The sequence below is a fragment of the Schistocerca cancellata genome, chromosome 1 (assembly GCF_023864275.1).
Source record: "Schistocerca cancellata isolate TAMUIC-IGC-003103 chromosome 1, iqSchCanc2.1, whole genome shotgun sequence".
Taxonomy (NCBI): Eukaryota; Metazoa; Arthropoda; class Insecta; order Orthoptera; family Acrididae; genus Schistocerca; species Schistocerca cancellata.
The window spans coordinates 276,864,171-277,107,396 of NC_064626.1; the positions used below are offsets into that span (position 1 = coordinate 276,864,171).

The 243,226-nt window shown below is 43.1% G+C and overlaps 1 protein-coding gene and 1 pseudogene across 1 annotated transcript; one reads left to right on the forward strand and one right to left on the reverse strand.

Moving 5' to 3' along the window:
• The first annotated feature begins 60,658 nt into the window (after positions 1–60,658).
• On the forward strand, positions 60,659–235,912 carry LOC126169846 (epidermal growth factor-like protein 8). Its single transcript, XM_049920680.1, has 11 exons — positions 60,659–60,675; positions 66,439–66,567; positions 123,136–123,254; positions 156,108–156,203; positions 162,132–162,227; positions 170,697–170,789; positions 188,157–188,279; positions 201,858–201,946; positions 209,418–209,540; positions 211,297–211,417; positions 234,733–235,912. Exons 1-11 carry the CDS (start codon positions 60,659–60,661, stop codon positions 234,774–234,776), a joined length of 1,050 nt encoding a protein of 349 aa, XP_049776637.1. The 3' UTR covers positions 234,777–235,912.
• On the reverse strand, positions 113,543–113,660 carry LOC126099305 (5S ribosomal RNA; annotated as a pseudogene).
• Positions 235,913–243,226: the final 7,314 nt, after the last annotated feature.

A 243,226-nucleotide genomic window follows, 5' to 3' on the forward strand; every position in this document is an offset into this window, starting at 1 on the left:
TGTAGAGGGAAACTGTGGTGATGCCACTCTCCAAGGACTTTCGTACGAAAGCTCACGCAGGCTGGGACTGGTGAAGAATGCTTGTCTACGACACACTTGTGACATATGGTTTTTTTTTCTGCCGTATCACACGAGCTACGAACAGTTATCACGGGGACGTGCCGTTAAGCGTAGAGATTACCTTACTATATGTTTGCTCTATTGTCTTCTCAACTATTGCACTCCCACTTATTTTTCAACTATTACTCTACTAATTGAACAGTACAGCAGAAATACTCGTTCCCAACAAAGTAAAGTTCTCACTGTACCACCACATACCATAGTGATGTTTTCGAAATCACTTTTGCATCAGGAATAGGATTTTGGAACAGTATTCCTCAGAATGTCATATAATTACATTAAATATCTTCAAAACTTCAAAAGAAAGCTAATAGTCCACCGTCTATCACAACAGCCATCTCTCCTACACTCTGTGCAGCTCAATCTCGTCGCTCCCACTCCCCCAGAACTCTTATATACCCTTTGTCGGCAGAGTTCTCTACTTACATTCTGTTCATTCTCTAACAGCCGCAGTCACCGTCATATCAATCTTGTCCGCTTCCTTTATCCATTCCGGTTCTGTTAATACTGAACATGGATTCAAATGCGTTAAGCAAATCTATATTAGTGTATATGCCATTTAGGAAAATTACTATTAGAGAACTTGAGTACCGTCATTCGGCGGTTCATGCTCTATTCACAGCCATTGAACATCAAAATGGGTAGGTCTGAAGATAGTCATGCAATGATCGAAACCGGTCACTTTGAATAAATGTGCCTTGAGACCTAAACTGTTGTAATTATTTTCAAAGATTATAAGTGGATCGCTGATACCTCCAATAATGTTTTCCAAACCAGTTACTTCTATAATAATAACAATAATAATAATAATGTTCCTCCTGGTCAGACGTAAGAGAGGGCCTCCACGCCCTAATGTGGTCAGGCTAAATAAGCAATAAATAGATGAGAGACGAATATAACAAACAGGTTCAAATGAATGTAGGTTAAAATAGTTATTCGGAGGTGAATGCCTTCCGCTGGACTAGTTTTCGGACTGGACACAGCAAAACAAAAGCAAAAGCGTCGCAGTAAATATGCACTAAGGGGAAAAAAAAAACTACGCACCACGAAGGAGTTATCCGAATGGGATTCAAATTGTAGAAGTGAAGTACATGTAGAGAGAAACAAATGATTACAAATAGATCTTTTCTTCAAGAGAAAGCGCGTCACAAATTGAGTAGGTCAATAAGTCGTTGGTCCATCTCTGGCCCTTATGCAAGCAGAAATTCGCCTCGACATTGCTTGATGAAGTTATTGGATCCTCTTGTAACGTCCCCTTAGAACAATTATACAAGACTGTGCTTAAACTGACACACAATATTTTTAGCGCAACGCAATCTGACTTTCAAAAATCCCTACAAAAGAATGGCCCTGACTAACATTAACCTATACCTTTCACAAATCACTTACCTCACAAAAATCTTGGTTACTCGAACTACTGCAATACAGCGAGCGCCACTACTGCCAGCTAAATAAAAGATTCAAACTACTGAAGGCACTAACTACTGATAGGGATAGTTAGCAAATGAAAGATTTTAATAGAGAACAAACAATGAATTTGCCTTAATAGTGTTGAAAAAGCATAATATACATAGCAGTTCATAATATCCATTCTGTACTCAAAAATCCGCCATCTCATTTCCCACATCCACCACTGCTGGCGGCTCACCTCCAACTGCGCAACGCTACGCGCTGTTCACATCCAGCTGCCGCTGCCCAACACTACAATGGCAGACAACAATGCAAACTAGCTACAGACTGCACACAGCACAGCCAGTGATTTTTGTACAGAGCGCTACGTAACGTTGCCAATAAGAAAACCTAAACAGCCTACTTACACTCTTAAGGAATATCGTGTCAAATTAAATCCGATTGGTGCGTTAGATCATGAAACTCCCGAGACGACTGGAGGGCACTGCCCATAATGCTCCAAACATTTTCAGCTGGGGAGATATCCGTCGACCTTGCTGGCCAAGGTAGGCTTTGGGAAGCACAAAGACAAACAATAGAAATTCTCACTGTGTGCAGTCTAGCATTATCTTGCTGAAATGAAAGACCACGATGGCTTGCCAAGAAGGACAACAAAACGAAGCGTAAAACATCGTTGACGTACCGCTGTACTGAGGATTACCACGAGTGGCAAACGGATGTCTCCTGCTCTGAAAAGAAATGGCAATCCACGCTATTTCTCCTGGTTGTCGTGCCGTATGGCGGGCGGCAATCAGTATTGTATTCCACCGCTGTATAAGCCATCTTCGCTGGTCGTAGGGGCTCAATTCGAAGCGGGACTCATCACTGAAGACATTTTACTCCAGTCAATGAAATTATATGCCGAAGACTTGTTTGGAGACTCCCTGGACAGTGATGGGATGCCAACCTAACTGTCGCCCCCCATACGCCGCTCCACCAGAAGTGATGCCATTCATTTCTTTGGTTGTTATCCAAGACACACTTACAGCATTGCGGTACGTCGACAATATTCTACGCCCCGGTTTGTTGCTGTGGCCCAACCGGTTTATAGTATTTCGTGACTTTAATTACTTATAAATGGTATTTCAGGTAGATAAAAAAATATATAAAACCAGTTACCTATTGGCAGCGTAACAATTCGTTTGATCTCAAAAATGATTATCCCGGCTAATATTTATCACTCCGCTAAATAAATCACCCCTGACGTTGTGCAGAAATGTTGTCTGTAAAGTCGTGTGAGTGGGACTAAATTGCATATCATTAATCAGATTTTACACGACTGTTACTTAAGATGGAAGCACCTTTCTCTAGCAAAAGGAACATTTAGTCACAAGATACTACTGACGTACAACACTGACGTATGTCACCTGTTAAAATATTTCATGTAAATCGTCCGAAATAATTAGGCTTCATACAGCAGCAAATAAGAAATTGATATTACGTAACGTGCTGTGAGCACTATTTTTAAAGATTCAATCTGAGTTAAATTCTGTCTTTTAAAGTAGATTCGGGATCACCGGTACACATTTATTTCCATTCGTTTATATCTAACAACATTTATATTTGTTAAATTTCTCGATTCAAAATTGCCGCGGAGATAATTTTGCTAAGATGGCGGCAGGCAGAAGACTGTCAATTTGACTATTGTTATTCTCGATTCCTTTTATATCAAGTTATTATATTTAGATAAAATTCTTTAAGCCTTTTGCTTTCTGTTCTTTACCATTTAAAATTATTAGTGAATAATTCACTAATAATTTTAAATGAAATTACTTCATATTTTTTATACCAGCTACTACCAAACTCCGCTGTAAGTTACTAGCGCTAATGACTGCGCTCCTAATTGCGGAGCTGAAAATTAACACTTGAAAACATTAATTAGATTGAATTTCAATTGAAATAAATACAAATCCATATCTAGGCAATAGCGACTCTTATTTTTCAAATAATAATTAACAATATCGTTACAGGTTTTCTCTTTACAGACCTCACACGTCTCACGTCCGAACAGTTCATCGGCTAGCACAGGAAGAACAACTGAACCATAGTTATCACAGATAACAAAAAAATTATAATTGTCGTTGTCTATGAATGTAGTTCTCTGATAGTAATTTTAATTCACACAGAAATTAAATTATTACAGAAATAATGAAATAATTATCGTCATTTTTACACGATACAATCTTTTTATACGTAGTATCGATAATATTTGTTGAAGTTACACCTAGTTCATTTTAACATCTTGTGGCTACAACATAGTGTCGTCGATATTACATTGCCCTTCATGGTAAACCATCCTGGAATACATTTCATCTAGGTAATGCCTGCCCACTCACGGTGAGAGTTTCTACTGTTTGTCTTCGTGCTTCCCAACACCTACCTTGCCCAACAACCTCCAGGTTGAGGACGTTCGGAGCATTATAGGTAGGGACTTCCACTGTATTGAAATTTTGACGATCGAACACATCAGTTAGACAGAATATGGCACCATATCCCCCAGCAGGGAATCCAACAACTCTATCATCAATCAATGTCAACCACAATAACTGCTTACATAAGGGTCAGAGGGATACCAACGCGTGATGGACTTGCTTAGTTTGTGAAGCTCTTTCTCTTGAATAAATCATCCAATTTTCCTGAAATTGTAATCATTTTTATCTATACATGTACAGCAATTTACTGATTTCCGTTCCATTATGATAATTCCTTCATAGTGCTACCTCCAGCGAGTCGTCTGGGAGATTGTGGCCAATATGTGTGGTTACGTGGCATCACCGCAGGAGACAATACTGCCCTACTTAGTAGAAATGCACTTCTCGTTTACGTTCCTGTACAATAGTCAGCAGATTTATTTCGGTGTGCTCGTGAACTACCGTCTTAAAAGACGAACCCATAGCCGAAATGTTGACTAATAGTCTGGAGGATCCTGCCCCGATACCCAGATTACTAACATCGATGAGAGTAGTCCCATATCCATACATGATACCGGACCAGAACATGGCTAAATCACTTACCTGCTGATACTACATGTCTGATACGTAGTATGGAGCCCTGCCGCCTCGACACTTTTCTCCGATTACCATCAACAGTCAGACAGACTCCGCATTCGTCGGTGAAGGCAACCTGACACCACTGACCTAGGTTCTGTTCCAGGTGTTCTGCTACCCACCTTCTTCACGCATCATGGCAGTGGGGCGATTTGCATTATTGTCCGTAATCAACGCTTAGGTGACAAACTGATCGTTTGAAGACGGTTGCGTACTGTTTACGTCGACCCAACTCTCCCTATCGCCTCGAAAGAAGCAACGCGCAATTCGATTGCACTCTCGCCAGGTTACACACGATTCATCATTTGTAGGTAAAGGTCATCAGCTGGTGAACAGGATACCACAATACGGCTCATATTCAACGTTTTGCCTTCCGTTAACAAATGATTGTTGGAATGATGTCGCTATGGTGCACGAAAATTCAGCGGGAATCTTCCAGTGCTTGCAACACTCACTGCCGTAAGGTGACAATGCGAACATGATACTTAAGGAATGTTGAAAGACATAAATCGTATTTTCCTGTTCACGACTGGAGTCAGAGTACGCTCTAGTTATATGCAAAAGAGAAATGAGAAAAAGGTTTCCAATTTGAAACGAAAACAATGCAAGTCATTAACACGGTTTATTAATGTCGCAGAATTTTCATTTCTCGTCCTTAAAAACTGTACAGGGCATCAAGAAATATGAGTATTTCAGGCCAGCACTAATGTTAAAGGTCTGAACGTAAAACTAACTGAAACTCTTCCGTTGGTGACTGAACTGTACATGAGACAATTTACAATGAATCCGATTATTTATCTCTGCAGGCGTAAAGGACTTATGTAACAGAAACAGGCTAAGAGAGTAGCGCCTCTCAGTTCTTGCGCCTTATGTAGATTTCTTGTTCAAGATAATAATTTTGAATCCATCCCTCTCGTTATTTGTCATGACATTATGTCAAAACAGGTACATGACGATTCTTTAGGAAGATATGCACTACGAATCTATTTCTCAGGCAGATGTATGAGAAGTAACAGCAGTCAACTATAAGCAAAAGCTATCCAGAGAGAAATTATATCCCATTACGACAATGTCCTTCAATTACCTCGAAGATTATTGGTGTCTGTATCGTTCAGAACTTTAACATGACTGTTATAAAGTAAAAATTTTGAAAAAAAAAGAAAGAGAAAATGTGTTACATCGTTAAACAGCCGTGTACAGATTCAGGGGTAAGGTACAAACAGCTTTACCATCGTCATAAACTGTGCCATTTCTGCATGGTTACTATCTTTCCGTGATTAAGTCTTCTGGATTACCTAAGGAATTTGAAATAATAGATGTCGCTGTCAATATTATGTTGCAATAAACTGATAATGTAACGTACCAAGGTGCGCAGCTGCGTATCCTAATGTATCATTAAAATAAAGAATGAACGACAGTTGTTTGCCCAGAACTACAAAAGCGCAGCTGGCGTTCGTGATAATTACGCCTGCTGAGGCGTGTGAAATGAACTGTGACGAGGGTCCTCTGTTAAGAACCATATGACATTTCGCGGGTGAGTGCTCCATTCATTTATGTAATCAAACCGCGGGCTCTCAGAGGCTGTGTGCTTGTAAACACACGTCACTGCTCTGCTGGTTAGGAGTGATTATGACAACGACAGCTTCCACCAGCACGTGTTGGTTTCTGAAAGCGATAGTAAGATACATATTCTCCCCATTTACCACTGCTCACGTCGGTGTTGTTGGTTAAGGCAGTGAAATACTAGTAATACCGAATCCCCCTTTGTCACACTCACAGCGCCACAGATTACTTTTTGTCAACAACTACTCGAAATTCAGATGATTATAAATAACAAAGGAAATTTTATGAATCCACTTTGTTGGTGATCGACAGTTTTCATTAATTTCTCATAAAGATAACAAGGAATGCTGACAGGTTTGATCTGGCATCTGTCGCGTAACTGTTATCTAGCAGGTCGCGAACCAACACCTGTTGCACGATGCAGTTACAAAACTTGATCAACAGCAACCGAAGAAAGCAATGCTATACGAAGGTTAAAGATGCAAAATTAATACCGTGGAGGGGACGTTATGAAATACGTTTACGGGGTGACCCAAAAGTTTCGGTTCGAAGGCCGTGTAGTCCCGAACGGCATTTGCAACTTGGGGACGTGCGTTGTCATGATGGATGCCCTTTGTCGCGCATCCACTCTACAACGGTGGTTTTCGAAAAACATGCTGCCCATTACAGATTCTTCACTCTCCGATGGATGTCTGTCGCTGTTTGTCCTTCGGCAGCCAAGAAAAGAATAACAGCGCGTTAGACACGTTTGGACGCATTTTGTAATGAAGTCACCTTAGTTCACTTTTCCGCATTTCCTGCACCTACGTCAGACTGGAGTTCCACATTAACCCTTTTCTTACATGTCGGTGCTTTCATACCCGCATACATGTCTCGCTACGTTGCCTATACGCTGCAGCAACGTCCTCAAACGGAAACTTTTTGATCGCTCCTTGTACAAAACTGGACGGTTGGGCGTGGATCTAAAACTAAGTGAATTAATATAGTGCGACTGAAACGAGATTCAAGCATTTAACATTAATTAGTTGCATATATTATTTTATTTAGCTTCCTATTTAATAAATATGAATGTAAAGAGATCTTCAAGGAGTTTCTGGCACACCTTGGCTGGAAATAATTTGACAAAGAAGGCACGTACGATTTTCTTAAAGAGATGTATTCTTCTATTGCTGTTAATGTAGACAGAGATTGCAGTAACTGTCGTATGTGTCAGATAAAGGGGTAAGCAAGTTGCATACAGGTGTATCATAATTAACAGCACAATCTGATATTGGTGAATGTACACTGTCCAGTCACATTAATGAGACGAATCGTCTAATGGCTGACTAACCATCGGCCTGCTGCGAGACGAGCAGGAAGAGAGTCAGTAAGGTTCTGGAAGGTACCGACAGGGATGAGAAGCCATGTCCACTACTGTGCTGTGGCCAGCAGCACTAGGTTTCTCTGCTGATGATCCATGGCGAGAGCACTCCAGATTCTCAATAATTGGGTTTAAATCCGACGAATTTGGTCACCAGAGAAGTACGGCAAACTCATCTTGGTGCCCTTCCAACTACGCGCGTAACTGCCAGCTGTGTAACACGTTGCATTGTCCTGCTGGTGGATACCATCGTGCCGAGGAAAAACAAACAGCATTTAGGGGTCAACATTATCCCCAACGAAATTTGTGTTTAACCACTGAGTCTTCCAAAATGGCAGGAAGACCGAGGGAATGCGCACGAAAACATTCCCCTGCCCATATAGCTCCCTACTGGTTTCAGGGTACTCCGTACACGCCAACGACCATCTGTCCGATGGAGCATGAAACGTAATCCATCTGAAAAGGCCACCTCAGTGGACGTACAGTTGTGGTATTGGCGTGAAAATTCCTGTCTTCATAAACGATGAAGAACAGTCACCTTGCCGGCCGCTGTGGCCGAGCGGTTCTAGGCCCTTCAGTCCGGAACCACGCTGCTGCTACGGCCGCAGGTTCGAATCCTGCGTCGGGCATGGATGTGTGTGATGTCCTTAGGTTAATTAGGTTTAAGTACACTACTGGCCATTAAAATTGCTACACCAAGAAGAAACGCAGATGATAAACGGGTATTCATTGGACAAATATTTTATACTAGAACTGATATGTGATGACATTTTCACGCAATTTGGGTGCATAGATCCTGAGAAATCAGTACCCAGGACAACCACCTCTGGCCGTAATAACGGCCTTGATACGCCTGGCCATTGAGTCAAACAGAGCTTGGATGGCGTGTACAGGTACAGCTGCCCAAGCAGCTTCAACACGATACCACAGTTCATCAAGAGTAGTGACTGGCGTATTGTGACGAGCCAGTTGCTCGGCCACCATTAACGAGATGTTTTCAGCTGGTGAGAGATCTGGAGAATGTGCTGGCCAGGGCAGCAGTCGAACATTTTCTGTATCCGGAAAGGCCCGTACAGGACCTACAACATGCGGTCATGCATTATCCTGCTGAAACGTAGGGTTTCGCAGGGATCGAATGAAGGGTAGAGCCACGGGTCGTAACACATCTGAAATGTAACGTCCACTGTTCAAAGTGCCGTCAATGCGAACAAGGAGTGGCCGAGACGTGTAACCAATGGCAGCCCATACCATCACGCAGGGTGATACGCCAGTATGGCGATGACGAATACACGCTTCCAATGTGCGTTCACCGCGATGTCGCCAAACACGGATGCGACCATCATGATGCTGTAAACAAAACCTGGATTCATCCGAAAAAATGACGTTTTGCCATTCCTGCATCCAGGTTCGTCGTTGAGTACACCATCGTAGGCGCTCCTGTCTGTGATGCAGCGTCAAGGGTAACCGCAGCCACGGTCTCCGAGCTGATAGTCCATGCTGCTGTAAATGTCGTCGAACTGTTCGTGCAGATGATTGTTGTCTTGCAAACGTCCCCATCTGTTGACTCAGGGATCGAGACGTGGCTGCACGATCCGTTACAGCCATGCGGATAAGATGACTGTCATCTCGACTGCTAGTGGTACGTGGCCGTTGGGATCCAGCACGACGTCCCGTATTACCCTCCTGAACCCACAGATTCCGTATTCTGCTAACAGTCGTTGGATCTCGACCAACCCGAGCAGCAATGTCGCGATACGGTGAACCGTAATCGCGATAGGCTACAATCCGACCTTCATCAAAGTCGGAAACGTGATGGTACGCATTTCTCCTCGTTACACGAGGCATCACAACAACGTTTCACCAGGCAACGCCGATCAACTGTTGTTTGTGTATGAGAAATCGGTTGGAAACTTTCCTCATGTCAGCACGTCGTAGGTGTTGCCTCCGGCGCCAGCCTTGTGTGAATGCTCTGAAAAGCTAATGATTTGCATATCACAGCATCTTCTTCCTGTCTGTTAAATTTCTCGTCTGTAGCACGTCATCTTCGTGGTGTAGCTATTTTGATGGCCAGTAATGTAGTTCTAAGTCTAGGGGACTGATGACCTCAGATTTTAAGTCCCATAGTGCTTAGAGCCATCTGAATTTGAGCAGTCACCTTGGGTGGATGGAAAAGGCGTCCGCTGCAAAGGCCCATTCGAAGAAACGTTCGCTGGACAGTTGTTGGGGAGACGCTGGTGGTAGCCCCTTCGTTCACCTGTGCCGTTAGATGCTCCACAGTTCCATGTCGATTCGCTCGTTTACATCGCCGCAGGCGTCATTCACCCCTGTCATCTATGGCCCGTGGTGCACCAAAGTTGCCTAAGCGCCTATATATGGTCATGCACGGCGGCACACGAATAGGTCAAAATTTGGCCGTTTCGGTATTGCTTCCGTCCTTGGTCCGAAAGCCAACGAACATGCTCTGTGGACATCAGATAAATGAACAAGCCCTTTGTACATCAGATAAATCGCTCCTTTTCCGCATTACGGCAACGACTACACTGATTCCCCCCCCCCTCTCCTCCCCCCCCCCCCCCCTTCTCCTGGCTCTCCTTCCAACACGCTTTGTATACCCTCCACTGCTAGTTCTATTACCTGCCGTCTGTGAGTGGTTACTGCACGTTAACGTCGAACATAGGCGGTGGACACATTAATGTGACTCGACCGTGTATACTACAATAAAAACAAAAAGTCTCAGTGAGTACTGATCAGCAAACGAGCCGTTTGCGGGATAATTACGAATGTCTGGTTATGAGCCGTCAATGACCTTACTTTGAAATACAGCCATATTTCGTAAATATGTATTTGAAACGTAAACTTTGTTAGTAAGTCCTCATCTAACAGGGCTTAAATTACACTCGTAATCTGTGGTTGGGGAACGTGACGAATATATGATGGTGCTCCGGCACTTTTTTCGCGGATTGTAAGACGACACCTGACGCGCCAATATTGTTCAGGGTGAGTAGGTGGAACATTGCGTGCAGCTTGACCTTCAACATCTTCTGGGCTCAGTCCTCTGGGTGTTTCAGTTTTATTTAGTCTGAAACGTTTACAGCATTCCCGTTGAAATGGGTGAAGACCTCGAGCAGAGAATTTTACAGTCTTGCTAAATTTTATGAGACAGTGCGGGACTGTTTGAAAGAATTCGCAACTCACTGAAGAGACAAATACAGCATTATGCATTCCTTTGTAAGGAAGTCGAACGTCTCTTTTGACAGATACGAGTGTAAATTGTAAGATTTAACTGGTTGAAATAGTATTATATTTCTCGCTCCGTTCGGCCCCAAAGACGCAGAAAGCAGTAGATACATTCGTCAAGGTAGGTTCCTTGACTTCCGGAAGGATTCGGTACTGTTCCGCCAAACCACCTAATGAACAAATTACTAATATAAGATAAACTGTGTAATTGGACTGAAGAGTTTCTAGCAAACAGTACACTATGTGACCTTCTGAATGGAGAGAAGTCTTCAGACGTAAAAGTAATTTCGGGCGTGACCTGAGGGAGTTTTGCAGAACCATTACTTTTCACATTATACACAAACGACCAATCAGACAATGTAGAAAGCTCCATGAGGCTTATCATGGGTGATGCTGTTGTATACAGAGAAGGCACAATCCTGGACAGTTGTAATGAAACGCAGGAAGACCTACAAAGAATCGATACTTCGTTCAGGGAGTGGCAACTGATCTTCAACTTGAGCAGATGTAACATATCGCGAATACGCAGTTAGAAGGACCCTTTAGAGTATGACTAACTTTTTCCCCACAGTTTCAACCGTGTATGCGTTCGACACTTAAATTAACACACCTCCTCCACCTCTCTGTGTCCACTTATTTCTCCCTCTGTCTGACCACTTCTCCTTCTGACTCTGTCGTATCTCATTCTCCGCCTCTCTTCGCACGCTTCCTCCACATCCTCCCTCTCACCACAATTTCTTCCCCCATCTCTCTGACCATATCGTAGTCCCCTCTTCCTTTCCATCTCTGTCTCCCCCTCTTCCTTTTCCACCTGTCTTCTGCACCTTCCACATGCCTCATGGGACTCTCCCTCCTCCCTTCTCTCTGTCCACTGATTTCTCCTCATCACTCTCTCCAACCCCTCCTCTATCCATTTCAGCCTGGCTCCAGCCACACACATCGGCACATATACACTCCTGGAAATGGAAAAAAGAACACATTGACACCGGTGTGTCAGACCCACCATACTTGCTCCGGACACTGCGAGAGGGCTGTACAAGCAATGATCACACGCACGGCACAGCGGACACACCAGGAACCGCGGTGTTGGCCGTCGAATGGCGCTAGCTGCGCAGCATTTGTGCACCGCCGCCGTCAGTGTCAGCCAGTTTGCCGTGGCATACGGAGCTCCATCGCAGTCTTTAACACTGGTAGCATGCCGCGACAGCGTGGACGTGAACCGTATGTGCAGTTGACGGACTTCGAGCGAGGGCGTATAGTGGGCATGCGGGAGGCCGGGTGGACGTACCGCCCAATTGCTCAACACGTGGGGCGTGAGGTCTCCACAGTACATCGATGTTGTCGCCAGTGGTCGGCGGAAGGTGCACGTGCCCGTCGACCTGGGACCGGACCGCAGCGACGCACGGATGCACGCCAAGACCGTAGGATCCTACGCAGCGCCGTAGGGGACCGCACCGCCACTTCCCAGCAAATTAGGGACACTGTTGCTCCTGGGGTATCGGCGAGGACCATTCGCAACCGTCTCCATGAAGCTGGGCTACGGTCCCGCACACCGTTAGGCCGTCTTCCGCTCACTCCCCAACATCGTGCAGCCCGCCTCCAGTGGTGTCGTGACAGGCGTGAATGGAGGGACGAATGGAGACGTGTCGTCTTCAGCGATGAGAGTCGCTTCTGCCTTGGTGCCAATGATGGTCGTATGCGTGTTTGGCGCCGTGCAGGTGAGCGCCACAATCAGGACTGCATGCGACCGAGGCACACAGGGCCAACACCCGGCATCATGGTGTGGGGAGCGATCTCCTACACTGGCCGTACACCAATGGTGATCGTCGAGGGGACACTGAATAGTGCACGGTACATCCAAACCGTCATCGAACCCATCGTTCTACCATTCCTAGACCGGCAAGGGAACTTGCTGTTCCAACAGGACAATGCACGTCCGCATGTATCCCGTGCCACCCAACGTGCTCTAGAAGGTGTAAGTCAACTACCCTGGCCAGCAAGATCTCCGGATCTGTCCCCCATTGAGCATGTTTGGGATTGGATGAAGCGTCGTCTCACGCGGTCTGCACGTCCAGCACGAACGCTGGTCCAACTGAGGCGCCAGGTGGAAATGGCATGGCAAGCCGTTCCACAGGACTACATCCAGCATCTCTACGATCGTCTCCATGGGAGAATAGCAGCCTGCATTGCTGCGAAAGGTGGATATACACTGTACTAGTGCCGACATTGTGCATGCTCTGTTGCCTGTGTCTATGTGCCTGTGGTTCTGTCAGTGTGATCATGTGATGTATCTGACCCCAGGAATGTGTCAATAAAGTTTCCCCTTCCTGGGACAATGAATTCACGGTGTTCTTATTTCAATTTCCAGGAGTGTAGTTTTGGCAAATCAATAAAGCAGGCTGATACTACTCCACAACACGCCTGTGAGCAAGCTGCACATGTTTCTGTCCCTTGACATGTAGGCTTCCCTACAAAGCAAGTTGATATGGCAGGACAATATTGTTTCCATATGACATGCCTATTTTGCAGGGCAATCTATATGCTTGGGGCCAGAAACAACAAGTTTTTAGCCTTATCTCTGTTCTTATTGGAGGTAGATGGTTACAAATTTCATTGTGCTGTTAGTCATGAGGCCTGCTGTTTCTGTGCCAGATTTGCTTAAAATCGATCCAGAGGTTTGGAAGGAAATCTTGGACACATACATTTTCACTCTGCTTTGCATATATAACAACACACAGTTGTAGAACACTCATTGGAAACGGTTACTTGCATAAAATATATATGAGCATCCACACAAGCAATCTCAAGTGGAATGACCACATAAAATTAATCGTGGGTAAGGCAGAAAGCAGGCTGAGATTCACTGGAAGAATCCTCAGGTAATTTAATACAGAATAAAGGAAGTAGTTTAGAAAACATTCAGCTGACCAGCACTTCAACAATGCTTGCCAGTCTGGGATCCACACCAGACAGGATTGATGTTGGAAACAGACAAGATCCAAAGAAGGGCAGCACGTTTCACTGACAGTTCATCAACAAATCTTATCACTGATATCCTTTTATCATGGATTTTAATGCTTCTCCTCTGCCTTTCCATTTTTCTTAAAATTGGCTCTCTGATGCTGTAATGTTACTTAAAGCCAAAGTGATGGTCATCTAACAGAGCTCGAATTTTGTTTTCCTTCCTTGGGTTTATTTTTATTGTTGGGAACTTGGATTTCAATCTGTCTGTGTGACAGTTTTCACACTTACCTGACCTTCCTAGCCTTGGAGCTGTGCGAATGCTGTTTTCCTATAGTCTGATGGCATGTCTTCAGTCTCAGAGATTCTACAAAGCAACTTGAACAGTTTTACATTTATATGTATGGTGTCTTTTCTTTTGGACATCACATCACAGATATAATTGTATAGACACACCTCTACCGGCATACGGCTATTCAAGTGCGTATGCATACCCTCGTTCGTCCCTTTGCGGGAATACATTAAGACTGTGAGCAATGGAGAAAATAAACGGGGTCTCAACATCAGTGGTGACCAGCACTTGGGAATTTGAGTCAGACGGGAAGCGTATACAGATGGTCGTGGTGACCATTCGCAGGAAGTGAAGAATCCAGGTTCGAGTTCCAGTCTGCTCACAAATTTTCAAGTGCAGCTATTAATTTGTTTCAACGCCCAAAGCAGTCTTTGGTTATAATTTCCTCCAAGATAATTCCTAGAATTTCCGTAGGAATATTATGCGTCTTTCGCCTTACTTGATCTTTAATCTTTCAAATTTCTTGGTTATGTGCCACTATTGGGGAAACATGCTTTCTGCGAGATGCTCTCTAGCGCCGGTGACTCGCGACATTTAGCGTCGTTTAAACCCTCGCCTTGAGCGTAACAAGCGAGGAGCGAGCAATCGAGGAGCGGCCGAGTAGGCTTCGGTGACGAAGGGATACGCGCCGCGCGTGTGACGCAATCTTGTGAGCGACGCGCCGGTTCACGGCCCGCTCGCGTCTCACTGCCGGCGACAGACGAGAAAGTTCAGAGGTGACCGGGGACAGTCGAGCGCTGACTCACGTGCCGGCCACTGATTCACTGGAGCCTCCGCCGGCGCCAGATAACTCCTCTACCTGCTGCCTCTCCTTCCTCATTTTTTCCTACAGGCCAGCCAACACAGGAGGGAAACATGTCGTATCTTATCGTGGCTCCGAGCTGCGGAAGTCGATTTGTCAGACAAACACTTTGGAAAGGGGAAACGTGTCGCAGCGGCGGCTATCTGGCGACTGGGACAAGCAGCCAGCACCGGCGACGCACCCCCCGGCTGTCTCCGGAACACTGCCGAAGCTATCGCCGTGCGCGCGCTCACACGATTCTGCATGTCAGTCTCCTGTACACCGGAGATAAAACGTGAAATAGCTCGGTTCGCCAGCGGTGAACACACACAGCGAGATAAAATACAGGGTGACACAGCGGGCGAGAAATTTTGAGACTAGTAGAGGCAGCGCTGTGGAGTTGGTAGAAAGGTGGCAGCTCCTTGTCATTCAGTAATCATGGAGCTGAGCTCCAGTTCAGTCTGTATGTGTGTGTGTTTGTTATATGATTTTGTGTGTGGTTGCTCAACTACGAGATTATTGGACCACTTACTGAAATAACTAGAAGAACGAATATGCTTGATACTTTAAAAGCAAAAGTACAATCTTTCTTAAAACTGCAGTCACTTCTTCCAGTCTCACTCACGTTCACCTGCACTATCACACTGAATGCCTACTGCCTTACACCTCCTGCAGTGACTATAACTGATTTCCTCTTTTATGTGTTTGATGCTCTACTTTAGGATCGGACCGTGACTAGGTCTACCGGCCGGGGTGGCCGAGCGGTTCTCGGCGCTATAGTCTGGAACCGCACGACCGCTACGGTCGCAGGTTCGAATCCTGCCTCGGGCATGGATGTGTGTAATGTCCTTAGGTTAGTTAGGTTTAAGTAGTTCTAAGTTCTAGGGGACTGATGACCACAGCAGTTAAGTCCCATAGTGCTCAGAGCCATTTTTTATTAGTGACTAGGTCTTGCGAAATTCAGCTCGTTCTGTTCCCCAACAAGATCCATAGCGCTGTAGGCAACGGCGCTCAGGTTGACGCCGTATTGACTTCAGGAAGCTATTTGGAACCATCTCGTACTGTCGTTTAGTGAAAAACACGAGCTTATCATCGGACCAGATTTGCGACTGGATTCAAAAATTTCTTGCAGGTAGAACTCAACACGTCGCTCTAAACGGAGTAACACTGACGGATTTGAAGGTAGTTTCCGGAGTACCCCAAGGAAGTGTGATAGGACCGGTATTGTTTACACTTTACGTAAGTGATCTAGTAGAAAGCGTCAGCTGCTCTTTAAGACAGATCGCAGATGAGCCAGTTGTCTGTAACAAAGTAGCAATGCCGGAAGACAGTGTCGATTTTCAGAATGACTCTCAGGGGATTGATGAATGGTGCAGGCTCTAGCAGTTGACCCTGAACGTAAATAAGTGTTACATATTGACATACACTGAACAAGAAAGCCACTACTGTACAGCTACACCATTGATGAAAAACTACTGGAAACAGTACCTACCGCAAAATATCTAGATGTTGACGTTTGGTTTGTGAGGCGCTCAACTGCGTGGTTATCAGCGCCCGTACAAAAGGCCCAATTTTTACACAGTCCAATTTTTTACACAGTCCAATCTAGCCACAATCACGAAAGAAGATGATGATGATGAAATGATGACGACAACACAAACACCCAGTCCCCAGGTAGAGAAAATCCCCAACCCGGACGGGAATCAAACCCAAGATCCCGTGATCGAGAGTCAGCAATGCTAGCCACTAGACCACGGGCTGCAGACATGTAATATCTAGGAGTAGCTATCCAGAGCGACCTTAAGTGGAATAAATTACAACAAAAGCAGATGCCACACTAAGATTCGTAGAAAGAACCTTAAGGAAATGTAACTCATCCACGAAGAAAGTGGCTTATAAGTCGCTGTTTCGACCGGTTCTTCAGTACTGTTCATCAGTATGGGATACTTGCCAGGTCGGACTGTCAGAAGAGAGAGAGAAGTTTCAAATAAGAGTGGCACAACAATACAACATACTAATTCCTCCCACATACATCTCGGGTAATGACCACAACTAGAAAATTCGACAAATTAGAGCCAATACAGAGGATTACCGACAATAATTCTTCCCAAGCGCCTCTCGCGAGCGGAATAGGGTAGGTAGGGATGATCAGTTAATGGTACCAGTGATACCCTCGGCAACACACCATTACGTGGCTTTTGCAGTACGATGTAGGTGAAGATATACTTGAAGCACAGCACACTATTTGATCAAAAGTATCTGGGCACCTGGCTGAAAATGACTTACAATTTCGTGGCGCCCTCCATCGGTAATGGTGAAATTCTGTATGGTGTTGGCCCACCCTTAGCGTTGACGATAGCTTCCACTCTTGTAGGCAGACGTTCAAACAGTTTCTGGAAGGTTTCTTGGGGAATGGGAGCCCATTCCTCACGGAATGCTGCACTGAGGAGAGGTATCGATGTCGGTCGGTAACGCCTGGCACGAAGTCGGCGTTCCAAAACATCCCAAAGGTGTTCTATAGGATAAAGTTCAGGACTCTGTGAAGGCCAGTCCGTTACAGGGATGTTATTGTCGTGTAACCACTCCGCCGCAGGCCGTGCGTTATTAACAGGTGCTCGATCGTGTTGAAAGATGCAGTCGTCGCCATCCTCGAATTGCTCCTCAATAGCGGGAAGCAAGAAGGTGCTTGAAACATCAATGTAGCCCTGTGCTGTGATAGTGCCAGCAAGACAATAAGGGATACAAGCCCTCTCCATGAAAAACACGACCGCACCATTACACCACCTCCTCCGAGTTTTACTGTTGGCACTACACACGGCCGGCCGGGGTGGCCGAGCGGTTCTAGGCGCTACAGTCTGGAACCGAGTGACCGCTACGGTCGCAGGTTCTAATCCTGCCTCGGGCATGGATGTTAGTTAGGTTTAAGTAGTTCTAAGTTCTAGGGGACCTCAAAAGTTAAGTCACATAGTACTCAGAGCCATTTGAACCATTTGAACCACTACACACGCTGTAAGATGACGTTCACCGGGCGTTCGGCATACCCACACCCTGCCATCGGATCACCACATTGTGTACCGTGATTCGTCACTCAACATAATGTTTTTCCACTGTTCAATCGTCCAATGTTTACACTTCACTAGATTGTGTACCGTGATTCGTCACTCCACATAACGTTTTTTCCACTGTTCAATCGTCCAGTGTTTACACTTGTTGCACGAAGCGAGGCTTCGTTTGGCATTTACCAGTGTGACGTGTGGCCTGTGAGCAGCCGCTCGACCATGAAATCAAAGTTTCCTCACCTCCCCCCTAACAGTCATAGTACTTGCACTGGATCATGATCCAGTTTGGAATTCCTGTGTGATAGTCTGGCCAGATGTCTGCCTATTAGACATTACGACCCTCTTCAACTGTCGGCGGTCTCTGTCATTGAACAGACGAGTTCGGCCTGTACGCTTTTGTGCTCTATGCGTCCCTTCACGTTCCCACTTCACTATCACATCGGGAAAGTGGACCTAGGGATGTTTAGGAGTGTGGAAATCTCGCGTATAGACGAGTGACACAAGTGACACCCAATCACCTGACCACGTTCGAAGGCCGCGAGTTCCGCGGAGCTCCCCATTCTGCTCTCTCACGATGTCTAATGACTACTGAGGTCGCTGATATGGAGTACCTGGCAGCAGGTGGCAGTAGCGTGCACCTAATATGAAAAAGTTATGTTTTTGGGGTGTCCGGATACTTTTCATCACTTAGTGTAATTGAGACTGATGTTCAAAACTTAAATTTCTTGTGATGTGTCGCTAGCAAGTAACATAGCTCGATGAAACATGGACCATACATGCAAAGAATTATCACAGTATAGTACAGAAAGTAACTGAAAGATAGACGTACGAGACGAACAGAAATGACACTTCAATTCAAAGAGTATAATTATATTGCAGACACCGCAATTCATGATGGTCCCTGGATATCCTTCTTCATAGGGTGTGTGATGACCCAGGACGGCAATACATGTTCCGCAACGAGCTCTCAAGCTGGCCACAAGCTCGGTAAGGAGCTCTTGTGGCAGGACGTTCCTTTCCTCCAGCCGGGCGTTTGAGAACTGTTGTACGGACGTGGGTGCATGTGGACGTTCTGCAATACGTCTCCCCAACGTATGCTTTATGTGCTCCACGAGATTTAAGCTGTGGAAACAGGCAGGCACAAAAAATGGTTCAAATGGCTCTGACCTAGAGATGGGCAAACTCGTTCATCCTTGGGAACTAGTTCACTGCTGATCGTTCTTTTTTGGGAACCGTTCATTTGTGCTTAGTATATGAAAAACTGAAAACTAGTAGTGTAGGTGACTGAAGGATGTAGGGCACCAAGAGGGGCCACTTGCCTCCCCCCCGGAGTATAGAGCTTTTATTCATTACAGAATTCTTATACACTTTTAGATGTAATTTCCGTGATTCTGCAGAACCTCTCGTTTAGCCAGTCGTAGCCTTGTGTGGCTGATCGCAGGGAAATAATATAGGGTGGCGCACGGAAAACCGGCTCCGAGTACAGACTGTTCGCCAATTACGGACGATGTGTTGCCCGTACGAGCAGATACAACAAACAGACAAACATGTAATAATTAGGCAGTGAAGAAATAACAGGCTAATGCAAGCAGCAATTGCGAAACAATCGATGACGATGTGTAGGGAGCTGGAGAAGAGAACATGAAAATCTCACGCGACGCGCATGGGCTATAGCTCATGTAGTCTTGTAAACCTGTTGGTGGCTGTTTCCCAACGTAATAGACCACAAGTGTCTTGTATAAAATTCTTCGTTTCAACTTCCACTACATAGCTATGCTACGTTGTAAACAATAATCGTTTACACCCAATATATACTTCACGTTGTCTCTGAGTTCGTAGGAGAAATAGAGACTTTATGGAAGCATAAAATAAAATGTAGTTTTCTCATACTTGCGTCACATGCTTAGTAAAAATTGGGTTTTTATGTTGCATTATTAAAGTTAATGTAGCAATAATAATAATAATAAAGTTCGCAGTAATAAAGTTTTTGGTTTGAAAGCTCCTTCTGAACAACTGTTTTTGAGATAATAAGTAAATACGATTTTATGGCAATCTATGTCTTTTCAAATGGAGAGGCACCGCTTTTCCTACTGAGCCAAAATGACGCACAACCCACGTTTTTCTTTTTCTTTTTTTTCAAAGAAACCAAACTAGCAGGTAATGCAAATTGGAAACAACCAAACTTAAAAATAATTAGAGCCTTCCTAAATGTAATGTTTTGTATATGAAAGATACACGAAAATCGTTTTATATGAGTTTTCTTACACTAAAAATTAAGTAAATTATTGAAAGTTAGCTGCTAAATCAAGTCGATGAAACCAAAAAATTTATGAATAACAAAAAAAAAAAAAAAATCTTGCCTTGTTATAAGTATGTCTTCTGCTGTTTATCGATATAATGAAGTGAGCTGATATGCCCTTTTGTTACCTGAAAAGACGCACCTATTACATACAACGTAATTTTTAGGTAATTTACATAACTATAAAATACTTTTTGATTACCGGTCGTGGACGCTGAACAGCCAGAACCAAGTGCAACAACAGTTTGGAACACATGTAAAATAGGCGAGCGCAGTAAACGAAACGAACAACTGGATACTGAACTATCTAGGAGCAGTCGGCAGGGGAACTGAGACAGGTGGTCATGCGAAGAACGACGGGTGCGGCCGAGGGAGACCGAGACTGAGACGAGCACGCGACCGAGGCTGGAGCGAGAACTGCCGAAGTGACCGCCGCGACCGAAGTGAACTAGTGAACTATGAACCGATCGTTCACTCGTTCCCGGGAACTATAAGTAGACTGCCGCGACCGAAGTGAACTATGAACCGATCGTTCCTTGGAATTCGTTCCTCGGTCCTTTCGTTCATCTTGGTGAACCGTTCCTTTGCACCCGTTCGTTCGCGAACTACCCATCTCTACCCTGAGCACTATGGGTCTTAACATCTGTGGTTATTTGTCACCTAGAACTTAGAACTACTTAAACCTAACTAACCTAAGGACATCACACACATCCATGCCAGAGGCAGGATTCGAACCTGCGACCGTAGCGGTCGCGCGGTTCCAGACTGAAGCGCCTAGAACCGCTCGGCCACCCCGGTCGGCTTTGTCATTTCAGGTGGCACACGCTTTGGCTAGTGGGGGGCGGGGGATAGGAACGAGAAGTAAATAGGCTACCTGTTTTAACTCTGGTGCGTCGGAAATGCTTATGGCATTCAGCATGTAAATTCAGTTGCATATCGAAGGACACACAGCATCTGAACATGAGCTTCTTTGCTTCACTATCACACTTAGAAATACACATTCCAGCACGCCTAAATTGTCGCATTTTCTCCGTAGATGTGGGAACGTTACGTACAGTGGTTGGTGCAGAGTGTTTCCCTTGAGCATTTTACGACAAGCATTAACCACAGCAGCGACGTTCGTTCGGAGCGAAACGCAGGCGTCAGCTTCGCAGCACGAACGCCGCTGCCGCCACGCAGGTGCCGCCTACGGAAGGAGGGGGCAGGTGAATCAATGGTGAATGCTGGCCGTTGTATGCAGATGCGACCACGTGCGCCTCGCACGTGGGTGGCGAGCGCAGCCTCGCGCCGGGAGGTGAGGTGGCCCGGATGTTGTCGCACGCCGCGGCCGCGCCTGGCTTTGCCTTGCCGCGTTTATGCGCCTGCGGCTATCATCAGCTACACTCTTGTACCACCATCCTGAAGCGGACCACTTATCGCTACTTGCTTGAGCTACTCTACACCGGAGCACAAGACAGGCGTGCGGCTGTGACCCTCCGTACTGATGATGCTTCGTTTCTTGAAGGTCCTACTGGCAATTTGTAAAGTTCGCTCTGAGTAGCACATGTGGCGATGGATAGATTACGTTATTCAGCTCGTAAAAGCAAGTTTATGCTAATTTCATTTTCTAAACTACAAAACAAAACGATCAGATACTGTAGGTGCGTCTTTGTGGGTAAATTAGACAACACCTCCGAAACAGATCACTGCTAACCAGTGGTTTTCCCGCTTATTGCACCTGTGTTTTCTCCGTTGCGCTGTAGTAGTTGTGTAGAGCAGTGGATGCCATCACATCTCGCTGATCAGGACGTCTTACGTCTCTTTGCATCTCTTTGCATCTAAGTATTTTCCAGGGGGAAAAAATTGGGGATCGCTCTATAATGTTTTCGAGCTCTTACGAATATTCTTGAATGTTTTCAAATATTCTAGAATATTCTCGAATTTTCGAAAATACTATTGTAAATGGCAGATATCGTGTTCATCAGAGCTCTGGAAAAATCGTCTTAAACAATGAATTGTGTAATGTAGTAAAGGCGGAGCAATAACTCATCAAAATAGTGTATATCTTTCTTACAGAGAGAAACTACACGAACAAAGAATGATTGTCTGCACGAACAATTTTTACAACAAGTAATGAAGTAGTTTGTCAGTGTTCCCAGTATGCCCTCGCAAAGAGGCTTCTACATCAGATCATAGAAGTAGAAATATTAATCAGAATAAAAAGTCAAGTCAGTATTCATACCCCGAATATCACTCGTTTCAGCTGACATACCATTCAGCATTAAAAGTCTCCAATTTTCGGTAAGATTAGCGCACAGAATTACTATTTTAGCACGAGGCAAACATTACAAAGTCGCGGATGGTATTGAAAAAAAAATCAAATGGCTCTGAGCACTATGGGACTTAACTTCTGAGGCCATCAGTCCCCTAGAACTTAGAACTACTTAAACCTAACTAACCTTAGGACATCACACACATCCATGCCCGAGGCAGGATTCGAACCTGCGACCGTATGGGTCACTCGGCTCCAGAATGTAGCGCCTAGAACCGCACGGCCACACCGGCCGGCGGTATTTAAAAGAAGTTTTTCTTGGCACGGGCAACTTCACTGATGAGCCGAAACTTCATGACCACCTGCTTAATAGCATGTTTGTGCATCTTTGGAACAAAATGCATAATTACTTACGTGTATCAGCGCTACGACAGTTCGTTGGTAGATATGTGAAGGTATGTGGCACTAGATGTCTCTGCACAGGTCATTCGCGTAAATAACGGGCCGCTGATTTGCGTACGCGGGGGTGGCGTCCCATAGCGATACAGATAGGTTCCACAGGATTTACATCAGGCGTATTTGGTCGCCGTGACATTAACGTGAGTTCACTAAATACTGCTCAAACCACTGTAGCACGGTTCTGGCTCTGGGACATGGACAATTATACTGCTGAAAAAAGTGGTGGTTCGCAGCTGTCAGCGTGTTTTCGATTACTGCCACAAGTCTTAAGCAAGCGCAATAGAATGTCTCCCATAGCATAATACTGGTCCCACCAGCCGGCGTCCGTGGCGTGCTGCACGTTTCGAGCCGCCGTTCACCTCGATGACGGCGTTTGTGGAGACGACCATCGACCTGGTGTAGCAAAAATATGATTCACACGAAGAGCCGACACTTTTCCATTGATCGACGGTCGAATCCCGATGGTCCCATGCCCACTGCAATCGTAATTGACGATATCGTTTGGGCAACAAGTGAAGATGTAGGGGTGATCTGCTGCGGACCGCCGGCCGATGTGGCCGAGCGGTTCTAGGCGCTTCAGTCTGGAACCGCGTGACCGCTTCGGTCGCAGGTTCGAATCCTGCCTCGGGCATGGATGTGTGTAATGTCCTTCGGTTAGTTAAGTTTAAGTAGTTCTAAGTTCTAGGCGACTGATGACCTCAATGTTAAGTCCCATAGTGCTCAGAGCCATATCAACTTTTTTTTTTCTGCGGACCTCCATGTTCGATATTGTAGGACGAACAGTGTGCTCCGAAACATTTGTGCGTGCACCAGGATTGCCCTCTTTCGGCAGAGATGCCACAGATCACCCTCTGTCCTACTGTACAGAGCAGACAAGCCTCCTAACTCTACTTTCTGTGAAGAGTCGTAGACGTCCAACAATTTAGCGTCTAGTGGTAGTTTCATTGTCCTCATACCTCTTTTCGTCATGCTCTTGCCAGCTGCACGTGAACATTCGACCAGCTTCGCCGTTTTCGAGATATTTGTTCATAGGCTCTGCGTAACAATAATCTGCCCTTCGTCAGTGTCACTTATCTCCACGTCTACAGCCCACATCTTCGCTAGGATGATCCGTCGCCCGTGTCTGCTACGCTTACACACTTTTCACAAGTTGCGACATGGTCACGAATGAAACAGTGACCCGAAAATGTAGAACAAATTTATTTTATTTCACGTCTATGGCAACATAGACGTGCTTTTATAAAACAGATCTGAAGGTGGTCATTCCTGACCGAAACTGGTAGTCTGAGGACCTACAAGTTGGTGCCACCCGGCGCCATCCTACGCCGCGGTGTGCAGTCGTCACAATGTTTTGGCCTATCAGTGTATACATAGCGTGTTCGCATGTTGGACAACCACCAGAATTATTCGTCTGTGCACCTAAAGGCAAAACACCAAAGCGTAGCTTGTAAAAATTATATCTTTAATAAGTTAGATGTTACACAAATGGGATGTTGATTAGTACATTTTTCTTCAATTCAGAAAACAAATAGAAGACCATGTGAAGCGGGTTTATTCAGTTAGTTGTATTATAATTGCTTTCTTTCTCGAAAATGTATCTTATTCTAGATCATGGCTAACCTGACTGCTGTTGCACGTTACATAACTTACTTTGAAGCAGTTAACATCTTTCCATCACAAGCAACATTACAAAGAAGATAACAGTATGTAAAGTCTGTTAAAAACTATGTCAGGTTTGTTGCCCGGGGTGTAATTATTACTTTGATATAAACGGAACATTGACACGTAAATTCTGACAAGAGTACTTTAATTAATCTCGTAAGTGAGAGAAAAATGGAACGCTGGCTGTCAAAATTTGATTGGCAGGCAAACTGTTACAGTAGTGCTTTAGAGATAAATGGAATTTCGGTAGGCAAATTTTTACACAAATGCATTAGTGAATACCACCACTGATATATAACACAGAACATAGGAAGAGATACTTTGGCATGAGAGCTTTAGCGCGCATCATTACCGGGCTCTAAGCCAGAGTCTTGGGTAACTTCACAGCTGATGTATTAAGCGCCACGCGTCGGATCTAGTAGCACAGTGCTTTCCAATAGCAGAGTAGTCCCAACTCCTTTCTTTCTGCATATATTCTGCAGAATTCATTGTTAGCGTGTTCTTACATTTAACAGGTCATTTCAGATTTTTCATTTGACCAACCAAACTATTTGTTTTTAACTTTCATTTCCGCCGCCCAACACCCTCTTTTCCTATGTTGAAAGAAACACACGTTTGACAAAACACTACTTTCCAAAAGTACTCAGGAATAAAGTTTATTTTGGCAATATCTATCTCAGAATTTGTAAACTCTTTATCTTGTTGGGACATGAATATTATTGTCAGCTTAGTTCTTTTTGCATTGTAATCCTGACCTACAGACCAAACAAACGAAGGATGCTTGTGTACTCTCACCAACAACATAGACTGGGGTTCGCGTGGAATGTCATTATCCCATGAGTCCCTGTGCATCGATCCTCTTGCAAAGACACATCACAAGGTATCAAATCGTCGAGATCTACTCATCGAGACCCAGCGCACGATGAAAAGACACCTATTCTTGGTACGAATTCCAGTTAACACATCCATCTGACTACTACGAAATTTCACGGTACGTGGCCGCTTTCGGTGCTCTGGAAGTGCACATAGATTGGAGTTAGGCGCCACCGATCATTTTGGACTTAATCCGTACATCTGGTTGATTTTGATTCGTTAACATACCACCATTTAGCGTTTATTAGTTTAGTCTAACACCGAATGCTGGGTTCTTTGATCTGGGCTGCTTAGTTCTGAGGACTTAATTACATGTCTCCTGATGATGTGGTTTTCACTGCCACAAGACCGGTATTTATCGGATAATAAATAGATTAAATACAGCTGAAACGGCTTATTAATCCAAAGGATGATTAGTCACAACTGTGGTTGCCCAGTCTGCAACGTTTTCTGCAGAAACGTTGGCTTTTACTTGGACATGCTGCGCCAAATCTGTATGGAGAAGGGCACCAACGGTCCTGCATCTGTTGCACCGGCGCCCGTGGAAACTGAGGGTAGCCATTACACTCGAACGCAGCGATTCATCAGAAGCGACGGCGCGGCGGATTGTGAGGTGGGGGAGGGGATAGTGCAGCGGACAGTTTTTTTAGCGTCTTCCGGGGCACAGTATCCAGTAATCTGCGCGGCCGGAGGCTTTGATGTAATAATCTGCTATCGGTGTCTCCTACAGTGGCAACATTGAGCCTTCACGAAACTTCGCTGCTCAATTGACGCGCTGCTCCTTCTGTCGCATTTTGACAAGTTAACACGGCTCCTAATTCCGGAATTTCATGCGGGAGACGCTCACAGGGGACCATCCCACGGTAAGTGAGAAATTCCAGTAATCATGTGCGTACCGCGTCTTCAATACACGCAAGAGGATTCCTCACAGCTCCACTCGCCGGTTTTGTCTAGGGAAATCACCATAGCTAGATCGCATGAAGTGAACACAAGAGCACCGGTTATAAATCTTTCATTGGATTCTGTGTATAGATCCGTTCGTTTCAGCGCCATAAAAAGAAATGAAAAATGACTTGGTCTCCACGAATCGGAATGAATATCAAAGAAATGCCGAGCTTCAGTGGATGTGATTATTAGAATATTATTAATTTCAAAATCACGTGCAGCAGTGTGTGCCTTCCGGATTCCAGATGAGCGTATACACTGATCAAGCGTATTATGTCCACCTGCCTAATAGCGTGTTGGATCACCCTTGGAACACAGTACACGACTGATTGTTCGTGACACAGATTCCTTGGCAGATTTCAGGACGTAAATGGTATCAGATTTTTGCGTACAGGTCACCAATTCCCGTAAATTACGGCACGGCTTTTTACGGGTGCGAAGCTGGCGCTCGATGGCGACCCAGATTGGTACCAAAAAAAATGGCTCTGAGCACTATGGGGCTCAACTTCTGAGGTCATTAGTCCCCTAGAACTTAGAACTAGTTGACATCACACACATCCATGCCCGAGGAAGGATTCGAACCTGCGACCGTAGCGGTCTCGCGGTTCCAGACTGTTGCGCCTAGAACCGCACGGCCACTTCGGCCGGCAGATTGGTACATATGAGGCGGATTTGCTGATCAGGACATATTGGCTTCCACATAAGGCTACACTCCAGACGAATGATTTCAAAAAAGATTTTTTTTTGCCATTTAGTTTACAGTAAATATTAACATATATCTCATTTTCGTAAAAGCTTTTTTACTATTTTACGTTCTTTTTGTTTATGCGAAAGTTCATTATTTTACATATCCATTGGAAAATTTGTCTAGAAATTTCAGCGGCTAATTTCCTAATTTTATCCCACCAGCATCACATAACATAATTCGACTGCTCTCCATTATCCTCGCTCAGCTTTTATTGGCGTTCATCCTACAACCTGTTTTCAAGACATTTGCGTCCTGCTCAGCTGATCTTCCAGTTCTCAACGAATACTGTCATCGCCGAATCTTAAAGCTCTTATTGGGTAATATGCTGGAAAAAAGTAGTGTTTCAAAAAGAGAGTTTCATTCCACAAAAACAGGATGTAACAAAATGTGCAGGACTCTTAGAGTATTGTCTTCTTTAAGCACTTCTTTGAAAAGTTATACATTTTAACTACATCTATGGAGTAGACCCAAATACATTCTATCTGCATTATCATAAATAACAGAGAGTGGTTTTTAAAGACTCGTATTTCATATAATTTCAGTCCTTTACTTTTGTTCAAAATTAGGTGAACTTTAATGGACAAAAAATGTTTCTCACTTGCTCAGTTATTCAAAATGCGTAAAAAGTAACGGTCCTCACCTAGAGAGACGAACTTTGCTACCATTAGTCCGCAGAAGGATTTCTATTTAGAAGCTTGTAGTACGTGTAGAGTACAAGTATCACACACTTATTGTTACTGTAGAACTAAATTAAACGCGGAGCCAGTACCAGTGAATAAAAATTAATAATGCTACATAACTTGTAATCTCTTTCCACATCGTTGTGAGATGTAAGAATGCCTCGTAAAACATAATTCTAATTTACTAATAAGCGCCATCATTAGAATTTTCAAAACAAATTTTGAAAAATTTTGGAAGAATCTGTATTTTGGCTATGGAGATAAGTGACTGTCATGTATTATGCTCCAACTTTTCTGTCTACTAGACGCAGTCACAGCACAAGTCTTAAACAGTGTAAATATAAAGTTACACAAATGCTATCGTAGTGGATATAGACTCTACAGAAAATTTAAAAATGTATATTTAATTACAATTTTCTTATATTTTTTGTATATTTTACATTTAAAGACTTGCCAGGTTCTACAGTGATGTACAGAGGATGTGTGCATCTGGAGCACAGAGAAAGCTAGGAATCTCTTAGTTTTTGACTATAAATCCATTTGAGTTTTTTTCTCGGGTTTAGAATGACAATGCACGTCGTGGACACTTTGTTAGCCTTTAGCTGCTTAAGATGTATAAGTATGAACCACATATATTTACAGTCGCTTCTAAGTAGACCGGCAAAAATTAAAATTTTTTAGATTTTAAACTAGATTTTTCTCCTTCAGTCGCAGCTTCTGGAATACGACAAGTCTATGACTGAAACTAGTCACGACTGAAAAGTGCTCTGTAACTGCGTCTACAAAAATTTTTGAGAAGGAGGTTGTTTGAGTTTTGAGCGGCTCATTCAAAACCAAAATTTGGCCATCTGGAGTATTCAGCAACATAAAAATTCTGTTTAAGGAGTACACAGAAATGTTTCATACCTCCCTTTGTCCTTTGATTACAGGGAGATTGAGTTTAGTCTCTTAGCTGCTGTTGCAGCTTGTGTTAAAAGGCGGCGAATCTATTGGCTCGGGGAACACACATTTTCCCTCGAAATGTAAAGCCGACCATGTGAGGATGTAGACAGATGGGAACTAGGTAACAGGAGGCATAACGACGGGACCAAAGGGCTTGCATGTCTCCATTATTTCTGATGGTTTATTCAGTGCAGCAGTCGGCACGCCTTCCGCTGTGACAGATGCGTATAGCATTGTAGTCGTTAGAACGAAACGCCGAACGTTCGCTATTCTGTAGTCCCAGCATCCGTTCTGCTAAAGCGGCGGGCAGGGCAACCCATGTATTATGTATGAGCTGTATTCGGGAATCCCGCGTTCGGTTTCTTTCTTTGTTTTCTTTTCATTTATTTTATTTTTAAAGAAGCGGTTTTCCACAAAAGATCGGCATGCTATATTGCCTGCCTGTTCCTTGCTGCCAATATGTCGGAACGTTAAACTCTAACCTTCGTATTTTTTCCCAATGTATCGTTTTGTGTCTCAAATTCCACAAATAAATAATTGTTTGCATTGATGGCACAGTACGTATTGACTGTTCCTTCCGCTAAGGCTGTATAATTGAGAACTTAATGCGTATTGACAATGCGAGAAAAAAATACTATGTAACAAAATACAGGGGTTGGAACTTAAATAGTGGTAATTATCATATACGTGTTTGGAAGTTTTACGGTCCATCAGACTAGCCACTAGAAAAATGTATAACCCGTTGCAAGCGTTGTGGAATTCGTAGGATACCCACAGCGGCGCCAGTTGTGTTGATACTCGTAGTTCGAGTAGAGCGGTCTATTGCCCGACGAGTTTCACTACAGTTCTGAAGTGAATAACATCAAGTACTTCATCTTAAGAATGAAGCTGAACATTCTGAGAGTTTGGTGGCTAGTGTAGCACATCCCAGCGCCAGCGATCGAACAAACCAGTCACAGCAGCGCAATGTATGCAAGTGCATTTCCCTGCAAAGAAAAAGTTGGGCAGGTCCTGCAGAAAGTGTCGCCGTTTCTTTCTATAAGCTTTTTACTTTTGGAACGCAGTCTGTGACCAGCTTAGAGAAAGAAGCGTCAACACATTCTATGGACCCACCCATCGTTTTGTGGGGCAATGCTTGGGCGCATATGGCGCAAGTTGTGACTGATACGTAACATCGAGGGACTGAGAAGTGCTGTACCACCAACCACACTCTTCCTCGTGACTTCAGTTTCATTCTTGAGATAAAAGAAGCACCTCATTTGTCATTTGCTTCAGAGCTCTTAAAGAGATTCGTTCGGCATTAGACGGCTCCACTCGAATTATCACCACAACTGGCACAGCTAAGGGTATCCCACGACTTCCACATGGCTGGCAACGGATTATACACTTTGCTGGTGCCTGCTTTGATGGACAGTAAAACTTTGAATCACTTATCTATTTTCTAGACGTTGTTAATAATTAGTTGCTACTATTAATGTTCTACCCCATGTGCATACAAATTTTGATCATCGTTAAGTTTTATAGTAATTTTACCTCCAAAACTGTTCGGGTTTTGCTGTTTCTTCTCAGCAAGAATCCGTGGAATAAAACGAGTCAAATAAGTCTACACTAAACTCTTAGAGATGCGGCGCATTGCTGAAAACACAGAACTCGCGTTCGGGATGTGTGGGGTTCAAATCCCGACCATCCCCATTTTTGTTTTCCGAGATTTCAGAATATTGATTAAAGCGAATGCCGGAATCGATCTTTTGTGAAGGACACCATTTCCTTGCCTATCCTTGTGGTCTCCGATCTTTACGTCCGTCTCTAATGACATCGTTGTCCATATGATGTTCAATGCTAGTCTTCCTGCCTTACACATTACGGACGACTCCGATGTCTTCTTCACGTTATCGCCACGAAACATTTGCAGTTTCAGAACACGTTCCTGACACGCATAACCTATTGCAGCAGGCATACAGCCTTTTTAGTATCCACCGTCAGTTCGTTATCTTAAAATACCAAGTTTAGGATACACTGGCTTCGCTACGATGGGATTACAAAGGTTTAGCACGAACATCAAATATATTACCTTTGCGTATGCTTATTAGCGCTATAGTGACAGCTTCGCATGCGAGCGAAGAACTGTCCTTCGCCTATGTCATTTGTCAGTTCAGTCGTGGTGACAGTGATCAGCCTTGGATTGTTCAAAAATGGTTCAAATGGCTCTAAGCACTATGTGACTTCTGAGGTCATCAGTCGCCTAGAACTTAGAACTAATTAAACATAAGTAACCTAAGGACATCACACTCATCCATGCCCGAGGCAGGATTCGAACCTGTTTCATATCAGCGCACACTCCGCTGTAGAGTGAAAATTTCATTCTAGAAACATCCCCCAGGCTGTGGCTAAGCCATGTCTCCGCAATATCCTTTCTTTCAGGAGTGCTAGTTCTGCAAGGTTCGCAGGAGAGCTTCTGTAAAGTTTGGAAGGTAGGAGACGAGGTACTGACAGAAGTAAAGCTGTGAGAACGCGGCGTGAGTCGTGCTTGGGTAGCTCAGTTGGTAGAGCACTTGCCCGCGAAAGGCAAAGGTCCCGAGTTCGAGTCTCGGTCAGGCACACAGTTTCAATCTGCCAGGAAGATTTGTATTGACCGACCAAGTCAAGGCATGGAACTCCATCGCACAAACTGACATTCGGCAGCCGTACAACACAATGCATGCACGGTTGCATGCTTGCGTTCAACGTTCTGGCGGTTATACCGGTTATTTCACATTTACAATTGCTTATCTCGCACTTTCGTTACCCTGTGCTCTTGTATTACCTAGACAAATGTATTCCAAATGTGTATTTCATTACTCTACACTAATTATTTTTTGGTGTTGCGATTTTTTTCCGTCAGCGTATTTTTTAGTCAAGATGTATATGATGTATAAGATCGGGGTGCCTCACCCTAGTGGCATTTACTCTCTCTCTCACTCACTCTCTCTCTCTCTCTCTCTCTCTCTCTCTGTGTGTGTGTGTGTGTGTGTTTGTGTGTGTGTGTGTAATGAACGCTCTCTGAACAGCAACGCCCATCGAGGTGCAACGCCAGTGAACAGGAGTCATACTTCTACCTAACATGTCATTCTTTCTTAGTAGGTAGAAGAGAAATACGTTTACAAGTCGGAGACAGTTAGTGTAGCCGTAACTACGAGGTGCATTCAAGTTCTAAGGCCTCCGATTTTTTTTCTCTGGACTGGAAAGAGATAGAAACATGCGCATTGTTTTAAAATGAGGCTGCGTTCATTGTCAATACGTCCCGGAGATGGCAGCACCATACGGCAGATGGAATTTTACCGCCAGCGGCGAGAATGAGAATTGTTTTAAATACTTAAAATGGCGACGTTTTCTTTACTTGAACAGCGTGCAATCATTCGTTTTCTGAATTTGCGTGGTGTGAAACCAATCGCAATTCATCGACAGTTGAAGGAGACATGTGGTGATGGGGTTATGGATGTGCGTTCGTGGGTGCGACAGTTTATTGAAGGCAGAGCATCGTGTGACAACAAACCGAAACAACCTCGAGCTCGCACAAGCCGGTCTGACGACATGATCGAGAAAGTGGAGAGAATTGTTTTGGGGGATCGCCGAATGACTGTTGAACAGATCGCCTCCAGAGTTGGCATTTCTGTGGGTTCTGTGCACACAATCCTGCATGACGACCCGAAAATGCGAAAAGTGTCATCCATGTGGGTGCCACGAATGCTGACGGACGACCACATGGCTGCCCGTGTGGCATGTTGCCAACCAATGTTGACGTGCAACGACAGCATGAATGGGACTTTCTTTTCGTCGGTTGTGACAATGGATGAGACGTGGATGCCATTTTTCAATCCAGAAACAAAGGGCCAGTCAGCTCAATGGAAGCACACAGATTCACCGCCACCAAAAAAATTTCGGGTAACCGCCAGTGCTGAAAAAATGATGGTGTCCATCTTCTGGGACAGCGAGGGCGTAATCCTTACCCATTGCGTTCCAAAGGGCACTACGGTAACATGTGCATCCTATGAAAATGTTTTGAAGAACAAATTCCTTCCTGCACTGCAACAAAAACGTCCGGGAAGGGCTGGGCGTGTGCTGTTTCACCAAGACAACGCACCCGCACAACGAGCTAACGTTACGCAACAGTTTCTTCGTGATAACAACTCTGAAGTGATTCCTCATGCTCCCTACTCACCTGACCTGGCTCCTAGTGACTTTTGGCTTTTTCCAACAATGAAAGACACTCTCCGTGGCCGCACATTCACCAGCCGTGCTGCTATTGCCTCAGCGATTTTCCAGTGGTCAAAACAGACTCCTAAAGAAGTCTTCGCCACTGCCATGGAATCTTGGCGTCAGCGTTGTGAAAAATGTGTACGTCTGCAGGGCGATTACGTCGAGAGGTAACGCCAGTTTCATCGATTTCGGGTGAGTAGTTAATTAGAAAAAAAATCGGAGGCCTTAGAACTTGAATGCACCTCCTACAAGCGTACAGCTACATTCGCCGCGGTGTTCTGCCTAAGCGGAGTGCGCACGTAGCCCGGGGAACCCACAGCTATTCGTGTCGGTGAACTAGCCCAAGCCCCTGTCGCGCAGGTTGCAACTTCTATGATTCACAGAGGGCGTCGCCTCTGCGGAACAATCTCCGCGCGGCAACAAGTTTCTCTTTTGTTTCACTGCGAGAAGGTGCGCAATAAATCGATTCTCGTGAGTTCCGGCACGTAAATATAGATCCTCCGCGGTGGAATTAATTACCGCTTCATCTGGCGGAATGCCAGAATCCCAGCAGCACTTCGCCTATGCAATACCTGGTATATGAGAAAGACGTGATCGCTAATCCCTCTTTTGGTAATACTTTCACGCACGCGGAAACAATATTCTTCGATAACGTATGTTTCTCTCTCCTTGTCTTCACCTTTCTACGTACCTGCTAGACAATTCCACATCCATCATCATTTTCTGCGTGAAAATTTATGTCACGTATATTACCGTCTACTGTACGAAGGTATATTACTCAAAAATACACACAAACGTCATGCCAAACGTTTAACACGTAAGGCAGATATACACAAAGAAGTTATAGCATATATCCTCACGAGAAAAGCTACCATGACCATCTGCTTAACAGCCTGTTTGCACACCTTCAGAGCGCAATACAATAGTAATTCTGTGTGGCATGGATTTGGCAAGTCCCTAGTAGATTTTCAGTAGTATTTCTCCCTAGATGTCTACGCATAGGTCACATGATTCCCGTAAACTGCGGGCTGATGCTTTGTGGATGCGGAGCTGGCGCACCATATCATCCTAGATGGTTTCAGCAGGGTCCAGTTGTTGGATGTCCTTCGGGGGAACGTTGTTGTTGTTGTTGTTGTGGTCTTCAGTCCTGAGAATGGTTTGATGCAGCTCTCCATGCTACTTTATCCTGTTCATGCTTCTTCATCTCCCAGTACCTACTGCAACCTACATCCTTCTGAATCTGCTTAGTGTATTCATCTCTTGGTCTCCCTCTACGATTTTTACCCTCCATTCTGCCCTCCAATACTAAATTGGTGATCCCTTGATGCCTCAGAACATGTCCTACCAACCGATCCCTTCTTCTAGTCAAGTTGTGCCACAAACTCCTCCTCTCCCCAGTTCTATTCAATACCTCCTCATTAGTTATGTGATCTACGCATCTAATCTTCAGCATTCTTCTGTAGCACGACATTTCGAAAGCTTCTATTCTCTTCTTGTCCAAACTATTTATCGTCCATGTCTCACTTCCATACATTCCTACACTCCATACAAATACTTTCAGAAACGACTTCCTTACACTTAAATCTATATTCGATGTTAACAAATTTCTCTTCTTAAGAAACGTTTTCCTTGCCATTGCCAGTCAACATTTTATATCCTCTCTACTTCGACCATCATCTGTTATTTTGCTCCCCAAATAGCAAAACTCCTTTACTACTTCAAGTGTCTCATTTCCTAATCTAATTCCTTCCGCATCACCTGACTTAATTCGACTACATTCCATTACCCTCGTTTTGCTTTTGTTGATGTTCATCTTATATCCTCCTTTCAAGACACTGTCCATTCCGTTCAACTGCTCTTCCAGGTCCTTTGCTGTCTCTGACAGAATTGCAATGTCATCGGCGAACCTCAAAGTTTTTATTTCTTCTCCATGGATTTTAATACCTACTCCGAATTGTCGGCCGGAGTGGCCGAGCGGTTCTAGGCGTTGCAGTCTGGAACCGCGTGACCGCTACAGTCGCAGGTTCGAATCCTGCCTAGGGCATGGATGTGTGTGATGTCCTTAGGTTAGTTAGGTTTAAGTAGTTCTAAGTTCTAGGTGACTGATGACCTCAGAAGTTAAGTCCCATAGTGCTCAGAGCCATTTGAGCCTACTCCGAATTTTTCTTTTGTTTCCTTTACTGCTTGCTCAATATACAGATTGAATAACATCGGGGAGAGGCTACAACCGTCTTACTCCCTTCCCAAACACTGCTTCCCTTTCATGTCCCTCGACTCTTATAACGGCCATCTGGTTTCTGTACAAATTGTAAATAGCCTTTCGGTCCCTGTATTTTATCCCTGCCACCTTCAGAATTTGAAAGAGGTATTCCAGTCATCATTGTCAAAAGCTTTCTCTAAGTCTACAAATGCTAGAAACTTAGGTTTGCCTTTCCTTAATCTATCTTCTAAGATAGGTTGTAGGGTCAGTATTGCCTCACGTGTTCCAATATTTCTACGGAATCCAAACTGATCTTACCCGAGGTCGGCTTCTACCAGTTTTTCCATTCGTCTGTAAAGAACTCGCGTTAGTATTTTACAGCCGGACTTATTAAGCTCATAGTTCGGTAATTTTCTCATCTGTCAACACCTGCTTTCTTTAGGATTGAAACTATTATATTGTTCTTGAAGTCTGAGGGCATTTCACCTGTCTTACACATCTTTCTCACCAGATGGTAGAGTTTTGTCAGGACTGGCTCTCCCAAGGCCGTCAGTAGTTCCAATGGAATGTTGTCTACTCCCGGGGCCTTGTTTCGACTTAGGTCTTCCAGTGGTCTGCCAAACTCTTCACGCAGTATCATATCTCTCATTTCAACCTCATCTACATCCTCTTGCATTTCAATAATATTGTCCTCAAGTACATCGCCCTTGTAAAGACCCTCTATATACATCCTTCCACCACGGATTGATATCGTGCCATATTTTGTACAATTGGCGTGTTTAATCACCGAAATTCCGAGATGGTTCGAGGGCCCTGCCAATAATTCTCCAAACGTTCTCAACTGGGGAGAGCTCCGGCGACCTTGCAGGCCAAGGTAGGGTTTGGCAAACACGAAGACAAGCACTAGAAATTCTCGCCGTGTTCTGGCGAGCATGATCTTGCTAAAATATAAATCCAGGATGACCTACCATGAAGAGCAACAAAACGGGGCGTATAATATCGACGACTTTCCTCTGTGCTCTTGATCATCATTTCATCCCCATCCAGCGAACAGCTGCCCAGTGTGGCGTCGAATGTAATAAGACCTGCACCAAGGCGGCCCGACCTGCCCCGCAAGGTGCCTCCCAGCCAATGACGCCAAACGCTCATTTCCATTTCCATCAAAAAATGCTGGAACTGCATAAGGCGAGTGTAGACTGGCGAGTTGGAAGGGGCCAAGTACAGTGCACGCACCTCAACCAGAGTGAGGACGTATTGTTAATAACGAGTTAATAACAATGTACTTACCTATAAAGATTTAATTCAAAAGAGTTGGCTCTCAAAAGAAATTTCAATCGTTGTGCTGTTGATATTTAGCTCCGTCGGCTAATGAGTTGGCCGACCACTGCCCCAGGGAGTGTAGCTGAAGGCCTAAGATCGCAGTACAGTACGTAGATGAGAGCACGGAAGTATGGTTTATAAGAGGAAGCTATAAAATGTTTCTCGGTAGATGAAACAGTGACACACGAGCGCAGAGAAGCTGTCCCCTTTCGTTTGTAAAGGCGAGCTGTTACATCAGCGGGCAAGTGCAGCTCCCACACGCCTGGGGGCACAAGCGCGTCTCTGTCGCCGAAATATTATTAGCCGAGCGTAGCGCGGGCTGTTTATCAACAGGAGTGGCCCCGTTCCGGAAATCTGCTGAACATCGATCAAACGCGGCGGTGCAGCACTCGCGCCCGAGGTGCTTGTGTTGGCGGCGGCTGCGGTCTGGGTGGCCCGTGGTTTATTTGGCCACACCTCTGACTCACCCGCCAGCCAGGGGCATCCTTTGTCAGCGGGGCCACCACCACCACCGCCCGCAAGAGCACGCGAAAACAAGCCGCCATGATTTGGCAACACTGACACACATCTGATTCCCACGTTGCGAAACGGTCGCAGGTCAAACGGCGCAGTCCGTTCCTTTGGGACAAGTGGCGCTTACGAAACAGCCAGTCGCCTTCCTGTCGGTGAAAATACCAGGAGTTGGATTCCTCGGTTCAAGATTAGAGCTTCTGCCTCGTATAGCAGAGACTTTCCGTTTCGATATGGCCGTGCTGATAGCGGGATAGCCCCTCGCCAAGGGTATAAGCACAGAGGATACACAAAAACTGACCGACAAAAAAAGGAAAGGAAGACGATTTAAGAATTAAATTAGAATTATATTAATACCTTGAGCTGCTGATGGGCGTTGATATACAGGGTGATTCAAAAAGAACACCACAACTTTAAAAATGTGTATTTAATGAAAGAAACATAATATAACCTTCTGTTATACATCATTACAAAGAGTATTTAAAAAGGTTTTTTTTCACTCAAAAACAAGTTCAGAGATGTTCAATATGGCCCCCTCCAGACACTCGAGCAATATCAACCCGATACTCCAACTCGTTCCACACTCTCTGTAGCATATCAGGCGTAACAGTTTGGATAGCTGCTGTTATTTCTCGTTTCAAATCATCAATGATGGCTGGGAGAGGTGGCCGAAACACCATATCCTTAACATACCCCCATAAGAAAAAATCGCAGGGGGTAAGATCAGGGCTTCTTGGAGGCCAGTGATGAAGTGCTAGGTCACGGGCTGCCTGGCGGCCGATCCATCGCCTCGGGTAGTTGACGTTTCATAACTAACCTTTTTCGTAGGACTCTCCATACAGTTGATTGTGGAATTTGCAGCTCTCTGCTAGCTCTGCGAGTCGATTTTCCTGGGCTACGAACAAATGCTTGCTGGATGCGTGCTACATTTTCATCACTCGTTCTCGGCCGTCCAGAACTTTTCCCTTTGCACAAACACCCATTCTCTGTAAATTGTTTATACCAACGTTTACTACACCACCTATCAGGAGGGTTAACACCATACTTCGTTCGAAATGCACGCTGAACAACTGTCGTCGATTCACTTCTGCCGTACTCAATAACACAAAAAGCTTTCTGTTGAGCGGTCGCCATCTTAGCATCAACTGACGCTGACGCCTAGTCAACAGCGCCTCAAGCGAACAAATGTACAACTAAATGAAACTTTATAGCTCCCTTAATTCGCCGACAGATAGTGCTTAGCTCTGCCTTTTGTCGTTGCAGAGTTTTAAATTCCTAAATTTGTGGTATTCTTTTTGAATCACCCTGTATATCAACGGGGACAGGTGAAAATGTGCGCCCCGACCGGGACTCGAACCCGGGATCTCCTGCTTATATGGCAGACGCTCTATCCATCTTTTTTTTTTTTAAATCTCATTTTGTTCGCTTTTGCTCGTCCCATCTGCTCGGGGCGGAGTTCGTAAAACACCTTTTTAAGTTCGTTGTTGATCGATTAACTCAGTTTTTTTTTTATTACAGCGGGCAGCTATCCCTCTGACCGAACTCGCTGAGCTACCGTGCCGGCTGTTTATATATATATATATATATATATATATATATATATATATATATATATATATATATATATATCATTTTGTTCGTTTTCGTTCGTTGCATCTGCTCGTGGCGGACGTCGCAAGACGCCCGTTTCAGTTCGTCGCTGATCCATTAACTCAGTTCTTTTTTTTATTACAGAGGGCAGCTAACCCTCTGACCGAACACGATGAGTTACCATGCCGGCATCTGAGCCACCGAGGGCTCCAGGGACTCCTGGGACTATCTCGCGTACAGCTCCCGCGAGACCCGCATTCTCAACATTGTACGTCCACACACTACATTCGTAGTGTCTCACCCCAACACATGTCCGAAAGAAAAGACACCATATCCATATAAGTATGCAGTTCTGGAAATACCGGCCATGACCTTCTTCTTCTGTGCGGATGCACACAAAAATGGTTCAAATGGCTCTGAGCACTATGGGACTCAACTTCTGAGGTCATCACTCCCCTAGAACTTAGAACTAGTTAAACCTAACTAACCTAAGGACATCACACACATCCATGCCCGAGGCAGGACTCGAACCTGCGACCGTAGCGGTCTTGCGGTTCCAGACTGCAGCGCCTAGAACCGGACGGCCACTTCGGCTGGCCGGATGCACACATATTCCCCGAAATCTTACGGGACTTGATAAGAATGTCTTCCACAAGTAATGAGTGTGTTGGGGTCGCCACGAACTGTGATCTGAAGTCATACCCGATAGCTCTCCACACCGTGACACCGCGCATAACGCTGCTGTGCCTCTCCAAAACATTAGACGAGCGGGACTTAGGTCGCCACCACATTCACCGACGAGGTAACCCGAGGTAGGGTGGAAAGGCGATTCTACACTAAATGCGAGGTAGCGCCATTCATCAGCCGTCCGTGGAAGCCTGTCGCGGCACCACATCAAACACAGCCGTTTGTGTTGTGATGGCAACTGACGGCACAGTGGTACGTCACGGAAATACTGCGTCCTCGTGTCTAACCTCTCGTGCGACAGTACTGTGGCGCCATTTTTCGGCAGTACAATGCTCGTCCACACGTGGCACGCGTCTCTGTGAACTGACTGTGTGATGACGACGGCTGATGCATTCCTGTGGCCAGAAAGATCCCAAGAACAGTTGCTGACAGAATATGCGTGGCACCAGCTCGGACGTCACCAGTCGAGGACCAGCTCCAACAGGTTGGGACGAGCTTACCTCAGGAAGGGGTACACGGCTTTATGACACCCTTCCCAACTGAATCAGTGCAGACGCTCGGAGTGGCCGCGCGGTTAGAGGCGCCATGTCACTGACTACGCGGCCCCTCCCGCCGGAGGTTCGAGCCCTCCCTCTGGCATGGGTGCGTGTGTTGTTCTTAGCATGGCTTAGCTTGACCTCAGCAGTTTGGTGCCTTAAGAACTCACAAACATTTGAACATTTTGAATCAGTGCAGGCATCCATGCCATAGTGGATTCAACGTCGTACTGGTAAATGGCTCATACTGGTAAGCTCTTTGTAAACTGACTTGATTTTGTAATCACTGAAATAAAATCAGGAATCCTCTCAACCGGTGAAACTTCATTTCGTCTGTTGCTCCCCTTCTGGGTGCTTCATTTTTCTTTTGTCAGGCAGTTTTTTTGTTTTGTTCGGATATTGAGAAACTCGGATAGTATTTTGTTTTCAAATATTCGGTCTCTCCTGTAGGAAAACACTCGATGCAAACTATCAAGTCCTTGTTTGACCATTGCAATATGTCACGAAAACAAAGCGAGCACTGAAATAAAGACTAGGAAGAAACAAAATCCATTGGTATAATAGCAGGGAGCGAGGCGGCAATCGGTTAACTTCCGGTGTTCGCAGACGACATTAACGTCATAACTTTCTTCCCGAGAATCTTTGATCTCCTGTTCGCTTCGCTCTGTTCTGCTGATCATCTGTAGGAATACCGCCATTTTAAATACATCATGGAATAACGTTCTGACGCTCCCTTTAGTGAGGCCTCCTGTAAATCTACCTCAAGCGTACCAGATGCATTCAGCTCCTTCCCCTAGATCCGCGCGCATACGTCTATGCTGTTGATCGAGGGCTGGTGGTGTTTCGAATTGGAAAACATCAACTATAGCACTAATTTAGACTGCCCAATTACCTACTTCTAATATAGTATGTCCAATTACCTACTTCTGATGCTTCTTGGTTCTCAAAATTTGTTCAATTTCTTGATCGTGTGATTTTGTCGACCAGTTGGTAACAGTTTGCTCTTGATGATGACTGCCATTTGTTATATGGTTCGGAATCCTGTGTGTTGTACCTGAGGATACATCGCGCGAATGCCATTTACCTTTCACTATATTTTGGTAAATACGCACATGATTCGTAACCTAAGTATCTCTCGCGAGTCATGATTTATTGTTCCTTTCCATTAGCGATGAACGACGGACCAAGTGATCCAGTGTGTGTGTGTGTGTGTGTGTGTGTGTGTGTGTGTGTGTGTGAGAGAGAGAGAGAGAGAGAGAGAGAGAGAGAAAGTGAGTGAGTGAGAGAGAGAGAGAGAGGGAGAGATATTTACTATCCTTATCGTCACCGGACCTGTAATGTTGATTGTTCGGAGGAACAGAGAAAAAAATGTAAAGGTACCATTTTCTTCCACTGTAAAATCGTATAGGGATTTTTGTTCCTTGGTGCTGATAAAACATGTCTTTAGTGATACGAATTGAGCTCCACTCAATTCTTGTGCCGCATAACTACTGTCTTAATTCTGACTAGCTCTTTTGAAAGCTTTTAGTTTTCATCAATAGACTGCTGTTAATTTAGGTGTAATTTTCGATCCCGTTTGATTCATGTTGCGAACACGTCACTGCCTAGTATATTAAGTGTATCAGAAAGTACAGTAAATTGCTATGTGTATCGCCCAGTTAAAGCCGCTCTCTATGAGTCACTTCAGTTCAAATGGTTCAAATGGCTCTGAGCACTATGGGACTTAACATCGATGGTCATCAGTCCCCTAGAACTTAGAACTACTTAAACCTAACTAACCTAAGGACAGCACACGACACCCAGTCATCACGAGGCAGAGAAAATCCCTGACCTCGCCGGGAATCGAACCCGGGCGTGGGAAGCGAGAACGCTACCGCACGACCACGAGCTGCGGATGTCACTTCAGTCCCAACGTCATTACCCTCGCTCCACCGACTTAATATAAAGCGGAAGATAGGGCTCTCCGTTACAAAGCAAAGTACGTAGAACATCATAAGTATTACAGGGTTACGCTTTGTGTCCTTGAATATACGAATAACTAAAGACAAAATCGGTATACATATTTGTTGATACCGGAATGACAAAAAAATAGACGTTTAAAAGACCTTAACACATGCGTTGTAAACTATAAGAGGCAATCAAAAGTTTCCGTTTGAGGGCGTTGTTGCTGCGAAAATGCAACATACCGCGAATCCGACGCGGTTATGCAAGAACCGACGCATAGGCAATGGATTATTGTGGCATTCGTGTGTGCTGCAAATGTGAAAACACGAACCATAACGACGTTATTACCAAATGCGTCCAAACAGAACCAGCGAGGTATTGTTCTTTTCAAAGTTGCCGGTGGACAAACACCAGTAGACATCCATCGTAGAGCGAAGAATGTGTCTGGGGACGCACGTCTGTCGAAAACCACCGTTGTGGAAAGGTGCTCCCGGTTTCGTTCCTCGTACTGCAAATGTCAATGGTCCTGATCTCTCCTCATGAGTTACTGACTTCTTCACGCAGCAGAACATGGCGTTTTCATCACACGGGTATCTTCAATCTGATGCGCTGGTGGAATGATTGCCTCAATGATCACTGCATTATTGCCTGACTGGTTACCGATTCTGGACTGTACGGCCTTTGAACGGAAGCTGTTTGATCGCCCCTTATAATTACATCAGATCTCTGCCTTATAATTACATCAGACCTCTAACTTGCGTGTTGTAACCAGGATAGATAGGAACTGTCTGAAGGCCAACTAACAAAAGTCGTCTGCGGTTCTTGCCTACGAGATACGAAAGGGGTTTGTTTAGAAACTGTTCATGCACAATTACGCCTTATCTTCGCGAAGAGTGAGTGATATCTTACGTTCATCTGTTGAAAACAGTTGACTGCGTTTACACCGTTCTTGTGATGAGAGGAGAAGGTGAGGTAATATTCGGTGTTGATACACAGCGCACTTTTCTCAAATAACACCAGGAGCGGTCATCGCCCTTAATGTTATCCGTCGAGACACGGACCACTATCATCATCTACATCTACTGCTGAGATTTTTACCGACTTGTCTGACAGTCTGATGCTACCTAAATTGAAATAGCTCAAAGGCAAAAAAACTCCTCATAGGTGACCATTTGTCTTCTCATATTACAGATGTGGTGTTGACATTATGCAAAGACAATGACGTTTATTTTGTCTGTTTACTTCCGAATAGTATGCCTTTGGATGTGGCATTCTTTCGTCCACTGAAAGTTGCTTGGAGGAAAATTTTAGGACGCTACAGAGACAGTGGAGCTGGAATGAAAAGTGCAGTTTTGCAAACGCAACACTTTCCACGCCTTTTGAAAGAATTAATAGATGAAATATCTGTCAATGCAGCAGGAAATTTGAAACCAGGATTTCGTAATTGTGGCATTCTTCCATGTGATGTCAGTGAGCTGCTACATCATCTTCCTGGCAGAAATGGGAAGAATGATGTAGAAAATAGTTTCAGAGAGTTTTTGACGGAGAAAAGGAGCAGTATTACATGTGAAAATACACTAAACAAGAGAAGAAAGATTAGTAGTGTACGGGCTGGGAAAAGTGTTGCCCATAAAAGTGAGCACACAGAAACTGATGAAGCAGTAAGCTACAATTCTGATGGTCTTGGGAAAGGGAGTGAACTGAGGAATGGAACATTTAACAATGAAATGACAGACTATCCAACAATTTCAGAAGATAATAGTCAGCAATCGGTTGGAGAATCAACTGAGTTGGTCGTATATGAGGGAGGGATTTCTGGAAGTCTATTACCCCTGAAGAAGAACTGTGAGGAATTTGTGATTTTCACTTATGAAAATAAACTTTTCCCATGAAAAATAATGAAATGCAAAAGTGAAGTAGTGGTGATTTCTTCCATGCAAAGATCGAAGCATGGAAGTGAGTCATTCTCTCACAGCACTAGAAACTGCGGAGAGCTTTGGAAATTAATCCAGAATCATAAAATTGGGTAATTTTCCTTGGACAGCGTAGAATTCAAATAAGCCTAAGTTATGTAGTGCTTGCTGAAGCCACGGCACTTTCCCATTGCGTTCGGGAATGCCAAATCTGCGGTTTAGTAGATTGACAGCCGTTTCTAGAACCACATGGGAATTCTGTGATGAATACATGTTTACTGCAGGTTCCTGGCAAGTGCCCTCCCCACCCCAACCCCTCACCCCCTCCGATTCCCCGTTTTTGAGGACGCCTCTGACTTAAGCACGATTCACCGCTTTACACGTGTCTCGTAGTTTCATCACGGTCCACTTCGTACTGAATTGTCTCGCGTCAGCCAGGACACCTCGGCGAACTATGCCTCTCAGAAATGAGTCTGGTGCAAAGTGTGTCAGGAGCCGGACGCAAACAACCTGTCAAGCGACGGAATTGACGCCCGGAAGAGCGGGGAATGCGGCCACCCTGTGTGGCGTCGCATTCGCTACGTAGCCTCCATCCCTGGCCCCTGGTGTGCGCACCTCGCCGACCGCCGTCCTTTGTTTCGGCTGCAACAGCGGCCGCAACTGAAATAAACCACATTTAATTTGGAGAGCAACTAATGGCACTCGTAAAGGCGGCCACCGTCGCGAACGTAAAAACGCCTCGTTTGTTACGGTCGGCGCGACGTGGCATAAAAATACCCGTGCGCCCTGCGTAGCCGGCCCCCGCTGCACTCGCCCGTTATAAAAATGCAGCGGCCTACTCTCGCAGCGCTCGCGAAATTCTTCGTCTGCTCACGCAAAATACTAATGTCTATGACATCCAGTTCTTACCGTCGTCTCGTCAAGATACTTCCTGTCGCAGCATTCAGTACTCGACTACGACAGCGACGCCCACTGGGGGTCGTCATTCACAGATACAGTGTTAATTTTAGGTGACTGGAGTGTCGCAACAGTCTACAGAAAGCTGCATACCTAAGCAGGCAGTAGGGGAAATCGGCCTGACGGTGATAATATTGCGCTCTTAAAACGCTGCTGTAACATAAACTAACAAGGGGACTGTACGAACTTCCCTTTACAGATTTGATTCAGATTGACATGGCGTGTGCGGGCCGGGGTGGCCGAGCGGTTCTAGGCGCTACAGTCTGGAACCGCACGACCGCTACGGTCGCAGGTTCGAATCCTGCCTCGGGCATGAGTGTGTGTGATGTCCTTAGGTTAGTTAAGTTTAAGTAGTTCTAAGTCTAAGGGACTGATGACCTCAGAAATTAAGTCCCATAGTGCTCAGAGCCAATTTCTTTTTCTTTTTTTTTTTTTTTTTTTGACATGGCGTGTAATACACGGCTAGGGGTTCAATGTATGTAAACATGAAGACGTAACTCTGAACGGCTTTCGAGAAAATAGAGCTAGAAAATTTTAAGCAGGCTTAAATACTTCGTGTGGTCGCAAATAAGGGCTATCCAGAAAGGAAGAACAGGTTTCAAACATTGCTTCCCAACTGCAAAAGATATAAAAACAACACCAAGGTTCCTAAAAACAGAAAAGTTCAAATTTTTGTGCATTCGATGAGCACCATGTTTTACACGACAAATATGAAGACGGTGCCTGATTTCCTGTCACACACGAAGCAGCTGGTCTCTCGTTATCGAATTTCTCTAAGCACGTCCGACGCTTCCTGAATGACACCATTCCTGGACATGGGACTGGAAGAGCGTAGCAGAAGATGATATTCATCGCTGGTGGCCTCCCAGGTCTCCAGGCCTCACACCTTGTGACTTTCATCTGTAGGGTTACGAAAAATACCACGTTTTTATTCCCCTATGCTTGACACTCTTAAGTCTGCGACATCGCACTGGTGTGGCTGTGAATTCGATAACGAGAGACAAGCTACTTCGTATGCGCCAGGAAATGAGCCACCATATTGGTATTTGACGTATAACACATGGCGCTCACACTGAATGCATAAAAATTTGAATTTTTCTCTATCCGGGAACGTTGGAATTCTGTTCCTATTTCTTGTAGTTTGGAAGCAATAAATGGTTGAAATCTGTTCATTCTTTGTAAAAAAATGAAATGTCGTGTGGCTAGGGCCTCCCGTCGGGTAGACCGTTCGCCTGGTGCAGGTCTTTCGAGTTGACGCCACTTCGGCGATGGGGATTCTTTTTGAATATCCCTGTATTTAAGCATCTCGCAGCAGAGCGAGTAAGCGCGTAGTTTCATAAGTGCGAGATCTCAGGATCGAACCTCGCTGCTGGTACTTTTTCTTATTCCCACGTAATTCTAACAAAACATTTATTATGATTGTCCAAATTATGTATATTAAATGATTCTTTTATTATATAATTAATATTTATTGCGAAAAAAAAACAGAAAAATTTTTTTCGTAAGGAATTTTGAAATAAAAAAGGATACTCGAGAATTCCAATCAAATCACTATAGTCGTTTAATTTGTATTATTTTTTATCTACATTTGTGGAGGACTACACGAGTCAGGATGATATTGTCCGTAGAAATATGGTAAAGAATAATTATTGTGTCATACACAACGTGTGATGAGCCCCGCTGTTGGGAATAAAAAACACCTTACTTAACGTTCATAAACGATTCTCCGTCATCACGCAGTTTAGCGGCATACTACACAGATCGAGCCTATCACCGAATATTGATACAGACGACAGTTGGACTGAATTTTTATACAGTCTTCTCTAAAAGCTATCTGTCGATTCTGTTTGATGACGTGCGGTCAATTCTGTAGTCGATTTTTAGGGTTCTTCACCTACCTGTAAAAATAAACGTCGCAAGCCTGCACCAGCGGAATACATTTGGGAGGAATTATATTAACACTGCACATTGGCAGAATAATGCGAGAATGATAAAAAAAAAGGAACCGTAGGCAGATTATTCGATCCAGGGATCTCACGCCTATGGAACGAATCGCTTGCTTGCTCAACTGCGGACATCTTTTGGATGCTAGAGAACACAGGCAGTATGCAAGGGCACCTAACATTTTCAAACTCTGTTATCTCGGAAACGGTTTAGAGTTTCATCTTCGTGTTTACGTATGTTAAAGTTCTAGTCGTGCCCTACGCACCCTGTCAGTACAAATCAGATCGGCTGGCGGAAGTTCGTACGCTCCACTTGTAACCCCACGAGTCAAGATATTAATTACCCTCTTCAGCACAACTCCATTCGCTTTAGAGAATGGTACATGGGGTGGAACTGGTTACCAGGCCGTCATGTGCCCTTCCACAGCTAGGGCAAGTGATGGCAGAGGAGTGGTCGGCATGTACCAGTCGGTTGTACGGAATCAGCGCAGCAAGGTGGGTCAACGAGCACAAAGTAGCTGTCGTGTTTCGACGGGCCCGTGGCCACACCGCGAATGAAATTTCTTGGTGAATCAATGCGGAGTATCCCACGTGTTTATGAGGAATGTTGTAGTCATCGCACCCATGTAACATGGGGTAAGAACAGTGGTCGAAGAAAGATCCTAACCGATAGGGACTGCAGAGAAGCGTCACGCCTTGTCAACGCCAACTGGTTGTAAACTCGGCGGGAATTACTACATCCAGCGAATGCGGCTCCATCTCAACCAAGTCTCCGAGCGACACTGCGAAGCGAACTGCATGGATGCACCTTTGGGTATTTCGCAAAACATCATTGATCACAGCTCCACATAAATCTGTGCGTCTTCAACGGGCCAAACAACACCAAATGGTCACAGGACTGGGTACATTCATTCCTACGCTGCGATAGAAAATTAAAGGCTCACTTTTTAGAAATCACGTAGTTGTCTCCCACTGCGACGCAGAAGTTTGAAATTTGCCCCATAGGTGCCTACAACCTCCCTCTGTAACGGTGCAAAATGTGGCGCGCTGCGACGTCATCGTAGGGCACGGCGGCGCTTGGAGCAGCAAGGTGTCGACACATGCGAAACGAAGGGCCACAGCTCAGAAGTTGATGTGAGCTGTACGATGGGTTCATTATGTGAAATTTGCACCAGATTGCCCCACGATTTTACCAACGCCACCGTGGGAATGTAATACGATGGGAAGGTCGTCACACCCCGTCTTATCAACGTTGCAACCCTTCTTTTGAGGACTCTGCGTCGGAGGTCAGAGCAGCGACGCTCAGCGCTGAAATCACGTGGTAGCTGAGGGAAACATCACACCGTCGCTCAGAATCACCTGAAAAAGGCCCCACGATATGGCACAACAGGGTTCCTCTAAGGCAAGCCTCGCCCAAGGTGGGGTTTCCTAGGTTCAGGCGCCAGAGCAACTGAGAGGTTGAATGTTTTGAAACGTCCCCTTAGAAATATTTATGAATCACTGTGCTGATAAACCTCTTACATTGTTTGATTTTCAAACAGCTGAGCAGAACTGAACGTACTCAGACAAAAAAAAATGGTTCAAATGGCTCTGAGCACTATGGGACTCAACATCTTAGGTCATAAGTCCCCTAGAACTTAGAACTACTTAAACCTAACTAACCTAAGGACATCACACACAACCATGCCCGAGGCAGGATTCGAACCTGCGACCGTAGCAGTCCCGCGGTTCCGGACTGCAGCGCCAGAACCGCTAGACCACCGCGGCCGGCTGTACTCAGACATTTCGCTCTTTACCTATTCTGATCAACACTAAACTGACACACAATATTTTCAGCGCAACGCAATCTGACTTTTAAAAATCCGTACAAAAGAATGGCCCTGACTAACAATAACCTAAACCTTCCATGAATCACTTACCTCACAAAAATCTTCGTTACTCGAACTACTGCAATACAGCGAGCGCCGCTACTGCCAGCTAAATATAAGATTCTAACTACTGAAGGGACTAACTACTGATAGGCGTATTTAGCAAATGAAAGATTTTGATAAAGAACAAACAATGTATTTACCTTAATAGTGTTCAAAAGTCATAATATATATATATCAGTTCATGACATCCAGTCTTACAAATTTACTGTCTCTGATGGACACACGTCCAGATCATCCGCTCTCGAAACTCCGCCATCTCTCTCCCCACATCAACCACTGCTGGCGGCTCGCCTCCAACTGTGCAGCGCTACGCGCTGTTAACATCCAAATGCCCAACACTACAATAGCGAATATTACAACATGCCAACCACCCACAGACTGCACACAGCGCAGCCAGTGATTTTCATACAGTGCGCTACGTGGCGTTACCAATATAAAAACGTTTTATTCAGGCTGTTCAGGCAAATGACCACCGTCCCGCCCTTCCCTCACCCCCAGCCTCCTTCCCTTCTCCCGCTTCGGGTCACGCTCAAATGTCGCTCTATGATTATTATCGGTCCCTAGTGATTCTATCGTGCATGCTGGAGCAAAAATTGCGGTTGCGATACACTTCAAAGCGGTCAGAGAACCTTCAATGGGGTTGAGGCCTCGCAATGTCGTTAGAGTTGGGTTGAAACTCATGCGGGTTGCAGCAGTGTCGAACGTTATCAAGAACGTTGTTCTGTTGCTCATTGCCCTGTGGACTGTCGTTTTCGACCGCGAAATGTGTGGGAATCCTCAAGGGAAGGGTTAATTTCATTGGCGCCCCTTATGGCACCCTATACTTCCTTTTCGTGTCGATTACGAGCGGTGGTGCTTCTAAAATATTTTCCTCGGCCACACATAAGAAAACCGCGTGATTCGAACGCTGTGTGTCGCGAGACCGATCTCCATCGGAGAGGCGTCAAAAGAAGGGACGAAATGTAAGTAAGTGGGTCTTTGACGACCTTCCCTTGGTGTGACACATCCAAGCTGGCGTTGCGCAGAATTCTGGTGAAATTTGGTACCAATGCGACATCATTAGACCACATTACAGCTCATACAACTTTCTGAACTGTGGCCCCTTTTTTTAATGTGTCGGCACCTTCCAGTTTGAAGGGCCGCCGGGTCCGTGGGTTGCCACGGGTTTTCACATTTACAGAAGGAGCTTGTGGCCACCTTTGAGCCAAATCAAACTTATGTGGCGCATTGGGAGGCAATTACGATGTTTCGAAAAAGTGGTTCTTTAATTTGGTATTGCAGTATAGTCTCACGAACACTCGAGCACTCTATCGCACCTCGACTGATCTCTTAAATCATCCGGTCTTAATGCCACAGGCGTCGTCTGAGACTATTAGAAACAGCGGGTGAAACGTAGCAATCAACTTGCCCGCAGCTCTACGGCATCTAAGCGTCAATAAGTTGCTTCAGCTCCATATGGCATACCTGAAGAAACTTGTAGATCTCTATCTCGCTGAATGAGGTGATTATGATGTGCCTGTATTGGTAGCTACCTTCAGAGACAATTGGACAAAACCAACCAGTGACGCATTACTAAGCCGGCCGTTGTGGTCGAGCGGTTCTAGACGCTTCAGTCCGCAACCGTGATGCTGCTACTGTCGCAGGTTCGCATCCTGCCTCGGGCATGGATGTGTGTGATGTCCTTAGGTTAGTTAGGTTTAAGTAGTTCTAAATCTAAGAGACTGATGACCTTAGATGTTAAGTCCCATAGTGCTTACAGCCATTTTTTGACACATTACTTTTAATGTCAGCAAACTCTAGACGTAACGTATTCCGAGTTATCAGCAACGTTCTCTGCTATACTGCCAACACTCATATTAGGCAACACTTAAGGCAGTAATCAATCTCCCACATCATCCAACGAAAATCAATAAAATGTTAAAGCTAAAGTAAATCTTCTCCCCACATCTTCAAAGGCTCAGTAGACGAGAACCCCCATATCGTCTTCTCAAAAGACCCCATGTGCTCACACGACATTTTAGGAGCCGATCCTTATTTATGGACGACAGCTATACTAACACACAGGTCGTAATGAGTTACTTTTCTAATTTTAAGGAGGTGATTTCCCAAAACTCGTAATATTTGAAGAACGTCATGGTTTACCGCCATGGTACTTTTCTGGAGACTATAAATCTACTCTGTAGGAATCAGCATGGGTTTCGAAAAAGACGATCGTGTGAAACCCAGCTCGCGCTATTCGTCCACGAGACTCAGAGGGCCATAGACACGGGTTCCCAGGTAGATGCCGTGTTTCTTGACTTCCGCAAGGCGTTCGATACAGTTCCCCACAGTCGTTTAATGAACAAAGTAAGAGCATACGGACTATCAGACCAACTGTGTGATTGGATTGAAGAGTTCCTAGATAACAGAACGCAGCATCTCATTCTCAATGGAGAGAAGTCTTCCGAAGTAAGAGTGATTTCTGGTGTGCCGCAGGGGAGTGTCGTGGGACCGTTGCTATATACAATATACATAAATGACCTTGTGGATGACATCGGAAGTTCACTGAGGCTTTTTGGGGATGATGCTGTAGTATATCGATAGGTTGTAACAATGGAAAATTGTACTGAAATTCAGCAGGATCTGCAGCGAATTGACGCATGGTGCAGGGAATGGCAATTGAATCTCAATGTAGACAAGTGTAATGTGCTGCGAATACATAGAAAGAAAGATCCCTTATCATTTAGCTACAATATAGCAGGTGAGCAACTGGAAGCAGTTAATTCCATAAATTATCTGGGAGTAGGCATTAGGAGTGATTTAAAATGGAATGATCATTTAAAGTTGATCGTCGGTAAAGCAGATGCCAGACTGAGATTCATTGGAAGAATCCTAAGGAAATGCAATTCGAAAACAAAGGAAGTAGGTTACAGTACGCCTGTTCGCCCACTGCTTGAATACTGCTCAGCAGTGTGGGATCCGTACCAGATAGGGTTGATAGAAGAGATAGAGAAGATCCAACGGAGAGCAGCGCGCTTCGTTACAGGATCATTTAGTAATCGCGAAAGCGTTACGGTGATGATAGATAAACTCCAGTGGAAGACTCTGCAGGAGAGACGCTCGGTAGCTCGGTACGGGCTTTTGTTGAAGTTTCGGGAACATACCTTCACCGAGGAGTCAAGCAGTATATTGCTCCCTACTACGTATATCTCGCGAAGAGACCATGAGGATAAAATCAGAGAGATTAGAGCTCACACAGAGGCATACCGACAATCCTTCTTTCCACGAAAAATACGAGACTGGAATAGAAGGGAGAACCGATAGAGGTACTCAAGGTACCCTCCGTCACACACCGTCATGTGGCTTGCGGAGTATGGATGTAATGTAGATGTAGATGTAGATGTAGATGTAGAGCTGCTGATAAAATTTCTTTATGGAACAACCAGTTTCGATCCATGCCCATCATCAGGTTTCTAAAAATCTTTACAGCATCGTCATCGGCGACTGATTTTATTGACGATGTGATATCGGTTGTCAGCTGACTAACATTATTGGGAGCATTGTCTTCATAGTATTAGAGTCATAGTAGAAAAAGGTTCCTTATGATCTTCATTCAAACTGGGAGAGCTGACTCCAACAGACCGTCGCTCGCACCTACACTTCTGAGCAAGGCGACAAAACGTCCGTTCAACACACACTTTTGATTGTCCTACGCAGCGGTTTACGTGTGTGAAAACGTTGAAACTGAAGGTCCAGCCTCGACACTGACGACCTCAGTTCTGAATTCCTGTGTAATATCCGGTGCGCTATGAGTGGCCTGTCTGGCACTGACTACCGCACCCTGTTTAAGATCAGTTAACTTGTGACTTGCTGCAACACTCTTTACGGATTTATCCTGTAACACACCCCTCACAAATCTTGTCTCCGCTCACTCCATTCGCGATATCTAGACACAACATTCGGGCGTCAATTATAGCACGTTCACGGCAAATTTTCAAACGGGGTAAGTTTACTGTCCGTTGCACTCCTATCTTCCAAGTCTTCCAATACGTTTACTTCGTTCGTGAAATTTAGCATTAGCTCTGTAGTCCTTAATTTTTTAGTTCTATTTAGAAACTTCTGTTTTTCGTTTCACTTTATTGGTTTCTGTTCTATAGGATATGTGTTAATACGTTTGGCAGTTTGTGTGGTGTCACCGCCAGACACCACGTTTGCTAGGTGGTAGCCTTTAAATCGGCCGCGGTCCGTTAGTATACGTCGGACATGCGTGTCGCCACTAGCAGTGATTGCAGACCGAGCGCCGTCACACGGCAGGTCTAGAGAGACTTCCTAGCACTCGCCCCAGTTGTACAACCGACTTTGCTAGCGATGGTTCACTTACAAAATACGCTCTCATTTGTCGAGACGATAGTTAGCATAGCCTTCAGCTACGTCATTTGCTACTACCTAGCAAGGCGCCATGTTCAGTTACTATTGATATTGTGAAGAGCGACGTTCACCATTTATGGATTAAAGTTAAGTATTCCACCAGCTACGTCCGTTTTTTCTAAAGTCTAATTTCCTTTACATGTTCCAGACCTCACGCCAGCCTACGTGAGCTAAAACGCGTGCCTTTCGGCTTCCTCTAATAACACGGTGTTGGCTCTCCTGCCAATCCATAACAGTTTGCCTATTGAAGCTGCATTGAACACAGCACTTTCCTTTGGTGATAGTTAAATGGAAACATAATTTTTTTTAAATAGTGGGTACTATGATCTGAATCGACCTTGGGGTTAATAGCCGAATGGTATGAGCTAGCGACAGCAACCGGCAAGGGTCAAAGCTAAGCTACAAGGGATGATTGGAAACGCTGTTAAAGTTACGACGACTCACGTATGCTGAAATGTTTGGCGAACATTGATTCCTACTACGAGGGCGAGCTGAAAAGTAACGCCTCCGAATTTTTTATTCTGTTCTCCTTATCGGTTGAGGTATCACATGCCATTCAATTTACTCGATCGATTTTTCCGCTTCGGTGACGCCAGTCTTAAACCTCTGCCGCTAATGAGCTCTGAATCGTATTGTGAAACACGGTGATGTGTGCTTAATTTCGGTGTTGTAATCGAGTTTCTAATCGCACCTGCCGCACCTTCTCCTTCAGTTTGGCAATGACAGACCACACACGTACGCTGCAATGTCTGCAACAATCCGACAACTTGGATTCTCTGTGATCGATCACCCTCCATACTCCCTCGACTCGACCCCATCACATTTCTGTCTTTTCCCAAAACTTAAGGAACAGCTTCGAGGACTACACCTTGACAGTGACGAAGCGCTGCAAGAAAAGGTGAGGTTGTCGCTCCGTCAACTAACTTTAACATTCCAATCAAGGTATCAACAAACTGGCCTTTCGTTGGATGAAATGTGGTCGTTGCCGGGTTGACTCTGTTGCCAAATAAACATGCAGACATGAAGAATAAATGTGTAGAATGTTAACAAACTTTGTTTTATTTAAAGTGGTGTAAGATTTTTCATGTAAGAAATTCGGAGGCATTAATTTACATCGTGCCCTCGTAAATATGGAGATCTCGAAACAGTCTCTCTTCTTCACTGCTTGAAGTGTGATGTTTTTACACCAGAATTTGTAAATCAAAGGAAAGAAGACTAAGATTTAACGCTCCGTCGACGACGAAGTCGCTAAGCACAGAACACAGGCCCCGATTGTGAAAAGACAGAGAAGGAAATTGGCCACGCCCTTTCAAAGAAACAGTCTCGGAACTTGCTTTAGGCGATGTAGGGAAATCACAGACAACCTAAATTTTGTTGGCAAGACAGCAATTTGAATCATCGACCTCACGAACAGGTGTCCATTCTCTTACTACTACCCCACCTCGCTCGTTTTTGCAAATCAACAGGATGCTTTATGTTAACATAACACCTGTGCAAAGTGATTGAATTGCTGATTTATGAATTAGTTGACTGACTAGTAAGCGCTTCACCGAAGCTGCGTGGTTGTTCAGATGTGAAGTTTCCGTGTTAATAGGCCCTTTCACGCATCGCTAATTCTGCGGAACATTTCGAGCTGAGAGCGATTTTTCCGGCCGAGCGGCAGTGTCTTCCCGTTTCGTTCAGCATTGCCCAAGCGCTACCGTTCAAGCGCGCGTAAGCGACGCGCGGGCGGTCTTTGTTCAGGTTTCGCGAGGAACACTGATATACACCCGAATCGCATTAAAAAATATGTACTGTTTGCAGATGTTGGTGAAATACACTCCTGGAAATGGAAAAAAGAACACATTGACACCGGTGTGAGATGATGTTTGGTTTGTGGGGCGCTCAACTGCGTGGTTATCAGCGCCCGTACAATTACCCAATCTTTGCTCAGTCCAATTTCGCCACTTTCCTGGATGATGATGAAATGATGAGGACAACACAAACACCCAGTCATCTCGAGGCAGGTGAAAATCCCTGACCCCGCCGGGAATCGAACCCGGGACCCCGTGCTCGGGAAGCGAGAACGCTACCGCGAGACCACGAGCGGCGGACTATTGACACCGGTGTGTCAGACCCACCATACTTGCTCCGGACACTGCGAGAGGGCTGTACAAGCAATGATCACACGCACGGCACAGCGGACACACCAGGAACCGCGGTGTTGGCCGTCGAATGGCGCTAGCTGCGCAGCATTTGTGCACCGCCGCCGTCAGTGTCAGCCAGTTTGCCGTGGCATACGGAGCTCCATCGCAGTCTTTAACACTGGTAGCATGCCGCGACAGCGTGGACGTGAACCGTATGTGCAGTTGACGGACTTTGAGCGAGGGCGTATAGTGGGCATCCGGGAGGCCGGGTGGACGTACCGCCGAATTGCTCAACACGTGGGGCGTGAGGTCTCCACAGTACATCGATGTTGTCGCCAGTTACGCCAGGCATGCCCTGAGAGCGACAGTATGTAGGCACACTGCAGTGTTCATATGCAATGGGTGTTGCCTATCATACTGTCATTTTCCCATCGTGAAAGGCAGTAGACTCAGCAAAATAAAAGCTCTTGATTCACTTCTATAATATATCACTCCTCTTAGAGACACTCTTTTTATAGTTATCTTGTTGAATATCGCTGTATGAATCTACTGGGGTAGTGGTACGCTGCACACATGGTTTGTAGATCCTAGACCCAAATGGTTCGGTGAAATCTCGTTATCCAGTCACCGAGAGGCGTCAGAGAATTTTTTTTTCTAACAAACGTTGTTTCCCTTTATGTGATCTATCACCCTAGGGCCTAGACCTTTGTCACAAAGAATTCGAAATATTCTTAATATACGATATATCTCATAAAATGTATCAAATGTTCCAATGTGTGTGAGATCTTATGGGACTTAACTGCTAAGGTCATCAGTCCCTAAGCTTACCCACTACTTAACCTAAATTATCCTAAGGACAAATACACACAACCACGCCCGAGGGAGGACTGTAACCTCCGCCGGGACCTAAAGTGTATTCATACACCTCTAACCCCTAGACTGTTTTGAGAAGTGGACCTGCAATTATAAATGAAGACGGGCAGTATTGTGTTGCCAATAGACAAGCTATAACAACAGACTGGGTCGGGCAAGAGAGACCAGAGATTTCGAATGTGGACTAGTCAAAAATGGTTCAAATGGCCCTGAACACTATGGGACTTAACATCTGAGGTCATCAGTCCCCTAGAACTTAGAACTACTTAAACGTAACTAACCTAAGGACATCAAACACATCAATGCCCGAGGCAGGGTTCGAACGTGCGACCGTAGCGGCAGCGTGGTGCCAGACTGAAGCGCCTACAACCGCTCGGCCACAGCGGCTGGCGTGGACTAGTCACTGGAAGTCGAAGTCGACTGATGGTCATGTGATCGTGAAGTGGGAACGCGAAAGAATAACCACAGCTAAACTGACACCAAGCAGACCTCACGTACTGACAGACAGAGACCGTCAAACATACAATGTCGAGCAGCTTCTAACAAGCCACAAAATTTTGTCGTCAGTGCTGTACTATGCTTGAGGTGATGTAAAGAGCGACGCACCAGACAATGGATGACTGGAAACGAGTGATTTGGAGTGATGAACCACGCCTTACTCTGCGGTAGGGTTTGAGTTTGGTGAACGCCTGAAGAATGTTGCCTGCCATAACATGTAGTGGCAACAGCGAAGCACGGAAATGTTGATGTTTCAGCGTGACAGTGATTTTCGTGATTGGTGTGTGGTCCCCTTATAGCGCTTAAGAAAACACTGAATGCAGAAAGATATGAACATATATTATAGCATTATATACTGTTGGCCTTAAGAGAAACAGTTCGGAGACGATGATTCATTCTTCATGGCAGATTGAAACTGTGTGCCGGACCTAGACTCGCACTCGGGACCTTTGCCTTCCGCGGGCAAGTGCTCTACCATCTGAGCTACCCAAGTACGACTTAGGCCACGTCCTCACAGCTTTAATTCCGCCATTACCTCATCTCCTACCTTCCAAACTTCACAGAAGCTCTCCTGCGAAACTTTCAGAACTAGCACTCCTTGAAGAAAGGATATTGTGGAGATATGGCTTTGCTACGGCCTGGGGGATGTTTCCAGAATGAGATTTTCACTCTGCAGTCTCGGTCCAGCAGACAGTTGTAATCTGCCAGGAAATTTCATATCAGCGCACACTCCGGTGCAGAGTGAAAATCTCGTTCTGATGATTGATTGTTTGTATTTGCATGATTAGTGCACCCTGTCAGCTCTGTCAGAGCAGCATCTGAAATGGACTCGCGTGCCCAGAGTCCCGAACTGAGCCAAATGGAACACCTTTGAGATATCTTACAACGTCTACTTCGCTCCAGACCTGCGTTCAGTATTAATATCCTCCCTTGTTTCGGCTCTTGCGGACATACAGACACCAACTGAGTTCAAGCCATTATAAAGGCCAATGGTGGGCGCCGCTCGTATTTATATCCGCTAAGTAGTGTCCGCATACTTTTGGTCAGATATCGATCACCTAAATTTTTAAAAGAACTACATTTAATACCGAAATTCCCAGCGTCTAAATCATGTTGTTCGTATTCGCCCACTATCATATACCGAGTTTTTTTGTGTTTATTTTTAAACCTCGTTTGTCATATGTTCCAAATACACTCCTGGAAATGGAAAAAAGAACACATTGACACCGGTGTGTCAGACCCACCATACTTGCTCCGGACACTGCGAGAGGGCTGTACAAGCAATGATCACACGCACGGCACAGCGGACACACCAGGAACCGCGGTGTTGGCCGTCGAATGGCGCTAGCTGCGCAGCATTTGTGCACCGCCGCCGTCAGTGTCAGCCAGTTTGCCGTGGCATACGGAGCTCCATCGCAGTCTTTAACACTGGTAGCATGCCGCGACAGCGTGGACGTGAACCGTATGTGCAGTTGACGGACTTTGAGCGAGGGCGTATAGTGGGCATGCGGGAGGCCGGGTGGACGTACCGCCGAATTGCTCAACACGTGGGGCGTGAGGTCTCCACAGTACATCGATGTTGTCGCCAGTGGTCGGCGGAAGGTGCACGTGCCCGTCGACCTGGGACCGGACCGCAGCGACGCACGGATGCACGCCAAGACCGTAGGATCCTACGTAGTGCCGTAGGGGACCGCACCGCCACTTCCCAGCAAATTAGGGACACTGTTGCTCCTGGGGTATCGGCGAGGACCATTCGCAACCGTCTCCATGAAGCTGGGCTACGGTCCCGCACACCGTTAGGCCGTCTTCCGCTCACGCCCCAACATCGCGCAGCCCGCCTCCAGTGGTGTCGCAACAGGCGTCAATGGAGGGGCGAATGGAGACGTGTCGTCTTCAGCGATGAGAGTCGCTTCTGCCTTGGTGCCAATGATGGTCGTATGCGTGTTTGGCGCCGTGCAGGTGAGCGCCACAATCAGGACTGCATACGACCGAGGCACACAGGGCCAACACCCGGCATCATGGTGTGGGGAGCGATCTCCTACACTGGCCGTACACCACTGGTGATCGTCGAGGGGACACTGAATAGTGCACGGTACATCCAAACCGACATCGAACCCATCATTCTACCATTCCTAGACCGGCAAGGGAACTTGCTGTTCCAACAGGACAATGCACGTCCGCATGTATCCCGTGCCACCCAAAGTGCTCTAGAAGGTGTAAGTCAACTACCCTGGCCAGCAAGATCTCCGGATCTGTCCCCCATTGAGCATGTTTGGGACTGGATGAAGGGTCGTCTCACGCGGTCTGCACGTCCAGCACGAACGCTGGTCCAACTGAGGCGCCAGGTGGAAATGGCATGGCAAGCCGTTCCACAGGACTACATCCAGCATCTCTACGATCGTCTCCATGGGAGAATAGCAACCTGCATTGCTGCGAAAGGTGGATATACACTGTACTAGTGCCGACATTGTGCATGCTCTGTTGCCTGTGTCTATGTGCCTGTGGTTCTGTCAGTGTGATCATGTGATGTATCTGACCCCAGGAATGTGTCAATAAAGTTTCCCCTTCCTGGGACAATGAATTCACGGTGTTCTTATTTCAATTTCCAGGAGTGTATTTTCCTTAGTGATAGCTGGAATCATCACAGGCTGTGCCGTTTATCATCTGGTCCTCGGGAAGTGGGAAGAAGTGCAGTTTTATCGTCTCCCACCAGTGCTACATTTACTTCCACATGTCTTTAATTATTATTCCATATAAATTTTGAACGTCAGAGGAGCTAGTGAGTGACCATGTCGAAATCCTTTTCTACTTTGTTCTATCTTTGATAACACGTTGCTTACCATCACTTAGGAGGTGTAAGACTGGAACTGCATTAAAACATCAGTATTCCACATACTCAGATCCAGCTTGTTTACACGCCTTGTTTAGGTCAACGAATGTTAGATCAACTTTTCGTCTCCTTTCATCACTTTTTGTGTTAGTTAAATATAAAAATATTATCTGTACTTGACCGACCAGCTGTGAACCCGTTTTGGTCTTACATTTCTTTAAAATGTCTCTCAATTCTGTTTCTTAACACTGCCACTGGACACATTACAATTATGCCTCTAAATTTATAAATCCCTTTTGCTTCCTTTTCTAAACAAAGATGATATAGCTGCCTTCTTCCAATCAAGAAGCAGATTGTCTTGATTTAAGCATTCAGTACAAATATTTCCAAGGACTGCTGCTTTTAGCCGTTCATTGCTAATATTTCCCGGACAAGGAGATTCACTTATTTTCAGTATGTTAACACATTACCTCACTTTTATTTAGTGTCATCAGTTCTACTTTGCCCACTTGGGTTTCAATTTGCTCCCTCACACCCCTTATTCACTAGATCTTGGCCGTGTCGATTATTCCCTTTTCCCCTCTTTAGAAGAAACGTCCAAAGTATGACGATTGCTGGTATCAGGCACAAAGCAACACTGAACTTAATCATATCCCTTAGGCTGCCTTTGTCGGAAATTCGTAACCATAAGAGGCGATTTCTCTGAAGAATGATAAGCTGTATTTTTCCATTCACGTTCCTTATCTTCTGAAAATAAATCATTCACCATTTTGGTCGACCACAAGTTGTATCCAATGAGTTGCAACAATGGAACCTACTCTATAACTCCCCGCATAGCCCACACAATGCGATGACAGATGATTATAGGGACATGGCGAATATTTGTCCACTAAGCATCGATAGCTGCCATGCGTGCAGCAGGTTTTCATTGCAGTTTATATATCAACCGAAGATTGGACGAAAATTAGTATACTTACATTCGACGGTATATGGAGCAAGTCTTTCATTCTGTAAGTGGCAGATTTAAGATCTGCGTAAACCTATAACTGAAACCAGATTCATCGGAGTACAAACGTTGTCTGGCGCCCTCTTGTTTATATCCAGTCTGTGTTTTAGCGGAACTTGGTCTCGAAACAAGAGGCTGAGCTAATCCACGTGCAGTATCTCTGGTGATGTACTGCAAGACTGCTAAACACAGTAATTGTTCCGCGCCCTCCGACAAGGCAATCTGCGGGCAGAACAGTTATAACGGCATACACGCTAACGATTGTAGGGTACCAGCTACAGCACAGCTAAGGAAACGAAAAAAAACATATGAGACATCATCTCCAAGTGATTACATCAAGCAGGCGTACCAGACATCTGCGATATGAAGAGACCTAATCCGTATGTCCTCAGTTCATTCAACTCGGTACAGTACTCCAGCCTGAATATGGATGTGTTATTTAGCGATGATGAGCGTGTAGGAGGTGCTGGCAGTAACGTTCTTATTCCCTTTGTTTCGTTTCATCAGAGGTTAGTGCACCGTCAGAGGTGGAAGAGAACCGAAGGGGTTGTTACTTCTCGTCGACATTGAGATCATTCAAGACACAACCTAGTTCGGCTCACTACAAAAGAACGAAGCATCTGCCTGTCCTAGCTGAAGAACCCACCGCAGCGTTCGTCGGAATGATTAACGGGGCACCGCAAAAGATAAATCAGGTTGGTGACCTTGCTCCTCTACCATAAGAGACTAGGACCTAAACCAAGACGTTCCTCACCACATTGCATCGTCTGATCGGTCCTCCCTAGAAAACTGGGATTCTACTGTGTCATCTTTCCTCAGCTAATGGTGCCAGTTACCTTTGGCAATGTTCGTCTTTGCTGTCATGTACTTGTGATTATATGCTGTTGCTACAATTGCAGGTAACATTTTACAAATATGGATAACAGTTTGAACAGAGATGTTTGGATACAAAAGTAGCGTTTATTGCTGTAAATAAAATTAAATTCCACGAATCTGTAATGTATTACGAAACAGAAGTAAGAGTGAAATTATTCACAATTTTGTCAACTTGAACATTAATTTATCTCTCTAATTTTGGACAACGTCTGTTAGTCAATTATGCTACAAATTACCATAAAACGTGGTGAACAGAAACAGTTTTCAAATTTAGAAGAAAAACTTGATAATTTTAGAAATAAATGTGTGAATGACAACTATGGTATTGTGGGTCTTGCGGCCAACTTTAAACTTACAATTACTCGTAGTTTTGGGACGTAGCTAATGATTTAAAGACAAAAAACACTTTGAGTTGCAGACAGAGTTGGACGAATAAGGACAGGTCAGAACCTGTTTTGGCTCTAGGCGAATAAGAAACAAAATTTACCTGGTTCAAAAAATGTTTTATTCAGTACAAAACTAAGAATATTGAATGAAGTGTGATTTTATTAATTCTGTTGTCCAAATCAACAATGTTATATAATGTTCATTTGAAAGATTAATACTGGGAGTCGGACTAGGACTCGAACACGCAAGCTTGCCTTTGGCGATCAGTGCTTTTTACCGACTGAGCTGTATTTTTTTATATTTCTATTTCTCTTTTAAATGATGAAATTCCCTTGTTATGAGGATTTTCTTGACTTTTAATATTTGGAAAAACTAATCGCTTCCTGTGGTACAGAAACACCGCGAGAAAAATAGATTTCCTGGAAGTGAGCACCAAATCATGGTGTCAGTTACTGTGATACCGAAAGAAATGTAGATATGGAGTTCACGACTGATGATAAGAATAACATAGTAACTAACAAATACGGGTGTAATAGGCTTCAACACAACAACCTTTCTGGTATAACTTATCTTTTACTAAAATAAAAAATTAAACTAACTTCTTGCAAACCTTTGGGATACCACCATATTTCGATTAGTGTTGCGACTGCCTTTGACGATGGCGTCCTATGGGTGTCCATTCCCATGCCTCATTCCCATAGCCAGTTTGTCAGGCTGTAGTGCTGTATCTACGTATCGTTTGACCTTCCGATTATGAAAACTGCCGTAACGCCAGGAGAATTTGTAGCAATTTCATTTGAGAACGAGTTAGTGTATTTTTATTCTTTATCTTTCTCGCCTTGGTGGTCTACTAGAAATACTCTAGTCGCCAGTTACCATTACCTTTTAGTGTAATTTTTTGTTAGCTGTTCTGTGCTCTGTACAGTCTTACACACACATTCTTCCTCATTTGATAAGTCACCTGTTGGCTACATGATTTGTACACTGAACTCCAGTAAACAAAATTAATAATACCATCTAGCATGGCTCAGAACAAGTCTTCTACAGTAACAATGACATTCTACATGAACATTGCCTGACAAAAACTGTGAAGCACTCAGAAGATACGCTCGCATGGCAAAGTAACTTCGTATTCGTACACACCATCGGCGGGTATATAAATGATTTGAATTGCGATTCAATATGAGAGGTAGGGCGGCCATCGGATTCAGCGTCAGAGTGAGCACTTTGAAGGACGCGGAGATGCGACATATACGTGTGAGGCAACGTTACCAGCAACTGATTCACTGTAGGCCTCCGTTTGGCCACCTGCTCGAATCGTGCAGTATTCCCTTCTGTGAGACATTCGGATGTGAGAATAGCCCAACATTGGACTGCATAGGAAGATGGGGTCAGGCATACACGTCGTCGAGGTCCCAGTCGATCATGTTTGACCACCACAAAAGAAAATCACGGGCAGCCCCTAAGGCGCTAGAGCGGTTGCGCGGCATCATTCAGCTGAATGGGTGTCGAAGATTCTGATAGGTACATTTCTAACGTGGTCAACAAAGGTGCGTGGCTGGCACCGTGGGTGTTACCGGAACGATGTCTTAGAACGACTTCTTGCCGTCTTATTCACGCATACGTCAATGTTCCAACCCTCCGTGATAATGCTATAGGAAGACGCGGAACAGGAGGGATTAAAAAGCATAAAGAGCCTCTGCTGTTTCGGATCACGTTCAGATTTCGTCGAATAGTTTTGAACAGTCCCCAGTGGTTCCACTTTATATACAAGAGCACTACATTCCAAAGAGATCAGGTCAGGTTCAGGTAGTTGCTGGCCTACTATGCCCTTAGAAAGGGTAGAATCATCCGGGCTGAGGGAGGTAAGCAGTGTCAAAGGCTGCCAAGAACGTCGTCCTGTCGCTCAACGCAGTGCGAAATGAGTGGGAATCAACGCCCCAAGGAAAGGGATCGGTTCAGTGACGCCGTTTATGCCACCACCGAAAACCTTTTTGTGTCGATTCTTAGCGGCGGAGTGACTCTCAGCGGCGGTGTGCCTAAAACGTTTTTTCTCGACCACCCATAAGAAAACCGCGTGATTTCAACGCTAAAAAGAAGGCGTAAAATGTGGATAAGAGGGGGTGTGACGACCTTCTCATCGAATGACATGCCCACGGTGTTGTTGGACAGAAATGTGTTGAATTTTTTTGCCGAAGTGACATTATTAACCCAGATCACAGCTCACTTGAACTTCTGAGCTGTCGCCCTTTTTTTCGACAGTGTCGACACCTTGCAGTTTGAAGGCCGCGGAGCCCTTGGGTGACGTCGAAAGGCGCCACGGTTTTGCACCATTACAGAGAAGGCTGTAGCCACCTTTCAACCAAATTTTAAATTGATGCATCGCAATGGGAAGCAATTATTGAGTTTTTGGAAAAGTGATACGTAGATCACAATTTTTAAAAAATGTCATGAATGGCGATAAAATGTGGTATTTCCTTTACGATCCTCGCATCAAATGTTAAGTTGCTGAACGGGATACAAAGACATCCCCATCGAGTCAAAGATTTTACATAGACAAAGCAAGGAAAAAGTGAATTTACTGAATTGAGTCTGAGCTATGAGAACCGGCCGTGATTCGTGCTTGGATAGCTCAGTTCCCGAAAACCATCTTAACGACCAACTTTTGCCGGTTATCTCCGCAGCGTCTTCCTTGCCCCCCCCCCCCCCCCCTCAAAGTTGGGGTGTGCCATGCCTACACGTCACATAAGACAGAATATGTTATATTTTGTTGTATTTAATGTTTTTCAAATATTTTTGTTTAACTAACAATCATTTGTATATGTTTAAATGTTAACTTGAAAAAAACTTTTTCATGGTGTATATATATGTCCTGATAGTTTGTTCAGAAAGATTATTGAAAAAAAAGTCGGTAGAACACTTGCTCACGAAAACCAAAGGTCCCGAGTTCGAGTCTCGGTCCGGCACACAGTTTTAATCTGTCAGGAAGTTTCATATCGGCGCACACTCCGCTGCAAAGTGAAAATTTCATACTGGAAATTTACAAAATGGCTACCGATTGTAGGAACGAAGTTCACTGCTAACATTAAACAGAGTGTCAAGACTGTGACGAAGAAATCTGATGTACATTTCTTCCACTACTACGAAGAACTAGCGGGATGAAACGTCCGAAAAATGGGAAGGAAAAATGTCAGCTTTTCTGTATGACAAAGCTTCTACATCAGTCATTAAGAAGGACTGCACCGAGGATTGCGTTGCCACATTAGAGCATTCGCTCTTTTTCGGCACTTCGGCACTGTTGATGTCTGCTTGTTACCAAGGCTAAAAATCAAAACAAATGGAGAAAGTTGTACAAAATCGGATAAAGTGATGAAAAATTTTATTGACAGCTTAAGCCATTTGCTCAACTAGGGTTTCTTCAGTGTTCTGCCGGCCAGATTGGCCGAGCGGTTCTAGGCGCTACAGTCTGGAACCGCGAGACCGCTACGGTCGCAGGTTCGAATCCTACCTCGGGCATGGAAGTGTGTGATGTCCTTAGGTTAGTTAGGTTTAAGTAGTTCTAAGTTCTAGGGGACTGAGGATCTCAGAAGTTAAGTCCAATAGTGCTCAGAGCCATTTGAACCATTTTCAGTGTTCTGAACAATGATACGAACGCTATCACAAAGTTTGAATTCAGGAGCATCGTACTTCGAAGAAAAGTAACCGCAAATTATGCGTCTGCAATAGACCTTTTAACTTCTTATTCCTTGCTAGTCTAAGACGAAATGCCTTTTCCAGCTTCATGATATTCTTGTTATTCGTCACTCCATAGATTCTACGGGGATTCCTGATCTCTGTTTATGATAGGAACGTTGTTGCAATATCTCCGATCCAACGTTACGTCAATGTGGTGTTTACAATTCTCTCACTACTTCCAGGACTTCTCATTTATGGAAAAGCTGTTCATTATTCTGACGTCATCCGTTCGTACACTCCAAAAGCATATTACAGAAATCTCATTCGAATGACTGATCTTTTACTGAGACAGCGTAAATCTCGCTTCCATAGATCAGAACATTGCCATTATATTGTGAAATTTAGTACCGATCTCCCTGCGTGTTTCAGTTTTTAAGTGACGGTGGACTATGCCATGTATATACTGTAACTTACTACATTTTTTTTAATTTTCTAACTGTTGTAGATGATATCATATAAAAGATATCTGAAATATGATATGTGTTGAAGATTCTGAGCCTTTACAACAGTTTTAAATCTGTCTGATACCGTTTTTAAGTCAAGACATTTTTTGTCGATTTCCTAATACCGTATTTCCTTCTCATATGTAAAATGACTCTGACAGTTGGAACTTATCTTTATCTTCTTGGATGATCGTCCTGCCTTCAGACAAGAGCAATCAATTAGTGTGGCATCGTCGTTCAGGTTAATCCCTCGGAAAATATATTTTGTTGCCACTTACTTATTATTTTATCCGAATATATGTTAAACAATTCTGATGGCAAACTTCAACACTGTTCACTCCCTGTTTGTCTCTGAAGATTATGTAAATCCTCGATTACTATTTTCCAACGTTACTGTGTTGTTGTAGAGACTTTGTGCTGCTCTGGCGAGTTTCTGAGCGTATCCAGTCACTTTAAAAGTTGTTCATAGAAACTCACTATCAACCGTTTCAAAATATATTTTTAGAAATTGTGTATAATCCTTTTCTTTAACTTTTCTATTGCCTTACATGATGCCTCTGACTTGACTTTGCTTTTTTTTTTTTCTTTGGCCTTATTGGAGTGTTTGTTGTCGAAATAATACTTAACGTACCTATCAATATCCCTGTATTTAAATTCCTTATATGACTGTGTTTTCGATGAGAGGTGTTGCTTTTGTTTCAGCCGGCACGTGTGTTCGGTGCAGAAGGCGGTGCCGCAGCAAGTGAAGCACGTGGAGTCGTTCAGCAAGCCTACGCAGATCAGCTACCAGCACAAGTGCGACAACGGCAGCGGGCTCTGCAAGGCAGTGAGGTGAGTCCAGCTGCGTCCGGTCACACGGTACGTGTACCCAACCACGTACGTCTCGGAATACATAATATTCATTCATGAAAACAGAACAGAAAACCTCAAACGTTTCACAGCATTTATTTAGATTGCCAGTTTCAGGAAACTAAGCTGTCGTCTTTGGATCTGTTAAGCAAAGATCGAAATTTTAAGCAGAAAAGATTCATATATAAAGGGATGTGATTAATTTTTATGTAGCAAAGATGTATACGTCATACCTTACTCAACACATCTCAGTGCATCTCGACCCTGTGCACATTATATCGTTTCAAAAAGACATTTCAGGAACATGGAAACCATGTATATCGATATGCCAAGTATAAAAAAAAAACGTACATGAAATGCCATGCAATTTTGCCCCAACTATATATGCTCATTTTCATACGATAACAGAATGGAGACTGAGGTTCTACAGTCAACAGCACCTAATTCCGTAGTAATCTAGATCACCCCCTTCGCTGAAGAATGTTAAGCATACTCAGAATTTATTCACCTAAAAGCATCTGAACATACATGACAGCATTTCTTTCTTTTAGTGGTGGTTGTAGTGGTGGCGGCGGCGGGAGGTGTTTGGCCTTCAGTCTTGTAGCTGGTTTGGTATGGTCCATCACGACTCTCTCTGATGTGCCTGCCTCTTCGTCACAGAGCAGCACTTACTCTCAACGTCCTCAGTTTTTTATTGGATTTATTCCGATTTCTGTCTTCCACCACAGTTTTCATCTCCTACAGCTCCCTCTAGTATGATGGAAGTTATTCCTTGGTGTGTTAACATCAACCTATCATCCCTTCTTCTTGCCAGTGTTCTCCACAGTTTCCTTTACTTGCTCATTCTGGGGACGACGTCCCCTTTCCTAATATCTTTGGTCCACCTAACCTTAACCCCCCCTCTATAGCACCACATCTCAACAGGTTCGACTCTTTCGTTTTCCCGTTTTCCCGCAGTCGGTGCTTCGCTTCCATACAATTCTGTCCTCCAAAACTACATTCTCATAAATTTCTTACTCGAGAGAGAGACACATGTTTGATATCAACAGATTTCTTTTGGAGAGAAATGTCCCTTTCGCCTGCGCTAACCTACTTCTTTTATCTTCTTTGCTTTGTCCGTCACGCCTAATTTTGTTTCCTAGGTAACCTTCATTTCATCTGTATCGAGGTCACCAATTTAGACGCCGGCCGCGGTGGCTGTGCGGTTCTGGGCGCTTCAGTCCGGAACCGCGGGACTGCTACGGTCGCAGGTTCGAATCCTGCCTCGGGCATGGATGTGTGTGATGTCCTTAGGTTAGTTAGGTTTAAGTAGTTCTAAGTTCTAGGGGACTGATGACCTAAGATGTTAAGTCCCATAGTGCTCAGAGCCATTTGAACCATTTGAACCAACCAATTTAGACGTTAAGTTTATGACTAATCTCATTTCTGCTACTCCTCATTACTTTCGTCTTTCCGCAGCTGAGTCTCATTCCATATTATTTGCTCATTAGCCTGTTCATTCCACTCGACACATCTTGTAATTCTCCTTGACTTTCACTGACGATAGCAATGTCATCAGCGAACTTTATCATTCAGTCTTTCCAACCTGAATTTTATTACCACTTCTGAACCTTTGTTTTATTTCCGTCATTGCCTCTTCGATGTCTTCGTTGGGCAGTAGGGGAGAAATACTGCAACCTTGTCTTGCGCTGTTTTTGACCAGAGAATTTCTTTCTCGATCTTTCATTCTTATTGTTCCTTCATGGTTCTTATACATATTGTATATTACCCGTCATTCCTTACAGCTAGCAGCCATTTTTCTGAGAAATTCAAATATCTTACAACATTTTACGCTGTCGAATGCGTTTACCAGACTGATAAATCCAGTGAAAATGACTTTGTTTTTTATAGCTTGCTCCCAGTAGTAATCGCAAAGTTAGAATTGCTTCTGTGGTTTCTTTACCTTTCCTAAAGCCGAATTGATTGTCATCTAGCAAACGCAGTTTTCTTTTCTGTTCTTCTGTACCTAACTCTTATCAATAACTCTGACACACGAGCTGTCAAGCTGTTCGTGCGACAGTTCTCGCGTTTTTCTTCTCTTCCTATCTTCGGGAGAGTCTCGATGACATTTTCCCGAAAGTATGATGGTATCCCTCCAGCCTCAGATTCTAGAGAGCAGTATTTAGCAACACGATAGCTAGCAAAGAAAAGGCAGAAATGACATTAAGTTCTTTTAGGTCCATATTCACCATATATAGTGTCCAACTGCTGTTTGTGGATAATACACTCGACAAATAAATTAAGAGAAGAGGGGAGTGAATTCCAGCGGTGGCAAATGGCCCACTCCTCTCAAGAAGCTCCAAATTTTATATATTTATCGTCCTCAGTCTGAGAGGCGTGTCACCATAGACAGTGTCGCATGCCCCCATTTCGTGAATATTATACAGTTTGTAACTGGTAGCTATACGTCAACATAGCTTTTCGCCATGCCGCCCAAAAGTAACAGACGGAACCTTTTTTTTCCACCACTATGTTTCTAACTGCTTTCTCTAGACTGAGTATAGTCGCACTAAGGTGTCTCTGTGATCTCACCTAATGAGGCTGGAGTACACTAGTACACTAGTATCCACAATTAAACCTAACTTTTACACTACACATAGAATAACCTTCGATTGTAATTTCTACTTTTGCGACCATAGCTGAGGTTCAAATCCTGGTGTTGGAAGAAATTTTCACCGCCAATATTCGGCCGACAAAGGCAGGAAAGATGGTGGTGTAAAGTTGCTGATCGCCTCACCTTGCGCCAGCATCCTGTATAAAACTCCAAACCTCTCCGTAGTGTCTCATGAAGTGGGGGCATGTGACACTGTTAACGGTGATCCGTCCATTGGATGGGAACATTAGGCCCGAGGCAACCCGCTTGGTGCTGTTAGACAGGAGCAAGCTATTATGTGCCGGCAAAGGGTTTCGCCCTCTCCCTTCTCTCATCACACTATTCCCACACCCAGTACAGTCGCCTACGATCAACAGATAACACAATTCTCATATACCGCATGAAGATAGACCATTGCTACGAAGGAAAAGAATCCTTCCAATTAACTTTTTTTTTCAAATTTCTTCCTAGTCGTTTTATGCCTAAAAATTGACAAGTAATCATAACAACTGCTCCATTCAGCAACTTTCTTCTCTCACTGCATGAATCATATCGTGTTGCTACAATTCAACAAAACTTGTGATTATTTTATATTTGCTTTTCCTTACTATTATTTTTTAATACTACTGAAAAGACAATATGTTTGTTTCAATATCGTAGGTAAACGTTTTTAACGCTTCCCTTTATCACGTTCTTGACAGCAGTAGTTTCATAACATAGTCGATTGAACTACAAAACCCTGTTTATGAGGCGTTCCATTGCTCACACTTCTTATACTTATGCGGGAAAATGTGAAGTTACAGTTGCGTTATTAATTGCCCATGTGGTTAAAGCTAATAAGTTGTACCGTAGTTAAGCCACAACTTCTAATGAACTGAAAAGCTGTTACGTCAGAGTCTCTTAATATGTTCTTCTTGTTATGATACTTTCATACAAAGAGGTACGTGTTCCTGACAACATGAAGTTTGTGTAACTAACACAAGAGCAAACACTATCACCATAGACAAATATAATATATTTTTAAACAAAGGTTATTTTTGACGTAGAAAGGTTGTGTTTTCAATTGATACTTACCATAAGTTCATTTTAGCAGACCAGACACGCGTTCTTGCAAAACTGATCACTCGTTCCATGATCAGACATACGGAGGGCGTATTGCACGTCTAGACGAATTGAAATCTGTTAGCGAATACATCTTTCCAGCGGAGCTATATTGCCGAGTGGCTTAGTGGTTGATGACTCTAGTCCTCTGTACAACACTTCCACATCTGATCTATCGTTTGCTGCGAGGGATGATCTTTGGTGTGCTTGCTTTTCGGATTCCTTTCAGATCGGAGGTATTATTGACAACACGCTGCTTAGTTCGTTTCATGGCAACGGACAAACTACACATGCTCGATTGTTCACGTTGCCAGAGCAATATTTTGGTAAAACTTCCATTCCTTGACTTTTTTTCCTTTATTGGATTTCGATCCCCCCCCCCCCCCCCCCCGCAGAAGAGGAGCAGGCCGGCAGCAGCGTAATATGCCGCTCTGCAGCCTACAGAAAAGTTATAAACAAAATTAGGAGATATTATAAACATAAAAACAGGCGATGAAACGGTGACTGATTAAAACTGGGACAAGGCGAAAAATTGTGAAGAGAATATAAAAACAAAGGGTCAGTGATGCTGATTAAAACACATAGTAAATAGACAGGCACAATTAAAAAACACGGCGACATTCTGGTTTCTGTTCGCAACAGTTTAAAAATACACCTAACGACAGTATGTTGTCCGTTCGCAACACTGACAGGGGATGCACAACACCAAACATGTACTTAAAACAGCACTATATAGGAGACACGGCGGCGGATGCAGGGGGGGGGGTGGGAGGGCGGACCAATGACGGGGAAACAAAAAAAGGGGGGAGGAGAGGAAAGGAAAAAAGGGGGAGCCGTTGGAGGGAGAGGAGATAGGAAAAAGGGGGACAGGGCAGATGCGAGAAGGAGTGGGGAAGACAGAGGAGGGGGAAAGAAAACGGACCAAGGGTGAGAGAAAAGAGTCAAGGAGTGGGTAGGTGGAGAAAAAACGGAAGGGGGGAGAGGGAGCCCAAGAAAAGGACAGAGGGAGGGAGGGGGAGGTGAGGATCATCGTTGATAGGAGGTATAAATGGAGGGAGACGGGGCATCATTCGGGAGGGGAAGTTGATGGAAGCCATCTTGGGAAAGGAGATGATGAGTGTAGAGGTGGAAGGTAGGGGGGACACAACAGTGAAGGCGCAATGGAGCAACCAGGGGATGAGGGGGATCAAGTCAGTGGGAGGGTAGAGGATGCGGACATGTTAGAGGAAAAGGAACAGATGGGGGAACGGAATCAACTCATCAGCTCATAGAGGATCCATGTGGGGAACGGGAGATGTATACGGAAGGCGAGGCAGAGTGCATGGCGCTCAAGGGTCTGGAGGGACTTACGGAATTTGGGGGGGGGGGGGGCGGGGGGTAGCGGATATCCAGATGGGACTGGCATAACAGAGGATGAAATGGATTAAGGATTTGTAAGTGTGGAGGATGGTAGAGTGGTTCAACCCCCACGTTTGGCCAGGAGGCAAGGAGTCAGAGGTGGTTGTGGGCTTTGGATTGGACAGAGCAGAGATGAGGGATCCCGGTGACGTGATGGTCAACGGTGAGTCCAAGGTAGGTGAGGGCAGGGTAGTGGCGGACAGCACATGTGCAGTTGGTAAGGGAAAAATCAAGGGGCCGGAAGGAGCAAGTGGTATGGCCTGCAATGATTGCCTGGGTCTTTGCCATGTGGCAAAAAGGTCAAGGTGATTCTGGAGAAGGCGTTGGGACCGTTGAAGGGTAGGAGTGAGGGCAAGGAAAGTGGTGTCATTGGCATACTGCAGGAGGTGGACTGGAGGGGGGGGGGGCGAGGATTGGGGCATATCTGCCGTGTACAGGAGGTAGAGGAGAGGGGAGGGAACAGAGCCCTGGGGACACACCTGTGGAAGTGTAGAAGCTGCAGGAATCGGCCTTTTGAATGGTAACGTAGGAGGGGCGGTGGGAGAGGAAGGAGGCAATCAGACAGACATTGCTGATAGGAAGGACGTAGGTCTGAAGTTTAAACAGGAGACTGGGATACCATACATGGTCGTAGGCCTTTTCGAGGTCTAGGGAGACTAAAATGGCGGAACGACGGGTGTTAAGCTTGAGGGAGAGGAGATGAGGGAGATGGAGGAGTTAGTCATCGGCAGAGAAGGAAGGTCAAAAGCCACAGTGGGTGTTGGGGAAGAGGTGGTTTCGGTGGAGGTGTTGATGCATGCGCCAGGTAAGGATGGATTCCAAGATTTCCTTGGCGTCAGATCAGCGTAGTCTCAATAAACGGAATGCTGAATGCGAGTGAGAAGTGTCGCGAAGGCTGCATATTGTTCTACAACAATTTTTCCTGGTCTACAGTGTGAATATAATTAAAGTTAAGCTTTAAAACCACTGTAGAAATAACACCATCGGTCAGAATGACGTCAAATTGTAACGGAATACTATCGGAGATGGGGGAAAACGTATGGCAGAAGAAAAATAAATAGATACAAAATATAGCAATAGATGGCGCTGTAAGTATCATAATTTAATAGTGGTCGACTACAAATGACAAATGAATCATACAAAAATGCCTAAGGTGTACGTTTGATGTAAAACAAACTGTAATACTCAGCGTGCATGGGTGTATAGGCGTGGTACTGTTAGCTACACTATCTGTTGGCGGACGACGTGGTGGATTGGCTTACGTAACTACGTTGAAAATAACGACTATCCGTCAGCGTAGTGGCGTAGCTACCAGAGTGCTATCAGAGTCTTCCGTTGAATAGGGAATGCACTCAACCAGAAGGCTCAGTGTGGTGCAAACGTGTGAAGCGAGCAGGTAAACATGCCACAGAGACTCATTCGTGTTTCTTACAGACAACTGAACTAGTTTGATCTTCCGAGTGGCAGATAGGTCCTTTCGGAGAAATGCCACACAAGTTGGACGTGTAGCGATAGTTGTGCAACGACAGTGGTATCAGTGGTTCTCGCAGCACAGTCACTCTCCAGGATCGTCGTGTTATAGTGGCAGCATTGGCAGATCGTACCGCTAGCGCAGCACATATAAGGGGGCTTGTGAGCCCAGGCGTGTCAGACCGGTCATTATCAGTGAGACTACGGGCAAGCACAGCTCTAGCCGGTCTTCCACTCGTTCCACAGCAGCGACGTGCACGGCTGGATTGATGCCGTCAGACGAACACTTGGAAGATAGAATGGCGTTCGGTGTTCTTCAGCGATTAAAAAGCAGAGTCTGCCTGCATGTAGGTGATGTTCGTTTGCATGTAAGACCTGGTGAGCAGTGTGTCGTAAAGTGCATTCGTCCAAGATACACTGGACCCCTTCAGGCGTTATGCTCTGGGATGCCATAAGCTACAACTTTCCTTCACTTTTGATGTTTCTGAAGGAGAAGATAACCAGCGCTAGGTTCTAGCAACGGGAAGGTGATGTGTTGTTCCAACACGATAATGTTCACCTATGTACTGCCACTGAAACTCAACGTGCTCTGTAAGACGTGCAGCAACTTCCGTGGCCAGCACGATCTCCGAACTTGTCTCCAGCCGAGCACATGTGGGATATGTGGGATATGATGCGATAAGAAGTGACTCACGCGACTCGTCAATCAATAACTCTTACAGAGCTACGCGGACAGCCCGAGCAGGTGTGGTATAACTTATCCCCGAACAGCATTCACCATCTGTACGATAGACTGGATACCAGAGTCAGGGACTGTATTGTCGCCCTTGGAGGCTCCACCACGTACTAATATGGTGCTTTCAACTTGGGTCGATACTTGATACCTCAAAACAGCTTGAGCTGTTGATCTGTTAATGTAATCATTTCGTGTATTCCGTATGTACTGTTGCAACACTACATCTTGAGTGAACTGGAAACTTCTGGAAGGGGTTGCTAATTTCTTCTGGCACTGTATGTGCTTCAGTCGGAGACAAGCGATGTCGATATTTTTAAGCAAATCATTCTTTTGAGGAATAAATAACCGATAACTGTAGTTCAGCCTGGAAGGTAATGGACTCCCCTAAATTGCTGACTCAGAGGAAAAATATGATAACGTCAGCCTTTCCTCTCGGAAAGTATCTCGGCTAATTTGTCTCGGACACCTCGGTGGATAAAACGCTTCACCTTAAAAGAGGGAGATTAGCTGCACTCGGTAAATGGAGCTTACTTGGATCCGCAGACGCACGAACACTGTACCTGCCAGACTTTGGGGTTATAAGGACTTGGATATATAACAGTGCCAGTCGGAGAAGGAGGTTAATGGCTCTCCTACCGTGCAACTGTCGCGTATCAGGTTACATGGTAATTACACTCGTTAGGTTAGTTAAATTAGTCAGACACTTTTTGTACCATTCCTGGCCAGCAGAATAAAAGACAATGATTTGCATTAAATTTTTGCAGCATTCCACTGTCACCGTTTGTCGCTCTTCAGACGGCAATTAGGCTCCTCGACGCGAAGTTTTCGAGGGAGAAAAAAGCAAGTTATGGTAATTCGTTTGACTCGCGTTTTGGTCGAAGGTCAAGTTTTTCTTGTCCGGAACGGGGAGGCGTGCTACAAGGCAGCCTGCTCTGCGTGTGCGCAAGTTCCGGGCACGCAAGCTTTTCAGTTTTATGCTAATCATTTAAGTTGTTCGTAATGACCAAGATGATGCGCTATCTTCTTTTGATTATTGTTATAACGACCATTCATAAATAAATAATATACAAAAATACAAAACCTCGACTAAGTCTGTGCTTCTATGCTAGTTTCGCTACTACCCTAGTACTATTATCAGATGGAACCGGCACATCTACCTCGCGAGCAGGATGCTAAGAATCAGTGAAACAAGATGGCTGACCTTAGCAGGTCTGCACCAACACGGAGCAGCGGAGTGTCATTAGATATCTGTTAGCTGTAGCGTTGAAACTAATCGAAATTTGCCGTCGGGTGGTTTTGCAATATGGTGAAAGTTGTTTGAATCGAATACAAGTGTACAAGTTGGCAGCCAAGTTCAAGCGGGGTATAAACTGTGTCGAAGATTCGCCACGCCCAGGTCACACAGTCCGTGCACCCACGGATAACAACACTGCGATTGTTGATCAGTTGACACGGGAAAACAGGTGTATTACTGTGAACGATACTGAAGCAACGATGAACATTCGAGTCGGATCATCCCAACATATTGTTCATGACATACTGTTGTTCAAGAAAGTGTGTGCGAGGTGGGTTCCGAAACATTTGACACCAGAAATGAAACAAAGGCACATGGATGTGTTAACTCACTGAAAGAAGCTCTTAGTGTCTAAAGATTCGGTGATGAGGAAGTCCAAGCAGCAATGCATAACTGGTCAAGTACACGCCCCCAAGAATTCTTTGCACGTGGAACTGATAAGCTTGTCCAGATCTCGGGGGAGGGGGGGGGGGGAGAATGATTACATTGAAAAATAAATAAGTGTTGTATTTCGTTCTCATAACAGATTCTTTAAGAAATTTGCGGTTTTTTATTGAATGACCCTTGTGTCATCGTAATTTTTTATTTTTTTCAACGGAGATACCCACTTTATTTCGTCCATTTTTATCGTAGAACTCTAACTATAGTCCTGCATTCCCTCCCATATTTGCCTTCAGTGGTCTTTCTTAATTGTGCCATCCAGGATTTGCACTTGCTTTTATTGGTTTTATGTGGAATCTCTAGTGTCCAGTAAGCAACTCTTTTGTGATTTTCGACTGAAGAGGTTAGAGTGCCAAATCTTTAACTTTTTTTAATCTCTTTCCACTGCTGCAAACAGACTCCTATAATATGCTTGTTTGCATAGCCATCTTCCGCGACAGTGGTTACAATCAGCTATTACTGGTTTTACCGTCTTGAGCTTACTGCAGTTCAAGAGTACTTTTCACCAGACGCATTTCACTTTTATTTACAAAATCTGTTCTGCGGCCATGTCCATACATTTCGGTATTTACATTTTAAAAACAGTATTATACTGTTGGCGTACTCTTTACGTGCGGTGTAAACAAGGAACAAAAACACCATAAGTACACTACTCATCACTACTTAAGGACGAATAGGTAAAGTAACATAACATATTAACTACTCGATATAAATGAACAAAAGATCGGCAGAACGTTGCCAGATGTCTCTCAGTCGTGCACAGAAAGTTGAACTTCACATGGCGTAAGGTTAGCGTGACTGTAGCGCCAAAAGGGATTGGCCGTGCAACACGAGACAATTGAAGGAACTCAAAGAACGTGTGTGTGGTAATCAGCGAGCAGTTACGGGGTATTGAGGTGGCGTTCTTCAATACAATATACCGAGAAAGTTGGCGCAGGGGTTAGCACATTGGACCCGCATTCGGGAGGACGACGGTTCAAATCCGGGATGCCATCCTGATTTAGGTTTTCCGTGATTTCCCTAGATCGCGTCGGGCAAATCCCAGGGTGATTCCTTCCCCATCCTTCCCTAATCCGATGAGACCGATGACCTCGCTGTTTGTTCCCCTCGCCGAAATCAACCAACTAACTATTACAATATAGCCCGGAGATAACATCTGGATGACTCCACGCGAGAAAAAATAATCATCGAAAAAACTTCAAGAAGAACGAAAAGTAACGAGTAGAGCTCAGGAGTTTGGTATTGCTCTCAGCATTGTTTCACGTGCATGAGGACCGTTCCTAACGGTCAATTTTCAGTTTATTTTTTATTTATTAGTAGAACTAACTGGCAATAAGTTCACAAAATTTTTTGTGATGAAATTGCATCCGAAGTGCCTGAAATACAGATTAATGTCAAAGCCGAGAATCCAAATGAGTTTCTAAATTCACTCATATGGAAACGATGCCCTAAAACTACATTTTCTGCTACAGTTACCAGAATTGCAACTTTTGATGCAGTTCCTGTATTTAATGATGGGAAAGCAGGGAGGATGAAGGTATTAGAGAATGGCCTTTAAGATAAGAAATTTCTCTCAGGAGATCTTGAGAAAAAAAGATGTACAGCGCCTCTCTGAGAAAAATGTTCACGTATTATTTTTTGAAATTAAAATTTTTAAATTCCATAAAAAAATTAAATATATATAATCCAAGGAACTTAACAGTAAATGTATTAATTTCATGTAAAGTGTAGTACAAAATTTCATTGCCACATCTTTAAAAATGAGGATTTGGCTTCTCTCTTAAATAGTATGTGTTTTTCTTGAATGTTCTGCTTAAGCGATTTTATCGAAAAAGGTGTACCTGACAGAACTTGAACAACACTACTGGAAAACAGCCTCAGAATTTCTATTAAAATATTACAATTTCTCTTATGAGTCAGAATTTTGATTCCAAGGACTAAAAAACTAATTTTGGTACAAAATGAATTGCAAAACAGTAGGTGTGTCGCCAATATTAGATAATAGATTGCAGTAGCTATATGATCACATTAGGTTCTCCTTGGATTTAAAAGAACAGCAAATAATGCTAATGTTTCTGAGGGTATTTTTGTTAAGTCTTTACAATTAAAAGAAAATACGTGTTTTTCTCACCACTCAGGCATTTTCTTGCAGTTGTAACGACGGAACGAAAATAGCCTCTGGAACTGCAAAAGCAACTATGGACAATATGGCCACACATATGAAGCATATTACGCTAATTTTGAACATTTCTACAAAAAAAGATACAAATAACTCGAAAACCAAGCACCCTAATATCACCTCAGAAAATCTGGTGAAATTTTAGTTCCTAGTTCACGCGTAATACTGATATTGATGATAAGTTAAATGTAATTTTTATTCGTTACGAAGTTTACTCGCAACCAACGGGAGACACTGTTAGATTCACTGATAGAAACACGTCAAAACTCGCATTTTTATCATCTCAAAGGAATAAGTGTGCAAACACGAATCATGTAAAGTGATTATATGCGTAGTTTCCAGCGTAATATGCATAGTACGTATAATATTGTGGATTTTTGCAACGGCAGATCGAGTGTATGAAAGGGCAGCGGACCATTTGTCCTAGGTCAACTGGCTGTGCGAGATCAGTGAATCAACACACGCGCTGATGAGCGGCCTCCCAGCAGCCGGGCGACAAGTCCAGGGTCTTTTGTAGGTGCTTGGGAACTTGTTTTCAACGGTCGCGTTCGTGGACTCTAGCTCTGAACAGTAGAGCGGTGTTAAAGTATTGTAAAATATATGTGTAGGTTCATGGACCTTCAATAGTTACCCACAAACAATTTCTTGAACTTAAACTTTGTTCGAAAACGTCGTGTGCAAGATTTTATGCATTCGTGATCGACCTCGTGACCCTTGTGTCTCTGCCTTACAGTATTGTATGAATGTTCAACAAACATATTAATTACTAAACAATATCTCGATTATGTCATGGAGAATTATTCATTGCACCAACCAATTTAGTCACGTTATAGTAAGTTCACAGAACAGTAACATGATAATGTGACAGCTATATGGCCATCCCCTATACACTTACCAACCCCACAAACCTCAGTAATCGGTTACACACTTAACGTAACCTTTTCACACGAAAATGCTGTGTAAGAAAAGCTATGTCGCAATAGCTAAAGTTTGTTTGTTTTTCTGTATTAGTCTTCATCTTTGATTAACCCAATCCCGTTCCCATAAACTTTTTTTATTCTACTAGACCGTATGTGTACGTTATGAGATATATTGGTGTCTACATCTACATCTACAGGTCTACTCCGCAATTCACATTCAAGTGCTTGGCAGAGGGTTCATCGAACCACAATCGTACTATCTCTCTACCATTCCACTCCCGAACAGCGCGCGGGATAAACGAACATCTAAACCTTTCTGTTCGAGCTCTGATTTCTCTTATTTTATTTTGATGATCATTCCTACCTATGTAGGTTGGGCTCAACAAAATATTTTCGCATTCGGAAGAGAAAGTTGGTGACTGAAACTTCGTAAATAGATCTCGCCGCGACGAAAAACGTCTTTGCTTTAATGACTTCCATCCCAGCTCGCGTATCATATCTGCCACACTCTCTCCCCTATTACGTGATAATACAAAACGAGCTGCCCTTTTTTGCACCCTTTCGATGTCCTCCGTCAATCCCACCTGGTAAGAATCCCACACCGCGCAGCAATATTCTAAAAAAAAATATCTATGGATCTTTCAGTAGGCTGACTGAACAGTTGATTTCGAGCTTGACAATAATGGTCAACGATTCCTTGTTATGGGTATACTGCAATCGGGTGAGATGGCACACAATTTCCATCTTGTAGATCCTTGACTTAGAGGTCTCTTTCTCAGAGATGTTTCGTTCCATCCATTCCCCTATGCAATTAAACGTCTGTACCTGATTTATTTTCCCTCACATACGAATAGTTCTCTGCGAGTTTACTTACGTTCGTTGTGAAAATTGTTTGCTCAACTGATATCTAAAGTCCCACCTCGCTGCTTCCAACTGAAGTTGATTTGTGAGTTAAGCGATTGCTTCAAGAGTATATCCTGAAGTTAGACAGTCAGTTGTCAGCCTCTTACAGGCGAAACTGACTCAGTTCTTAACACACAACGTACGCAGTTTTTCGCGCCACTTTCGGGTAAACGTCTCTAGAACACAGCCGAACCACAACGACCATAAGTTCCCGCCAAATCACCGATGTTAAGCGCTGTCGGGTTGGGCTAGCACTTGGATGGGTGACCATTCAGTCAGCCGAGCGGTACTGGCAAGCCGGGTGCACTCAGCCCTTGTGAGTCAAACTGAGGAGCTACTTGACTGAGAAGTAGCGGCTCCTGTCTCGTAAACTGATATAAGGCCGGGAGAGCGGTGTGCTGACCACATGCCCCTCCATATCCGCCTCCAGTGACGCCTGTGGGCTGAGGATGACGCGGCGGCCGGTTGGTACTGTTGAGCCTTCATGGCCTGTTCGGGCGGAGTTCAGTTCAGTTTTCGCAAAGAGGGCTTTCCTCGCTAAAATCTGCTAATATCAAACAGAGGTCTCGATTTGAGGAAGTAATTTTATGAGAGTATATGTTTGAGAAACAGCGTCATTGTAAGCGCCTGCGGGAAAACGGGAAAAGAAGAAAATCGAAGCAGTCGACGAGGATTATGAAAATTATGTGGAGTGTGAAAAGTAGAGGCAAGAAATGTACGGAAAGATCGAACAAGAACAAAGGTCACATAAACATCTTAAAATGTCACAGAATAACTATCATTGTGCCAGAGAGAGCTGTAGAGAGTGAAAACTGTAGGGAATGACAGAGATTGGAATATATTCAAGTAATAAGAGAGAACGTTGACTCCGAGTGGTAATATGAGATGCAGAGATTGGTACAAGAGGGACATCTGTATTGGGTCGCACTGAACAGCCACATAAATGACAAAAGAGAAAAGGAAACGCAAATTAAACGCTTGAACTCAATAATCGCTAGAGCGGAATCATCATGAGTGTCGTTCGCTAGTGAGGAAAAAATTTGTGCATTTGCACGCCAAACTGGTCAAGGGCTCTGTGTAGCAGCCCTTTTTCTGTTTTCGCTTTTTCGTCTAATAGGTGAAAGTTTGATTTTATTTTTTACACATTGACTGCCATTGTAAGTTTTTACTTTTAGTTAATATTGTCCCGGCTAAGTATCAGTTTGATTACTTTTAAAACCCAATGTTAAACGTGGGTCACTACAAGTATACTCTTCCCAATTCCGAGAGAAAAAATCTTTAGTAGCTTTACTGCCAATGTTTACAGACGACGATACTTTAACCTTTCGTTCAATTGTTTTAGTTGCGAATCGTTAGTTTGTTCTTGGCATAGGTCACGTAACCTTAACGTTTATTAATCTACGTTAAATTAATGTTCAAGACTTGTATTATGTTTCAAATTAACAACGTCAGTTTATTGACAGGAATTATTAATAAATATGTTCACTCATACGATCTCATTCAAAGAAATTCTTCAATTAGATGTCTAAGTAGGATTCCCGCTAGCATCAGAGATGTTAGATAATATCCTGTCACTTGCGGTAAATACGTTATTTTTATTTAATATCCGCAAACTGTCATTAACTATGATCACTAGTCGCGTGAAGTTAAAGTTTCCCACTATCACAATTCAAAGTCCGAATCCGGTTAAAATTCTCAATTCAGTATAGCGTTTAAATATTCACACGAATTGACATTAAAGCCAAAGAGATTACTATTCACCTTACCGTTTATCTAATCTGATAAATGTCCAAATTAAGGTCTTGAATTGACAATCCTCAAAAACAATCTCGTCACGATCTATTCTTGATCCCCGTTTAATAAAGTCCCAATTGTTGTTCTCTAAAGCTGTACGTCCTAAATAACTTCCGAACTAGAAGGCCGTGCGGTTCTGGCGCTGCAGTCCGGAACCGCGGGACTGCTACGGTCGCAGGTTCGAATCCTGCCTCGGGCATGGGTGTGTGTGATGTCCTTAGGTTAGTTAGGTTTAAGTAGTTCTAAGTTCTAGAGGACTTATGACCTAAGATGTTGAGTCCCATAGTGCTCAGAGCCATTTGAACCGAACTAGAACAGACTAAAGACTGGAGTATCGTAATTACAACGTATGGCTATTTATACTTTAATAAATACTATCTTTGGTGTCCCAGACCTACGTTCTATGACTATAATATTGATTTTCTTACGTATTGGAATAATTAATATTTTAAAATTTTCTTCTGTTTTTCCCCCTTCCCATGTTTCTAAAATTTATAATTAAGTTTTCCTTTTCTTTTCTTTTGCTTTCTATACTAGGTACTTCCCTCTATGTTTATATATTTTTCGTAATTACTACTTGTGGAGGGACTTGGGTCATTTTGTGAATTGATATTTTAAGAACATGGGAGCTAATTTGGGAGCATTTTCTTTTTTCCAACACCGAAAGGCGCTGTAGGTGTTACATCTGCTAGCCTCGCCGTCGTGCACTCGTTCTGTATAAAAGGGTTGTCACAGTTGCCGAGACTGTCTTCGCCGGTTTGCGGACGTTTCCTAGTGCTCTTCACGTTTGCCAGATACAACACTCGGACGCCTTAATGCTCTGCGCGGGCCAGGACGAGATCCCGTCGAGTTACGGTACACAGCATGTCTCGCCGGTCCTGCGTTGCCCAACGGGCGCTTCTCGAAGGCAGCGCCGTTCGCAGACAAAAAACATTAAAAAAAGGAAGGTAACCGCGGAATCGGGCGAGCTGTTTTATGTCGCCGCGCCAGATATCTGCAACACGCCTCTCCCGCTACTTTAAAAGTCGCCGACCAAGTCTCGCGCCTTTCGTCTCTGCGGCGCCCCGGCAGATTTCTCCAATTAGCGACGGATTATAACACTGAAACACTCTCAGAAAAGTTGCCCCTTCTATCTCTCTTTCATCGCGTGTTCATTTGCTGGCGCGTCACCAGTAATCAAACTGGTTACATTTAGGTACTTCCAGATCTAAAGTCTGGAACTGTTGCATTTTCTTTTCGGTGAAGTTTGTACCTGTTCTGCTGGGGGCCTGTTCTCACCATTCCATATTCATCGTCAGTCGCTCTCATTTATCTTTATCCCAAAGCACTTAGTTCGAGCTCCGTCTCCACAGCTCAGTGAGCAGCCTTTCTGACTGCCACCTGCGGGAACTGGGTTTAGTCCCTGGTGTCACAAAGCATTCTTATCAACTGAGGACATAAAGTTGCTAAATGAGTCCGCCACCATATTGTGGCACTTTTATGTAAATGTCCGTCTTCATCACACTCATTTTACAGTTCACTATTACCAGTTTTGGCTACTGTCATCTTCAAATCTCTTACAAAAAAAAAAAAAAAAAAAAAGCAACGTTGTAACCAACTAACAGGCCTGGTGATACATAAGAAAAACAAAAAATATTTACATGATTAACAGTCGTGCATACCATAAAATATTCAGGTGTAGGTATCAGCGTCAAAATCTACACATTTACATACATAGTAAGTGCTGGAGGATGCATCCGGTATTTATACAAATGAGGCCAGCATAGGACACTGTAGCTAGAGTACATGAGTAACCAGTATCGTAAATTTAATTATTAAATGGAGTATGCGTAGACATTAATTAAAATTACTTCACATGGCAAAACGAGCGTCTGACAATAAAACTGACATACAATATGTAGAATTACATCCATATTTAAAATTCACATAAAAGGTGTAAATAGTAATAACGGGAAGGTCCTAGTCTGGCAAGGTAAATAATACACAATTGTGTAAAAGCTAGAATAAAACGTTTAAAAATAACATCACATCTGATTTCATCCATTATAAATGGTTCTGAAAGCCTACGACTGTGAAAACGATAGGTTTGTTTATAAATAACTTATCTGCAACCGATCACTATTTTCTTTATTTTATTTTTCGCACGACGCGTTTCGGGAAATGATTCCCACTTGAAAATGCGAAAGCCGGCCGGGCTGGCCGAGCGGTTCTAGGCACTACAATCTGGAACCGCGCGACCACTACGGTCGCAGGTTCAAATCCTGCCTCGGGCATGGATGTGTGTGATGTTCTTAGGTTAATTAGGTTTAAGTAGTTCTAAGTTCTAGGGGACTGATGACCTCTGAAATTAAGTCCCATAGTGCTCAGAGCCATTTGAACCATTTTCAAAAATAAAATAAAGAAAATCGTGGCTGCTAGCAGATGAATTATTTATAAACAAACCTATTAACATCACATCTGTAAATCGAAACCTTCTAGCATGACAAAACAGTTAAACCATAACCGCAAATGTAGGTAATTAACAAAACAGTGACTATTAACCAGAAAGTCGATAGTCGATAACACATCCGGAGTGGGATGTCAGTTGTGCCGCCTCGTGGCTTCTGTGTATGAAGCTCTTGTTTCCCTGTGGCGGAGCTTTCAGTGAAAGGCCCAATCTCCTCGCCGCTGCTGGCCGGCGCACACGACCACACGCCTACCTGCTGCAGCGCTCGATGCTGTTCGAACTACACTACTGGCCATTAAAATGTCTACACACGAAGATGACGCGCTACAGTCGCGAAATGTAACCGACAGGAAGAAGATGCTGTGATATGCAAATGATTAGCTTTTCAGAGCATTCACACAAGGTTGGCGCCGCTGGCGACACCTACAACGTGCTGACATGAGGAAGGTTTCCAACAGATTTCTCATACACAAACAGCAGTTGACCGGCGTTGACTGGTGAAACGTTGTTGTGATGCCTCGTGTAAGGAGGAGAAATGCATACCATCACGTTTCCGACTTTGGTAAAGGTCGGATTGTAGCCTATCGCGATTGCGGTTTATCGTATCGCGACATTGCTGCTCGCGTTGGTCGAGATCAACGACTGTTAGCAGAATATGGAATCGGTGGGTTCAGGAGGGTAATACGGAACGCCGTGCTGTATCCCAACGGCCTTGTATCACTAGAAGTCGAAATGACAGGTATATTATCCGCATGGCTGTAACGGATCGTGCAGCCACGTCTCGATCCCTGAGTCAACAGATCGGGACGATTGCAACACAACAACCATCTGCACGAACAGTTCGACGACGTTTGCAGCAACATGGACTGTCAGCTCGGAGGCCATGGCTGCGGTTACCCTTGTCACTGCATCACAGACAGGAGCGCCTGCGATGGTGTACTCAACGACGAACCTCGGTGCACGAATGGCAAAACGTCATTTTTTCGGATAAATCCAGCATCAGGATGGTCGTATCCGAGTTTGGCAACATCGCAGTGAACGCACATTGGAAGCGTGTATTCGTCATCGCCATACTGGCGTATCACCCGGCGTGATGGTATGGGGTGCCATTGGTTACACGTCTCGGTCACGCATTGGCGGCACTTTGATGAGTCTTTGATTTACAGAATCCAGTACATTATACCAGATAGCGAACATTTCAGCAGAAGCGAAAGCGAAACAGAACGTCCTCCAAGGAAATGTAATACGTCCTTCGAAATTCTTAATGTACATAATACATTTTATCAGACAACGTTAGCAGTATCATCAGATTATTCGCTGACTGTTCTGTTGTGTAGAGTAAATTATCGTCCTTGGATGATCGTACAGAAATGCAGAAAACGATGGACGTGATTCCCGCTTGGTGTAGTGAATCGGACCTCTCTTTCAATGCTCGTAACAAAGAGAAAAACACTGGATTACAATATTAGTGGTGCGCACCTGGAGTACGTCACAAGGTACACATAATCTCATCAAAAGTTTTCGTATATTTAAGGCCCTAGACATATATTCTAAGAGGGGTATTTGTCTGCGCTAGTAAAATTTCTAATAAATATTGTCGTAGTTTTAGGCAGGTTCAGCACTCAAGCGATATTGGTTATAAGGCTACTGACAATACTGAAATCACTGCCGGGACCAAGGGGAAGAATAAAGTGAAGTTAATTTCGATAAAACATTGAGTATGACCTCTAATACAAGAAACAAAGGAAAAATGAATTATTCAGTCTGTATGAAATAATGATTACTGGTTATTTTGTATAACAGAGCTACTCTCCTGTCCCCATCATAGCCTCACGAATTCCTGGCAGAAACAGTGATTCGAAGCTTGGTGACAGCTAACGAAAATCATGTTCTCATCAAATGTACTCTGCTCCTGAGACTGGCAATCGTATGGAACCCTTCAAGTGCGGGACAAACTGACCTATCTCACCAGTGCCGCCCGTAATGCGCCTACTGTCTACGACCGTGTCCCCTCAAAACGTATCTTTTTGTTCTGACCTTCGCTCTATTTTCCGACGAGCAGTTTCTTTTAAAAATTGAAAAACACTGCAACCTAATGGCGAGGTTTCCCTCCAGAACAGAGTCCCTCCAAAAACACCGCATCGTCTTTAGGCGACTGTCAGATTGACTTAGAAACTAGCGCCCTCGCTCTGTGCCCGTGACGCTACATTCAAACACTCCAGTCCTACGCCTTCGAGCTCATGGCACTAGCCTCGAGTCTTAGGACTTCCGAAATGACGGAAATGAGGCTAGCCCAATACTTTGAGAGCTTCGCGTTTTCGAAAGCAGCCGATGGCTGTCTCCAACGCCGTTTTGCAAAAACATGCGGAAAGAGCCCCGACATACGCCCTCAGCGTCCCACAAGCAGCTAGAGGTCGTGAACGCTGACAAAGGATAGCTGACTCCTGGGACACTCCTGTCTTCCCACACAGTGTCACTCTAGGCAACATTTCCTGTTTCCCCGTTCTCAACTCCACTGCCGTATGTTTTCTCACAATGGCAAAAACATTCAGAACGATTGAGTCCTTCGCCCTGTTAGAGGATAGAATATTTATATAGGGCAGTTTACTATGAGTCACTGTCGTACATGCCCGTTGATAAGGTATTCGTAACAATCCTTGTCGTTCTCCTTCTCTGAATTATGGAATCTATGGCAGAATAAAAATGAAGTTGACATGCAAATTTGTATGCCACCTTTCATGCTTCACCTTTGTGTATGAATGTCCTTGGAGGAATGGCAGCCCATTATCCGTCAAGAACCGAAACCGGGAAAGGTAGTACATTTGGAGGTTGGAGTCTGTAGAGAAGTCAACACTCTAGCTGATTCCTAAACTGTTTCATGGGGGAGTTAATGTAAGCATAGCCTTCTACGTCCATTGTACACTGAAGCGCCAAAGAAACCAGTATAGGCATCCGTATTCAAATACAGAAATATGTAAATAGGCAGAATACGGCGTTGCGGTCGGCAACGCGTGTATTAGACAACAAGTGTCTGGCGCAGTTGTTGATCGCTTACTGCTGCTACAATGGCAGGTTGTCAAGACTTAAGTAAATTTGAACGTGGTGTTATAGTTGGCGTATGAGCGTTGGGACACAGCATCTCCGAGGTAGAGATGTAGTGGGGATTTTCCCGTGCGACCAATTCATGAGTGTACCGTGAATATCAGGAATCCTGTAAAACATCAAATCTCCGACATCGCTGCTGCCTGAAAAATATTCTGCAAGAACAGGACCAACAACGACTGAGGAAAATCGTTCAAAGTAAGTGAAGTGCAAGCCTTCCGCAAATTGCTGCAGATTTCAATGCTGGGTAATCAGCAAGTGTCAGCGCGCCAACCATTGAACGAAACGTCATCGATATGGGCTTTCGGAGCCGAAGGCCCACTCGTGTACCCTTAATGACTGCATGACACAACGCTTGACGCCTCGCTTGGGGCCGTCAACATCGACATTGAACTGTTGATGACTGGAAACATGTTGCCTGGTCAGACAAGTCTCGTTTCAGATTCTGTCGAGCGGATGGACGTGTACGGATATGGAGACAACCCCATGAATTCATGACCCTGCACCTCAGCAGAGGCCTGTTCAAGCTGGTGGAGGGTCTGTAATGATGTGGGGTGCGTGCAGTTGGAGTGATATGGGACCCCTGATTCGTCTAGATACGACTCTGACCGGTGACATGTACGTAAGCGTGCTGTCTGATCACCTGCGTCGATTCATGTCCATTGGGCTTTCCAGACTGGAGGAGGAGGAGATTAGTGTTTAACGTCCCGTCGACAACGAGGTCATTAGAGACGGAGCGCAAGCTCGGGTGAGGGAAGGATGGGGAAGGAAATCGGCCGTGCCCTTTTAAAGGAACCATCCCGGCATTTACCTGAAGCGATTTAGGGAAATCACGGAAAACCTAAATCAGGATGGCCGGAGACGGGATTGAACCGTCGTCCTCCCGAATGCGAATCCAGTGTGTCAACCACTGCGCCACCTCGCTCGGTTTTCCGGACTGGGGCAATTCCAGCAGGACAATGCGACACCCCATATGTCTATAATTGCTACAGACTGGCTCCAGGAACACACTTCTGAGTTTAAACTCTTCCGCTGGACACCAAACTCCTCAGACATGAACATTATTGAGCATAACTGGGATGCCTTGCAACGTGCTGTTTAGAAGGGATCTCCACCCCTCATACTCTTAACGGATTTGTGGACAGCCCTGCAGGATTCATGCTCTCAACTCCCTCCAGCACTACTTCAGACATTAACCGAGTGTGCATTCCACATCGTGTTGCAGCACTTCTGCGTGCTCGCGGGAGCCCAACACCACATTGGGAAGGTGTACCAGTTTCTTTGGCTCTCCAATGTAACAGTCAATAAACTTCTTCTGGGTATTTGGCAGCATTATCAATATTTAAAATTCTTCCAGCATTGTGGTCAATATTGTAAATCATCTTCCGCAGATTTGTCGGTAAAAACGCTGAGGAAGGCCATTTGCAGCAGTGGCCGAAACTTTGGAGGAATTTTGAATGCTGACAATGCAGAGGAATTTTATTGACAATGCTCCATTGGTTTCAGGTCGGTAGAGTAGGCCAGGCCAAGTCAGGAACCTTATAGTGCAAAACCATTGCTTCAAAGAGTGCTGCTGTATGATAGGATGCATCCTCATGCAGATACATATAGACTTTGTCTTGAAACTGTTCATGTAGTGTACAGAGCACACAATGATGCAAAATGCTTTCATTACCCTTCCGTATTTAGAGTTTTTAAGCGTAATAAGAGATCACACCCTAACCATGAAAAACTCCCCCATATTGTAACACCACCTCCTCCGTACTCCATTGCTGGCACTACACACTATGGCAGGTAACGTTCTCCAGAAATTCGCCGAACCCAAACCTTTCCATTCGATTGCCATAGCGCGGTTCATCATTTCAAATCACTCGGTTCCAGTCATCTACTATGCAGTGGCGAAAATTTTTGCACCACCTCATTTCAAACATCACCTGCCGATCAAACCGATCGGCAAGATACCAGTTATAGAATGCTTGGCCTTCGGTCAAGGGGTCTGAAGATGGCGCAATATATCACCGAAACTGGTAAACCAATAAAATAACAATCTTGAAATTTAGACCTCTGAAAGATGTTTGATTTGACATTCTGTAGTGAACAGCCGAGGTCCGGCAAAAATCTGTGAAAAGATGGACATACAGAGAATGGGATATAGGTCGAAGAAACAAACAACAGGTGATCTGAACAGTAATAGGAACACAGAAGTAGGAGAACATCAGTGGGCATCTCAGAAGTAGGGGTCTTTAGATTACAGAGAGTGCGGGAGCCCTGGACTAAAATCATAAAGTGGAATCGAGATGCCCTAATTCAAATTACTGAGAGTTTAAAATTATCGAGCGCCAAGTTGTCGTGAGTCGACTCTACTTGTCTTGCTGAAGCAAGCCCTTTTCCTGACCAAAGGTACATGAAGTGACTGTATGAGCCTACATGGCCTATCGCACAGTATGAGTGACTTTAGGGCTTTAGCCGCGTGGGGACTTTGAGATCCTGCATGACACTGAGTACGGCCATCTGAACCCGTCGATTCCGTAATCGCAAGGCAGTCGCGCGATCCCTACCAAAGCGAGCAACAATGACGCTAAACGGTAACTCTCAGGGTTGACAGGCTATGATTCTGCTGCTGTCGATTTCTGACACGCGTCGGTTGACAGTTCATCTTCTTGCTACAGGCATAATATAATCTGCTCAAAAAAACGTAACATTCGAATGGGATTTCGAAATAAGAAGCACTCCGTCTTCAGGCCACAATTGGCCCATCCGGACCATCCGACCGCCGTGTCATCCTCAGCTAAGGATGCGATTAGGAGGGGCGTGTGGTCAGCACACCGCTCTCCCAGTCGTTAAGATGGTTTTCTATGACAGGAGCCGCTACTATTCGGTCGAGTAGTTCCTCAATTGGCATCACGAGGCAGAGTGCACCCCTAAAAACGGCAACAGCGCAGGCGGCCCGGATGGTCACCCATCCAAGTGCCAGCCACACCCGACAGCGCTTAAATTTGGTGATCTAATGGGAACCGTTGTACTCACTGCGGCAAGGCCGTTGCCTTTTCGAAATAAGAAACAGTTGCTAAATCTTTCCTTTTACACAACATTTATGAAATATTTCTTTGTACACAGTATGTACACTGAAGGGCCAAAGAAACTGGCACACCTGCCTAGTATCGTGTAGGTCCCCCGTGAGCACGCAGAAGTGCCACAACACGACGTGGCATGGTGTCAACTAATGAAGTAATGCTGGAGGGAACTGCAGGGCTGTCCATAAATACGTGTGTACGGCAGAAGGTTGCATTGCCATGAATGGGAGCCGCGTTGAGCACCTGTAAGGTTGCTGTAAGTATGCATTTCTGGACCCATGTTTATTGGACTTATTTTCCTTGTTTCGATGAGGACTACCACCTCTGAAAGTATTCGATACTTTTCGTTGAACACCCTGTATTTGACAACAAGCGGCACCTGTTCAATGTCCTCAGTACGATGCAAGTGTCAGTCGTGGTCACAACAGTGTTTTGTGTACTTGTGAATGTATTATGTCGGAACTAAATCAGTTCGAACGTTTGCAAATTGTTTGTGCTCGTATGGTCAGTAACTCCGTAATCAAGGTAGCCGAGTAATGAGCGTTTCACACACTGGAAAAGTGAAAAAATATAATCCGCTATGTCCGAAGACGGACGAAACTGTGTGTCAAGTGGTCCTGATAGACGGTCATTGAACAAGGCTGTGACGAAAAATAAAAGGACGACAGCTGCAAAAGTCACTGCAGAATTGAGTGTCGTACTAGCGGATCCTGTCAGCAACAAAACAACACGAAGCTGGCTCCACAAGCAGGGAAATGCAGAGCGAGCTGGAATTAAAAAACCACTGTCAGTGATACAAATGCCCATAACAGGAAAACGCGCTGTCGAAGAAAATCAACACTGTGGATCAGTGGATTAATGCCATTTGGTCGGATGAGTCTTGTTTCACTCTGGTTTCTATCTTGTGGTGCAGTTTACGTCCCGAAAGTGAGCAAGGCAGGGGTTCGGTGGTGTTCTGGGCACCCATATCATGGTATTCCGTGGGACCCATAGGTAGCCTGTAAGGTAGCATTACTACCAAGGATCATGTGACTATTTTGGTGATCAGGTCCACACCATGGTATAGAGCTTGCTCCCCAGTGGTGATACTGCTTCCAAGATGACAAGACCCCAGTTGACAAAGCTGGTATCGTCTGGAACCACACTACTGGCCATTAAAATTGCTACACCACGAAAATAACGTGCTACAGACGCGAAATTTAACCGACAGGAAGAAGATGCTGTGATATGAAAATGATTAGCTTTCACATAAAGTTGGCACCGGTGGCGACACCTACAACGTGCTGACATGAGGAAAGTTTCCAATCGATTTCTCATACACAAACAGCAGTTGACCGGCGGTGCCTGGTGAAACGTTGTCGTGGTGCCTCGTGTAAGGAGGAGAAATGCGTACCATCACGTTTCCGACTTTGATAAAGGTCGAATTGTAGCCTATCGCGATTGCGGTTTATCGTATCGCGACATTACTGCTCGCGTTGGTCGAGATCCAATGACTGTTAGCAGAATATGGAATCGGTGGGTTCAGTAGCACGGAACGCCGTGCTGGATCCCAACGGGCTCGTGTCACTAGCAGTCGAGATGACAGGCATCTTATCCGCGTGGCTGTAACGGATCGTGCAGCCGCGTCTCGATCCCTGGGGCAACAATGGGGACGTTTGCAAGACAACAACCATCTGCACGAACAGTTCGACGACGTTTGCAGCAGCATGGACTATTAGCTCGGAGACCATGGCTGCGGTTACCCTTGACGCTGCATCACAGACAGTAGCGCTTGCGATGGATTACTCAACGACGAACCTGGGTGCACGAATGGCAAAACGTCATTTTTTCGGATGATTCTAGATTCTGTTTACAGCATCATGATAGTCGCATCCGTGTTTGGCGACATCACGGTGAACGCACATTGGAAGCGTGTATTCGTGATCGCCATACTGGCGTATCACCCAGCGTGATGGTATGGGGTGCCGTTGGTTACACGTATCGGTCACCTCTTGTTCGCTTTGACGGCACTTTGAACAGTGGACGTTACATTTCAGATGTGTTACGACCTGTGGCTCTACCCTTCATTCGATCCCTGCGAAGCCCTACATTTCAGCAGGATAATGGACGACCGCATGTTGCAGGTCCTGTACGGGCCTTTGTAGATACAGAAAATGTTCGACTGCTGCCCTGGCCAGCACATTCTCCAGACCTCTCACCAATTGAAAACGCCTGGTCAGTGGTGGCCGAGCAACTGGCTCGTCACAATACGCCATTCACTACTCTTGATGAACTGAGGTATCGTGTGAACCTGCATGGGCAGCTGTATCTGTATAGGCCCAGGCGTATGAAGGCCGTTATTACGGGCATAAGTGGTTGTTCTAGGTACTAATTTCTCAGGATCTATGCACCCAATTTGCGTGAAAATGTAATCACATGTCAGTTCGAGTATAATATATTTTTCCAATGAATACCCGTTTATCATCCACATTTCTTCAGGGTGTAGCAATTTTAATGGCCAGTAGTGTAGTTTTGTGAGCACGATGATGAATTTCTGCATCTCCCCTGGCCGCCACAGATACAAGATCTCATACTACTGAGCCTTTTTGGTTTACTTTAAAGAGGAGGGTGCGTGATCGCTGTCTGCGACCTCGGCGATTATCGATACCTGAATTTGACACATTTTTGCCAAAAAATTGCGTAGAAGATTACCTTGAAAACAATGCAGGATTGTTATTTACCCACTCCGAGACGACTACAAGCTGTTTTGAATGCCAACATTTTTTTCTGCACCGTATTAGGTACGGTAATGGATTGTTTGTGGTGTTTTCATATTTTCGTCCACCCCCTGTGTGTTTGTTCGGATGTGCTGATGTACTGATCACTTGTACGTTCAGTCGCGTAACACACTTCATGTCGTTTTGACAATTGTTGCTTGCCATTTCAAGTTGTTGCAGTTTTAATGGACAGCTGTATATGTGTGTACGTGTTGCGTGCGCGCGCGCGCGTGTGTGTGTGTGTGTGTGTGTGTGTGTGTGTGTGTGTGTGTGTGTGTGAGTGACTGCGAGAGCTTCCCTGTAGAGCAGGGGTTCCCAACAAAATTTTCTCGCCGCGCTGGATTAGCCGAGCGGTCTAAGGCGCTGCAGTCATTTACTGTGCGGCTGGTCCCGGCGGAGGTTCGAGTCCTCCCTCGGGCATGGGTGTGTGTGTTTGTCCTTAGGATAATTTAGGTTAAGTAGTGTGTAAGCTTAGGGACTGATGACCTTAGCAGTTGAGTCCCATAAGATTTCACACACATTTTTTTGAAAATTTTCTCGAGGACCCCCTCTTCGAGCATGATTGGTACCTTGTCATATCACAGTGTCAAGTACCTAAAAAAGCCAAATTAAGAGTCTTTTTATACGTTTTCTATGTTTGGTACTTAGAAAAAAACATTGACATATTCATTATTGAAAAAATATTGAGCATAAAACTTTTTCAGTTTAGCCATCATTGTTATTGTGAAGTTTTTGATTATTGCTCAAAATCTTTGTCTTCAAATCTGTTTGTTTAGTATGACAAACTCGTTAAAAAAATAAAAATTGAGTAGCAACTGAAAATGACAGGAAAAAATTAAAACTGAGAGTACTGGCCTTTCAAGTGTTCTACACTTGAGATTGCATTGAGTAGACATTTGTGAAAAATAAGAAAACTCTAATTTCATACAAGGTATTACGTATTTGAAAAAATAAAGTTATAAAAGAGTACATCGGTATACAGTTAGTTTTAATTTTCAGTTCTTAATGAGATGAGTTCAATCTGACCTAAAGCTCTACTCATGCAGGAAGCGGCCAAAACAAAAAATCTGTTATCATACGAAATATACTTAATATATTTTTTTATTCTAATAGCATCTTGCGGATCCCTCTGGCATAGCTCGGGGTCCGCAGACCACCTGTTGGGAACCACTGCTGTAGAGACAATGGCAGCAGACCGGCTACATTTCACACGCTGTCTCCTCTCAGAGCAGGACGCAAAGAGCAGTCGCAGGGCTGTCACCTTCTATCAATACGGCACGAACAGGCCGTGGTGCCGGCTGCTACGCGTGGTTCCCACATCACACGGGAGTGAAGGTGACGAATCAGAGCAAGGCGAGCTGCAACCGTCGGCGACCTCCGTCGCTCGCAGCGTTTAACGAACAGTGCGTGCCGCTAATAAAACGTACCGCGTATGAGTATTCCGGACGTTCACTTGTCGTAAAGCCGCACAGCCGCGGCGCCTCACCGGATTTACGTGGTATTTAAACAGCATTCCGTTTGGGAATTTTACGACTGCTCGAGCGCAGAGACAGCCAACTGACAAGTTGCACGCGCGCTATTAACGGGACGAGGAATGCCGAACATACGGGACGCCAGGGGCAAAGAGACCACACGCGGCGCCCGCTGGTGGTCCTCGGCGCTCTTCGGAATGCAGGAGGCAGCTTTGTGAATTACGGCTCTGGCATGTAGCCCAAGTCCGTAATCGTAATGAGCGCGGAAGGGGCTGGTAACACGTTTTTTAATATATATATCTGGAGGGATGTGGAGGGTCGGACCAAATACAAGAGTTACTTCCACAGATTCTTCGTATTTTTTGAATTCATTCATTTCACTTTATACACTTTATCTGTGGTGGAAGTTTATGTCGCTTCACCTCTATAAAACATTGAGAATATAAATGAGTATGTAGCTTTAAATAACACTCGTACGTGTACAGGGTTTTTCAAGAACATTCATTCTATTTCACAAGACTATATCTTCTACATGAATGAAGATACTTAAGCATAAGACTGCAAAGTTCTTAATTCCAAACTAATCATCTCACTTTACAACACAATACGTGCATGTCTTTTAATATTTTTAGGCTTATTTTCTCCTCTCGTAGTTATACAAGTAATGTAGTCAAATGGTTCAAATGGCTCTGAGCACTATGGGACTTAACGTCTGTGGTCATCAGTCCCCTAGATCTTAGAACTACTTAAATCTAACTAACCTAAAGATATCACACACATCCATGCCCGAGGCAGGATTCGAACCTGCGACCGTAGCGGTCACGCGGTTCCAGACTGAAGCTCCTAGAACCGCACGGCCACACCGGCCGGCGTAATGTAGTCTATATATCGTCTTTTGCAAGGGTAGTAAAGTCTTATTTAGACCATACACTTCTCGCTTCATTTGAGAGCAACTTCCGTGATCACTGTAGACGTGTGGCTTCTCCTAAAAATCTGTTTCACAAGATCGTAAATAGTTATGTGTTAAATTTGTGGTGTCACCGTCAGACACCACACTTGCTAGGTGGTAGCTTTTAAATCGGCCGCGGTCCGCTAGTATACGACGGACCCGCGTGTCGCCACTGTCAGTGATGGCAGACCGAGCGCCGCCACACGGCAGGTCTAGAGAGACGTACTAGCACTCGCCCCAGTTGTACAGCCGACTTTGCAAGGAACGGTTCACTGACAACTACGCTCTCATTTGCCGAGACGATAGTTGGCATAGCCTTCAGCTACTTTTGCTACGACCTAGAAAGGCGCCGTATTCAATTGATATTGAGATTCTATTAATGTATCATCAAGAGCGATGTTCTACAAATGTGGATTAAAGTTAAGTATTCCAGAAGCTACGTACTTTTCTTTATAGCATTCATTACGTATCCTGTTTCAGACCTCACGCCAGCCTGCGTGAGTTTAAGCGCGTGCCTTTCGGCTTCCTCTCATTGTGTCTAGGCTGTCTTGTCTAGACACAACAAAATTATTACTATTATACACCAAATTTAGCATTGGAGGGCAGAGTAGAGGGTAAAAATCGTAGAGGGAGACCAAGAGATGAATACACTAAGCAGATTCAGAAGGATGTAGGTTGCAGTAGGTACTGGGAGATGAAGAAACTTGCACAGGATAGGGTAGCATGGAGAGCTGCATCAAATCAGTCTCAGGACTGAAGACCACAACACATACACCATTATATTACTATTATTATTCATGATTTTTTTAATTTTATTCCTAACATTCTACTACACATAGGTGTTCGATTTTAGTACACCACAGTTCACTGACACGGAATATACTTTCGTTTTCACATTGTGTAAATCGGCCTACACCTCGTGCACTTTTTTTATGCTTTGGGATCCGATCATCTGTAGTTTTGTTTTTGTGGCTGTGGAAAGGTCTGCTGTTTGACTTTATATTTTTTGACTGGCGTGTGTGTGTGTGTGTGTGTGTGTGTGCGCGCGCGCCCGCGCTTGTACATACATATACACACCACGTTTTTTTAGATAATAGGTAGGGCATGGGATGATTCTTCCTGACTTCTTGTAAGTGAGTGTGTGAGTCAGACTGTGTTTTTTTTTAGTTTTATTTATTTATTTGTGTGTGTGTGTGTGTGTGTGTGTGTGCGAATGTACATTCGTGCATGCCTGGGTGCTTGCACAAGAGTGTGATGCGTAAATGGAAGAGGGGGAGGGTGTGATATGTCCTAACTTCTGTGTGAGTGTGTGTAAAAGGAGATGGTGCGTCTTAAATTCAGTGCGAGTAGATTATTAGTTTGTTAAATTTGTTAATGCTACTTTACCGTACTACTGTGGTGTGTGATCATGAGTGGGTATGTAGCCTGGTTTATGCGACATTCTTTTTGTCGTGGCTAGTCGGGTTGTTATAGATTGGGGTGACAAAAATCATGGGATAGAAATATGCACATATACAGATGGCTGTAACAACCCGCACTCAAGGTACAGGGTGACGCTGTTAAAAGTAGGCCTCCTCCCATTTGAATGCAATAATCCATTGTTAGCGTTCTGCAGTCAGCATTTCGGTTTATTTCATCAGTGGAGTTAGACGTTCCTCTATGTGGCCTGAAAATGAATTGAAACTGTGAAAGCATATGTGAAAATAGGTTCGATTAAGTAAAGTTGCCTAATTTTCAGGGTCAAGCATCCGGATGGAGCACTGCCTCCAAAAAGAGCAATACAGAGGCTATATAAAAACTGGCGCACCTATGGATCTCTGCAAAACTAAAACGAGAAAGAATTCCTTCATTTCGCGCACCAGAAGTTATTGCAGACATTCGCCGAAGAATTATTCAGAGCCCAAAGAAGTCTATATATAAACAGGCGAAACAAGTGCACCTCAGTAGGAGTAGTCTCAATTTGAAGCCATGTCACGTGTCGGTTGTACAGCAATTACGGGAGAATGGCAGTAAGAAACGTCTACTTTACTGCACCTTACTTTTGAATAGCATCAATGATACTTTGTTGGGACCTTTCCATTACATCATGAGTGATGGTTTCATCTTCATGTGAATTCACAGAAAACGCGGTACTGGGAAACGGAGAACCCTAACATTGTGTGTCAGCAACCACTCCATGATGAAAAAATCTGCGCTTTGAGTGGTATATCAGGAACGCGCATCATTGGGCCGATATTTTTTGACATCGTCCACAACATTGTTATTTATGTGTCTTATTCCATGTTAACATACTTCTTTTTCTCACGAAAATATTTTCTTGATGCTCTCTGTCTGCATTTTGTAACTCCGTCTGCATTTTCTCATATACCAGGATAACGCAATCTGACTAAGAGAATGGCCCTGAATTAGAAGAAATTCTAACAACGACCTATACTTTTCATAAGTCACTTACCTCACAGAAAATCTCCATGACACGAACTACAGCAGATACAGCAAGTATACAGCCAGCTAAATAAAAAGATTCTAACTACTGTAGGCTCTAACTACTAATAGGCATGTGGTTAGCAAAGGAAAGATTTTGTTTCAGAGCAAACAATGTATTTAGCAGATTTTACCTTAACCATGTGACATCCAGTTCCAAAAATTATATACATTCCTGGAAATGGAAAAAAGAACACATTGACACCGGTGTGTCAGACCACCATACTTGCTCCGGACACTGCGAGAGGGCTGTACAAGCAATGATCACACGCACGGCACAGCGGACACACCAGGAACCGCGGTGTTGGCCGTCGAATGGCGCTAGCTGCGCAGCATTTGTGCACCGCCGCCGTCAGTGTCAGCCAGTTTGCCGTGGCATACGGAGCTCCATCGCAGTCTTTAACACTGGTAGCATGCCGCGACAGCATGGACGTGAACCGTATGTGCAGTTGACGGACTTTGAGCGAGGGCGTATAGTGGGCATGCGGGAGGCCGGGTGGACGTACCGCCGAATTGCTCAACACGTGGGGCGTGAGGTCTCCACAGTACATCTATGATGTCGCCAGTGGTCGGCGGAAGGTGCACGTGCCCGTCGACCTGGGACCGGACCGCAGCGACGCACGGATGCACGCCAAGACCGTAGGATCCTACGCAGTGCCGTAGGGGACCGCACCGCCACTTCCCAGCAAATTAGGGACACTGTTGCTCCTGGGGTATCGGCGAGGACCATTCGCAACCGTCTCCATGAAGCTGGGCTACGGTCCCGCACACCGTTAGGCCGTCTTCCGCTCACGCCCCAACATCGTGCAGCCCGCCTCCAGTGGTGTCGCGACAGGCGTGAATGGAGGGACGAATGGAGACGTGTCGTCTTCAGCGATGAGAGTCGCTTCTGCCTTGGTGCCAATGATGGTCGTATGCGTGTTTGGCGCCGTGCAGGTGAGCGCCACAATCAGAACTGCATACGACCGAGGCACACAGGGCCAACACCCGGCATCATGGTGTGGGGAGCGATCTCCTACACTGGCCGTACACCACTGGTGATGGTCGAGGGGACACTGAATAGTGCACGGTACATCCAAACCGTCATCGAACCCATCGTTCTACCATTCCTAGACCGGCAAGGGAACTTGCTGTTCCAACAGGACAATGCACGTCCGCATGTATCCCGTGCCACCCAACGTGCTCTAGAAGGTGTAAGTCAACTACCCTGGCCAGCAAGATCTCCGGATCTGTCCCCCATTGAGCATGTTTGGGACTGGATGAAGCGTCGTCTCACGCGGTCTGCACGTCCAGCACGAACGCTGGCCCAACTGAGGCGCCAGGTGGAAATGGCATGGCAAGCCGTTCCACAGTACTACATCCAGCATCTCTACGATCGTCTCCATGGGAGAATAGCAGCCTGCATTGCTGCGAAAGGTGGATATACACTGTACTAGTGCCGACATTGTGCATGCTCTGTTGCCTGTGTCTATATGCCTGTGGTTCTGTCAGTGTGATCATGTGATGTATCTGACCCCAGGAATGTGTCAATAAAGTTTCCCCTTCCTGGGACAATGAATTCACGGTGTTCTTATTTCAATTTCCAGGAGTGTAATTGTCAGTAATTCCATTACCCACATTCTACAATCTATGTCCAACCACTATTAAATCTCCATGGCGAACAAAGGTCCGGACCTCCTGCTGCGCTAACACTGCTACTAACCTCAATCACTGCTAGCTATTAATTTCTAACTGCTATCACTGCTAACAATTAACTTCTAACTTCGAGTCCGACCAACCAGAGAGTCTCTTACAGAGGACGCACAGCACTGTCAGAGATATTAATGCAGTTTATAGCGCTGCCAACATGCAAACACATGAACAGGTTACTTACACGTTCATTGCTTGTTGTTTGTGTCGCTGTTGTTGTCATTCCGCAGACTGGACTGATGCAGGTGCCCGCGCTATCTCGTGCAAGCATCTTCATCTCAGAATAACGACTGCAGCCTACATGCATTTAAACCTGCGTACTGTATTCGCCTCTTTCTCTCTAACTACAATTTTTACTCCCACACTTGTCTCCGAGACAAACTGACGTAAGATTCGTCCTGTCAACTAATCCCTTCTTTTATTCAAGTTGTGGCATAACTTACCATTTGCCCAATTCTACTCAGTATCTCTTCATTTATTGTTCCATCTACCCACCCAATCTTCAGAATTATTGTATAGTACCACATTCCATAAGTTCTGTTTTCTCCTTGTCTAAACGGCTTATCGTCCACGTTTCACTTCCATAGAAAGGTTCACTCCATACAAATTGCTTCAGAATACACGTCGTAAGGCTAAAATTTGTATTCTATGTTAGAAAATTCCTCTTTTTCAGCAATGTTGTTCTTAATGTTGCCAGTCTGAATTTTTGTATTCTCTCTAGGCTGGTCGTCATTAGTTATTTTGCTGTGCTAATAGTAAAACCATCTATACTTTTAGTTTCTCATCTTCTGATCCAATAGTCTGATCACCACCTGACTAATCACCTATAATCATGTTTTCTTCCTTTTTAAAAAATGGTTCAAATGGCTCTGAGCACTATGGGACTTAACTTCTGAGGTCATCAGTCCCCTAGAACTTAGAACTACTTAAACCTAACTAACGTAAGGACATCACACACATTCATGCCCGAGGCAGCGGTCGCGCGGTTCCAGACTGTAGCGCGTAGAACCGCTCGGCCACCCCGGCTTTCCTTTTTAAAAATGGAGATATTGCCAATTGGAAGTACGCGACCTTCATAAATGTTTGTATAATAGTTTATTACGCCCACAATCGCTCAAAAATTTGCAGTATTCACATTACTGGTTTCGGCACGACATTGCCGTCTTCAGACAAGTTATAGTTAGGGTAAAATAGGTCAGCGAATGTACATCTTCTCACATGGTAAAAAAGCCTCAAATTAAGGAAAGTAGAAAGAGGGGGAATGGCCATAGGCGAAACGGGCGGCTAGCAGCGCTCTCTATGTCTATTGACGTTTTTTGTAAGTAATCTTTAAAACTGACTTCTTAAAAGCGCAGGCAAGAGTGTATATAATTAGAAGAACGTTAAAAAAGCATGAAACTGTTTTTAAACAGTTATGCTCAGACCAGCGACCCTCCTATTCTAGAATCAAAAAGTTATTTCTTTACGTCTAATCTATCATTCAAGGTAAATTCTATAGAAAGGAGTAGTACTAAAATATAAGTGCTCACATTAGAAACAAATGTATATTAGTAATAAATGATTAACGGAATCATAATCAATTACATTTCTTAAAAAGCAAGCCTCACTACCGAAAAAATACAGCAAAAGTAAGTCATTACCAAAAAAAGCAGTTGTAAACGATAGCTCAATGATAAAAGAAGTGCCACCAATTTTTATTGACTGTTAAAAAGAAGTTGAAATAGGTCGACATCAGGGTAGCATTGTCCTCTACTGGGTGGTTTCTTAAAGTTGTTTTCGTGCGGGAGCCGTCGCTGTGTTTACTTCCATGTTCTCAGTAGCGTCCTGTAGGCTGGCCGCAGATGCACACAGTCCCACATAGTCGCTGCGCGCCGTCAGCTGACACTTCTCTCCTAGCCTGTCGTTTTGTATTTTATTGAAAGAGCACACTGAAAAAGAAACCATGTGACGATTTGATGTACGTAGATTAAAGTATCTTAGACTTCATTATGTTCAAAGTGCCTAACTCTAATAGTTATATTTCGTGATGATGCTTTTTTATTGAATTAATTACATGTGATGTTGTCTGCAGCTGGTGGTCTAGTGGCTAGTGTTGCTGCCTCTGGATCACGGGATCCCGGGTTCAATTCCCGGCCGGGTTGGGGATTTTCTCTGCCCGGGGACTGGGTGTTTGTGCTGTCCTCATCATCATCATCCTCATCATTCACACCACAGGGTGGCGCCAGGAAGGGCATCCGGCCACCCCTTAAATTAAACATGCCAAATCCGACCATAACCATGCCAGCCCTGCCAAACTGTTGGACAAAGGCACAAGTAAAAAAAGAAGAGTCACATGTGACGATGGCAACTTGGTGCTGAAACAGGAGTATTACATATTTTAAGCGATAGTGACATAATACACTATTATATAAGGGGCAATCAAATAGTTGCCGTTTGAAGGTCTTACAGTTCAGAAATCGGTATGGCATTCAGATAATATCGCCATGAGCAATGAACCAATCACCCCACTGACGCACCAGATTCAAGTCACCAGTTTGGTAAAACACCACATCCTGCTGCGTGAAGACGTCCGTAACTTCCTGCTGCACATCCTCGTCCGAAAGAAAAGTCAAACCTTCAAGGCCTTTTTTAAGGGACCGAAGGCGCCATAATCACGTGGCCAGGAGATCGGGACTCTAGTGTGGTGCTGAAATGTCTCGCACTTGAGATGGGGCAACTTCTGCATTACGACATTTTCGATATGTGGTCGTGGGTTAACATGAAGCAGCAGCACCCCTTGTCGAAGTTGGTTTGCAAACGAAGTACTATTCCATACACCTTCTTCATTCTCCAATGGATGTCTACCAGTATTCGTCCTTCAGCTGCAAAGAAAAGAATAACAACACGTTTGTAGTCCTGTTTGGAAGCATTCGGTAATAACGTCGCCAGAGTTCACTTTTCCACATTTACCGCACGCATATCAGATATACGCGAATCGCAGACTAATCCCTTGCCTACATGTCGGTGCTTGTGTAACCGCATCGGAGTCACGCTGCGTCGCATACAAAATGCAGCAACGCCATCAAATGAAAACTTTTTATTGCCCCTTGTTCAAATGTGAGAGATTGCAGGGGACTCTCACTTCTGATTCGGTGTTATGCCGCTTCATGTTCTTAGGGAATATGATCTTGCGGTTTTGACTTCATACATCATGATGAACTGGTGGTCAGTAGTTCATGCTCTTGTTTGTGTGCTCTAGGAAAGGAATAACAGTAAGCTTTACCTGTGGTCAAAGGAATAGGGTGCCTATTTAAACGACTGCAGTAAAAGAGCACGCCGACGGTGGGCCGAGGGAAGTGTGTGTTTTTTCTGCAGAACCTGTGTGGAAACATTTCCGGATTGCTGAGTTCCGTGGTCTCATTGTGCAGGCACGTTGGTTGGCGCCAGTTGGGAGGCAGCCGCGTCCAAGTAGACTGACTAGCGCCGAGTAGTCGCCGCTGCAATGGCCAGCGCATTGTAGACCGGCAATAAAGCAGAGGATGGGTGTTTGTTAGGCAGGAAGCCGACAAAACAAGTGTGAGCGTTCTGTGAAATTCTGTGGGACACTGGCGCCCAGACATCCAGACTCTGTTACAAAACATATTTGTGAAAGCACGAGGCTTTTAGCGAGTTTATCGCCGTTCTTTGGAAACTTTAAAATGGACACAACAGGGGAGATAACAGGCTTTTTATGGAGGGGTGTGGTTCCACCCTGCTTTTTAGCAAAAGACATGGCGTAAACGCTCGGGAAAGAGGCCGCAAAACTGAATCTTTTTTTCTTTTCTCCCAATTAACTTTAAAGTCTCTGACTGGTCAAATCGGTGTATGCAGAGTAAGGGGCACTCTATGAGCTTCGAATGCCACGCTCGAGCTCGTTATTGGCTTGTGCTAAAGTGGGGGAAGTCTAAGATGTAAATAGGTTTTTGCTACCAAGCTGAGGAGGAATGCGGACAGAAAGATCACTCAGGTACTAGCGCTTCGCTAGTAAAGAACTGCAGGTCTCAACCTAAACAGTGAGACTTGTGTCCTTTGATAGTGTGCCACTTAGAGTCCGTGCCAGTCACCTTCTGAACCATCAGATGATGATGATGATGATGTTTGGTTTGTGGGGCGCTCAACTGCGTGGTTATCAGCGCCCTGAACCATCAGAGGTACCGCTTCTAGCAACAAGCACACAACAAGAGATGCGTGGGTGTACTTATTTGTCTTGAGTCGGCCGTCTAAGATTAGACATATTCCGTCACGCATAGTCGTGGCACGGAGTCAAACTGGTTTGACAGACCAGCAAATGGGTCCACCTGCACACTGGAATCCACCGTAGTTTCAGAGGCTCATAGGAAAGTACCTGCATTCCGAATTAACCACACGCGAGACTGCGTACTTGCATTTTTCGGGCGTGCGCCATTAATAACAGATTGCGACCGTCCATGACTTCAGTCGCCGAACGCATCGTGGCGTACCGCTCTGACCAGCAGGAGGGTAAGGTATTAGCTGCTACGGTGCAGGGCTCCAATATATGTTTCTCAGCACCCTGTTCTTTCGAACCATATTTTTCTTTTATTGGAATGTTAGAGTATAGATGCTTGATGGTGGCGTAGTTTTTGTGCCATAACCCGGATTCACGTGTATGAATTCAGATAAAGCGATTAGTGTTCCGGTTAGTGTCGTGTGTCGATCCCCAGCTGATTACCACGTCCACCATAGACCCCATGTTAGTAAAGCATTTGTCAAATAAAAATGTTTGTGTGACGTTCTTTAGTCATTTTTCTTGTCTTGTGATGTTAAGGTTGAATGAACCTATTGTCATTTAGCTCACAACTTCTCTCTGAGTTCTGATTAACAGTACCTTCTCATTTTATTATTAAAGTCTAGCTTTGAAACGTAAGTAGAAGGCTTTCAAATGTATTGTGTTGTATCGTACAGTAAGTAAAATTACGTTATTTATTATCGTTCTTACAAGGGAACCTCCCCATCGCACCCCCCTCAGATTTAGTTATAACTTGGCACAGTGGATAGGCCTTGAAAAACTGAACACAGATCAATCGAGAAAACAGGAAGAAGTTGTGTGGAACTACGAAAAAAATTAGTAAAATATACAAACTGAGTAGTCCATGCGCAAGATGGGCAACGTCAAGGAGAATGGGAGCTCAGGAGCGCCGTGGTCCCGTGGTTAGTGTCAGTAGCTGCGGAACGAGAGGTCCGTGGTTCAAGTCTTCGCTCGACTGAAAATTTTACTTTCTTTATTTTCGCAAAGTTATGATCTGTCCGTTCATTCAAATGGTTCAAATGGCTCTGAGCACTATGGGACTCAACATCTTAGGTCATAAGTCCCCTAGAACGTAGAACTACTTAAACCTAACCAACCTAAGGACATCACACACACCCATGCCCGAGGCAGGATTCGAACCTGCGACCGTAGCAGTCCCGCGGTTCCGGACTGCAGCGCCAGAACCGCTAGACCACCGCGGCCGGCTGTCCGTTCATTCATTGACGTCTCTGTTCACTGTAATAAGTTTAGTGTCTGTGTTTTGCGACCGCACCGCAAAACCGTGCAATTAGTAGACGAAAGGACGTGCCTCTCCAATGGGAACCGAAAACATTTGATCGCAAGGTCATAGGTCAACCGATTCCTCCACAGGAAAACACATCTGATATATTCTATACGACACTGGTGACGGCATGTGCGCCACATGACAGGAATATGTTGTCGACCCACTTAACTTGTACACTTAGCGAATAGGTAAAAAGATTATTCTACCTTGCCCGATTTAGGTTTTCTTGTGGATGTGATAATCACTCCCAAAAAAGTGATGAAAACATAAGAGTTTGTCACATAAACTGAAAATAAAAAGTTAATCTTTTCACTCGAGGGAAGACTTGAACCTAGGACCTCTCGTTCCGTAGTTACTCTCGCTAACCACGGGACCACGGTGCTCCTTGACTGCCATTGTCCTTGATGTTGCATATCTTCGCATGGACTACTCAGTTTGTATATTTTACTAATTTTTTTCATAGTTCCACACAACTTCTTTCTGTTTTATCGATTAATCTGTGTTCAGTTTTTCAAGGCCTATCCACTGTGCCAACTTATAACTAAATCTGAGGGGGGTGCGATGGGGAGGTTCCCTTGTTAGTGTTGCAATTTTAGTGGCTAGGAGTGTATATTGGAAATGAACACAAGTTTCTGACAAGGTGTCGTTGCCCGCGAGGGTACATAAAGTGTCTAAACAAACGTTTCCAACGGCTGAAGAAAAGGCATTATTTTTGTTCTACTCCAAGCGCTGCCAAAACTGTGAAACGCGGCGGTTGTGTACGTGTGTGCGTGTGTGTGTGTGTGTGTGTGTGTGTGTGTGTGTGTGCGCGTGTGTTCGTACGGAGGGAAGTAATGTGCCCCGGAGAACTCGCCAGGCTGCCACCTGTTGGCGCGCTTTCAGACTGCGGCTATACATTTTAGGAAGGTTCCGCACGCATGTGGCAGCCCCCTCGCGCTGGCCATCTTCACCGCCGTAGCTAATTCCCGCGCCTCCAGCTCCCTTGATTAATAGCGCTGCCCGGGGCAGTTCCCGCGAGACCGGAGCATGGAAACGTTCCGCGTTATTTATGCCTTGTTGACCGCCACCCGTCATAATGCTCAGACGTGCGGCCAGAGTGCGCATGTCCGCGAGTGTAAACGTTTTAGCGAGCGACACTGTGCCATCCGTCACGGCCGCTTGTGAAGACGTCCGAGGCGGGTTCCAGCCGGGAAGCTGTTAGCCTGTTGGCGCGTCTCTGCTCGCAGCGCTTGCGTGTTTGCGAGCGAGGTCCTGTAGATTTCTCTCGGCCGCCGGATTGCAGGCGGTAAATCAGCGCTGACTCGAAACAGCGGGTATTCGACCTCTTCTCTCCGATTACACCCACCTTTTCGTCTTTACTTCTTTCCCTGAGTGTAAAAGGAAAGACGCGTGGGTCGGTAGCGCAGACGGTATCGCATCTCCCTTCGTTACGGAAGACGATCTGTTCCAGAGGCAGCAAGTATTCCGATTTTTCAACCACTACTGAAAGTCTTGGTTGAGCACGTATGCAGGCCATATTATATTCTCTGCCTGACAAAAATAGTGGAGCAACCAGAAGATGGTCAAATGTCAAGTACCTTCGTACAACTGCACGATAACAGTTGCAGTTATCTTTAACAGGAGAATGACGTTCAGAGTGCATTAGTGTTGTTCGTGTTTAGTGTTGTTACCAGCCCTGGTAGGTTACATATGGCGCGTGAAACCCGTCAGATGTTGAGTGATCGCAGTGAAGGACGCAGAGGTGCTGTGTACTCGTATGAGACAGCGTTATCAGCATATGACAGTGTTTGAAAGAGGCCTCATCGTCGGTTTCCATTTAGTTGTACGTATAAATAATGCATTCGGATGTGACAGTGGCTAAGATGTTGGTCTGATATTGCAGGGGTAGCTAAGATTTCGGCTCACGGCCGTGTCCATGCCCGAGTCCGAGCACCAAAGTGCTCAGCCTCTCTCCACATTTCCCCCACGGCCACGCAGCACCATCTGAGTGCGAAAGGGGGAAGAGGGGAAAACAGCTAACACGCCGCATTCAAATGTCAGCACAGTCGTGCTGCATATGACGTGGTTTTATGTTATACATTTCTGAGAAACATATATCTCAAACAAAACAAGTTTTACTATTAATTAACTATTTTGGGAGCGCTGAAGACACAATATAATTTTTTCCTGTTACAAACTGTCGGCATTTGGACAGACGCAGACAATCTCACAGAGTTTCACACTCAGGTTGCCACATATTTAATTTCATAATAAAAAAAAAAGGTCTCTCACATAAATATGTCAATCGACATATTGTAGTACTTTTGCAACTTCATTATGGAGACTTGAGAAATCTAACTGAGAATAGTAATTTAGATGTCATGGACAGTTTAATGTAATAAGATTTGTAATTAAAACTGAATTACCTAGCAGATCAATTAGTTACATCAGCACATGCACAGGGGCACTTACAACTGAAACGGCAAACGGTCTCGCTAACAGCTCGAAAACAGATGTAAGATTGACAGAGTTCTCAAAAACTTCATAAAACTATCGTTCTAACTCTTGCAAGGCCCTCATGAACCCTTCAAACTTCGCGCTTTCTTTAACGCCAGTGAGCTTAGGAAATTGAATTGTTTTTGTCAGTATATGTCCCTTCTACAACGCGATTTTCTTTTTAAATGCATCCCCATCAAATCAGAAAGAAGTCACCCGGCAGTGTCGTGCTGTGGGTAGTGTGCAGTCAAGTCCACATAAAATGCAAATTCTGTAGTCTAATGCCACGCGACTGCTACGGTCGCAGGTTCGAATCCTGCATCGGGCATGCATGTGTGTGATGTCCTTAGGTTAGTTAGGTTTAAGTAGTTCTAAGTTCTAGGGGACTGATGACCATAGATGTTAAGTCCAATAGTGCTCAGAGCTATTTGAACCATTTTTTTGTAGTCTAATCTGGATGTTCTACTTTTTTTTCCTGCACCCCTATTTCCTTCATAAATTCAACAATAGCAAGATTTAAATGTCTCTTGACTTAACCAACATACTTAGCAGTAATACACTCCTGGAAATTGAAATAAGAACACCGTGAATTCATTGTCCCAGGAAGGGGAAACTTTATTGACACATTCCTGGGGTCAGATACATCACATGATCACACTGACAGAACCACAGGCACATAGACACAGGCAACAGAGCATGCACAATGTCGGCACTAGTACAGTGTATATCCACCTTTCGCAGCAATGCAGGCTGCTATTCTCCCATGGAGACGATCGTAGAGATGCTGGATGTAGTCCTGTGGAACGGCTTGCCATGCCATTACCACCTGGCGCCTCAGTTGGACCAGCGTTCGTGCTGGACGTGCAGACCGCGTGAGACGACGCTTCATCCAGTCCCAAACATGCTCAATGGGGGACAGATCCGGAGATCTTGCTGGCCAGGGTAGTTGACTTACACCTTCTAGAGCACGTTGGGTGGCACGGGATACACGCGGACGTGCATTGTCCTGTTGGAACAGCAAGTTCCCTTGCCGGTCTAGGAATAGTAGAACGATGGGTTCGATGACGGTTTGGATGTACCGTGCACTATTCAGTGTCCCCTCGACGATCACCAGTGGTGTACGGCCAGTGTAGGAGATCGCTCCCCACACCATGATGCCGGGTGTTGGCCTTGTGTGCCTCGGTCGTATGCAGTCCTGATTGTGGCGCTCACCTGCACGGCGCCAAACACGCATACGACCATCATTGGCACCAAGGCAGAAGCGACTCTCATCGCTGAAGACGACACGTCTCCATTCGTCCCTCCATTCACGCCTGTCGCGACACCACTGGTGGCGGGCTGCACGATGTTGGGGCGTGAGCGGAAGACGGCCTAACGGTGTGCGGGACCGTAGCCCAGCTTCATGGAGACGGTTGCGAATGGTCCTCGCCGATACCCCAGGAGCAACAGTGTCCCTAATTTGCTGGGAAGTGGCGGTGCGGTCCCCTACGGCACTGCGTAGGATCCTACGGTCTTGGCGTGCATCCGTGCGTCGCTGCGGTCCGGTCCCAGGTCGACGGGCACGTGCACCTTCCGCCGACCACTGGCGACAACATCGATGTACTGTGGAGACCTCACGCCCCACGTGTTGAGCAATTCGGCGGTACGTCCACCCGGCCTCCCGCATGCCCACTATACGCCCTCGCTCAAAGTCCGTCAACTGCACATACGGTTCACGTCCACGCTGTCGCGGCATGCTACCAGTGTTAAAGACTGCGATGGAGCTCCGTATGCCACGGCAAACTGGCTGACACTGACGGCGGCGGTGCACAAATGCTGCGCAGCTAGCGCCATTCGACGGCCAACACCGCGGTTCCTGGTGTGTCCGCTGTGCCGTGCGTGAGATCATTGCTTGTACAGCATTCTCGCAGTGTCTGGAGCAAGTATGGTGGGTCTGACACACCGGTGTCAATGTGTTCTTTTTTCAGTTTCCAGGAGTGTATATACACATGAGCCAAAACATTATAACCACCTGCTTCATAGCTTGTTTGTCCATCTTCGGAACGAAATACAGTAACGATTCTGCGTATCGTGGATCTGAGAGTTTGTTGGTAGGTTTGTGGAGGTATGTGGCATTAGATGACTACGCGCAGATCATGTAATTTACGCAAATTACATGATCTGCGCGTAGCCGCTGATTTGCGTACGCGGTGATGGCGCCGGATACCGTCCCAGAAGGGTTCCATCGGATTTACATCAGGCGAATTTTGTAACCGAGACATCAACATGAGTTCACTATAATACTCCTCAGACCACTGTAGCACTGTTCTGGCTCCGAGACATGGAAAATTATACTGCTGAAAGGTGACATCGTCATCGGGGAAGACAATAAGCATGAAAAGGTGCAGGTATCTACCACCACCACATGCAAGTGCAGGAGAATGTGTCCCACGGCATAATACTGCTCCCACCAGTCTGCATCCGTGGCGCGCTGCACGTTTCGAGCCGCCGTTCACCTCGATAACGGCGTTTATGGAGACGACTGTCGACCTAGCTTTACAAAAATGTAATCGCCCGGCCGGCCGCGGTGGCCGTGCGGTTCTAGGCGCTCCAGTGCGGAGCCGCGCTGCTGCTACGGTCGCAGGTTCGAATCCTGCCTCGGGCATCGGTGTGTGTGATGTCCTTAGGTTAGTTAGGTTTAAGTAGTTCTAAGTTCTAGGGGACTGATGACCACAGCAGTTGAGTCCCATGGTGCTCAGAGCCATTTTTTTGTAATCGCCCGAAGAGCCGACATGTTTCTAATGATCGACGGTCGAATCCCGATGGTCACGTGCTCACCGCAATAATAATTGGCGAAGTCTTTGGGTCAACAATGAACATTTAAGGGGCGGTCTGCTGCAGAGTTCCATGTTCAACAATGTACGATGAACGGTGTACTCCGAAACAGTTGCATGTGCACCATCGTTATGCTCTTTCGGCAGAGATACCACAGGTCGCCATCTATCACACTTTACAGAGCAAACAAGTCTCCGAAACCCACGTACTGGGAAAAGCAGTGGACGTTCAACCATTTAGCGGCTAATGGTAGATTCACTGCCCTTCTACCTCTTTCCGTAGACGCTCACGACAGTAATACGGGAACATTCAACCAGCTTCGCAGTTTTCATCTACATCTACGTCATACTCCGCAAGCCAGCTAATGGTGTGTGGCGGAGGCTACTTTTGGTATCACTATCTGATCCCTCCAATCCCGTTCCACTCGCGAATAGTGCGTGGGAAGAATGATTCTCGATAAGCCTCTGTATTGGCTCTAATTTCTCGAATTTTCTACATACTCGTTCTCGGCCTCTGTGTAATAATAGTCTTCCCTTGTCAAAGTCGCTTATTTCAATCGCTTTCCCCATTAGCAGCCCGTGTCTTGACTAGGGTGATCGCACGTCCTTGCGTCCTTGTTTGCTCTGTTAACATACTTTCGCTATCGCGTCATGTGCCCGCAACGCCACCAAGCGGCACCCAACGTCGTGTTGGGTAGTGGTCGTACTGTTTTGGATTGTCAGTGCATGAAGTCTCCATACGTTTCGTTCATTTCCATTGAAAACAGCTGCAGCTGAAAATGGAATAACACGCGCGACTTTAGAATTTTTACTATTTCTACCACCAAATTCAAGTGCTCCGTACCTTAAGTACAGGACAATGAATCCTGTCTGTCAATCGTAATTATTTGCTCTGTCATTGTCATCTGAAAGTTTAAATTCATTCTGCATAGTACTATACCGTCGTTTCGTAGGTAATAAGCAGTACCAGTCACTTATGCGACCAGTCTCTTCTGACATTCCCTATCATTTTAAATAATTGTGAAGACAGATGGTTAGAATGCAGACAGCCACTGGTTCTGTGAACGTCCCTCATACTACGAACGAAAAGGGAGGATAAACTGCGTTGACACCACGATTCTGCCGAACTCAGAGAGTTGTACGGACCTCTAAGTGCCGCACCACAATGCTAAATGAAATGTTGCGCTATTCTGCGTTCTTCTGAGAAGGACCAAACAAAACCGAATGACAGGCCGGACCTTGCTCCGCACGTGCCTCGTACACGCTGCATGCGTGATGTTTGGCACGCCATGGCCGGCCGTGACATACTGTGTACCAAACGTATCGTAACCCCTTGAAATCTTCGCTTACCAACAGAGAACAGGTGATGCACTCCCCGCAATATGCTGTATATCTCGTGCCATTGGTCGGAGACTAGCAGCAGCCAGTCTAGGAAATTTCCGTCCCATGCACAGGCAGCCGTTAATACACTACTGGCCATTAAAATTGCTACACCACAACGACGACGTGCTATAGACGCGAAATTAATCTAACCGACAGGAAGAAGATGCTGTGATATGCAATGATTAGCTTCTCAGAGCATTCAAACAAGGTTGGCGCCGCTGGCGACACCTACAACGTGCTGACATGAGGAAAGTTTCCAACCGATTTCTCATACACAAACAGCAGTTGACCGGCGCTGCCTTGTGAAACGTTGTTGTGATGCCTCGTATACGGAGGAGAAATACGTACAATCAAGTTTCCGACTTTGATAAAGGTCGGATTGTAGCCTATCGCGATTCTGGTTTATCATGTCGCGACATTGCTGCTCGCGTTGGTCGAGATCCAATGACTGTTAGCAGAATATGGAATCGGTGTGTTCAGGAGGGTAATACGGAACGCCCTGCTGGATCCCAACGGCCTCGTATCACTAGCAGTCGAGATGACAGGCATCGTATCCGTATGGCTGTAACGAATCGTGCAGCCACGTCTCGATTCCTGAGTCAACGGATGGGGTCGTTTGCAAGACGACAACCATCTGCACGAACAGTTCGACGACGTTTGCAACAGCATGGACTATCAGCTCGGAGACCATAGCTACGGTTACCCTTGAAGCTGCATCACAGACAGGAGCGCCTGCGATGGTGTACTCAGCGACGAACCTGAGTGCACGAATGGCAAAACGTCATTTTTTCGGATGAATCCGGGTTCTGTTTACAGCATCATGATGGTAGCATCCGTGTTTGGCGACATCGCGGTGAACGCACATTGGAAGCGTGTATTCGTCATCGCCTTACTGGTGTATCACCCGGCGCGATGGTATGGGGTGCCATTGGTTACACGTCTTGGTCACCTCTAGTTCGCATTGACGGCACTTTGAACAGTGGACGTTACATTTCAGATGTGTTACGACCCGTGGCTCTATCCTTCAATCGGTCCCTGCGAAACCCTACATCTCAGCAGGATAATGCACGACCGCATGTTGCAGGTCCTGTGCGGGCCTTAGTGGATACAGAAAATGTTCGACTGCTGCCCTGACCAGCACATTCTCCAGATCTCTCACCAACTGAAAACGTCTGTTCAATAGTGGCCGAGCAACTGGCTCGTCACAATACGCCAGTCACTACTCTTGATGAACTGTGGTATCGTGTTGAAGCTGCATGGGCAGCTGTACCTGTAAACGCCATCCAAGCTCTGTTTGACTCAATGCCCAGGCGGATCAAGGCCGTTATTACGGCCAGAGGTGGTTGTTCTGGGCACTGATTTCTCAGGATCTATGCACCCAAATTGCGTGAAAATGTATTCACATGCCAGTTATAGTATAATATATGTGTCCAATGAATACCCGTTTATCATCTGAATTTCTTCTTGGTGTAGCAATTTTAATGGCCAGTGTTTGTTCTGGTATATATTTCAGCCCTAGACCACGCAAGTGGCATGATTACCGTTTTCAATTTATTACCACCTTGTCATCAGATGATCTGTTTAAAGACAAAGAAAAGGAAAAGTAAAATGTTAGTAATGTTACTAAAACATAAAACTAACTTCTATACAAACACTAAAACTAAACTAAAGACCGTCCGAACAGGCCTTGTAAGGCACTAAACTACCGACCGGCCGCCGTGTTGTCCTCAGCCCACAGGCGTCAAGGGTTGCGGGTATGGAGTGACATGTGGTCAGCACACTGCTCTCCCGGCCGTATGTCGGTTTACGAGACCGGAGCCGCTAATTCTCAGTCATGTAGCTCCTCAGTATACCTCACAAGGGCTGAGTGCACCTCGCTTGCCAACAACGCCCCGCAGACCGGATGGTCACCCATCCAAGTGCTAGCCCAGTCCGACAGCGCTTAACTTCGGTGATCTGACGGGAACCGGTGTTACCACTGTGGCAAGGCCGTTGCCTCTATACAAACACTGATGAGCCGAAACGCTATTACCATGCCCACTATGAGACTATATGTCGTCTGATGTCACTGCGAGAACGCGACAAAGTAAGGAAGGAAGCAGAGCAGAGACGAATGGGATATCATTGTAGCGACTCTGACAAACGGCAGATCGTTACGGCGCTACGTCTGAGTGTGAGCAGCTCGGAAAGGAAGTGGTTGCTTAGATTTTGGCTTGCTGCTGTCGTGAACATCTATGCAGAATTGTTGATGGACGGCGAAACCACGAGTAAGTGACAAGGTGTTGGACGATGAGCCCTCATCACAGACCGCGGAGGCAAGCCCCCTTCTAAAAGTGGGATAGGTGGCGATTTGTGGCAGATCTAACTACAGAGTACAATGCTGTCATAGGCACATGTGTTTCGAAGCATACCGTTCAGCGCACATTGTTGAGCATCAGGCTACACGTTTCCGTGTTAACGTCGGCGCTGGATCTTCGAAACTGGGCCGTGGTGCAATGATGGGATGATAACGTTTTGTATATTAGGCCGATGGTAGTCTCCACATACACCGTCATACAGTCTAATGGCTACTCGAAACCCGCACGCCGTTACTGACGCAGGTTGTTGGGATGGCTCTGAGCACTATGGGACTTAACTGCTGTGGTCACCAGTCCCCTAGAACTTAGAACTACTTAAACCTAACTAACCTAACGACACCACACACATCCATGCCCGAGGCAGGATTCGAACCTGCGACCGTAGCGGTCACGTGGTTCCAGACTGAAGCGCCTAGAACCGCACGGCTACAACGGCCGGCGGTTTTTGGGAGAAGGGGTTTGGGGAGGGCGGCAGTATTTTGTTATTGTGGACACTCACCCTGAGCTTCGATGGGACGTAGTAGTAATCGAAGGCACATTGACAGATGTGGTCTACGTGAACATTATTGCGTTTCAGCTTCACGCTTGATGCCTTCCCCTGTGGCGATGACCTCTTCCACCAGGACAGCTGTCCGTGTCATTACGCCAGAAGCGTGCTACAGTGTTTTTATTAGCATGATAGCTAACTCAAGACGATGCCTTAGACATCAAATCCGACTGATCTCAACCCAGTAGTATACATCTGGGACGGTACGAACCGCCATCTCCGCTCCCACAAATCACCGGCACTTGATCTACGGGCATTCCGTGATCTGGTGACCCGTCCGTATACATATGGCATCTCATGCCTCCAGAAACTTATCTAGGACGTGTCGTTTCTACGCCACATATAATCGCTGCTGAAAAACAGAGGAATTTTAAAATATTGTAACATCTAGGTTACCAGCTGACAAATGCTCCTGTCAGAGCACAAAATAAAGCGAATAGCCACCTCTTTAAAACACTCTGACAGAAAAGTGGGAAGCAGCCGCCCCAAATCTCATTCCGCCTTCCTCATCAAAAATTTTGGCATACAAACATAATCGCGCTCTTTTAACACAGAACATTCTAAATCGTTTCACTCAATCTCTCTTTGTAGCATTCACACTCAGTATCTCCTTGTAACTGCCACTATATATATATCTTCGCTACTGTCTCCTGTCTCATGTGTGTGACCGTTGTAGCATCATTTCTACTGTTGTTTACCACGCAATCCAATTTGATAGTAGATCAGTGCAACAGTCATCTTTCGAAAACATTTCTGGTTACAATCACGTACAAAACGTATTGTATGCAACATTCTGCAACGTATCCATCTCGAGAAGGTAGAACTGTGGCGCATGTTGACCATCTGAGAGCATCTTACCTTTGTAGTCCTAAGACGTCTATCCCATGAGCAGGTTTTAAACTTCAGTTGGCAAAGACGATAGTGTGGAAGGCTTTAGAAAAACATTTGCACATATAAACGTACTGGTTACAGTTGGTACATGCTTTAAAGCCAGATGACTATTTTACAACTTTGTAAGTGAAGTTTTGCAGCAAGAAGATAACTTTCTTGATCGCGTGGAGTTCATTGATGACGCAACTTTTCATTTAAGTGGAGAGGCAAGTACCCGTAATGTTCGTAGTTGGGATCAGAACACCCCCACGAACTTGTGCTATATGAAAGATGTTCCCCAAAATTAACCGTTTTGTGCGCTGTGTCCCAACGTAAAAGTGTACAGACCATTTCTTTTCATTGAAGCTTATCTGTATATGTTGAAACAATGCCACTTTCTCCAATTAGAAGGTGAACCTGAAAAATTTATTTGGCAACAACCCTCTCTCCCCCCCCCCCCCCCTCCCCACACCACACCGCACTGACATGGTTTTGCACTAGAGCAGCTGAACGTCGACAGAACTCTTTTCCACTGGCCCTCCACGTTCACCTCATCGCGATTTTTTCCTGAAGAGAGGTTATTGGTTCTATTACTCCAAGTATGTTAACCAAAGTGAGTAATGGTTTTTTCTGTTGGTTGTGCGCTTTGTAACTAAAGGTGTACATATTTAACATTTGTAATCTAGGTTACTTACCCTTAAGTTGAAGTACGATTTGTTGCAAATGGTCTAATGTAAACTGTGTCTATTGTATTGTATTCTATGGAACTGGGGACCTAGAAACGACGGAGAGGCTTTGTCCCCGCCGTGGCCCTCAGTGGTACACAACCCCACAACAGGCTACAACAGTCCACTCACCCCAACACCTGCCCACACCGAAACGACGCTTATTGTGCTCGACACTAATCCACCTGTCGGATTCGTGCCGGGGACCGGCACGCCTTCCCGCTCGGGAAGCAGCGCGTTACACCGCGCGGCTAGCCAGGCGGGCGAAATTAAACTGTTATAACATGTCATTGAAACTGGGACATTATTTTATGGGCACCTTGTACTTTTGGACTGCAAGTGTTGGATGTATACATATGTGTCATCAGAATGCGTCTGTTGAGATTAACGATCGTTAATTTGTGAGATGTAGGGATAACTGTCTCATACTTAAATTTAAAAAAACAATAAATTTGGTGTTTTTTAATTCAAAAGTCAGTTTGACCACAGTGAAATCACTATTGATTTCAGCATTAGAATATAGCATTGGGAGTTATCCTCCTTTCAGAGTCGACTTCCTTTGTCTATTAGCCACAGTCAAGAAATAACTTTAAGCTACTTTCTTTTTATCACGGTTTTAATTATCACGGTTTGAAAGCTAGTAGGTCGTGTTACATACTGATACGAAAATTTTGTTTAATCACCACAAGTCTGGACATTTGATATTGAGGTATGTTAGGTATTTATAAACAGGTTTTTAAAGCAGTCGGTGACGTGATCGAAAGACGTAACAGAGGAATAGCATGGCTCACATTTGGCGACACATGACTCTTGGTTGCGTGCTGTTGTGCAGTGGTCGCTTCTTGGAACAGATAGATGACAGAAAGGCTGTTAAGTTAAAACTCGGCAAAGAAGACGGAAATGTCAGTCTCAGACCTCGTACTAAATCGACCTTACCAGGAAGCTTGGCAATGGCAGATTCTTCTGTCGTTCCTGCAGGAGGAGCATGCCTACGACACTAATTGGTTTGGCAGCGTTGAAAGTCACTAAGATTACTTCAGGGTTCTTGTGTTTATAAACTCTTTTGCATACGTGGCCAAAAGAATAGGTTGTATGTAGCTGTCTGCATCCATCATGCTGCTCCAGAAAGGATAAAAGGTCACAATAACGCTGTCCAACACTGGAAGCAGGATCGAATCTATGTGCTTTGAACGAGAGCATTTCTCCTTCGATTAAGTGTGCGGTTGTCCTTCTAGAGAACTCTGGCGACCGTATTTAATTCAGCTGAAAAGCTATCAGTACAGGCATAGTAGGTCGAAGTAATAAAATGAGAAAAGAGCAATAAATTCATTTCAGGTGGAGTCCAACAGAGGGATATTACCAGACTGTGCCGGACTACCGTCCCAATTGTTTAGGAATCTTACATTATTATTATTATCTTCACATATGTTCAACAACTTTCGATCCTCGTGTGATTGTTGATTTTTATGATAAAAATATAAGAAAACTGATTTATCTTGCTTAACCGCTTTCATCAATGCCATTGCGAAGCGATGTGAAACAGAACGAGCACTTAAAGTCATCTATAGGGAATGGTGAACTTCCATGTATTGAAAGAATTCTAGTAAAATGTAGCGCATCTATAAAAGATACCTCGTACAGAACACTGGTGCGACCCATTCTTTAGTACTGCTCGAGTCTTTTGGATATCAGGTCGGATGATTCAGAGGTTTGCTGTAAGATTTACAATGAGTATTTTCGATCAACGCGCGAGTATTACGGAAATATTCCGTGACTCAATTGGAATCCCTGGAGAGGAGAAGACAGACTTCTCGCGGAAAAGTACTGAGAAAGTTTAGAGAATCGGCATTTGTGACAAATGCTGACCGATCCAACTCTGTCAGTTGTACATCTCGCGTAAGGAACGTGAAGACAAAATACGAGAAATCGGGTCCCGTACGGGAAGCACATACACAAGAGTTCTTTGATCGCTCCATTTACGAGTGGAGCGGAAAGAAAATGACTGGTAGTGGTACAAAGTACGCACCGCCACACAGCGTACTGTGCCTTGCAGATCATGTATGTACGAGGGCCGTTTAAAAAGTCCATGCAAAAATAAAAACTACTTACGTGTTTGGGATAACCTTTTTTATTTTTCGACTTATACGCTTCGTCCAACGCTGTTCTAATTTGTTGGTCCCTTCTGAATAATAGGAATTGTCCAAATCTGCAAAATAGCTGTTAGTTGCTGCAATCACCTCCTCATTTGAATAAAATCTTTGTCCCACCAGCAATTTCTTCAAATTGGGGAACAAATAGTAGTCCGAGGGAGCCAAGGCTGGAAAACAGGGGGGATGTGAAACGAGTTGGAATCCGATTTCCATTAATTTTGCGACCACAACTGCTGAGGTGTGTGGTGGTGCATTGTCGTGATGGAAAAGGACTTTTTGCAGTCCAATCGCCGCCGTTTTTCTTGCAGCTCGGTTTTCAAACGGCCCAGTAACGATGAATAATATGCACCTATAATAGTTTTATCCTTTTCCAGATAGTCGATGAGGTTTATCCCTTGTGAATCCCAAAAGACAGTCGCCATAAACTTTCCAGCCGAGGGAGTGGTCTTCGCCTATTTTGGTCCGATTCCGTTTTTGGTCAAGCGTGACCAATCGCGGAACCCATCTTGCGGATAGCTTTCTCATGTCCAAATATTTATGCAAAATACAATGTACCCGTTCTTTCGAGATGCCCACAGCACTAGCAGTCTCACGCACCTTAACTCTTCTGTCATCCATCACCATATCATGGATTTTATCAATGATTTCTGGAGTCGTAACCTCCAGAGGGCGTCCAGAACGTTCAGCATCACTTGTGCCCATATGGCCACTCCGAAAATTTTGAAACCACTTATAAACTGTTCTAATCGAAGGTGCAGAGTCACCGTAATGTTTATCAAGCTTCTATTTAGTCTTCTGTTGCGTTTTGCATTCATAAAGTAATGTTTAATTACCACAAGAAATTCTTCTTCTCATTTTTTTACAATCACTCGCCTTCCTTGATTCACACGAATGCCAAACACAGAGAAATAGACCAATGTGGCTAAAACTTGGGTGTGCATTCTTTCCAAACATGCTACTAACAAAACATGACTTTGATAGGCGCCGGTGGTGCCATCTCGCACTATGCACGGACTTTTCAAACGCCCCTCGTAGCTGTAGATGAAGAAAAGTGCTTGAAAAAAACCGGCGAAAGGGTATGGTACATTTTACTTGAGTAAGAAGAAAACTTTGTGCAAGATGGCTGCCGCATTTTTATGAATGTTTATTAAAAGAGAATTGGAAAATGAATCTTTGGACTGCTTTAAAAACAGTCGCACTGTATAAATAAATGGGTGACTTAACGACTGGTTTGAAGAAGAAAAATCACCTTTCAGAATGGCAATGCACCTGCCCCGAAAGGTGCTTTAAAAATGGCAAAACTAAATTATTAGGCTATTTACCAGGTTTAACACCTTCTGATTTTTCATAGTGTCCTCATGTTATTTATGAGAAATTTTTTGTTCTAAAAATTCCTTTTGCGGTAAGATTTTCACCTGCTGCTTGCAGAAATATTTCAACGAAAACGTTCTACTCACGAAAGGAACAACAGCATACCTCATGGGGAAATATGAGGTAAAAGATCGGCAGTAACACTATTGGGATTTGTAGTTGGTCAGGTGTTGCTGTTCTTAGTCTAAATTCAAATTTTGTGAAGAGAAGTGTTTCAACTGAGAGACCACCACACGTCAGTTCGCTCAAGAAGTTGTTGTTTGCAGTGTGTCTCACAACAGCACGCTCGTTAGCACCAGTTATCAAAGAAGGCGTAGTATCCATACCTCACAGTTTCTGCGTATTATTTGAGTACTGAAAGTATATATTTCTGGAAATAACTTCTTCTGTTTGAAAATTTAAGTGTAGTTGTGAGGTATTTCCTATTCATAATAAACAACCGGCAGCTGGATTTTACAACAACGAAAGTACAAACGAAATTGTTAGCACGTCAGAACGCTGCTGTAACGAAAGAAATGTTAAGCGTCCGCTACTGTGAATTACTTTATTTACCACGCTATATGTATCAGATGGCTAGCCTCCATCGTTGTTGTTGTTGTGGTCTTCAGTCCTGAGACTGGTTTGATGCAGCTCTCCATGCTACTCTATCCTGTGCAAGCTTCTTCATCTCCCAGTACCTACTGCAACCTACATCCTTCTGAATCTGCTTAGTGTATTCATCTCTTGGTCTCCCCCTACGATTTTTACCCTCCACGCTGCCCTCCAATATTAAATTGGTGATCCCTTGATGCCTCAGAACATGTCCTACCAACCGATCCCTTCTTTTGGTCAAGTTGTGCCACAAACTTCTCCCCAATCCTATTCAATACTTCCTCATTAGTTATGTGATCTACCCATCTAATCTTCAGCATTCTTCTGTAGCACCACATTTCGAAAGCTTCTACTCTCTTCTTGTCCAAACTATTTACCGTCCATGTTTCACTTCCATACATGGCTACACTCCATACAAATACTTTCAGAAATGACTTCCTGACACTTAAATCTATACTCGATGTTAACAAATTTCTCTTCTTCAGAAACGCTTTCCTTGCCATTGCCAGTCTACATTTTATATCCTCTCTACTTCGACCATCATCAGTTATTTTGCTCCCCAAATAGCAAAACTCCTTTACTACTTTAAGTGTCTCATTTCCTAATCTAATTCCCTCAGCATCACCCGACTTAATTCGACTACATTCCATTATCCTCGTTTTGCTTTTGTTGATGTTCATCTTATATCCTCCTTTCAAGACACTGTCCATACCGTTCAACTGCTCTTCCAGGTCCTTTGCTGTCTCTGACAGAATTACAATGTCATCGGCAAACCTCAAGGTTTTTATTTCTTCTCCATGGATTTTAATACCTACTCCGAATTTTTCTTTTGTTTCCTTTACTGCTTGCTCAATATACAGATTGAATAACATCGGGGACAGGCTACAACCCTGTCTCACTCCCTTCCCAACCACTGCTTCCCTTTCATGTCCCTCGACTCTTATAACTGCCATCTGATTTCTGTACAAATTGTAAATAGCCTTTCGCTCCCTGTATTTTACCCCTGCCACCTTTAGAATTTGAAAGAGAGTATTCCAGTCAACACTGTCAAAAGCTTTCTCTAAGTCTACAAATGCTAGAAACGTAGGTTTGCCTTTCCTTAATCTTTCTTCTAAGATAAGTCGTAAGGTCAGTATTGCCTCACGTGTTCCAGTATTTCTACGGAATCCAAACTGATCTTCCCCGAGGTCGGCTTCTACTAGTTTTTCCATTCGTCTGTAAAGAATTCGTGTTAGTATTTTGCAGCTGTGGCTTATTAAACTGATTGTTCGGTAATTTTCACATCTGTCAACACCTGCTTTCTTTGGGATTGGAATTATTATATTCTTCTTGAAGTCTGAGGGTATTTCGCCTGTTTCATACATCTTGCTCACCAGATGGTAGAGTTTTCATCATCAGGTGTAATAATGTGAGTACTTAAGTTACTCCTATAAATGGGTAACTAAAGTATGTCGTAAATGACGATGTTTCGAGCTTTTTCTTCGAGCATTTATATTCAGCTACTCAGAACTCATTTGCTAGTGGTTATCACAGAGATGCATATTGCGTGACTTAGCGTTGTGCGTAGATTGGGGCCAATCTTTTTTTTGTGATATGAATGCCATGCTGTATTTGCAAGTGGAAGTAAGTGGAAGTTTATTATACGTATTATACTGCTACGGTGTGAAATTGTTTTATTTTCTTATTTGCTTCAATTCCGTGCTGGGTATTGCCACTGCACTTATTTGCGCCTGACAGTTAGTGGCTTAAAGCCCCATCGTTTATGTCACAAAGGTAAACGTTGATACCATTTACGAACGAGTAACGTAATTCACGAGTTTGTGTAAACACATACCTCCTTCAGTCTTTCTCCAGGGACGACAGACATAACAGGAACCAGTAACAAGTGTTTTTCAAGTAATCGAGCATGACTTCATAAGCAAAATATTTCAAATACTCTCTAAATGTTCATCTCCCCATACATGATGAAGCTAGCCTTCCAAAAACATATAGTGCGGTGAATACATTAACCACAATGTTTCTGCTACAAGGGGGATCAAAATTAAACTTTAAAGGAAACACACGGTAAACTAAAATTACGTATTCACTCTCAGCAAACTGCAGAGCACGAAACGCTTTACGCTCAGGAGTCGCCATTATGCTTACTTGCCCTATGTGGTGTTGCAAGCGGGAAAATAATAAAGCAGTACCCGTGCGTTTGCTTGTCTGAACCTACCTGAGTTACTCTTTAATTTCGGCATTGAAGTAACATTCCACAACGTTTATAGTTGATAGTTTTAAGGTTCGTGACTTTGAAATTCCTTTAAGACACCCTGTATATTGCAATCCAGGTTGATCAGCGCGGTAGACTTAATGTTCATGTAAAATCCACACAACTCCCTTTTATCACCACTCATAACAAAAATATATATTCTCTCTAATCATTGCAATTACTGATATACCTGTGCGTCTACCTGTGGAGAAGGCAACATGCTCAACCCCTTCCCTCCGACCACAACAAATGGAGCCAAAAACCAATATCACTGAAAAAGCGGTCTCTGTGCTTCCTTCTGGACAAACGGTATCTGCACGGTTCTCGTGACCTGCGTAAATAAACAATCACTATTCTAAGTAAAATATCGTGGATTCCTTAAGACTGCAACCACATTTCTCCGGATCGTCAGGTGTTTGCATTCTTTAGGTAACCATCTGCTCAAGATGACGTCTCCATCAAAATTTCGAGCTTCAATCCACATAAATTTCCAAAAATAAACTTTTCAATGATAATTTATGTAAGAGCATGACTCAGTTAGAATGCTTAGAAATCATATGGCTTACCTGGTGCGGGATCAGCTAATACGTGCCCTCGTCTCTCTTTACAGGACGGTGTACCAGAAGGCCTTCCGCACGGTGTACTCGACTCGCTACAGCAAACACTCCTCGTTCGCCTGCTGTCCCGGCTGGACGCAGGTGAAGCCCACCAGCTATGGATGCATGCGAGGTGAGTTTCGCATTCTGCACTGAGCTGTGCCGATACTTGCTTAATTTGTGTAGATATTGTTCTAATTACCCGAGAGAAGCTATGTGAAAGTAAGCTGTTCTTAATCGTTCCTCCGGTACAGATCACAGTGGCTTGATAACGCTGGTTTCTAACGATTGTAGAAGTTAGAAAAGCCATGTTATTTCATCATAATAGTCATTAACACCAATGTTCATTATTTCCAGTCATGGCAGCGGAAATGTTATCATTTTGTAAGATTCTACCCCCGGTAAATGTAACACTTGCGCCGTTGAAGTAACATGCTCAAGTTAAATGGATGGATAGACCTTATGCTTTACGTATCCCAACGCTGCCAAACGTATCCTTCAGAAATCTGAGGCTTTAAAATTCCACTGCCTGCTCATATTCTTTGGGGTAAGCAGTCGACTGTGACGAACGCCTTACTGACAGAAGCTGCTGAACTTCCGTTGACGACAGTACCTGGCGAGAAAATTTACTTGTCATAAAATCAAGTAGACTATTAATAGATTAACTACCCTCCTACGAGAAATAGGACACAACTTGCCGTTCAGTGGTTCCTTCTGTTATTGCCAGCAATGAACGTGTCTGCCTTGATCCATTCGATTAAAAGGTATAGTCACATAGTACCATTTGGGACTCCATTCAGGTAGCAGTTGAAAAAATCTAGATATTCACTATTACAGTTTAATGGATAGGAGCTTTGGCACAGTTAATTCAAGTTTTAAATATTGCGATAGTTTTGATTGGCCACATTGTGCTCAAGCATTTAATGATGGTTCTTAGTATTTTCGAATGTCGTCATATTGTACTACGAGGGTGAGTCAATAAGTAAGTCGCAAACTGTAGTAGAGACAACAGTGCCGCGTGCACCAGTTGAGGTTTATTTTACTTTTTCAAAAGGCTCCCACTGTAAATTTAAACACTTGTCCTATCGTAACTGATGAAAAGGTAAAGAACAGAAACTAGGGAGAAAAGAAATTTGTGACACTATTCGATTAAAAGAAGAGACTAGTGGATAGAAGCCTTTCTGAGACATCAAAGAATCACCAATTTAGTATTTAAAGGACGCGTGGGGGCTGAAAATCATTCAGAGACCAAGAGATGAATACAATAAGGAAAATTCAGAAGGGTAGAGGTTGCAGCGCTTATTCCGAGATGAAGAGCCTTGTACAGGACAGATTAGCATGGAGAACTGCAGCAAACCGATCTTCGGACTAGAGACCATAACAACAGTAGCAACGTCCCGTTCGCCAAGATCTTAAAAGCCTGCAGCATGGAGTTCTTGTGACAGCGTTCACATCCAACGAGTGATCTCTCGAGCTGTAACAAGTTTATTTGGTTCCTTACATTGCTGCAACCCACAAGACCTATGTGTCGTGCGGGTAGCGAAAGACCCTTAGCCAGGCAAACAATGTGGCATTAGTGGATAACCAGGATGGCCAGGATTTTCCTTGTTTGTGATTTTTTTTTTTTTTGTTAAATTCCGCATCCAAGTCAATACAGCTTTCCATGAAACACAGATCTAGCCAAATACGAGACAGATTTCACTGTCAACGTTCTCTACGGACAGACACTTGGCTCATAAAAATCGTGTTGTACGGTACACACTTGCGGCAAAGCTGCCATTTTGGTCAGACTGCACATCATTTAGCATTGGCACGGAATACTGTGTATCGACTACCTTCCAAACAAAGTGTTTTACCATCTTCCAGATATGTACAGGCGCTAAATTTAACACGATATACGGTACTCCGGCGTTTGCGACTTATTTACTGATTCACCATATCATATTTAACTGAGAAAACGATAGTGATACGATAGGCTCTCGAATTTGGTGGCTGTTCTGGTTTAGATAACCGGAAGTTCTAGTTTCCATAAACTAATTATAGTATCAGACCTAAAAATATATTGCAAATACGGCAACCATCTTACATATGCGTTCCATGCAGTTAATTCTTTAAGTCAAATGTACCGCATTCTTTCTTATAACGTGCTTATGACATTAGATATTTCATACACGTTTAATAACCGTCCATCCACAAAAATAGATGTGCGCTTTCTCTATGTTTTCATGTGCTGTTTCAGCTGTGGGATGAGTTTCATGTGGATCATTCTAAAGAGAAGAAATCATCACTTATTTCTCATCTGTTGAAATTTAAGATACAGACTTCTTCAGTAACATTGCAACTTTCCTTCCAGATAAACTGTCCAAAGCATTTAATTTGATAATGACAAGGTTTTCAAGTTTTTTCATTTGAAAGAAATAGACGAAATACGACCACATCTACAGAAAATTTATACTTTACTTACGTTACTACGCAACTTGTACCAACAAATCACAAGAAAGGTTTCATTCACATTAACGCCATATCGCACCTGCCAGGAACTTTTTGGTTTTGAACTCGTAAACGCATCCTTTATTAGTGAGTGGTGTGAACGCAGATCGTTGGATAATATAGATATTCCAGATTGTCACTTACTTTTAGTCTAAGCTTTTTTTGCTCATCTAATCATTCACTTAATTTACAAAAGGCTTCGCAGTAACAGCTTTCCAGCCTTCTTGTATCCTTCTTTCTAATCAGTAATGATGGATTTTAGCTAAGCCTCACTTATGTGAAGTCTGATTTACTAAAGATGGTTACACTCATTAATTATTAGATAAAGCTGCCTGAGTATGGGATTCGTAAGTACAGTCTACAAATTATAAATATGGAGGTATGTATAAATGTTCTACATCGCCTTCTAAACCACGGGACCGGTTTCCGTCACCCAGCTATCAAAGGGATGGGGATGGCAGTAAAAAAGCAGTATAGATATTTTAGTCATCCAGTATTTAAGAATGAGAGCACTTAGAGACTTGAAGTAAACATTATACATAAATTCAAACCTTTATGAAACTTTTCCTCGCTGACTGTCCCCCCAAAACGATGAAAGGAAAAAAGTATATCGCTTACTACATTTTTACTGTTCATGCAGTAAAACTGTCGCTTCAAGCATGACGTTTTAGTTTATTGCTTCTTTACTACTAATTGTATTCGTGCCACATTTTTTCAGGCGGTATTTAGATATGCCGCTGAATGTAACATAAAAATTACATCAGTGTACAACGCTTAGTTCAAGAGATATGACATCATAAACACTGCGATACGTGAAAAACTTACGTATCATGCAAGACGTTTAAATTTATTATTTCGTGGCTACTGACTCAATTTGCAACACTTTTCGCAGACTGTATCCACATCTGCCACTGAATGTACCAAGAAAAATATATCACTGTCCGACACACAGTTTAGGAGATATGACGTCGCATACAGAGGTGCGTGAAAAACTGCCTCATCACGCATGACGTTTTAATTAATTACTTCTGACAAGTAATCCCTTGAGCGCGAGGTCGCAAAAGGCCAATGACGTTTATGGCATTCGACGCCCCACATGCTGTCTACTATGCAAACACGATGTTGGCTGCTATTGGCGACAGGGGGCGAGAATAGATATACCCAATGGTGAGCACAGCATGAGACTATACAGTATAGAGCAGCTGAACTGCTTAGTCGACGAGTAACAGTGCTATAGTGTTAGTGGTGCTGATACAAAGCAGAGCAATGGCAGCCTGTCGTTGTGGCCGAGCGGTTCTAGGCGCTTCAGTCCGCAACCGCGTGACTGCTAGGGTCGCAGGTTCGAATCCTGCCTCGGGCATGGATGTGTGTGATGTCCTTAGGTTAGTTAGGTTTAAGTAGTTCTAAGTTCTAGGGGACTGATGACCACAGATGTTAAGTCCCATGGTGCTCAGAGCCAAAGCAAGCATTGCATTATATCTACAACAACAGTTTCCGTTGTTGACATACCATCAGAAAGGAACCCAAGGAATTCCACAGAGTGAGAAAATGTGGCACATGAAACATTAGTGTTTCTGTAAGATGAGTCAGTGGAATGTATGGTATCGTATACGCTCGACTGTGCGGACAATATACATGAGAAGTATAAGCATGACGAAATATGATTAACAAGTGAAAGGATATTGAAACAAGTGTCGTGCCATGTAGTTCATCATCCTCGTCGGACAGGGAGACACACATCTTGTCTCCAGAGATACGTAATAAGAGATAGTCGTTTTCCAAAGAGTGGGTACTAAACGTAATTACGTGCATGGAAGGTACTCCGCAGCATATTAATAAAAATTATGAACAGATTTCGAACAATGCCGCAGCAATATGACCGTGTAGTGCAAAATAAAAACTATGAATATACAAGGGAGGACAAGACGCACTTAAAAGAACTTGTGTTTGCGTGTTTCAAGGATGTTCGGTACAATTTACAGGATTTGCACGATAGTGACATAGTAGGCTACGCACATCAAAGTGTGCGCGACATAGATTATAGTGATTTCAAGGGAAGCAGTGGATTGTTGCGTAACTTCAAATCGTACTACAGAATTGGAAGACGCAAGAAAACGAAATTTCAAACAAAGCGTCAACTTCACGATACCCACAAAACTGTGGAATCGACCCGAAAATTTGTAGATGAGATAAAAAAAGACTTATCCCATCGTTCAATAAAGAATTAGTTATCAACTCCGACCAATAGAGATATGAAGAGGAAATGCATATGAAAGGAACACTGGAAATTAGAGATACCAAGAAAGTTGTATCAAGATCAAGTAACATCAATGTCTTAACACATTCATATACAATTTGTCAACTGTTAATCTGGATGGTAAATTCGCTGGGAAGTTATTTATTGTGCTGCGAGAAGGTGGAGGTGTTCTGCCCCTTGCGATTCTTTAACATGTGCATGGTCTTACAAGGGCAGCAGAGTATATTTACCTCACAGCAAGCAAGAGTGGGAAAACAGAAGTAAGAGAACTAAAAGTATGCTATGAGCACTCCTTTTGGCCAATAGCTGGTCAAAATAGCTTGATATTGCTTGTTTCCTTGTCTGCGTACGAAAATCAAACTCCTTTAGAGCAAACTATCCATCCTGAAAAGCGATTCATACTACCTGGAACCAATGAACAAATTCAGCCTCTGGATTTTGTTTTTCCTGTGCCTATAAAACATATTATCGCACGATCTACAGCTACACTTTAAAGGACAGCAAATTTCACGATAAGATCCACGACAGACTGTTTTGCATTCGGTTGCATACCATGACATTCCATCAGTTCTCATCATTCTGTTACACCACTGTGATTCTGTATGCATTCTTTTAAAGTGGATGCCTAGCTGAACGTAATTCACGGTTTGTAACTTCCAAGGAGTCCGCTTTCGACGTTGATGGTGCGAACCTTTGCAATCACTGTGGCGTCCCATTTTTCATTCGCTGTTCATGGTACAAATTAATGGTTTGTTTTGAACACTTCCATTTTGTGAAATGTTATACATACATCCCATAGAAGGATGATATCCGCACCTCCAGGACACTCATTTTTTGTTGCTCTTCCGATGCACATGGTGACTCATTAGCAGCTAATATTTTTCTTGTCACAATTGTTAACACAAAACTTTCAAATGAGCCTTTTAAAGATTTAACTTGCGACCATGCACTCAAGAGGTTCCTTGTGAGTCTGTCCACAAAACATTTCGCAGACAGCATCCATATACGTTGCTGAATATACCTACAAAAATATATCATTGTACGGCATAGGTTAGGAGATATGACGTCAAATACTCAGAAACACGAACAACTGCTGCATCATGCGTGACGTTTCAATTTATTACTTCAGTTCATCTAACTCTTATATGAAGTCTTCGCCTGAAGATGATGAAGACGCATTCCATCGAAACGTTGCTACGAGACGACAACGCTACTCGGCTGACAACCCGTGAAGACTTCATATATGAAATTCGCCGAGAAAGCCTGCACTCTCATGAATCTAACTCTGTTCGCAAGATATTTCGCAGACAGCCTCCAGATATGCCGCTGAATGTACCTAGAAAACTAAATCATTGTACGACACATAGTTCACCAGATATGACGTCAATTATTGAGATGTGTGAAAAACTGATGCATCATGAATGACTTTTTATTACTTCTTTACTACCAAATCTGTTCACAATACATTTAGCAGACAGTAGTTTTACATACCACTGAATGTACCTGCAAAATATTATTGTACAGCACATAGTTCAGGAGATACGGCACAATAGATATTGAGCTGCTTGAAAATAAAACTGTAGGGTGAAATTCATGAGTACACATACGTGTGAAATATGTTAAATATATGTGAAATATATTTGACATGTGTATATGAGGAAAAATGCACGGATAAAACACTCATCCCAAACCCTTGGAACGATTTCAATCAAATCTGGTACTCACATTAGTTGCAATCCGTAAGCACAGATAGGAGGAAGAGGAGATTGTAAGAGATATGAGAGGAGGTAGTGGACGAAGAGAGGGGAGAGAATTAGATGGACAGAGAAGGGAAATAGCATAGATGAACAGAGACAGGGGGAACGAGGAGATGGGCTAACAGAAGCCTGGAATAAATTCATATCCGAAGAACGCCGGGTACTCGGCTAGTAATAAATAAACGAGTTAAGTGAGTCAGCTGTCAGAACGTAAACAGAACACGTTTCAAACATTTCTGTGCCGTGAGTAGTGCATTTCAGTCCCCCTTTACAAACCGGTGTTACAAAATAATTATTTTCTTTCCATCACTATGATTAAAAATAATATTATATTTCTATTAATGACAATCTCTTGGGGCCATTTTCCAGAATTGTTGTTGTGAAACGAAAAATTGCAGACAGACTACGACATGAGTGCTTAAATGCGTGTCTGCAGAGGCACCGCTATTGAACGATGTTAGTACAGCACCCAGAAGAATGGCGGCCCTTGCCAACAGTGGCGTGGGGGCGGCGGTAATGCGTCTCTTTCAACTGCTGCCCAGGCCGGGACGTCGGCAGGTGTCTACAGTTTACCACTCTAACTGGTAGTTATAGCGCTCGCGACCAAATTGCTTTGTGCCTCCGAGACGTAGTCAAGTGTATCTCGCGAAAGCTTGCGTTGTAGTCATCCAGCAGAACGTGCGTCACAGTATGAGGGTTTCTCCCCTAGCATCCGATTCACCAGTTTGAGTTCTCCGTCTCGCAGCTTTCGTAGCTGCTACGCAAACACCTGCTCTTCCCATGATACGAGACACACAGTCTCTCACGAAAATTTTGCTCTGAATACTTTCCTTCGTTAGTGTCTCAATTTCTACGATACCTGTGTGCTCCACGTCTGCCGGATGTGTCCGTCAGTCAGCTTTATCTTCAAGAAGCGCCGTTACTCTACAACTGTCCTTCATCCCCCCGCTAATCTTCCATTTTGTCTCTGGTCGTACAATAAAGGCTATGGGACGGTGGGTCAGGGTTGGGTTGCCTTTGGAGACAACAGTAGCCTACAGCTCCAAGCTCCAGGAGGACCCTGGCGGCTACAACACTGTGCCTGAGACTGGCTGTGCATCACGTCTGTCTCATTCATTACTAAAGTTTAGTTATAACTACCTAATTGAACTAAACACAGATAAAGTGTGGATTATTTCCGTGTATAAAAAGCATGTTACACCAATGTAGTGCCTACAATACCTGCAGACATTTAATCACCATTTTCCAACATGAAAATCACTGTATTTTATACGAGTAAAGGCTAATTTAAACATTCGACGAAGATATTTTATTTTTAGATTCGTTTGTCTGGTACCATCACCGTATAGTTTTTTGTATTTTTTATAAGAATCAATCAAAAAGTTTACGTCTGAGGATGTTGTTGCAGCGTATATGCAACGTAGAGCGACTCCGATGCGGGTATATAAGCACAGACGTGTAGGCAATGGATTAATGCGGCATTCGTGTCTTTCCGAAGTGCTTCTGGTAAAGGCGGAAACGTGAACTATGGCGACGTTATTACCAAAAGCGTCCAAACAGGACCAACGTGCTGTTATTATTTTCTTGGCTATCGAAAGACAAACACTGATAGAAATCTACGAAGAATAATGTATGTGTATTGGCCAGCACGTCTGTCAAAATCCACCGTTGTGGAAGGGTGCAAACTTTCCGTGCTGGCTCACCCATTAAGGCACTGGTTACACCAACTCAAATGGGAGACACTTGAGCACCTCACCCTGTAGACCTGATCTCCCCTTATCAAAAAAATTTCAGCACAGGCATCCTTCACCATTATCAGTGGTTTCTAGGTCCGTAAAGAAACTGAATTCGAAAGCATACAACTGTTTCACATATGTATAAACCTACGAAATTCAGTACGATTCAGATATTTATGTCGGCCTGTTACAGTTTAATATATAATAACTATACTGTTTTTCTCTTTCGTTGGCATAAAGAGAATCCGAATTTTCTTTAGCTTTTTCCGCAGTATACTTTTGTGCACAGCATGATCAGTGGTTCCGAATGTAGCATTGTTCAGATGTCCAACCTCTTCTGGATACTCACTGCATCGGATAGTATAGATAGCATGGCAACACGTGTGCTCCAACCTTACTCGGTTAATCGATGTTAATTGTCTCTTCGGAACAAGCTTTCGGCTGCACCACGGTTTTGTCGGTACGGTGAGCTGGACTGAAGTGTGCAGTAACCCTTTTCCGTACAGTGATGTTTACCACTGCAGGTATTAAATGCGGAGGGAATAGAAAAGTACATGCTCACTTTTACGAGATCAGACGTTGCTTCATTTCAGCAAATACCTTATCGTCCATTTAACCACATTAATAGCACATTTTTATTTTATTTCTCGGATTTATTTATTAATTTCACTACTTCATAAATATAACTATTGCCTCAGCGTTGTTTATTAATTGTGTAGGTGCCATACTTTTGCCGCGCGGCATTAGCCGAGCGGTCTGAAGGTGCTGCAATCATGGACTGTGCGGCTGATCCCGGCGGAGGTTCGAGTCCTCCCTCGGGCATGGGTGTGTGTGTGTTTGTCCTTAGGATAATTTACGTTAAGTAGTGTGTAAGCTTAGGGACTGATGACCTTAGCTTTTAAGTCCCATAATATTTCACACACATTTGAACATTTTTTTGCTATGCTTTTAGTAATCTGTGGTGCGGATAATATAGTCCTTCACTGAGTCAAAATTAGACGTCTATCGCGTTTGTGTTCACCGCCCTTCCCTGTTGATAAATATCACCTTTCCGAATCTGAGTACGTCTGTAGAAACCTTAGCTAATTTAATCGTGCTTTCACGGTCGAATCGGAAGCCTTCGTCGCTGGAAACATTTCATCTTTCTGTACAGCTCATGTTTGTATCTCCCTTTGGTCGTAATTATACTGACATTAGGTTAGTCGTACTCCATGGATGACACGGTGAGTGGCTTCTGGAATATGGAAAGAAGCCAGAGATGTACATTTATGTGCAATACAGTGAAATGGTTTAACATAATGAACGATAACTGTGCTGCTATGCTAACTGTTGTTATAAATTAATCTTCTGTGAAAATACTCTTCTATGGAGCTGTTGGTGTTGCCCTACAGGAAGCCCGTAATTCAGTCTTAAACTTCATCACATTATACAGGGTGGTCGGAAATTCCCGTTACAGACTTCTAGGACTTGAAGAGGGGAGTGAGAAAAAATGTCCAATAAATGCGGGCTCTAAAGTGCGTACCTTAACAGCTATGAACACTTTCTCAGTAGAGGAGATGTGTTTCACATTAGCGAAGATGAACGAATGGTCATAGTTCCTCAGGTATGCAATTTAGAGCCCACGTTTATTGGACATTTTTTCTCGTTTTTGTCCGCACTACCACCACTGAAAGTTACCAGACCTACACTCTTCGCAACACAAGAACCGCTACATGTATTCAACTGTCAAAGGTATCAGAACAGTTTTCGTTTATAACTTTCGACTCCTTCGTTTCCGGTGCTGGGATCCTTACTTCAAATTAATACATTTATCGTTCTCCATCATCCTAGAAAGTCTGTAACATCATCACGTAATCACCCCGTGTATACGTACATTTACACCCCCGCGCCTGTTACTTTGACGCTCTGTAGTCTCGTTGGATGACGTTTCCGGACAGGCTTTCCTATTCAAAATACGATGTACTCACTCCCCTCTACAAGTCCTAGAAGTCTGTAACGGGAACTTCCAACCACCCTGTATACATCCACTGATACGCAATACTTAAGGATGTAAGTAACTTTCGTATGATGTGTCGCTGTCGAGCAACAGAGCTCGATTGAACATGAACCATACATGGAAAGAAATGCTGCAGTATAGGGCAGAAGGTAACTGAACGAAATACGCGAGGAGACGAACTAAAATGATCAAATGGTTCAAATGGCTCTGAGCACTATGGGACTCAACTGCTGAGGTCATAAGTCCCCTAGAACTTAGAACTACTTAAACCTAACTAACCTAAGGACATCACACACATCCATGCCCGAGGCAGGATTCGAACCTGCGACCGTAGTGGTCGTGCGGTTCCAGACTGTAGCGCCTTTAACCGCTCTGCCACTGTAGCCGACCTAAAATGATCTATTCGAAGACAATACTTGCACTGAAGTCCCTGCGATTCGTGCTGAACGTACTCTCACATAGCGAGATGTGGGAACACGTCATGCACCAATCGTTTTAGTGTTCCACGTGTTACTGTGTGGGGATGGATGAACGTTGCATAGGAGAACTGGCCTCCAAATCTCTGAACATGCTACACCCACCGGTGAACGTTATTATGACACTGTAATGCATTGCCATGTGCGTCTTTTCAGGAGTGCTTTCTACATCGACATCTACATGGATACTGTGGAAATCACATTTAAGTGCCTGGCAGAGGGTTCATCGAACCTATATCTTTCCGTACGGGCTCTGATTTCCCTTATTTTATCGCGGTGATCGTTCCTTCCTATGTAGGTCGGTGTCAACAAAATATTTTCGCGTTCGGAGGACAAAGTTGGTGATTGGAATTTTGTGAGAAGATTCCGTCGCGCAACGAAAAACGCATTTCTTTTAATGATTTCCAGCCCAAACCCTGTATCATTTCTGTAACACTCTCTCCCATATTTCGCGATAATACAAAACGTGCTGTCTTTCTTTGAACTTTTTCGATGTACTCCGTCAGTCCTACCTAGTAAGGATCCCACACCGCGCAGCAGTATTGTAAAAGAGGACGGACAAGCGTAGTGTAGGCAGTCTCCTTAGTAGGTCTGTTACATTTTCTAAGTGTCCTTCCAATAAAACTCAGTCTTTGGTTAACCTTCCCCACAACATTTTCTAGGTGTTCCTTCCAATTTAAGTTGTTCGTAATTGTAATACCTAGGTATTTAGTTGAATTTACGGCTTTTAGATTAGACTGATTTATCGTGTAACCGAAGTTTAACGAGTTCCTTTTAGGACTCATGTGGATGACCTCACACTTTTCGTTATTTAAGGTCAACTGCCAATTTTCGCACCATTCCGATATTTCTTATAGATCGTTTTGCAGTTTGTTTTGATCTTCTGATGACTTTATTAGTCGATAAACGACAGCGTCATCTGCAAACAACAGGATCCCACACCGCGCAGCAGTATTCCAAAACTCGCAATCGATCTAAAATCCCTTGTCAATAGCACTTCATATGAATAAAGAGCTATTTGTGTTTCTCAGGAACGAAGTTTTCTAAACCCGTGTTGACTGGTGTCAATAGACCGTTTTCTTCTAGGTAATTCATAATGACGGCTGCTCAGATTGTCTCCCAAATCGTTTATATACACTCCTGGAAATTGAAATAAGAACACCGTGAATTCATTGTCCCAGGAAGGGGAAACTTTATTGACACATTCCTGGGGTCAGATACATCACATGATCACACTGACAGAACCACAGGCACATAGACACAGGCAACAGAGCATGCACAATGTCGGCACTAGTACAGTGTATATCCACCTTTCGCAGCAATACAGGCTGCTATTCTCCCATGGAGACGATCGTAGAGATGCTGGATGTAGTCCTGTGGAACGGCTTGCCATGCCATTTCCACCTGGCGCCTCAGTTGGACCAGCGTTCGTGCTGGACGTGCAGACCGCGTGAGACGACGCTTCATCCAGTCCCAAACATGCTCAATGGGGGAAAGATCCGGAGATCTTGCTGGCCAGGGTAGTTGACTTACACCTTCTAGAGCACGTTGTGTCACGGGATACATGCGGACGTGCATGGTCCTGTTGGAACAGCAAGTTCCCTTGCCGGTCTAGGAATGGTAGAACGATGGGTTCGATGACGGTTTGGATGTACCGTGCACTATTCAGTGTCCCCTCGACGATCACCAGTGGTGTACGGCCAGTGTAGGAGATCGCTCCCCACACCATGATGCCGGGTGTTGGCCCTGTGTGCCTCGGTCGTATGCAGTCCTGATTGTGGCGCTCACCTGCACGGCGCCAAACACGCATATGACCATCATTGGCACCAAGGCAGAAGCGACTCTCATCGCTGAAGACGACACGTCTCCATTCGTCCCTCCATTCACGCCTGTCGCGACAGCACTGGAGGCGGGCTGCACGATGTTGGGGCGTGAGCGGAAGACGGCCTAACGGTGTGCGGGACCGTAGCCCAGCTTCATGGAGACGGTTGCGAATGGTCCTCGCCGATACCCCAGGAGCAACAGTGTCCCTAATTTGCTGGGAAGTGGCGCTGCGGTCCCCTACGGCACTGCGTAGGATCCTACGGTCTTGGCGTGCATCCGTGCGTCGCTGCGGTCCGGTCCCAGGTCGACGGGCACGTGCACCTTCCGCCGACCACTGGCGACAACATCGATGTACTGTGGAGACCTCACGCCCCACGTGTTGAGCAATTCGGCGGTACGTCCACCCGGCCTCCCGCATGCCCACTATACGCCCTCGCTCAAAGTCCGTCAACTGCACATACGGTTCACGTCCACGCTGTCGCGGCATGCTACCAGTGTTAAAGACTGCGATGGAGCTCCGTATGCCACGGCAAACTGGCTGACACTGACGGCGGCGGTGCACAAATGCTGCGCAGCTAGCGCCATTCGACGGCCAACACCGCGGTTCCTGGTGTGTCCGCTGTGCCGTGCGTGTGATCATTGCTTGTACAGCCCTCTCGCAGTGTCCGGAGCAAGTATGGTGGGTCTGACACACCGGTGTCAATGTGTTCTTTTTTCCATTTCCAGGAGTGTAGATAAGGAACAGCAAAGGGCCTATAGCACTACCTTGGGGAACGCCAGAAATCACTTCTGGTTTACTCGATGACTTTCCGTCAATTACTAGGAACTGTGACCTCTCTGACAGGAAATCACAAATCCAGTCACATAACTGAGACGATATTCCATAAGCACGCAATTCCACTACGAGCCGCTAGTGTGGTACAGTGTCAAAAGCGTTCCGGAAATCCAGAAATACGGAATCGATATGAAATCCCTTGTCAATAGCACTCAACACTTAATATGAATAAAGAGCTAGTTGTGTTTCTCAGGAACGATGTTTACTAAACCCATGTTGACTGTGTGTCAATAGACCGTTTTCTTCTAGGTAATTCATAATGTTCGAACACAGTACATGTTCTAAAATCCTGCTGCACATCGACGTTAACGATATGGGCCTGTAATTTAGTGGATTACTCCTAATACCTTTCTTGAATATTGGTGTGACCTGTGCAACTTTCCAGTCTTTGGATACGGATCTTTCGTCGAGCGAACGGTTGTATATGATTGTTAAGTTAGGAGCTAATGCAGCAGGATACTCCGAAAGGAACCCAACTGGTATACAGTCTGAGCCGATTTTATTTTAATGGACGACAGTGCGCTACTGTATCGAACAGCGAAGGTGGAGGAGCTCTTTGACTGAGAAGATATTCGGCGAATGGACTGTCCTGCTCATTCCCCCTGCTTTAAATCCGATCGAGCAGGTGTGGATGCGTTGGGGAGACGTATTGCGGCACGTTCACGTGCACGAAGGTGCGTCCAGCGGTATCGACCGCGCTGGTGGAGGAATGGAACCCCGTACGACAAGAACTCCTCACAAAGCTTGTGGCCATCATGGGAGCACAGTGCAGAGCGTGCACAGCTGTCCATGGTGATCACACACCCTACTTACACTACTGGCCATTAAAATTGCTGCACCAACAAGAAATGCAGATGATAAACGGGTATTCATTGGACAAATATATTATACGAGAACTGACATGTGATTGCATTTTCACGCTATTTGGGTGCATAGATCCTGAGAAATCAGTACCCAGAACAACCACCTCCGGCCGTAATAACGGCCTTGATACTCCTGGGCATTGAGTCAAACAGAGCTTGGATGGCGCGTACAGGTACAGATGCCCATGCGGCTTCAACACGATACCACAGTTCATCAAGAGTAGTGACTGGCGTATTGTGACGAGCCAGTTGCTCGGCCACCATTGACCAGACGTTTTCAATTGGTGAGAGATCTGGAGAATGTGCTGGCCAGGGCAGCAGTCGAACATTTTCTGTATCCAGAAAGGCCCGTACTGGACCTGCAACATGCGGTCGTGCATTATCCTGCTGAAACGTAGGGTTTCGCAGGGATCGATTGAAGGGTAGAGCCACGGGTCGTAACACATCTGAAATGTAACATCCACTTTTCAAAGTGCCGTCAATGCGAACAAGAGGTGACCGAGACGTGTAACCAATGGCACCCCATACCATATGCCGGGTGATTCGCCATTATGGCGATGACGAATACACGCTTCCAATGTGCGTTCACCGCGATGTCGCCAAACACGGATGCGACCATCATGATGCTGTAAACAGAACCTGGATTTATCCGAAAAAATGACGTTTTACCATTCGTGCACCCAGGTTCGTCGTTGGGTACACCATCGCAGGCGCTCCTGTCTCTGATGCAGCGTCAGGGGTAACCGCAGCCATGGTCTCCGAGCTGATAATCCATGTTGCTGCAAACGTCATCGAACTGTTCGTGCAGATGGTTGTTGTCCTGGAAACGTCCCCATCTATTGACTCAGGGATCGATAAGTGGTTTCACGATCCGTTACAGCCATGCAGATAAGATGACTGTCATCTCGGTTGCTAGTGATACGTGGCCGTTGGGATCCAGCAGGCCGTTCCGTATTCCCCTCTTGAACCCACCGATTCCGTAATCTGCTAACAGTCATTGGATCTCGACCAACGCGAGCAGCAATGTCTCGATACGATAATTCGCAATCGCAATATCTTACAATCCTACCTTTATGAAAGTCGGAAACGTGATGGTACGCATTTCTCCTCCTTACACGAGGCATCACAACAACGTTCCACCAGGCAACGCCGGTCAACTGCTGTTTGTGTATGAGAAATCGGCTGGAAACATTCCTCATGTCAGCACGTTGTAGGTGTCGCCACCGGCGTCAACCTTGTGTAAATGCTCCGAAAAGCTAATGATTTGCATATCACAGCATCTTCTTCCTGTCGGTTAAATTTCGCGTCTGTAGCATGTCATCTTTGTGGTGTAGCAATTTTAATGGCCAATAGTGTAGAATCCTGTCGTCTTATGTAATGTCCAGGAGAACGTCACAAATAACGAAGACTTCCGTGTAATATTTTGTCTTCGAATAAAAGTGTCATTTCTATGCTTCTCATTGCCTGCTTATTTGAGTTAGTTTCCGCACCACACTGTAATAGTTCTTTCTATGTTTGCTCCAAGATTCATCGAGCTATGCCATTTGCCAGTCTTTCAGTTTTGCATTCCAGTATGCTTAATATGCTATCACATATTGTTAAATAATATGGGGCGTAAAATATTATATATATAAAATTTTAGGGCGTTTAGAGAAGACGAAAATATCAGAGGTGAACCTTTTCCCCGCTAGTGTCCAAGAAGGTTTTGACGCTAGTGATTCTCAGAGACGGTAGTCAAAGTAGAAACTACTCTGGGATGAATATTCTTTTAGGGATGTTGCAGACCTCCAATGGATTTCTTTTTGCGGGGAGAGATTAACAGACACGATAGACACTCGAGTTATGCTGGGGTGCCATTTGGCTGAAGCTGCAATCAATATTCTTGAAACTGCTGATTGTTATAATAGGGCAATCATTAACACGCAGATATCAACTGTACGGTAATCTAATCGCCCCAAATTTTCAGCAACATCCCTGAAATGATATTCATCATAAGACACTTTGAACTCTGAACATCTTCTCTAAAAATCACTAGCGTCAAAACCTTCATGGACCCTAGCGGGGGAACAGTGACGCGTGTGAAGGATGTTCCAGAATTAATATCAAACATAAATTTCCACCAGAAATGGTTACATAAAACATTAATGAATGATAATATCGGTAATAAACTAGTATCATCATTTTTAAATAACCCATAGCACTAAGGCTGCTTACTGCAAAATTTGGGTGAAATAAATAGCTTAATTAATTCTAAGAACTTTAGCAAGACGGGGACAAAAACAAGTACGAATAAAAAACCCCAAAAAATCGAATTCCTTACTATTTCTTTAATTTTATGTCTCAGTTGCGTTCACATTCTAATCAATGGTGACTAGTTTCGAGTGCACCTGTTCATTTTCAAACCATTACCTACATTAAAAGTACATCATTATTCAAAACGTAAAATGTATAATCTCTTTTCTACCATTCTTTTGTATAAGAGACAATGGTTAATTACAGTGGTTGGGATATAACTGAGTCGTTCTAATGTAATTAATAAAACAATATCATAATATAACATGCACACTTTTGGAGCTATGTTCGAAAGCTGAAATATCAGCTTTCTGGGTCCTTGTTGCTACTAACTACTGTACACTGTTTCGTCTCGTTACGGAAATGTAGTAAGGAGTGTTTGACAGGCATCATTTGTGTTCATTATGTACTCTTGCGCGCTGTCATCGTAGCATGGTATTAGTATGTGTACACGCATTTTTCAGTGGTACATTTATGTGTGTAACTCTCGATATTTGACAATAACATTTGTAGACAAATTTTACACAGTACTTACATCAGTTTCAATCAGTATATGGAATGACAGTGGGTAAAAATGTTTTGCATAGTATCTATTAAGTTCTTTTAAAAACACACTAAAATATGTCTAAAATTCAGGAAAGGTTATTTTAAAATGCATATTTGCTTTAAAATACATACAAATTACATTCCTAAATGCCAGTCACAGTAATGGGACCACCGCCTATGTTCGACGTCAACATTCAGTACCCACTCACAGACGGCGGGTGGCAGCACTAGCAGTGGAGGGTATATAAACTGTTCCGCGCGACGCCGAAAACACTACTGTTATCATCATAGTGCGGACGCCTAAAAGACATGATCATTAGTTCTCGACCCAAGGGCGGAAGCATTTCCAAAACGGCTAAGTTTTTAAATTGTTGGCATGCCGCCGTGGTTAAATTATAGGCTTCAATGGCAAAATGGCGCCATCCAAGACCGGCACGGTTTGGAAAAGAGCACAGGTAGTCCCAGTTTTCAAGAAGGGTCAAGAAGGGTCGCCTATATCTCTGACATCGATCTGTTGTAGAATTTTAGAACATGGTTTTTGCTCGCGTATCATGTCATTTCTGGAAACCCAGAATCTACTCTGTAGGAATCAACATGGAATCCGGAAACAGCGATCGTGTGAGACCCAACTCGCTTTATTTGTTCATGAGACCCAGAAAATATTAGATACAGGCTCCCAGGTAGATGCCATTTTCCATGACTTCCGGAAGGCGTTCGATACAGTTCCGCACTGTCGCCTGATAAACAAAGTAAGAGCCTACGGAATATCAGACCAGCTGTGTGGCTGGATTGAAGAGTTTTTAGCAAACAGAACACAGCATGTTGTCAATGGAGAGACGTCTACAGACGTTAAAGTAACCTCTGGCGTACCACAGGGCAGTGTTATGTGACCATTGCTTTTCACAATATATATAAATGACCTAGTAGATAGTCTCGGAAGTTCTATGCGGCTTTTTGCAGATGATGCTGTAGTATACAGAGAAGTTGCAGCATTAGAAAATTGCAGCGAAATGCAGGAAGATCTGCAGCGGATACGCACTTGGTGCAGGGAGTGGCAACTGACCCTTAACATAGACAAATGAAATGTATTGCGAATACATAGAAAGAAGGAGCATTTATCGTATGATTATATGATAGCGGAACAAACACTGGTAGCAGTTACTTCTGTAAAATATTTGGGAGTATGCGTATGGAACGATTTGAAGTGGAATGATCATACACAATTAATTGTTGGTAAGGCGGGTACCAGGTTGAGATTCCTTGGGAGAGTCCTTAGAAAATGCAGTCCATCAACAGAGGAGGTGGCTTACTAAACACTCGTTCGGCCTATACTTGAGTATTGATCATCAGTGTGGGATCCGTACCAGATCGGGTTGACAGAGGAGATAGAGAAGATCCAAAGAAGAGCGGCGCGTTTCTTCACAGGGTTATTTGGTAAGCGTGATAGCGTTACGGAGATGTTTAGCAAACTCAAGTGACAGACTCTACAAGAGAGGCGCTCTGCATCGCGGTGTAGCTTGCTGTCCAGGTTTCGAGAGGGTGCGTTTCTGGATGAGGTATCGAATATATTGCTTCCCCCTACTTATACCTCCCGAGGAGATCACGAATGTAAAATTAGAGAGATTCGAGCGCGCACGGAGGCTTTCCGGCAGTCGTTCTTTCCGCGAACCTTTCGCGAATGGAGCAGGAAAGGGAGGTAATGACAGTGGCACGTAAAGTGCCCTCCGCCACACACCGTTGGGTGGCTTGCGGACTATAATTGTAGATGTTGTAGATGTAGATGGAGGCAACCATGGGCCATAGATGACAGGGGTGAACGACGCCTGCGGAGATGTTTAAGAGCGAAGAGACATGCAACTGCTGAACAGTTGACAGCCTAAATGAACCAAGGGGCAACCAACAGTGTCTCCTCAACGACCGTCCAGCGAAAGTTGCTGCTTATGGGCCTCCGCAGCAGGCGCCTGGTTCGTACACCCACACTGACTACTCTACTAAAAATAGTTCAAATGGCTCTAAGCACTATGGGACTTAACATCTGAGGTCATCAGTCCCCTAGACTTAGAACTACTTAAACCTAACGATATCACACATATCCATGCCCGAGGCAGGATTCGAACCTGCGACCGTAGCAGCAGCAGCGCGGTTCCGGACTGAAGCGCCTAGAACCGCTCGGCCACGGCGGCCGGCCATGCTGACTACTGGTCATCGGCAAGAAAGTCCGGAATCTGCACGCCAATACCGCAGCTCGACGCCCACTGAGTGGTGACAGGTGGCCTTTTAAGATGAACCACGTTTTATGCTCCATCGCCATGAAACGTCTAGCAGCAAATACCCTGCAACAATAGTTGGAAGGTTCCAGGCTGGAGGAAGGAGCGTTACGGTCTGTGGAATGCATTCGTGGTATTCCCCCTGTTATCTCGTCATCCTGGAAGACACAATGGATCTGTCCTTGGGAATCATACCTACATGCAGTTTCTTTTTGCTCGGCACAGTTGCATCTACCAAGAGGACAATGCAACGTGTCAGACAGCTCGCAGTGTACGTGCATGGTTCGCAGAGCACCAGGATGAGTTTACCGTACACCCCTGGCCACTAGTGATGGGGAGCTCGTGAATGAGTCATTCAAATGAACGCTTCACTCCTGTGAAGTGTGAACTAACCACTCAATTTCAATGAACTGGTACTTCAAACTCTTCACAGATGGCACACTCCACACTTTTTTCTAGTTCACTCACTCTCTTCCCCTCTCCCTCACCCACGTCACTCATTCTCCCTTCACTTCAGTCCTCCCTGTGCTGCCTGTCGACGAATCGCGCGGTGTTTGTGGGGAACGATAGGTTTAGGAGTGGCGGGGGATGTGAGGGGCAAGGAGAAGACAGCGTCAGCTGCTACCTGCAGTGCTGACATCATTACCCGTGACTATTTGTGCAGTTAAACTTCGCGTCTACGGGTAGCCTACCGTTGGCAGCGCTTGAAGACAAATGAATATTAAAGATGGAAACGAAGAGGCTATCTGTGTGATCACGCACAGCCATCATGAAAATAAAAGGTTTGTTAATAACACTGAAAGAGGGATTTTACCTGAAATCGTACCAATGACTACACGTGACAGTTTACGTTTTGAATCTAGTGGGTTATTATTGTCAACAAAATAAAATCTACAGGAAAACTTCTGAATAATTACTTAACGTAGGTATATAGACTTTGTGACAGTGTTAAACATACTCATTCTATTTTGGATTAAATTTTAAAAGGAACATAAAATTGGACTGCATTTCGTTGGTAGCCCTATTTTTCAGTCCATGAATACAACAAATAATGTTTCATTTGGCAGATAAAGACTTTTTTGGGCGCTTCACGAGAAAATGTCGAGCAAGATTAAATGTAGTACGTTCTTTATACGTGACAGCCTTCTCTGTTTATCTTTCCTTTGTCCTCTTCGACCATGCTCTATTTAAGATAACTCAGACGCTGTAAGAGCGTAAAACGTTGCGTGCACGTTACTCCATAGTTCCGCCATCTGTTGGTAAATTTGTGAAGTATTACGAAGCTTTATTGTACGAGCGAGGCGAAGTGAGCGTAGCAGCGGCTGAGCGGCGGACTGGGCAACTTCGCTAGGCTTCCGTACTTCACGAATGAACTACTTCATTTGAACGCTTCACGGCAAAGAGTGAAATGAATGAAGTAGTTCACGGGAATGAACGAGTCCGACCCACCTCTACTGGCCACTAAACTCCCCGTATTTAAAATCAGGCTAGAATCTATGGGACCCCATCGATCGGGCTGATCCCGCCACGGATCCTCAAACGACAAACCTAGCCCAGCTGGCCACGACACTGGAGTCGGTATGGCTCCAAAAACCTATCTGTCCCTTCCAGAACCTCACTGATTCTCTTCCTGCACGTCTCGCAGCAGTCCGCACTACAAAAGTTGGTTATTCAGATTTTTGACAGGTGGTCATAATAATGTAACTGCAAATACCACATTGAGGTGACAAAAGGCGTGGGATAGTGATATGCACATATCCAGGTAGACGTAACATCGCTTACACAAGGTTTAAAAGGGCAGTATATTGACGGAGCTGTCATTTGCAGTCCGATCATCCATGTGAAATGGTTTCCGACATAATTATGGCCGCACAATGGGAATTGTCCGCTCCCGTAGCGTAGCGGTAGCGTTACCGCCTACCACGCAGGAGGCCCGGTTTCGATTCCCGGCAGGTGTTGTGTGTCCTTCATCACCATTTTCATCATCATTGACTCGCAAGTCGCCGATGTGGCATCACTTTTAAGGACTTGCAATACGGCGGCCGAACTCCTCCGAATGGGGCCTCCCGGCCAACAATGCCATATGATCATTTCATTTTTTCAGCGGGAAATAACAGACTTTGAACGCGGAAAGGTAGTTGGAGCTAGACGCATAGGACATTCCATTTCGGAAATCGTTCGGGAATTCAATATTCCTAGATTTACGGGGTCAAGAGTATGCCGGCAATACCCCATTTCAGACACTACCTCTCTTCACGGACAACGTAGTGGCCGCTGTCCTTCACTTAACGACCGATAGCAGAGGGATTTACGTAGAGATGTTAGTACTACCAGACAAGCAACACTGCGTAAAGTAACCGCAGAAATCAATGTGGGACGTACGATGAACGTATTCTTGAAGACAGCGCGGCGAAATTTGGTATACCTTTGCTAACAGCACGATACCGCCTGCAGCGCCTCTCCCGGGCTCGTGACCGTAACGCTTGGACCCTAGACGACTCGAAAACCATGGCATGGTCAGATGAGATCCGATTTCAGATGGTAAGAGCTGATGGTGGGGTTCGAGTGTGGTGCAGATCCCACTAAGTCACGGACCCAAGTTGTCAACAAGGCACTGTGCAAGTTAGTGGTGGTTCCATAATGGTGTACGCTTTGTTTACTGGGTCCTCTGGTCCAACTGAACCGATAATTGACCATTTGCAGACCATTTTCGGCCGTTCATGGACTTCATGTTCCCAAACAATGCTGTCATGTCACCGGGTCGCAATTGTTCGCAACTGGTTTGAAGAGCATTCCGGATGATTCGAGCGAATAATATGACTATCTAGATCGCCCGACACGAATCCCATCGAACAATTATGCGACATCGTCGAGAGGTCAGTTCATGCACAATATCCTGCACCGGCAACGCTTTCGAAATTAAGGACGGCTAAAGAGATAGCATGGCTCAGTATTTCTGTAGGAAACTTCCAACGACTTGTTGAATCCATGCTAAATAGAACTGCAGCACTACGCTGGACGAAAGGAGATCCAACACGATAGTAGGAGGTACCCTATGACCTTTTCACTCGTTGTTTATGCTGTAGTTCAACCATCGTCAGTTTCTTTGCTGCCTAAGCAGTAGAACTCATCTATTAGTTTTAGTTTTAGTATCTCATTTCCTAACATAGTTCCTGCAGTCTCACATGTTTTAATGCAACTAAATTTCATTACGTTTGCTTCATTTTTGTTGATGTTCATCTTAAATCTCTTCTCAACACACTATCAGTTCCTTTCAACCGCTCTTCCAAGTCATTCTGTGTGTCTGACAGAATTGCAGTGTCAGTATAGTATATCAGCATCAAATGTTGCACCATGAAATTATTGCATTGGTCACATCAGAATGACTCTTAACCATCGTAAAGAACTATAGTCATTTGTTTATAAGTATGGGCAACGGTTTGTATACTTTAATTTTTTGTATTTTACCTTTTGATTAATTATGTACTTTTAAATTAGGTAATTGTTTGAAAATGAACAAATATGTTTATAACTAGGCACCGGCAACTCAAATGAGAACGCACGTAGGACAGAGAGTTAAAGAAATCGTAAGGTTAAATAAAGTGACTGGTTCTTCTGCGAATACAATGTTGGAATTCCACAAATGTGAACTCTGCACCTCCAGAATATGAGTGTTGACTCTTAACCAATGAGCTATCTCTCCTTTTACACTTGGAATATTGTGCGCTCTACGCTGCGTCGTAGATGGTACGTTCGGCAGTAATTACTCCTTAATGAAAGCGGGACAGCGGTTAGAAAGAGGTCATGCACCTATACTGAGTAGTACGGCGCGGGTTTCTTAATGGTTTTCTCATTGCGAGGACCAGAAATTAACAGCGATGTATTCTAGAAGCTGAAACTCGCCGCAAACAATAAAACTTAGTTGAACGAAGCATTATTGCTGTGAGATGTGAGTTACTTACTGTATTAGGCCAAGGCGGCTTTTGCTGGTAGCATGAAATAGTCATATCTGTGATGGGGTAATTGAGGGTACGTCCCCTTCTCGGTAATAAAACTTTTGCAGACGCGCTTGCGTGCGTGCTGCGAAAATTACCAATTGCAGACAGCTTTCGACATAGGCGGAACTGCTGTTAGCGAAATAGTCTTGGAACGACTTCACGGCTGAGGGCAAAACATGTCGGCAAAGTGCTAGTGCTCCTTCATAAGCAAGAAATGAAAAAAGGGAAGATTGGTGTTTATCGTCCCATCGACGTGGAGGTCGTCAGAGAGGAGCACACTCTAGTAAGCTGTGGACGGGTAAGGAAACTGGTAGTGTCCTTTTCAGAGGGAGCATACCAGCGTTCAGCTTGAACGATTTACGGAACGAAAGATAAACCTGAATCTAGATGGTTGAATGGAGAATTGAACCCCCTCTTCCCATACAGCTATAAAGCTGTGGTGTAGCGCTGGGCACTTTCTGCACCATACTCCTGGCACAGACTGCATGCTATTAAGTGCTAGCTCGCAGCTACAAAAATGATATGAGGATGGCTCAAAAAATAAAGTAACAAGTCCTCTGCGAGGAAAGCTATATTCAAGAAACAAAAGAGGTACAGAAAGTTATTAATTCATTGGCACACATTACTTCTCTCAATCGCCACCATAGTTGCCTAAGCATTTGTTCCGTCTGTAAACAAAACCGTCGAAACTGACATGAAACAAATCATAGTTCCTGTCTTGGAGACGGTTATCGACAGCCTCTGATCGTCGGCGCCGTTTCTAAAGTGGTGACCGTTCAGGTACTTCTTGAATAGACCGCTTGATAGGATGTCCGGTCTGTGTAGATGGTCACCCAACACAGTCCAGCGGACACGCTGGACAAAATCCGGCGTAACCAAGGCGGTATGCGTTGAACATTTCCGTGCAACAACGCAACACCACTCTGAGAGTAATCTCAGTCGCTTCCTCACAGTCATCTTTTGTCACAGTTCCGGCGTGGTACAATAACTGGCAGCAGTCACGGTCCCTCCGTGTGTAAGGGGATCAACTACCAACACACTGCGTGTCTCTAAAAACGTCGCTTTGCCTTTCTTCATGGAGACCGTTGATTTGATCTTTTTATCTGCGTGTGTGTGTGGCGGGGAGAGGGGGGGGGGGCGGGGGGTTACTCCTATGATATTCCTACTTTCTTCGTCTCACGTATCAGATGATGCATCCACGTTTCGTCTCCAGTGACGAAACGCTGCATATATGGAACACCCTTCACCTGATACCGCACTAAGTGCTGGAGGGACAACCCAATTCGCTTTCGTAGCGAGAACACATCTTCCTGTAGACCATTCTGTTTCTCCGATATCAGTCATACTGTCATTGTTGATGTTATGTTCGTATGCAGACAGCCTCACATATAAGCGACAATCGGCTTGGACTAACCTTTCAATAACGGCACATGTTGCCGTTTGAGGTGAATATGCTTGGCCGCCCCAACCTTTGCTGCTTCTTTTAGATTCCCGGCACTGAAACTAGTCCCGTTTTCGTGAAAATACGCTCGTTCCGTGAACTTCCACAAGCTGGTGATGAACTGCAGCTGGTAAAGTTTACACGCAAAAACCTTATCACACTTCGCACTTCAGTCACTGACCGTGTATCTGCCAACGCCTGCATCTTGAAAATTGCATTTCGAAGCGCAACGTCACAGCTGTCTCAAACTACCAACATCGTTTCATAGCTTTCTTCGCCTGTTCTATCTGGACATAGAATTTAATTCGCACGTGGTATTTATGCATCCCTCAGAATTCCTGTCACGTTCTACCCAATCCTTTCCAGTCCTCGGCTGCTGTCGCGTCTATACCAACACGTCACCCACCCCCACCCCCCCAAATTCCACTCCCACCACTTTCACGCCCTTATTATCCTATCTGAAGCCAACTTCACCAGGCTACCTCTACCTGAAACGTCTGCCCAGACGTCTATCCACTAGCTATAGCCCTGGGCTCCAATATCAGCCTCCTTATCCAACCTCAGTCCTTCATGTTCAATCCCATCATCATCCCTCCGCTCCCAGACATCGCGACACATTTATCTATATTGACCCTTACCCCTCCTTCCTTCATGCCAACATAGCATTTGCTTAGCAGCTGAATTCGATGGACTTGCCGTGTTGTCATCGACATCGTTTTAGCATCAGTCAAACCACTGCCACTTGCGGTTTATAGTGAAGCATGAAAATGGGTCAATCGTATTGTGCTTTAATCCTATTATTCTAATCTTTTAACTTAAAAATTATATGTATATGTTTTGAAAGTCTCTTCGGGTTTGCTGCAGGATCTTAAAATCAACTTGATTATTTCGGCGATCCATCGGTTCGCCATCTTCAGGAGAACGCTACTGCTGATGCTGCTGCATCACCAGCAGCACCAGCCTCCTGAAAATGGCGAACCGCTGGAGCGCCGAAATTTTGAATCGAGTTGATTTTGGGATCCGGCAGCAAACACGAAGAGACTTTCAAGACTTATCACCCCAGTAAACCCTACGAAGTCACATATATGTTTACATTTTAACATTATTTGACCGAAGAGTAGCAACAGAGTTGCTGCCAGCTGACCGCAGACTCCGTGGAGGGAGGGGAATCAGTAAACATAAAATAAATCTTCTCACTTTACTGGTGTTAGTGGTTGAGAATATTTGAGAATAAGCTACGAATGTACGTAATAAAATGTAGTACATGAAATAATGACTGGAAAACAATACATCTATTTGAAATCGGCATAGGGAAGTATATGACATTATGTACTTATCGTCAGGGCTACCACTGCGTCAGCTCTCTACTGCGACTTCGAAGGCGGAATTTTTTGTGAATAACTTATCATTTTTCAGTGGAATGCAATGATTTGTCGAAGGTCAGTATGCAATAAATGAATATCAAAGGTCTTGTGTGAAAAGTATAAAGTAATTTAATATTAAATAGGAAACGCTTCCTGATTTATGCAAAATTGTATTTATTCGGTTTTCGGCTTCTTAGACCATCTTCAGGTGACAGCTAAATGCCGTAAACACAGGTACATTGAAGTATGACTTACACAGATACTATTTTCACAGATGTCATGTAGGCTGTTTACAAAGCGAAGTATTACTTTTTTGTCACGCAGAAGTACAAGGAGCATCAAAAACTTTCCGTTTGAGGGTGGTGTTGCGACGTATATGCAATGTAGCGAGATTGCGATGCGGGTATATAAGCACCGACTTATAGGCAAGGGATTAGTGTGGCATTCCTGCCTTCTGACGTGCGTGCGGTAGATGCGAAAAACTGAATTATGGTGACGTTATTACCAAACAGGTCCAAACAGGATCAACTTGCTGTTCTTCTTATGGGTCCGCTGCAACTGTAAAGTTCATTTTGAAAAATTAAGAAAACCGCAGGACAGTTGCTTAATCCACAATCTTATATTGGGTACACGACTGATTTCGGAAGAGTTACAGTCCCATCATGTGGTGTAAATTGTTGGAAACAAGGTCTGGTCATGGATTCCAACCTTGCTTGCATTTTAGCCAATATTTTTATATCTCATTTCGAGTATTTTAAGAAGTATCCGGAGGAGGCCGCTAAGATGGTATGCTGGAAACGTTACATTCATGACATTTTTGTTCTTCATGGAGGCAGCAAGGAAGCTTGTGACAATTTACATAACAAACTTAATAGATTCCATGGAAAGAATTCTTTCTCTGTTCGGCATCATATTAACAGGGCCTTCTCGTCTTAAGCTTAAAGATCACCTTAAAAGAAGGCAAGGTAGAGTTTGACATCTGTAGAAAAGAGTATACGTCTGATTTAGTTCTGAATATGGGATCGAAACACGCGTTTAAATACAAAACTTCTGCCTTCCGGTTCCTACTAAACAGGTTGCATGATGTTCCCCTCACGTTAGAGGCATATGAAAGGGAGTTCGGTGTAATCGAGTGTATTGTTGCCCTTAATGGATATCCGGGGTCTATGATTGAGAAATGAAGCATGAAAGGGAATCGAATCAATATCATGGGTAAGTATCGGAGAGGACTGGAAAGAATCTGATGTCAGGCAACATAGCTCCGGCAGTTTCCATACCAAAATCTTTGGGCAGTAGGTTAAGGAACCGCGAGATCTTCAACAAGGATCCTTTCTCCTATACCGGAGTGTAACGTATCGCATGCGATACAAGCCAGTTGTGTAAGAGTAGGCCCGTTAGCCACACGGGAGGAATTATTTTTACGAGATTTAAAGAACATAAAGACCTGGCCAATCCCAGGTCAGCTCGCGCAATGCATTTGATTGACAACAAGCGTCAGTTGCAGCAGGTTAGCGGTAACTTGTCTTACGCACTGCAGAGAAAGATTGCGTAGTGAATGTTCTGGAAGCAAATGAAATCTTAAGAAGTCTTCATTCCATTCTCTAGATACAATTAATGGATGAACAGACCTGTATCCCAAAAATATTTTAGTTAATTATGACATTATCCAGGTAGATTAAGGTGTCCATGTGACTTAACATTTTCCCTTGTTTGTTTAAATGTACAGACCCTCTCCCCTTTCACTGTTGTTATAGTTCTGTCTCCTTTCTGCTGTTACTTCCCGCTTTTCCACTTTAAACAATTCGCCAGTCTCATGTCTGTTTCGTACCGCGCCTGCGCTTGGGTCTTGTGCGGCTTCAGTACTCATGGCTAACATTTACTATTACGCAGTTTTCCTGTTTGCCTTCTCGATTGCGCAGCACGGGGAAGGGTTGTTATGGAATTTTGTAGTTATTCCACGCAATATGCGTTTCCCTACCCACCCCATCTCCAATTTTTTGCATTTTACATGTTTCATTATTTTGATAACTTTCGGTGCACGATCATGAAGTCTGTTTTTCTGATTATTTTCTGCCCCTTTTACTCTTTTTATGACAACATTCGTGTGAGGATGACCTCAGATGATTAAGTGATTTTATTTGTGAGTAACGTCCTGTTCTCTCTCTTTTACTTTCTTTTAACTTTGAAACTTTAGCCGCATAGTTCCTTATTTGACATTTAAGACTTGAGCATGCCTCCCTTTCGCGTGCAACATAATATTTTTACTATAGCAGTTTACATTAGATAATGGAATAGTAACTGTTGCGAAACCGGTGGTGTACCCAATAAAAGATTGTGGATTAAGCAACTGTCCTCCGGTTTTCTTCATTTTTCAAAATCAAGGTGCTCTTATTCTTTTCTTGGTTGCCGAGGGAGAAACAGCGGTAGACCTCCATCGGAGAATAAAGAATTTGTACGGGGCAGCATTTCTGTCAAAAACCATCGTTGTGGAACGGTGGGCCAAGTTCTGTGCTGGTCGCGATTCTGCACAAAACGTCCGTCGATCTGTGAGGCCAGCTTCAACTGGGAGATTCAGTTGGGAGACACTCGAGCACCCACTCTGCATTCCTGATCTCTCCCCTTGTCAATATCACGCCTTCGGTCCCTTAAAAAAGGCGTTGAAGATCGATGATTCCTGTCGGACGAGAATGTTCTGCGGGCGGGCAGTTATGGACTTCTTCACACTGTAGGACACGTTTATTTTACCAAACGGATATCTTCAGCCTGGTGCGTCGGTGAGATGTTGCATGAATCCTCACGGCGATTTTGGCTGAATGGCATACCGATTCTGAACCGTACGGCCTTCGAACGGAAACGTTTTGATTACCCCTTATAATTACATTGACTTAAAAAGGAAACAAAGTTCTTTTGTGGTGTTACATTTAACAACTGGTGAAAAGTAATTTTGAATTTACAGTTTCAATGGATTATTTGTAACGAATACTTAATTTAAAATACGGGACAAAGAAAATCGAGTTTTATCATTTATTAAGCTGTCATGTTTGTTGATTTCCAGTATGCACTGGTATTTCGTCTTTCTACTTTTCCTTATAAAGTGTAAAACTACACAGTCAGCCGCGCGGGATTAGCCGAGCGGTCTTAGGCGCTGCAGTCTTGGACTGTGCGGCTGGTCCCGGCGGAGGTTCGAGTCCTCCCTCGGGCATGGGTGTGTGTGTTTGTCTTTAGGATAATTTAGGTTAAGTGGTGTGTAAGCTTAGGGACTGATGACCTTAGCAGTTAAGTCCCATAAAATTTCACACACATTCGAGCACAACACTACACAGTCCACATCATATGAGTGGTTTTCTGGTAATAGATGATCGGCAACGGTTGAATCTTTCTTTCTTCAACTCCAGCTCTCCCATATTCAGATAATCTAAAAGCCAGCTCTGCCTTACTGAGTAATATATACTTTCCCACAGTGCTTACAAGCTACTTTATATAAGGTTAAGGTCAGCTGTGAACACTTCTCTTATTAGTTAGTCTGTTAGTGAACCCGTCATTTTACGCATTAATTTTCTGCATGTGAGGTTTATGGGGATACGTTTTATCAGATTAAGAATAACAGATTGGCTTCATATTATGAAGGATTTACTAAATATCGACTAATATACTTTTGTCTGTTCTCCATAATGAAAAGACAAGTTCGTTTTCTTGATCGTATTTGAAGGAAAAACAGAAACCAAATATATAAGGATGTAACGGGTACAAATGCAGATATTTCAGCTGTTGATTGAAGAGGATGTGCTGAACATTACATCAGTATTTTCTTCATTTACTGACTAATAATTATAGCTTCACTAGTAGTATGTTTTTAGGTTCGTTAGTACCGCCAAGCAAATATGGCAAGAGCAAGCCACTAATGCTTAAATTCCCCTTGGTAGCAGGGTAGGTGTTGAAGTGTGGGTGCTTGACACAAAACGGTTAGTCTATACTGAGAGCCGTAGTCCATTTAGTGGTGCTGCTGTGATCGTGCAGAAAACATCTGGCTGTAAATTATGTGAGATGTTTGCTGGACGACTGTCGGACACAGAGAAAAAAATAACCAACGCACCGATGTGTATACGTATTAAGGTATAATGCTTATTTTCCCCTTGACAGCAGACCAGGTGTTGAAGTGTGGGTGTTTGACGCAAAACGGGTAGTCTATACTGACAGGCGTAGTCCACTTAGTGGTGCTGCTGCGATCGTGCAGAAAACATCCGGCTGTAAATTATGTGAGATGTTTGCCGGACGACTGTCGGACACGGAGAAAAAAATAACCAACGCACCGATGTGTATACGTATTAAGGTATATCATATAAAAATCTGCACTAATGCCCATTACACTCTGTATATCACGGCTAAAGGAGACGTGATATCATGCTGGGGAATATTTACAAATGTCTGATGTACAATATTGTGAAGGATGAGCCAAAACATTACGAACACCAGCGTCTGCCTACACATCTGGAACGGAATACATTTGCAATTGTGCATGACGGCGTAACTGGACACTATTGGTGTAATAAGAAACGTCATGCAACCAGGATACGTGCTCCAGTCTCGACGATCTCGTGCCCATTGAAATTATAATGGATTATATCATTTCTGTACCGTGTCACTGGCCCGCAACATCATTGGGCACTCAGCCAAGTGGTGGGATGTGGTCATATATATTGTTTTGGTTCATCTGTGTGTGTGTGTGTGTGTGTGTGTGTGTGTGTGTGTGTGTGTGTGTGTGTGTGTGTGCATTTCAATAAGCGTTGGTTAACATACGAGGCTCACATTGAGAGGCACCCACATGCCTTGCTCATACTGTGGCATCAAGCAGTCAGGCCTGCAAGATGAGTGGTCTGCCAAGCGAGTGGATTCTTTCTCAATTTAACGAGTAACATGAACTCTAGTACTCACACTTCGTTACAAGTTATCCTCCTATATGATTACTACGCAACGGAAACGCATATCTGACTATCAGTGATTTACAGAACTCTGACTGTACACTACGCACTGGCAGTACCACATTTTCTTTTTGTCTTTTATTTGACGGCTTTTATTAACACGTGGCCATCCCACTGAATATGAATGGCGCACACATTATAAATTCGGGACATTATGACAACATACAATTTGAAGGAATAGTCTACCAATCTCTTTCTTTTCACTATCTGATTTATTCCGATAAATTCTCTAACCTAAACACACAAATTCTATAACCTACAACAATAACATATGAGAAATTCCGCCCAGTGGGCATGGCTTTACATTAGTGAATCTCTATATTATGGTCTCGTAATTTATTTAACGCTACAGTGCACTTTCTGGATAGGATGGTGGATCTTTTATTATCTCTCACACTTCGACTCTCACAATCATCATCACGAAACTATCCTCCAGACCGAGCGGTACCGAAGGAACAAGCATAACCCACTAATCTTTTGAAACTACCTTGCTACTCTCCCATGCAAACCACACATACCCAAATTACATGACATACACCACACAACAATATGAAATACTACACAGAGAATGGTTACAACATTATCACTTTCAGCTTTCCCACTTCGATTAATATTGATCCCAGTTTCACACGACACTGCCCCACTTTGTAATTCTACTTTCCTACTGTGAACTCTGGAGATAAATGCACGTCTTCCTGTGCAATGCAAGCCAAGTGGCGTTGCTGGATAGACGGCCGACTCACCTTGATTCTCTCTCAGAGTTTAAATCTAGCGGCACACGGATTCATATCACGCAATTTATCATTAAGAACATAATCATCACACACGCGAGTCCTCAATTGATACCATGGACGAGTACTTCTCTTTATCCTTTGTCTCATACACAGATTGAGACTCACACAGTACTCACCACGTGGAAGTACTCGTCTCTTATTTCAAGTCCTGCACACGCCATTTCTTAAATATTTCAACTTATGGTACACACGCTATTTCTTAAATATTTCAACTTATTGTACACACGCTAGTAATTCAGCTTAACTTAAGCACACGGAAGTATTTCAACTTATTGCTACACGTGGTTTCTTTGTGACCGTTGGTCACTTCCGAAGATTACTACAATCCCATTAATATTACCTGCCTGACCTTTAATTCTCCCTACAAAAGTTCCTGAAATAGAGAAATTATTATTTCAAACTACTCTTAAATATTCCACATGCATACCATGACTCCACTCTTTCGTCATTACGGAGCACAACTAAAACAGGTGTTAACGGCACAGGATCCAGCGGCAGAGAGTTGAAACATGGCCGTTCTCGAGGTCCTCTCCCATCTCTGTCGAGGTGGGGGAAGCACCTTGCTATCGTATTGGTCAGCCACATTTCAGGCGCTCAAAGCTCTGGTAAATTTTTCTCTTTGGTCCCACCAAAGGTGGCCAAAGGATCGACTCAAAGATGATCATATATTCACATTCACTATCTGTGGTTAGCAGACGACCATACATTCATTCATTTCAAAAGATCTCACCAAACTGGATGTAGGGATTTATTTTGTGGGAGTGCACATATGATAAATTAAATAAATAAATTGTCATTCTTTCCTACACTGGTATCCGGCTTCGCTGTATTAATAGAAATTGAGTTATTTTACAAAAAAAATGTGTTGTTCTGACAAAAATAATGAGGTATGTTGTACCTATTTTCAATGTCGGCGGTACTGTACCCTTTCAACATATGCTAGTGCACTGATCTTCACCTCCAAACAGTTCTGAGCCTGAGTTGTCTTGTCAGTGTTAATGACAGGAGTAGTGTGTATTGATAATGAGTAGAAAAATCAGTGTACTATGAGTCTGCTTCCCGTGTTTGCAGCGGTGTGCGTGACTCCGTGTCTCAACAGCGGAACCTGTGTCAAGCCGGAGCGCTGCTCTTGTCCTCCGGGCTTCACTGGGCACCACTGCGAGCACTGTAAGTACGATGCACAACGCCCCCACACACTTAATGCGCTCATACCACACGACACATATCTTCAGCGTTCAACACACTGATACAGTCAGAGACCTGCTTGTGGGCAAGTGCGGATACAGCGTTCGTTTCTGGAGGGAAAAGGTGTGGATGATGTTACAGTTCGTTCATCTCTTTGGGTGATTTTTAAATTATGTTTCACCATCTGCATCTCCGTTTTGGGAGCGAGTGATAGGAGTAGCGGACGAGGGTAAGTCTACAGCTCTCCAGATTTTCTCTTTTTCTTTTTGTTCAATACATAGGCTACTTCCACTGTAGATTCTCCATTTCCACGAGCATATCTCATACTACCTACAAATACAAGGTGTCGCAGGAGAAATGGTCAATATTCCGGGAGTTCTTCGTCTTCGATGCTGTAAAACAACTCTCTTCTACTGAAAGCAGTTTGCTTTCCATATTCTGGGAGGTGACAGTATGCCCCAAAACAAGAACAAAATGTCTAGCAAACATGGGCTCTAAAGTGCATACCTTAAGAACTATGTGCACCTGTTCATCTTCGGTACCTTTTCATCTCTTCTACTGAAGAAGTGCGCATACACCTTAAGGTATGCATTGGTTCAAATGGCTCTGAGCACTATGGGACTTAACATCCGTGGTCATTAGTCCCCTAGAACTTAGAACTCCTTAAACCTAAATAACCTAAGGACATCACACACATCCATACCCGAGGCAGGATTCGAACCTGCGACCGGAGCCGTCACGCGGTTCCAGACTGAAGCGCCTAGACCGCACGGCCACACCGACCGGCAAGGTATGCATTTTAGAGTCCATGTTTACTAGACAATTTTTTTCTTGTTTTGGTCCACACTACCTCCTCATAAAATATGGAAAAGAAAGAGCTTGCAATAGAAGAGGTTTCATAGTATTGAAGATCAGGTGGCCATAGCTCTTAAGGTACGCATTTTGGAGCCCAAGCTTACTTCACTTTTTTTGCTTCGAAGAATAGTTCCTGTTATATCCCTGAACGCTGACCAATCCTCCCGGGACACCGTTATAATTTGCTGCCAAGCGAGCCTGGGATTCTATTATTAACAACAAAATCAATGAAATAAATAAATGTTTTAAGATAATAATTAATCCTAATTTTTTGCGTCGTTTTTGCATAACTTCCAAGAAAAGTCTCTCCCCACCGCTCCATAGCCAAGGTCACTAACCCACGTCTGCACGGTGGTGATCAAATCGGTGGTAAGCCGGTTCGAATCCTTCTAGCGGACGCAGTTTCCACTGCCAATATTTCGCAAGCAAGTGGAGGAAGGTGATGGTGTAAAGTTTGTGATCATCAGTCTCTGCGCTAATATTCTGGATTAAATTCCAGACCTCTCTGCAGATTGAGGACATGTGTCACTGTTGATTGTGGGGATATTAAGCTTGGCAGCCATTGTGGTGCTATTCGAGAGGACTATACTAGTCTTACCGTACCTATTAGTGTTGTATTGTGAAACCGTCGAATGGTGTTCACATGTCAATTGCACGTTAGTTGGATACTCCGTATTCGGCGACTATTTACTATTTGCACGATATACGAGAGAGACTCGTCAGAGCACGTGCTTCGATAAGTGCCGATGTGATAAGGAATACCACTCAATCCATGATAAGAAGATTGCAGCACTGCACTGATACCAATGGTCATCACTTCGAACACCTTCTTTAAATGGACGTTCATGCCACCTTCGTTCGCCTTCAAAGATCTTACTGTGTTACACATCGTTGGATTCGTCTAGATAGCCGCTATCAGAAAATAAGTACCAAACTATGGCATTCCCTATAAAAAACAAAGTTGACCTTAATATCTCTGAAGCGAGTCCACCTAGCAACAAAAAACCAACGTCATATTATGACTCCCCTTACCCCTCGCAGCTTTTGTCCCAGAAACATTTCAGCGCCTGTCGAACTTTCGGAGTTATTCTTAGTGGCAACAGTTAGTGACTCACCCTGTATACACGCATCCATTACACTCACCTACACTCTCCAAATACACATACGACACACGTCTGACAATCCGCAAGGAAGGAGACCATTGTGCGCGGAGGAGGAGCACCCTTTTCGACAGGCAGCTGAACCCACTCCGTAGGATTTTCCAGCCAACAACACCATACGAAATTTACATTTTTACTTCCAATGAAAATGCAGTTCAGAAAAGTATTGGATGTTTCGAAAAAATGCATGCGATTTCGCAAGCCTGTATTTTCTACACGAATAAAGATAAAAATTTGGGGCGAGTTTTAACTTCCGCGTCGAAATTAAAAGTCTACCTTGGCGCTGGTTATAAGTTGCTGGTTCTCGTGGTTGCCGCTAGGGGTCTCCCTGAGCGCCTAGCTCGGTGCGGCTAGCTCGGTCGCTGCCTCTTTCGTTCATCACCAAATGTGTGCAAATCGAGTCAGCGATAATACAGCAACATAAAAGGTGGTACTGCGTCATTGACGTCAGTAAGACGGAGTACTACCGCACTGCAGCAATGCTTTTTAAGAGGACACTAGACCGAATGATCAGTATTCTTTAGCACCATCACTTTTCGCTAGGTAGGAGGGTGGAGAAGTGGTCCTTCTTTCTATGATTTCTTTCTACCGCAAACATATTTTTAGTATTTTAAGATATTGTCAAAATAAAAGTATAGTCAAAATACGTAATTCTTTCTATTGTGCTTTTAAATTTCTCCTTATGATTGTTTTAATCCATTTATTGGGATTCAAGTGAGAAGTAACCGTTCCTTATGCGTATAATTTTTCTCTAGTTTCCAGCTGCATCAAAGGCTGAAGCGCCATGAGCTTTTGACCAAGTGCTCCATGATCACTCTCAAGTGGAATGACTGCTGAAGGCATGCTGGTGCGACCTTATCCGCTGTAGTTGCTGGGTATGAATCACTTATAAAAATGGTTCAAATGGCTCTGAGCACTATGGGACTTAACATCTATGGTCATCAGTCCCCTAGAACTTAGAACTACTTAAACCTAACTAACCTAAGGACAGCACACAACACCCAGTCATCACGAGGCAGAGAAAATCCCTGACCCCGCCGGGAATCGAACCCGGGAACCCGGGCGTGGGAAGCGAGAACGCTACCGCACGACCACGAGCTGCGGACGAATCACTTATACTTCGACATATCAGTATACAGGTTGGTCAGAAACAGTCTGAAAAGCTTGTAAGGAGGTTGCAGGCTAGGTTGTGCTGATAAATAACTGTTAAGAAAAAAATCCGATACCTTGCGCTGTTACCGAGTTAATTAGCATTGAAGTTAGCCAATCAGGCCGTTGCGCGTGCAAATTCAAGCGGCTCGTCAGATACAATTATCGTCAGTTGTTCTCATAGCGCACATCGGGGGTTATCAATCTTCTAGCATTCGCGAACCAATTTTCAATCGTAATTTTCATCGCCCCCTACCCTCCTCTTGATCGCACATATATGTTGCTCTCTGTCTTATAGGTAACGCGCTAAAATTTAAGGATTACCTCACGGGAGTGCGGAGTGCAGAAGGGAAGCAGCGTTTTCGATGTCTTTGGAAGACTTTCCTCTGGAAGCCAATCCCTAGGGAGTCACTGACAATCACAAAACTTGTTTTTAATTTATTATTCAAATTTTAATTATTAAATTCATTGTGCAGTACTGATACAGTTCTGTTTACAAGTGACTGAATCACTGTAAATGAAATTTTATTTCTTATTGTATTAGAATGTATGTTGCTTTGCTTTCCTTTCGGGTAAGTAACTAGTTTTTTATCTCATTTTTTTTCTATTTAATAAGCTCTCGCCCTTATTAGTCTTATGAAGCCCCCTTACCGGGGGGGGGGGGGTGTAGCCCCTGCCCCTGCCCCTGCCCCTGTCCCTGCCCCTGCCCCTGCCCCTGCCCCTGCCCCTGCCCCTCAAAAGATTGAGAATCGGTGGCGTAGACGATAGCGCATGAGACTGCTCAGCCTTTGCCTCGGATTCGATTCTTACTAGCGTCCATCTCCAATTTTTGCATACATTCTCTTATTCAGTTTTAGGAAACCAAACGCAGAAACCGTTGGGCAACACCGTCTCTGGTGGTCCGCTTGAATTTGCGGCATGATTGGCTAACTTCAGTGTTAATTAACTCGGAAACGGCGCAGCGCATCGATTTTTTTGTTAGCCATTATTTCTCAGCAAAAACTACCCCGAAATATCCTTACAAGCTTTTCAGAGTGTTTCTCACCACCCTGTATGTGCATACGTTCACTCCACATTCGATGCGTCCGTTTCCTCCTCGCTATCGCTGGATCGCACAGCACGATGAGTTGCAAGCCGCAACCTGTATTAACCTAGTCGTCTCAAATGACGAATGTAGTCCTACGAAGTTGCTATCTCATTTAAATCGTACGACGAGCTTGGCTCGCAAATGTGCGCTTCACTATATGAATGCATGTAGTTTAACTTGTAGCTCATAGATGGCTTTTAAATGTATTCTAAAACGAAGCATATCCCATGTGTGTCACGTGGTAGTTGATCTTAGTAAACGACCAGCCTGCGAATAGAGTAGTTCGTAGGAGGGATTAGAGGAGGAAGTGGAGGATATAGTGTTTAACGTACCGTCGAAACGAGGTCATTAGAAACGGAGCGAAATTTCGGACTAGTGTAGGATGTGGAAGGAAATCGGCCGTTCCCTTTCAAAGGAATCATCCCGCATTTGACTGAAGTAATTTAGGGACATCACGGTAAACCAAAATCAGGATGGTGAACACGGGTTTGAACCATCGTCCTCCCGAACGCGAGTTCAGTGTACTGACTACTGCGCCACCTTGCTCGTTAGGAAGGATTAAGAGAAGCTTGTGAAGGTTTCTTCAGCAGTGATAATGAAGTAAGTGATTTGTCTCAGCGAGAGCCAACTCTATGAGAGGGAAGGCAAAAACGCTGGTTCATTTCCTATGCACATTCCCCCCATGAGAGGCAAAAAAAGTGACGAAATGCGTGCGTGCTACGTGCTACGCAAGAGGAAAAAGAGGCAAAAGCGATGGCCAAATAAAAAAAACTTTGGTATTGCTCAAAATTCAGAAGATTGTTTCGAAGTCTACCATACCCATCAGTCATACTAGCTGATATCTGTTAAACCTGATTTCATAGCAACCAGTAGAATACTTAAATACCATGCATTCAGGTTAAGGGGGCGTTGTCAATGATTTTTATATCGGTAGCTTTCTTAATTACACAGTGCCAGAGGCCGTTAGTGCAAGCTCCGAAATTTGATCTGATGGCCGTTTTCTAGAGCGTGCTCACCTAAAGCTGATTTTTCGGGGTAGCATAGCCTCTTGCTCCTTCCCATATTGTTTTACAGTGCGCACTGTTTGTCCGACGTACGACTGGTCACACTCCCGAGACATCTCGTAGATCAAAGGTGTTCTGACACCTGCCGCATCTTTGACTGCTCTCAGTAATATCCGGATTTTTGACGGAGGATTATAGATCGATTTGATTTTGCGTCTTTTCGGCAGATGCGGCATAGCTCACAGACGTCGAATTATAGCTCAGTGATCACGAGGTGCATCGAACGCCGTCCACTTATACCCACATATGGTGATACCGTGAGCACTAGTGACGTCATCGCTGGCAGCTACAGTATATAAGGTCGTACCAACAGCCCATCAGCAGACATTCCGATCGATAACGGCGAGGGAGTACTTGGTCGAAAGCTCGTGGCATTTTGACCATTTGACGCGCCTGGAAGCCAGAGAATATTTCATTCGATGTTACAGATGCGAGACACTGCATTATTACATTTCTGATTGTAAAGAGACATGGAAATCTGCCAATAATGACATTAGACAGGAAGTCAATTAGCAGACTGCAGAGTCAATAGGGAACAAATTGTGGTGGCATACTTGGTGACGGTACGTGAGTACGCTATGCTTCTTGTTTTCAGCCGTGTGCTCGCCTTCGTGTCTCAACGGTGGCTCCTGCGTCAAGCCGAACCTGTGTACCTGCCCTCCTGGCTTCACGGGCCACCGCTGTGAGACCAGTAAGTACAAGCCTACTCTGTCTGCACTGCCAACTACGTTACTGGCCGCTAAAAAGTCAGTACCATGAAGACGGCACCTGACAAATATAATACTGACATGAAGTTTACTACGTACTTCGACATGCAAATGATTAGGATTTCATTCCAATCACACAGATTAGCCAGGAGTAACGACGTCATTCTGTGTATAAAGGAAGATCATACAGCGGGTTTCTCATTAACGAGTCGCATTTTAATGCAGATTTTTTTGTGAGAAGATTTTTTTTTTTTTCCTTTATTGAGTTTCGATTCCCCCTAAAGGGGGCGGGCTGGCAGCAGCTTATTACGCCGCTCTTCAGCCTACAGAATTTGTTTTAAAAAGATGAAGATAATAAAAAATAATAACAGTTGGCGATAAAATCGGTGACTTAAAGGTAAAAATGGCAGAAAATTCTGGAGCGTTTTTGTTTTTTTTTTGTGAGAAGATGGCCTTATGCCTCATATAAGGAGGAGAAACGTCTATCAGCATGTGTCGTAATTCAACAGCGTCGGGATCGTAATCTATCTACTGCTACTTATTGTTCCTTGATATGGTTACTCTTGGTTGTCCGGATCCCACGACCTTAACGTAAATATACAGGGTCGTCCATTGATCGTGACCGGGCCAAATATCTCACGAAATAAGGGTCAAACGAAAAAACTACAAAGAACGAAACTTGTCTAGCTTGAAGGGGGAAACCAGATGGCGCTATGGTTGGCCCGCTAGATGGCGCTGCCATAGGTCAAACGGATATCAACTGCATATTCGTGTAGTACGTAAAGAACTGTGAATGCTTTAGTTGGACCACTTTTTTCGCTTTGTTATAGATGGCGCTGTAATAGTCACAAATACACTCCTGGAAATTGAAATAAGAACACCGTGAATTCATTGTCCCAGGAAGGGGAAACTTTATTGACACATTCCTGGGGTCAGATACATCACATGATCACACTGACAGAACCACAGGCACATAGACACAGGCAACAGAGCATGCACAATGTCGGCACTAGTACAGTGTATATCCACCTTTCGCAGCAATGCAGGCTGCTATTCTCCCATGGAGACGATCGTAGAGATGCTGGATGTAGTCCTGTGGAACGGCTTGCCATGCCATTTCCACCTGGCGCCTCAGTTGGACCAGCGTTCGTGCTGGACGTGCAGACCGCGTGAGACGACGCTTCATCCAGTCCCAAACATGCTCAATGGGGGACAGATCCAGAGATCTTGCTGGCCAGGGTAGCTGACTTGCACCTTCTAGAGCACGTTGGGTGACACGGGATACATGCGGACGTGCATTGTCCTGTTGGAACAGCAAGTTCCCTTGCCGGTCTAGGAATGGTAGAACGATGGGTTTGATGATGGTTTGGATGTACCGTGCACTATTCAGTGTCCCCTCGACGATCACCAGTGGTGTACGGCCAGTGTAGGAGATCGCTCCCCACACCATGATGCCGGGTGTTGGCCCTGTGTGCCTCGGTCGTATGCAGTCCTGATTGTGGCGCTCTCCTGCACGGCGCCAAACACGCATACGACCATCATTGGCACCAAGGCAGAAGCGACTCTCATCGCTGAAGACGACACGTCTCCATTCGTCCCTCCATTCACGCCTGTCGCGACACCACTGGAGGCGGGCTGCACGATGTTGGGGCGTGAGCGGAAGACGGCCTAACGGTGTGCGGGACCGTAGCCCAGCTTCATGGAGACGGTTGCGAATGGTCCTCGCCGATACCCCAGGAGCAACAGTGTCCCTAATTTGCTAAGTGGCGGTGCGGTCCCCTACGGCACTGCGTAGGATCCTACGGTCTTGGCGTGCATCCGTGCGTCGCTGCGGTCCGGTCCTAGGTCGACGGGCACGTGCACCTTCCGCCGACCACTGGCGACAACATCGATGTACTGTGAAGACCTCACGCCCCACGTGTTGAGCAATTCGGCGGTACGTCCACCCGGCCTCCCGCATGCCCACTATACGCCCTCGCTCAAAGTCCGTCAACTGCACATACGGTTCACGTCCACGCTGTCGCGGCATGCTACCAGTGTTAAAGACTGCGATGGAGCTCCGTATGCCACGGCAAACTGGCTGACACTGACGGCGGCGGTGCACAAATGCTGCGCAGCTAGCGCCATTCGACGGCCAACACCGCGGTTCCTGGTGTGTCCGCTGTGCCGTGCGTGTGATCATTGCTTGTACAGCCCTCTCGCAGTGTCCGGAGCAAGTATGGTGGGTCTGACACACCGGTGTCAATGTGTTCTTTTTTCCATTTCCAGGAGTGTATATGGGTCACAATTTTAGAAGAACAGTTTGTAACAGGTAGGTTTTTTAAATTAAAATACAGAACGTAGGTACGGTTGAACATTTCATTTCGGTTGTTCCAATGTGATACATGTACCTTTGTGAACTTATCATTTCTGAGAACGCATGCTGTTACAGCGTGATTACCTGTAAATACGACATTAATGCAATAAATGCTCAACCTCAGTGCATTTGGCAATACGTGTAACGACGTTCCTCTCAACAGCGAGAAGTTCGCCTTCCGTAATGTTTGCACATGCATTGACAATGCGCTGACGCATGTTGTCAGGCGTTGCCGGTGGATCACGATAGCGAATATCCTTCAACTTTCCCCACAAAAAGAAATCAGGGGACGTCAGATCCGGTGAACGTGCGGGCCATGGTATGCTTCGACGACCAATCCACCTGTCATGAAATATGCTATTCAGTACCGATTCAACCGCACGCGAGCTATGTGCCGGACATCCATCATGTTGGAAGTACATCGCCATTCTGTCATTCAGTGAAACATCTTGTAGTAACATCGGTAGAACATTACGTAGGAAATCAGCATACATTGCACCATTTAGATTGCCATCGATAAAATGGGGGCCAATTATCCTTCCTCCTATAATGCCGCAACATACATTAACACGCCAAGGTCGCTGATGTTCCACTTGTCGCATCCGTCATGGATTTTCAGTTGCCCAATATTGCATGTTATGCCGGTTTACGTTACCGCTGTTGTTGAATGACGCTTCGTCGCTAAATAGAACGCGTGCAAAAAATCTGTCATCCTCCCGTAATTTCTCTTGTGCCCAGTGGCAGAACTGTACAAGGCGTTCAAAGTCGTCGCCATGCAATTCCTGGTGCATTGAAATATGGTACTGGTGCAATCGATGTTGATGTAGCATTCTCAACACCGACGTTTTTGAGATTCCCGATTCTCGCGCAATTTGTCTGCTACTGATGTGCGGATTAGCCACGACAGCAGCTAAAACACCTACTTGGGCATCATCATTTGTTGCAGGTCGTGGTTGACGTTTCACATGTGGCTGAACACTTCCTGCCGGCCCGAGTGGCCGAGCAGTTCTAGGCGCTACAGTCTGGAACCGCGCGACCGCTACGGTCGCAGGTTCGAATCCTGCCTCGGGCATGGATGTGTGTGCTGTCCTTAGGTTAGTTAGGTTTAAGTAGTTCTAAGTTCTAGGGGACTGATGACCTTAGAAGTTAAGTCCCATAGTGCTCAGAGCCATTTGAACCATTTGAACACTTCCTGTTTCCTTAAACAACGTAACTACTCGGCGAACGGTCCGGACACTTGGATGATGTCGTCTAGGATACCCAGCAGCATACATAGCACACGCCTGTTGGGCTTGATCGCAATGGCCATACATCAACAAGATATCGACCTTTTCCGCAATTGGTAAACGGTCTATTGTAACACGGATAATGTATCACGAAGCAAATACTGTCCGCACTGCGGAATGTTACGTGATACCACGTACTTATACGTTTGTGACTATTACAGCGCCATCTATCACAAAGCGAAAAATGTGGTCCAACTAAAACATTCATATTTCTTTACGTACTACACGAATATGTACTAAAAATGGGTGTTCCTATTTTTTTAAAAACGCAGCTGATATCCGTTTGACCTATCGCAACGCCAACTAGCGGGACAACCATAGCGCCATCTGGTTTCCCCCTTCAAGCTAGACGAGTTTCGTTTTTTGTAGTTTTTTTCGTTTGATGCTTATTTCGTGAGATATTTGGACCGGTCACTATCAATGGACCACCCTGTATAATCGAAGGGTTCAGATTTCCTTCAAACCAACTATACTCCCCAATGATATTTCTTCCTATGAACACGCCAGCCCCACCTATGTGTATAGCAAAGTTTTAAAATCCATCCTCTCCTAACACATCCACAAACACTTGAACCCGCATCTACCCTCCCTGTCAGCCAGTATGGCTTCTGTCCCAACTTATCTAGGAGATGGGATTTGAAACCTACTCCTCCCGAAAACGAGTATCTTAACCGTGTGGCATCGCACTCGGTGACGGAAATGGGAATGAAACTCGGAACGTAATCTGCACCTTCCGAATAGTACCAATGAAATATTTATCGTAGACATCCTACGGATGGTGCATCATACTCTAGTCATCAGTTGTATCAAATCCAAATTACACGAATTATAATATAATAATTATTTACAGCAGTATTTCACTGAACATGCTAATGTGGTTTGAAGGGGGAGGGGGGGGGGGGAGGGGGGTGACTCAGGAAAGTCATGTTATCAAAACTGGTGTCAGAGACAGCGATTCCTGTGACATTATTCTGAATGTCTTGTCCTAAAATTTTGCTTTGAGCAAATCTTTGGAGAACCATCTCGTGAAGGTAACGTCTCCGACCTCCTAACAACAAGCAGACTTGAATCAGTTACGCAGAGGAAGGTATCAGTGATCGTAAGTATGTGACAGCAAGTATGACTTCGGGTTTTAAAAAGTATGTTAAGAAAGGTAGAAAGATATTTCTGCTTAACCAGAGTAACAGACCACAACCTGCAGAGTATCTGAGTTGTCAGCATCAAATAATCAGTGACTAGAACGAAGATGTGAACCACAAATGGAAAAAATGGAAAACCGTCGTTCAGTACGTCTTAGACAAGTATATTCCGAGCAAGAACTCAAGGGATGCGAAAGACCCACAGTAGTTTAACGGTCGTGTCAGAAAACTGCTACGTAAACAAAGAGAGCTTCATCACAAATTCAAGAAATTTCAAAACGTAACTGACAAACAGAAGCTGAACGAAGCGAAAAAAGCAATGAGAGAAGCTTTCAATGACTCTGAAAGTAAAATTTTGTCAACCGATTTGAGTAAAAGCCCTAGGAGGTTTGGCCTTACGTAAAATCAATAATCGGTTCACTCAGTGAACATACTGCCACCGAGCAGGAAGATAACGGAGAAAAGGCCGTAAAACTGAATTCGGTCTTCCGAAATTGTTTAAGCGCGCGGAAGATCGTAGCACGGTCTCTCCTCTCAATAATAGCACGAACGTCGAAGTGGCAGATATTAAGGTAACCGATAGCGGAATACAAAAAAAACTACAATCGCTTATTAGTGGAAAGGCATCAAGACCAACGCTTCCCTGCGGATAGAACTCAACACTTCGGCCTTAGCGGAAATAAAAGGACAGATGTGAAGGTAATTTCCGGAATACCGCTAGGTGTGTTAGGACCATTATTGTTGTAATAATGATAAATGATCTAGTAGAAGGCGTCGGAAGCTCTTTAAGGCTGTTCGCACATGATGCGGTTGTCTAGGGGAAAGTAGCAACGCCAGAAAGCATTATCCGTTTGGTGTATGACCTGCATAGAATTGATGAATGGTGCGGGCTCTGGCAATTGACCCTGAATGTGAAAATATATAATATATTGCGGATATGTAGGAAAAGAAGCCCACTGCTGTACAACTAGACTACTGAAGACAAACTGCAGGAAACATCATCTGCCGTAAAATACTAGGAGTAACTATCCAGAGCGACTTTAAGTGAAATGATCACATAAAACAAATAGTAAGGATAGCAGATACCAGACTGAGATTCATTGAAGGAGTTATAAATAAATTTAACTCATCCACGAAGGAAGTCGCATACAAGACGCTTGTTCGACCGATTCTTGAGTACTGTTCATCATTCTGGACCCTTCGCAGGTAGAACAGGTAGAAGAGATATTAAGAAACTCCAACAAACTCCATTGGCAAACTCCATTGGCAAACGTTACAAGAGAGGCGTTGTGTATCACGGAGATGTTTACTGATGACATTTCGAGACAACAATTTCAGGGAAGAGTCGGACAACATACATCTCGCGAAATGAACATGAAGAAAAAATAGCGAAATTAGTGCTAATACAGAGACTTGTCGACAATCATTCTTCCCACGTGCCATTCGCGAGTGGAAGAGGGAAGGGGGGATAAGTTATTGGTACCAAACGTACCCGCACACCGCTAGGTGGCTTGTGGAGTATGATGTAGATGTAGATGAATGGAAAACACTGGTAGAAGCCGACATAGGAGAAAGGCTCGAATTCCACGGAAATGTAGGAACATGTGAAACAACATTGATCGTACGTTTTAGCTTAGAAAATAGACAGAAGAAAGGCAACCCTACGTTTGAAAAAGTTTTGATCAGTGCTAACTGGAATATATTCTTTAAAATTATGAAGTTAGCATGTATAAAACACAAGGAGCGAAAGGTTGTCTGCAGCTCGTACAGATATCAGACTGCAACTGTAAGAGTCGAAGGACATGAAAGGAGCGCAGTAGTTGAGAATGCAGTGAGACAGAGTTGTAGATTAAGCCCGATGTTGCTCTGTCTGTGCTCCGGAAAGGATGTGGAGGAAACGTGGGGGAAATCTGGAAACGGAATTAAAATTCAGAGAGAAGAAATAAAAACTTTGAGGTTTGTTGATGATCTTGTCATTCTGTCCGAAAAGGTGAAGGATGTAGAAAAGCAGTTGAACGGAATGAACGGAGTTTGGTGAAGTAGTTGTAAGATGAACTTTAACTGAAATGAAATGAGGCTAATGAAATGAAGTCGAATTAAGGCTGGTACAGAGGAAATTTGATTAAGAAATGAGACATTAAAATGAGTGTTACTTTTGCTCTATGGGCAGTAAAATACCCACGGCATAGTAAACGTCATAATGATATTTTAAAAAGAAAAGGTCTAGACTAGCTGCAATAAATTCAGTATTATTTATGACAGCTGTTTCGACTTTATTGCCATCTCAGCTGCAGTCATGGACTGTGCGGCTGGTCCCGGCGGAGGTTCGAGTACTCATTGGGACATGGGTGTGTGTGTTTGTCCTTAGGATAATTTAGGTTAAGTAGTGTGTAAGCTTAGGGACTGATGATCTTAGCAGTTAAGTCCCATAAGATTTCACACACATTTGAACATTTTTTTGCCATCTCAAATAACATCTAGTTTCATTTGGCGTCCATATCACATCTATAGTAAACTGTCATTGTCTAATTCGTAATGATTAGGTGACATGTAGTAATTATAAACGTATGGAACACGTTTTGACACTTATTGATAGTCCGTTTAATTTAAAGCGCGATTTGACCTTTTTTTTTGACAGTTCGTTTGCTATGATGTTATCACAAGTGTAAAATCGTGTTTTAAAGTAAGCGAACTACCAAACAACAGTCAAACCGTAATCCATACGTTTATAGTTACTGCATATCATGTGATCACTAATAATTAGACAATGACAGTTTAATATAGATCCAATACGAAGATCAGATCAATCTAAACGTCTCTTGAGAATGGCAATAAAGCCGAAACAGCTGTCTTGAAGATATTTGAGCGTATTGCAACTAGACTGGACCTTTCCTTGAAAAAAAGAAAAAACACGAACTGAAGACGGCCAACGTAGAGAGGGATGTAAAATACAGACTGGCAATAGCAAGAAAAGCGTTTCTGAAAAAGAGAAATTTGCCAACATTGAATATATGGAAGTGTTTTCTGAAGGTATGTGTCTGGAGTGTTGCCTTGTACAGAAATGAAATGTGGACAATTAACAGCGGAGACAAACTTTTGAAGTGTGGTGCAGTAGGACTGCACCGAATATTAGACAGGTAGATCGAATAACTAATGTGGAGGTACTGAATCGAATTTGGAAGGCAGAAATTTATGGCACAACATAAGTAAAAGAATAAATCGGTTGATCTGATGCATCACGAAATTGTCAGTTCGGATACTGGGAGGAATAGGAGGTAAAAATTGTAGGGCAAGACCAAGCTTGAACGCAGTAATCAGTATCAAACCGATGCTGGTTGCAGTAGTTATTCGGAGGTGAAGAGGCTTACACAGGATAGACGAGCGTGAAGAAGTACATCAAACCAGTCTCCAGACTGGAGACCGTAACGACAACACTTATGATAAGAATCTCTGCGCCAGCAACCTCTCTTCTCCTTGTAGCCAAATTTAGGCGGGGCAACTATCTTCCAGTAACTAATGGTGTCCACCATAGAGGCTACTGAAGTAGAGTGAAAAGTGGAAACGGCCTTGCGCTGCCCAGCAAGTGGAGATGTTGTTTGTGGCGCTGGCTGCTGTGCTGTGCCGTAGGGTAGAGTCGTGTGTGTTGCAGCAGGCTGTCTGCTCGTGTTGCAGGGGACTGCGGCGGCTGCAGAAACGGCGGCACCTGTCTCAGGACTGGGCTCTGCGCCTGCCGGGACGGCTACGGCGGCGACCACTGCGAACACGGTGAGCCGTAAGCAAGCGCATTCGTGAAGTTACTTTTTTTTCTTATTACAGAAGTTTATTCACCCCGGTCACTTAAAAAGTCACAGTGACTACTCGTTTCAACGAAACTAAATCACCATCTTCAAATCATTTGTAGAGAGAAGATTTTTACAGGGCCAGTCCAGTTAGTTGACTGTTCACACTAATTGGAAAAATCTGCAATGTACATAAAGGTACAATTATGGAGAATTCTAACGTCAAATCAAAATAAAACGCATACAGTTCCAAAGTAAACATACCTTACACAGACGACATTCCATACTACCGTCTCTCGTCACACTATAACAGAACAGTTGTAAGAACAGTGCACGAAGTTACGAATAAAATACATAAGACGTGTACAAAATGTTTTCATGTTGCGTTCCTGTTAACATCTGATGAGAAACTGTAATGAGGAAATCAATAGAATAAATCGTGTTTTGAGGCGTCACCAGATGGCAGTAGTTTCTAAGAACATACCCTTATATCTTCGAAATACAATGTTAAGATCTTCAAATGGTTCAAATGGCACTATGGGATTCGAACCTGCGACCGTAGCGGTCGCGCGGTTCCGTATATTTCTGTAATAAACTTTTTTGGCGTGTATACTTGGAAAACCAGTCCTCCATCTTTATATAAAAGGACTGGTTTTCCAAATATACACGCCAAAAAAGTTTATTACAGAAATATTACAACTGTATCCGGTATCAATGTTATGCTCATCGTTAACAGATACATAAAATGGTAAACAATCATCGTTACGATAACAAATTCGTGGTTTATAGAGATTATAAAATATGAAAACGGTGTGAGAGTCTCGTACAATAATGTGTCTTTATTGATCAGCTGATGTGTTCTGCGTAGCTTGAGGTTTTGGCTATGGTCCAATGTACTGCGTTTGTTATCTGAGTCATCGTCTAGGTTACGATAAATGTTACTTATCGACTCATTATACAAAAGTTTCAGACCAAACTCCATCTTTAAACTTAAAAAGATACAGGAATAATATTTTTCTAATAAAATTTTTTATTTGTTATTTGGAAAACCAGATATATTATCCTTTCAATTTTATGGATTTTTATATATATAAAGAATAAAAAATTCTTTATTCTGTATTTCGAAAACATCGTATGTTGTAAGAGACTGCCACTGTCTGGTGGCACCTCAAAACACGATTTATTCCGTTGATTACCTCATAACAAGTATCTCATCAGATGTCAACAAGGACAACATAAAAACATTTCATATGCGTTTTTTGTATTTTAACGTAACTATTTTGCGCTGTTCGCACAGCTATTCTCTTCCTGTATGACGAGAGACGGTAGTATGGAATGTCGTGTCTATAAAGTATGTTCACTTTGAATTTGAATGCGCTTTATGTCGGTTTGGTGTTAGAATTTTCCACAACTATACCTTTATGTGCGTACAGTTGTGTCCAATGAATATGAACTATGGACGAAGTGAATTCGCCCTGTAAAAATCTTCTCTCTGCACATGATCTGAAGATCGCGGTTTAATTTCGCTGAAACTAGTGATCATTGTGTATTTTTATGTGATCTGGGCGAATAAACTTCTGTAATAAGAAGAACGATAGTGTTTGATTCTGAGTTCACCTCCAAACAGCTGACAATGTCAGGTAATCATCATAATTTACTATTTTAATGTGCTCTCGGAGTATGTACGACATACCTAATTAAAATATCTACACAACAATTACTGTTCTAATTATTTTTAAATATTTTTATTTTACGTTATAAATTGTACTTTTTAAATTCATGTTCTTTTGTTTATCATTTCCTATACGTGTGTTGTGTTAATTGAAATTAATAAGCAACTCCTTATTATGATAACTTGTAAAGAAATTCATAAAACACAACCTTTTATACACCATGGACATAAAATGAACGAAATTACTTCACATAATACACATAACTTACAAAAAAGTGTAAAACAAGATTCAGCAAGTTTCTCAAATTGTGGCGGGCGATCCTCTAAATGTCCTGTTTTGTACCAATCATATTTCAGTTAATTGGAAAACCTCGGCGCTGAAAACTGATTATGTACTAGTGACTGTAGCTTGATTATATTGTTTCTCAAGTGGAGATTGACATCACAGTCGTTCACCAGCAGTAGTGGAACTGGACACCATTGTAGCCATATAGTCTCTGCAGCATGCATCAACACGCCATCGCATTGAATCTCTGATGCGCTGTTGTATCCCTGGAGAGTCACGTCATCAACGATAGTTTTCTTTCAACGTTTGAGGCGGCATTGTTGGTCACTGTTCGTTAGGGCCTCATGTTTTCCACCCAGACTCAACAGAAGAACTTACCATGCTTTCTTACAGAGTACTCTACGTGTACTGCTGGGGAACGTGCCTCTACAAGTGCGACAAAACATGTAGTTCATAAATGATAGAAATCCTCCTCATTTCAGTTTCAATGTCCGTAGGCTTCTAAGTAACAGGATTCGTAACAGATGAATAGGTATAGGCGGACTAATTCCTTGGCCTACATGCTCTCCAGACCTACACCTGCTAGCCTTTTATTTGTAGGAGCATCTGAAAGGCCCTGTGTACGGAATCCTGGTACAAGATGTACAGAGTCTTCCTGCCCTTGTTATGGAAGGCTCCAGGGATACATCAGGAATTCAGTGCGATAGTGAGTAGATGCATGTGTTCTTTCTTACAGAGGGCATTTTGAATATTTCATTTATGAAAATGTTTCATACTGTAAAAAACAGTGTATGTCAAACATTTCATGTAAGAAAACGTTTAGTGTAATGTTAGTATAGTTAGTTTTTTGCATTTCCCACGTTTAATGTAATTATGAAGAGAAGTAGTAAATGAGCTCTAACATGGAAATAAAGCAGTTCCAAACCTGTGCCCATGTAGCATTTTTTCCCTCTAGGTGTGAGGTATGTTTCCTGAAAGTTAGGTTCAAATGGCTCTGAGCACTATGGGACTCAACATCTTAGGTCATAAGTCCCCTAGAACTTAGAACTACTTAAACCTAACTAACCTAAGGACATCACACACACCCATGCCCGAGGCAGGATTCGAACCTGCGACCGTAGCAGTCCCGCGGTTCCGGACTGCAGCGCCAGAACCGCTAGACCACCGCGGCCGGCCTTGAAAGTTAGGCCATACACTTTTGTTATATCCTATACACAAGGTGTAACAGGTATAAGCGCAGATATTTCTGTTGGTGGCTGAGGGCGGTGTGTTGAACAACGTTACATCATTATTTACTTCATTTGCAGACTAATAATTATAGCTCTTACAGGTCGTATGTTTTTAGTTTGGTTAGTACCTCCAAGCACATATGGCAAAAGCAAGACTTTAATGCTTATTTTCTCTGTGGCAGCACTTCAGATGTTTAAGTGTGAACGCATCGACACAGAACTGTTTGTCTATACTGACAGACGTAGTCCAGTTTGTCGTGCAGTTACAGCCATGCAGAAAACTTCAGGTCGTAACATTAGCGACATGTTTGTGGGAAGACTGTTCAACGCAGAGAAGGGATATACTACCAAATGATTGAATTGGCTGATGATATATGGCATGAACTCGACAACTGCTCGATTGTTTGGGATCCCCACCAGGTCCAATTAAAGGAAGACATCGAAGAAGTTCAGAAGCGGTCTGCTAGTAGAGTCTATAAACACGCAAGTATCACAGAGATGCATCGGGAACACAAATGGGAGTCCCAGGAGGGAAGAAGACTACCTTTTCGAGGACCATCGTTCAGAAAATTTAGAGAACTGTCATTTGAAGGTGATTGCAGAACGCTTCTCCGGCCGTCAATGTACGTTTCCCATAAGGACTCCAAAGATAAGATAAGATAGAGAAAACAGGGCTAGTACGAAGGCGTGTAGACAGTAGTTTTTCCCTCGTTCTGTTTGTGAGTGGAACAGTAAAAGAAATGACTAGTGAAACGTCCCCTTTGAACATTTATACAGGACTGTGCTTAAACTGACACACAATGTTTTTAGCGCAACGCAATCTGACTTTCAAAAATCTCTACTTAAGAATGGCCCTGACTAACATTAACCTATACCTGTCACAAATCACTACCTCACAAAAATCTTCATTACTCGAACTACTGCAATACAGCGAGCGCCACTACTTCCAGCTAAATAAAAGATTCAAACTACGGAAGGCACTAACTACTGATAGGCATAGTTAGCAAATGAAAGATTTTTGTAGAGAACAAACAATGCATTTACCTTAATAGTCATAATATACGAGTATATAGCAGTTCATGACAAATTTCAAAACTCCGCCATCTCTCTCCCCACATCCACCACTGCTGGTGGCTCACCTCCAACTGCGCAACGCTACGCGCTGTTCACATCCAGCTGCCGCTGCCCAACATTACAATGGCAGACAACAATGCAAACTAGTTACAGACTGCACACAGCACAGCCAGTGATTTTCATACCGAGCGCTACGTAACGTTGCCGATAAGAAAAAATAAACAGCCTACTTACATAAAGAAAACATAAACAGCCTACTTACATAGCCCCCATGCTCCCCACAAAAAATTTTACAAATTGTTTTGGGTAGTGGCCAATAATGATTTGATAAAATTTTTCATAATTACAATAACAAAGAAATCAAATGCACACACTTATTGATACAATGTTGGTCAGAAGCTAAAATTTTCTCACAGTCCATGAAGACAGTCCTGATCGTTCCAGTGTTGTTTTTTTTCTGACTAACATTAACCTATACATTTCACAAATCACTTACCTCACAAAAATCTTCGTTACTCGAACTACTGCAATACAGCGAGCGCCACTACTGCCAGCTAAATAAAAAATTCAAACTACGGAAGGCACTAACTACTGATATGCATAGTTAGCAAATGAAAGATTTAGATAGAGAACAAACAATGTATTTACCTTACTAGTGTTCAAATGTCATAATATATACAGCAGTTCATGACAACCAGTGTTATAAATTTCAGAACTCAGCCATCTCTCTCCCCACATCCACCACTGCTGGCGGCTCACCTCCAACTGCGCAACGCTACGCGCTGTTCACATCCAGCTGCCGCTGCCCAACACTACAATGGCAGACAACAATGCAAACTAGCTACAGACTGCACACAGCACAGCCAGTGATTTTCATACCGAGGGCTACGTAACGTTGCCGATAAGAAAACATAAACAGCCTACTTACATAAAGAAAACATAAACAGCCTACTTACACTAGTAGCGATAAGGTGCCTCCTGAAGTTTGTAAGTAATATGTAGATGTACTCCATGGGTGTCAGATCAGGCGCATTTTTAGGCCAAGACATCGACGTGAGCTTACTACCATCGTCTTAGAATGACTATGGCACGATTCTGGGCAAGCGATGGAGACAGTTATCTTGCTGGAAGGTGCTATCACCTTTGCGGTAGACCTTATCAATGAAGTGTTTCAGCTGGTTCACAGCGATGTTCACGTAGACCAGGGCTGAGGTCCCATGGAAGCCCACGTGAGTGTCCTCCATCGCATAATATACTGCCCCCTCCAGGCTGTGTTCGTGACATGTTTCGAGAAGCCGTTCGCCTGGATGACAGCGTATCCGGACATGAACATCGACCTGGTGTAAGAAAAAACATGAGTTGTCTTTCCAGGAGACAGGTTTCCATTCGCCCATGGTCCAATCTCGATGTTCTCGTGCCAGCTGCATTCTTAGTTGACCGTGTCACGGGATCAACATGGGAACACTCAGGAGACGTTTGCTACGGAGCCTCATGTTCAACAGTGTGCACTGAACGGTGAGTTCGAAACACTAGTACCTGCACCAGTACTGTACCCTGACGTCATATCAGCCATAGATCACCGCCCAGCCTGCTTTACAGAGCTGGAAAGCCTTCGAGGTCTATATTCTGTGATGAGTCATAGATGTCCAACATCTTGTCGCCTACTCGCTACTTCAACTAACTTCCCCATTTCCGAGATTCTCGTTCCCAGACAGCAGACCATAGCAATCTGCTCTTCGTCAGAGTCACGTATGGCAGTGGCTTTCCCCGTTTGTGGTTCTTAGTCGCCAGAATAATTCCCCTTCGCCTCTGAACCGTATATACACTTTCCCCAAGTCATCTCGTGCCCGCAAAACTACCACCCCCTATTCAATCCCGCAAAGGACGGTGATCATAATGTTTTGTATCATTTGTGTGTATCAGTTCTCACACAGTAAGTGTATGATAAAGTTAACGTTAGACAGAGTTGCTTCTTATTGGGGAAACAGTCACATTAGCATTATACCTACCTAAGCATGAATAGTTCTTCGGTTTACTTATCCCCTGATTCCGCTCTCGCCCTGCACTCAGTCCCTTTGCAAGCATGTAGACATTTTGACGTGGTCGTTTTTCACCTGTCATGTGGAGGATATAATGACACACAAAAATTTGATAAATGCTTCAGTATGTCTGGTGATCATGTAGAAAGTGCGTCAAAAAATGTATACACACTTTGAAGCGTCATAGAAAATTTATTTCCCATTCTACAATGTTAAATTTCTGGAAAAGGAAAGCTTAAAGTCCAATTGGAAAAATAAATGTACTTTGCAAATGTGATTAATGTTCAAACTGGTGGCCTTCAGCATCAATACATTTCTGAGTACGAGTCACCACTGATTCTGTACATTGTACCAAAGTATCCAATGAGATTTCTGCGCACAACGCCTAAATCTCATTCCAAAGTGTGCCCAGGTTATGTGGTTTACGTTTGTACACCTCATCTTTTACTGTTCCCCATAAGAAGAAATCCAGTGGCGTGGGGTCTGGAGAGTGTGCAGGAAACTCGATTGGTCCCCTGTGTCCTATCCACTGGCCTGGCACATTGTGATCCACGTATGCTCGTACCTCCCTATGATAGTGCAGCGTGGCGCCTTCTTGTTGAAAATAAAACTCATCATTATCGTATAATGCACGAATGGCAGGGAATATGGAGTCAGAAAGCATTGTTAGGTACGTTTCTCCAGTAACAGTACCTTCAAAGCGGAAAGGCCCAATGAGTTCCCTTGCAGACAAACCACACCACTCATTTACACCAGGCAAATTCACAGCCTTTTCAACAGTAATGTGAGGCTTATCTTCAGCCCAGTACACACAATTGTGCCTATTGACAGTTCCATTGAGTTTTAATTGGGCTTCATCCGACCAAATTATGCTACCCATAAATCCCGGTTCACTTCTCACCATCTCCTGAACCCATTCACAAAATTCTAACCTTCGATCTGGATCGTCGTCACTTAGCTGTTGCACCAGCCTTGGAATATACACACGAAACTTGCCTTAAGATTTTTGAGGCTAACGCTGAAACAGTTCCAAGACCACAGTTGTGGAATCATCACTTGTAGCTGTACGAGGTCGCCCTGATCGACCTTTATGCACATCACACACTGTTCCATGAATTTCGAACTTGTCTCGTAGACGTGTAATTGTTAACCTTGAAGGTGGTTCTGTACCATACTCACTTCTCCACTGTGTTCGAACCGCAGCTACATTCTCAAACTTCCAGTACCACTTAGTTATTTGCTTCCACGCTTCAAAGCTCAAACGCACGTCCGCCGTGTTGCAGTTACTTCCTTGCCACTGCTGCCACCTGTTGAAGAAACATAACATTACTTTCTGACAGATATTTAACCTTGTATAACGGGAAATAAATTGTCTATGACAGTTCGAAGTGTGTATACATTTTTTTGACGTGCCATATATATATATATATATATATATATATATTCTCAAGTATGTCATCATTTTATTTGTAACCTAATGAAGGTTACTTTTCCGATAGTCCTCGTACCTCGTATTATTCGTTTAATCCTGACGAGGTTTTCTGGCTAAGCTTATAACCTCCCCGTGTGAAATTAAAAAAAAAGGACAATGATAATGAAAACGTGTGCCATATGGTGTCTTCTTACAAAACTGAATAATAAGAATGAGCCAAATGTTGTCTTCCCACAAAATTACGGAATGAAGATTGCTCATTAAACCCACAATAATGTTAATTAGATAATGAACCATGAACTGACTGTAACATCTGAACAGCAATAATTAAACCTGATAAATTTTATAGGCACAGCAGCGCTGACCTACGGCCCTGTGAAATAATTAAACCTGATAAATTCTTACTTCAGTAAAACTCCATCTGCTCTTATTTTTGGCACAGCTTCGTGCAATGCTGGCGTATATTTAATTCTGATTCTTGGAGCAAATGCATAGGAAATATTCTTTAAATTGAAATGATTACTTTTCTTTAAAAGATTTACTTTATAAATATTATTATTGGGGCAATTCTTGAACAAATTAATTACAATTAACATATGTTATTAGCTGAGCGCAATGCTGCTTCATTACCTTTGATAACAATATACCTCGTCCTGAATCGTGACCAGAGATGGAGGGAGAGCACGCCGCCGACCCATGTCGACGCCCGCTCAGTACAACCGTCCACTCGCTACAACTACTGCCGACGGAGAGCGACTCGCAACACGCTACTACCGTCTCGCAACATGCTACTACTGTACTCGCGCGCGCTACTACTACCGTCTCCCGCGCGCTACTGTATCCGACTGAGTGCAACTAACAACTGAACTCTCGCGCGGTCAAGCGCAGACTAGCCACGATAAATAACTCTCTGGTCAGAGATTCTGTCATGCCTCGCCATCGCTGGTAATGAATACATATGAAACGTACGTGTTTCAAGCTCTTATAGCAAGAGGAACTACTTATTCAGCCATGACATACAGCTGTTGTAAGATTTTTCAGTAGAATCTGTGTGGCACGAAACCAACGTTATAGTTCATCCCAAAGTCATAAAATGATCGTGATCATTTTCCCGGTGACCAACTGTCGACAAAGTACGTTTGTTATTGTTTTACTCATGTTTACAAAAAAATGTCGAATTATTTATTTCTTTGCTCAAATTTGACACTAGGCTCTCCAGGTTTAAGAAGGAGTTACTTAAATACTGAGTTTTAATTTTTTTTCGTTTTGTCATTATTGTTTTTCCCGAAAAGGCATACCGTACTCAATCGTGTTCGTGTCTCTTGATATCATTCTGTTTACATAATTTGTGACGCCTCCAATACACTGACAGGAAAAATTCGCAAGACCAGAAAATAATCAATGTAGAGTAATGGAATTTTGGAGATACATTTGTCTAGGTAACATATTTAAGTGGTTAACCTTGCAGGATCACAGATATACGCGAGATAAGCCATTGCAAATGTGAAATGCCGGAACATTAATAACCGGTGTAACCGCCAGAGTGTTGAAGACAAGCATGCAAACGTGCATGCATTATGTTGTACGGGTGCCGGAAGTCAGTTGTTAATGCTGGTTGTGGATGGCGCTGGAGTTGTCGTCCGACGATGTCCCATGTCTACTCGATTGGAGACAGATTTGATAACCGAATAGGCCAAGGCAACATGTCGATACTCTGTAGAGCACGTTGGGTTACAACAGCGGTATGTGGGCTAGCGTCACCCTGTTGGGAAACACCGCTTAGGATGCTGTTCATGAATGGTAGCACAACAGGTCGAATCACCAGACTGACACACAAATTTGCAGTCAGGGTGCGTGGGATAATCAAGGGGGTGCTTCTGTCGTCATACGAAATCGCAGCTCAGACCACAACTTCAAGTGTAAGTCCTGTGTCTAGCACGCACACAGGTTGACTGCAGCCACTCAACTGGTTTCCTTCGAACACTACACCGCCATCACTGCCACCGAAGCAGAACCAGCTTTCATCAGAAAACGCAACGGACGTTCACCCTGCCATCCAGTGAGCTTTCGCTTGACACCACTGAAGTCGCAAATGGCGGTGGTTTGGGGTAACTGGAATACACACTACAGGGCGTCTGGCTCGGAGCTGCCCTTGAGGCTACTGATTTTTAACACTTCGTTATTGCACTCTGGTGCCAGCTACTGCCCAGGTTTCTGCTGCAGATGCCGTACGATGCAACAGAGCCATATGCCGAACTCTATACAGGGTGTTACAAAAAGGTACTGTAGATGAACGCTGGCAGCGGCAGTCACGAGAATGTACGGTCCCAAGAAAACCGGGCTCCAGACGGCCACGTGGCACTAACAAAAGGGAAGACTACAGGGTGTTACAAAAAGGTACGGCTAAACTTTCAGGAAACATTCCTCACACACAAAGAAAGAAAATATGTTATGTGGACATATGTCCGGAAACGCTTACTTTCCATGTTAGAGCTCATTTTATTACTCATCTTCAAATCACATTAATCATGGAATGGAAACACACAGCAACAGAACGTACCAGCGTGACTTCCTCGTTAGCGAGGATACATGCATCCACCCTCCGTCGCATGGAATCCCTGATGCGCTGATGCAGCCCTGGAGAATGGCGTGTTGTACCACAGCCGTCCACAATACGAGCACGAAGAGTCTCTACATTTGGTACCGGGGTTGCGTAGACAAGAGCTTTCAGATGCCCCCATAAATGAAAGTCAAGAGGGTTGAGGTCAGGAGAGCGTGGAGGCCATGGAATTGGTCCGCCTCTACCAATCCATCGGTCACCGAATCTGTTGTTGAGAAGCGTAACTGAAATGCGCACGAGCTCCATCGTGCATGAACCACATGTTGTGTCGTACTTGTAAAGGCACATATTCTAGCAGCACAGGTAGAGTATCCCGTATGGAATCATGGCGGTGAATCGAGGAAGTACAGTACATACTGACGAAACTAAAATGAGCTCTAACATGGAAATTAAGCGTTTCCAGACACTTGTCCACGTAACATCTTTTCTTTATTTGTGTGTGAGCAATGTTTCCTGAAAGTTTAGCCGCACCTTTTTGTAACACCCTGTAGTCTTCCCTTTTGTTAGTGCCACGTGGCCGTCTGGAGCCCGGTTTTCTTGGGACCGTACATTCTCGTGACTGCCGCTGCCAGCGTTCATCTACAGTAGCTGCATTCCTGCCAAGTCTTCTTGCAGTATCGCAGAAGGAACATCCACCTTCTCGTAGCCCTACTACGCGACCTCCTTCAATTTCAGTGAGGTGTTGATAATGGCGTCTTTGTCTCCTTAAAGTCATTCTTGATTACCATCAATTTACCACGTTCAATCTCAAAACATGTATTTAAATGAAACCTGATTTGCGTCCTCATAGAGGTGTTACTAACGCCACTCTTATGCGACAGGCACGAAATCTGAGTAGACATTATCTTTCAGCTGTAGAAATACGCATATCACCTTTCTTTTATGTCGTACAATTCTTACTTCGTGTTGCAATTTCTTTCCGACAGTGTATTTCTCTAAATGGAGTGTTAATAGTTCTGTTCAGTAGCCCTGTTGACTGCAGACAAAAATCTTCTCTGTTTAGGTCAGTATTGCATGCTGGATTCATCTAACGCAAATACAGACGCGAAAATGGAAAAGTGCATGTACCTGGCAATAACACATTAGTGACATGGATTAAATAAATCGTAAGGAAACTACGAACTTGGTATCAGGGGGAAAAGAGCAGTGCGAACCAATGAACTGAAAAACCATCAAGTACTCTTGACGTGTAACAAAACTGGCGAGAGAAATGAAAATAGAAAACGAATGTTTTCGGGATGAGCATGACGCAACCTCAACTTGCTGTCGAGTAGACATAATCTGACCGAGAGCAGCCAGTGCCCCTGCGGATTTAGGCAACCATCAATACCTGACGCAGAATGTCTTGCATAAACCTCAGGCGGTTAGTCGTTGATGCGGAGGGAATAACAGACACTAAACTGTCCCAAAAATTTTGTAAAGTTTTACAGTATAGACTGTACCAACGAATTAAAACAAATTGATACAACCCATCACGAACAGAACGTCGTAATTTCACCAAGTTCTAATTCTCTTTCTTATATTTTTACGTAACACCAGTTGTTAAACGTCAAGACAATTAATTTCGAAACTATACATGCTTGATACTTTCAAATGATTCGCTCACTTAGGTAACAAAGCAAACAACATTGAAACAAAATTATACATTACGTCAGGTTTCTTTACGGCACTAGAATGGCAGTTTACGAATGGTTTTTCAAAGACGAATATGACATTATAAGGCTGAATACATGCATTTATTTCATCCAGACAGAAAGGTTCACGTTTTATTGCGCTGTATTTTATCCTACAATTATCCACGAATATTCTTAAATGGACGTCGCTGGCTTTATTTTCCAGTCACACATGGGAACAAACCGCTGCTTTCAGCTGCATGAAGGCAGCAGCCCGGGAAGTGCTGAGACTCTTCGCAATATCAATTTTTGACCAATACTTTTTTTTGCTCTCTTTTAACGATAGTAAATAGGTTGTATCTTTTTTAATGGTAGTAAACAGTTTATAAAATATTAATTCCGTTGAACTGCTTTTACTTACAGTCATAGTTGTAAATCACAATTTCTGCGATTATTTTGCCACTCGTAGAAAACATCGCTATCGCTCTCTCACAGAAATCAAGGAAAATTGCGAACAATGTTTACTTACATCACTTTCGCCTAACAATAAATTTTATGGGTAACAGAGAGGTACAGTCTTTTCGTCTCGTGGAGAAAAGAATCTCGTATTTACTAAATACACACATCAAAAAACGTTTTGCGTCACCCCTGTTCCCAGAACTCCTCAAAAGACGTTGACTGTGTATATTGTACCACAGACCCAGTCCCTTTGACTGTTCAGAGTTGTCACTAAACCCGAGCAAAGATGTAAACAACCATGCATGAGCAACGCCTATTAGACGGAAGGGGTCATACAGCCAATCAGTTCCAGTCGTTCCACCAGGAAGGAGGTACACGGCTCGCGTTGTCTGCACTTCAACCATGTCTAGATCGTCAATACTGCAGTTCGATCGCGTCCGCATTGTTACTTTCTGCCAGGAAGGGCTCTCAACAAGGAAAGTATCCAGACGTCTCGGAGTGAACCAAAGCGATGTTGTTCGGACATGGTGGAGATACAGAGAGAAAGGAACTGTCGATGACATGCCTCGCTCAGACCGCCCAAGGGTTACTGCGGCACTGGATGACCGCTACCTACGGATTATGGCTCGGTGGAACCCTGACAGCAACGCACCATGTTGAATAATGCTTTTCCTGCAGCCACAGGACGTCGTGTTACGACTCAAACTGTGCGCAATAGGCTACATGATGCGAAACTTCACTCTCGACGTCCATGGCGAGGTCCGTCTTTGCAACCACGACACCATGCAGCGTGATACAGATGGCCCCAACAACAAGCCGAATGGACCGCTCAGGATTGACATCACGTTCTCTTCACCGATGAGTGTCTCATATGCCTTCAACCAGACAATCGTCGGAGACATGTTTGGAGGCAACCCGGTCAGCATTAACGCCTTACACACACTGTCCAGAGAGTGAGGCAAGGTAGAGGTTACCTGTTATTTGGGGTGGCATTACGTGGGGCCGACGTACGCAGCTGTTTGTCATGGAAAGCGCCGTAACGGCTGTACAATATGTGAATGCCTTCCTCCGACCGATAGTGCAACCATATCGGCAGCATATTGGCGAGGCATTCGTCTTCATGGCCGACAATGCGCGCCACCATCGTGCACATCTTGTGAATGACTTCCTTCAGGATAACGACATCGCTCGACTACAGTGGCCAGCGTGTTCTCTAGACATGAACCCTATCGAACATGCCTGGGACAGATTGAAAAGAGCTGTTTATGGACGACGTGACCCAACAACCACTCTGAGGGATCTACGCCTAATCGCCGTTGCGAAGTGGGACATTCTGGACCAACAGTGGCTTGATGAACTTGTAGATAGTATGACACGACGAATACAGGCATGCATCAATGCAAGAGGACGTGCTATTGGGTATTAGAGGTACCGGTGTGTACAGCAGTCTGGATAACTACCTCTGAAGGCCTCGCTGTATGGTGGTACAACATGCAATGTGTGGTTTTCATGAGCAATAAAAAGGGCGGAAATGATGTTTATGTTGATCTCTACTCCAATTTTCTGTACAGGTTCCGGAACTCTCGGAACTGAGGTGATGCAAAAATTTTTTTGATGGGTATACATTGCGTGCCTGTGATTTCTTTTCTCGTACACTGGCCGCACCTCCCTAATTTGAATAAATTGAAAGTAATTTACAGATTACGTGGTTTGTGACTTATACAAAAGCAAGCCAAGATGTGAATTTGTATGGTTCCACATTTGGTTTTTTTGAGTCACCTGTAATTGGTTTGTCGTGGCCCGCCACGAATTCCTCTTCTGAACCAACCTTTTCATCTCAGAGCAGCAATTACGACCTAAGCTCTCAATTATTTGCTGGGTGTATTCCAACCTCTTTCTTCCTCTACAGTTTTTACCTCCTACGGCTCTCTCTAGCACCATGGAATTTATTCACTGCTGTCTTAACAGATATCCTGACATTCTGTCACTTCTCCTTGACAGCGTTTTCTATATATTCCTTTCCTCACTGATTCTGCGGAGAATCTCCTCATTCCTAAACTTACCAATCCACCAAATTTCATTCGTTATACATTTTTATAATAAATAATTTTCCTTAGCAAGAGCAATAATTTAGTTAGAGCTTTCCGTTCGCGCCCCTCGTATGAGGTAGGCATCGTCGAAGAAACATAGAAATGTTGTGTAATAACACTGGAAAATAAAGTACATACAACTTAGAATAGGTAACCTAATCATATTAACTTAGGTTTAGCAAAAGAGTGTATTTCTAACTTACTTATCCTACACTAATAAAACTTAGCTCCTCCCTAACAGGCCATGACGGCCCAACGGTACCGACCGGCCGCCGTGTCATCCTCAGCCCACAGGCGTCACTATATGCGGATAGTGAGGGGCACGCGGTCAGCACACCGCTCCCCCGGCCGTATCTCAGTTTTAGAGACCGTAGCCGCTACTTCTCAATCAAGTAGCTCCTCAGTGCTGAGTGCACCCCGCTTGTCTACAGCGCACGGCAGCCCGGATGGTCACCCATCCAAGTGCTAGCCCAGCCCGACAGCGCTTAACTTCGGTGATCTGATGGGAACCGGTTACTACAGTAATACCCGAACATATTACCATAAGAGACGTAGCTGTAATTTGCTGAGACGTTAACATAACATAGCTGAATAGTATCCTCATTTTGTTGAGCAGAACACACGTGGAATCAATCGAAAAGTTGTTATAATAGGTGTATCACGACTTTCTATAGTACCTAGACAGCAGGTTGAAATACAATGCCAGAAAAGAAAATAATTTAAAAAATAGCTGATTTTCGATATCCTTAAAAAAACGGTTTTGTAGTGGATGATAGAAAAATGTGGTTGCTGATCGATCCATTTCGGTGCTAATGTAGAATGTCTAGGACACTACGTCGGATGATGTACATAGTTTATTGAAGACCCTAGCAGAATGCTGATTGTTGTTCTATACAGAGAGTGCGTATGCTTTAAGCGACGATATGCAGGGCAGAAAATCAATAACATCGCTCTCTGCTGAAGAGCTAGGAAAAATTAAGACATAAAGAGATTTCTTGGTGCTCTTGTTGAATCACAGTCTGTGTTCTTCTTGTCCCTTAGCAACCCTGCACGTCTGTTTGCCTGTTTAACAGTTTCCTTCCATTCTGTTCTCTCATTTACTTTCCTTCTGCTTTCTCTGATTCCACGGGCTCTGACGTTTTCATCCACGTCATCCAGACATCGTTTACGAGGTCTTCATTTTAATCTTCTTCCTATCGGTTTCCATTGGAAGACTTTCTTTGTACTGTTTCCACTGGAAGACTTTCTTTGTAGTTCTGGTGTCATCCATCCTTAAGAGATGCCCCAGCCAGGCTATTCTTTTACTTTTCATTAGCCTGACAATGTCTGCACTCTGTATGAGACGATCCGACTTATAATTTGTCCTTGCTCCCCAAGAATCGTCATTATTTCGGATCCCTCCATAAATTTTCCGCAGTATTCTTCGTTCATATATTCTGAGCTGCTGTTAAACAGTGGTGGTTAGCGTCCATGCTTCACATCCATACGTAACCACCGGCCTAATCATAACCTTATATATAGTCATTTTGAGCTGTCGGTTTACCATCATAGACGTTATTAGCTTCTTAAATATATGGCAAAACCTCTTACCACTTAAAATGCTGGCTTTTACTTCACTGAACATGACATTCAAAATCCTCCATATGCTCAAAATGAAAACCTGCTGCTGTCTATTTATTCAAGTTACTGTCCCTGTTCTACAGAGTTTAGTATACTTAATTTTTAATCCACTAATGTCTAATCCTATAAGCTGTACAGTTTTTTTCTTTTTTTTTTTTAAAAAAAAACAAGGTCTTATGGGACCAAACAGCTGAGATCATCGGTCACTAAGCCTACACACTACTTAATCTAACTTCAACTAACTTACGCTACGGACAACACTCACACCCGTGCCCGAGGGAGGACTCGAACCTCCGACGTGGGAAGCCGCACGGACCGTGACAAGGCGCCCTATACCGCGCGGCTATGCCCGCGTGACTCTGTGCAGTGTGTTTCACTTCCACAACTACTCTCTCCAATGACATCATAGTCTGTAGTCGATGTGAGTTTAGTACAGCTGCGATTGTACCCGGTACCTCAGCAAGGCAAAGAATTCGGTGGCAGCTGTGTTAAATTACCTCTCATAAATAATTTCACCATCTGAATAACGAGGAAAATTTCTCTTCCAGTTGCCAATAGCGCAAATAAGGAGGCAACGAAGGAAATCGGCTTAGCACAACAAAAGATGGGAGTTCTTTATCGCCTTCCTTTACTCTGCAGCTAATTCAGTTACGATAAAGCAGACGCGAATTGTGGTTTCCATGCTGGAGAAGGTTGCGAAGCTGTGGTCACATTCTCGAGAGTCAGAGTCTTGCCGATTATTTGCCCCCTTCAATTGTATCCCAAAATACGCTCCATGTATCGTCTCTCTCTCTCTCTCTCTCTCTATCTGTCTCTGTCTCTCTTTGTATGTCTGTCTCACTGACTCCCCTCGCCGACCCTCTTCAGAGATTCATGTGCCATACCACGACATTTTGTATAATGTTCGCAATGTAGTGTGCAATTCCAAAATATGTAATACTTGACTAAAGGCCTGCCCATATTTCGAAAAAAATTCGTGATCTTTCACTAGAGGAAATGATTCAGCAGTGTGAGAAATGCAAAGTTCAACAGTAATTGAAAGTCCACATTTAAATACAGGTCTCCAATAATTGGCTCTGTAAGAAATTTAGATCTGAAGAAGGCAAGGGCAAATGGCATCTAATGGAATCATGCCTAGTACGGCACTGCACTGTTCAACCAACCTTGCTAAGGCACTCAGTTTTATACAGGGCGCTACCGCGGCTCCCGTGTGTTGCAGATGTGGACGAGTGCTCTTCGAACCCTTGTGACCAGCTGTGCACCAACAGCGTCGGCAGCTTCCAGTGCGAGTGCCGCCCAGGCTTCACGCTGCTCTCCGATGGAAAATCCTGCCGCAGCCAAGGTAACCACCAACACATCTCGTTTTCGAGTTGATCTCGAATACGAGAGAAACGTCCGCTACTTTCTCTCTTGTTTCATGACCCAACAGTAGCGAAACTGTGGAAATAAGAATACTTCGACGAATCGCTGTGATCAAAACAGTCAGGGAATCAGACGGCATACAAGGAACAGTAAAATGAAAACGAGACAGGTGGGAAAAAGTAAGTAAACTGTTTATAATTTCACAAGTAATCACCGTAACTGTCAATACATTTACCCCACTGAGATACAGGATGGTCAATGTCTTCACAGAAAAACGCTTGGAGTTGCCTACGGAACCGTGAATGTACCCAGGCGCGCACCTCTTCATCCGAAGCAATTGATGCCCACAGTTGTCTTTCTTCAGGGCTCCAAAAATATTATGCAGATCGCATGGGGAGAGATCGAGACTGTATGGAAACAGTAAACTGTTTATGCCCGCCCGGTTGGCCGTGCTGTCTAATGCACGGCTTTCCGGGCGGGAAGGAGCGCCTGGTCCCCGGCACCAATCCGCCCGGCGGATGTGTGTCGAGATCCGGTGAACCGGCCAGTCTCTGGATGGTTTTTAGGCGGTTTTCCATCTGCCTCGGCGAATGCAGGCTGGTTCTCTAATTCCGCCTCAGTTACGCTATGTCGGCGATTGCTGCGCAAACAAGTTCTCCGCGTACGCGCACACCACCATTACTCTACGACGCAAACATAGGGGTTACACTCGTCTGGTGTAAGACGTTCCCTGGCGTAAAGGTTTCCCAGTGAAACTTCTGCATCGTAGTCGAAACGACCGTGGCAATATGTGGGCAGGCATTATACAGCAAAACAATGATGCTGTCCGTCAATATTATTGGGCGTTTGGACTACGCTGCAGAAATTTCACTGTTAAGCCGTTACACAAACTACATACAGTCTCGATCCCTCCCCATCCGATTTCCATATTTTTGGAGCTCTGAAGAAAGACATTCATGGCCGTCGATTCGCTTTTGACAAAGAGGTGCTTGGCTGCATACAATCATGATTCTGTTGGCACATATTTTTCGATCAAGGCATCTCACAATGCATAAACAGTTATGGGGATTACTTTTGAAACAATAAACAATTTTGTTTTGTATTGTATGTTAAACGACGGAGAGGCTCCGTCCCCGCCGCAGCCGCAGTGGTCCACAACCCCACGACGACTACCGCAGTCCACTTCACCCCTCTGCCGCCCCACACCGAAACCAGGGCTATTGTGCGGTTCGGCCCCCGGTGGACCCCCCAGGGAACGTCTCACACCAGACGAGTGTAACCTCTATGTTTGCGTCGTAGAGTAATGGTGGTGTGCGCGTACCTGGAGATCTTGTTTGCGCAGCAATCGCCGACATAGTGTAACTGAGGCGGAATAAGAGGAACCAGCCTGCATTCGCCGAGGCAGATGGAAAACCGCCTAATAACCATCCAGAGACTGCCCGGTTCACCGGACCTCAACACAAATCCGCGGGGAGGATTCGTGCCGGGGACCAGGCGCTCCTTCCCCCGGAAAGCCGTGCGTTACACCGCACGGCCAACTGGGCGGCCATAAACAGTTTACTTACTTTTTTCCATTTATCTCGTTTTCATTTGACTTCCCGTTACACATAACGAAAAGTTGGGATTATAAATTACTCTCGAGTAACAAATATTATATATCTTTTTTGTATTCCGAAATATTATTTTCGCGGAGAGCAATGAACTGTTTAGTCTCTTTATTACGATACCCACTTTACACAGCCGTAATAAATATTGTTTATTAAGCCCTATCAATTTCGAAGGGCTCAAAGCTTCGTCAGATACACGACATACTCTGCAACCACAAAATACATTATTTCATAATCATATATCATCATCAAATATGGCTTCAGCTTTGCTGGAAACATAATGTTGCTAGTAAAGGTGGAGTCATATTTGATGATGATCAAAGTTTATGTAATAATATACTTTGCAGCTGCACATTGTCAGCTGTCACCTCGTGTGTCGCCCGCCTCCGGTAGCTGAGTGGTCAGCGCGACAAAATGTCAATCCTAAGGGCCCGGGTTCGATTCCCGGCTGGGTCGGAGATTTTCTCCGTTCAGGGACTGGGTGCTGTGTTGTCCTAATCATCATCATTTCATTCCCATCGACGCGCAAGTCATCGAAGTGGCGTCAAATCGAAAGACTTGCACCCGCCGATGGTCTACCAGACGGGAGGCCCTAGTCACACATTTCCATTTACCTCGTGTGTCTAATGATGAGGCCTTGAACACTTCAAAGGAAGGAAAATTGGGTTTAACGTCCCTTCGACATCGAGGTCATTAGAGACGGAGCACAAGCTCAGCTTGTGTCAAGAATGGAGAAGGAAATCGGCCGTGCCTTTTAAAAGGAACCATCTTGGCATCTACCTCGGGCGATTTAGGGAAATAACGGAAAACCCTAATCTGGACGGCTTGAACACTTCTAAATCGATATCGGCTAATAAACAGCGTTGAAAAGGAGCTCTCAGTTTCGTCCAGCGAAATGGAAAGCATAGGATAATACGATTCTGACACTGACATCATCATGGAATATGGTATTACACTAGATGATTAACAATACAGTGCCAATAATGGAAAATCTATACCCTTACTGTTGTGAAGTAGAGAAGTCATATTTCCATAGGACACTGATAAATGGCAGCAAAGACTTTTCTATCGTATTCTGCGTAGGTACAACACAGATTATGATCACTTGCTCTGGCTGTGATGCAGAGACTGATGGAACAAACAAGCACGTCCGAAATCTATGATGACAGAGTTCACGAAGAGAAGCCTTGCCAGAAGCAAAATCTAAAGTGTACAGACAGTCTTCGTAAGAGTGCGCAAACAGTCCAAGGAGCATTCCGAATTGAAAACCATAAACACAAGCAAGGACAATCATTCTGATATCAATGATATGTATCGAACGCCTCAGCAAATAGCGAGAACTGCTGGACACGTGCGCGTATTTACAGACAATCTAGCGTGAGTGGATGCTTCCACATGATGTGCTGGCAGCTCTGCGGGAGCAAGCTGCAACCGTGGTATGAAGCCCAAATATCTCTGAAGCACATAGTAGTTGTCTCAGCGCTTCCATTATGATTGCTTCCAGAATGAATTTTCATTATGCTGTGGAGTCTCCATTGATTTTGATAGTTCCTGGCAGATTGAAACAGTGTGCCGAGCCGGGACTCGAAGCTGAGACTGTGCCTTTAGCGAGCACTGCACGAGTGATCTATCAATGAACTATCCAAGCACGACTCACGTCGCCCTCTCACAGCTTCAATTTCGGCAGTACTTCTCATCTACTTTCCAAACTTCACAGAGATACTGGCGGAACTAAAACTGTGAGGGCGAATCGTGAGTCATGTTTGGATAACTCAGTCAATTAGCGTAAAAAAACTCAATAGAGCACTTACTCGCGAATGCTAGAGTTCCCATGTTGGAGTCCGATCCAGCACGCAGTTTTTATCTGCCAGGAAGTTCCACAACTGTATTTGAGTGACCGAATCTTTCATTCTACAACAGAGAGCATACTGTTTCGAAATTCCCTATCGGATTAAAACTATGTTCAGGACTTTGACCTTACCTTCTAGGGGCAGTGCTCTTACTTGAGCGCTGCAACCGCGTGGGCTAACCGCGTGGCCCGCACATCCTTTGGGGTGCGAGTGAGAGAGTGAATACGCTTGGCGAACGTTGACGGAAGTTGCCGAAGATTACCGATGCTGATGACAGCCATGTGAGCGCATGTACGCCGGCCACGCGGATGGCCCAACCGTATGAGAGCTTGTTCGTATCCACGCGGATTTCATGCAACTGCTCTCACTTGCACATTGGTTGCGAGTTTGAAGTATGTACATGCGCTTGGCCTAACACCAGATTCGGGCGAAATTTATGCAAATGAAAAATAACGAATACAGATGTGTCCTCGGAGTCTTTCGCGACGGCATACATGAATAAAACGTTCTCGGTTTTCAAGCCGCGTCAATTCGAATAAAATCCTCGAGCTTTCGATGACCATCTCCGCCATCGTCGTCAGAAGTTCACTGACTGCCGGGGCTGCTGTGGTTTATCGCTTAAATCGGCATGATGACGTCATCAACAGCCAATCAGATAGACCCAATGTGGCGCGCGCGCGTAAGTCGACCCGGGCAGCTAGCGGAGCTATTGTCCGTGGCAGCACCGGTGACGTCAGGTGGCGGCAGGGACAAGCGCAACGTTTGAAACTGCCGCTCCCGCGTCGCTCATCTGTCTTTGCTTTCTTTCGATGTCCAACGCCCGCCCCCATGCCCTGCTGAGTATGTATCCCTGGTCTCTTTTGACAGTGTTGTTGTTTAAACGAATCACGGCCGCTTCCTTTATAACGGAGTCCCAATATGTAGATGTATGATACAACACTTTTGTATTTTCGAAGTGTATTTTATGTCCGTTTCCTAGGCAATGCTCCGCTGTGGCCAACTTGTCAAGCGCCCTTTTTTTGATATGGCGCTTGTGCTCAGAACAACGTTCCGCAACCGTGGGAATTGTTTGTCCGATATACATGCTGCCATATTCACAGGGTACACCATACATGCCGGACACTCGAAGAGCAATGTCGTCTTTAACAGGGCGCAACATATCTCGTACCTTGTGGGCGGGCCGGAACACTGGACTTAGCCCAAGTTTCTGCAGCAGACGTCCTAACTTGCTGCTAGTTGCTCCACAATATGGCAGTAATGCAGTCCGTTTGGCCTCTTCTACTGATTCACCAGATGTCTTTCGTCGGTGGCCCTTGAAAGCGTTTGCGATGTCTCTTTTGCTGTATCCATTTTCCCCGAAAACACGTTTTAAATTCTGCAATTCAGACGGCAGGTGGTCGTTGTCAGAGATAATCTTGACCCTACGAACCAACGTGTTCAGGACCGCTTTCTTGCGTACAGGGTGGTGGAAACTATTGGCGTTCGAGTACCGATCAGTGTGTGTTGGTTTCCGGTACACTGAATGACCAAGCTGGCCTCCTGCCTTCCGCTCAAACAAAACATCCAAGAATGGTAGCTTGCCGTGCTTCTCCATCTCGACAGTAAATTTAATGTTGGGATGGACACCATTAATGTGATCGACGAACTGCTGTAGAGTATATTCACCATGAGGCCATATCAGGAAGGTGTCATCAACATATCGTAGAAAGCAAGACGGCCGTAATGTCGCAATTTGCAGTGCCTGCTCCTCAAAGTGCTCCATGGAGAAATTTGCGACTGCTGGAGACAGTGGTGATCCCATGGTTGTGACGTCCGTCATCTCATAATATACATCGCAGTTCAAAACGTACGTTGTCGTTCCATCTGGAATCATTAAGTTGTTCCGTCACGTCCTAACGACAACGTGGTTTTCAGAGTATAGATGTGAATGTAAATCTACATGTAGAATAGACTCAAGACCTGCCCTAACAGCTTACTTTCTGACAGTCTCTTTCAGTTACTTTCCAAACTTCACAGAGGCTCACCTGCATCTGAAATAGCACTCCTGGAAGACGTGTTGCCCGTTAGCACTCGTTTCAGGATATTCGTCAGCCACCAGTAATTTAGGATGAATCTTCGATGATGTAAAGTTTCTGTGCTGCGAATCATCAGGCGAATGGCTTAATGACCTTCAGCTAAAGATCCTGAGATGAGTGCCAACAAGCAGTACATCAAGAACCGGTCACGAAAGCCTCAACTGTTTTTTACTCATAGAAGAAATTATATTGCAGAGAAATGGCTAAGCCTCAGCCTAGGAGTTGTTTTCAGAATGAAGGGAGGATAAGGTTTAATACACCACTGGTAAAGAAGTTAATAGAGGCAGCGCACAAACTTGGATTGGGCGGGTAACAGGCAATGTCCTTTTTAAGAGAACCATCCCAGCATTTAGCTCGACTAATTAAAAAAACCACAGAAAATCTATATCTGCATGGCCAGATCGAGATTTGAGCCGCTGTCCCCCTAATATGAGTCCAATGTCTTATTACTACACCACCTCACTAAGTTTTCCGAATAAATGGTGCAATATTTGACTTCCTGTATAAGTGGAAAAATGGTTGAAACTCACACTTTGGGTTGTTTTCAGAAAAAAAATTAACTGTGTTGGACTTGCTGAATCACTAAAGCCTTATTCCAGCATCACATTTTGTGATATAAACACTGTAGGCGTTGCAGAATGGTGTCTACGAGCTCAATTAGTCCAGTGAACTGAGTTTCAATAAGATCATATTGTGTGTCTGTCCAACACAACAGACGTGATAAGCTAACCAGACAAAGTGTTACTTTCCTCTTTAAAAGAGCCGACTGGTCACTTTGGGGCACTGTAAGTGGTGTAGAGGTGATACCATGTGATCATCTGGTCATCGAACACTGAAACCATTCATATCAGTGACAAGGTGTGTATGTGTGTCAGTCAGCTGTACGGAATCAGTGCAATAAGAAAAATGGAAATTAGATGTGACGAAATGGCAGAAAGGAACTGTAATGTTTGGACATGCCCAAGGCCGCAGGTGCCAGATCCATTGGTGCATCCTGTCCAATGTGTCATTGTGGACTGTACAAAGTACCTACACGGAATGATATACTATTTGCAACCATGTAACATGGAGTAAGAACAGTGGATATAAAATGATTCTGACAGGGACCAAAGATAAGTCTCACGCCTCATCAGTGACAATCAGTTTGAAGACTTGATAGGAATTACTGCAGCCAGCTAATGCAGGCACATCTCAACCATTTTCTGAGAGAACACTGAGAAAGACACTAAATGCAATTGACATTAAGGGGCCACACATCCTCGCAAATGATCATTGATAACAGTAGGAAATAAAGCTGGAAATCTTCAGTGGGTAAAACAACACAGAAATTGGGCAGTAGCTGACTTGTAAGCATGGAGTATAGTCCAACCAGTCCTGATTTTGGTTCTATTCCAAACGAAGTAAGGTGTCAATCAGCAGTCCAGTCAGGTGTTTAAACTGCAGTGTGTAAAGAGCTATTTGAGGTCAGAGTTGCTTGTGTGATGTTTACACAATGTTTCTTTGGACTATGATTTGGCCCTACTCAATCAGGTGACAATTAATATGAACCAAAAACTTTATTTCAACATTCTTGGTGACCGAGTGTTGCCGTTTCTTCTACATATTGATGAGTATGCCATGGACATTTCCCTTCAAAGATGGCGACAGCCATATTCAGAGAGCTATGAGAGTAAGTTCCTAGTTTGATGAACACCCTTTCATACCTCAACTGACCCACCAAATTGCCAGTTACAATCCCATAGAAAATGTCTGTGACTATTTGGAACAGAGGATGAGATGTAGCAATCAACATTCCTGCTTACACTGCAGTGTTCCTGGATCTAATCCCCAATGAATGGCTTCAACTGGATATGGCATACCTGAAAAACCTTGTGGATTCTCTTCCTCGCCAAACTGATGCCACTATCAACGCTAGAGACAATTTTACATGGTATTAGCAAGATTTCTGTTGGGAGAGACTACTGCAATTTTTGTCTGATATTCTTGTCTTAGCTATGTATCAATGTCGTTTCTTTCGGTAAAAGGAAGTTACACATATTCATCATTCTAGTTCCAAACAGCAGCAGGATATAGATTTGTGTGGATAGCCACTTCTAAAGATCCTTTCTTTTGTGACTGAATACTCTCCAAACCACTGTCAAGTGCATTGCAGAATATGTTTCACTTCTCACAAAAAAATGGTTCAAGTGGCTCTAAGCACTATGGGACTTAACATCTGAGGTCATCAGTCCCCTGGACTTTGAACTACTTAAACCTAACTAACCTAAGGACATCACACACATCTATGCCCGAGGCAGGATTCGTACCTGCGTCCGTAGCAGCAGCGCGGCTCCGGACTGAAGCGCCTAGAACCGCTCGGTCACAGCGGCCGGCTCACTTCCCACACATGGCTCGAGTTAAACACTTCCTATTCAAGAGACAGGACATTTTTTTAGACTTGCATGCCTAAGCACACATTCTATGCTGTTATGAGAAATCGTTTCATGCATTTTGCAACAATATTTTTTGTAATATTGTCTTCTTCCAGTTACCGATAACATTCGAAGTAAATATATATATATATTTTTTTTTTTGCAACAATATTTTTTGTAATATTGCCTTCTTCCAGTTACCGATAACATTCGATAGTTGTGTAATATATATATATATATATATATATATATATATATATATATATATATATATATTGAGTGACATGTAATATTTTGTCTAATGTAATATCTTGTATAGACACCTTTTATTAACCTGACACGTTCCATATCATTACGAAGTGTCTTATTCATTATCTATGGAACAAGTACTAATCTAATTTCTTCCTGATGAGAAGTACCATGGGTAAGTTACAGGTTACTTAGAAATGGTAATAATGCTTTCAATCCTGAATCATTTAATTTTGTTATTTTTCATTTACAGAGGGAAGGAAAAATTAACTTATCAGTATTAGTCCACAGTGGCCTCTTTACTTGTAAATGCATATTTAGCACTTGATGCATAGGCACTGACTTTTGAAAATCTTGGGGTATGCTCATCAATTCACACTTTAAAACGCACATTTACCCCCTATATAATTACAGTAAATGTAAATGCTTCAAAAGTAACTTAAATTATATGATCACTTGCCTAAATAGAGAGAGATTGGAGCATGCTCTTCCTGACCGTTGTTTGGCTGATGAATTCGTTGAATTGAGGTTGGCAACGGCCTCCCAATTCAGATGATACAATTGCTGAAAGGTTCAAAGAAAACCTGAGTTTAATTTCAAACACATACCCAACACATAAAATTGTAGTTGGTGGTGACTTTAATTTACCTTAGATACGTTAGCGAAAACGCATGTTTAAATCTGGAGGTTTGCATAAAACATCATCCGAAATTGTGCTAAACGCATTCTCTGATAATTATTTCGAGCAGTTAGTTCATGAACCCACGCAGATAGTAAACAGTTGCGAAAACACACTTGATCTCTTAGCAACAAATAATCCTGAGCTAATAACGAGCATCAAAACGGATGCAGGGATTAGTGAACACAGGGTTCTCGTTGCGAGACTGAATATTGTAAACCCCAAATCCTCCAAAGTTATACCTGTTCAAAAACAGCAGATAAAAAACCGCTTGGCGCCTTCCTGGGAGACAATCTCCCCTCCTTCCAAATTAACAATGTAAGTGTAGACCAGTTGTGGCTTGAATTCAAAGAAATAGTATCGACAGCAGTTGAGAGGTTTTTACCAAGTAAATTAACAAACGACGGAGCTGATCCCCCGTGGTACACAAAACTGGTCAAAACACTGTTGCAGAAAAAATGAAAAGCATGCCGAATTTATACAAACGCAAAATCTCCAAGGTTAGCAATATTTTACAGAAGCTCGAAATTTAGTGCGGACATCAATGCGAAATGCTTATTATAGTTTCACAACGAAACTTTCCTAGTTTCACAACGAAACTTTGCCTCGAAACCTGCCAGAAAATTCAAAAGAGTTTCAGGTAGTACGTAAAGTATACTATCGACGACAGTGCTGCAAAAGCAGAGTTACTAAACACAGCCTTTCGAAATTCCTTCACCAAAGAAGAAAAAATAAATATTCCAGAATTCGAATCAAGAACAGCTGCCAACAAAAGTAACTTTGAAGAAGGTATCTTCGGAGTAGTGAAGCAACTCAAATCACTTAACAAAAGCAAGTCTTCCGGTAAGGACTGTATACCTGTTAGATTCCTTTCATACCATGCTGACGCAGTAGCCCCATACTTAACAGTCATATACAATTGCTCGGTCGATGAAAGATCGGTATCCAAAGACTGGAAAGTTGCACAGGTCACACCAATATTCAAGAAAGGTGGTAGGAGTAATCCACTAAATTACAAGCCCATATCATTAACGTCGATATGCGGCAGGATTTTGGAACATATGGTGTGTCCAAACATAAGATTTACCTTGAAGAGAACGGTCTATTGACCTGCAGTAAACACGGATTTAGAAAACGTTGTTCTTGTGAAACACAACTACCTCTTGATGCACACCAAGTGTTGAGTCTTATTGACAAAGGATTTCAAATTGATTCCATATTTCTAGGTTTCCGGAAGGCTTTTGACACTGTACCACACAAGCGGCTTGTAGTAAAATTGTGTGCTAATGGAATATCGTCTCAGTTCTGTGAATGGATTCGTTATTTCCTGTCAGTGAGGTCACAGTTCATAGTAACTGATGGAAAGTCATCGAGTAAAACAGAAGTAATTTCTGGGGCCCACAAGGTAGTGCTATAGGCCCTCTGCTGTTCCTTATCTATATAAACGATTTAGGAGACAATCTGAGCAGCGATCTTAGGTTGTTTGCACATGATGCTGTCGTTTATCGTCCAGTAAACTCATTTGCAAGATCAAAACAACTTGCAAAACGAAGTAGAAAAGATATCTGAATGGTGCGAAAATTGGCAATTGACCCCAAATAGTGAAAAGTGGGAGACCATCCACGAGTGCTAAAAGGAATCCGTTAAACTTCGGTTCCATGATAAACCAGTCAAATCTAAGGGCCGTAGATTCAACTAAATACCAAGGAATTACAGATACAAACAATTTAAACTGGAAAGAACACACAGAAACTGCTGTGGGGAGGCAAACCAAAGACCACTTTTTACTGGCAGAACGCTTAGAAAATGTAACAGATCTATCAAAGAGACTGCGTACACTACGCTCGTTCGTCTCTTTTGGAGTACTGCTGCTTGGTCCGGGATCCTTACCATATAGGATTAACGAAGAACATCGAGAAAGTTCAAAGGAGAGCAGTACGTTTTGTACTATCGCGATATAGGGGCGAGAGTGTCACTGACATGATACAGGATTTGGGGAGGACATCATTAAAACAAAGGCGTTTTTCGTTGCGGCAGAATCTTCTCACGAAATTCCAATCACCAATTTTCTCCTCCGAATGCAAAAATATTTTGTTGACGCCGACCTACACAGGGAGAAATGATCGTCATAATAAAATAAGGGAAATCGGAGCTCGCACGGGAAGATATAGGTATTTATTTTTTCCGCGCGCTGTTCAAGATTGGAATAATAGAGCATTATTGTGAAGGTGATTCGATGAACGCTCTGACAGACACTTAAGTGTGACTTGCAGAGTATCCATGTAGATGCAGATTCAGTTCCCTTACGAGATCAGAATCGATGTTCAATAATGCTACATGATTTAACCGGTCATGGGTCATGGTGGCTGTGGTGTAAGTTTTCAGTCTTTGAAGTGCAGAAAACGAACGCTCTGCAGTACATGTGGATACCGGTGTCGTTAAAAGAAGTCGCAATAATTTTACGTATTCTGGTATCGTGTTATACAGACTTACATTCCATAAGCATTTGTCGTCCTCTGTCCTACTCAAGTACTGTACTACGCTTTCAAAGCTATCTAGTTCAACACTGCGCTGTTTTACCACATCCAGCAAAATATCTCTATGAAGAGTCAGTCTTATACAGTCGAAATCGTCCCCGTAAGAAGGACGAACATAACTATTGTCTCTTTTGCCTAAGAAAAACTGTTCTATATATATATATATATATATATATATATGTATATATATAACCACAAAACAACTCATGAACACCAAAATTTTGATCAACAGACACCTGCTCTCTGATATATCGTTATGTCTCGTCCGACATTCATGTATATAAATCATGTACTTTGTTGAATCAAAATTCTCTGAAGAGAAATTCTTATCAATGTTGTAATTTTATTAATCATGTCATGATACATCTACCTTTAACTTGTTTGATTAAGCCATAGTTTCACTTCGGATACATCCTCAGAACGTAATTTCGGAAGATTGACAAAATTAGAAGACTCGTCAATATGATCACGTAAGGCCAATCCTTGGCAAACCAAAAACATCATTGAAGTAAAAATTTTCCTTAAACAAACAGCAGCAGCTTTCATTTCTTTTGTTTTAGAATGGCTAACTGATGAAAGAATACTTACGCCTTTTTTCATAGAATTATTTGTACTAACTGAACACACATGCAAATTACTTTTTTTCATGGGATTTAAGTCGTTTTAGGATAATGGACCAGTTCTTAAAGCTGTACTTAACGAATGAATTATAGTAATCCTTCTTCGCAGTAACAGCTTTTGGAGGCAATCTCTTGTTTTCCGTAGAAGTACACAAAAAAATAAACTCTGCCCTCTTTTTCGTCATGCTGAATCTATTTATATAATTTTTATCCAATGTTTTTTACCAAGCGAGGTGGCACAGTGGCTAACACACTGGACTCGCATTCCGGCCATCCTGATTTAGGTTTTCCGTGATTTCCCTAAATCGCTCTAGGCAAATGCCGGTATGGTTCCCTTGAAAGGGCACGGCCGACTTCCTTCCCGTCCTTCCCTAATCCGATGAGACCGATGACCTCGCTGTCTGGTCTCCTACCACAAACAACCCAACCCCTATGTTTGTTGAAAGTCCCCTGCGGCTGCCACTTTCAGTACCGGTATAATTTTTCATAGAATTTCAGGGATTTCAATGTCAGGCTGCTGAAGATGGATCACTTTTACTGCTACACGCTGTGGATTCGATATCACCATCACGATTATCAGTCGAAGTCCTTTTGTATTTCACTATAAACTTATCTATTTTAACGATTTTGTCACGCAAGACATGAAGACATTATGATTCCAGCACAGGTGACACAGGTTAAAATATTAAACTGAACACAAAGTAACGTCTAGCGGTCTACACCACAGTCTAACAAAAGTTACACTGTGGTCTTACGTTAGACTGTGGTCTACACGCTCTGGGTTCTGAGTTCTGTCTATTAATGTCTCGTTATTCGTTCAATTGTTGAAGTCTGGAAATTCAAATATAGCCTAAGTTACACTATATCCAACACGATGTCACAAGAAAAAATTTCTCGCTGGCTGTTGCGTTTCGTGATTGTTGCAGAGCTGCCAAGTAAGGCACAAAGAACTTCGCAGCAGGTATGTGGGCTCATTGGTAAAGATTACTTTTAAAAAAGTAGCTAATTAAATTCGTACTTCGTAGTATAAACGTTTTCATCTAACCGTACCCAACCGGCTTCATCTCTGGTTATTTAATACAATTACAATAATTAAAGGTTACCGCCTCCAGCCTACATTATTGACTGAACAAGCGGCATTCCCTTAACATCCGGACTTTTTTTTGGAAAGCGGTCACTTCACTTATATGTCAACGTGGATTTTAACTCCTACGAATTTTAAGATAACCGTTTACAGCGATGTATTGCAAAAGACATGCGATGAGTGAGTCAATTTTAATTACGGTCAAGAAGCAAACCTTTATAGTGCCGGTTGAGTACGATGAAAACATTTTTTTCTTCTTTTACATAACACTGACGTTAAGAAAAAATAATACTACAGTTTTCAAAGAGGTATGCTATTGATGCCCACTAAAATTTTGGGGTTTGCTTGAGCGACCGAACATACCTGTGCTCGGCGCCTATGATTAGATGTCCTTCATGTGAAATGCTGAAATATACATAAGACTTGTACACATATGAACTTTCCAGGGAACATCACAGCGACAGAAGCGAGAGACCTGATGGACTTTGAATTTATTTCTGAGAGGCTGGAAGAAAGAGTAACAGCCATTGAAAAAGTAAGTGGAAGCATGAATTCAAAATAGACGTTATAGGAACCATACAGATTATTTAATTTATATTTCTGTGTCACAGGTAGTAAAGAAGAAAGAAAGCCCTGCAGCTATCTAGAATCTTGATTGACACTGTCACATATAAATGAAGTGTTGAGTGATACTAAATCATCTCTTAGGCCTAAATCAAATGAGTACCAAATGAATCCTTGTCTTCCATTAGAAATAGTATCATCTGGGACCCTCAATGACGTCATGAACCAGCTGTTTTTTGAATGCTGTAATTTTTGCAATCTACCCAAAAGTTACTGCTGAAATGGGTAGTACCTAACTTAACACAAGTGCTGATAACATGTATAATTCACAATTTGAAGTGACAGACATCAATGTTGTAGAACTGTTATCCCAACAAGTTGCAAAGGTAGGTCGGTTCACGTAGATGACAGTCCTGACATACACTGCTGAAAATAAAAAGTACACAAATTTAGAGGTTTCAATTTCACACAAGATTTATTGTTGCAACAATACATATGAAGTACATGAAATGATTACATTTACAGATCAACAGTGCAAGCGGTTCTGAAGTACAAGGTAGTGACCCATGCTGCACCATCCATATTAGTACATGTTGTGTAGCTTCCACGGGGTGGCAATGCAGATGCTTATTCTGACAGCCAGTTGATTATACAGATGGTGAATACTGTTGCAGGATATGCTCGACATGTTCACATAGTTCTGTAAGAGTTGTTGGTTGACGGGTCTCACAAGTCAATTCTTGTCCCATCATGTCCCACACATTCTTGATTGGAGAGAAGTCCGAAAATTGCTGCACATCTTGCAGAGTGCATCGAGTTTCACAGGCACTATGTGGGGAAGCATTATCCTGTTGGAACAACACATCACCTTCCTGTTGCAAGAAGGACACAAGAACAGGTCTAACAAATTCTGCACATACCAAGTCTGGCTAGCGTCCCCTCCATAAACACCAAAGGGGAACAAGAGTTGTAGCTTATCACATCCAAGACGATAAGGCCTAGTGTGGGGCCAATGTGTCTATAATGATTGCACTCTATGACACAGCACTCACCAGGTCTATGTTCACAAACAACTATCACTTGTGTGCAGGCAATCGGCTTTCATCGCTGAAGACCACAGCGCACCATTCCATATCCCAGTGATCCTCTGATGGTACCAATCAACCTGTGCATATCGATGCTTTGGAGGGCTAGAAGTGTGTGTACCTGTAGTCCCACTGCTAATAACTGGTACACAACAGTTTGTGTCGACACATCTGGGATCACAGGCCCTATTATCTGTGCAGTGGTAGCTGTGTGATCTGCCACTGCTGCTTTTACAATATGATGATCACGGCAGCTGTCTGTGCTGCGTAGACGGCCAGAACCTTATCAACAGGTGTGAGAATGTTCACATGACCACCGATAGCATTGTCGCTGCACAACAGACACAGCACATCCAACTTGTGTAGCAGTTCTCCAAAAGGACATCCTACCACTCGGAAGGCCACAATTTGATGCCTGACAAACTTAGTTGTTGGCTGTAGGAAGCACAAGTGCACCTCTGCATTCACATCACACTGATCCTTCTGGCTATGATCATTCCATATTAAAGAGTAGACATTGGCGGTGTTACCATGCTATCTATTGACAGACTATGTTGACACCATTATCAGTACATCTACTATCCACCAGGTAACATATGCCATCATCAGATCCACATCAATGTCATCTTCTCAGGTGTACTTTTTTTCCAGCAGTGTATGTCATGCTGAAGGTAAAATCTTTTATGATCACAGACCATGTCATTTTCTGCTTCAGTTTCTTCTAGTCAGTCAATGGTTTGACCCCTCGGCTGGGACCTTCTTGAAGATCCTGTGTATTGGCAATTAGCTGAACACTGTCAAAGACCAGCGTCATGTGCTCTAATTAAATGGAGTTTTCCTGCACTTATGCTGAAGAATGGGTGTCTAGAATAAAATTCCTCTAGCTATAGTGGTGGGTCATCATCACTGATTTTTTTGCTCCACAAAACAATGTATTTAATGTCCTCTACTGTTCGCTGTTAGTGTGTTATGCACAGGAGTGATTGGGCTTCTTTTGGATGTTCATTCGGCAATTGGTCAATTTGATCAGAGTTGATATACTACAGCACATGCTACATCACAGCAAAGTTTGCAGTAGTTAAGAGCTGGATCACACCTCTGTGCTCCCAATACGTTATGACTGCCAGTTGCAATTACTCTGCTAGCCCTAAAAATTGCAACAGCATGCAGTCAGCATGGAAAAGACACAAAATTTTCATACTTTGATATGATTAACATTTCAGCACAATGACACAAAGTAGGTAGGCAGCATGGAAAAGACACAAAATTGGCATGAAGGCTACTACATATTTTGATATGATTAACTTTTCAGCACAAGTGCACAAAGTAGGTTAGAATAAGGTCATCTACATTCTGTATCTAAGACATTTCTCATTGAGAAAAATCATTTGAATGTTGGTTGTTTGTGAGGATTTCATGTTATGTTCCATAAAAACACGGGAGAACTGCCGGATATCAGTAACTGCCTGCCACGATATTTCAGCGCAGAGTCTTCTGGCCATCTTCAGGTGAATGCCACTGTAGTAGTACTACCGCCGAAATATCGTGGCAGGCAGTTACTGATATCTGGCTTCTCCTGTGTTTTTAGGGAACAATCAGCATGCCGGGAAAGCTTTAAACATCACATCTCATGTTATGCCTTGCATAAGGAGGAGGAATTCTACAATAGGATTGTGGCTTATCAAGATTGTGGTGGTGTTGTTGATGCTTGTGTTGGTTAGTGTTCCATAACTGTCATGCAAATATGGACTCAATGGGTTGAGGGGCCCTGCTCAATTCCACAAGGGCTCTCAGTGGTCCCACAGGACTAGCATCATAGGAGACAGAGGTACTACCCTAAGTAACCAAAAGTATCATTGCAAAAATCAGAAAACTATGCTTACATCATAGTGTCCTCCATCACCTTCAAAGTAGTCGCCTTAGGCATGTACACAATGATCCCAGTGTTGTTCCCGTTTTTGGAAGCACTCCATGGAGTCCACAAGGTGAAGGGTGTTCAGGACCAATTGCAATTCCACTTGGATGTCTTCAGTCAAGTCAAAATGTCACCTATCTGTGAGCTTTTCTTGTTCAGGCACGAGTAGAAGTTGCATGGGGCTAAGATATGGCTAATTGGGAGGGTGGGGAACTGTTGCCGTGTTGTTTCTGGCCAGAAATTCCATCACAGTGAGCAAGAAGTGCTTGGGTGTGTCGTCATGGTGCACTAACCAGTCATTCTTTTTCCACAACTCTGGCCATTTGCTCCAAACAGTCGCCTCGACACCTCAAGGTCAAGAGGTCAACGACAACTGCTGTCTATGAGTGCATTAATTCCATCCTAAACCTGATGGGCAAAAAAAGGAAACAATAGGAGTATTTATTGACTTGTCAAAAGCTTTTGACATTGTGGACCATAAAATTCTGCTATCAAAGCTTGAAAGATATGGTATTCGAGGTCTGTCCAACAAGTGGATCAGTTCCTTCCTGACTAACAGTAAGCAGGCAGTGTGCATCAAGCACACTAATACTGAACTAAAGACTGTATCTAATCACTTATCTGACTATAAACAGATTAAATGTGGTGTACCTCAAGGATCAGTAATGGGACCCTTTCTGTTTCTTCTGTACATAAATGATCTAAGCTTAAATGTTGATGCACACAAAACAATCATATTTGCAGATGACACCACAATTCTACTAAAAGGAGACGACGATGAACAGTTACAGCAGACAGTAAACACGGTCACGAAAAAACTTAGCAGCTGGGCACAGAGTAATCAGCTTGTAATAAACAGTAAGAGAACCATTGCTCTAAAATTCCACAATGTTCCTAACAAGGACACGTTTACCCCATCAGCCTCTATCAATGATGAACCAGTTGGTAACAAGACTGAAACCAAATTCTTAAGACTTTGGCTGCAGAGTAACATCAGATGGAATAAGCATATTGAATATCTCAATGCAGAACTGAGCTAAACATGTTACCTTCTTTGTTCATTAAAATCATGCTGTAGTGAGAAAGCAGTACTGAATGCATATCATGCGTACTTTCATTCTTGTCTTAGATATGGGGTCATCTTCTGGGGAAACTCTAAAACAGCTAATAGCACTTTTAAACTAGGCTACAAAAAAGGGCCATTAGAATCTTGTTTGGGTGCAAGCCTAGAGACTCTTGTAAACCCCTGTTTAAGAAATCTAGTATTCCTCCATTACCATGTGTATACATTATGGAAACCCTTTTGTTCTTTAAATTAAATGTAATAGGTAAGGACTGGAGACTGCAAAAAAAGTGTGATATACATGATCACTTCACCAGACAAAACTGAAACTTACATATGACTCAAATCAGCACAGCACTGTGCCAAAAAGGTACTTTTCACATGGGAGTTAAGCTTTATAACAAACTTCCCAAAAACGTAAAAGCTATCACAGAGGTCAATACATTTGGAACATCTCTAAAGTCATATTTAAAGCATCACTGCTTTTACTCCATTGAAGAATATTTAAATTTATGAAATGTGTTATATAAATACATACGTATAAAGTGTATTATTGTAACCTTAAATATGTATGCCTTGAAATGACTTTCAGCCTGTATATTTATAACTTGACTTGTCCAGTGTCTTATGCATAAGCTGCTATGTAGACAACAGGACCAATAAAAAAATACTGTACAATACAATACACAGCAAAACTGCCCTTTGACAGTCTGATGATGTGCAACAAACCCCTTATGCACTATTTCCTGAATGAAAAAAAATTGATCAGTATTAACTTTATGTTGCTACAAACTTTTTGAGCTTTTTTTCAGCCTTGGAAGAGATGGCATTTACACTGCGATGACTGCTGCTCGTTTCAGGGTTGTAACCATAGTGGTGAATACCACTTGTTATTACTCTGGGTAAGACTTTTGGACATTCTCGTACTTTTTGTTGCAGCTCAGAGCACGTCTGAATCGTGAGATTTCGCTGATCGTTGCTGAGAAGGTGTGGAACAAACATCTCATCTTCATTTCATAGTCTAGAATTCATTTATATGTAGGCTTGACAGCCCAAGTGAATTGTCTGCTGTCGGTCTCTGTGAATCATGTCATGCACTGTCACAATCGTTTCCAGTGTTGTGCATGTTGACAGTTGACCGGAACATTTGTCATCTTCCACAGATTCTCAGTCTCTCTTAACTCAGTGCACTCTCACCACATGCCTCTGTGAGTGTGGTGGGTTTCAGCTGCAGTTTTCTTCAGCTTGAAACAGAATTTGATGCAAATCCATTGCTCCTTCATGTTATCAATTTCACATTTCGCAGAAAAACTGAAACACTTCCTGACATGTACAACTACAACATACAACTGCATGCACCAAAGATGACGCAACGTTGTGCTGCAGTAGCTAAGATGTGTACCTCAAGGCATCTAGTTTCGAAATGTAATACTGCTACTGGTTTGACCATTACAATGAAATTCTCGGATATTTTGGGCAGCACCTCATATTGTTTGCTCAGCAATGTACGTCCATACAGCAATGTCATGTACCTTGAGTCAGGAATTGAGCTTTTTCGCAGCAAGCCAGTGTGATGATGTCTGAAGCACTATGAACTGTCAGCATAATGGCCACTGTTGCGGCTTAATTTGATGAGACAGCAGAGAGAGGCATGCTGACTGTGGTGCACATAATGACAACATTGGACACAGGAGTGGCACTGTGTCATCTTTTCAGATAAGGCCAAGTTTGCCTACAGCCGCATTGTAATGGATGTATCCGCGAGTGGAGGCTTCAAGGAGTGTGAGCGTTGTCAGTTTGCATTCATTGCCATTATTAAAGCCCAGCACCTGGTGTGATGATACAGGATGTCATTAGATATAGCATACCATCACTTGTGGCTCACAAAGCCAGTAAATGAGACAGGCATTACATTTCTGACATGTTAAGGCTGGGAGCTATGCCTTATCTTTGAGGTCTCCATCTCAGTATCCTTCAACAAGATAATGCAAGGCTGCATGTTGGCCATGGTGTCCTGACCTACCTTGGCTCAGTGGATATTCGACTGTTGCCCGGGACAGCATGTTCTCCAGATCTCTCAGCTACTGAAAACATTTGGTCATGAGTTGCTGAGTGATTAGCATGACACCACTTGTCAGCCATTACAACTGATGAACACTGGCACAGAGTTGACATAACATGGGGTGACATACCCATTCTGCCATCCGAGCTCAGTTTTATTCATTGCCCAGCCGGGTTACACCCTCAATACTCTAAACCACCTAAAAAAAAATATCGTGTGTTCTTTCTACTGTACTGCATATACAAAATAAGCAAAATTTCATTACTTCCTATCCTTCTGGTCATTGCAATTTTAATGACCAGCCACTAGATGTAGGTATGGAAATGAGTCACTTCTAGTTAACATTACAAAGTACATTCCAAATGCTATGTAAGATAATCATCCATTTTTGACACTTCATTACCTTATTATTACACTCAATGCTGTACTGCACATTATGAGAGATAGTCATTGCACAATACTCCATCAATGGACATTCTAAATTATAAGTGTCTCCAAAAATAGATGCACAATGATAAATTATTTATTTGCCAAAGTTTTGAAGTTTCTATGCTACGGATTATTATAATACCTTAATAATAATTACTAATATTGAACTGAAGCTGAACTCCACTTGAACAGTCATTGAAGGCCCAACGATACCGACCGGCCGCCATATCATCTGCATCCCAGAGGCATCACTGGATGCGGATATGGAGGGGCATGTGGTCAGCACACCGCTCTCCCAGTCGTATGTCAGTTTACGAGTCTGGAGCCACTGCTTCTCGATCAAGTAGCTCCTCAGTTTACCTCACAAGAGCTGAGTGCACCCAACTTGCCAACAGCACTCGGCAGACCGGATGGTCACCCATCCAAGTGCTAGCCCAGCCCGACAGCACTTACCTTCCTTCGGTGATCTGACACTGCAGCAAGGCCATTGGCTATTGTTAATATTATCAAAATTATTATCATTATCTCTATTTTGTTGACAACTATTTTCACATCATACTCATATAGCCATAAACTGATTTTAAAATGCTACAAATGGCAATAGTGTGTGTAACTGAAATAAATTTTACTGATGAATATAAATAACAAGGTAAGATAGTTGCTTTTTTGATATATTATGTGGTTAAACTTGCAAAATTGTTAATCACATTGAAAATTTTATGCTTGTGATTTATATTAACATCAAGTAATTAAACTCATCTGTCCAGTCGCATATAACAAAATTTGGAATTTATTTTAGCCTTAAAAATCTTTACTACAAGATTTTGAACTCTATTGAAGAAACAGCACTAATTATCAATAAAATGTTTGTATCTTGTCTATTTTCAGAAAATGGCACTGCAGGAAATACAAACAGAACACATTTCTTATGTTTCACTCTCAGAAATGAACAACAAGATGGTTTCCATCATGGAAAGTGTTACAGAGTTGCAGAACCAGCTAGAAAGCATTGTAAGTTATGCTACATTTCTTGGTTGGCCTAAACATACACTTAAGGCAAAGAAATCACTTTTACACCACTAAGTATGATATTTATCTGTAAAGTAGGAGTATCTTTTTAAAAACTGTCATTCTTCTTAAATGTGGTATTTAAATTGTTCATTATACTTGGATCAACAACAAAATCTACAGATTCTCCTAGTTGAGCCCTCAAAGAGCGCTGATACACTAATTATAGCTTTTTTTTAAACATGTAACCCTTCTTTATGTGTGGTTCTGTGTGGTATGGCATAACAGCATTACTCTTTAGAGCAGCTTCTATATCCAAAGTGGTATTTCCTAAATCAATATTAATAAATATAAAAAGGGAAATACATTAATGGAAAAAAATTCCACCACCAAGAAGTAGCTGTGTGAGATAAACAAAAGTTAGTAGGTATGTTTCTATGTCTGAAAGATGATGTCTATTCAAATTTTGGGCCAGTCTCATAAGAGGGGTGCTTGTAGTGCCACTATGAGCATTCAAATCGGGTTTGCTTTAAATATGTGCCGTAATGGTCATGAGCATTAGTTATCTTTGAGATTGGACACAGTGGATTGATGTTAGTCAAGAATGCCTTTAAGGTGATGAAGACACCATTATCAACTACTCATTGAGTTTGAACAAGGTTGTATAGTAGGCCTGCGAGAAGCTGGATGTTCCATCCACAATATTGCAGAAAGACTTGAAACAGCGGAGTGAAAACCTCATTCTGCAAACATCCTCCAGGCGGTGGCTAAGCCATGTCACCGCAATATCGTTTCTTTCAGGAGTGCTACTTCTGCAAGGTTCGCAGGAGAGCTTCTGTGAAGTTTGAAAGGTAGGAGATGGGGTACTGGCGGAAGTAAAGCTGTGAGGACGGGGCATGAGTCGCGCTTGGTAGAGCACTTGCCCATGAAAGGCGAAGGTCCCGAGTTTGAGTCTTGGTCCGGCACACAGTTTTAATCTGCCTGGAAACTTGTTGCCTGGTCGGACAAATTTTGTTTCAAATTGAATTGAGCAGATGGACGTGTACAGGTATGGAGACAATCTCATGAATCCGTGGACATTGGGTGTCAGCAGGGGACGCTTCACGCTGGTGAAGGATCTGTAATGGTGTGGGGTGTGTGCAATTGGAGCGATATGGGACCCCTGGTGTATCTAGATTTGACTCTGACAGGTGACACCTATGTGAGCATCCTGTCTGATCACCTGCATCCATTCATGTCCATTGTGCATTCCAACAGACTTGGGGCAATTCCAGCAGGACAATGTGACACCCCACAAGTCCAGAATTACTACAGAGTTGCTCCAGGAACACTCTTCTGAGTTTAAACATTTCCGCTGGCCACCAGACTCCCCCGACATGAACATTATTGAGCATATCTGGGATGCCTTGCAACATGCTGTTCCGAAGAGATTTCCACCCTGTCGTACTCTTACAGATTTATGGACAGCCCTGCAAGATTTGTGGTGTCAATTCCCTCCAGCACTACTTCAGATATTAGTCGAGTCGATGCCATGTCGTGTTGCGGCACTTCTGCGTACTCGCAGGGGCCCTACACTATTATGACAGGTGTACCAATTTCTTTGGCTCTTCAGTGTACAAATATGAAAGATTAACTTTTATATGAATTTTCTTGCTTGTTGGCATTTGTGAATTTATAGTATCATACAGGCCATCAGGCATTTTATAATAAAGTATTAAGCCATAATTTTATGTTTACTTCTTCCTGTTATTTGCTACAGAAATTGGTGCAAAGTGAAGCAGGCAGACTTATGCGCACACTGCAGAACTACAGGACTGAAATTGAAAGGATAAATCCACTCTGTAGCCAAGTGTCAAATCTACAACATCGAATACAAACTTGTAAGTAATGTTTTGCTGATTTTGTGTGTGCTAGAATTTGATATGATAAAGAGACAAACCAACTAAGAAAGACAACACACTGAATAATAAATCATGATATCTGTGGTCGAGAGCACTGATAATAGACTTAATCATTAAAATGTTGAAGAATTTCATGCATTTTAACTTATAAGAGAATGAAGAGGGAGAGCACAGGGACAGAAGTGCAAGCAGAGCACTCACAAATCTCCATCAAGAAATACACTAAGTTCAAAACACTTGAGAATGCTGCCTAACCCCCCTCCCCTCCCCTCCCCTCCCCCAATTCCTCCGGCCCCAGTTCATTTTCATGCTTCTGTTAGTTTTACTGTAGTTGTTTTGTTAAATGTATTCACTATTTTTTAAATAATTCTTTAGCTATGAATCACCATATAGAAGAGATGCAGATAGGCACAACAAAAAGACTGTCAAACAAGTAAGCTTTTGGAATTAGACAACAGACGTACACACACTCGAGCAAATGCAACTCAACACACACATGACCACAGTCCCTGGCTGCCAACACCAGAGTGTGAGCAGCCACGTGTGGTGGGAGAAGAAATCTTGTTGGTGGGGATAAGAAGGAAACTAGAAGCTGTTCTTTTCATAATACTGTAATTATTCCATCCTGGATTTTCCATTGCTTGGTTCAGTTATGAATCCAATTACATCTTACAGAGACGCATTACAGTACACACTGAATCAATTTAGGGGTATGTTATACACTAATTCATAGTGCTTGTAAATAATTTACTGAAGTAAAACATTTCTTTTATTATTTATATACTATTTTCCTTAGTGATCTGTTTTGTGCCATGCTATGTCTGGGCACCAAATGAAAGGTTGTATCATAAACAGCAAACAGTTAAACAGATGTCTGAAGTAAATATATTAGTGATTGTTACGTAAAGATGAGAAGATCACTAAATAAAGAAAAATAGTAGCAAAACAAGGAAAAATATTTATGAAATGAAGAAAATTGTTGCCAAACAGGGAGAAAGAAGATTTTTCAACTATGAAGGTGGGTGAGCATACAACACAAATAGATTGTTAAACACTGGGAAAAGATCACCAAACAAAGAAAAAGACCGCTGGGCACAGTAAAAGTACTGCCAAACACAAAAAAAGGTGACGACAAAGCTTTTGCCATTGTTTCCAGTGTTATACCAGGTTGTGGCACCACTGCTTCACAGTCTATTGCCAAGAGGAGGTATCAACAACCTCATGATTCAGGCAGAGGTCTTACAAGATCAAGATGATGGACATGCTGCAGTCACCCCTTTGGTATTTGATATTTGCCATGCGTGGTGTCCTACTTTACCTTGCTGACAGCTAATGCAAGTTCAAGTCCACAACGTGCAGTCTGTTTTCACTTTTGACCAAGCAATACATTCCATTGTTAATTTTGTAGCTGATCATATCTGAGTGAGACATACAATGGAAATAATTGAAAACAATCTCCTGAAATGTTTGTGGGACGACCAGACATAGGAGATACCGCACCACTCTAATTGAGCAGCAGCTCTGGAGATCATCACCTGCTCTAACGTACACCCTGTAGCAGAATCTTGTAGTAATTCTTTTATTTGTGGGTCTTGCTGTTGAATTGTAGTGAGCTCTTCTTAACTGATGCTGTTACTGCATTTATATGTGAGAGAAAAACAGCCACGATATTGTCTGCGTCCTTAAGACATCCATCATAACAGGTCCTGTTGTAAGCTGACCACTTATGCTGCAATTCTGTGAGCTTTTGGGAGAAAATCTATAATGGTTGTTGCTGAGCTGTGATAATATGCTGTGGGACTACACCTATAGCAGTTCTGCTAGCATCAGTGGTAACTGATAAGGTCACTGAAGACACAGGGTGTGCCAGTGTAATGGCTTGGTCTAAACTGCATTTTATTTAGCCAGGCACATGTTGCATTTTACTGGTCCATGATAGTGTTTGTTTGCCATGAGCATTTTTCCTGCCATTGTGTCAGTTAATGGCACTTGGTATTTCTACAGCCTGAGGTATGTGTAGACAGTAGAAACTGATCATACCACGGAAGTACCTAAATTCATGGAAGTTTCTTGACCTAAGCATCCAATGGGTAGTCTTTACATTGCTGTGTGGATCTAATCACATTCTTTGTCATGTAGTTGCCTAGAAAGATTACTTCTTGTTTATGGAAGTGACATTTTTCCTCATTTACGGCCACTCCCAATCATTCCAAGGATTTGCAAATAAAATACTACAATGTCATTCAGATAAGAGAAACAAAATGGGAATTTATAGAGGACTATGAAATATTGACAAGTCTAAGTGAAATTTTTAATACACAGGGCTGAAAAAGCAACTCATACAGTCCAAAAGGCATGATCCTCACAGCTTTTGGTATGTTTTCACAGGGGGCTTGGGATTTGCAGATATGTTTTTTGGCAACCGAAAATGCTGAAAATGGAGGCACCTGCTAATGTGTGTGCAAAATATTGTTTATTATGTTGTGGTTAGCGATCAGGTACCATTTGTAATTTCCACATAGACAATGCATCCCCCTCTAGGGTTCAGAATATTTTACATTGTGGTCCAGAAATTTATAATGGGTCACTGTCGGTAAACAAAAAATCTCAACATTCTTTATTTTTATTCTTCTGTCTATTGGTCATGTGAATCTAGGACTGCAGAGGTGCAAAAGTTGATTATTATTATTAGACCATGTGAGTGGTTCAACAATCAAATTTTGTTTGAAGGTTGTGCTATTTGGTGCTCATGATCTGCCTAGTACCATTTCATTCTTACTTATCATAATTCTCTCAATTTGCCTGATATTTCTACAACCCTCCTATGTGTAATTTCTGCTGTGAATTTGTGGTTTTTAAGAAGAGTATTAATTTTGTCTTTGTTCTCTACACCTGTTATTTGGAGTCCAACTGCTTTAATATCTTTCAGAATTTCTGGGATTCATTGTTCTCCAGACTCCTTTGATTTGGTATTCATTATTTACGTAAGTTCTGATGATTCTTCTTTCAATTTTAAGAAGCTGGTTAGTTCTTTCATTTTTAATTTGGAACCAGGTTTCATAAACACAAATGGCTTCCAGGAGAATTACGCTTTTATAGTGTTGACAAATATTTCTATTGACAAATATTTCTTATTATATTTTGGGCAGTTTTGAAACTGAGCATTTTTATTTTGTATGTTTTACTTACCCATCACTTAAGTTATGCCTGATGATTTCTCCAAGATATTTCAACTGTACAGCTCTGTTAATTCTTTGGTTGTTTATGAGGACTCTAACAGGGGTTTCATGGATAAGAGCTCATTTTTCTCAAAGAATCCTATTTTCAACATGATTTTTTTTGGAGACTGGTGATCAGAGCATGAACTTCTTTCATGTTAAGAGCTAAGAGAGTTAACTTATCCATAAATGCCAGGCAGTCTATCTTATTGTAGTTTTGTTGCTATTTTGAATTTGGTGGGTTTCCTTTTTTTGCTAAATCCTCATGACATAATGAAGGGCTACATTGAAAAGATAATCCATCATTTATTTTTTTATTGTGAAAGCTTTTGAAATTTCTTCCCTAACTTTATCTTGGAATTTGTGTTACTTAAAGGTAGTTCATTGATTTTTATTAATTTGGTTTGAAGACTGTATGATTTGCGGGTTTTTTAAAGGGTGGATATGGATATTATTTGCCTCTGAGAATGAAATAAAGTGCTGTTTATTTCTGTGTTGTAATATTTTTGCATACATTTTTAGCAAAAACAAAATATTTTATTACAAATACAATCTTAATTGGTGGTACAGTCTTGTTTTTCTAGATGTTCCATTACTGTATTGAAATAGCACTTGACCAAGTAACCCTTTGGCTGATTTGCAGTTGTTCCTGTCCATTATTATACTTGTGGGTTTGAGTAATTCAGTATATGGTCTCCGGGCAGGATTGAGTATGCCTTTTTGTGACAGTGCTGCATTTGTATGTTGTACATGTACATCATTTATCTGTCTTGTTTGATAGCTTTGTACATATTCATTACAAGTGATCCAGGGAATGTTACTGTTTAATTTTTCTTTTACAATAACTACATTCTTTAGTATGTAAATTAATGTAAGTTGTTGTATTTAATTTTTCCAAAATAGCTGCCTACACAATGATGTTTAGTGCACCCCTTCCATTAACCTTATAATTTTTTTCTGTGGTAATCTAAATAATTTCAAATTTGCTCCATATTTTCCACAGAATACTAAATCATATTTAAATATGAAGTAAATATTAACATATTTGGCTCATCTTTCTGTGAATTTAGTCTGCATGTGTGACCCACTTCATGTGTTGTTGTATTCACATACCGAGAAATTTTTTGCTCTGTGTTTCCAATTGTTTGTCCATTTATTTCAATATAAGAATCATCTGCTGTCCTAGTCTTGGTGAATAATATGTCCATTGCAAACAATTTTTTCCCAGATTTGTGATCATACTGTTTGCATCAAAGTACTCTACTACAAAGTACTCTACTACATTCTTTGTGACAGTCATAATGTGTTTTCAAAGGTGTTTTTTATACTCCCCATAATTACGATGCTGGTCACAGTTCAAAATTGGTATAGCTTTCTGTTACTGTTGTTAACAATCAAATCATTAACATATAATACAGACAGTATTAGACCCGATATGGAACCTTGGGGAAACCTATGTTTGATTACTAATAAACATGACTGATAGGTACTGACTATTGTATCTCTATGAGGTTTTACTTTTATGGAGGTATGATACAATCCAGTTATATGCTGATCTCCGAGTGCCCCAAATTTATTCTGTCTTGCCAAGTAATTTATTATGACTGATGGTATCGAAGGCTTTTGATAAGTCTAGAAATATGGTTGAGGTATGTTTCTGTCTACATAGTATCCATGTATCACACAGAAAAGAAACGGATCAGTTTTTTTATATATATATATAAAAAGAAAGATGATGAGACTTACCAAACAAAAGCGCTGGCAGGTCGATAGACACACAAACAAACACAAACATACACACAAAATTCTAGCTTTCGCAACCAACGGTTGCCTCGTCAGGAAAGAGGGAAGGAGAGGGAAAGACGAAAGGATTTGGGTTTTAAGGGAGAGGGTAAGGAGTCATTCCAATCCTGGGAGCGGAAAGACTTACCTTAGGGGGAAAAAAGGACAGGTATACACTAGCGCACACACACACACACATATCCATCCGCATATACACAGACACCCAACAATCACGTTTGTTATTGTTATTGTCACTGTTACATTTCGTAGTCTTTTCTGTTGTCTTATTTCCTCCTTCTGTTTTTGCCAGCAGTTTCACTTTCTATTCACCTCCTTTTTTACCGTAATCCAGTATACAATTTTATCCCGCCGATATATACTCAATAATACGTAATCCACTTCCAAACCATAACCAAAAAATTTTTTTTCCGCTTTCAACACCACCGCTGCTATAAAATCCACCGTTTCCAGTTCACAAACAGTTCCTTTCAGCTATTAAACAACCTTTTCGGCTAGTTTTAATAACTTTCGCTTTATTTTCATTTCCGTTTTTCTCACATCACCGATCATTTTTAGCCGCTTCCCACAGGTTTTAACGTCATTATTTCTTCATCAGTGTTTGTGTTTGTTTGTGTGTCTATCGACCTGCCAGCGCTTTTGTTTGGTAAGTCTCATCATCTTTCTTTATATATATATATATATATATATATATATATAAAAAGGCCTTTACAAATGTCTGCTTGTGTCTGTGTATATGAGGATGGATATGTGTGTGTGTGCGAGTGTATACCTGTCCTTTTTTCCTCCTTTTTTCCTTTTTTCCCCCTAAGGTAAGTCTTTCCGCTCCCGGGATTGGGATGACTCCTTACCCTCTCCCTTAAAACCCAAATCCTTTTGTCTTTCCCTCTCCTTCCCTCTTTCCTGACGAGGCAACCATTGGTTGCGAAAGCTAGATTTTGTGTGTATGTTTGTGTTTGTTTGTGTGTCTATCGACCTGCCAGCGCTTTTGTTTGGTAAGTCTCATCATCTTTCTTTTTAAATATATATATATATATATATATATATATATATATATATATATATATATATTTATTTAAAAATATATTTAAAAAGAAAGATGATGAGACTTACCAAACAAAAGCGCTGGCAGGTCGATAGACACACAAACAAACACAAACATACACACAAAATCTAGCTTTCGCAACCAACGGTTGCCTCGTCAGGAAAGAGGGAAGGAGAAGGAAATACAAAAGGATATGGGTTTTAAGGGAGAGGGTAAGGAGTCATTCCAATCCCGGGAGTGGAAAGACTTACCTTAGGGGGAAAAAAGGACAGGTATACACTCGCACACACACACATATCCATCCACACATACAAGACACAAGCAGACATTTGTAAAGGCAAAGAGTTGAGTAGAGATGTCAGTCGGGACGGAAGTACAGAGGCAAAGATGATGTTGAAAGACAGGTGAGGTATGAGCGGCGGCAGATTGAAATTAGGAATTAGCGGAGATTGAGGCCTGGCGGATAGCGAGAAGAGAGGATATGCTGAAGGGCAAGTTCCCATCTCCGGAGTACTGACAGGTTGGTGTTAGTGGGAAGTATCCAGATAACCCGGACGGTGTAACACTGTGCCAAGATGTGCTGGCCGTGCACCAAGGCATGTTTAGCCACAGGGTGATCCTCATTACCAACAAACACTGTCTGCCTGTGTCCATTCATGCGAATGGACAGTTTGTTGCTGGTCATTCCCACATAGAACGCTTCACAGTGTAGGCAGGTCAGTTGGTAAATCACGTGGGTGCTTTCACACGTGGCTCTGCCTTTGATCGTGTACACCTTCCGGGTTACAGGACTGGAATAGGTGGTGGTGGGAGGGTGCATGGGACAGGTTTTACACCGGGGACGGTTACAGGGGTAGGAGCCAGAGGGTAGGGAAGGTGGTTTGGGGATTCCATAGGGATGAACTAAGAGGTTACGAAGGTAGGGTGGATGGCGGAAAGACACTCTTGGTGGAGTGGGGAGGATTTCATGAAGGATGGATCTCATTTCAGGGCAGGATTTGAGGAAGTCGTATCCCTGCTGGAGAGCCACATTCAGAATCTGATCCAGTCCCGGATATATATAAAATAGAGGGAAACATTCCACGTGGGAAAAATATATTTAAAAAGAAAGATGATTAAACTTACCAAACAAAAGCGCTGGCAGGTCGATAGACACACAAACAAACACAAACATACACACAAAATTCTGCTTTCGCAACCAACGGTTGTCTCGTCAGGAAAGACGAGGCAACCGTTGGTTGCGAAAGCAGAATTTTGTGTGTATGTTTGTGTTTGTTTGTGTGTCTATCGACCTGCCAGCGCTTTTGTTTGGTAAGTTTAATCATCTTTCTTTTTAAATATATTTTTCCCACGTGGAATGTTTCCCTCTATTATATATATATATATATATATATATATATATATATATATATATATAAAAACAAAGATGATGTGACTTACCAAATGAAAGTGCTGGTAGGTCGACAGACACACAAACGAACACAAGCATACACACAAAATTCAAGCTTTCGCAACAAACTGTTGCCTCATCAGGAAAGAGGGAAAGACGAAAGGATGTGGGTTTTAAGGGAGAGGGTAAGGAGTCATTCCAGTCCCGGGAGCGGAAAGACTTACCTTAGGGGGAAAAAAAGATGGGTATACACTCGCACACACACACATATCCATCCACACATATATATATATATTGTCTGCTTGTGTCTGTATATGTGTGGATGGATATGTGTGTGTGTGCAAGTGTATACCCGTCCTTTTTCCCCCTAAGGTAAGTCTTTCCGCTCCCGGGACTGGAATGACTCCTTACCCTCTCCCTTAAAACCCACATCCTTTTGTCTTTCCCTCTCCTTCCCTCTTTCCTAATGAGGCAACAGTTTGTTGCGAAAGCTTGAATTTTGTGTGTATGCTTGTGTTCGTCTGTGTGTCTGTCGACCTGCCAGCACTTTCATTTGGTAAGTCACATCATCTTTGTTTTTAGGTATATTTTTCCTTCGTGGAATGTTTCCTTCTATTATAACATCTTATACATCCTAACAGGCTTGGTAACAACATTAAACATGAACAGTAGTATTGCATTCTGGTGGCTGTTCTACCTGCCACAAAGGATTGCAATACAAATTATGTATGTACCCACCAATGGTGAGTACATGTAATAAGTTACATTGACACCCACTACCGTCTTCTGGTTGCCTCACTTCCTTTCTCAACCAGTGTAAATAATACATGATTGTGATATACTGTTGTGCTGTAAGAGTTCTCTGTATCACTACCATCCATAACCTGAAGTCATACTGAATGGCTACCCACAAAATGACTGCAGGAAAAACACCACTGTGCCTCTCCAAAATATTGGAAGAATGGGACCTCTGCCCAGGTCCCCACCATACTTCCTGGTGATTATCATCTGCAATAGTGTAGAACCACATTGTGATGATACTAGTATTTTTAATAAATCAGACAGTCTTTTACAAAAAAGTTTTTCAAGAATTTTTTAAAGTATAGACAGTAGTGGAACATGAGTACAGTTTGACACCTTTTTTTTATTTCTGTTCTTGTGAAGTGGTTTCACTTTAGCAATTTTAAGTATGTTGCAAAGTTACTAGTTGAGAAAGACAGATTTACAAGATAAGTCAATGGTCCAGAAAGTACATTTGGACTTTTTACAACAAAATCTCATGTATTATTTACACTGCCAGACAAAGAAAGAGAGGCAACCAGAAGACGTGGTGTGTGTCAATGTCAATGTAACTTTTTACATGTACTCACCATTGGTGGGTACATACATGATTTGTATTGCAATCCTCTGTGGCATGTAGAACAGCCACCAGAATGCATTACTGTTGTTCATGTTTAATGTTTTCACCAAGCCTGTTAGGATGTATAAGATGTTAAGTGAACACTACAAAGAACACAGAGATGCTGCGTACTTTTGTGAGACAGCACTGTCAGCTCCTGGCTGAGTTTGAAAGGGGCCGCACTGTGTACCTCCATTTGGCTCGCTGGTCAAATTGTACAATATCCAGATTTGTGGAGCCTTTGGATGTGACAGTGACTCAATGTTGAACTGCATAGGGGCAAGAGAGCAGGCAGACTCGTAATCAAAGTTGAGGTCAATCACAAGGGGGAATAGCCATATTATGCACATCATAAACCCTTCCTATCTGCATCTGCCATCAAAGAAAAAGTAATGGACTCCCTGTAACATTCAGTATGACACCACACCATTCATTGAACACTAGCAGCAGATGGACTTGAAATTATTGTTCCATGTGTCGGCTGCCATTAACGCCACAACACAAACAGATGTGATTGCAATAGTGCTGTGACCAGGAAGTATTGGCTGCTAGTGAATGACATTGTATTTCGTTTAGCAATGAATTATGGTTCTACACTATCGCAGATGATAATCACCAGGAAGTATGGTGGGGACCCAGGCAGAGGTCCCATTCTTCCAATATTTTGGAGAGGCACAGTGGTATTTTTGCTGTTGCCATGGTGTGGGTAGCCATTCAGTATGACTTCAGGTTATGGATGGTAGTGATAGAGAGAACTCTGACAGCACAACAGTATGTCACGGTCATCCTGCAACCTCATATGCTACCTCTCATGTGACAGTATAGTGGTACCATTTTTCAACAGGACAATGCTCGTCCCCACATGGCATGTGTCTCTATGAACTGTCTGCGAGTGATGTTAAGGTAATCCCATGGCCAGAAATATCCCTAGATCTATCCCAAATAGAACATGTGAGAGACCAGGTCAGACATCAGTTCTGTCCTAGTGCCAGTATCCTAGATATAATAGACCAGTTACTACAGTTGTGGGCCAACTTGTCTCAGGAGAGGATGCAATGGCTCTATGACACCCTTCGCAACACAGTGAGGGCGCGCATGTAGGCCTGAGGGAGTGCATCATCATGCTGATAAGTGGGCTCATATTGCCTTGTTTTTTGTAAATTTTTTATAGTCACTGCAATAACATCAGATACCATCTCAATCCCTGATGTTTCATTTTGTTTACTTGGTTTGGTTTGTGGGGCGCTCAACTGCGTGGTTATCAGCGTTTGTTTACTTTTCCCTCTCTGGGTGCTACAGTTTTTTTTTTTTTTTTTCCAGGCGGGTACATTCAGCACAAAGTAAAAGAGTACCGTATTAGCCATTCACTCTACTTTGTCAGAATATATGGACTCATGCATGTAAATTCTGCTTTAGACAGATGATGTGCTTATATTTCACATGTCTTGGAAACATCATCCATTTTTTTTTCTTCTTTGAACACTTCACCCATCTCATCTCATACAGCATCAATAAGGCTTTGTCACATATTCTCTATGAAATTGTGTCCTTGTTTCCGAAGACTGCCCAGTGGTTCAAGTCCTCAAGATTAATATTTCACTGCAGAAAATCACTTGCAGACTAGATGTGACTGCTGTTGAAACCTGTTGACTACATTCTTCTTCTGTTGCACTGTCTTGCAATGGAACTCATGTTATCCAAAAATTCTTTGAGTGCATGCCAGTGAACTGCAGTGATGACATGTTTGGAAGTTTGAAACACCTCAGACTTGTACTTTTGCCTATACAAAGCTATTTCGCTTGTCTCATACATCTTGCTCAACAGATGGAAGAGTTTTGTCAGGACTGGCTCTCCCAAGGCTGTCAGCAGTTCTAATGGAATGTTGTCTACTCCCGGGGCCTTGTTTCGACTCAGGTCTTTCAGTGCTCTGTCAAACTCTTCAAGCAGTATCATATCTCCCATTTCATCTTCATCTACATCCTCTTCCACTTCCATAATATTGTCCTCAAGTACATCGTCCTTGTATAGACACTACTTCCTGTAGGCAGTATCTAGCTTACCCCTACTGAAACAAGCCTCTACATCCTTACATTTGTCCTCTAGCTATCCCTGCTTAGCCATTTTGCACTTCCTGTCGATCTCATTTTTGAGACGTTTGTATTCCTTTTTGCCTGCTTCATTTACTGCATTTTTATATTTTCTCCTTTCATCAATTAAATTCAATAGTTCTTCTGTTACCCAAGGATTTCTACTAGCCCTCGTCTTTTTACCTATTAGATCCTCTGCTGCCTTCACTGCTTCATCCCTCAAAGCTACCCATTCTTCTTCTACTGTATTTCTTTCCCCCATTCCTGTCAATTGTTCCCTTATGCTCTTCCTGAAACTCTGTACAACCTCTGGTTTAGTCAGTTTATCCAGTTCCCATCTCCTTAAATTCCCACCTTTTTGCAGTTTCTTCAGTTTTAATCTACACTTCATAACCAATAGATAGTGGTCAGAGTCCACATCTGCCCCTGGAAATGTCTTACAATTTAAAACCTGGTTCCTAAATCTCTGTCCTGCCATTATATAATCTATCTGAAACCTGTCAGTATCTCCAGGCTTCTTCCATGTATACAACCGTCTTTTATGATTCATGAAACCAAGTGTTAGCTATGATTAAGTTGTGCTCTGTGCAAAATTCTATCAGGCGGCTTCCTCTTTCTTTTTTTAGCCCCAATCCACATTCACCTACTACGTCTCCTTCTCTCCATTTTCCTACCACCGAATTCCAGTCACCCATGACTATTAAATTTTCTTCTCCCATCACAATCTGAATAATTTCTTTTATTTCATCATACATTTCTTCAATTTCTTCGTCATCTGCAAAGCTAGTTGGCATATAAACTTTTACTACTGTAGTAGAGTGGGCTTCGTATCTATCTTGGCCACAATATTGCGTTCACTATGCTGTTTGTAGTAGCTTACCCGCATTCCAATTTTTTTATTCATTATTAAACCTACTCCTGCATTACCCCTATTTGATTTTGTATTTATAACCCTGTATTTGCCTGACCAAAAGTCTTGTTCCTCCTGCCAGCGAATTTCACTAATTCCTACTATATCTAACTTTAACCTATCCATTTCCCTTTTTAAATTTTCTAACCTACCTGCTCGATTAAGGGATCTGACATTACACGCTCCGATCCGTAGAACGCCAGTTTTCTTTCTTCTGATAATGACGTCCTCCTGAGTAGTCCCAGCCCGGAGATCCAAATGGGGGACTATTTTACCTCCGGAATAATATTTTACCCAAGAGAACGCCATCATCATTTAACCATACAGTAAAGCTGCATGCCCTCGGGAAAAATTACGGCTGTAGTTTCCCCTTGCTTTCAGCCATTCGCAGTACCACTTGTAATGGTCGCCTAGTCGTAGATATAGCTAATTGCTATAATCGCACTATTTCACTCCCATTTACGGAGCTTGTTAGCACTTGATGTTAGGTTGGCGCCATTAAAATGCATTGTGTTGTGGTAATCGCTGCTGCTTGCTGGATCACTGCTGTGTCTCGATGCTGATGCTGGCTCTAAATCTGGTTGTCTAGGGTTAAAAACATGAGGTCCCGTGTTTTTTATGTGCTTTTGATGATAAAGAACGAGCGAAACCAACAAATATGTAAACTTCAAATATTTATTACTCTGGTGGCCATCTTAATTCCACTGTCCACCAAAGACCATGACTCAACACAAAGTAGTACTTCCGTTACATGTTCTTTGTATTGTTTATCCACCTCAAACAATAACACACAAACACACTTTACCAAAGTGACATTCCGACTGCCTCCTAGTGAACAAATAGGTTTCACTGGGTAATTTTTATTTAAGGAGATCCAAAATACCTAAGTTGGCCACTATTTTTCGTACTTCATATTAATTATTTAAGATGAACTTAGTGTTTTTACATGATGACATTTGCTGTATCAGTGATCAAGTGATATAAACTTTTGTGTGGGTCAGTTACTCAGTATAATTTAATGGGTTGACTGTTTATGCAGACATGTTATGCATTGTTAACATACACAATAACTTTTCTATAATCATAAATACTCGTTAAACTGGTTGAATTTGGAGGGTATCGCGTACTTCGGTACAGTAAAGCCTTTAATATGTTCCGTTACAATACCCCCCTCGGGTAATATCATTTACGGAACGTTAATGATATTAACCGACTAGGACAAATGCGTCAAATTGTTAAAATTTGGAAAAGTACTACTTTCATCATTTTTTTTGTTTTACTATGCATAATGTGTATGTATGCAATGACCATTACACCGTTTCAAAATGACTTTTTCCTGCAAATATTTTAGTTGTGTTGTTTCAAATGCACTTTGTGTTATGTCATTCAGTATGACAGCATAATAAAAATATTTAGTAATATATGAAAGTAAAAAAAAAAATGTTAATCTTTGCTCCCAGTGAGCCACATAGAAAATAATCAAAGACAGACACAAATATATCACATGCGATTTTAAGATATATAAACAATATATGTAAATTATTTCAAAGTCAGTTCTCATTGAGTCACAGATTAATCAAGATAATAGAAGGAACATAAATATATTACATAGATGGACAGGTCATATGTCCATAGGAAACTATTGCAACTGTCTGCTTTTTTTGAGCCACATAAAAGAAATGAAAACAAAGAACAGAATTATAAGTATGGACATGATATATAAACACAAACACTAGAGAAGTCACATGTATGAATATAGTATGCATTTGAAAAAAAAAAGGAAGAGTTTTTTAAATATTGTCTCCCATTGCGACACATAGTCAAGACAGTACAAGAACATATTAATACCAAAATTGGACACTTAAATTGGTCACAACATAACACAAACATCAAACTTGGTGAACATCTGATTGGCTGTAGAAAATTGTACACAAATCTTATGCCTAAGAACACAATAGTAACAAAATGATGGGTCTTGCACAACAATTTTTACATTGTCTTTTATTTGGTGCAAGTATGTCCCATATTCAACAATACAAAAGGAAAGTAATAAATGTTTGTCACCTTCTTGCCCGTTGCAAGTAAAGAAGATGTCTCAAAATTTAATATTCAATAGTGACAATAAAAATATAAAAACATTCTCTCAGAGATCTGGAACTTTTCCAAGGTCTGTAGGATGAGTGGTAGTTGCTATTTTACACACCCAGTAAAAATCTTTGCTGATAACATGCTTTCTGGAAAATGGGTAAGTAACTGTATTCAAACAGGGAAATGTGCTTAATCATGTTTATATGGTTTCAATTCAGTGATGTTTCTTAATCCAAATAACCTTCTTGATCTGGGAAAGATAAGTCTATACGCTTTAGGATGTGGGCTTTCTTTTATTTCAAATGGACAAATGTCAATGTTTACTTTAACATATGGACAACCTAGCTCAACATCTTTGTCTATTTCAGTATTTTCAAACAATAGATCATTTTCAATTTCTTTAGTTCCTAAGTCTAATGTCTCTTTCCTACACTTAGACACATCCCTCTCTGTTTGCAAAGCATTGAGATTTAAACATAAACCTTTGTTTTCACCTGTTCCTTTTAACACTGTGTTGTCACTTAACAAACTACTGTTTTCGCCCTCTTTTTTATAAAGTCCACTACGGATTCTTGCCCACCATGTAGGATACAAGGTTGCACTTACCTTTGCTAATTCTTTCCAAAAGGCATCTTTGTTTATACAGTTTCCATAGTTGTTCCACAAAACTTCTAAAAACTTTCCCCCTTTTTGTTGAAAACACACATTTACATTCCATCCCTTTATATTTTCTTTAATATTATTATTATTACCATTCTCATAGATTAGTGTTTCATAGTTCCCAATAGGCAATAGCTTGTCCTCAGATACACATTCCCTAGTCTGCATGTCACTTAAATTAACCTCATTATTACCCATGTTTGTCACATCACTTACCTTTCCCACATAATCACTTTTCAATTCTACAAATACTTTTATTTCTTCCTCCACACTCTCATCAATAGCATCACTTGATTTAGGATCATTATTTAAGTGTCCCTCTCTTACTTCTTCCTCCTCCTCCTCCACAACAACCCCATCTTCAGTTTCCCCCCTATGTATCTGAATCTCAGCAATTGAGTCTTTGGCTCCATTAAACACTTCGTCATCCCCCTTCTTATCAAATAAACCCCCCAAAATAGATTCTATTTGTGGTATGTCTGACTTGTTATTAACACCAGTATCTTTTTCAGCCCAACTATGGAACTCTGCAATACCTTCAACTTCTGCACTTTCACTAACCACCTGTGCTTGAACACTGTTTTTATTAACTGTATCACTTTTACTCATAGTATCCCAAAACCTTTTATTAAATTCTAATTTATTCATTCTAACAACATCAGTATTTTCAGGGTACTTACTCTTTACATTGTATCCTCTCCTTTTCCAGTTTCGGTTATGTGTTGTCCTATCATAATATTGTCTAGCCCCAAAACTACGGACATCTAGTGGGACTGTCCACCATTTCCCGGCTGGTTCCCTCGGTCTGTCCGTTTGTAGTTGTCGTTTTGTTCACTAGTTTCAGCAAACCCCCTTCTATCTTGTTCTCTTCCCCAATACCTATTTCTATCATTCCTGTTATCTCTCCTCCATCCTCCCTCCTGTGTATTGTTTCTGAAATCATTTTCATATCTCCTTTCTCCCCTATTTGGAGCATTAATTCCAGAATTTTCAAAGTCTCTCCTCCCATAATAATCTCTATTTACATTCCTGTTCCACCCCCCATACTGGTTGTTGCCAGAGCCAAAACTTTGGTTATTTTCTCTTTCTAAGGCCCTATCTAATCTATCTACAAATTTCAGGAACTCTTCCATTGAATCGTCTGGTCCATGGACCAATTCCCACTGCAGTCTCTCTGGTAACCTTCTTTTTAAAACATCAATTTGTGTCATAATATCAAAAGAGTTATTCAAGTGAGCAAGCTTTTTCAATTGATCTCTGCAAAATTTTTGCATTCCCCCTACTTTCCCTCTATACACTGGTCCATTTAGAAATTCTGACTTTAATCTGGCTTGTATGGATTGTGACCAAAATTTGCAAGTAAATTTAGCTTCAAACTCTTCAAAAGTATTCCAAGAATCATTATTCTCATTTGCCCAGGATAGGGCCTCCCCTTCTAGAAGCCGTTTTACTAACTTAATTTTTATGTTATCTGACATTCCTACAACAAACATATCCTTACATTGGTGAATAAAGTCAATAGGGTGCAGATTTTCACCAGGAAAGCATTTCACTTGGATGTGCCCATACATTGTATTTTGATTGTAAAACATTTGTTTTGACATCAATGCATCTTCCAATTGTATATATTTAGTGTGTATATTTTCTACTTTTGTATCTACATTAGTGGTATACAGGTTGTATTCATGTTTAAGGTTTTCTGATGTTTTGTCTATTCTCTGATCTAATCTTTCAACTTCAGTATCTACTCTGTTGTAGATCACAGCAATGCTGTCTGTGTTAGCTTGTATGTTTTCATTTAAACTTTCAACTTCAACTTGAAATTCTTTTCTGAAGTGTATCAACTGTTCACTAGTGTCCTTACTGAGGGTGGTTTTAATTTTCTCACACTTCTCATTGAGATGAGTATTTAATAGATCAAAATTCAAACTTAACTTATCCAGTCTATCTGTGTTTTCTTTAAGTTTCAAACTTAATTGTTCACTCGATTGTTTAAGTTGCGAGCTTATTTGAGTTGCAAACTCTGCTAGCCACTCTGTTAAGTTTAATTGTTCACCATCCCCTGGTTCAATTTTTACATTTCCTATGATCTCATCACTCTCTGGTAGAGACATGTTAACTATTAATTATTTTAAATGACAACAACAACAAAATACCTTGCTTTATGTAGTTATGCTTTGATGTCGTGATCGGTGTTCCTGTTGGCTTTCTTCACTTATATTCGGTTTTATCGAAGCTGAAGTCTTGATTGATGAATTCCATTGACATAATCCAGACGTTAATCTTCCGAGCAGTGTGATGATGGTTTTTGGTAGTTGCACAAACACAATTTATTTATTTTTGACATATTTTCACTGTTGGCACACTGCACAAATAAACTTTTTTGGAGTGCTAAGCACATACGAAATTTATCGCTGCACTATTATCATCGATGCACTTTAAGATCCCGGACGAGCCCCCACTTTTGTAATGGTCGCCTAGTCGTAGATATAGCTAATTGCTATAATCGCACTATTTCACTCCCATTTACGGAGCTTGTTAGCACTTGATGTTAGGTTGGCGCCATTAAAATGCATTGTGTTGTGGTAATCGCTGCTGCTTGCTGGATCACTGCTGTGTCTCGATACTGATGCTGGCTCTAAATCTGGTCGTCTAGGGTTAAAAACATGAGGTCCCGTGTTTTTTATGTGCTTTTGATGATAAAGAACGAGCGAAACCAACAAATATGTAAACTTCAAATATTTATTACTCTGGTGGCCATCTTAATTCCTCTGTCCACCAAAGACCATGACTCAACACAAGGTAGTACTTCCGTTACATGTTCTTTGCATTGTTTATCCACCTCAAACAATAACACACAAACACACTTTACCAAAGTGACATTCCGACTGCCTTTTTGACCGTTCTTGCTACTTGTATTTATAACATTGTCAAAGAACTACTAAAAAGAGATATAGTTTACAAGTCACATGTACATCTGTTATCATAATTTGTGCAGAAAAGTTATTAATTTGCATCGAGTGACATAATTTAACATGTTATTAAAATGACAGACAGATTTGTTGACTTGACAGAATAATTCTTTGTTACAAAAAGGCCGTTTTTTAGAAGTTTGTCAATTGACTTCTCTAATTTGCATAAATAAGTAAATAACATGAATTATTTATTAAGAATTACATTGGTTTTCGTCTAAAATAGGATTGATTTCGTGAATACTGAGTGAAACCGCTCCTAGTGAACAAATAGGTTTCACTGGGTAATTTTTATTTAAGGAGATCCAAAATACCTAAGTTGGCCACTATTTTTCGTACTTCGTATTAATTATTTAAGATGAACTTAATGTTTTTACATGATGACATTTGCTGTATCAGTGATCAAGTGACATAAACTTTTGTGTGGGTTAGTTACTCAGTATAATTTAATGGGTTGACTGTTTATGCAGACATGTTATGCAATCATTGTTGACATACACAATAACTTTTCTATAATCATAAATACTCGTTAAACTGGTTGAATTTGGAGGGTATCGCATACTTCGGTACAGTAAAGCCTTTAATATGTTCCGTTACACACTACAGCAAGACCGTTTTGGTTAGTGTTACAAGGCCAGATCAGTCAATCATCCAAACTGTTGGCCCTGCAACTACTGAATAGGCTGCTGCCCCTCCTCAGGAACCACATATTTGTCTGGCCTCTCAACAGATACCTCTCCGTTGTGGTTGCACCACCTACGGTACGGCTATCTGTATCGCTGAGGCACGCAAGCCTCCCCACCAACGGCAAGGTCCATAATTCTTGGGGGGGGGGGGGGGGTTAATGTTTTAAGTTTTCTAAATAATGGTCGACATGGTTCTTTGCGATTCGCAGTGCACATAGTTTGAATGATTTTTTTCTGTATTTTAATATCCGCACTATGTTTGTCGAGTTACCCCAAAAAAACAATTCCATACCTAATAATGGATTCAAAGTAGCTTGTATATGCTACTTTTCATGTGTCCATGTCAGTTGTCGTTGGTAATATTTGCACAGCAAATGCTACGCTGCTCAGTTTGTTTGCAGGTAATCAAGGGGTGCCTGTCAGCTCAAATTTTTATCTACATTTAAACCTAAGAATTTGACTGAGTCTACTTCTATATTTAGGTTGTTACGTACAATCTTAATCTGCTCATATTTTGACTGTTTGGTTTTGAACTGCATCATGTGAGTCTTAAGATATGTTTAGATTCAATCCATTTAGCTGAAACCAAGTTTCTAAGGCACTGATCGCAGCTTTGGGAATTTTTTTCTGAATCCTGATCTTCAACTACGACAGGAGTATCATCTGTGAATAGAACTGATGGGGAGCTGATATTTAATGGTAAGTCATTAACTCAGAAGATAAATAGGACTGGCCCTAAAATGGAGCCATCTACATCTACATGATTACTCTGCAATTCACATTTAAGTGCTTGGCAGAGGGTTCATCGAACCACAATCATACTATCTCTCTACCATTCCACTCCCGAACAGCGCGCGGGAAAAACGAACACCTAAACCTTTCTGTTCGAGCTCTGATTTCTCATATTTTATGTTGATGATCATTCCTACCTATGTAGGTTGGGCTCAACAAAATATTTTCACATTCGGAAGAGACAGTAGGTCACTGAAATTTTGTAAATAGATCTCGCCGCGACGAAAAACGTCTTTGCTTTAATGACTTCCACCCCAACTCGCGTATCATATCTGCCACACTCTCTCCCCTATTACGTGATAATACAAAATGAGCTGCCCTTTTTTGCACCCTTTCGATGTCCTCCGTCAATCCCACCTGGTAAGGATCCCACACCGCGCAGCAATATTCTAACAGAGGACCAACGAGTGTAGTGTAAGCTGTCTCTTTAGTAGACTTGTTGCATCTTCGAAGTGTCCTGCCAATGAAACACAACCTTTGGCTCGCCTTCCCCACTATATTATCTATGTGGTCTTTCCAACTGAAGTTGTTCGTAATTTTAACACCCAGGTACTTAGTTGAATTGACAGCCTTGAGAATTGTATTATTTATAGAGTAATCGAATTCCAACGGATTTCTTTTGGAACTCATGTAGATCACCTCACACTTTTCGTTATTTAGCATCAACTGCCACCTGCCACACCATACAGCAATCTTTTCTAAATCACTTTGCAACTGATAATGGTCTTCGGATGACCTTGCTAGACGGTAAATTACAGCATCATCTGCGAACAACATAAGAGAACTGCTCAGATTGTCACCCAGGTCATTAATATAGCTCAGGAGCAGCAGAGGTCCCTGGACGCTTCCCTGGGGAACACCTGATATCACTTCAGTTTTACTCGATGATTTGCCAGTCAGAAACATAATATGCACCATTTGAAGAAATGATAACTCTTTGCTTCTGTTTGATAAGTAGGATTTAAGCCATTGTAGGGCACTGTCGGCAATTCCATACTTTTCAAGTTTTGAAACAAGCAATGCATGGTTTACAGAATCAAACGCCTTTGTAAGGTCGCAGAAAATTCCTGCCACCTTATTTCTCTTGTCTAATGATATACTTATTTTCTCAGTGAAACTGTTCACTGCATCTATCGTGTTTTTCCCCTGCTGAAAATCAAATTGATTGTTTAGGATAACAGAGTATTTTGCAATGAAGTTTTGGATTTGTGCAACAGCAAGTTTTTCAGATATTTCAGACATGACTGGGAGAATTGAGATAGGATGACAATTTCCCATAATCTCTCTTGATCCCTTCTTGAAGAGAAGTTTGAATTCAGCATATTTCAGCACCTCTGAGAAACAGCTCTCTTCAAAATATTGATTTATTATTTGAGCTAGTGGCTTTGCAATTTTATTGTGTACCACTTTAATAAATTTGATGGGTATTCCTTCCCAACCTGCAGATTTTTTTTTCATAGTGTTAGAATTGCATTTTCTACATCCTCTACAGAAATTTAAGAATTTTGTAAAGTTTCAGGGTTTTCAGCTAGGCCAAAGGGATTTACTTTGTTGTGATAATCTGCTACATCTGCATCAGTCTTTGCTACGTTTATAAAGAATTCATTAAAGTACTCTGGTATATGAGTTTGACTTAACAATAGTATTTCCTTCAATGTCAATTTTTGAAATTTCTTGGTTACAGGCTTTCATACCTAACTCAGATTTAATGACTGACCACACAACCTTGTCTTATTTTTATGATTTAAAATTAGACTGTTTTTTGCCAGTTGTTTTGCAGCCTTGACAACTCTTTTAAATATGGTTTACAGAGAGTAACATATTTAATGACATCAATATCTTTATTATATTTTAGTTCTCTGTGCAATTGCCTTTTCCTTACACTGGAAAGTTTATGCCCTGGGTAATCCACTGTAATATATTTGTTATTTTATTTCTGCAGAGTCTAGGTGGAAATGTTTCATTAAAGACACCAAGAAAACTATTTAGGAATTTCTCAAAGTTTTCATCACTTGAGTTACAACAAGCAAAAGGCCATGTTTTCTCTTTTAGCTTCTCACTAAATGTTAGCAAGTTTTCCTGCTCATACTGAAATGTTCCTGTCTGTCTGTGGCAGCTCAATGAACAATGCACAGTGATCTAAAATACCTAGATCTAGACAAAATGTATACACATCTTCACATACATAATTAGTTAGAACATTGTCAATACAGGTTGCTGATTGCCCATTGTCTCTGGTATATTCAAAGAAATTCAATTTGAAGCCATATTTCTTTACTAAGTCAGTAAATCTTGAGCAATCCATGTGATATCAATATTAAAATCAGCAGCTTTTACTTTTTTCTATTTTTCCTTACAAAGGTCTTCTAGCATAATTTAAAGCTTAGATAAGAACAGTTCTGCTGTTGACATCCCTGGAATTCTGTATATTGAGATTATTATAACATTAGCTGGTGAGTCCACTATTTCTACACAACAGCTCTCAAACACATATTCTTCATTTAAATAATTAAAACAGTGTCTGGTCTCATAACTTATATCACTATGTAGAAGTGTACATGAGCCTCCATGTGACTTGTTTCTTCTGCAAAAGCTAATTGTTAATCTGAAGTTCCCTATTTTGTTTAAAATTTTAATCATGTCCTCAGTAAACCAGTGCTCATTTAAACAAACAACCTATTCTGACAGAATATCTTCCAATTCATCTATTTTGGAGCTTCAGTTGTTTGAAGCATCAGCATATAAATGATTGACATTCCAGTGGATAACTACTTTGACTATTAGTTATTGGCTTTAGCACATTTCTTGTCAGATAATGGTTTGGTTTTGTCTTTCTTAATGCTACACAAGTTTTTTCACCCCCATCATTACTTATCAGTTTCCCTTATTTTTTATGACCTGGCAAGTATCTATGAACATCTTACTGAATATTTTTGAGCCCAACCTATTCAGAAGTAGACCATCTTTGGCAATACACTTTGCACTTAGAAATTTGTTGGGATCAATGAAAACGACTCCTAGTTTATTGCACTGTTCTTTAATATTGTTGTTTATTCTCTGCACATAGCTGTCACTCACCGATCTCCTGTACACAATGCTGCTTATTATTATTCTGTAATTCGAGTAGAGTCTTCTGACTGTTTGGATGAGATTCCTTGTATGGCTTACAATTTCTTCCTCACTGTTGTTTCAAAGCGAATTTGTTCCCACATAGATAAAACCACCTTTTACATTTAGGTAATTTTCATAAACAGGTTTTCAGGGCACTTACACATAATTTCCACATTTTCTTTATTTTACTTTGTCAGTGTTGTACCAATCAATGTTGTCCAGTTGTCTTCTACACAACAATTTTACACCTTATTTTGTTTTGTGAGATCTCATTCTGGCAGCAGGTTCAAATGGCTCTGAGCACTATGGGACTTAACATCTGAGGTCATCAGTCCCCTAGAACTTAGAACTACTTAAACCTAACTGGGACCGTAGCGGTCGCGCGGTTCCAGACTGAAGCGCCTCTGGCAGCAGGTGGTTGGGCTTGTTTTACTTTGGTTGATCCTTTGTTTACGGTAGTCTTTCTTCTTCAGTTCTCTAGTGAGAAACTATTGGCCTTGAATATCTGTTTGTCAAATTGTTGGATGTACTGACAGTCATTTGCTGACTCACTGCCTGTAGCTTACAGGCTGTCAGACACTCATTGGTGCAACAGCTTTAACTGTCGAACCGCACCTTCCCTGCCACGTGGTGGCATTCACAATGCACCCCTACCACTATCACTGTCGTTGTCCCATCCTCTACCAAACCTCTTCACAGCTATAGGCTGTGAGTGGCACAAATGAGCCTGCCCTCTGCAGCCAGGTGCACACCCCACCATTTCCCACTGTTGCATCCATGCAGCATGCAGACTGTGCTAAATGATTTTTGCTGCTTCACCTGTTTATGATACAATTCACAACATGGAATGACACACAGTTCAAAGTCGTATTGTCTGCAACAATAATGTGATTCCTTTTTCAATGGTGATCAGTGTGAAGCTGTAAGATACAAAGCAACAAACACAAAAAACACCATTCACAGTGTTATTACACTGGGTCACTTGGCACACCGAAAGTGGCTCCATCTGGTAACAAAAAACAGGAATCTTCTCCATAAAAGGGAAACGCAATTGCAACAAGTCTGCTTTTCCACCATACTCATAAATTACTATTAACTTGTCCTCATATTACACACAAATCTGTTGTCCTTTTCAGGCAACTGTCGGAGTGCTTACGGCTACAAATATCATCTAACATAGCATACCTGCAGAGCTGAAGCATGACTGTTGAAGGAAGACTTCTATCAAGAGGAAGTTCACTGCCATTTTGTTCAGGGTTGTTATTGCAACTCTCAACAGTGATTTTTTTTATATGTGTATATAATAAATTTTAAGAATGAGAAGAATGCACACAAACATTAAACAATCAATTGTTTGTATAATTATTCAAATATTTTGATAGATTTACAAGATTGTGCATGTATGCAACAAACTTTTTAGCTTCTTTTTGACAAGAATATACTGAAAATGGTTTATTGTGTATCACAGAAGCAGTTGTCAGATAAAATATTTATTTAGTGAAGACTGAAACATATAGATTATGGTGCCATTGTTCTAGTAGTTGTCTTATATAGGATAGAAACTTTGAGACTGTGCCTATATAAACTGCCTGTTGCCTGAAATCAAATTTAGTAATTGTGGGCTGAGCTTCATAAATGCATTGCAGTTGGAGGAGGGGGGAAAAAGCTTAATTTATTGAACACAAAGTTGAATCAGTTAAAAGAATAAAATGTGCCTTTGCAAATAAACTATTCTGCATTACTGAATGAGCGTATGTTTCTACAAGCAATCTGAAACAGAACGAAAAGAAAGTTATTTGTCATCTCTTGTGATAAGAACTTAATTAAATCTTTCTACAACTTGAGCTGTTTTGTAAAAATGTTTTAAGGTATATTTTCGGATAAATGGAACCATGTAAGTGAAATTTGACTATGTGTAAATAAAGGCAGTACCCAATAACATTGGAATATTTTTATCAACTTCTGTAGTTTATGAATTATGAAAATAAATGGACACCAAGATCTTCCCATACAAAATATTCACTTCAGGATGTCTGATAATGCTCTATTGAGATTGATTAGCTACAATGAGTCTGTAAAGGCAGAGCCATGACGTAATATTCCCAGTCATATCGTTTCCTTTTGCAAGTAGCTTCAATGTAATACAGAATAATCTCAAATGCTGTCAGTCATCACCACAATCATTTTATTAAACAATAATTGTTCTTTATATGGTATTATATCAGCAAATGATCTGTTAGCTTACACATTCCTTTCATCAATATCAGCTTATATCCCCTTCAAACCTGTGAAACTGAATAATGTGATATTTCAAAGGAGGAGGAAAAAAAAGACCTCATTTAGCTCATTCCAGTTGTACCCAGATCATAATGAAATGTGTATTTCACTATTGCATTAGTAACAGGACTTGCACTACATGTTTTTTATCTGCATGAAATTCTAGTTCTTAAGCAAACATTTATGTACATTTTTAGAAAGCTGAATGGTAGTGCCCAATTTGCTTGTTATTTTAAACAATACTGTATTACTAAAATATTTATTCCAGATGTGCATAAAAGCATTACAATCCTCAACATCAAAAATGTCTTTGATATCCACACCGTTACAATATCTAAACTCAAAAACACAGTCAGCATTTTGTAACTGTTCTGTTATTAAGATATGCAGCAGTCCATCGCTGTCTCTGTTTAGCTTTTTGTGTTTAAGATTTTTCTGAGTTGCAAATTTCACACTACACAGAATTCACAACTACAACGGTGCTACTGCATACAGTAGTATTAAGTTTCTATAAGGCTGGCAGTGACAAGATTCAAACCACTGGTGGTATTAAGGAGCTATATGTGCTAACGCGAGAGAGAAATAATTATGCTCCATTGTTGGAGGGGACAACAAAAAATCAGTAACAACTGAAAGTCTCAAAAGTACCAAGCTGTTTATTCGAACATGCAGTGTGCCTCTGTTCAGACGAAAAGGGAAAGGGTTTCGCTAATAGTGAGAGGAAAGGCTGACAGGCAGTACATTTCCTGCTACAGGATGTTCTCAGACTAGGTCAATAAGACCTTGCATTTGGATATATCCTTACTGTATACATTTCTGAAGTATGGCTTCTGTGAGAGATTATTATTTTCAAACATATTTGTAGAAGCTTATTTCATCATACCACATCAAAGATTTCCCAACACCTCAACTATGTCGATGTTTCTACAGTTAAATCTCACTTCTGAGAAGAGACAATAATCCAGAAAAAAAGAAATCTATGAGAATTGATGCCTTGTGGAGTAGGGACACTACATGACATCACTTCTCATAGATTTATTTTCTTGAGGCAGTAACTGTCAAACGTGTGTTGTCTTCTTGAAGGGCATACTAATGAACATATCAACAGTCTGACTGAACTTATCAAATGCAAATAAGCTTTCTAACATACACTTTTACTCACAATGCAACATCATGGCCTTGAACAATGAAACAGTTATCAAAGACCATTATGACACCTGGCAAAGACTGTTAGATTGTGGAGTCCAATATCTATCCATTCTTAACTCTTCACCACTTTGCATATTTTGAAGAAGAAGGGTTCAAGTGTAATCAGCAAATATTCCTACCAAAATTTCTCCATTATGGTTGATTATGCATAGTTTTCTAGTGTCCAATTTGGATCACAAAACTAATTTAATAGTACTCCTTCATTACACTGAAACACAAAATAAATGACACTTCGTACTTAGCTGTTAGGAGTCACAGAAATGCTCAGGACAATAACTCAAAACAACTGGCAGTAGCAAGACTCAATCACAGTGATGAAAATTATTAGTAAGAGAGACTGAAAATAGGCACCTAGCTGAGTGGTATCACAGTCCACCTACGTAGAAATTAATAGTAGTAGGCAGATGGAATTATACTTCAACCCCAAACAATTCCAGTCACAACACAATAAGACTAAAGAATAACTGGTGCCATGCTGAGGCACAGTCAATGTTCAATCCACCATGGAGATATACACATTCACATGCAAACAGAAATGAGACTAGGCCGGCAGCCACTTGGTCTTAACAGCCAGCTGGCAGCCAAGTATGCTGTGTGGTACCACCATTTGCAGGAATTCCGCTAGAGAAGATATTGTGCAGCGTATCAATGCTATGCCATCGTACACTGGTCTGTCCAGTGGGATTAGAAGAATAAACTGTCCGTGTAATCACTCACTCACCCTTTTTGGTTTCATGCGAGTGAATGGGTGAATAATAACATGCTCTGTTTCTGTAAAGCTTCTTTCAAGATCTTGAAGTGCTTTTGTTACTAAGCAAGAAATCTATTTTACATTTCGATCAATTAGGTGAAAGTTATCTTCCTGATATTGGTCTACACTCAACATTTACTATCAAAACCAAAAGTGCAATAATTTGCTCAAGTTGTGTATCTAATGATATCACATCATCACTATCAACCTTTCCAATTTGTCCTGGTTCTTGTTAAGTTACAAATGTGTCCAATAGCAAAATATACTTGACACATAGTCTGTACCTAATGTCAATTCCCAAAATTTTACATATGCCAACAACTGCAGTGCCACTACAACATAATTCCTCCGCGTGAACAATTTACACCGATGACAAGATATTCCAATACAAAGACGTTACAAAATAAGTGATAAAGGTAAGCTATGATATAACAAGATTCAATAAGGTAACTTTTGTTAAGAGTTGCTGGAACAGCTACTCTAATCTACGACCCACAATAAAATGTGTGTGAAACTATTATACATCTAGAGTAGTAAAACTTCAGAAGAACATTCTCATTAATGTCAGTACTTAAATCAAAAATATCATGACCAAGACACAGGTTATTTAATTTTGTTTGTTTGTTGATGGCAGTTGTTGTGGTGGTATTCAGTCCGAAGACTGGTTTGACGCTGCTCGTCATGCTAATGTATCCTGTGCAAGTCTCTTCATTTGTGCATACCTGCTGCAATGTACATACATTTGAACCTGCTTCCTGCAATCAATAATTGCCCCCTCCCTCCTCTCAATTATCATCTTCTCAATTCCTTGATGTCCCAGGAAGTGTCCCATCAACTGATCCTTTCTTTTGTATCATAAATTTCTTTTGTATCCTTATTTGATTCAGCACCACCTCATTTGTTATCATTTGATTCAGCACCTCCTTATTAGTTCTCTGATCTAGCTATCTAATATTCATCTTTCTTCTATATTCCAAAAGCTGCTGTTCTCTTATGGTCTGAATTGTTTATAGACCATTTTCTCCTCCAAACAAGGCTAAATTCAACATAAACACCTTTGGAAGAGTCTTCCTGACATTTAAATTTATGTTTGACTAGCAGTCTGTCCCGGCTAAGTATCTACTGCCAGACGATTTGTCTGGTGTGGCAGTAAATTTATTTATGGGCCACTGAATAGAATTATGCATAAAATTCTGAGAACTATGTTAGGTAACTGAATATCATTGGTTTGAGTCACAAATGTTATCTGTTCCATATATAATTTGTGTTTGGAGTGATCTCTGTTCTCTGTGATGGGAGCACATAATGTTTAAATTATATGTGTACAAACAATGTAAATATTCTATGTGAATTGTGTGTGTGTGTGTGTGAGAGAGAGAGAGAGAGAGAGAGAGAGAGAGAGAGAGAGAGAGATTGGATAGGTCTTTGAATATGTAGCACATCATGTATCTGAAGTTGGATCATGTCCAAAGGCCTCAAATAAAGAAAATGAAACAGCACGGAATATGCCTAATGTTAACATGTAGTGTGGGACAGGCAGTTAGGTAGTTAATTAGTTACATGCTCCATAGATCATTTGTACTATTCTTTGATTGAAATTATGTGGAATGAGGCACTTTGCAGGATATGTATGCACAATTAGTATTAATGTAAATGAACACATTAGTGTTTTCAGTCCTGCTCATGCAATTACACTTAAACTTTTTTAGTGGCTGCCAGTGTTTACATAGAAACTCTTCAATGGAATAGACAGAACTGCCCAGGAGAAATGATGTTAAGTTAGATTTAAAGCCTGCTTTGCCGACAGACATTTTGTGGTACTGGGCAAATGATCAAAAATATTTGTTGGTGCAACTGAGCTCCTTTCTGAGCCACCGACAGCTTTAATCATGGGTAATAAAGGTAACTTTTCCGCTCTAGTATTGTAGGTATGGACATCATTGTTCTTCTCAAATTGTGATGGAATACATATGATTAATATAATTTGTGGAAGCTGTGACAACACACTTCAAACCCCTAGCTCTTTGAAGAGGTACCCACATGACATCTGTGCTTGCTTTTGAGCAATCAACACTTCAAGTTGTGAGTTACCCCAGAATATTATTCCACAAGACATTACTGAGGAAAAACATGAAAATTATGTCAGGAGATTAATTCATTTGTTTCCAATATCAGCAGTTGTATGAAGATCAAATGTAGGTGGACTTAACTGTTTGAGAAGCTCAGTAATATGCTTCTTCCAGTTAAGTTTTCATCAATATGCACACCCAAAAATTTTGAGCATTGTACCATGTTTACCGACTCCTGCTTACCGTATTTACTCGAATCCAAGCCGCACTCAAATCTTAGCCGCACCTGAAAAATGAGACTCGAAATAAAGGGAAAAAAAAAATTCCCAAATCTAAGCCGCACCTGAAATCTGAGACTAGAAATTCAAGGGGAGAGAAAAGTTTTAGGCCGCACCTCCAAATCGAAACAAAGTTGGTCCGTTGAAATATGAGACACAATTTAGGTCGAATGAATGACGATACAGATACAGTAGTTTGGTTCGAGTCGAAAGCTTAGCAGTTAAGCTTTACCAGGTAGCCATTGCTATGCGTCAGGCGCTCCGTCCGTATTTATACGGATACCCTTCCTTTTTCACGTGCTTCGTCTGGTTTGAATCGATTGCTTATTTTGCTTTGATCTGATAAGTGCCGTTTTCTATGTTATAGGTGTTTACGTCAGTCACTCTAAGCTGAAAATGCATTACTATACTGTGTCATGCATTGTTTGTCGTATTCTGATGGTGCGTGTTTATGGCCTGTCGCTGCTCGCGGCATGGCTTGCTTTTGTGCGCGCTACCGCCGCCTACAATTAAAAAAAGAGAGGAATCGTCTCATTAGCGAAACAATGGCAAGAGACTGCTATTTGTTGTTACTTACACTGCTGCTTTCTTTGATAATGATCAACAAGAACCAAATAATAGGCTGCGTATGATAGAACATGTTCTGAACGAGAGTTTGGCGAAAATTTTTCTCCGTTTGAAAATCTTTGCGGCCGCTTCTTTAGTACATCAAATTCTGCACAGAAATTAGTCATCTTAGATTTAAAAATCTAGTCAGTTGCCGTGCTTCATTTCTGACTGTATCACTATTAGGCATAAGAGTAATACGAATATAAACATGACACGATACGTATATTCTTCCGCGTTTGCTACTGTCTCACTCTAGTTTCGTAGTTTATTTGGCAGACAGGATTTAAATGAGATAGAAGCAAACACGAAAGAATACATGGCAAAATGTTTATATTCGTATTATTCTTATGGTGAAGAGAATACTGCATGTGATTCACATTTCATCAGGTTCCTATTAGCAACCATCTCTTGTCACAGGTAGGAAAAAATTCAGAACGTAGAGTTGGCCATATTGACAAAAATCCCAGTATTACCAGTTGGATTTTCGTAGTACATTGAAATTCGAAGATGAACAATACGGAATTTGTATTTACTTCGTTGGATAATGTATGAAAATGCAGTGGTCGAAACTCGGGCGGAGAAAAAAAGCTCGTGTTCCAATTTATTTTTTTTTAAATTTTATTTACTGAGGCAGAGGTTTTGGCGCCAATATTTATCTTTGTGCCTACAAAGGATACCTGTGTAGCGCTATATATATTCGACGGCAGAAGTTGGTTGTGGTGGCACCTATCAACATTTTTCAGAACTTCCGCTTGCTTTGCACTCGATTCAAAGCCGCAGGCGGTTTTTCGGATTACAAAAACCGGAAAAAAAAGTGCGGCTTAGATTTGAGTAAATACGGTATATGCTACATCATTCAATGGTATGACTGTTGTACAATACTGAATCTAGTGTGTTTTTCAAAATTTAGGGAAAGTCCATTTTCTGAGAACCACATTGTAATTCTTTGGAAAATATCATTTATGGTCTCTTTTGTTGCTTTCTCTTTGATGGGATTTATTATAACACTAGTATTGTCTGCAAAAAGTACCAATTCTGCTTGTTGAATGTTAAGTGGAAGGTCATTCACATATACAAGGAATAGGAGTGGACCCGAAATTGAACTGTGGGACTCCCTTTGTGATTTTTCTCTAGTTTCTAAAATTTTCTGCCCTTCCAACATTGTTTGAATTATTTGGCACAGCTTTTTCTATTCTGTTTGTTAAGTATTACGCAAACCGGCTTGAGTTTTTCTATGACAGTAACATGATCTACACAAATACCTTGGAAATATCACAAAAATTACCAACTGGTGATATTTTATTATTTAGGCTTGTACTGTTTGATGAATGAATTTGTAAATAGCATTTTGAGTCAAGCAACTCTTCTGGAATCCAAACTGTGAGATGCTAAGCAAATTGTTTCAATGTAAGTGTGAGACTACTCTTCATTATATTACTTTTTTAAGCATTTTGGAAAAATATGTCATTAAGGAAATTGGACAATAATTGTTTAAGTCTGTCTTGTCACCTTTCTTAATTAAATATGTCATTAAGGGCATTATGTATTAAGTTTGAACAACTTTTCAGAGTTCTGTTTGAAATTCCATCAACACTATAGCACTTCTTTTCATATAATTCTATAAATTTAAGTGGACATTGTTGCACCTCTAATTGCTTACAGTTTTGTAGAATGACATTTGAAATATTTTATATTGCTTCTTCAACTGAACCATTTAATCATATTTCTACTACTATATTTAGAAAATGGTCATTAAAAGTACTCGAAACTTGAGAGATATCAGCCACAAACTTCTCAGTTAGGTTAATTGTTATGGTACGAGGGTGGTTTGAAAAGTTCTCAAAATCACTACCAGAGGTCAGCACTAGCGTAACGAGTTGTTCATGTGATATTCATTGGACCGCTGCCTGTAAACACGTGCCACGTCAGTGCTCTTGGAAGAGAGCTGTAGTAGTGACGTGGCTCTGTTGTTCCAGCGTAGTGATTTGCAAAGATGGAAAAAAATGAGATTTGAGCAATGATTAAGTACTTTGTAAAGAAAGTTATGAAAGCAAAGGACATTCATGCCGATTTCCAGAATACACTGGGGGACTGCTCCTTCATATTCAACTGTTGCTAATTGGACAAATGAATTTAAATTTGGTCAGGAGAGCTTAGATGGTCTGCGCAGTGGTCGGCAAAGACGTGTCACTACTCCAAAAATAATTGCAAAAGCGCACAATATGGTCATGGAGGATTGCCGATTGAAAGTGCCTGAAATTGCTCACGCTTGCCAGATGTCATCTGAAAGGGTATATCACATTTTAACTGAAGAATCAGAAATGAAAAAAAAATTATCTGCAACTCTTGACGCTGGATCGAAAACACATGAGAATGGACATAGCAGAACAATGTTTGGCCCATTTTAGGAGAAACGAACAAGATTTTTTGCACCAAT

Bases quoted from the DNA above. Each gene is read 5' to 3' on its own strand.
- LOC126169846 (XM_049920680.1), top strand. The intron at 66,568-123,135 runs GTGAGTCCAGCT...CTCTCTTTACAG, and splicing joins GGGCTCTGCAAGGCAGTGAG to GACGGTGTACCAGAAGGCCT. The intron at 209,541-211,296 runs GTAAGTTATGCT...TATTTGCTACAG, and splicing joins AGAACCAGCTAGAAAGCATT to AAATTGGTGCAAAGTGAAGC.